General features: G+C 42.3%; 6 protein-coding genes and 6 long non-coding RNA genes across 12 annotated transcripts in view; 3 read left to right on the top strand and 9 right to left on the bottom strand.

Moving 5' to 3' along the window:
- Positions 1 to 49,135, bottom strand: part of LOC309701484 (NACHT, LRR and PYD domains-containing protein 12-like) — a 1,104,110-nt gene extending 1,054,975 nt beyond the window's left edge. Inside the window, exons 1-2 of the mRNA XM_082525720.1 lie at positions 48,907 to 49,135; positions 48,444 to 48,578 (exon numbers count right to left, since the gene is read on the bottom strand). Coding sequence (XP_082381846.1) covers positions 48,444 to 48,578; positions 48,907 to 49,016 — 245 coding nt within the window. The 5' untranslated portion in view covers positions 49,017 to 49,135. The remainder of the gene's footprint in view (positions 1 to 48,443; positions 48,579 to 48,906) is intronic.
- Positions 49,136 to 72,445: 23,310 nt separating this feature from the next.
- On the bottom strand, positions 72,446 to 97,709 carry LOC309701279 (protein NLRC3-like; the record flags this gene model as incomplete). Its single annotated transcript, XM_082525372.1, has 6 exons — positions 72,446 to 72,565; positions 72,687 to 72,761; positions 72,829 to 73,018; positions 75,774 to 75,890; positions 91,671 to 93,441; positions 97,436 to 97,709. 6 exons carry the CDS (start codon positions 97,707 to 97,709, stop codon positions 72,446 to 72,448), a joined length of 2,547 nt encoding a protein of 848 aa, XP_082381498.1.
- Positions 97,710 to 112,140: 14,431 nt separating this feature from the next.
- On the bottom strand, positions 112,141 to 114,204 carry LOC309701503 (E3 SUMO-protein ligase ZBED1-like). Its single transcript, XM_082525747.1, has 2 exons — positions 112,976 to 114,204; positions 112,141 to 112,814 (listed from the first exon to the last, which is right to left on the bottom strand). Exons 1-2 carry the CDS (start codon positions 113,524 to 113,526, stop codon positions 112,142 to 112,144), a joined length of 1,224 nt encoding a protein of 407 aa, XP_082381873.1. The 5' UTR covers positions 113,527 to 114,204; the 3' UTR covers position 112,141.
- A 578-nt stretch (positions 114,205 to 114,782) lies between these two features.
- LOC309701594 lies at positions 114,783 to 116,394 on the top strand. The gene is made up of 3 exons (XR_014275153.1): positions 114,783 to 115,298; positions 115,497 to 115,584; positions 116,278 to 116,394. It is a non-coding gene; the product is annotated as an uncharacterized lncRNA (long non-coding RNA).
- Positions 116,395 to 139,476: 23,082 nt separating this feature from the next.
- Positions 139,477 to 260,880, bottom strand: LOC309701530 (NACHT, LRR and PYD domains-containing protein 12-like). Its single transcript, XM_082525782.1, has 12 exons — positions 260,652 to 260,880; positions 260,192 to 260,242; positions 258,235 to 258,369; positions 257,796 to 257,927; positions 255,932 to 256,173; positions 254,039 to 255,827; positions 251,795 to 251,968; positions 248,788 to 248,985; positions 246,501 to 246,680; positions 222,745 to 222,921; positions 220,196 to 220,369; positions 139,477 to 139,952 (listed from the first exon to the last, which is right to left on the bottom strand). The coding sequence occupies exons 1-12, from the start codon at positions 260,759 to 260,761 to the stop codon at positions 139,940 to 139,942; spliced, it is 3,375 nt and encodes a 1,124-aa protein (XP_082381908.1). The 5' UTR covers positions 260,762 to 260,880; the 3' UTR covers positions 139,477 to 139,939.
- On the bottom strand, positions 165,290 to 167,484 carry LOC309700360 (NLR family CARD domain-containing protein 3-like; the record flags this gene model as incomplete). The annotated part of the gene is made up of 2 exons (XM_082523881.1): positions 165,290 to 167,064; positions 167,469 to 167,484. The coding sequence occupies 2 exons, from the start codon at positions 167,482 to 167,484 to the stop codon at positions 165,290 to 165,292; spliced, it is 1,791 nt and encodes a 596-aa protein (XP_082380007.1).
- LOC309701590 lies at positions 169,829 to 187,744 on the bottom strand. Its single transcript, XR_014275149.1, has 3 exons — positions 186,955 to 187,744; positions 176,771 to 176,843; positions 169,829 to 170,088 (listed from the first exon to the last, which is right to left on the bottom strand). It is a non-coding gene; the product is annotated as an uncharacterized lncRNA (long non-coding RNA).
- LOC309701575 lies at positions 183,677 to 186,215 on the top strand. Its single transcript, XR_014275134.1, has 2 exons — positions 183,677 to 184,918; positions 185,613 to 186,215. It is a non-coding gene; the product is annotated as an uncharacterized lncRNA (long non-coding RNA).
- On the bottom strand, positions 228,971 to 231,469 carry LOC309701559. Its single transcript, XR_014275102.1, has 4 exons — positions 230,958 to 231,469; positions 230,501 to 230,659; positions 230,366 to 230,422; positions 228,971 to 229,936 (listed from the first exon to the last, which is right to left on the bottom strand). It is a non-coding gene; the product is annotated as an uncharacterized lncRNA (long non-coding RNA).
- LOC309701563 lies at positions 232,311 to 235,004 on the bottom strand. Its single transcript, XR_014275110.1, has 3 exons — positions 234,784 to 235,004; positions 233,024 to 233,094; positions 232,311 to 232,923 (listed from the first exon to the last, which is right to left on the bottom strand). It is a non-coding gene; the product is annotated as an uncharacterized lncRNA (long non-coding RNA).
- On the bottom strand, positions 237,692 to 241,063 carry LOC309701519 (histone-lysine N-methyltransferase set-1-like). Its single transcript, XM_082525772.1, has 6 exons — positions 240,361 to 241,063; positions 239,547 to 239,667; positions 239,301 to 239,463; positions 238,990 to 239,182; positions 238,784 to 238,837; positions 237,692 to 238,694 (listed from the first exon to the last, which is right to left on the bottom strand). Exons 1-6 carry the CDS (start codon positions 240,397 to 240,399, stop codon positions 238,584 to 238,586), a joined length of 681 nt encoding a protein of 226 aa, XP_082381898.1. The 5' UTR covers positions 240,400 to 241,063; the 3' UTR covers positions 237,692 to 238,583.
- A 20,893-nt stretch (positions 260,881 to 281,773) lies between the features above and the next one.
- On the top strand, positions 281,774 to 283,402 carry LOC309701553. Its single transcript, XR_014275091.1, has 4 exons — positions 281,774 to 282,118; positions 282,373 to 282,480; positions 282,586 to 282,707; positions 282,850 to 283,402. It is a non-coding gene; the product is annotated as an uncharacterized lncRNA (long non-coding RNA).
- Positions 283,403 to 288,358: the final 4,956 nt, after the last annotated feature.

The following is a 288,358-nucleotide window of genomic DNA, read 5'->3' as shown; positions in this document are numbered from 1 at the left end:
GGACCCACAACAACAACTTGAAAATGTCAACAGTGCTGCAGGAAAACGATCTCATGCAGCGGAGACGGAGAGCGTTAAATCCAAGGCCCGTTTCACTACACGGGGAGATTTCCGTCAGCGTCTCTTCTTTCTGAGAAGACTGAGAAAGGCCCGGCTCCCACCACCGATTCTGACCACCTTCTATAGAGGAACTATCGAGAGCATCCTGAGCAGCTGTATCACTGTCTGGTTCGGGAACAGCACCATGCCGGACAGACAAGCTCTACAGAGGGTTGTGCAATCAGCTGAGCGCACCATCCGCTCTGAGCACCCTGACCTGCACTCAATCTACAGCAGGCGGTGCTGGACCAAGACCAGGAAGATCGTGAAGGACCTCAGCCATCCCAACAACAGACTGTTCTCTCTGTTGCTGTGTATGTGACAAATAAACATCTGGATTTGGAAAACGAGGCATTCGCAAAGCCAACAGCATTGTGCCTGATCGGACACACCCCTCTCACACACTCTTCACACTCTTGCCATATGGAAAAAGACAGCTTCAGCTGACAGAGCTGTGATGAGACGCCCATTAAGCCCAGATGAAAAGTGAGGCCGAGCAAAACAATGCTGACCTTAACCACTCTGCATTAAAACTGTGCAGGACAGTGACGGACCAACAATGATCGTCGGGCAGCAAAAAGGGCGTGCCAGAGACAGGAGGAGTAACTGAGGTCAGGAGGCACCTCAGAATGGACAAAACACCAGGAGAAAATAAGCTGAAGGCACAGGTGTCGGGGCTTGGCCAGGAGCTGACCTCTGAGAAGAGCCGAACAGCAGAGCCGCAAAAGGCCGTGGAGCAAAGCAAGGAAAACATCGATGGACTTCAATCTGAAGTGGACGGAAAAGATTCTGAGGTTTCTGCCCTCAGTAAGAGCTCAAGGCATCAGAGCAGAAACTGACCATGGCTCAGGAGGAGCTGGCTGATAATCGAACCCATCAGGCTTGGAGTCCCAGACACAGGACTTGGAATCAGGCCGGAGCTTGCTGGAGCAGGAGGTCGCCAAACCTGACGAAGAAGCTCCAACAGCAGGAGCAAGCCCTGAAGGAGCTACAGAAGAAAAAGGGTCAAGTTAAGGAGGAGTGGAACAGGGAGAAGTTGCAGGACACTGGAGAAAAGCACTGCCTCAATTGGGGCCAGAACCAGTATGGACAGAACTTTGAGCAGCAGCACCAACAGATGCAAACAGACTGAAAAGGAGGAGGGCAGGACCCCAGGGCACGCTTCAGGCCGTGGTTTACCCAGAACACCAGAACAGGAAAGTGATGAACACAAACACCCACACAAACACACACATCTACATGCACTGACTCAGAATGAAGAGAAACACACATATGAACATATGCACTTGTTGATTGAGTGAGAAATGACACACACACGTGCAAAAAAAAAAAAATCGAAATGCTGATTCAACTCACTGAGGAGTGATCCACACACACACATTTACAAGCTTGTGCAATAAAGAGTGATACACACACGCTGTTGCAATGAAGAATGCTTTACTAACAAATGCTGCACACAAACATCCAAATATGGAGTCGGTTACAACAACAAGAAGCCATTGATTGTTTATTGGTTAAATGCATTTCATGCCACACAGAGGGCATCTGTGTAGATTTAGGGGACAAGGTCTAAAGTAGTTTGGTTGTGAAAACAATGTCTGTGCGTGATGTCTGTTTATGGCTCAAGGCCTCCACTGAATTGTTTACTGTGCTTCACACAGCCTGATAAGGAGCAGTGGTACAGAGTGAAAATGATGAATTAACGGTGTGAGTTTTATTTCGGAGAGAATATGAAAAGGTTGTGTTGATTTGACTCAGTTGTTTAAGTTTCTGCCAAAGCAAAACATTTGTGTGCAACCAGTGTCCACTATTGAATTAAGTCAATCCAACATGTATTTGTCAGTGCAAAAAGGAGTTACGGTACCTGTATGCCTACACAATATAGTGTGTGAAGTTTTGGTTGATTTTTGGGTTTTGTTTGACACTAGGTTGATTCTATCAGTGAGGTTTGGATTGTTCTCTTTCTCTAACATAGAGAAAGAGGGTTTGATCTTTGGACATGTTTGTAATGGGCCCCAGTATTTGTTATTATATGAGTGTTTTATTGGTTACGTTTGTTTTTGCTTTTGTTACAGTGCACTGAGATAAGAACATCAGAGAGGTGTGATCCACCGGTGGTGATATTTTGGTATCTTGTGAGTTCCTGATTTAACAAATCAGCTCTTTAATCCAGGCCTGAGAGATTGAACTTTAAAGCGCTATAAAATATTCTTACTGAAAACAGTCGCAAAGTATTTTTCTCCATGATTATAATGGGCTTAGGAGAAATTCACTTATATGGGACATTGATCACATGAGAAGTCCTGAGCCTAAAAGGATTGCAGCGAGTCGATCCAGTCCAAAAAAGAAAAAACAAACAAACAAGGAACTGTTTCCTTTAAAATGATGACGTCATCTTGCTGGTGATGGAGGCTCGAATAGGTTGCGCGTGAGACTCCATTATCAGCAATATCTGGTATGAATGTGTGTGGATGTATGCATGTGACTGGACTGTGACGGACTGACGACTAAAAGTTTTAACTGACTTGATATTGAGACAAAAACGGTGCCGACTTTAGGATTATTGAATGTCCACAGACAATTCACCCAGCCTGTAAAAGAAGGGTGGATGTTTTGTTTTTGCAAGAACAGAAGGATGACAGAGACTAAAGAGCTGTAGCTTCACAGGAGTGTGAACTGCAGGCTGAACCCTTTGGTTGCTAATTTTGAGTTACTGATGTTTGCATTAAGAAAATTGTGTTTTAGTAGCTGTGTTTCGATTAATGTATCATATTATATTGTTGGGAATGTTAAATGCTAAAGTGAAGAAAAGGTTTGATTCCACTCATGACTGAACATGTTATTATTAACCATAGTGGGTCACTGTAAAGAGTCAATTAATTTTTATAGAGGTAAAAAAGAAAAAAAAAAACCCTCCACCGAGGTCTATGAATAACAGGGGAATGATAGACAGCCACACTCAAAATGGAGATATGTAATGATAAACACTGGTCCCCGTCTTTTGGGCGCTTTCTTGAAGTAGTCAACAATTTAAAAGTAAGATAAAATAACAGGGGCATGTGCTGAGGGGTGGTGCTGCACAAGAACAAGAGTAAAATAAAGAGAATATTGTTTTCAGTTTTGAGAAGTGCAAATTAAAATGTACCATTACACTCAGAGGATCAATATGAAGTTTGATATATGTTAATTTTGAATGAAGTACATGATTGGTGACTGTTCTGTCCTGAGCTTTTGTTTTTACAGCACCCGCTTGATCACACCAACAGTTTCTCGCCACCGAAGAGGGGTACTTGCAAAAAATAGAGAATGGGGAGGAATATCATCAAAACTGGAAAAGGTAATCCCCAAAGGGGGTGATAACGCCATAACTTTCACTTATGGTCAAATTCTCAAAATTTGACCCCGAACTTGAAAAATTCTTCAAACATTTAGAGACAGAGTGGAGGTTTAGATCAACACATGTCACAAACCACATAAGGCTGGAGCATTTGAATCAAAAAGGTGAATTGATACGCAGCAAAATGTTGATCATATTGATTATGTTTATTCCAGGGTGCAGAGAAGATTATTATTATTAAAGACAACAAATGAAATAACGAAAACTAGAAGTGGAAAAATTTGCGTTAACGGTAATAAAATCAAAACAAAAAGGAAAACTAACTAAAACTGTACTGAATGTTCACAAAACTAACTAAAATTAACTAGATTTATAGCAAAATGTGTTTAGTTGCATTGATGTGTGCGTGCCCTGCAATAGTAAAGTCAAGGCAGTACGTTAGTCGAGTCGTCTGTGTTGCTGCTCCGTCCACGCGCAGAATCATGTCAGGAAAAGTCGGGAGAAAGCGCCAGAGTCCAATTTAGGATTACTTTGAATATGACTGTTTTTTAGATATAGCAAGAGTCTTGTAGTGGAGAGAGACACAATGTCCTCCTGAGACCCAGGGAAAGAAAAAAGGGAAAAGTATTTTCATTTTTTTCTTTTTCTTTTTTCTTTTTAAGATAAATCAAGTGCTGGGACGGTAAAATAAACACATTACAAAAACAAAATTGTTTTTAACTAATTTTATTTAAATTTTACAACATGTGCACTACAGTGCACAAGGGGAGTTCATTGATCACGAATGTGAAACTAACAACATTCAAGAGCTATTTAAGAAGATTACATGTTCCACTGAAATTTTTGTAAGCAGGATATTAAAACTTATTTATATAACAATATCATAAAAATGTAGATCAGGGATCAACTTAGAAGTCACTGACACTTCACTAGCTGTAAGCCATTGGTTCAGGAATAAGTGATTGCACTGGGCTTTCTATTTCACAAAAGTCAATTCATTTATGATATCTGAGGAAGTACTGTGATTTTTATTTTTATTTGGAGACACAAAGGAACATTTGGCACTTCCCACATCTCACATATGTTTTACTGTTGCACCCATTCTACAACTGAAATGCCTTGGACTGTTAACCATTTCAGGCAAGTGGAGTGAACCATATTTTGTCATGTTCTCCGTGAAACTAAATGAGCCTAATTCTTAAAGACCCCTCAAATCATTTACTAGATGTTTATTCTTTGAAAATTAATAAAAATCTGAGTTTAACAAAACATTTTAAATGTAAATATCAAGCTTACCTTTCTTTCTTCCATAAAATGTGCTTGTGGGCACGTCAGCCATTTTGAAAAGGTGGGAAAAACAATTGGCAAGGCCACACCCCCACACATGTGATATAATTTTAAAGGTACTGTTGTCCTCGCTAAGAAACATCAGGACTTAGAGGAGTGGCAAGTAGAGTATGAGAGCTACAAGCAAAAACTAAATGTGTACTACAGTGCGCAAAAATGAATTACTGGGCCATCAGGGGGTTATGAGGGACATTTATGACACGAAAAATCCCACAAACCTTAAAGTGCACTTGAAAAGCTCACACAAGAAGGTTAACCTAGCTTACCTTGAAGAGCTCCCCCACTCAACCCGCATCCCCCGAAAACAGCTAACCCCAGATAAGGCAGCGTGATGTATCCCGAGATAACAGGACTGGGACATCTAAATAAATGTGTGAAACAATCGCCTTCAAAAAGGTTATCAATTCACTTCAACCAAAATTAGGACCACTCGGTGCGGCAAGAGTTAATAGTTATTAGTCTCAACACCCAAGGATAACCAGAAGAGCATGATTGATATGATGGAACTGAGATTTTGTTACACTTAATTTTTGCAAAACACAACTAAAACTAAACTGAAACTAAGGATTTTCAGGAAAATAAAAACTAGACTAAACTAGCAAAGAATTGGTAAAAACTGATTCCAACTGGTAAAAAAAAAATTGAAAATCTGGAGGCAAAACTAGAAAAAACATAGAAACTAATGAAAATTGCAAAATAGTTAAAACCCTGGGGCGGAGATTGGCAGATCTGACCAGGAAATGTTATAAGATGGATTGTCAGGACAGTCAGCGTTAAAGCCACTTTCAGTCCATACTAGGATGGCATTGGACATCTTCGGGGCGGAAGAGAGTTGGTGTGACCAAGGTGTGGTTTGGCTTGTTTTATGTATATTTGAGATCATATGGCTCTGGATGGACCAGTTACCAGGGCATGGAAGGAGGACAGACTCATTGACTGAGGAGAAGGAATTTCCTGGGATTGGAGATCCTCTGGGTGAGTGGTTGATTAAAAGCATGCATAAAATAGAAGTTATCTGTTGTTATTGATTGGTAATAGATTGATAATTGGCCACATTTACAGCTGTATTGACTTGTTGTGGACGTAGTCGACTTCAGGTTTAAACACTCTAATTAACAGGTTGAAAATAGTGACATTAAAGGAAGAATATGCAGCACCACCCTGTCAGACGCCAGTGACGGTGGAGCTCACTGATGAATCAGGTGAGCTGGATTCATGGCTGATTCAAAACTAAGATCCCCCTGCTGTGGTCAGGAAGGGGAGAACAGGGGGAAATAACATTTAAAAGAGGCATTTATAAACGTTTAGGTGTCAAGTGAAACGGGATAAAAGGGGGTGTTTTACTGTTATTTTAATATCAGCATTATTATTGTATGAGAATCATGCAACAAGTATTGCATCGATGATCATATATTGAAGCTTTTGACCTTATACTAACATCTGTGTTCCTGTGATGGTTATAACCTCTGATGAATCTTCTATTTACAGGTGTTAGGATAATGATATAATTTTTATTGCAGGTGTAACCATGATCATTTTCATACATATTGCAACTTGTTGCTCATTGTAGAGTTGTGCTCAAGTTAATAAGGGTTAAAAGCTACAGTCAGCGCGAATGTCTGACTGATCTATTGAGGGAAAGGGCTTCGAGCACAGAAGGCCGCACGCGCTTACAAAACACTGATATCATGTTATTCTTTGTGATCTTTTCTTCAATTATGTCTTTAAGTTTAGTTTAAATAGTGGCAGTTAATTAAACGACATTTATTAAAATATTAAATACCTGAGTCAGAACATTACACGCAGATCACCTTAACGATCTGGGAAACCTTGTAGCTGCCTAACCTTTTCTTTTAATGTTCTAGCTCCGTTGATTTGACACATGGGGATGTGTCAAAAAAAAAAAAAAGGGGGGGGGGAAGTTGAGCTTTAACATCAAACAAGGATTATTTGAACATTTTATAACTTCATTTGTGTCTTTAATACCTTAGGAATGGTAAAACTTAAGCTAATAGCGGCCCAAGAAGTTTCCGGTCTTTTGTAGAGAATCAGTAAGAAGCATAGATCATTATTTCCATGTGTAAGCATCAATCATTGAAATGAACTGAATAGCGTTTAGAAGATTTGTTAATTTCTTTGTCTTTTGTTAAAAAGAGTGGTTTCAATAATTTTCAGACACACCTTGCAAATGTGCTTATAACGAGTTGGCACTTGGTCTTTTGAAGGTCATAAGCTTCGTTCGGCGTGATGGTCCGGACTGATATATTGCAGGTATTGACTTTGAGTGCAGAGGGCTAAATGCAAACACGCTTACACACACATAGGATATGATTAGAATAAGTCCCTGGAACATTCTGAATGTTTTTAAACCAATTCTGAATCACTAGAAGGTCAGTAGATAACAACATTAGATTATTAGGGTTAGGAAGAGAGGTGTTTTGGTTTTCTGTCTCTTACAGAGAAAGGAACAGACACCAGACGAGGTCACAGATATACGAGGATCCTCCGCAGCAGAGACAGACACAGTGACTGCCAAGACACCAACTGGGTCCAAGGGTCATGGCGTTTGGGCTCCAGCTAGTCACCACAAAAGGATGGATCCCATAAACACAGCAATAACCATGAAGGGGTTGGCGGAAATCCGGGAACACCAGACCAACGAAGTTCGAGAGGCTCTTGGGCAAAAAGGGGGACACCTTCCTGTTCCTTTTTCTGGAGGATACACAGATCGTTGTTTGAAATCGGGGCAGAATAATCCCCTGATCTGTGCCACGACTGAAGGGTTGTCTAACCCCTGAGGTTGAAGAATGAAGAGCAGAGGATCACCCAACTGGACGACACTGGTAGCTGCAGCAATAACATAAAAGGCTAAAAGCTCCTTGGACAGAGGTTCTAGTCTGAGTACGTCTGGAGGGTATAAGGTAGCACCAAATAAAGCTGTGGGAGACCTGGGGAGTGTCATCTGTACCTGCTATTGTTGGAATAATAGTTTGTCTTGCATCTGAACTGCGCAAACATAGAGGTCATCCCACATATGGTTCGCCCCTCAGGGGGACAAAGGACCTCAGGAGTGAGAAGAGATGAACCCAGCCACACTGGATTATGGGGTGTTGGTGAGCTCATTATTCTAATGAGCTCATCAGGGGGAATTATTAGATTATAATATTATTTTATGCCATGTTAGACCCCTAATTAAAGATGGTGAATTATTATGTAGTTTTAGTTGGCATTATTCTCCTGAATTAGAAGAAGCTGATAACTATTGCATTAGTTAAACTGATTTGCATTACATTAAACTGCTGACTTGTTGTGAATGAATGATATTGTTTTATGATGCATTATACTGCTGAGTTATAAGAAATACTGTTCGCAGAAAGTAATTGTCTTATTTGTCTGATTAGAAGAGAACAGAATATACTGGAGTTTTCTGCCCCATCTCAGCAGGAGCAGATAGACGGGGAGCCAAGGTCGTAGCTTAGGCGCTGTGTGAGAGAAAGCATGTGAATGTTTAGGCTTTTTATGATAAGGTGGAGGCACCAGAGGCTATAAGAGTTTGAGCAATGCTCCACCATTTTGAGATCTGAGGCTGTCTGCATCAGTGTCCATCTCCCACGCGTGTGTTCATTAAAATCATCGTTTGATTCAACCCGACCGGACCAGTGTTGTTATTGTGGTTTTTCCTCTTGTCTCCATCCCCAATATTTTGAACCATAACACACGCTATTTTAGTTTAAAATGCTTATAATGTTATGATAAATGGTAGTTTTGTTGTTACTTTTACAATATTATCCATCCTTCAGTTTCAGCGAACATGACAGTTAGCAGTGTAATAATTCCTCTGTGATAAAGAAAAACTAGCCTGTTTTCTTTTTGTGTAGGAGCTCGCACAGTGTTTCAACTTTACAGCCTTTTAATATGAAAGTCCTGTCAGTACACTTCCTTTTTACATCATTTCACACTTGCCCCGTGAAGGGCAACAGTCTGACGTCTGCTTAGCCAGGAAAGCTTCAGCTTGTTTCTTTCCGCACATCTTCCTCTTCACTGTCGGTGGCTCACAGACATGTTAACAAGCATGGACGTATCAAAACTTTGCTTGATTTTGCTGTTACCACTAGCTGTGTCCCATGATGCTGAAGGTAATACAAGGAAACTATTTTCATTATGCATTATTAATATTTTTAAATTTATAACCTCCTTGCTTTTAGTTTAAACTAAACACATTATTATGGGATTAAAAAGATGGTTTAACATTCACAAAATATAGAAACTAAAGTCCTCTCTGACACAGGCTGAATCTTGTATTTACCGTATTTTGCTGTCCCTGTTTACAGAGACTGTTGTGAAGACAGTCAGGAGAGAACACGATGTCACTCGGATTTGCAACAAGGAAAGTCAGACTACTATTGTTTTGATTATCTGTAAGATCAAAAGACAGAGGGACACAGGAGGAGAGTGTCATCTGCTGTATCGACACGGAGAGAACGTTACTCAGGAATGTGACCCCAGGTTCTCAATAACAAAAGAAAATCAGACTGCCTTTCTGGAGCTGACCAGTTTAACACCAGCTGATAGTGGGAACTTCACCTGTGAGTGTACAAACACTGAAGGGACATATATTGTCCATATCAGTGTCACTGTGGAAGGTAAATGCATTTTGGTTTCTTTATTTGACACAGTTATTCAGCACTGTGTTAGCATTGTATTGACCTGCTTATGTGTTTTTTATTCTTGTAATTTGTTCATTTCTTTTCTTCTTATTTTCACTTACAGCAGTTTAAATACTCTCACTGACTCATTTATCAGGTACATCTTTGAACCGAGTTGGACCACCTTCAGCCATCAAACATGTCTTCATTTTTTGTGGCACAACAAGGCGCTAAAAACATTCCTCAAAGATTCTCAAGACATATTGAAATTACATCATCACACAGTTGCTGCAGATTCGTCAGCTGCTCTTACTTGAAGCAAACTTTCCGTTCCACCACATCCCAAAGGTGCTCTGCTGGATTGAGATCTGGTGACTGCGCAGGTCGTACATGATTTGAGCGCCGTGACATGGTGTGGTATCCTGCTGGAAGCAGCCATCAGACGATGGGTATTTTTTGGGCATAAAGACATGAATGTGGTCAGCAACAACCTTCAGGCAGGCTGTGGTGTTTAAATGATGCTCAGTGGTTACTACAGGGTCCAAAGTTTGCAAAGAAAATCCCCCACAGAGCATTACACCACCAGCAGTCTGAACTGTTAGAAATCAACTCATCGGGCAAGGCATCGTTTTTTTAGTCTTCTGTTGTCCAGACTTGCAAACTGTAGCCTCAGCTTGCTGTTGTTAGAGGACAGCAGTGATATCCAGTGTGGTCCGCTCTGCCTCAAGGTTTGATGTGTAAACAGCATTTTTACCCAGAGAATCACAGCTCACTGGATATTTTCTATTTTTCAGACCATTGTCTGTGAACAGAGATGATTGTGTGGGAAAATCCCAGCAGATCAGCAGTTTGTGAAGCACTGGGACCAGTAACATGTGCCATGTTGCTCTGTTTGAGCATTGATTTGCTGACATTTTATTATTTTATTAACCTTTATTTAACCAGGAAGATGAAGCTGACATGTGATTGACAAATGAAATGAACACTGAAATATTTGTGTTACACCCTGAACAAGTATACCTCATAAAGTGGCCAGTGAATGTATATAAGCAGTTGGACCAATTTCAGTTCATAGTAATATTCAGAAAAGATGCAAAAGAAGAAGAAGACAAAAGAAAAGAGCACAGTGACAATATTTAAAGCTCTGTGGTTATAAAACTGGGGTTTCATTACTTCACTCAGAGTTTCAGTAGACGTAAACTGTGTTTGATTTGTGTTTTGATTTCCAGGAAATGAAAGTAAATGATTTTACTGACAAATGCATCTTTTCAATGATTTAGACACAAACGAGGCCCACACTTCAGCAGACAAATCTTTTTCCGTTTATCTGCCCGGTGTTGTGATCATCTTTATAACTGGAGTTATCGTGGGATTTATCTACTGGAGGAAAAGTAATGGGTGAGACTATTTTTGCTGTAGTAATTCAAAGATGATATAGATGTAGAGAAAGTAAAAGGAAACATCACATTTCAATAAATGAGAATTCGGTGTATGTTAAACATCATGTCTAGAATGAACACTTTTTATCCTTCCAAAAATAATTATCATTATTAAGAGAGAAGATAATATAAATGTAGATGTTCTTACTTGATTTTTCTCTGTTTGAATGTGAATAGTGTTACACTAATGCTGACATCCTTTCTTATCAACGTGGCTGCTTAAGGTCAGGAACATCTGGAGTGTCTGTACCTGAAAATCCCAACGGTTTGGTGAGCAATTTATTGCTACGATCTACAGCAGCTAGTTAAAAGTTTGCCAGTAAACATAAAACATGTACATTTATGTTTTAGGATGTTACTTATATAGATAATTACAGATTAGTGTTATAATACTATTAGTGCCAACTTCAGTGTCCTTTATTTTGTGAAGAAGCTCTTACAGAAATGAGCAGAAACATTAAATAATCCAGGCAACAGATGGAGAGATTTAAAGATCAATAGAGTGTGTGGGTAGACCGGGTTGAACTTGATTAATACCTAAAATATTTCACTTTTCTAAAGGATGACGATGAGCCAGATCAGCCCTATACAAACCTTCAGCAGCCATCGAGTGATTCCTACCAGACTCTCATCTCAGTGAACCATCAACACGACAACAAGACACGCTCAGCAAGAAGCACAGGAACTGTGGGAGTGGATAATAAAGCTCTATGAAACATTTTAAAGTATATAAAACTTTAGGTGACATACTAATATAATAATATTCATATATTATAATAAACGTCCATCTTTTCACACTGGATAGTTGTTTCCCAGTAATGGAGACCATTCAGTCATAATACTCCAACTCAGGCTCTCAGATTTAATACAATACAAACACAATAAACTGTGGCAAACATGACTCTTTGTATCAGACTAGTTTTGTTTTTGAACAAACATCTCATCATAATTTGAACACAATGTCCATCCAGATAAACAGAGAGATCAGTCTGGCTTAAACAATGTTGGTGGTTTACCTTCTACTGTCCTTCCACTTTTATGCACTTCTATTTTAGACATAGTAAAAGTTTCAGTGTAGACACAAGAGGTGAAATAAGGAGGGTGCAAGTCTTCCTGCTTTCACTATAGTCTACCTCACACTGTCAGCCACAGTTACTTCCTCACCAGCATGACTGCACGGAAACTCTGCTTTCTCCTGCTTCTGCTTGTGGTTTTTAGCAGTGAAGGTAAATATATATAATTAAAAAAGAAAAGCTGTAAAGCCAGGTGTTTAAGAAGAAAGCTTTAGTTAGGTTAGTGAAATAATATATGTGATTGATTTTCCCACAACAACAAATATATAGAAGCTATAATCCCGATTTTGTTTCATTTTAACTGGAACAATTTATAGAGACTCTTGTGAAGACAATTGGAAAGAAACCCGATTCCACTCAAATATGCAGCAAAACAACTCTGAATATTACTGTGATGATACTGTGTGAGATCAGCACAGAGAGGAGCCGAGGAGAACAGCGTCGTCTGCTCTATCGTTACGACCGAGGCTTTATTCATGGCTGTGACTCCAGGTTCACACTGATCAAAGAAAATGAGACTGTGTTTCTCCACCTGCTCAACTTAACATCTGAAGACAGTGGGAACTACACCTGTGAGTGTGGATTTCGTGGTGGATTGTATGTTCTCCATCTCAGTGTGACTGTGAGAGGTAAAAACATTTTCTATTTATACCCACACCGCAGATTCAAGGTGGATGTTTGGAACTGCGTTAACACTTTCTTTTCTGTCATACATGGTTTGAGGTCGTCATTCCCGCCTGCAGCGGATTAATGAAAGGTTTCAGTCAGGAGATGAACATCTGGAATGTTTTTAAGCTCTTCTTCTGGCTAATTTGTTTAAAATTTCATTATAAAACTGCTCCAATCACAACTTTGGTGTTATTTCATCAGTGAAATGTTTGAATGATGCAATTGTAACTCTAATGTAATGAAAAGATAAACATGTTTTCCACTTTAATATAACAGGTTAATGCAAATTTCGTGACTTTTCATGTTTTCAAAATGAAGTTTTTTTGTGTGTGTGTGGCAACATTCAACAGACGATGGAGATTCTTCTGGCATGAAGTTCATGGCTACAGTTCCCATCATTTCTGCTGCTGCTTCACTCATCAGTGTGGCTGTGATAACCTGTGGTTACAGCCTGAGGAGAAATCCTCGCAGGTGAAAACTTTTACTGACGCACTTAAACTCATGAAATGACCCTTTGAAATCACTTGAGCACATTACTGCATACAGCAGCCACTGTGGTGTTCAAAGTATCTCATAGGTTCTTTTCAAACACCACACATTAGTTGTAGACATAGTGAGTCTTGTTTTTGAGGTATTTTTCACCCCATGACCTCTGATGTTTTTATCCTAACAGAGAAAACAGATCAGGTCTAACTAACTTAACAGGATCTGAAACTCGCCAGATGTTTGTGAGTTTTCCATAGTTCTGTTTTACACTTAATTGTGCCGAGGCTGCAGTGCATTATGTCTGTGTTTTAAGCTGCACTTTAATTAAATGTAAATGACAGTGTAAATTGTTGTTTAGGACAAAGAGGACCGCTACATGAGCCTTCATCGGCAAAACATCGATGTCTACCAAACTATCTCCTCCGGTCGCCTTCATCATGATGCTGAGGCCGCTGCATGTCACAGTCATGTACAATAACAATCAGAGATGGAGTTTTTATCCTGACTACGTGATCTATAAAACTATGATGCTAGACATGCTATCTATAAAAGACACTGACATTTTAACTTGCCAGCATCATGTGTACTGTTAGTTTGTTTTGCACTGAAAAAAGAGAAAAATATTAACGTCCAGTAAAACTTGTAATTATGTTGTGAATGAATTGCCTTAATTCATGGCTTTTAACACCATTTAATTTCTGTTTTTTATCTGGTTTGAACGTTGAAAATCCTGCCACTTGGCTCTGTGGCCTCTGCCACCATTATGGTTTTTGCTATACTGGTCCACTTGATTACTTCCCCTGCCGGTGGCGGACTCCCTCAGGTATCGGTGCGTTGGTGGTTCTTTGTATCTGGGGGTGGGCGTCCGGGTACACACCGGCTCACTCCTTGGCGGCCGCTTATTGGGGCTCGCTCGGGCCACTTTGGAGGTGGGGTGCCCCCGGCCTCTCGGCCTGGGGCTCGGTCACTCAGGCACAGCTGGCTGCCGGCGGAGCTCACGGGCGCGTCACTGCAACTCCCCCTGGCTTCTGCTCCGCGGCTGCTGAATGAGCTCTCATCTGGGACTCTCCTTAGCTCTTACTGGGACAGTGGCGCGGCTGCCCCTCTGTTGGTCTTCCTTGGTCTCTTGTGTTCTGGGGGCCTCTGGATGTCTGGAGTTTTGATCTCCTCCATACCTGCTTGATACCATAGAGGACAGGGCTGTGGCTCCCCACACTCTCTAGCAGATCATTACATGGAGAAACCTTTGGAATGCAAGCATGCTGATCCACACAGGTATGCACACAGGTGTACACATGGGTATTCACAGATGCGGACTACAGCTTTCTTGGCTGCTGCCTCAAAGCACACTGTGCACTGTCTATCTTGCGTGCTGCACAATATCGTTTACTATTTAGTAACTATTGATATCTATGACTAGCTAGTTTATTGTGATGGTGCTTTTTTTTTATTTTTATTATTATGTTGCTCTTTGTTGTTTGCTGTCTCCCCTGTTTTTTTTGTTTTTCTTTCTCTCCATACAGGTGACCCAGGAGTTTTTTTTTTTTTTGTTTGTTTTTTTTCTCTCTTCCCCCCCTTCTCACTGTCTCTTCTCCCCTTTGGTTTTCTTTCTTCCTCTCCCCCTCTTTCTTTCATTTTTTCCCCCTGTCCTATTAAAAAAAAAAAAAAAAAAAAAAAAAAAGGATGACAAAGGATGAACTGAAGCTCCGCCATCACGTGATGTCACATGCTGCTGTTTCTGATGTCACTTCCAGAAAAAAAAAAAAAAAAAAAAAAAAAAAGAATTTGATTCTGATTTTATTTTATTTTGAGTCATTAGAATCAGAACGGGGGTCAGGAAAGAAGAAAAAAGATAAGCTGGGGAGAAAGTTAACAGAAGAAGAGGGAAAAATAGAGAAGAAGAGAAATAGATGGAGAGGAAGAGAGAAAAAATACTGAAAATCTATTTCATCATCTGCTGAAAAACACAAGGAAAAACCAACACAGTGGGGAACCCACAGCAACAACCAATAATATGCAGTAAGTAGGCTAGTAAGTAGTAGTAAATAATAGATATTAAATGTTACTGAGCAGTAAATGGGCCCAGAGGGCCGAGGCCTGAGGGCACCCCACCCGCAGCACAGGCCCAACAGAGCCAGGGGGCCGGGCCCCACCGAGCAGCCGCCCAGAGTGAGCCACTAAACACAGAGAACCACTAATGCACTGTGGGTGGGGGCACCAGCTACTGGCAGGAAGTGTGGTGGGGGGAAATAATACGTGACTATTTTTATGTGGAGTGGAATTAAACTGCCATAGAATATGCTTGTGGTGGATTTGACTCAACACAAGCGTATTGTCAAAGTGTTCTTTGGCATGCATCGAGACAGTTTCTCAGATACTGAAGTGACTTGAGCAGAGCCAGTTAAAGCCTACTGTGCTTGAGTGGGCAGCTCAAGTTTCCACGTGGAAGGTTTAGTGAGACAAAGACAGGAAGTTAAAGCTGCTGACTAATAATCTGCAGGTTCCTGATTTGAGTCTCTGTTAAGAGGATGGTGTCTCTGAGATAATTGCTTTTGTGCATCGATAAATAAACAGGGAAATAAATGAATAGAAAAAAGCATCCGAGCGGATGTGCACCGACGGTGTGCCCACTGGTCTTAAAGTGCCTTTGCGCCCCTTACCATTTATGGAGGTCCCATTTGGGCACATTGGCATGGACCTATAGTGTACATGGATATTGCTTTGTATTAGTTCTGGTATATTATACAACACAATAACATGATGCAGTGCTGCTGTGCACCATTTCTGCAAAGAGTGTGGTGCAAGCAAGGAAGATAAGATAACTCTTGCACAGTCATACCTAGTGCAATAATACAACAAAATTGGAAACTGTCCCACCATAACACAATCATTTAGATACAATATTGGACTTTGTTTACATGTAACTGCACAAATAGAATTTAGAAATGTAATTATTGACAAGAGTGAACAACCACTTATAATGTAATCTACAGCTGTGACCAAACAGCTAGATAGAGAATCAGAAGTGTTGTGTTTTCTACAAAGTTTGCTGTTTCAGTGAGAGTCATATGTCATATCATTTCAAACAGTGGCGATCCAGAAATGTTGTACAAACGAGTAAGACTAACTATAGACTTTAGCCAAAGTTGTTAAGTTAGCTAAAGAGTTGGGATTGTGTGTAAGGCATAAATAAACCTAAAATGCAATGTTTTGGACGTTCTTTGGCACATTTCCCTACTGTAGGGGTCTCTGCAAGCATACGGGGCTCTGAGAGGGAACAAGATGACAACGAGGAATTCTACTGGAAATAGGGTTGCCAACTTCCTGAAAAATAAATAAGGGACACCTCGTGGCCAGGGCCAGGCGACCCAGTTGTCTTCACCCTTCCCAGTGTGGTGAATTTTCTAGCTCTTTTTTTTAACCATTTGACTTGAAGTTGATTTAAGTAGATATGTTCTACTTAAATCCTATTCTATTCTTTGTGATATGAACACATGTGAAACAAATGATCATTTAGCCATTTTTTTGTAGCTCAAAATGACAACATTAACACAGTAAAACAGGTCTCTTTCTTAAACAGAAGCCTGTCATGCTTAACTTTTGAGAATATAAGTAAATCTTTCTTTAAAAGAACTCTGTCCTGCTTAACTTAAAATAATAGAAAACAATAGAAAGAAAAATATTCTTCTAACAGTGCACATTTAGTGCATTTAGTACAATTGGCTTCAGTTGAGGTATTATTTCAGCTTTTCTAATGCTAATCAGCTGCTCCTGTTTGTAAACCCGCCTGTTCCCATGATTACGCATCTTAACTCATCATCATTATTCATCTATGTATTACTTTTATGTATTAGTAATCTATTTGTTGTAATCATCTATCCTTGCAGTTGTTTATTACACAAAATAAGTTATATTATCACACTTCTGGCCACATAGCGCTGATATTCACTGCACATGCCCATATTAACTTTTTCCAGCCAGGTGTTTTCCTTTTCCCATTCTTCCCTTTCTCTGAGGGGAACAAACATTGCTGCTCTAATGCTGGGCTCACACTGTGCGGTTTTAGGCCCATTTTGAGCCGATTTTTGAGTCGTGTGACCGTTTTGGTGATCGGACCGTTTTTTGGCCTTCGTCGTGCGTCGTGTAGTATACGTGGGGTAACGAGAAGCGATTAACACCTCGAGCAGCTCCCGATCATCAATCGCTCGTGAGCCGCTCACACTGCTCACGCGCAAACACGTAAACGTCGGTGAAAAAGACGGAGCAGCACGGCTGTGCAGCGTGTGATCTGGACACAAGCGATGGAGGCACAACTTGTAGAACTTTGGAAAGCTCATCCGAGCCTTTTCGATGTGGCCTCACAAAATTATCACGACCACAACAACCGTGAAAATAGTTGGATTTACACTGCTGCTCAATCACAGCTGCCTGATCAATGTTTTTCATTAGCAATTTAGCAAAGTTGATGGTGGTGGTGTGTCTGTGTGAGTGAAAGACAGAGAGCGACAGATTTTCTGCTATAACCTTCATTTTATGGAGGCACAGTGTGAGCACTCAGGTCGCATCAGAGCATCGGGCGGTATAGTGTGAGACCTGCATCGTGACCTACCAACTTCTAACCCCTGCGAGTCAATCGTGCAGTTTGAGCAGGAGCTGAATAACGTGACTGAAAAAAAAGTGTGCTGTCAGCTCATTGGTCACAAAGCAGGAGAGGGGCTGGGAATTATGTTTTCAAACAAAGTGTTAATTCCATTAAAAGTTATAGACTACTTTTGAGTCTCACTGTATTACGGGACAAAGTGCGTCCCTTATTAGCTCAATACGGGACGTGTACTTTTGTTTCTAAATACGGGACAATTCCGTATTTTAAGGGACGGTTGGCAACCCTAACTGGAAACAGTCGATCATGTCTGTTAAAGCTGAATTCAGGGCAAACTAAGCTAAATTAGTGTTTTTAGCTAACAGCTACAATAAGCATAAAAGTTACTGTTGGGCTGTTATTTGTTAACAGGGGCGATTTTAGCCCATTTTGGGCTGCAGCAGCATAAAATCCTCAGCAGGCTGGGTAAGCTTGCGTGAGCTCTCTGTGGAGGCTGTTGCAGCTGAGATGGCTCACCCGAGCGGTGCAAACTTAGTTACCTTCAAGGCTCCAGAGTCAGCTGAGGTCAGCAGCTCAGCCTCTGGGGAGGTTACAATCCCTGGAACAGCCAGGTCTCTACAACCAGAAACAGTCTTTGCATATGCAGCTTCAGAACCAGACTTGAAGTTCCAGTTAGTGTCCGATGTCCCAGAAACACTCAGGTGCTCACTGAGCAATCTCTTGAGGCCAACACTCAGAAAATCAAACCGTCTTTGAGCCTTTGTGGGAACATTTATCGTCTCTGCTGGAAAGGTGGAAACATCTGGGAGATGCAGCCTTAACACACTGGGCTTCACAAGTCCTTGGAGGCAGCTCACTAAACTCAGGGATGCAGACAAAATCAGCACTTGCAGGAACACAATGTGCCCTCTCACAATGAGCTTGGAAGCATAAACTGAGTTTTCCTCACTGACTGTTTTAGACAGGATTGTGGGAGCAACACAAAAAGCAGCTTCAGCTGGAAACACACAGTTTAGTGTCATTGCTGCTCGCTTTAAGTCACAATAAACAGGAAATTCATTGTGTCTCATGTCAGAATCACTCATATACAGGACAGGAAGAGGCGGAGCTTATTTCCTGCAGGGAGCGGTTAGCAGTCTGCGTCTTTCTCATTTCTGACTCCTAAAGAGCTGAAAAACACAGGCTGTTATTGGCTGGCTGACACTGGGATTAATGTCCTTGAAGCCAGCAGTCTTTAATGTCCAGGTTCAGAACGGGCAGGTGAAAAACAGTCCTTTATGTCCTCTGATGTTCAATAAACTGTCCTGATTACTGAGGGAGCAGAGAAAGTGTCTCCATCACTCACCACAGCTGGATGCTCTGAAATCCTGGAATCCAGCTGTGGAGAGGAGCGCCGGCGGCGTGGACGCAGTTTAGTAATCAGGGAACGGGAGACAGGAGGGAAACACAGCTGGGACCAATTACACACACGAGACAGGAAACAGTAACACAGGACTGTCAAAGTAAAACAGGAAATATAACACAGAGTCCAAAGTAAGGAGACGTGGGACACAGTGAAGACACAGAAACAGAAACCAGAACTATAATCACAAAACAAACTCAGAAACATAAAGAGTGAATCAGCTGATTCAGTGTTTGTGACAAAAACATGGATCCTGGTTAATAACTTTTATTTGTTTGTTTCTGTATTATTTTGTGTATCGTTCTTATGAGCTGTTGTTTTGTCAGTGAAATATTATTTCATTGTTTTAAGCTTTTTGTTGACTTTGAAGTGCTTAAGTTGATATTTTTGAACATTTAATTTGTTCGATTATTGTCGAGTCGATAAAACTGTCAAACGCACAGCTGCTTCCAGCACGGCCGGAGGAGAGGTGGCCGAGCAGACGCACAACACACACAGCTCACAGGTTTGCATTTCTAGATATTGCAGATGTTGCAGAAATTGAGAGTAAAGAACTCAGAGATCCAGCGCTGTCTCCTGCCCCTTATTTATACACCACAACACAACGACAGGCGTAACTCACACAAACGGGTAACATGAGGCTCAGATGCTTTGGACGTGTTCACATATACTGGACACAGAATGATGAAGATGGAGCTGCAGGAAGGAGGAAAAGAGGAAAAACACAGAAAAGATTCACAGATGTGGTGAAAAAGGACACGACAGCTTCTGTTTGTTAGTTTGGTTTTTCTTTATTTGGTAAAGAGTCAGAAATAAAGAGAAGATCACATGTTTGAATATTATATTAACGTTCTGTAATTACAACAAGTTGTAAAATCTTTCCAGAGTGAGACAGAGACTGTGCAGAGACTGTAGAAGGACAGAGCAGCAGCAGAGCAGTCCAGATACACTGATGATCCTCTGTCAGATCCAGAGGGACACACAGGGCTGATGCTGGACTCTACATTGTGTCTGACAGTGGAGCTGTTCTCAGAGCAGTTCACTCTGCAGCACTGACAGTCATCTGCACTTCATTCCTCTGTCAGTCACTGCTGGATGAAGCTCTCCTCTCCACCTCCCAGTAACATGGCCCAGTCAGAGCGTCTCTACACACAAGCTGCTGCTGCTTCAACCTCTCTGGATCATCAGGACACAGCTGCTCCTCTCTCAGCACACACACCGTCCTGTTTAATGCCATGGTTGCCACCTGCAGAGAGAAGGAGGAAGAGCAGAGGAGATAAACGAGTGTTTCCAGAGACTCTTCATCAGCTGTCAGTCAGTGATGCAGCACATCCAGTATAAAGAGCAGCAGGGACGTCAGTGCTGGGACTGTACTGCTTCACTTTTTCTAATCTTTGGATTTTTATTGAAGTTGCTGAAAATGTTTTTCCCTCCTAGTTTGAGTTTGGACTTTCATTCATTAGAAGAACCTTGGTGTGTCCACTCTGAGCTCTGTAGGAACCCCAACAACAAGCCCAACAATCCAGATGGACGGTTCCAGCTGTTAACTGGAGGAATTCCATCCAAACATCTGCTCTCACTAAATTCTTCCTCACCTACAGACTGTGTTCTTCACTGCTTTAAACTTGGAAATCAATGCAGTCATTGGTCTGCGTGCTGCTTTGTTCAGAGAGCTGATTGGCTGTTGACAGTGTTTGATCAGAGCGTGTCAGCCGTTACTATGGTGACCATAAGGGTGAGAAACAGGAAGTGTTTGTGTCCAATCCTGAAGCCTGTCACCGTTCTCCTCTCACAGCTTCACTGAGAAGCTGCAGCTTTACAGGAAACACTGGATCTTTGTTTCATACTGACTGTGTTTAGTACAATACTGCTGACAGCACCACCCACTCACTCCATCACTCTACTGACCTCAGAGTCTCCAGTCTGTAGTCTGGACTCTGCTGAAGATCAGACAGCTGCTTCACATCTGGATCCTTCACGTTGTTTCCATACAGCTCCAGCTGTCTCAGATGGGAGGGGTTGGACTTCAGTGCTGCTGCCAGATAATCACAGCTGATCTTTGACAAACCACAGTCCCACAATCTGTATAAAGAATGAAAGATGTAAGTTTATTAGACAAAGTGCTTGAAATCATTCAGTGTTTCATCATCTGTTCAGAGCTGAAGAAGGTTCAGAATGTAGAAGTTTAGAAAATGGAAACTCCAAACAGCTGAAGCCAACAGGAAGCAGCTTCAAACAGGAAACTGTGCAGAGTTTCAGATTATATGTCCTGATGCAGCCAGTTGGATTTTGGAGATTTGAATCTCTGTTCTGTGACTAAGTCCTTGAATCATTTCTTCCAGTTGGTCCAACAAGACAGACTAAGTATTGGACATGTGTTTTGGCTCCATCAGGGGAGCTTCTAAATGTGATGTGATGGCCCCTCTGGGTCTGTCAGGTCACAGCACTGAAGAGAGCTCAAACTGGGCACACAGTTGTTCCAGTCTGGACCAAAGACTCTATACTGGGACTGAGGGACTGCTTTGACTGCACCCACTGGGACTTTTTAAAGGCTCATGTTCTCACTTAGATCATCGATTTCTACTGACATTTCTTTCTGGGAAAAATGGGGATTACTTTGGAAACAGGAAGTATTTTCCCCAATAAGCAGCCCTGGATTAGTAAATCACTCCAACATGTTCTCAGGCAGAAGAAGCTGTCTTGTTATGAGGGAGAGAAGAAAAAGATTGAGGCACAGAAACCTGTTGAAAGAGAGATAAAGCAGCTAAAATCAGGTGTAAAAGTAAAGCAGAGGATGAGCTGAATAAAGGACACTCAAGGCTGGCTTGGAAAGGAATGAAGTCCATGGTGGGGATGCAGAACAAGGAGCAAAGATGAATGTGATGCTGAATCAGCAGAAGACTTGGACTCATTTGATTCCAGCTTTGATATCATTGATTTCAATGAAGAGCTTTGTGATTGTAGCAAAGGGCTGGTAGCTCTGAGAGTCCCACTGATGAGGTGTTTGTGTGGAAATCTCTTAGTGGGACCAAAGAGAGAAAAAGCCCTGGTCCTGATGCTGTGGGAGGGAAATGATTGAAGTGTGCTGTGAGGAACTGACTGGGAGATTTTCACACATTTTCCAGTCCTCCTTGGAACAACAGGAAGTTCCCAGCATATGGAAACAAAGGTTAAGTGTCCTATGGCACTCAGTGATGATGGTGCTGTGGCCCCACCACCTCCACCTCTTTGTAAAGGAACTAACTGTAATCTGAAGCTTCAAATGGAACTAAGACTTCCTCCACTAGGTGGCAGTGTCTGATGAGAAAGTGTTAGTGGAGCTGGCCTGGAGTCAGAAACAGGAAGATGCAGGATTTGGGCTGAAATGGGCAAAAGTGGTTAGCACTAGTGCCTTAGAGCAAGAAGGTTGTAGGTTGAAGCTTGTTGGTCAGCTGGGCCTTTCTGTGGAGGTTGGATGTTCTCCCACAGTCCAATGAAATGCTGCTTAGGTTCATTGGTGCTTCTACATTGGCTGTAGGTGTGGATGTGAGGGAGTGCTTCTCTGTCGCTCTCTGTTGGCCCTGTGATGGACTGCTCACCTGTGCAGGTGGACCACGCCTCTTGCCCTATGACAGCTAGGGCACAGGCTGCAGCCCTGTGAGCCTAAGCTGAATAAACAGTTAGCAAAAATGATCCATAGATGGCCTGAAATCCCCCAGTTAGCAGTTTGGTAGATAGCTATGACATGCTAATCCCATCCAGCAGCTGTATTCTACCTGTAAGCTGATCCCTGCTGAGCCAAAGCACTTTTTCATATACAAATTACAACCTTTAATAGAAACCTATTGGTCAGCATCTTATTAGCCTGCTGTTAGCTTCATTCCACAGAAAACTGAGAGAAACTAACAGAGTTGATAAAGAATAAAGAGAAATGTGCTGATTTAAAGCCTTTGAAGTGCTTCAGATGATCTCTGTCCACTTCTGTCCACTCATTCATTCATGTAAGCTTTCTAATGCAGCTTTGATCTTCACAGTCTGCTTGATGAAACTCATTCTAACCCTGAATGTCAGAGTGTTCCTCCTTCTCTTTCCCATCATTCATGCTGGCAGTGGAGGAGATTTGGATGTTGGACTGTGTTTTGGATGATGTGTGTATGTTTGTGTTGGACTGCTGTCTGTAAAGCAAACGCACATTTTGCTTTGGATTTCAGTGTCAGACAGACTTTAAGGTGCAATGAAGAATTTGAGAGTTTCACAGTGAATTTTCCAGTGGAGGATTTTTCTTCTTCTTTGAAGGTTTGAAATGTGAACATTGTTCTGCTGCAGTCAATGGACTAAACCAGAGAAGAAGAAAACAGACTTTACCATGAAGATCCTCAGTGTGGATCAGTATAATATCAGCCTGATGTCTGCAGTTTAGTGTCAGCACAACTTTCACATCATATTCATCTCAGCACAACTAAAACATGCTGACTGACCTCAGAGTTTCAAGTTTACATCCTGGACTCTCCAGGAAACCACACAGATGCTTCACTCCTGGATCCTGCAGCTTGTTCTTAGTTGAAAAAGAGGAGTAGGCATTACCCAGGTACAGCTCTCTCAGATGGGAGGGGTTGGACTTCAGTGCTGCTGCCAGATAATCACAGCTGATCTCTGACAAACCACAGCGCTCCAATCTGTATAAAGAATGAAAGATGTAAGTTTATTAGACAAAGTGCTTGAAATCATTCAGTGTTTCATCATCTGTTCAGAGATGAAGAAGGTTCAGAATGTAGAAGTTTAGAAAATGGAAACTCCAAACAGCTGAAGCCAACAGGAAGCAGCTTCAAACAAACACAACAAGAGAAAAAACTCTGAATGTTTCACATTAAAGTCGAACATTTCTCATAAAAACAGGACAAAGACTTGAAAAAGTCGTGTTTTTCCTTCCAGGAACCACATGGCTTCACTTTTAAAGGTGAAGTGTGACAGAAATGGACATATTTGAAGTCCAACACCTTTTTCCAGTCACATTATTAAAGCAGACAAACTACAAGCTCATTTTCATTCCAACAAGTCATCTTCTGACCTGGACTAACAAAACTGGTCTCTATGTGCAGCTGGCTGTGAGACCAGTGCTCAGGGAGCGTCTACAAAGTGCAACACTGAAAGAACATCACACACTCATTTGCTTCCAGCACTTTCACACAAACATCTACTGTCATTATTGTCACCAAACTCTGTGGATCCTTTATTGCAAATTCAAATGGGATCAAATGGTCAGACAAAAGAGGCTTATGAGGAAATATGATGAAATGTTGTGTATTAGCAGCAACTTATTGAATCTTTTTCCTCAGAAACCAAACAAAATGATTGACAAACATCTTTTTACAAACTCAGTGTTGGACTTGGATCAGCAGGATAAGCTGATGTTTAAAGGCATTTGAGTCTCGCTGTATGAGAGTCCAGTTCTTACTCAATATTTATGGATGATGTTCTTTCAGTGTTGCACTTTGTTTGGCACAAAATGAAATTATTTGGCCTCTCAGATGCTTTTAGAGATTCCCAAATGACTGATGATGACATCTCTGGAGTCTGATTGATAGAAAAAAAATGTCTTTGAGACCTTTTGTAACTGACAAACTCTTCATCTGCTAACAACACTGAGTTGAATCTCCATGGCTGATAGTTGGAGCAGGCATCAGGAATACACATTGAAAAAACAAGAGGAGAAATCACCAGAGTCTTATAATCACATTCTGTAACTAAAGGGAGACGTTTTTCTATACAAATATATGTTTTATGGACATTAGAAAAAAAAAGAGTATTGACGTGAAGCAGGATTATGAAATCTCCATACATCAGCCAGCCCATAATTATCAAGAAAGCTCTGAATGACGCATGCTGAGTTTGGACTAAGTGTACTTTTGTGTGAACTGTGGTCCATAGCAGATAATGAGCAGTTTAGGTCTCCCTCAAAGATGATATTGTGTGATGACTTATTGGGGAGCCGCGCAAAGACATTAGTGAAAAATCTGTGATCGTCCCAATTAGAGGTGTAGATATTTGCTAAGATCAAATGAAAACCATAAACTATATTTTCTGCACTTAAAATCCTGTAATTTTCTCATAAATCGACAGTGCGCCTTATGGATGAATTCTGGTTGTGCTTACTGACCTCGAACCGATTTTATGTGCTACACGGCGCTCAGAAACCTTTCAAAAGATGTTTTGGTACGACTTTGCTCAGTTACGAGGCCGCACCGCTTGATGGATTGTTGGAGCATTACAGCTACGAGGAGCCTCGCGGAGTGATACGTACTCTGCTTCAACGTAATATTACTGTATTGAGTGTGTATAAGGACCATAAATGGCACCTGTAAGAGACACGGTTACAAAGAGGATTTCAAACTCCAGACTGTCAGTCACGCAGTAGAACCTGGGAACAGAGCAGCTGCTTGTTATTATGCTCAGCGTCTGTTGGTTTACATTTTGACTGCACGATTGTGAGCTGTTTGTTATGCACAAAAACAACAGTTTTCTTTTATTTATGGAGCATTATTATTTAATAAATGCTGATCATTTATTTCTGAGTAATTGTTTCATGTACATCTACGCTGTATGTTAATAAATGTGCCTGTGTGAGATTGGGACACAGCTTTGACTAAGAACTCTCTTTTTGTTCGTACTTTCTGGCTTCAAAAATATCGAGATATATATCGTATATCGCCATCCAGCTAAAGAATATCGAGATATGAACTTTGGGTCATATCGCCCAGTCGTAATATTGCAATAGGTTGTCCGTTAAACTCAAGCGGGGCTTGGGCCCTGGCACGGCGTAGCCACACAATCCTGGTAGTAGTGACGCTCGGCTATGACGGCGTGCGGGTTGCCAGCTGGCTTTCTCAGGATAGGGCTCCTGTGTGAGCGGTCGACAATAACGTCTTTATCCATACCCAGCACTTCACGTAGTAGCACGGATACGGCCGTGGAGGAGCTCGAGTCCAGGCCCTCTGGGATCCCTATGATGTGGATGTTAGCTCTCCGCTTCCTGCCTTCATCACATTTATCCTTCAGGTCAGACAGCTCCTCCTTCATACTCTCTACTGTAGACTGCAGGGTGGTCACCTCATCGCTCCACATTGACAGCCCATCCTCAGCTTCTTTCACTCTAACCTTTACTCCATCAACTTTGCCGCACGTCGCCGCCATGCTGTTAGCGATCTCATTTCTCAGTCCTTGCACGTCAGCCCTTATATTGTCAAAATCTTCTTTCAATGCATTTCTGAGTTCTTCTTTTAACAGCGTACTAATGTCCTCTTTAATGGATTGAAGAAGCTCCAATTTTAGAGCAGTAGGATCCACATCACGCGCGTCTGTTGAGTCTGCTCTTCAGCGGCCGTAGAGCTGGACGCTGCCCTTTGGCCATCATCGATACTCTCGCCCGAGATCGCACCGGGGCTAAAATATTCACCTGCTCAGCTGTTTTTGATCAGTTTGAGCCTGTGTGGTTTGATCAGGTGGAGGAACGATGTGATGCTATAAAGACATCATCTTGTCCAAATGATGTTGTTCCAACACGTGTTTAAAAAGATTTTAAAGGTTGTCGGTTCCGACATCTTAGCGATTTTTAACAGCAGTCTTAGTTCAGGTGTTGTACAGCCTGTTTTAAACATGCTGTTGTACAGCCTGTACTAAAAACCTGATCTGGATCCTCTGTCCGCTCAAATTTCAGGCCTATTTCAAAGCTTCCCTTCCTGTCGAAGATTTTGTAAAAGATTATATTTGTTCAGCTGCAATCTGTTGTAAAGGTTTCAGTCTGGTTTTAAAGCTCTTCACAGCACTGAAACTGCACTTTGAAAAGTTCTTAATGATCTTTTATCAGCCACTGATCAGGAGACTCCGCTGTGCTTTTGGATCTGCCTTGACCACAGCATCTTGACCTCACCATTGGAGCATGGCGGCATCAAGGGCGCTCTATTAGACTGGTTCAGCTCTTTTATTAAATCGCATTATTACATTTGGGGCTTATATTTGACGGCAATTTGAAAAACAGCTGAGCTCAGTTGTACAGCGGTCTTTCTTCAAACTGAGGCTTTTATCTAAGGTGAGATCATTTATATCTTTTAAAAACCTTGAACGGGCGATCCACGTTTTCATGACGTCCCAGCTGGATTATTGTAACTCCTTATATGTTGGAGTTAGTGGGACCTGCCTGGCAAGACTGCAGCTGGTCCAGAAAGCTGCAGCTCGTCTTCTGACACAAGCTCAAAGACATTTATCGTCCCAACAACCACATATACGCTGGTCCCTCGCTGTAACACAGTTCACCTTTGGCGGCCTCGCTGTTTCGCTGATCTTTTTTGTGCAATTTTGCATGTTTTTGTTTTTTACAGCGCATTGTGTTCTGCGTCCTGATTGGCTGTAGACCATTGTCAGCCAATCTCGTGCCGTGTCTCCTGTACAGTACAGAATGTGTTCAAATTTACAGCAGTGTGACTCTGCAGTGCTGCACTGTATGTTTGTACGTTTTGTCCCCAACAAACAACAATGATGACGAGACGTTTTGCACCTGTGGTAGCAGCCAAAGGCAGAGGAAGATGCTGACCATCATAGTTTCAACAAGGAGGCAAAAAGGTTGTAACTGTCCACAACAAGAACATCGTAAGGATGGAGTCAGCTTTGGCTTTGTGGCTCAGTGACCGCAGGAAAAAGAACATCGTGCTGGACACCAACATTATCTGCATAAAAACTCAAAAGCTTTATGCAACTTTACCTGACAGCGAGGAGCCCAGGCCATGGACGAGTGCTCCTCACACAGAAGCTCATTTAATGCCAGCAAAGGCTGATTTGACACATTTCAGAAACACTTTGCTTTCATTCTTTAATAATGAACTTATTTTTCTATGAAGGTTTGAACTTTGTTTAAACAAGAGAGAAAAGTGTGAAAATGTTCATGCCTGTCTGAGAAAAGTGTAGAAAGTGTGCAGTGAGGGTTTAACTGCCTTAAAACTTCTATAATACTTGTAAAACATAAAGCTGCTACTTCATTCTGAGACTTATTTTTAGAACGTAACTCGATAAACGAGCGACCGCAGTAATGTATTGTGTTTATTTTGAAAACTCTCAACAGGATCTTCAGATTTATTTTGAAAGCTTTATCTGGAAAACACAAACACATAAGCAGGAAACAAAGAGCGTGATATGAAACGATAGACGTTTTCATATGGTCATCATATATACATCGTTCTATCGAACAGCCCCAGCTCCTGCTGTCAGTCTCTGTAAATCTGCTCTTAAAACACATTTGTATTCACTGGCTTTTAATACAGCATGAGAGTTATTTGATATTTGATGTGTGATATTAATATTAGGAGTTATTTTAATCGTTATTTTGGATTCTTGTACAGCACTGTGGTCAACGCTGCTGCTGTAATTAATGTGCTATAAACACATAAACAATCTGCAGTTAAACATCCAAAACTAAAGATGTGATCGCTGCCTTTAGAAAATGTGCTGATGCACAAGATATCAGCTCCATTAAGGTGGAATGTGGCCGTGTTAGAAACATGTTGGAAGAAGTTTGAAGCTGAAACTGTGAAGCTGAGAGTGAAAGAGCTCCAGCGTCTGTCACAGGAAACTTTCTTATTTCCACACTGATGAAAGCATCAAGCTTTGATTTCCTGCTGCTTTTATTGAGTCACACTGTGAAACTGAGCCACAGCTGAACCAGCATCCCTGTACAGCAGACACTTACAGCGCTTGGCTGCTTCCATTGGACCCTCTGCACAGAGCTTCAGTTTCCTCTTCTGGTCCCAAAGTGCAGAACAACAAGGTTTCAAACAGCTTCGTTCCAGCAGCATCAGCCACAGACATGCAGAGAGAATCCTTTGGTTGTGTTGTGTGTTTGCATATCTGCTGTCTGTGTTGCTTTGTGAGGATGGATCATCTCCTGCAGCTCCAGATAAACAAGCTGGACCTGAACCTGGTAGCTTCACTTAGAAGACACTTGTGACGGGAACGTGTGAGAAGTTTTGTGCAGACAAGTGTGGATTTAGAGTGTGGGACGAGCTCTCCACAGTCTTTGTGGAGATCCACATTGTGCATACTGCCTGTGAGAAGCTGCAGACATTTGTCCTCAAAATCCACTGAGCAGCTGCTCGTGGTGGTATTAGCTTCATGTGTGCGTGTTAGCATGAAGCCTCAGTCACACTCTGCTGTGGACACGGTCACGGACAGCTGGACGCCTGATGGACGAGTCGTCCTTCCTGTTAAACTTCTTTGAGCATGAGAAGAGCATGAGAAGCTCAGTGGACACTGTTCAGGGTTTTAACTCTCGCTTTCACTTCAGCTTCACCAACAACAGCACAAGCAGAGCAGCCCACTGCCTGCATGGCTGGGACAGCGCCCCCTGGTGACTGTAAACCACTACAACATGTTGACGGCCGTCTGCAGGCTGGATGTAGCACCACCGCAGAGACGTGCTGCAGCTCTGTTTAGTTACCCAGCTGACAGCAGAGGCTGTAGTTTACTGTTACCAACATGGAAAACTGAAGCTTCACCAGCTGGAGCTACAGAGCTGGAGAACAAAGGAGACTGAGAGGCCAGAATGATGTGGGAGGAAACATCAAGAGCCTGTTTGAAAGGAGACACATGTGGATGCTGTGCCAGTCTGTGGTCTGTCAGAAGTCAGCTGAGTCACACTGCAAGAAGCTGCAGAATCTCAGAGGAGGAGATTTGGAAGTGTTTGTGGGACAAACTGGACTCAAAGAAAGAAGATGTTTGTGAAGTCTTTGGTGGAGGTGAGCAGTGTGAAGCAGAACACATGCAGATGAATCAGGAGGTCAGCATCAGTGTCTCCTTGTGGTGGACGGTAAAAGAATCAGAGCCAACGCTCCCGTCCACCCTCGGCATGAAGCAGTGCTGTTTCTGAAACAGGAGGACAAGTCCAGAGAAGACAGAGGAAGCAAAGATGAGGGTGGGACAGGACAGCAGGACTTCCTTCACACCTGCAGCTCCATCACACTGCTGTAGCTCCTCTTCATCACACATGTACCTGCAGCCTGTCTTCAAGTCCAGGAGTCACCTCCACACAGTGTAGAAGCCTCCTGTGCAGACCATGGAGTCCAGCCTCTGTCAGGGAAGTCGGCACTAAAGCCTGAAAGACTTCAATCTGTCTCTGCTCCACCCGAGAAAGACCAGCACCGTACTTGTTGTGCATTCAAGGAGGGAACATCAGCACTGCATCGTGGGAACAACACCGCAGGAACAAAGACACAGCACGGCCGATGAAGGACGAGGACAAAGGAAAGGTGAGTGAGAAGACCCTGGTGGTGTGGACGGACCTGCAGGGGCTCCAAGACTGAGGAGCAGAGACGTCCATGTACCAGCTGAGGATGCTGCAGTGATCCAGGGAGCTCGGTCCAATCTGAGGCCGTGTGAACTACGTGGACCACAGTTTCTTCACAGACTTCAGCCACGTGAACATCTGGAGATCCAACAGTGTACGAGCTGTGAGCCATCAGCTGTTTCTCTCATCAGCTGCTGTAATGAGAGCTGCTGGAATCATCTCGAGCAGTAGGAAATCACTGATGTTGTTTCTAACCAAAGATATGGGACTGAGCTCCGCTGAGCTCCTTCTACTTTCATCCAGATAGAAACTGCTACAGTCTGCTGATTATTGCTTTGCCTCCATCACACGAGCTCTTTATCCTGTTCTTCACTCTCATTGGTTCTTTGTCTGCTTGTTTTTACAACAGTAGTCTTCTGATTGGTCAAAGGAGACAATCAGCTGTGACTAAATGTAGCTCCTACAGCAGTGATGGGAATAACTACTGAAGCTAATCCAGTATCAAAGCTCAGGAATCAGCAGCTCCCACCTCGTTTTCTTTCAACAACTATTTTTAGCTGCTGTGTTTTTGTGTTTCTGCAGACCTCAGACATCCTGCTGCTCTGGACAACTTTTTCATTCTTTTTTATCATTATTTTGCTTTTCTTTTATTATTATGTTATATGTATTAATATGTGAAACACTTCTTTGTGTTTTCGCTTTGCTCCTGTCAAACTGCTTTAATAAAATCTGCTGCAGTCTAAACTGTGGACGTTCCCTTTTTAACCCTTTGTGAAACAATAAAGGTTTAAATCTGAGTATTCATCTATGTTAGTGTTTAATGGGTCTAATAGGACGCTTTTAGGGGGTGGGTTTTTATAATCGATTTATCGATTAAAATCGATTCTGGCTTGGATAACGTAAAATCGATTAATTAAAATCCTGAATCTATTTTTTAATATAAATTTATTTTGCTTGAAATTCCAGAATTTCTGGTGAAATCTCACAAAATCTCAACAACAGCTAAGACAGTAAATGAGAGCAGGAACACGGATTCTGCACAAAGACTTAAACACACAGCGCGACCCGCGAATCAGAATCAGTGAGATGTCGCTTTTCTCACCCGATGACACGGACACGGTCGGGGTTGAAAGCCGACAGCTCGCTGATTCTGATGTTTCGGCGGCTCCGCGCTTTGTGTTTAACCTGTTTGAACCTGCTTAGCTATACCATACCGTCACTGCCATTATATTATGCTGCTATTCATACTGTCATTATAGTAATGCTGCTATCCTGCATATATCTTACTTACTATTGTTTGAATACTTTGCTCTTGAATGCTTTGCTTCTTATATTGATTTTTATGCTGATTTTTTCCCTTTTTTCCGTGTGAGCTTACCTGCGATAACTTCTGGACACTTGTAGATCATTAGGACTAGAGTGTTCTTAACAGAAACAGCAACATTTTATGGTTACCTTATCCTCAGCGCTCCGTGTGTCTGTGGCCTAGACACAGCTGAAGCCTGATTACAGCGTCTGGGCACCGAGCAGCCTCAATAGCCTGGAAAGGTGCTAACCGCTAGGCTAACTAGCAACAAGATGCCTTCCCTCTCCACAGATGACTACCACAGCCTCCTGCAGAAGATTGCAGTACTGGAGACAAAAATTCATCGCTTAGAAGTAAACGTGGAGGTAAATGGACTGTGTGGAAATGAAACAACCTTGCCTTTGATTCAAAACAATGGCGATGAGCAAGCTAGTACACAGCTAAGGAGCACAGATAACATGACCAAGAAAGTAGACTCTGTGCATTATTATAAATCCTCAAGTGATAATCCCCCCTTAGACTGTCTTGGTGCAAAACAAAGACATAAATCATGTCTCCTGGAAGGGGGAGGACGTATCACAGGCAGGGCACAGCGAGCTGAAATCTCTGAAACCGACTGGCCTTCACTTCCTACGAGACAGAGAAGCTCTTCTACCCCTGTATACGGGAGGAAACAGGACTGGACAACCGTGAATAGGAAGGTTAACAACAAACCTCCAAAACAACTGAATGTGAAACTGCAGAACAGATTTGCTCCACTATCAAAGGACCCTGGATCTATATCGGACAACCATCCATCTAAAAGCAGCGAAATAAGGTCTGAAAATCTGTTGAAAAGTGAAAGGCCACAGGGAAAGCTAAAGGCTAGGCCTGAAACTCTGATTGTGGGTGACTCTGCCGTAAAGGATGTACAAAGGATGTGCGGTAAGAACACTAAAGTCCTCTGCTTTCCTAACGATATGGTCAACAACCGGAAGGAGAGAATTCTTCAAATTGCAGATGAATATCCAACTGTGACAAACATTGTTCTGCATACAGGGTCAAACGATGTGTCCAAACAACAGTCGGAGGTTCTGAAACGGGACTTTACTGGATTATTAAATACTGTAAACTCTCTGAATGCAGCTGTATTCATCAGTGGACCTGTACCGCCGGTCAGAGGAGGAGACGAGAGATTCAGCAGGTTGTTTACACTGAATAAATGGCTTATATCAGCATGTGCTGACCACTCAGTGCACTTTATCGACAACTTTAATATTTTTTGGGAACGCAGGCATCTGTTTAAAGCAAATGGATTTAATTTTAACAAGTCAGGGGTGAAACTGTTCACCTCCAACTTGTTTTATTCCATACGTCATCCATCCGTGCTTGGTGCCAAGGCTGAGATAAACGAGGAGTTATCTCATAAAGAGGAACAAACAGTACTCCAAGAACAGACAAAGCCCAGCAGAAACCTTGAGGAGGAGCTCCATTTGCCCCCACCCGGGAAGAGCCTCAGAAAGGAGAGACATCCATGGCATCTGAGGAAGAGCCTCAGAAAGGAGAGACATCTAAGGCAAGAAGAGGGGTCCCTATTTGCCTCCAACTCTCTCAACAACACCAACGACCAGGACAAGGGACCACGACCTTCCCCAGTCCCCCAAACCCCTGACAGGCCATCACCCTCCTCCCCCTCCCTTTCTCCCTCCTCCCCACACCTGAAATTCACTGAGGAGATGATGGAGCGGGTCAATGCTGGGCTCAGATCTACCCCCCGTCCCAATCCCTTTTTGTCCCCCATAAACCCCCCACCAGAGCGGCCAAAGGTTCGCCATCGAGCCCCACCCTCAACAGAGCAATCGAAGTCACATTGCCCAGCCTCGCCCCCCTTAGTTCCTCTTCATGCCCTGTCTCCGCAGTCTGATGCGTGATGTGTGAAGGGTCCGGGCTGTGAGGATTATGGCAGTGGTGACTTTTCCCAGGAGAAGCTGGGACCCTGTTTACTAGAAGGTTTTAAAATTTCTGTACTTTTAGGTGACAGGAGACATGTGGCCTGGTCAAAACACAGAGAGCTGCACTCTAAAAGATCTTTAAACATAGTAAACATACCTTGTGTGCCACAGACTGCTCCCAAACACGAGGGGACAAGTAATACCTCTAAAACACTTAAGTTGGCTTTATTAAACATTAGATCTCTAGCTGGGAAAACATTTTTAATTAATGATTTAATCACTGAGCACAGCCTTGATTTTATGTTTTTAACTGAAACTTGGTTGGACCAAAGTAACAGTGGAGCTGTTCTCATCGAGACGACCCCTCCTAACTACAGTTTTATCAGTGAGGTCAGGGCGAGCAGGAGAGGAGGAGGGGTTGCTGTCTTATTTAATGAATCATTTCAATGTAAGCAGCTATCTCCTGGAAGTTTTCAGTCTTTTGAATATGTGGCTTTACAGCTGAAGGCCCCATCCAAAGTTGTGTTTCTTAATGTTTACAGGCCTCCCAAATACTGCACAGACTTTTTTAATGACCTCAGTGAACTGCTGTCTGTGATCTGTGATGATTTTGACTGTGTAATTATTGCTGGGGATTTTAACATCCATGTGGACAACCCTCAGGACAAAGGGACTAAAGACCTGAGTAACACTCTGGGCAACTTTGGGCTGATCAGCATGTAACAGAGGCCACACATAATAGAGGACACACTCTTGACCTACTGATCTCCAAAGGCCTGAGCATTTCAAAGGTTACTGTGTCTGATGTGGGCCTGTCTGATCATTACTGTGTTTTCTTTGAAAGTAAAATCTCAGCCCACACAAATATATCAACAACAGTGATCACAAAACGGTGTATAACTGAACACAGTAGTGCAATTTTTAACCAGGTCTTCCCATTAACACCTGACCTGCCCAGAGGGTCAGTCAATGAGCTCGTCAATAGCTTCAATGCTAACATGTTAAATGTAATGGACACTATTGCTCCCATTAAGGTGAAGGTTATCTCTGGAAGGAAAAAGTCTCCATGGAGAAACTCCACACTGGTGAAAAATGAAAAAAGAGAGTGTAGGAAAGCTGAGCGCAGATGGAGAAAAACAAACCTCCAGGTTCATTATGACATTTATAAAGAGAAACTTCACAATTATAATTTACAACTGAGGAATGCAAGGAGGTCCTACTTCTCTGACATCATCACTAAAAACAGCCATAATGCTCGGGTCTTATTTTCTACAGTTGACAGGCTAACAAACCCTCCTGTGTCAGTGGCAGCTGAACTTCATTCGACCATGGCCTGCAATGACTTTGCCAAATTCTTCACTGAAAAAATCCAAAAAATTAGACAAGCAATTGGTACATCAACAGCAGATCCAGGATATGTACTGTGTCCACCAAAAAACTGTTTAAACACCATGAAACAGTTTCAACCTATTAACAGCAAAGACCTGGAGGACATCTTAGGTAAACTGAACTCCTCCTCCTGCTGTTTAGATGTCCTGCCAACAAGTTTTTTCAAAAAGGTCTCAAAGACTTTAGAGTCAGACCTGTTACAGATCGTCAACTTTTCTTTATTATCAGGTGTGTTTCCAGAATCACTAAAAACTGCTGTAATCAAACCTATACTGAAAAAGGACAATCTTGACAAGACACAAATGAACAACTACAGGCCGATCTCAAATCTCCCGTTTTTAAGTAAGATCATTGAAAAAGCAGTTTCTCAACAGCTCAGTTACTTCTTAAAACAGAATAATTGCTACGATGCCTTCCAGTCAGGTTTTAGACAGAACCACAGCACTGAAACCGCTCTGACCAAAGTGTTTAATGACATATGTCTGAATACAGACAGTGGAAAAATGTCAGTCCTAGTTTTACTGGATCTCAGTGCAGCATTTGATACAGTTGACCACAACATATTACTCAAACGACTGGAGAACTGGACAGGTCTTTCAGGAACTGTACTAAACTGGTTCAAAACATACTTAGAAAACAGGAAATACTTTGTATCAATAGGTAACTTCACATCTGAGCAGACAAGTATCACATGTGGAGTTCCCCAAGGTTCCATCTTGGGACCCCCTCTGTTTAACATTTACATGCTCCCACTGGCACAGATTATAAACAACAACAAAATAAACTATCACAGCTATGCAGATGACACACAAATATATATCACAATGTCACCAGGAGACCGAGGCCCTGTACAGGCTCTTGGTAAATGCATTGAGGAAATCAATGACTGGTTGTGCCACAATTTTCTCCAGCTAAACAAAAACAAAACTGAGGTAATAGTCTTTGGCGCCAAAGAAAAACGATTACAGGTCACCAGAGAACTTCAATCTATACATCTAAAAACCACAAACCAGGCGAGAAATTTGGGTGTAGTGATGGATGCAGACCTAAACTTAGAAAAACACATTAAGACAATAACAAAGTCAGCTTACTATCACCTCAAGAATATTTCAAGGATAAAAGATCTGATGTCTCAACAGGACCTGGAAAAACTAGTCCATGCATTCATCTTTAGTAGGCTTGATTACTGTAACAGCATCTTTACAGGTCTACCTAAAAAATCAGTCAGACAACTACAGCTCATTCAGAACTCTGCTGCTCGAGTCCTCACTAAGACCAAAAAAGTGGACCACATCAGTCCAGCTCTGAGGTCCTTACACTGGCTGCCTGTCCGTCAGAGGATAGACTTTAAAGTTCTGATGCTGGCCTATAAAGCTCTGAATGGTTTAGGACCAAAATACATCAATGACCTCCTGACCCAGTATGAACCATCCAGATCCCTCAGGTCATCTGGATCCGGTCTTTTATCAGTTCCCAGAGTCAGAACCAGACACGGAGAAGCTGCATTCAGCTTTTATGCTCCTTATATCTGGAACAAACTCCCAGAAAGCCTCAGATCAGCTGAAACACTCAGTTTATTTAAATCCAGGTTGAAGACTCACCTGTTCTCAGCTGCATTTGAATAAAGCACCAAATCCACACTTTAAGCTTAAATTTCAAAACTTACATTTAACTACTGATTTTATCTACTGTTCTGATTTTATCTGTTTTGATTTTATATACTGTTGTTTGTTTGTTTGTTTGTTAACTAGTTAGTTAGTTTATTTGCTTGTTTTATTCAATTTTAAATCATGCTTTTTATTTGTTCTTGTTTCTAATGTCTCTGTAAAGCACTTTGAATCACCTTGTTGTTGAATTGTGCTATACAAATAAACTTGCCTTGCCTTGCCTTACTTGCGATTGTTTTATTGTACTTTTTATATTTTACATTTATATTTATTTTTGAATCTTGCACCAAGGGAGTGGCACTCCAGTTTCGTTGTACTCTGTACAATGACAATAAAGGCTATTCTATTCTATTCTATTACGTCCTTTTTACACTGATTCTAAAGCTGTTAGTTTTATCTCTCTCCAAACAATATTGACTGAACCAGCAGCAAAAGAAGATCCAAACTACGCTTCACATAAACATCGTCATGAACTCACTCTGACTTTTGCTGTTTTGCTTCCACCAGGATAAAATCACACTTCATGCACAGCTCTCTCTCTCTCTCTCTTTGTACTTCAAGAACAGTTTCCCATCTAAAAATCTGTTTTCTGCATTATTCGCTTGCTTGTTACGCACAAGTCTACCGTTGTTTACAGCGCTGTCGGACGCTGTTTTTTTTCCTTTTACTTACTTTCGAAAAGAAAGCCTTATTTCTGCCGTTCAATACTGAACAAATTTAAACTTTTTAAAATTATGCAAAACTGCAAAACACTGTGTTTGTAATAAAAACGGTGTAACTTTGCTCTGCTTCACTTCAGCAGCATCAGGTAATGTTTATGTGTTTTTGATCTACTGCAGAATATTTTTATAAAATCCCAGGAAAATCCGCTTCATGTTTTTCTGTGTTTTATCTTCAGCTACTTTGACACAAAGGCCTCTGCTGTGATGCTCACACCTTTGATAAAGTCTCGAAAGTGCCAGCTTCCCTTTTATAGATACAAAAATATGTAAATATACTGATCTGAATTATAATATTTCTGACTGTCTGAGGCAACATTTCCCAGATTCCAATCGAATTGAATCGAATCGATTCTAGAAATCAGTGACGATACCCAGCCCTACTTTGAATTGTGTTACACAAAAATAAGCAAAGTTTCTCGTTGTTCAGGCAGAATCGAGCGTTGAAGAATGAATTCACACGTCAATAAACATTTTCAAGCAGGACAATGAAAGCAGGAAATACCCCAAACTGCCATTTCTCATTCTACAACTTCAACAACTGCACATGAATTATACTTCATACACAGACCCACAGTCTCTGATTGCTCTGAAATCTCACTGACAGCCAATAGCAATAAAGAAAAGTCAAGACTGACAGTCTCTGTGGGGTTAGGCAGTGAACTGCTCACGCTGCGTTAAAGTGCATCACAAACTATTGGAATTGGATCCAACTTTGTGAAGCAGGTTTCTTCTCAGCTGCTGTTTTGAACATTTCCTCATGAACTGTATTAAACTCTGTAAATGAACTGAGAACTATTTCTACATTTGAAACTATGGATTCATTTTCCCGTTCACTTCTGTACGTTAGTGTATAAATGAATGTTAGACTGGGCTCCATGGAAACACTTGGACTGGTCTCAGCTGCCTTCTTTCTGTAGTCCTTTCTCTTCTCCAGCTTCTGTTTGAAATCCTCTCACAGAGCCTGAAACCTGCTTTGCTGTCACGTTTGGGCCTGTGTTCCTCTGCTTTAACACAAACCTCACCACAGCAGCTGTGTGGGTCGTCTCTGTAGCAGCCAGATCAGCTTCTGATACATGAACATCATCACAGCTCCTAACTTCACCTTTATTAGCTTTGACATTCATGTCTTTCTTTTCTCTGTCTGTTTCCACACAACCTCAAAGTCTCTGCAGCCTGAAATATAGAAAAACAACAACAGCTGCAGTCAGTGAACTCACCTCAGAGTCTCCAGTCGACAGTTTGGACTCTCCAGTCCAGCACACAGAAGCTTCACTGCTGAATCCTGCAGCTCGTTGTTACTCATCTCCAGCTCTGTCAGATGGGAGGGGATGGACTTCAGGGCCGAGGCCACAACTTCACAGTGAGTCTCTGAGAGTCCACAGTCAGCCAGTCTGTGATTACAGAAAATATAAAATGTGTTATTATAAAAGCAGAAAGTCTGCATTATAAACACAGACTGAATGTATATGAAGACAAAACAGAGTGAGGTCATAATCTGATGAACATCTGCTCTTCACATCTGTGCTTCAGCTCCTCTTACTGTGTTTGACATGACACAACGATTGAGTCTCTCTCAGACCTGCAGACTTTTAATGAGAATCTTTGTTTGGCTTTAATCTGCAGATGAAGGAGGAAGATGGCGTCACATTTAGGCTTCCATAATGTCCACAGTCTGTCAGTGAGATCTGATCCAGAGTCAGAGTGAAGACACACATTTGGACTGTTTCCTGTCTTGAATCCAGAACATTTTGAATGAGTTCAGCTCAGTGAAGAGTTCCAGCTGGAAAGACGATCTCTGTTTGCTACCTGCTGCTGTCAGGTACGACTGTTCACGTCCACACTCAGGAAAAATCTGCTGACTGTCACCAAACGGAGCAGAAATCTCATCACTGGACAATAATGATGAATGAACTCAGAGCTGCTGATATCACATCTGATTTCAGGGGAACTAAAGTAAAAAGGAACAAATAGAAACAACCATCATGACTCTGTTTGACCTTCAGATCAGAAACTATGGTTCAGAACAGCAGCAGGATTTCAGGCACTGTCACATCCTCAACATCCATATTCCAAATGCTCTTCCTGACAGGACACTCTTTGTTCCCACTCAGGGAGTTTCCATGTGTACAAATCATTTCTGAATCTCAGTAGACTGGGAGGTTTTTCCATCTCATGAATCTCTTTCCTAACATCAAACTAGATAAATCAAACAAAGGAACTGGAGTCTGTCTAATTTCTGACCCCAGTAAAGCTTGTACTGGGATACCCCGACATACTCTCTCTCCATCTGCTCCCACAGCCTCATATTCACAGCTGGCCCTTCTCTCAGCATCCACACTCAGGGTGGGGGCGGGGTCAACACCAGTCAAAACCATTGCTTTGGCCTTATGGCCATTTTATTAGTGTTCGTTTCTCAGTAACAAGCAGGACTACGCACAGGTGTTTGGACATGTGTGGACCCGACCTACACTTAAACTTCTTAAATCCTCTGTTTCTGTGTCACCAGCTACACTTTTAATATTAATGTATTCACTCCGACATTTTTGGAGAGCAGTCAGAGCTCGTACACTGCAGACAAACATGTCTCCCAGCACACAGCTGACTGTCAACTCTCTGAGATTGGATATGATTCATTTAGATTATATCTGTAAGGTGAAGTTTATCTCGGTGTTTATTTGTTCCTGAGGAAGTCAGCTCGGCTCAGATTAAACTTTAATAACTGAACAATTTCAATGAACCTTAACGCCTCCCTGGAGCATATATGGAACTGAATCAGTCACTTTTCTTTATTTCCTCATGTTCATATGTGACATACATGTTTTAACCATTAATCTGGAATTAAACTGACATTTAATGAATTTTAAGGAGGAAAGAGAAATTTCACCAGAGGATGTTGATGCTGTTCATGGAGACTGAAGACAGAATGATTTATCTGTCCTAATATTTCTGCTGCTCTTTCCTCTGGTGCAAAAATGTTTTAACTGTTGGTTTTAATTCAAAATCAATGGTTAAAATGTTAAAATACCAACAAACTTGTGGCGTTAGTGTTGATATTCTGTGAGTTACTTAAAGAGATCACACAGGTACAGGACATATTTTATGTTCAGGTTTATGCATGTTTGCGGTGAGATGTGCATGTAGTGGGCTGTTATGTTGTAAACTGTGTGGATGTGTTTGGGAACAGAAAGATTATTTTACTGCATAAAACGGCGCTGATCAGCTGTTTCTGCCGCTGACACACTCGGCCGGTGAACCACCTGACTCACACAGGCTCTCCTCCTCCACAGTCCTCGTTTATGAAGAGCTTTACAAACACAACATCACGGCTAACAGCTGGATTCTCCCGTTTCAGTGCCAAACAGCCACTTCCTGCTACAGACAGTAAAGTGGACAGTTCGGCGCTAAACATGTTTTTAAAACTTTAAGCTCTTATTTGTTAAAGCCAGCTTCACAGACAGATCTGTGTCAGTGTTTTAGAGCAGGGCTCAGTGGTGTAAACCAGCCTTTATATGCGTTTCATCTCCATTTTTACATTAAACTGAACCAAAACACTGAAATCTGGGACTCTCCACTTTTTGGTTTTAGAAGTGAAGAAGCTGAATGTTCAGATTAAACATCTTCAAGACACTTAAAGCAGTGCACTCGCTTTTCTTTCTAAGCGGCCTTTCTTAGATCACCTGATATAACCTGAGTAAATTATGTCGGGTTTGAAAACTCTGCAGCATGACCCGGGTGTTGCTGGTGGCATCATGAGCTTAGACCCCTCAGTCAGCTCGGTCTGAAGTCATCGTCAGCACTAACAGGCACAAATAGGCTCTAACGTGACAAACTGACCCGACATTTAAAGAGTGCCCACTACAGTCTCAGCTAAAACATATTAAAATGTGCAACGCCAAGGACTGTACACTGGACTCCATTTCAGTGCAAAATAATAAAACGAAGTAAATCCATCCAATCTCCTCTGCCTGTCCTTATCATCAATAAAAACAATTAAGAAAACAGAAAATCATAGAAACAGTCATCTTTGTTATTGCATCATCACACATCAGTTCCCAGTAACTAGTCAGAATGAGACGTTGTTTTCATCTTTCTCACACTCATCTCACTCCCCGGTCACAACAGGTGGTGACTTTAACAGGTGTTACAACCTGGCTCAAAGCTGCAAAAGAGGGCGGAGACTGAAAACAGAGACTGGTTTCATTTTGAAGTTCTTAATAACCTCGGCTAAAGATGAAAACAGACAGCGTGACAGGGTCTGACAACGAGTGGTGGCGTCGTCCTAGCCGACCTCGGCAGTTATTCACACGCCATGACCAAAAACTCCTGCAGTGTCACAGCAGATAGAGGAGGAGTCACAGAGGAGCGTAACAGCTGTGACAGATGCAACAGGAGGACGAGCTCCAACAGTAAACACACTGAAGACAGGAAAGCAGTCACGAGTGATGTTGGTCCTGTTTTTATCTCCACTAAAACCTCTCTAACGTCACATGTAACAGAACACAGACACATCTGATTATCAGGGACCACGACCCACATCTTTGCCTCACTATGTTTATAAGAAGAGACTGAAAATAATGATTCTCCCAACACATCACCAACACTTTTATGGCAAACAGATAATAGTGAGTGAAAAGAGGTGAACTGTTTCATATGCAGTTATCAGGGTAAATACATTTAAACCAAAGACACTGGAAGAGTAAAGGAAAGGAACTGAAGGTGACAATTCAAGAAGCTCAACAGAAGTCAAATGTAACAGGATCAAGATTCCCTGTTAAAAACAGATATGTATAGTATAATAGTAGACTACACTAATAATAGTGTATAGTATAATAGTAGACTACACTAATAATAGTGTATAGTATAATAGTAGACTATACTAATAATAGTGTATAGTATAGTAGTATACTATACTAATAATAGTGTATAGTATAGTAGTATACTATATGAAGTCTACACCGCCATGTCCTTAAAATTCAGCGAAATTAAGGACGCATTTGAGGGCCGCATTTCGAGCAGCGACCTTCGTCCCGTCGCTGTGATGTAATCGGCCTTAAAATGCGTCCTTTAAGGCTTCAGACCCTGAATTGGGATACAGCCAGAGTCGGGTCTCTGTTTTCACAGAGGATGTGGTTCTGTTGGCTTCATCAGGTGATGGCCTGCAGCTCACAGTGGAGCTGTTCTCAGCAGAGTGTGAAGCCGTGTGAATGAGGATCAGCATCTGAGGCCATGGTCCTCAGCTGGGAAAGGGTGGAGTGCCCACTCTGGGTCAGAGACGTTCCTGCCCCAGGTGGAGGAGTCTGAGTATCTCAGGGTCGTGTAAAGAAGGGGGAGGGGAGCAGGAATCAACAGACAGACTGTTGCTGCGGTAACAGTGAGGTGGACGCTGTACCGGTCTGTCGTGGTGAAGAGAGAGAGCTGAGCGTGACAGCGAAGCTCTCAATTTACCGGTCGATCTACGTCCCTGCCCTCACCTATGGTCACGAGCTGTGGGCAGTGACGGGAAGAACCAGATCATGGTTACCAGTGGGGCAAATAAATTTTCTCTGAAGGGTAGCTGGTGTCTCCCTTGGAGACGGGGTGAGGAGAATCCCCTTCACAAAAACTAATCAAGTGAACAAGACTCTCCAGGAGGTAAACATTTAAATATCCAAGTCCACCATAAAGCGAAAACTGCATGAAGGTAAACACAGATGGTGCATTACAATTCATTGCATGTGTTTTACATGAAGAATGGAGGATATACCGTCCACTTTCACTCTGTCTTTAGCAGCAAGTGGCTCTTTGTTGTTTGGCTAGCTGCACTGAAACAGCTGTTAGCCGTAATGTTGGTGTTTGTAAAGCACTTTATAACCAAGGACTGTGTTTTTAATTTAAAGATTAAACTATTAACCGACACTGATCAATGATGTAATGATCACATCTGGACTCACCGAGCCTTTCTGCAGTTCCTCACAGCTGGAATCAGTCTCAGTCGTCCCTCCTTTGAAGCTTTGTACTTCTGCAGGTCAAACTCATCCAGAACCTCCTCTGACATCTGCAGCATGAAGGCCAGAGCTGAGCAGTGGATCTCAGAGAGTTTCTTTGACCTTTGCTTTGACTTCAGGAACTCTTGGATCTCCTGATGTACTGAGAGGTCGTTCATCTCCATCAGACAGTGGAAGATGTTGATGCTTCTGTCAGGAGAGGATTTAAACTTCTTGTTATTCTTCAGGTTCTTGATGACTCTCTGGATGGTTTCTGGACTGTTCTCTGTCTGACCCAGCAGACCTCCTAAGAGTCTCTGGTTGGACTCCAGACAGAGGCCATGAAGGAAGCGGACAAACAAGTCCAGGTGGCCATTTTTACTCTGGAGGGATTTCTCCATGGCTCGTTTAAGGAAATCATCCAGAGATGACTCTTTGTATTTTTTTCCCAGGAAGTCCTTCAGCACCTCTGACTTCCTGTTGGTGAAACAGTGGAACATGTAGACTGCAGCCAGAAACTCCTGGATGCTCAGATGAACAAAGCAGTAGACTGGTTTCTGGAAGATCACACACTCTCTTTTGAAGATCTCTGTACAAACTCCTGAGTACACCGAGGCCTCTGTCACATCCAGACCACACTGCTCCAGGTCTTCTTGGTAGAACATGATATTTCCTTTCTCCAGATGTTCAAACGCCAGCCTCCCCAGCTTCAGAAGAACTTCCCTGTCAGCCTCCGTCAGCTCCTGTGGACTCGTCTCATGTCCCTCGTGGTACTTGTTCTTCTTCCTCTTTGTCTGAACCAGCAGGAAGTGTGAGTACATGTCAGTCAGGGTCTTGGGCAGCTCTCCTCTCTGCTCTGTAGTCAACATGTGCTCCAGAACTGTAGCAGTGATCCAGCAGAAGACTGGGATTCTACACATGATGTGGAGGCTCCTGGATGTCTTCATGTGGGAGATGATTCTGCTGGACAGCTCTTCATCACTGAATCTCCTCCTGAAGTACTCCTCCTTCTGGGCGTCAGTGAAGCCTCGTACTTCTGTTAGCCTGTCAACACATGTAGGAGGGATCTGATTGGCCGCTGCAGGTCGGGAAGTTATCCAGACGAGAGCCGAGGGAAGCAGATTCCCCTGGATGAGGTTTGTCAGCAGCTGGCTGACTGATGACTTCTGTGTGACATCAGACAGCAGCTTCCTGTTGGTGAAATCCAATGAAAGTCTGCTTTCATCCAGGCCGTCAAAGATGAACAAAAGCTGAGAGACAGCCAGCTTCTCTGCTGTGACCTTCTGTAATGTTGGATGGAAAACATGGAGCAGCTCCAGAAGACTGTACTGCTCCTCTCTGATCAGGTTCAGCTCCCTGAATGAAAGCAGAACCACCACACTGACATGTTGGTTCTCCAAGCCCTCTGCCCAGTCCAGAGTGAACTTCTGCACTGAGAAGGTTTTTCCAACACCAGCCACGCCGTTGGTCAGAACCACTCTGATGGGTCTCTGTTGGTCAGGTAAGGCTTTAAAGATGTCCTGGCACCTGATTGGAGTGTCATGGAGGGCGTCCATCTTGGAAGCTGTCTCCAGCTGCCTCACCTCATGTTGGCTATGAACCTCTTCACTCTGTCCCTCTGTGATGTAGAGCTCAGTGTAGATCCTGTTGAGGAGGGTTCTACTTCCTGTTTCATCACTTCCTTCAGTCACACGTTCACATCTCCTCCTCATACTGATCTTATGTTCATCTAAAACCTCCTGCAGACCAACATCTGCTGAAAGAAAGAAAAACAGAAAGAAAACTCTTCAATGTCTGAACAACAACAAGAAGTCCAGTTTTCAGAAATGAGTCCATCAGCAGACAGATGTTCAGTCTTACTTTGTACACAGCTGCTCTGACTGGCTGTCTGCAGTCCAGCTCTGCTTCTGGATCTTTCTCCACACTGGGGACAGGACCAGTCTCCTGATGAAGCAGACTGGTCCCAGTATGAGGAGATGCACTGTCTGCAGAACCAGTGTCCACAGCTGGTAGAGACTGGATCCTTCAGGACGTCCTGACACAAAGCACAGCAGGACAGCTGCTCCTCCTCACAGACACCACTCCTCTTCCTCTTCCTCCCTCTGTGAACACATTTCTTTATCACTAAAATCATTGACTGTCAGTGACAAACATCCAGATTTGATGACACTGTGTAGAAGCTCTGATGGTCACAGAGAAAAGTCAAAGTGGAGAAACTTGTGTTTGAGTTCAGAATCCAAGTTTCCTTTGCTGTTCCTGCCTGTCTTATTAAACACAGAGTGATCAGCCTACAAACTCCACAGTAAAAGCCTTCATCACAGAGCCAATCAGGCAGAAGCTTCTGCACCATCAGGACACAAACAGAGAGGAGCTTCTATCCTCAGACCATCCAAGTCCTAAATCAGAACATGCTCCCCTCATAGCATCACCATCAGGGTTTAAACAGGACCTTACATCATGTTCTTGTCTCACTGTCATATTTCAGATCATACCTGATTCATTATGACGTCACACGCTGCTACACTGATCCTGCTGCTTCATTACTGCTGATATTACTCTGCTCACTCTGTTCAGTTACTCTCTTTACATCACTTTGCTCATTTGCTTTGTTCTGCTTGCACTGCTCTGTCAGTACATGCTGTGCTAATGTGGCACAAAGCACTTTAACATTACATCTGCACAATGTTTCATTATTTCATTTAATGATTGTTTATAATGTTTTGTCCAGTCACAGGAGCAGCTCAGCACATTTCACTGTGTTGTACGTGTATGACGATGCCTGTGACAAATAAACAGCCTCGGACTCTTCAATCTTCTGCATTTCTTTGGAGATCAGCTCAGTGGCCTGTTGAGACCATCTTTCTATTTCTGATGACTCAGTTCAGATTATTATCCTGATACTTTCTTTTAAAATGTGATGAAATCATTTATCTGATGTTCTGACACAAATACACCAAAACAATCCCAAACAGCACAAACCACCACGTTACACACAGTGTAATAAAAATACAGGCAACTACAAATAAAAACACTTTTAAAATATAAACTAAAATTACAAAGTGGTCACAGAATTTCAAACACCTGTAAATGAGTCAGCAGCTCTCTTACATGGTCAGCTGAGCTCCATGATTGAAGAACGTTGTTGCTGCAGGTTCATCACTGAAGAGTGGAGGATTGTCTTTGGACCAGTCACTCCTCACAGACACACAGCTGGATACTGGAGACTGTGACCTCTGACCTCTGCAAATACAACCACATTGCATTCATTTCACATCAATTAGTACACCACAAAAGGCATGCAAGAAACACAGTATGAAGGCAAACTTCTGGCTTCAATAACATTCAACAGGTCAGGTGGAAACTTTTCTCAGATTTGATTCATGTTTTTATAGAACGATCCAGCTAAAAAAAATATACCATTAGGTCAGGGGTCAGCAACCTTCAGGACCCAAAGAGCCATTTGGAGCCAGTTTCCACGCAAAAGAAAACACTGGGAGCCACAAATACTTTTTGACGTCTAGAATGAAGATAACACTGTATATACTGTTTTTACCTTTATGCTTTGTGTGAACAACTAAGGTGTGTTGCTTATGAAATCCATGAAGTGCTACAGAGAAAATTACAGGTTATTTATGTAATGAACACATTTGAACTCTTAAAGAAATATAACCAAAGGAAAGACACCCAGCTGAACTAAAATGATGTAGCAAACAAAAACTGCTGTGAGCCGCCACCCTTATATCTCCTTTGGGCTTTTGGAGCCTTGACCTGACTTTTAAAAAACAATTGGAAAAAAAGCTCTATGCTGCTGAAAGATGAAAAATAGATATTTGCAAAATTCTGCCTAAATATGTATTTTACCTGGTTAATGTGTGTGGCGGGGCGTGGTCTGCAGCACCGCTGCAGGGGAGGCGGACGCACCTGAGCGGCACCCGCAATCACGCCTCGCCGCCTTAACGTCTGTGCTGTTGTGTTGGTGTGTGTCGGGCTGTGAGCTGCAAAGCTACAGCCGGCTGTGTGCGTACAGCAACCGTGTGTGAAAAGTGGTCAATAAAGAGAAGCTGAAAAGCGTGTTCATGCAAACATCGTCGGGTCTGCCGTGATATGTTTACAACGGGACTTCTGCTCCTGAACCTCTGCGCACAGCGTCTGCAGGTCGGGGCTGTACGAAGTCACTTTCATCTTTACAGGACTGTAAGCTGTCGTCTGTGAGGCGTGAGCGGTGTTTGTTTTTAACATAGTTCACAGTGGAGAACAGCTGCTGACATAATGTGGATCCAAGATCCATAATTGGCCTTCCTGGGGCTGAAAGTCTCGATAAATGCACGGCGTTTCGGCGGGTACACCGGCTTCCACGAGTGTGACGCTTATTTGAATGATGAAAAAATTAAAAATATAATTTTCTTTTTATATTTCAATATCACAATAATCTTCCAATTTAGAACTACAAGTTAAAAAATAACATAAATAAAATACACTTCAGCTAAATACTTCTAATTTATTTTCCCAAACCACGAGGAGCCGCACTGTAAGGACTAAAGAGCCGCAGGTTGTCGACCCCTGCATTAGTGTTAGTCAATGTTGCAACTGAACTGAAAAACAAAAGATTTTGGTCAGGTCCAAAGAAACAAAGTCACTATTAATACAACACAACCCCCCCAAAAAGAGCCATGTAGACCCCGGGCTCTATGGGTCTTGTGCTCGGAGCTTGTTCCTGTGCTGCCATGATTAGTGCCTCTGTGCTGTCTTTCAGTCCAGCTTTGTTCAGCCACTGGTAGGATTTCTGGATGTCAGCCACTTCCTCTGCCTGCTGGTGGTGCAAACTGTGTTGTTCTGAGTTTCATTGGACGTCTTTGTCCAAAGCACCAGACAAAGGGCAAAGTAGATGCATTTGCATCAGCAGGAAAATACACCCCAAACTAGCATCATCATTATACAACTTTAACAACTGCCACTAAATGATACTTCATACACAGACCAGTGTTAGGTTAAGTTATGATGTCACTGGCAGAACATTTATAGAAACAACCTTTGAACTCTGAGTCAGCAGCTCTCTTACATGGTCAGCTGAGCTCCATGATTGAAGAACATTGTTGCTGCAGGTTCATTACTGAAATATGGAGGAAGTATTTCTTTGGACCAGTCACTCCTCACAGACACACAGCTGGATGCTGGAGACTGTGACCTCTGACATCTGCAAACACAAACATCAATAACTGATCAGTTCTCTCTGACAGCCATATGATCAGCTGATCCCTCTGTGATATTGTGTCTGCCTCATAACGCTGACAGGTCAGCCAATCATCAGCCAGTTTTTCTGTCTCTGAATGAACTCAGTTTGTTCTCAGCTCTTCTCTCTGATTCTGCTGCACTGACTTCACTTAAACTTACAGAGTTCAGATCTTAGCAAGAAAACAAGTCAATAAAAAGCAAACTCAGATCAAACAGTTTGAACCAATCACAGATCAATGATTCTGTCATGGTTATGTTGAAATGACTAATAAAGTTAGTAGTGTTCTTACATTATTGCTGCAGGTCCATGACTGTAAGGTGGAGGTGTTTGTGTAACCCCGTCACTCCTCACAGACACACAGCTGGATGCTGCAGATGCTGCTCCGTCCTCTTCCTCCATCTTCTTGATGTCAGGGTGGAGTTAGTCTGAGAGGTAAACACACACACTCAGAGGTGCTGTTGTACTGGAAGCATCACACTGACGGCTTTCTAATGTTGGAGCTTTGGCCCTAAAGTCCAAACCAGTTATTTTAGAGGCTCAAAGTCTTTAAAAAACTCCAAAACCATCACATTATTTAATAAGTACATGATCAGGTGGATGAAGGAACTCCGTGTGTTTGGGATCATCATCATGGTGAGGAGCCCACATGTTACGGCTCCTTTGGAGAGAAGCTGAGGATCACTGCAGGAAGTGAGCTCATGAAACCAAACTGCTGTTTGTGAGCAGGATGACTCTGTTATTGGACCTGCTCTGTGTTCTACATATGATCAATACTTCAAATATCTGTAAACATGTCATCTTATATTTGTTGCACTTGGTCACATCTGTCTTTAAAAATAGATTTTTAATGTCACTGAGAGTTCTTTTCTACTTTTATTGATTTATTTTGGAATAAATTAAATATAAAGGTGCCAAAAACTGCCTGCAGCTTCTGCTCTGTGACAGGAAACTACTGTCAGGCTCAAAATGACTTCAGATTATTCATCACAGAGTGTTTATAGATCACAGGACACGTTACAGTTTTACTGTCGATGTTTTAGTTTAAAAGAATGACGTGATAAGATCTTACTGTGAATCTGCGCGCTCATTGGCTAATACCTAAAATATGTGTCAGGGCAGACATGAAAACAGGGTCATTATTAAATATGCAGATGACTCTGTTATTATCAGCTTACTGAAAGAGGGTGAAATTAACCACGGTCCAGTCATTGATGACTTTGTTCAGTGGTGTGAGGAGTCTTATCTCCAGCTGAACATATCTAAAACAAAAGATATGGTTGTTGATTTTAGGAAACAACAAAATGGGCACGGAGTCACTTTAATTAAAGGTCAGAAAATAGAGCAAATACAATCATATAAATATCTTGGGACCATAATAAATGAAAAACTGAACTCTGATCAAAATTGCAAATCAGTTTGTAAAAAGGGTCACCAGCACCTTCATTGCCTTAGGAAACTTGTTCATTTCCACATTGACCAAAAAATTTTAACTTTGTTTTATCGTTCTTTTATTGAGTCTGTTTTATCCTTTTGTTTGGTGGCATGGTTTGGTCAGACCTCTGTCACAGAGAAAAACTCTCTAAATCAGATAGTGAGATGGTCCAGCCGTCTGATAGGTGAGCCACAGTCTTGTTTAGCCTCCCTGTACTCTAAGCAGGTACAGAGGATGGCTTTATCAATCCTTAAAAATGGTTCCCATCCTCTAAGGGGTGAATTTCAGCTTCTTCCCTCAGGACGGAGGTTTCCATTTCCGAGATGCAGGACAAAGCGTTATAAAAATAGCTTTGTCCCCGTTGCTGTCACTGAATTAAATAAGAACTGTTTTTGATTCGAAATATTAAAGTATGTGTCACAGTGAGTTTTATATATTTACTAGGTATGTGTGTTTTTAAAGGGATGTCAAATGCTGTCATTTTTCTGTAAAGCAAATTTACCTTGCCTTTGGGTATAAATAAAGTTACCTTACCTTACCCTGAGACTGACAGGTGGTTATCCAATCAGCGTGCGGCCTCACACGGACATAAAACTCTTAAAGTTAGTTTTTGAAGGGATTTTCAGATCAGACCTGATGTTTCTGCCTACAGCCTGTTTACCGATATAATCAATATCAGACATCAGAGCAACAGAAACCTCGGTGATCAGGACTCCGGGACTGAGAACAGGAAGTGGCTCAAACGGTTTAAAGTCAGCCTGAAATGAGTTTCTGTCGCTGCCTCCTGGCTGCATGCCAAATATCCTTGGGCAAGATACTAAACCCGTGTTTGCCTACTGGTGGTGGTCAGAGGGCCCGGTGGCGCCAGTGTCCGGCAGCCTCGCCTCTGTCAGTGCGCCCCAGGGCAGCTGTGGCTACAATATAGCTGCCATCACCAGTGTGTGAATGTGTGAATGACTGAATGTAGTGTGAAGCGCTTTGGGGTCCTTAGGGACTAGAAAAGCGCTATACAAATGCAGGCCATTTACCATTTTAGTTTTTAAAAATGTCGTGATAAGGGCGGGTCTTACTGTGAACCTGCGCGCTCATTGGCTAATAACTTGAGATTGACAAGTCGTTATCCAATGAGCGCGCGGCTTCTCCCAACATAAAGTAGTTTCCTTTGAAAAACCAAAGTCTGATTATTTTTGCCTCCACTGACGGAGCCTGTTGTTCCCGCCACAGAGACACAGTAATGTCAGAGCGGTGTTAACACTCACCTGCCTCAGCACAGCTCTCACTCTCCTCCTGCTCTCTCAGCTGAACTCACTTCCTCTCTACTTACAGGAAACCAGCGCTCAGAGGAGCCGACCCTACAGTGTTTTTTACAAGTGTTTTTTAGTTTGCATGTGTTTTTTAGTTTGCATGTGTTTTTTAGTTTGCAAGTGTTTTGGATTTTGCAAGCGTTTTGGAGTTTGTACCTGTTTTGGATTTTGTACGTGCTTTGTCTCAAGGGGCCACCGTACCGACCGGCCTCACGTTTCACCCACAGACACGAACAGCGTGGAATTATTTTATGTCATAAGAAGAAACATATTCATGTTAACACTCACCTGCCTCAGCACAGCTCTCACTCTCTTCCTGCTCTCTCAGCTAAACTCACTTCCTCTCTACTTACAGGAAACCAGCGCTCAGAGGAGCCGACCGGCCTCACGTTTCACCCACAGACACGAACAGCGTGGAATTATTTTATGTCATAAGAAGAAACATATTCATGTTAACACTCACCTGCATCAGCTCCACCTTCCTCCTCCTGCTGCTCTGAACGGAGAATCAACACTTTCACTTTCACTGCTCCTCCCTAAACACAGAGGATGCTGGGACTTGTAGTTTTTACCTTGTGTGATATTTATGGCTGTGACACTAAATCACAGCATTAAAACTTCCTGCAAACATGTCACAGGCGATAAAAGTTTCACATTAAAGGTGAAGTTATTTTTCTGTCTCATGTTCAATAAACAGTGAGCTGGGAAAACTGAAGAACAGACTTCAGACGTTCCCTGCAGAGTTTCTGCTGCTCGGTCGTCTGCATGTTGCTGAGACTGAGCTGATGATGAAGCTGTGATGGGTTTATGGCACGTTTGGTTGTGGAGAAGAGTTTTACTGCCGGTGCAGGTGAAATGATCAGAGGTTACAGCCTCTGGTTAAAGTGGAGGCAGCGATCAGGACGGCTGAGCAGCAGAGGTCTCGAGGGTCCTAAAGTGTAAAAGCATCAGTGTTAGTAACACAAAGATGACAGAATGGGATCATCCACACAACACTAACATCTAAATCCACGGCAGGAACTCTTCCAGTGTCCTGAAAAATCTGTGTGCACGATGCTGAGATTAAAATCTGTCTGCTCATCTTAATGCAATATTGTGAAGTTACAATTCTTTTCTGTAAAAAGAATTTTCATTTTTGTATATAAATAAATGTTGATGTTGTGCTTTGGGATCGTGTGCTTCAATTTTACTTATAATGTGCCAAATGACTGCAACAGGCGGCTTAAGGCGATGCCATCCAGAGTAAGGATCGTGTTAGCCAGTGTTTCTAAGATTTTTACGCCCCGTTACAATAACCTCAGTTTTACAGTGGGGCAAAAAAGTATTTAGTCAGCCACCGATTGTGCAAGTTCCCCCACTTAAAATGATGACAGAGGTCAGTAATTTGCACCAGAGGTACACTTCAACTGTGAGAGACAGAATGTGGAAAAAAAATCCATGAATCCACATGGTAGGATTTGTAAAGAATTTATTCGTAAATTAGGGTGGAAAATAAGTATTTGGTCACCTCAAACAAGGAAAATCTCTGGCTCTCACAGACCTGTAACGTCTTCTGTAAGAAGCTTTTCTGTCCCCCACTCGTTACCTGTATGAATGGCACCCGTTTGAACTCATCATCTGTATAAAAGACACCTGTCCACAGCCTCAAACAGTCAGACTCCAAACTCCGCCATGGCCAAGACCAAAGAGCTTTCGAAGGACACCAGGAAAAGTATTGTAGACCTGCACCAGACTGGGAAGAGTGAATCTACAATAGGCAAGCAGCTTGGTGTGAAAAAATCAACTGTGGGAGCAATCATCAGAAAATGGAAGACATACACCACTGATAATCTCCCTCAATCTGGGGCTCCACGCAAGATCTCATCCCGTGGGGTCAAAATGATCATGAGAACGGTGAGCAAAGATCCCAGAACCACACGGGGGGACCTGGTGAATGACCTGCAGAGAGCTGGGACCAAAGTAACAAAGGTCACCATCAGTAACACACTACAACGGCAGGGAATCAAATCCCGCAGTGCCAGACGTGTTCCGCTGCTGAAGCCAGTGCATGTCCAGGCCCGTCTGAAGTTTGCCAGAGAGCACATGGATGATACAGCAGAGGATTGGGAGAATGTCATGTGGTCAGATGAAACCAAAGTAGAACTTTTTGGTATAAACTCAACTCGTCGTGTTTGGAGGACGAAGAATACTGAGTTGCATCCCAAGAACACCATACCTACTGTGAAGCATGGGGGTGGAAACATCATGCTATGGGGCTGTTTTTCTGCCAAGGGGACAGGACAACTGATCCGTGTTAAGGACAGAATGAATGGGGCCATGTATCGTGAGATTTTGAGCCAAAACCTCCTTCCATCAGTGAAAACTTTGAAGATGAAACGAGGCTGGGTCTTCCAACATGACAATGATCCAAAACACACCGCCCGGGCAACAAAGGAGTGGCTCCGTAAGAAGCATTTGAAAGTCCTGGAGTGGCCTAGCCAGTCTCCAGACCTCAACCCCATAGAAAATCTGTGGCGGGAGTTGAAAGTCTGTGTTGCTCGGCGACAACCCCAAAACATCACTGCTCTCGAGAAGATCTGCATGGAGGAATGGGCCACAATACCAGCTACTGTGTGTGCAAACCTGGTAAAGACCTATAGTAAACGTTTGACCTCTGTTATTGCCAACAAAGGTTATGTTACAAAGTATTGAGTTGTATTTTTGTTATTGACCAAATACTTATTTTCCACCCTAATTTACGAATAAATTCTTTACAAATCCTACCATGTGGATTCATGGATTTTTTTTTCACATTCTGTCTCTCACAGTTGAAGTGTACCTCTGGTGCAAATTACTGACCTCTGTCATCATTAAAGGTGGGGGAACTTGCACAATCGGTGGCTGACTAAATACTTTTTTGCCCCACTGTATCTGAACTTAGAAGCAGAAAATTAAAGCTCATTATGTGTCTAAGACATCCCGGCAGTTTAACCAATAAAAGCGGGTATCATATGCATAGCAGTGAAAATGTATGCTATGTCTTCTAAAGCACGTATAATGTAAGCAGAACTGGTCTTTGCACAGAAGCCTGTGGAGCTTCATAATTAACCTCAGTGTGTGAAGAGGACTCTCCATTTAATAATAGCTGTAATAAAATGTTCTGGCCAACGGTGTTAAACGCTGCACTTGGGTCTAGCAGGGAAGATTTCAACTTTTCAATATGAATGAAGGCTGAAAACTGATTAGATTAATGTCTGATGATCTTTTCTGTGCTTCTTCAAGTTTGTAACACCGAACATATTAAAGGATGATATAAGGTTCACAGGAAGAGTTTAATTAGACACACATTTACTATTTTTCTTTATACTCTTTCTTTCTTGACATGTTTAATATGCTTACTATCAGAGGAGAAAATGAACCTTGTGTAGTTTAAAAACTTTTTATTTAATCAAACTGTAATGTTGTTGAACTCTGACGGACGTGTCTTTTAATCTTGTCAACAAATCCTTAATCACCTAAATGTGCCATTTATCATCTTGTAAAATGTTCCCTCTGCTTCTGTTGCACATCTCCCCCGACACTCTCTGCTTCACCAGCCCTGTGCAGCTGGTCCAATCGCTGCGTCCTTAAACTGGTGTGTTTAAATCTCTTTACCTCTGTTGTGAACTTCACACAAAGTTTGTGGTAACAAAATCAAACTGAGGAGGATCTGGTTTGAAAAACACACACTCGCGAGACAAAATAAAAACAGACTGCTCAAAGCAAAAGCAGAGCCCTCACAGCTGGTAGCACAAAACACAGTGACAACGTGCGTATCAGATACCCTCAGTGCCAAAAGCATAAATATGAAAACATGGGATCACCAAGAATACCCTAAAAATGGCATTGAGGGGGTGTTACAGTGAAATAAAATGAAACATTTTCATCTGAAAATGTTTCATTTTAGTAAAAACAATTCTCTGTAGTTTGATACTGTCGTTACAGACAAAGCGGATGTTTAAAGCCTTTGGACGCACATTTGAAATGCACTCATTCTCCTTATCAGCTGGAAACATTAAAGCCGTAAAATGACACACCCGCGTGTAACAAACCATTTGTTGGGGGTTGTGGATTTGACACCTCAGCATTGTGAAAGTGGGGAAACATGCTTCTGGCTGAGCATAAGATTTCTGCTTACAACTTAGAATCTCAGCTCTAAATGAAATTCAGATGTTTTTTTAAGTAGGGCTAATGTATTATTTGACTTCTAAGGCACACACACACACACACACACACACACACACACACACACACACACACACACGAACAACACCAACACAGAGAAGAAGAAGAGGGGGTCGTTTTACTACACATCATAAAAACGCAATCATTCATCTTCCAACTGTATCTTTCTGTTCTGGATTTAGAATCATTGGTTGTTTACTGATCTGTACTTTGGGAGTCACACTGTTGTGATACTGGGGAGAAAAGGGTAAGGTTTGATAGACTAAACCATTACACACAAAACTTGAAAAACCTAAAGAGTGTGTGAGACTGCTAGCTGTGTCGTTCAGCAATAAACTCATCTATAAATGTGTTAGTAAAGAGTGACTTGTACTTCTGTCCCATTAAGCAACGGTTTAACAAATTTCACTGCAAACTATAAAAGGAATCTGGATTTAAATAGAACATAGTAGTGCAGGAAACACTAGTATAAGGTGTCTATGCAACAAATCTCCTTCAGCGTTCAAAATGACCAAAGTGAGGCCTACAGGTGTTTCTCTCAGTTGGTTGTGTTCAGGGAAAAAGCAGCTAAATACACTGAGACTGCTCCACATTGTTAGTGAGTTAACTCTGGATATCTGTAGGTTTGTCAAACTTGGAGTGAACAAAAGCAGAAAACAGTAAAAGATGCAGACAGTGAAAGTCTGGTTTATTTCATGAACACAATGAAACATTTTCGGCAAAGTAGCGTACATGATAAATAGATACACATAACACGGACAGTGAGAAGTAAAACTCGTCGTCTTACCACATGTTATATTCTGTAAACTTAAAATAAACCACAGAAATTAGTGTTTTAAAGTCATTATTAAAAACATGAGTCAACATTACGGAAGTGACACTTTAATGATGCTTCACATCACCGTGTTTATGATGATAAAACATGTTCTCTCGTTAGTAGATGTCTGCTACACATACATACACAAAGCTGTGTAAAGCAACTATTGGCGACTGTCAAGCCTTTGAGTCGCCGAGCAGCTGAATAGGCGAATAATGTTGACGCGCCCGCTGTTTAAAACGTAAGTCAAAGTTCCAGGTTAAAACTCCTTTATTTGTTATCAAATCCTTAAAATCCGTAGAAAAACAGTGATCAAAACATTCCAAGCTTGAGCGGTCAGCAAAAGTCGACTTCCCCCATCACCCACTCATTCACAAAAATTCCCTCAGGACGTGAACAGATGATATAGCAATCACTATTACCGACACCACGTGACCCAAAGCTACGCCTTATCCACAATAGCAACTATAAATAACGAATCTAAACGTATATACATAAAATACAGAAATGAATGAGGTGGAATGAATACTACAAATGTACATAAGGTGCAGCTGCAGTCTGGCAGTGGGAGCAGTGTGACAGGTCAACTGTTAAGAAGGGAGATGGCGAGGGGAAAGAAACTGTTCCTGTGTCGGGTGGTCCTGGTCTGCAGGCTTCTGTACCGTCTGCCAGAGGGCAGCAGATCAAAAAGTCTGTGTGCAGGGTGTGAGGGGTCTGTGATAATTTTCCCTGCCCGTTTCCTGGTTCTTGAGCGGCACCCCCCTGCCCTCCATCCAGGATGGAGGGCAGGGGGGTGCCGATGATCCTATCTGCTGCCCGTACAGTCCGCTGCAGTCTGCTCTTGAACTTGAAGCTTTTGTTACCATACCTCAAACACATGTACCCATACCTTAAACAAAAGCACTGCTTTGCACCCTAGTTGCAATTATGCAACACACATGGTCCTGCATACTACACTCTATTTCACACATAAGACACTTCGTTCACAAAATGAAATTTCAGGGTGCCACCCTGGAAAACATCCAAAATACAAAGCACATCGGGTAATTGCAACCACTCAATACACACCTGAAGGCACGTACTTGAAAAACTGAACACCAATTAGCCAACTACAAAAAGCCCTCAGTTTAGCCAATTCAAGAACTTTGCAAGCATGGATGGAGGGAGAGCAAGAGGAGGAGGTCGTCGAAGAGGCCACGCACAGACCCCTATTTCTGATGATATAAGAGCAACTTTGGTGGACCATGTCATCAACCATGGCCTGACTATGAGAATTCTCTAGAATGACTCGAAGACCTTCTGGGGCAGGACGCCAACGCCTGTTCACACAACAGCAGGAACTTGCCGTTGTGGACCTAGTGAGGGCAGACAATGCCATCCGTCTCCACCAGCTACGAAAGCAAATACAGGGAGTGCAGAATTATTAGGCAAGTTGTATTTTTGAGGAATAATGTTATTATTGAACAACAACCATGTTCTCAATGAACCCAAAAAACTCATTAATATCAAAGCTGAATGTTTTTGGAAGTAGTTTCTAGTTTGTTTTTAGTTTTAGCTATTTTAGGGGGATATCTGTGTGTGCAGGTGACTATTACTGTGCAGAATTATTAGGCAACTTAACAAAAAACAAATATATACCCATTTCAATTATTGATTTTTACCAGTGAAACCAATATAACATCTCCACATTCACAAATATACATTTCTGACATTCAAAAACAAATCAGCGACCAATATAGCCACCTTTCTTTGCAAGGACACTCAAAAGCCTGCCATCCATGGATTCTGTCAGTGTTTTGATCTGTTCACCATCAACATTGCGTGCAGCAGTAACCACAGCCTCCCAGACACTGTTCAGAGAGGTGTACTGTTTTCCCTCCTTGTAAATCTCACATTTGATGATGGACCACAGGTTCTCAATGGGGTTCAGATCAGGTGAACAAGGAGGCCATGTCATTAGTTTTTCTTCTTTTATACCCTTTCTTGCCAGCCACGCTGTGGAGTACTTGGACGCGTGTGATGGAGCATTGTCCTGCATGAAAATCATGTTTTTCTTGAAGGATGCAGACTTCTTCCTGTACCACTGCTTGAAGAAGGTGTCTTCCAGAAACTGGCAGTAGGACTGGGAGTTGAGCTTGACTCCATCCTCAACCCGAAAAGGCCCCACAAGCTCATCTTTGATGATACCAGCCCAAACCAGTACTCCACCTCCACCTTGCTGGCGTCTGAGTCGGATTGGAGCTCTCTGCCCTTTACCAATCCAGCCACGGGCCCATCCATCTGGCCCATCAAGACTCACTCTCATTTCATCAGTCCATAAAACCTTAGAAAAACCAGTCTTGAGATATTTCTTGGCCCAGTCTTGACGTTTCAGCTTGTGTGTCTTGTTCAGTGGTGGTCGTCTTTCAGCCTTTCTTACCTTGGCCATGTCTCTGAGTATTGCACACCTTGTGCTTTTGGGCACTCCAGTGATGTTGCAGCTCTGAAATATGGCCAAACTGGTGGCAAGTGGCATCTTGGCAGCTGCACGCTTGACTTTTCTCAGTTCATGGGCAGTTATTTTGCGCCTTGGTTTTTCCACACGCTTCTTGCGACCCTGTTGACTATTTTGAATGAAACGCTTGATTGTTCGATGATCACGCTTCAGAAGCTTTGTAATTTTGAGACTGCTGCATCCCTCTGCAAGATATCTCACTATTTTTGACTTTTCTGAGCCTGTCAAGTCCTTCTTTTGACCCATTTTGCCAAAGGAAAGGATGTTGCCTAATAATTATGCACACCTGATATAGGATGTTGATGTCATTAGACCACACCCCTTCTCATTTGCCTAATAATTCTGCACTCCCTGTATGTGTGTGCGTGTCCAGGGTTCAGCTGAGACAGTGTCCTTCGCCCTGCCAGGCTAAGTAAACAGTCTTCCAGCCAACCCAGGTGGCCTTGCATGGAATGGGAAGGAACAGACTCAACACAGTCGTTATCAGGGTGTTGTTCAGCTCCGACCTTGAGCCCACGTCTGGGGCTGAAGGGGTCTCCGCATAAGTGATGGTGCTTTTTACTTTAGTGCGAACAGCTCATATGAATTTCAAAGCAGTTCTACAGTCCAACACTGGTCTCTCAATCTCCCGTTGGAGAGCCGCGAGCTTCGCCATACTTGCGTTCTGTGATGTTGTCATTCTTGTGCTCAAGGAGCCGATTCTGAGAACTCACGGCAGTGTGCCTCCCCGAGATGTCATCCAATTTGTGCCCAGAGATGTTATTCCGAGCGAGCCTTTCCGAGATGTATCCAGTCTGCAGTCAGAGATCTTATTCTGAGTATCCACAGCAGCCGTAGTCTCTCCAAGATCTTATCCGTGCTGACTCAATGAGCCCATTTTGAGAAACTCACGCCTCTCCCATCGTTCCAATCCCAGCGGGCAGCCTTGTGGGGGTTTGAACAGCCGGTTCCGCTTTCTCAAGCCAGCTCCGATCAGCCAGAACCCTGTTACCATGGTTCCGAATAGGTAGATATCTTCAGCACGCAGACTCACCCGAGCCCAAACTTCTCGTTGAGAAATTGCATTTAGGGACCAGTTTTCAACAGGACAATGACCCCAAACACACCTCCAGGCTGTGTACTAGAAGAAGTATACTAGATGGCGTCGCGCACAGACGCAGCGGCTCTATGCTCTCCACTTGGGTGCCTTTCTTTTTTGTTTCTCCACTTTTTCTTCTTCTTTTGTTTTCCTTATTGTGAAGCCAAATTTTCCTACAACCATCTGGAATTATGCAAGATTGGATATAACAGCCAGATCCCCATTACCAGTGATTATCAGAGGGTGCACAACATCCCCCCGGAGATAGCGAGAACATCGGGTGCTCCGTGGATTGTTATCGCCTCTGCCAAGAAACGCAGGCGGCGGAAGGAACGCAAACAAAAGCGGGGATGCCTGTCGGGCCTGCTGGCCAGGCTAAAGAAGCAGCCTTTCAAACCACCGCTCCCGAGCATCTTTCTGACCAGCGCACGGTCGGTCGTCAACAAAATAGACGAACTGAACCTACTTCTCGCCGCACAGCCAATCGTCCGTGACTGCTGTGTCCTGGTCGTCACGGAGACATGGCTCACTCCGCGAGGCTCCTGCCTACGACAGCCGTAACGCTCCGACAATCCATCAAGCGGTGGTAGCTTAGCAAAGTCGTACTGAAACATCTGACAGATTTTCGAGCGCCGTGCACATAAAATCGTTTCGAGGTCAGTAAACACAACCAGAGTTCATACATAAGGCACACGGGGTTATAAGGGGCTCTGTCGACTTTCAGAAAAATCAAAGGATTGATTTTAAGTGCGCCGTATTTTCCAAACAACACGGTAATAACGACGGCCCGCTAGCATGCTCTACCAAAAATAGTGCTTTGTTGTGTATCTGACGGACGAAAGCTAAACCAGTTCCACACCACTGAAGCTGCAGCATTTTTACAAACCAGTTCTGGTTCATCCGTTTCATTTAGCGATCCACTTTCGCTCTTCTCATTCTGCGTCATCATCCAATTCCACCTGTGATCTTGTGTCACCATTGCTCTCTGAGCTTTGTGTTGCTTCTTCTGTCACCTGACAAATAGGACATACATGACAATAAGAATAAAATGTGGAGCTGCTTCAGTGTGTCTGTCACTTTGTGCAGATCTTGACTGATCAGTAATGTTTGTAGGCTGAGTGCATTTTTAAAACAAGTTGTGCAAACTGCACTACAAGGTGGAATATTTGCAAAATCATAACTATGACCTATGAATACGTCAGTGCCATTAAGATGAAATTCTTGTGTCACCAACATTTTAACGTTAGGCATATAATTCTAACAGCCTCTGTAAACTAATATCCTGGCTGCTCGAGGCTGCTGTTTTCTCTGACAGCTTCACTTAGATTAGAATTAGAAACGCTGCTCTGAGACTGAGAGAACTAACAGTGCTGCATGTTGTGCTGTTAGTTTCCAAAACACGTTATTCATGGTTACATACAGTTTTAGACTGATGTGGGCCAAAGCCTAGCATAGCCTGCAACGTTATTGTGACGGACACATTTTATGTGTCAGACCCAGGACCCTGAGCAGTTATGGACTAATATTATAATGTATGTATTTTGTATTGCTGTCCCTCGTTCTCCCTGCTTGTAGACGTGTGTGTGTGTGTGTGTGTGTGTGTGTGTGTGTGTGTGTGTGGCCCTGGCAGGTGATTGGCCACACCTGCAGCTGATCAGGCCTGTCGGAGGAGCTATTTGAGAGTGTGGTGGAGCTCTCTCCGACGCTGGATCATTGCGTGGCTTCACGTCCGTCTCTCGACCAGTTCCTAGTTTGAGTCTGCTGCATTATTGTGTGTCTGACGGCTTCCTCTCTCTTATGTCCCCAGGAGTTACGGGGAGACGAGAGGACAGCGAGCACGGGGTGCTCATCACGGAGAAGCGGAGACAGGAGCACTAGCACTGGGAAGAGGACACGTCACGGGAGTCGGGAGAGCACGGGATTTATTGTCATGTCTGTCCATCGCTGTAAATAAACGCACTGCTTGTACATAGAGCACCGCGCCTGTGTCCTCCTTCCCTACACCCCCACGGTCTGCCAGCCAGACCGTGACATTATGAGTGAACTTGGCTTTAAGTGACTTACAGGTTTCTCTGAAAAATACTTTCTTATATCCAGGTTCTTCCTCTTTGCTGCCGTCCTCCTCTCCTCCTGGCAGCGCAGGCTTGCCGCTGCTAAAACTCAACAGAGCTCCCTGAAAGGTTCAGCCAATCACATTGGCCATATTTGTCACATGAGGTAGGACTCCAGTACAGGACGTAATTTAACTCTTTCGGCACCGCTGGGTGAATGAGACGTTGACAGATTTTTTTTTTCTTCTTTCTATCAGGTTTGCTTTTCTTTACTCGAAGAGATCAAATTATTGGTGGGGACAATTCAATAATCGCTGGATATTGGTGGGGACATGTCCCCTCCGTCCATGCCAAATCGACGCCCTTGCCCGAATCGATTCAATCCATGATTCGATTCGATTCGATTTGGGGAAATTTTGCCTCAGACAGTCAGCAATATTATAATTTAGATCATACCCCCCCCCCCCCACACACACACACACACACACACACAGCCTTATGGGTACAGTAGTCTCCTGCTACACCTCCTTTTAGCTAAAGACATACTTCACAATGACTCACTCAGCTCACAAGAACAGGAATGCAGAGCATTATCAAACGTTAAAATGATACACATCTCTCACTTGTTCACTTACATTTAAACGAAACACATAATTGTAAACATCTCTAACAGCCTAAGCCAGCTTTGAATAGGGCCTGAATGGATAACTTCAGAGAATTACACATCCAATCTTACACGAGGTCTCACCGCTCGACCAGATCTGGTAACAGTCCCTGTTGGTGTGAGGTGGCTCCTATTTCTCCTTAGAAAACCTGTCTGTCTCTACCACATAAGATCTGGGAGCACTGGCAGGTCCAACTACTGCTCCAGTGGTTCCTTCAGTAGTAATCCACACCTTCTGTCCTGACTCTATGTCTGCGGTTGTAGTGTTTTGCCTGCTCACGCCTCCCCTCCTCATCCTTCTCGTGAAAAGCCTGTAGGTCGGGCCACTTTGGCACCAGCTTCGCAGCAGCTTGTGGCAGAGAGGTACGCAGGTGTCTCCCCATGAGCAACTGTGCCGGTGAGAGCCCATGTTCCAGTGGGGTGGCCCTGCACGCTAGCAGTGCTCTGCTGTAGTCACAGTCCTCTCAAGTCTTTAATGGTACGATCAGCGCGTTCTGCCTCCCCGTTGGCTTGGGGGTACCTGGGGCTGCTCGTTTCATGTGTGAACTGGTACTCTTTAGCAAAGTGCTTGAACTGTTCTGATGAAACTTGCGGCCTGTTGTCCGATACCACAGTCTCGGCAACTGCATGTCTTGCAAAGGCCTCTTTTATAGCATTAATAGTGACCTCTGCTGTTGTGTCTCTCAGTTCACCAAGTACCAACGACCAGATTTGGTGTGTGGTAGTAACAGGCAAATGAACTTTTTTTTTTTAATGATTTGAATATATATGAATGCTTGTGCATAAATACACAAACAATACACATATGCTTTCATGCTTTCAATTGTGTAATTTACGTGATCTAGGTCAGCGGTCTCCAACCTTTTTTGCACCACCGACCGGTTTATGCCCGACAATATTTTCACGGACCGGCCTTTAAGGTGTCGCGGATAAATACAACAAAATAAAACTAGTACCGGTACCGAAAAAGAAGATTTATTCATAACACACGTGAAAAGACCCAGGAAAACCGAGTTAATGATAAAAACGATAACAAAATAACGCTGAAAAGCGATAAAAACCCTGAAAACCAGACATTTCACACCTGAGCCTCAACTCTCGCGGCCCGGTACCAAACGACTCACGGACCGGTACCAGTCCGAGGCCCGGGGGTTGGGGACCGCTGTTCTAGGTAGCTCTGTTTTGGAAGTTCAGTTCAAGCTAGAAATGTGCTTTGGAGTTTGTACGTGTTTTGTCTCTAGGGGCCACCACATATATTTCTATTTACATTCAGGTGACAGCAATCCATGGATGGTTTCGACATGCAAGAGGATATTTTCCCCGGTGCCCAGCGGGAGAAGACACTGCTTGCGATGTCGATGAGGTCCTGTGGCCAGACCCCAACAGACGGCGGGATCCATGAGCCCACGTATGCACAATTGTCATGATTTTTTGTGTGTACAGTATAGTGTTTTTTCTATTACTGTATTATGTTTGTGTTTTGCTTTATCTGAATTGATGGTGCTGCAGTGGACAATATTGAGTAGGCCTATTTGCTTTTTTTGGTTGTTTGTGTCTCCTGAAAATGTGCCTTCAGAATAAACAATGACAATGAAAGACTGCAGTGTTTTATATGAAGTAGACTAGTGTGTCCCCCTGATCTGATCTGCATGTGATGCAAGTATGTGTCATTTTGTCAACAGAGTTACATCTTGACAGAGGAATGTTAGGTTTTGACAGCAGAGTTTCAGTTTGGCACAGATGTGAATGGTATATTTTGATGTGTCATGTTTACTTGTGTTTAGAGTTTTGGCACAATGAGCGACGTTTTGCAAAATGTGTTCAAGCAACGGGCAAAAACTGTAACATGTTTTTCACCAAAGATTTCAGCAATTATAAAAATTCAACTCAAGCTATTCAGCTATTAGCATTCACACTGCATTTTCTACAGGAAGTACATTTTATATACCAGTTTCAGTTCAAAGTGCATTAAAAATAATAAATAATTATTAAAAATAATACCATCAATATGTTACTGCACTACACTTACTGGACTTGTGGAAGTATTTTGAGAACCATAAGAGATTCTTACAAATGTTTGAAAGAAAAAAAATCTTTAACATAGCTGGAGACTCGTGTAGAAATATGAATGAGTTTATAAAGTTTCTGTCATGGTGTGCTGTGACAGGCAGGTAGTAGGACCCAAACACAGGACTCTTACGTGGAATGAAACTTGAATCGTCAGCTTTTATTGCTGGAAACTCAGGTGGACTCAAGAAACTACAAACTAAGAAACAAGAACTAGGAAAACAAATCAGGAACTATGAACAAGAATCAAGTAAAGAACACGGAGGAGAAAAAACACCCAGCCCACTGAAAACTAAAGAAACCCCCAAAAACATGAAGAACAATCATTAAGGAACATATTTACATATTTAGAGTTACTGCAACACCAACACTGGGTCACAGCTTCAGTGTCAGTCGGTGACTTTTGGTCTGCAACAGCAGCAGAACAGACTTCTCAGTCTTTTGAAGAAGCCCTTTTTCTTCTTCTTGATCTGACGGTCTTCGGACTTCATTCTGGCTTCAGGTTCTGGAAAAGGTTCCTCAAAGGGAACATCAGGAACCGGCCCAATTTCAGAACAAGATCCGTTGATCATATGATCTTCACCTTCAACACAGGATTTGGACTCGCCATAGGGTTCCTCACAGGGAGCGTCGGGCTCTGCAACACTTTCTGACAGAGCTCCTTCGATCGTAAGGTCTCGAGTACTCAGACTGGATGCCCTTTCAGAAAGAAGTTCCTCACAGGGAACGTCGGGCTCTGCAACACTTTCTGACAGAGCTTCTTCGGCTGGTGGAACATTTGCCACTGAAAGGCCGTCAGAGGAGCGCTCACCATTTGTGCTCTTCACATCAGGACTTGAAGGGGGCTCAAAGATTTCACATATCCGGATCCTTGCTACATCAGCAATGGTCTTCAGCAACAGGGGTGCAAAGTTTGCAACTTGGATAGACAGAATTTCTTCAGGAAATTTCTGTCTAATCTCCGTCAGGATGCTGTCGACCAGATCGTCTCGGATAGAGCGGGTGAAGACGGCCTGTGTTTCCATCGCCGTGAGGCTCTTGGAGACACGATCTAAAGTGGCCTTGGTGACACTGGTGGAGAGGATACTTAGACTCTGGGAGGCCATGTTTAGGAGGGGACGAGGAGGAAGCTCCCAGAAGCCCTGGAGAACGCGGGGAACTACCTCGACCACTACCTCCTGCGCGGTGAGCAGTTTGCTGTTAGGCTGTTCCTGCTGCTTCTTTTTCAGGATTTCAACGTAATCCTTCACCGCGCTGAGGAGTTTAGGTGCTCTGTAGAAAAACATGATAAGAGTTATCTGTTAAACATATTCAAAGCATCATTTAAATATTGAAACACTGTAGCTGGACTGTTAACCCTGTAACCACCTTTGTAGCATACATGAGTTTCTGAGACCTCGATCTCATCAACATGATCAATACTTGCTATAATTTCTAAATGTTGTGGACAAAACTCTTTTTTAGTCTAAAGTTAACATTGTCGTTAACAAAAAGTTGCCAAAAACACCCAGTGTATCAAATGTGATACAAAAAATAAATACACAATAAAAGTAAATCATACACAACATGACATAGCAAAGAACTCATGTGTGGCTTTTGTTTAAAGGGTTGATAAACATCTCAGTTCCAAAGAATCTGAATTTTCTGGCTGGTTTTTGATGGGTTGGGTCTTACAGGGTTAATAACTGTATGTTACATGTGACTCACTGAAATTTAGGAGGTACGGCCTCTGGGAACTGAAGAAGCAACCTGGCTTCAAATTCAACGTCCCTCATTTTATTGCTGACGTTCACCGCCCACACCTGAAACAGAAAACACATTTACAGTGCGCTTATGTGTAAAGGTTATGTGCACGTAATGAAAAAAAAGTCTTGTGGGTTTTCTCGTCTTACCAGCCTTAGAAGAGGTTTGGCTTCCTCTTCGTCAAAATCCTCTAACTCAAACTCCCACAGCCTTCAAAAGAAAGCAAAGCAGAGGTTTTCTCTCAGCACTTACACGTCATCACAAACAGACTTTCAGGTGTGACAGTAACTCACTGCTCTCTGAGTGTCTCCCTGCTCTTCTCCACCAAAAGATCTCTCAGATCTTCAGCAGTGAGGTTCGGTGGAATTAGATCTTCCTGCTGAAGTCTGAGAAACTCCGTCATTATCGCAACCTAAAAGTAAAGGAGACATTTAATCACCACCACTCTCAGGTCCTCAGAAATGACCTGATATTTTCTGTCAGCTTTGGTTTGCATGAATCTGGGTCTAACCTGAGCCTTGTAGCCCGGAAGATACCAGCAGATCTTTACAGCTGTTTCATAAATCGGTGTGTTGAACAACACCTGTCAAAGAAATAGCAATTTAGTCATTGTTACTTAAAATGATTCTCAGTTTGTCAACTTTTAAAACGACATCAAATTCTTCAAATTACTGAAATGCAGTAAAAGCAAAAGCGTCACATACCCTGATAGGCTTATAGATTCCTTGACTCTTTTCCATTTAAACGTGTTCAAATCAAAGTCAGGAAGAAAAACGTCAACTGCTCTCCAACGATGGCGTACGGGGGATCTGGACCTGAAAATGCTCTCAGCTCGGTGGTCTCGCACAGATGAGCTCTTTTGACAGTCTGATGTTTATTTATGAATGCAGAATTTCTTGAGCAGTCACCATGGAAACTTGATGCAGCTTCATGTTGTTAAATTAAAAGTAAACACTGTGTATTTTGCACTACACTCCACTAAACTTATCATATAAGTAAATAAAGTGTGGGTTAGGTCCCTCCTGTGGAAAGAGCCACACAAACCGATGGATCAGAAAAGACAAAGTCAGCTACAGCATGCCTTTTCATATTATGTGCCTGCTTATCTCCATTTCTTTACAGTAGATGGGAACTTTTGCAGTAAAGCAATGGCTTACAAACAGTGGACTGTGGACTAATGCAGACATCTGAAGCCTGACAGCAGCTGGTATATACACAGCTTTGGACAAACTGGCCCTTTAAACAGCCCAGAGGAAGAAGAGACCTCTGCGTTATCAGTGCAGCCTAAAGCACAATAATAATAATACTATTAATATGATTTTTAGAGCAATAATGCCCCAAATACTGAAGTCATTAATTACACATTCATCATGCTTCACAGGAGGTCAGGAGTGACCGATGAACGTGATGCTACATTAGAGTCTGTCCTATGAGTTCAGCAGGAGGAGGTGAACCCACAGCTGGGACCAGTTCTCTAGTGGGTCCAGTATCATACTTGTGTTCATCCTGGTCTGAACCTGGTCAGAAGAACTGACTTCACTTTTGAAAATTCAATACTTATAAAAGGTAACCCCAAACAGTCTACAACGGCTGTTTTCTGTCCACCGAAGCAAATTTGATTGACGAGGTTTTTGTACCTTCACTTCTCCAAAAAGCAAATAAAGAGATTAAACAAAGATTTACTGAACGACCGTCAGAATTCCCAGAGCTAACGTAGATCGCTTTATGCTCTTGAGTCAGGAGGGATAAGAAAAGTGACTGCAAACATTGTGGAACGATTCATAGCGTTTGATTGCTTGTGTGAATGTATTAAACAGGAAACCAGGAGCTGCAGAAACCCAGTAATGCTGAAGACGCATGCGTGTGCGTTTATTACAGGTTTTTCTGAATGCTTAAACCCTAACTGTGATTCTTACAGCACAATTCCTAAAACTATTGATACTTATAGCAAAACCACTCACTGAGTGTGCAAAACTAAAAGCACAAACACTGCTTTGCACTCAGTTTGCCATTTTGTAACACACACTTTGCAAACCTGTAGCTACAATCCACTGCACAGCACTCTTTTTGCAGAACTGTAAACACAACTCACTGCTTTGCACTCAATTTCCAAATGATCAACGCACTCCTAGCAAAACTATACACATTTATGGCCATTATTTACACTATTTTGTCAACTGTCTGGCACACTGCCACATGTGAAAGCTTTTTTAGATAATTAGTTCACTTTGCAATCAGCCTAAGCACTATGATACAGGTAAGCTCTGTGTGTGGAGTACAATGGAGGGAGCAGGAAGAGTGAGAGGAGGCCGAGGAAGAGGACGTGGAGGTGAAGAAGTAGGATGAAGAGGACGACAAGGACAAGGAGGAGCAAGAGGAGGACGAGGAGGGGGGAGAGGACGGGTAAGAAGAGTAAGAAATAGAATTGCTGATGACATCAGAGCTACAATAGTGGACCATGTCATCAACCGTGGAGTGACCCTGAGGGAAGCTGGCCAACGGTTTTTTTGGTTTTTCTCAAACTTAAGTAACTGAAACCTTTCATTGAACTACAGCAGAAACAGATTGGAAATGCCAAGTTATTCTAACACTAGTGGACTTGTTAAACAAAACATTTGTTTCACTTCTTTCTCAACATGCAGCACCATTAAGAACAGTGGACCAGCATAGTTGGTCTGCATGAGCACACTTACTGCAACAGTTGTACATGCTGAAACTGGTTGCTGGCAGCTGATGTGAAGAAATGTCTGGACACATCAAAAGTTTTCTTTTTCATTTTTTCCCTCCCTTGGATAACATACACATGGCAAATAAAAACATGTAACTAGGGTGACGTGAAGTGTGTATCATCAGATTTAACTCAAATATAATGAGGCTGTCCATCTGTGAAGTAATTGTTCCTTCAAAAACCACTGTGACAACAGATTTTATTTCATTCATTTGATGGTTTTCTATTCTGTATACTGGAACTTTTTAATAGCCCCCCTGTCCACACATCCTTGACATGAGACTTTCTGCAGAGTTGCACATGATGAATGCACACAAAACTTAAAGTGTTGCTGTCATATTTTTTTGGATGTGGTTTGTTGTCATAATCAAGAACGTGTCTTATTTTTTATTTGTGTTGTTGCTGATCGGCCATTGGACTGCTGAGCCTGCAGTGAACAGCCAGTCACTGACTCTTGATGCTAGAGCAAGGACAACTGAGCTCTCTCTCTCTCTCTCTCTCTCTCTCTTACTCTCTCTCTCTCTCTCTCTCTCTCTCTCTCTTTTAAATAAATAATACGTTCGAGCTGTTTATGTTTTTGACTTGTTATGGACTCTGACTGGCAATGGGAGGGCTGGCGGACTCATATTATGGAGGTGGAGGGTAGACACATTTTGTGTGCAAGAGACCACATACTACAGTGGTGATTGACACAGACTTCAATGGACATTTAGGTGAAGGGAACAGAGGTTATGAGGTGTTGGGTAGGTGTGGTGTTTAGGAGAGAAATCTAGAAAGACAGATGTGGGGCAGATTTTCCAAGTGGAAATGGCCGTGGTGCACACATACTTCAAGAACAGGGAGGAACTTGTAGAAATATATGAAAGTGGAGGAAGCTGCACACAGGGCAACTAAATATTATGCAGAAGGTGAAATCAAAAAGACAGGAGACAAGGAGGTGTCAGGGAGAATGCAGCTATGCAGCATCAAATGGTAGTTTGAAGGATGAGTTTGGACATCAAGAAGAGGAAGTGAGTGAAGGCAGAGACATGCAGGAGTATAAACAGGCTCTGGGTAGTAGGGAAGACTTACCAGATGGCTGGGATAGTACAGCTTTATTGAGATAAACTGCCAAGAAGGGGTTTGATGTCTTCTCTGCACAGAAGAAAGGGAAAAAAGAAAAGTGATTTTGAAAGTATTTGAAGGAAGAGATTTACAAAGAAAAAGAAGTGTAGTTAGCGAAATGAAGAAAATAGACCAAGAAACTGGGAGGCTAGGCATGTAGCAGAAAGAGGTGACAAAGGAAAAGGCTCAGTGCCACGTATGTGAAGCTGGACCCCAAGGAAATGAGGGAATGACACTTGCTAGGCAGAGAGTGAGTTTGAATGGATGTTCAAACCCAAAAAAAAAAGATATATTCACATAACATAGATTGAAAGAAGCTGCAGGTGGCACAGCAGCTTTAATGTCTTCCAGACAGGAAGTTTTGGAAAGAAATATCATCATTTCCCAGATTTTACTATCTTAGTGTTCTGTAACAAAATCACTGTTGTGCGCATGGTGTTAGAGATGATGATGATTACAAACAAACTTAATGTGCTAGTCGTGCTTTTCTTGAGGGATTTGTCCTTCGACCAGTTTTCATGTCATTGGAATCATTTGTATTCACTGATTCTGGCACTTATTTCATCAAACCAAACTCCAAGTAAATACTTTCGGCTTTTTGGTTTTGTCAAACGAACTAATGTAAAGAATGCCTGGCTGTGCACTACACCACGCAGTGGGAATTTGTCTTCTCCAGTTAAATTCAGGATTAACTTGCTTTATAACACAGACCTCAAAAGTAACCGTTATAACCCCAAACACAAGAAAATGTGATCTACAGCACAGTGAGAACTGGCAACGCTTATCTGGAGGGGTCAGAGTGAATGAACTGGACACCTGTAGAAGCAGGATTTGATTTCCACTGATTTCCTTTCCGATCCGATACCAAGTAAAATTCAGGGTGGTATCGACGATACTGATCTGATACCGATACTCTGAACAAAAACTTATTTTTTTTACTCTATCTTTTATTTTATCTCAAATTATAGCGTCGTAATGATCACAGGACATCAGATTACTTGTTCTTATCACTTAATGATGCAGAATTATCATACAGAAATGAAAAACCTGAAGTTGTGGCTATTTGTTGCCTGCCTGCAGCATTAAAGGACTCCGTGAGAGACGTCTGTCTCGCCCTGGCAGCACCTCTCCCTCTCCTCCTCTTCAGTTCGCCTCAACATACGCTCGTCATATTCTGTGATATGATTCACTCTGAGGTGTTTGACCAGGTCAGCGGTGTTACCACAACACCTCACATTCTTGCCACATGTATGGCAAACCACGTCTCAGCTGTTCGTGGAGGTAAAATACGTCTGCACATGACTCTGTTTACGCTCAGCCATTGTTGTGAGTGTGCACGCCAAGGGGCCGGACACAATGACGGGTATCGGAGGAATCGATATTTCAGTATCGATCCGCACATCACTAGTTGAGATACGTTTTAAACTGGTCCAAAAAACAAATGCATATTTTCCCGAACCACTGTTCCTTGACTAAGGTGGATAACGTGATGAGGTCAAGGAAGGGTGTGACGGAGATTTGATTGGAAAACTTGCAATTGTCGTCCGTTAAAGTTTCACGTTGGCTTTTTCATCTTGAAAGCCCTCTCTGCTCGTGTCCAACCCGTGTGAACAATCACAGATGTGAGAAATGTAAACAAACCGTCCGCAGAACGCTGATCAGGTTATTTTAAGCGCAAGAAAACAAAAACCTTGCGCTCACCGTCGGCGTCACGGACGAGGCCTGGGGGTCCGGGCCCGTCCACAAAGGTCATTGTAACACAAATCATACGATTGCTAATGAAAATGCTATAAAGCTACATCGCAGATAAGTCTCTGGAGTAACAATCAAGGCCATGTTAGTTATTTGATGAATAGTATCTGTGCCACTCATGGCGCATGACTGAGGAGGACATTGACCTCTGCAAGTCAGGAAAGTCTGCTGCTCATTGTATAAATATGAGATTTTTTTCAAAAACCAGCCATCATCTCGGAGGCTGACTCCAAAGTACCATCTCACTTCAAACTTGCAAAACAAGTCGAGTCGATGCGAGCGCACTGCTTGTTTCTAGTTAGTCTTTAAGGATGACAGCATTAGTCTGCTCCTTTGTATGAAATAAAGTGAGTCGAGTCCATGTGGTCTGGCACCCACCCACATTTCTCTGCTAGTGATCCATGAGGACTCCACCTTGTTGCCAGTTCTCTTGTGTAGTGAGGAAGAGTTTCCTCTGAGCCACAGCTGAGTTTGATGCGTCCACAAAGGAAGACTGACGGGAGGACAGACTCTGGGAGAAAGGCAGATATTAAAAGATATGAATACAAAGTACGCTGCAACAAACAGGACAGCAGATTATGAAGAGCGGTTAGACCTTCATGTGTCAGTCATTGAAATGTGATCAAAGTTACCTGTTTGACATCCTGATAGAAGAAAATCAGCTTCTTGGATCCGTTTGCAGCAAAGAATTCATGGATCAGACTGAACTGGAAGAATCAGACATTAATGACTCAAAGGTTCAACTCTGAGGAAGGATCACGTCTCTGAACTTACTCTGTCATCAGAGACGATGGCGTCTTCCACCGCCGCCTCCTCCAGGCTGCCGGCGTCGGCCAGCCTGCTCATCAGGTATTTATGTCGGGCATCCAGAGCTGCCCGCCGTTCCTCCTTCACGGCTCTCGCCTGTTTGGCTACTTCTCTCCTCGCCTCATTGGACAGCAGCATTCGTCCTTTTACCAGACACCTGGAGAAACATCAGCTCAGTCTACAGACGCAGAGACCAGTGAGAGCTTGGCCCAAACATCTGCAGGTTTCTGAGGACCACGTTTGACCTTGACTGGAGGCATCGATTCTGAGTGTGACTGCCTAAACTGAGCTACTGTCCCCCTTCCACTGAGACGTTCTCCTGTGATGTGTCATGGGGGGAAGTGTTCCTCACGGTTGGACTCGTGAGAAGTTCAGTCAGTTTATTCAAACTTTAAAAAGACGCATTTTCAGTCTCTGGATTTCAGCAGAAACAAATGTGAACACAGCACTTTTTGATTGAGTATAAAAGGATGAAAGAGTCAGTGATTAGTAACATTGTTGCTGACTGATGCTGTTGTAGAGCTGTCTTTGGATCCTCACCTTCCTGGAAGCCTTCCCTGGATTGCTCATATATCATTAACTTGTTTGTGTTCAGTAGAATCAGGTGTTGTGGATGCAGGTCGTAGCTGTGTGAGGCCTGTACAGTCAGCGCTGTGTGAGCGCTGTGTAACGTTAGCTTAGACTTCTTTCTGTTGTTATCATCCTTCAGGTTAATGTTGTTTTCATTATGCATCACAGGAAGTGTGGGTGGCTGTTAGCCTCACAGCTCATGGAGAGTTGCTGCTGCTCTGCCTCCTTTTTGATGTTTCTGCTCTTTGTGGCTTTGTGTTACTTTGTGTCGTGTCTGAAACAAAGTGAGTCCATGTTACTAACTGTAGTCGGCTCTCTGTCTCGTGCACAGCTGACTGTTGTCTGAATGAAAGTATTTTTGTACTTTGTGTAATCTGTTGGGTCTTTGAGCCCTTTTTAAACAGCATATGAGCCATATGTATGTGTGTATATGAAAGGTTGTTTGTAATACATCAAATTGTTGCTTATTCTAGAGCTGCTGCTGTGCCTGATTGGTCTACTCGCTCGAAACTGAAGGTTGACTTGATTCTTTTGGTTTTTTACATTTTGTCAATAAACCAACTTCTTTATGATTTGAACGGCGTCTCTGACGTGTCACAGGCCTGTCAGCTTTCTTGGTGATTGGTATAGATTTGAGCTTCATGCTCTGGCTGTTGTTGGGTTTTCCTCTTTCATATTAAAGCTTTTGTCCTACATTTGGCTCTAAAGTCTAATTCTAATCCCAGCACTGTGTCTGGGTGTGTGATGCTTGTTTTCCTGCTCTTTCTCATGAAACAGTCACAACATTCTCAGTCCAACTTTCACTCTTTGCTGCGTTTGCTGCAGCTGCAGTGAACATGGTGCCGTTTGCCTTTAAGAAAGTTGTGCACAAAGGCTTTTTCTCTAGCAGACAGCTGTGTGGCTAAAAGTCAGATCATTTTTTACCACCTCAGTCACACTGGACTGAAACAAGAGTGAAACTAGGAAGAATCAGAGTTTGTCCAGTGACTGCACTGATTTTCTTCATATTCACAAACTGATTCTAAGTAGTTGCATCAGCTAATCACCCGGACACTGAGCGTCCAACACGCTCCCTGAAGGGAAACGATTACATCCTCCAAACAATCACAATCTGTCTCTGAATGACTGGAATTATTCTCTGATTTGTCAATAACTGGAGTTTATCAATGCAGACACGTTGCCAACATGATGAAGTCAGTCTGAGTCGCATCTCTTTGGCTAACTTAACTCAAGTGGTTGCCGACTATTCTGGTTCTATTCCCATATAACAGCAGGGCTGCTGAGCACCTCTGTCACTCTGCACTTATGTTCCCAGTTCTCTTTTGTGGAGGAATTTTCCAGGAATTCCTGGGACCAGCTTTCCATGAGAGACCCGATCAGGAGCGACTGTCCTGGACACTCCCAGCATCACAGGGACTCACAAACCCGTCTACCACAGTGAGAAGACTGATGGTCACAGGCCCACATGTAGCTTTAGATCACACGTGTGCACTTCCTGTGGTCACTGCTGTAACTCTAGACTCACCGAGGGGCCAGTGGTTGGTGAGGCAGCAGCAGCTGAAGTCATGTGACTAATGGCTCTCAGCTTCTGTCCTCCTATTCGCCGGTGTCCTTCACCTGTCACACCTGGTCAAGAAAGAGTGAGAATGTTCAGAGCTTTAATGGAAAAGAATATTATTACATATAAAAGGCCTCTAACAAGTATTGTAGTGTTAATCAGGATGAAGTCCATCATGAACACTTCAGAGTGGTTCAGACAGTCGGTGTTTCATCCACAGAGCCTCCAGTCTGCATATCAAAGCATCCTGAGGAATGACAGTGAACCCGAGTTCCCCTCATTACATTCATGTGTGTGACTGTGAGGAAAAGGTGATTGTATGAACGTGTGTGAGCGAGTGAATGAGGCTTGTATCAGAGTGGAGATAATGTCAGCGGCACAAGCTGGACGCTGCAGGTGTCACATGTGAATCTGTGCATCAGTGTCTGCACCTTTGTGGAGGTGAAGCTCAGGAGGTTTGGATTTGTTCAAAGCTCTGTCTGCTCCATCTTTCTTTCCCTCAGGCCTCTCCAGATCAGGAAGGAGGTCCTGTTCTCCTTCTCCCTCCTGGATTTCTGGATCCAGGGAAGGATCAAAGTCTCTCAGCCCAGCATCAGAGCTTCTGGCTGGGGGAGGACTGGAAGTTTCAGCTGGAGGCTGAGAGCCTGGATCTGCCATCTGAGTCACAATTCAAATATTCTCAGTAATCTCAAAAAGCAACAGAAAGGTGCCATTTTCATGAGCAGTGGGTTATCCAGCAGTTTGAATCATGTCAGCAGCATTTAGTTTGTAACTGCTGACTCACCTCTGGCTGTGTCCTGCTCTCAGGGTCACAGTGGACACTGTACCTTTGACCGAAGCTGCAAAGACAGTCAGCAGGGGTCTGGATGCATTCAGCACCACGTCCTTGTTGGGCAGACACCTTCAGTGACAGGACAGACAGTCCAAAGTAAGGAGACGTGGGACACAGTGAAGACACAGAAACAGAAACCAGAACTATAATCACAAAACAAACTCAGAAACATAAAGAGTGAATCAGCTGATTCAGTGTTTGTGACAAAAACATGGATCCTGGTTAATAACTTTTATTTGTTTGTTTCTGTATTATTTTGTGTATCGTTCTTATGAGCTGTTGTTTTGTCAGTGAAATATTATTTCATTGTTTTAAGCTTTTTGTTGACTTTGAAGTGCTTAAGTTGATATTTTTGAACATTTAATTTGTTCGATTATTGTCGAGTCGATAAAACTGTCAAACGCACAGCTGCTTCCAGCACGGCCGGAGGAGAGGTGGCCGAGCAGACGCACAACACACACAGCTCACAGGTTTGCATTTCTAGATATTGCAGATGTTGCAGAAATTGAGAGTAAAGAACTCAGAGATCCAGCGCTGTCTCCTGCCCCTTATTTATACACCACAACACAACGACAGGCGTAACTCACACAAACGGGTAACATGAGGCTCAGATGCTTTGGACGTGTTCACATATACTGGACACAGAATGATGAAGATGGAGCTGCAGGAAGGAGGAAAAGAGGAAAAACACAGAAAAGATTCACAGATGTGGTGAAAAAGGACACGACAGCTTCTGTTTGTTAGTTTGGTTTTTCTTTATTTGGTAAAGATTCAGAAATAAAGAGAAGATCACATGTTTGAATATTATATTAACGTTCTGTAATTACAACAAGTTGTAAAATCTTTCCAGAGTGAGACAGAGACTGTGCAGAGACTGTAGAAGGACAGAGCAGCAGCAGAGCAGTCCAGATACACTGATGATCCTCTGTCAGATCCAGAGGGACACACAGGGCTGATGCTGGACTCTACATTGTGTCTGACAGTGGAGCTGTTCTCAGAGCAGTTCACTCTGCAGCACTGACAGTCATCTGCACTTCATTCCTCTGTCAGTCACTGCTGGATGAAGCTCTCCTCTCCACCTCCCAGTAACATGGCCCAGTCAGAGCGTCTCTACTAGAGATGGCACGATACCACTTTTTTATGTCCGATACCGATACCGATATCATAAATTTGGATATCTGCCGATACCGATATGAATCCGATATAGTGTTTTTTAATCAACAAAACTGTTTTTTAAATATCTTGCTGCATTTTGCAAGTCTGCAAGTTCATACTCAAGTTTAAAACAACAACTACACTAAAGCTATTCTGTTATACCTGTATACAAAACAAATATTTCATAGTTCAGCAACACTGATCAATCTAATAAACATAAACCTACACCATCCTCCCTATTCTGGTATTTTAAAGAGTACTTAGCGTAAATATTAAGCAACCTAACTAATAGGGTTCCAACTCCCAGCAACAACAAAAATAAATAAATAAAAAATAGGGAACCACCCCTCACACTCCACCTCATGATGCTTAATCAACGTAATCAACCTTAATTTGATGCAGTGTGAAAAAAAATGCACAGAAATCAATTATTTTTCAAGAAATATTAAATAGATTCAACATCTTTCTTCAACAAAATTGCAGACTGCACAGATGGTACCTTCCCAAAGGAAAAAGTACTATAGCTTACTAGGGTATATATTAGACTTAATAGTCACTATATACAGTAATTGATTTCTATTCATTTTACATCAGATTAAAACTTTGGGTGTCAGATAATTATTTATTAAAAGCTAGACATTTTAAATGAGAATAAGAAAGAAAAGTATGTCTTTGTGCCCCCTTTTCCCTGTTAATGCCCTATCGGCCCCCCTGGCTAAACTTTGCTAGATCCGCCCCTGCACAGTTACCAGCCGTCAGCTGTAGAAAAAGATCCTGGTGTAGAAAGTAATATTAAATAAATTGTAACAACAGCTTATCAAGCTTAAACGTGCTGCTGTTGTTCAGCCGCTGGTTTCCTCTTTCTGGCGCAAAGTGGACCAAAAACAAACAAGTGAGGCGGACTCGCAACAGAAAAGCCGATCAGCTGATCATTTAAGCAGTTTCATGATTGAAGTAGCAGCGAGAGCGAGAGGCAGTCGCTCGTTAAGCTTAACGTGGGAATGCTTTACAAACATTCAGAGATGGACTTACACACTTGCTTTACTTCTCTCGGGGATAACTTTGTCGGAGATGAAATGCCGGGTTGCTAGCGAAGCTCCAAATGCTATCCAGACCACCGACAGGTCCCGCATGCCACAGCTGCTCTATCACGTGACGCATACTGCTCCCACGTGCTAACGTTCTGAGGGGAGTTACGGGGTGTTACAAGTTTTGTGAGGTGCTTTCATGATATTTAATGGATCGGATTACATTTTTTATTTTTCTCCGATATCCGATCCAGTAATTTAGGTCAGTATCGGACCGATACCGATACGTAATATCGGATCGGTCCATCTCTAGTCTCTACACACAAGCTGCTACTGCTTCAACCTCTCTGGATCATCAGGACACAGCTGCTCCTCTCTCAGCACACACACCGTCCTGTTTACCATCATCACCTCCACCTGCAGAGAGAAGGAGGAAGAGCAGAGGAGATAAACGAGTGTTTCCAGAGACTCTTCATCAGCTGTCAGTCAGTGATGCAGCACATCCAGTATAAAGAGCAGCAGGGACGTCAGTGCTGGGACTGTACTAGGACTCATTGTTGCTTCACTTTTTCTAATCTTTGGATTTTTATTGAAGTTGCTGAAAATGTTTTTCCCTCCTAGTTTGAGTTTAGACTTTCATTCATTAGAAGAACCTTGGTGTGTCCACTCTGAGCTCTGTAGGAACCCCAACAACAAGCCCAACAATCCAGATGGACGGTTCCAGCTGTTAACTGGAGGAATTCCATCCAAACATCTGCTCTCACTAAATTCTTCCTCACCTACAGACTGTGTTCTTCACTGCTTTAAACTTGGAAATCAATGCAGTCATTGGTCTGCGTGCTGCTTTGTTCAGAGAGCTGATTGGCTGTTGACAGTGTTTGATCAGAGCGTGTCAGCCGTTACTATGGTGACCATAAGGGTGAGAAACAGGAAGTGTTTGTGTCCAATCCTGAAGCCTGTCACCGTTCTCCTCTCACAGCTTCACTGAGAAGCTGCAGCTTTACAGGAAACACTGGATCTTTGTTTCATACTGACTGTGTTTAGTACAATACTGCTGACAGCACCACCCACTCACTCCATCACTCTACTGACCCCAGAGTCTCCAGTCTGTAGTCTGGACTCTGCTGAAGATCAGACAGCTGCTTCACATCTGGATCCTTCAGGTTGTTTCCATACAGGTACAGCTGTCTCAGATGGGAGGGGTTGGACTTCAGTGCTGCTGCCAGATAATCACAGCTGATCTTTGACAAACCACAGCTCCTCAATCTGTATAAAGAATGAAAGATGTAAGTTTATTAGACAAAGTGCTTGAAATCATTCAGTGTTTCATCATCTGTTCAGAGCTGAAGAAGGTTCAGAATGTAGAAGTTTAGAAAATGGAAACTCCAAACAGCTGAAGCCAACAGGAAGCAGCTTCAAACAAACACAACAAGAGAAAAAACTCTGAATGTTTCACATTAAAGTCGTACATTTCTCATAAAAACAGGACAAAGACTTGAAAAAGTCGTGTTTTTCCTTCCAGGAACCACATGGCTTCACTTTTAAAGGTGAAGTGTGACAGAAATGGACATATTTGAAGTCCAACACCTTTTTCCAGTCACATTATTAAAGCAGACAAACTACAAGCTCATTTTCATTCCAACAAGTCATCTTCTGACCTGGACTAACAACACTGGTCTCTATGTGCAGCTGGCTGTGAGACCAGTGCTCAGGGAGCGTCTACAAAGTGCAACACTGAAAGAACATCACACACTCATTTGCTTCCAGCACTTTCACACAAACATCTACTGTCATTATTGTCACCAAACTCTGTGGATCCTTTATTGCAAATTCAAATGGGATCAAATGGTCAGACAAAAGAGGGTTATGAGGAAATATGATGAAATGTTGTGTATTAGCAGCAAGTTATTGAATCATTTTCCTCAGAAACCAAACAAAATGATTGACAAACATGTTTTTACAAACTCAGTGTTGGACTTGGATCAGCAGGATAAGCTGATGTTTAAAGGCATTTGAGTCTCGCTGTATGAGAGTCCAGTTCTTACTCAATATTTATGGATGATGTTCTTTCAGTGTTGCACTTTGTAGACGCTCCCTGAGCCTCACAGCCAGCTGCACATGGACCAGCTGACATTACCCAGCATTAGAGGCGGCTGTAAAAAATTCATGTTCCCATTTAAATGGTTTTAATTTGAATAAAACGATGTTGATTCATTCAATCCTGAATCGATGTTTAATATAAATGTATTTTGCCAGAATCTCAGGTTAAAGCTCACAAACTATTTCAACAAGCAGCAAACAGCTAAAACAGTAAATGAGAGCAGCTAAACACACAAAGATGGAAACACAGAGCGTGGATCGTTCACTCGACGGCACGTACACGGACACGCCGTCGGGGCTGAAAGTGGACAGCTCACAGATCCTGAAGCTGCAGGTTTCATCTGTCTCCAACCAAAACTGAGTGAAGCAGCAGCAAAAGAAGATCCAAACTCTGCTTCACGTTTGATCAATATGCTCATGAATTCTCTCTGACTTTGGCTGTTCCTGCCTGCACAGCTCTCTCTCTCTCAGTGTACTCCAAGAACAGCTTCAAACATCTGTTTCTGCATCATTCACTGTTTATTAGCCACCAGTCTGCTGTTGTGTTCAGTGCTGTCGGCCTCTGACAGTAAAGCCTCATTTCTGCTGTTCCATGGAAACTTTTTAAAATGATGACAGATTACAAACTCTCAGCTGTGTCTGTAATCAAACCTCTGTAACTTTGCTTCACTTCAGCAGCATCAGCTCATGTTCACAGGTTGCTTCATGGTTTGCTTCAGTTTTTGATCGACTGCAGAATATTTTGAAGGTTATCTGCTATAAAAAGCCAGAAGAGGAAAATCTGCTTCATGTGTTTCTGTTTGATCCTCAGTGACTTTGACACAAAGGCCTCTGCTGTGATGATCACACCTCTGATCAAGTCTCACAGTGTCACAACTGATAAATGATCAGAGTTAGAATATTTCTGACTGTCTGCTGTGTGCCGTGACCTTTGACCCTCTAAAGACAGTCAGCTGTGGATTATTCATTGTTGTGTCTGATACTTAGAACTGTGAGGAAGAAGCTACACAGTTAATCAGGGTCCCCTCTCTCTGAATCAGGAAAGGTGGGCAGGCCGCGTGTGGGCCGCGGGCCATATGTTGAGTATCACTGTTTGAAATGTGAACATTGTTCTGCTGCAGTCAATGGACTAAACCAGAGAAGAAGAAAACAGACTTTACCATGAAGATCCTCAGTGTGGATCAGTATAATATCAGCCTGATGTCTGCAGTTTAGTGTCAGCACAACTTTCACATCATATTCATCTCAGCACAACTAAAACATGCTGACTGACCTCAGAGTTTCAAGTTTACATCCTGGACTCTCCAGGAAACCACACAGATGCTTCACTCCTGGATCCTGCAGGTTGTTCCAGCTCAGGTCCAGCTGTCTCAGATGGGAGGGGTTGGACTTCAGTGCTGCTGCCAGATAATCACAGCTGATCTTTGACAAACCACAGTGGATCAATCTGTATAAAGAATGAAAGATGTAAGTTTATTAGACAAAGTGCTTGAAATCATTCAGTGTTTCATCATCTGTTCAGAGCTGAAGAAGGTTCAGAATGTAGAAGTTTAGAAAATGGAAACTCCAAACAGCTGAAGCCAACAGGAAGCAGCTTCAAACAAACACAACAAGAGAAAAAACTCTGAATGTTTCACATTAAAGTCGAACATTTCTCATAAAAACAGGACAAAGACTTGAAAAAGTCGTGTTTTTCCTTCCAGGAACCACATGGCTTCACTTTTAAAGGTGAAGTGTGACAGAAATGGACATATTTGAAGTCCAACACCTTTTTCCAGTCACATTATTAAAGCAGACAAACTACAAGCTCATTTTCATTCCAACAAGTCATCTTCTGACCTGGACTAACAACACTGGTCTCTATGTGCAGCTGGCTGTGAGACCAGTGCTCAGGGAGCGTCTACAAAGTGCAACACTGAAAGAACATCACACACTCATTTGCTTCCAGCACTTTCACACAAACATCTACTGTCATTATTGTCACCAAACTCTGTGGATCCTTTATTGCAAATTCAAATGGGATCAAATGGTCAGACAAAAGAGGGTTATGAGGAAATATGATGAAATGTTGTGTATTAGCAGCAACTTCTTGAATCATTTTCCTCAGAAACCAAACAAAATGATTGACAAACATGTTTTTACAAACTCAGTGTTGGACTTGGATCAGCAGGATAAGCTGATGTTTAAAGGCATTTGAGTCTCGCTGTATGAGAGTCCAGTTCTTACTCAATATTTATGGATGATGTTCTTTCAGTGTTGCACTTTGTTTGGCACAAAATGAAATTATTTGGCCTCTCAGATGCTTTTAGAGATTCCCAAATGACTGATGATGTCATCTCTGGGGTCTGATTGATAGAAAAAAAATGTCTTTGAGACCTTTTGTAACTGACAAACTCTTCATCTGCTAACAACACTGAGTTGAATCTCCATGGCTGATAGTTGGAGCAGGCATCAGGAATACACATTGAAAAAGCAAGAGGAGAAATCACCAGAGTCTTATAATCACATTCTGTAACTAAAGGGAGACGTTTTTCTATACAAATATATGTTTTATGGACATTAGAAAAAAAGAGTATTGACGTGAAGCAGGATTATGAAATCTCCATACATCAGCCAGCCCATAATTATCAAGAAAGCTCTGAATGACGCATGATGACTTTGGACTAAGTGTACTTTTGTGTGAACTGTGGTCCATAGCAGATAATGAGCAGTTTAGGTCTCCCTCAAAGATGATATTGTGTGATGACATATTGGGGAGCCGCGCAAAGACATTAGTGAAAAATCTGTGATCGTCCCAATTAGAGGCGTAGATATTTGCTAAGATCAAAGGAAAACCATAAACTATATTTTCTGCACTTAAAATCCTGTAATTTTCTCATAAATCGACAGTGCGGCTTATGGATGAATTCTGGTTGTGCTTACTGACCTCGAACCGATTTTATGTGGTACACGGCGCTCAGAAACCTTTCAAAAGATGTTTTGGTACGACTTTGCTCAGCTACGAGGCCGCACCGCTTGATGGATTGTTGGAGCATTACAGCTACGAGGAGCCTCGCGGAGTGATACGTACTCTGCTTCAACGTAATATTACTGTATTGAGTGTGTATAAGGACCATAAATGGCACCTGTAAGAGACACGGTTACAAAGAGGGTTTCAAACTCCAGGCTGTCAGTCACGCAGTAGAACCTGGGAACAGAGCAGCTGCTTGTTATTATGCTCAGCGTCTGTTTACATTTTGACTGCACGATTGTGAGCTTTTTGTTATGCACAAACACAACATTGTTTTCTTTTATTTATGGAGCATTATTATTTAATAAATGCTGATCATTTATTCCTGAGTAATTGTTTCATGTACATCTACGCTGTATGTTAATAAATGTGCCTGTGTGAGATTTGGGACACAGCTTTGACTAAGAACTCTCTTTTTGTTCGAACTTTCTGGCTTTAAAAATATCGAGATATATATCGTATATCGCCATCCAGCTAAAGAATATCGAGATATGAACTTTGGGTCATATCGCCCAGTCGTAATATTGCAATAGGTTGTCCGTTAAACTCAAGCGGGGCTTGGGCCCTGGCACGGCGTAGCCACACAATCCTGGTAGTAGTGACGCTCGGCTATGACGGCGTGCGGGTTACCAGCTGGCTTTCTCAGGATAGGGCTCCTGTGTGAGCGGTCGACAATAACGTCTTTATCCATACCCAGCACTTCACGTCGTAGCACGGATACGGCCGTGGAGGAGCTCGAGTCCAGGCCCTCTGGGATCCCTATGATGTGGATGTTAGCTCTCCGCTTCCTGCCTTCATCACATTTATCCTTCAGGTCAGACAGCTCCTCCTTCATACTCTCTACTGTAGACTGCAGGGTGGTCACCTCATCGCTCCACATTGACAGCCCATCCTCAGCTTCTTTCACTGAAACCTTTACTCCATCAACTTCGCCGCACGTCGCCGCCATGCTGTTAGCGATCTCATTTCTCAGTCCTTGCACGTCAGCCCTTATATTGTCAAAATCTTCTTTCAATGCATTTCTGACTTCTTCTTTTAACAGCGTACTAATGTCCTCTTTAATGGATTGAAGAAGCTCCAGTTTTAGAGCAGTAGGATCCACATCACGCGCGTCTGTTGAGTCTGCTCTTCAGCGGCCGTAGAGCTGGACGCTGCCCTTTGGCCATCATCGATACTCTCGCCCGAGATCGCACCGGGGCTAAAATATTCACCTGCTCAGCTGTTTTTGATCAGTTTGAGCCTGTGTGGTTTGATCAGGTGGAGGAACGATGTGATGCTATAAAGACATCATCTTGTCCAAATGAAGTTGTTCCAACACGTGTTTAAAAAGATTTTAAAGGTTGTCGGTTCCGACATCTTAGCGATTTTTAACAGCAGTCTTAGTTCAGGTGTTGTACAGCCTGTTTTAAACATGCTGTTGTACAGTCTGTACTAAAAACCTGATCTGGATCCTCTGTCCGCTCAAACTTCAGGCCTATTTCAAAGCTTCCCTTCCTGTCGAAGATTTTGTAAAAGATTATATTTGTTCAGCTGCAATCTGTTGTAAAGGTTTCAGTCTGGTTTTAAAGCTCTTCACAGCACTGAAACTGCACTTTGGAAAGTTCTTAATGATCTTTTATCAGCCACTGATCAGGAGACTCAGCTGTGCTTTTGGATCTGACCGCTGCCTTGACCACAGCATCTTGACCTCACCATTGGAGCATGGCGGCATCAAGGGCGCTCTATTAGACTGGTTCAGCTCTTTTATTAAATCGCATTATTACATTTGGGGCTTATATTTGACGGCAATTTGAAAAACAGCTGAGCTCAGTTGTACAGCGGTCTTTCTTCAAACTGAGGCTTTTATCTAAGGTGAGATCATTTATATCTTTTAAAAACCTTGAACGGGCGATCCACGTTTTCATGACGTCCCAGCTGGATTATTGTAACTCCTTATATGTTGGAGTTAGTGGGACCTGCCTGGCAAGACTGCAGCTGGTCCAGAAAGCTGCAGCTCGTCTTCTGACACAAGCTCAAAGACATTTATCGTCCCAACAACCACATATACGCTGGTCCCTCGCTGTAACACAGTTCACCTTTGGCGGCCTCGCTGTTTCGCTGATCTTTTTTGTGCAATTTTGCATGTTTTTGTTTTTTACAGCGCATTGTGTTCTGCGTCCTGATTGGCTGTAGACCATTGTCAGCCAATCTCGTGCCGTGTCTCCTGTACAGTACAGAATGTGTTCAAATTTACAGCAGTGTGACTCTGCAGTGCTGCACTGTATGTTTGTACGTTTTGTCCCCAACAAACAACAATGATGACGAGACGTTTTGCACCTGTGGTAGCAGCCAAAGGCAGAGGAAGATGCTGACCATCATAGTTTCAACAAGGAGGCAAAAAGGTTGTAACTGTCCACAACAAGAACATCGTAAGGATGGAGTCAGCTTTGGCTTTGTGGCTCAGTGACCGCAGGAAAAAGAACATCGTGCTGGACACCAACATTATCTGCATAAAAACTCAAAAGCTTTATGCAACTTTACCTGACAGCGAGGAGCCCAGGCCATGGACGAGTGCTCCTCACACAGAAGCTCATTTAATGCCAGCAAAGGCTGATTTGACACATTTCAGAAACACTTTGCTTTCATTCTTTAATAATGAACTTATTTTTCTATGAAGGTTTGAACTTTGTTTAAACAAGAGAGAAAAGTGTGAAAATGTTCATGCCTGTCTGAGAAAAGTGTAGAAAGTGTGCAGTGAGGGTTTAACTGCCTTAAAACTTCTATAATACTTGTAAAACATAAAGCTGCTACTTCATTCTGAGACTTATTTTTAGAACGTAACTCGATAAACGAGCGACCGCAGTAATGTATTGTGTTTATTTTGAAAACTCTCAACAGGATCTTCAGATTTATTTTGAAAGCTTTATCTGGAAAACACAAACACATAAGCAGGAAACAAAGAGCGTGATATGAAACGATAGACGTTTTCATATGGTCATCATATATACATCGTTCTATCGAACAGCCCCAGCTCCTGCTGTCAGTCTCTGTAAATCTGCTCTTAAAACACATTTGTATTCACTGGCTTTTAATACAGCATGAGAGTTATTTGATATTTGATGTGTGATATTAATATTAGGAGTTATTTTAATCGTTATTTTGGATTCTTGTACAGCACTGTGGTCAACGCTGCTGCTGTAATTAATGTGCTATAAACACATAAACAATCTGCAGTTAAACATCCAAAACTAAAGATGTGATCGCTGCCTTTAGAAAATGTGCTGATGCACAAGATATCAGCTCCATTAAGGTGGAATGTGGCCGTGTTAGAAACATGTTGGAAGAAGTTTGAAGCTGAAACTGTGAAGCTGAGAGTGAAAGAGCTCCAGCGTCTGTCACAGGAAACTTTCTTATTTCCACACTGATGAAAGCATCAAGCTTTGATTTCCTGCTGCTTTTATTGAGTCACACTGTGAAACTGAGCCACAGCTGAACCAGCATCCCTGTACAGCAGACACTTACAGCGCTTGGCTGCTTCCATTGGACCCTCTGCACAGAGCTTCAGTTTCCTCTTCTGGTCCCAAAGTGCAGAACAACAAGGTTTCAAACAGCTTCGTTCCAGCAGCATCAGCCACAGACATGCAGAGAGAATCCTTTGGTTGTGTTGTGTGTTTGCATATCTGCTGTCTGTGTTGCTTTGTGAGGATGGATCATCTCCTGCAGCTCCAGATAAACAAGCTGGACCTGAACCTGGTAGCTTCACTTAGAAGACACTTGTGACGGGAACGTGTGAGAAGTTTTGTGCAGACAAGTGTGGATTTAGAGTGTGGGACGAGCTCTCCACAGTCTTTGTGGAGATCCACATTGTGCATACTGCCTGTGAGAAGCTGCAGACATTTGTCCTCAAAATCCACTGAGCAGCTGCTCGTGGTGGTATTAGCTTCATGTGTGCGTGTTAGCATGAAGCCTCAGTCACACTCTGCTGTGGACACGGTCACGGACAGCTGGACGCCTGATGGACGAGTCGTCCTTCCTGTTAAACTTCTTTGAGCATGAGAAGAGCATGAGAAGCTCAGTGGACACTGTTCAGGGTTTTAACTCTCGCTTTCACTTCAGCTTCACCAACAACAGCACAAGCAGAGCAGCCCACTGCCTGCATGGCTGGGACAGCGCCCCCTGGTGACTGTAAACCACTACAACATGTTGACGGCCGTCTGCAGGCTGGATGTAGCACCACCGCAGAGACGTGCTGCAGCTCTGTTTAGTTACCCAGCTGACAGCAGAGGCTGTAGTTTACTGTTACCAACATGGAAAACTGAAGCTTCACCAGCTGGAGCTACAGAGCTGGAGAACAAAGGAGACTGAGAGGCCAGAATGATGTGGGAGGAAACATCAAGAGCCTGTTTGAAAGGAGACACATGTGGATGCTGTGCCAGTCTGTGGTCTGTCAGAAGTCAGCTGAGTCACACTGCAAGAAGCTGCAGAATCTCAGAGGAGGAGATTTGGAAGTGTTTGTGGGACAAACTGGACTCAAAGAAAGAAGATGTTTGTGAAGTCTTTGGTGGAGGTGAGCAGTGTGAAGCAGAACACATGCAGATGAATCAGGAGGGAACAAACTGAGTGGGCGGAGCTGCCTGAGCCACGCCCACACAGACACAGCTCCTCTCTGGAGCTAAACGTCTGCTTCATCTCAGTCTCTTTTCTTCATCCTCCACCTCTCTTTTCTCTTCTTCAGTGTTCTGCAGCCACGGAGCCTCACAGCCGTTAGCACGCCCATACCTGAGCAGCTAGCATTACCCACCATGCCGTGCAGCAGTGTCAGTTTGTAAATGTGCAAGAATTCCTGCTCTAAACTGTTTCACAGAGTGCTGTGTGCCGTGACCTTTGACCTGCTAAAGACAGTCAGCTGTGGATTATTCATTGTTGTGTCTGATACTTAGAACTGTGAGGAAGAAGCTACACAGTTAATCAGGGTCCCCTCTCTCTGAATCAGGAAAGGTGGGCAGGCCGCGGGCCATATGTTGAGTATCACTGTTTGAAATGTGAACATTGTTCTGCTGCAGTCAATGGACTAAACCAGAGAAGAAGAAAACAGACTTTACCATGAAGATCCTCAGTGTGGATCAGTATAATATCAGCCTGATGTCTGCAGTTTAGTGTCAGCACAACTTTCACATCATATTCATCTCAGCACAACTAAAACATGCTGACTGACCTCAGAGTTTCAAGTTTACATCCTGGACTCTCCAGGAAACCACACAGATGCTTCACTCCTGGATCCTGCAGCTTGTTGTTAGTCGAAGACCAGGAGTCATTACTCAGGTCCAGATCTCTCAGATGGGAGGGGTTGGACTTCAGTGCTGCTGCCAGATAATCACAGCTGATCTCTGACAAACCACAGTCCATCAATCTGTATAAAGAATGAAAGATGTAAGTTTATTAGACAAAGTGCTTGAAATCATTCAGTGTTTCATCATCTGTTCAGAGCTGAAGAAGGTTCAGAATGTAGAAGTTTAGAAAATGGAAACTCCAAACAGCTGAAGCCAACAGGAAGCAGCTTCAAACAAACACAACAAGAGAAAAAACTCTGAATGTTTCACATTAAAGTCGTACATTTCTCATAAAAACAGGACAAAGACTTGAAAAAGTCGTGTTTTTCCTTCCAGGAACCACATGGCTTCACTTTTAAAGGTGAAGTGTGACAGAAATGGACATATTTGAAGTCCAACACCTTTTTCCAGTCACATTATTAAAGCAGACAAACTACAAGCTCATTTTCATTCCAACAAGTCATCTTCTGACCTGGACTAACAACACTGGTCTCTATGTGCAGCTGGCTATGGGACCAGTGCTCAGGGAGCGTCTACAAAGTGCAACACTGAAAGAACATCACACACTCATTTGCTTGCAGCACTTTCACACAAACATCTACTGTCATTATTGTCACCAAACTCTGTGGATCCTTTATTGCAAATTCAAATGGGATCAAATGGTCAGACAAAAGAGGCTTATGAGGAAATATGATGAAATGTTGTGTATTAGCAGCAAGTTATTGAATCTTTTTCCTCAGAAACCAAACAAAATGATTGACAAACATGTTTTTACAAACTCAGTGTTGGACTTGGATCAGCAGGATAAGCTGATGTTTAAAGGCATTTGAGTCTCGCTGTATGAGAGTCCAGTTCTTACTCAATATTTATGGATGATGTTCTTTCAGTGTTGCACTTTGTAGACGCTCCCTGAGCCTCACAGCCAGCTGCACATGGACCAGCTGACATTACCCAGCATTAGAGGCGGCTGTAAAAAATTCATGTTCCCATTTAAATGGTTTTAATTTGAATAAAACGATGTTGATTCATTCAATCCTGAATCGATGTTTAATATAAATGTATTTTGCCAGAATCTCAGGTTAAAGCTCACAAACTATTTCAACAAGCAGCAAACAGATAAAACAGTAAATGAGAGCAGCTAAACACACAAAGATGGAAACACAGAGCGTGGATCGTTCACTCGACGGCACGTACACGGACACGCCGTCGGGGCTGAAAGTGGACAGCTCACAGATCCTGAAGCTGCAGGTTTCATCTGTCTCCAACCAAAACTGAGTGAAGCAGCAGCAAAAGAAGATCCAAACTCTGCTTCACGTTTGATCAATATGCTCATGAATTCTCTCTGACTTTGGCTGTTCCTGCCTGCACAGCTCTCTCTCTCTCAGTGTACTCCAAGAACAGCTTCAAACATCTGTTTCTGCATCATTCACTGTTTATTAGCCACCAGTCTGCTGTTGTGTTCAGTGCTGTCGGCCTCTGACAGTAAAGCCTCATTTCTGCTTCTCAACACTGAAGAAATGTAAACTTTTCAAAATGATGACAAATTGGAAAACACCTAAATCCAGGAGATGTAACCCTTCTCTCTGGGGCGGAGGCAAGCGGACCATCTCTTTGATTAGAGCTGTGTCTCTAATCAAAGCAGAGATGGAACGATGCCACGTTTTATGTCCGATATCGATATGAATCCAATATAGTCGATTTTATAATCAAACTTTTTTTAATATCTTGCTGCATTTTGTATAAGTTCATACTCAAGTTTAAAAAAATCTAAACACTAAAGCTGTTCTGTTATACCTGTCTGCAAAAACACACTGCAGCCAAAACATTAGACAATACTGATCTTTGTATTTAAACTTTTTTCAGAACTTTAAATCTAAAGTATTTAAAGTAATATTCAAAAGTCATTTAAATCAGTCTGATGCAGACTTCAAAAACTCTTTGGTTGTGACTAAAAGAAGTGCAACATCAGCACCAAATAATGTTTCTATTGAACAACTAACACAAACAGGTTGTAGAATGGAGCCTTTTATACTCACAGCTGAACAGAAACAACATCCAGAGTGGAAAACAGTGCAAATAACTGCAAACAGGCTTCATGACACTCATGTTTGATCAGATTCACTCCCTGCTCTCACACACCAACTCCAGACCTGCATTCATCTTTTCCCTCTGAACCCCCCAAACATACAAACCCTGAGCCACCACCATTGCCCTTTCACTGACTGCCCCACTCCACCATTTGACTCTTAGAACTGAAGACGCTTCTCTCATAAGAGGTGAAACATCTTCAAGGAAGTCCAGACGCTTTTCTTTCCAAGCTTCTTAGACTACGATGACCTGGATGTCTGAGAACCTTCACAGACTGATTTTACAAGAACAACTTGTGTCAAAAATCCCTGGCAGTGCCTCTCTGTCACACACACAAATCACTACAGTTACAAATTTAATAACTTAAAAAGTAAAAAGACCACTTTTGAGCCGTGTCTTTTTGGCCATAACAAATACCAAAAGAACCGGAATTTAATAACATTAAAACCAAACAATAAATGAGCAAAGTAGTGCATGATAAATATAGACAAATACAAAGTGCAATATAGAAACACTGGGTAAAAAGAAATGAACAATTAAAAAGGAGGATAACAGATGTGAGCAGTAGTTAAACAGTAGAAATAAATATATAATAAACAAACAAAAATAGATAATAAATGAAAGCCAGGTCTGAAAGGTGAGTTTGGCTTTAAAAGCATGAAAACACACTGCTGTCTTCAGGAAGGCTGCTCCAGTAACAGAAAGTCATCTACATGTGGGTTTAGTTCTGACTTTAGGGACAAGTAAAAAAATAAAATAAAATAAAAACATCTGTCCAGACAACCTGACAGTCAAAAATATAAACTCAGGAACTTAAAAGGAAAATTGTGCTGACTTTGAACGTCCGCATCAAGATAAACTTACAGATTTAAGAGTCAAAAAGTGTCAAAAAGTCTGTATCCTTACCTGAGAGTTTCAAGTTTACAGTCAGGACTCTTTAGTCCAACACACAGCAAATCCAATTCTGAATCCTGCAGCTTGTTCGAGCTCAGGTCCAGCTCTCTCAGATGATTGGATGGGGAGCTGAGAATTTCAGACAAAGCTTCAAAGCTTCTTTTTGAGAGTGCACAACGACTCAGCCTGAGGAAGAATAACAATGGAGACATATTCTTTTATTCATCTAGCATTATTAAACATATTTGTTCATAGATTCACTTACAGCACTTTCTTGGATGCTTTGACCACTGGCAGCAGCTTCAAAAATGCCTTCTCTGAACGGGAGTATTTCTCCAGGTCGAACTCATCCAGATCTGATGACAGTAAGATGAAGACCAGAGCCGACCACTGAGCAGGAGACAGTTGATCTGTGGAGAGACGTCCTGATCTCAGGGACTGTTGGATCTCCTCCACTAGAGAACGATCATCCAGTTCATTCAGACAGTGGAACAGGTTGATGCTTTTCTCTGCAGACAGTTTCCCACTGAGCTTCTTCTTGATGTAGTGAACTGTTTCCTGATTGGTCTGTGAGCTACTTCCTGTCTGTGTCAGCATGCATAGGAGATCCTGATTGGTCTGCAGTGAAAGACCCAGGAGGAAGCGGAGGAACAAGTCCAGGTGTCCATTTGGACTCTTTAAGGCTTTGTCCACAGCACTCTGGTAGAAGTCTTTTACAGTAAGTGTTTTCTGGAAGATTTTAAAGCGAGGAGATTGTTTCTTAAGCAGGTTGACTCCAGAGTTGATGAAGGTCAGATAGACATGAAGAGCAGCAAAGAACTCCTGAATGCTCAGATGGATGAAACAGTAAACGACACCGGTGAACATGTGACACTCATCAGCTTTAAAGATCTGTGTGAACACTCCTGAGTACACTGAGGCTGCTCTGATATCGATGCCACACTCTGTCAGGTCTGATTTATAGAAGATCAGGTTTCCTTTCTGCAGCTGATCAAAGGCCAGTTTTCCCAGAGACTCAATGATCTTCCTGCACGACTCTGTCTCAGCTCCTCCATCATACTTGATGTCCTTCGTTTTTAGGTGAAATAGCACAAGGCGTAGGTAGAGCTCTGTGAGAGTCTTAGGCAGATCTTGACTCTCTTTGTTCTTCATGACAAACTCCAGAACTGTAGCAGTGATCCAGCAGAAGACTGGGATGTGGCACATGATGTGGAGGCTTCGTGATGTCTTGATGTGGGAGATGATGCTGCTGGCCTGCTCCTCATTTCTGAATCTCTTCCTGAAGTACTCCTCCTTCTGTGGGTCAGTGAACCCTCTGACCTCTGTCACCATGTCAACAATGTCACAAAGGATCTTATTGGCTGCTGCAGGTCGTGTGGTTATCCAGAGGCGAGCAGAGGGAAGCAGTTTCCCCCTGATGAGGTTTATCAGCAGCACATCCACTGAGGTGGACTTTCTAGGGTCAGTCAGGATTGTAGTTTTGTGGAAGTCCAGAGGAAGTCGACACTCATCCAGACCATCAAAGATGAACACAACCTGGAAGTCTTCAAAGGTGTAGATTCCTGCTTCTTTGGTTTCAGTGAAGAAGTGATGAACAAGTTCCACCAAGCTGAACTTTTCCTCTTTCCGCAGATTCAGCTCTCTGAAAGTGAATGGAAACATGAACTGGATGTCCTGGTTGGCTTTGTCTTCAGCCCAGTCCAGAGTGAACTTCTGTGTTAGGACTGTTTTCCCAATGCCAGCCACTCCCATTGTCAGCACTGTTCTGATTGGTTTATCTCTTCCAGGTGGGAGTTTAAAGATGTCTTCTTGTCTGATGGTTGTTTCTGGTCTGTCTGGTTTCCTGGATGCTGTTTCAATCTGTCTGACCTCATGTTCATCATTAACCTCTGCAGTCCCTCCCCCTGTGATGTAGAGCTCTGTGTAGATCTGACTCAGGAGGGTCGGGTTTTCTGTTGTAGAAATCCCCTCGAGCACACACTGGAACTTCTGCTTCAGGTCTGACTTGAGTTTGAGCTGACACTCAGTGAGAATCTCTGCATGAATAAACAGCAAATGACACAAATGAGAAAACTGCATTCTGGTTACTGTGGTTATGTGTTCAGTTCACTGGACTCTTGGTGTCATGATCCGGGTGAGTCTGAGTAACTTTCCACAGCATCAGCTCTCCTCGCCTGGGTGGAGCCCTCCTCACTCCTCCCTGCTCCTCACCTGTTGCTAATTACTCCGGCAGTATTTATGAGCAGCACTCACAATGAACCTTCTCCAGATTGTGTGCTTAGCACAGTCAGTTCTCTGCCTCACATTTTGTCTTGTGCTCCTCAGCTTGTTTCGCGTAACCCTCTTTTCCTGTTCCCTAGTCGGCACCTGGATACATCTTCCAACTCTCGCCATAAGTCACGCCTCGGGATTCTGGCCTGCCACTGCTGGGAAAACTCACTCTTGCAAACTGCCATCCTCAGCTGCCTGCCTCCCTGTGCACCCACATCTCACTCTGTACCCAGATTTAATTCATCTCCTCCTCCAGCTGATCTCCACCTGCAGCCACGTAACACCTCTTAGTTTTTAAATCTTGGACTCATTCACTACACTGTGGACCACTCTGATTATTATCTCCTTTGTTCCAGTGATCCTGGATAGTTTCTATTCGCCCGATTCTGCCCCTGTTGTTCCTTTGACCTGCCTCAGCTTATGTTCTGGCCTCAGCTCTGCACTTCTCATAATACCTCGCTTGCTGTTGAATTTAGCCGTGATTCAGCTTTCTCTGTCAAGAAATCTAGTAAAATACATTTATTTTAAAAGTCACTCAGCCTCCGTTTTTTGGTTCTGTGCTTGACTCCATTCCTTTTCATGAGCCATTGAGCCCTGACACTTGGGTTATAACTGAGGGCAGGTTTTATAGAGACACATTTGATTTAATTGTGTTTATTTATACAGCACCAAATCAATACTAGCAACATTTCACATATTACATAAACAACACTATGGAGCCAGTGATGAATAAATATGTAGAATAAATGAAAGAATTTCAAGTATAAAAGTTTTTTTTTATTAATTCCTCCAAATAACAACAACAGTCACCCCAATGTGCTTTATATTGTAAGATAAAGAACCTACAATAATACAACAGAAAAAACCCCAACTATCTTTTTGGGTCCTGAAAACTGAAGGCTCTGCCTCCCATTCTACTTTTAAATACTCTGTGAACAACAAGTAGGCCTGCAGAGCGAGAGCGAAGTGCTCTAATAGGGGGATATGGTACTACAAGGTCATTAAGATAAGATGGGGCCTGATTATTTAAGACCTTGTATGTGAGGAGCAGGATTTTGAATTCAATTCTGGATTTAACAGGAAGTCGATACAGGAGAAATCTGCTCTCTCTTTCTAGTCCCTGTCAGGACTCTTGCTGCAGCATTTTGGATTAACTGAAGCCTTTTCAGCGAGTTTTTAGGACTTGCTGATAATAATGAATTACAGTCATCCAGCCTTGACGTAATAAATGCATAAACTTGTCACGGCTGGGGCAGCAGTCGTGCGGTGGAGTTAAATGAGGACCCAAGTTGCAGACAGTGGTGGAGATGCGAGTGAGGTTTTATTTACAGTGAACAAACCAAGGTGAGGGCAGAACTAAACATAAACCTAAACTGGAAAAACTACAGTGGCTTGCAAAAGTATTCGGCCCCCTTGAACTTTTCCACATTTTGTCACATTACAGCCACAAACATGAATCAATGTTAGTGGAATTCCAGGTGAAAGACCAACACAAAGTGGTGCACACGTGAGAAGTGGAACGAAAATCATACATCATTCCAAACATTTTGTACAAATAAATAACTGCAAAGTGGGGTGTGTGTAATTATTCAGCCCCCTGAGTCAATACTTTGTAGAACCAGCTTTTGCTGCAGTTACAGCTGCCAGTCTTTTAGGGTCTGTCTCTACCAGCTTTGCACATCTACAGACTGAAATTCTTGCCCATTCTTCTTTGCAAAACAGCTCCAGCTCAGGCAGATTAGATGGGCAGCGTTTGTGAACAGCAGTTTTCAGATCTTGCCACAGATTCTGGATTGGATTTAGATCTGGACTTTGACTGGGCCGTTCTAACACATGGATATGTTTTGTTTTAAACCATTCCATTGTTGCCCTGGCTTTATGTTTAGGGTCGTTGTCCTGCTGGAAGGGGAACCTCCGCCCCAGTCTCAAGTCTTTTGCAGACTCCAAGAGGTTTTCTTCCAAGATTGCCCTGTATTTGGCTCCATCCATCTTCCCATCAACTCTGACCAGCTTCCCTGTCCCTGCTGAAGAGAAGCACCCCCAGAGCATGATGCTGCCACCACCATATTTGACAGTGGGGATGGTGTGTTCAGAGTCATGTGCAGTGTTAGTTTTCCACACATAGCGTTTTGCATTTTGGTCTCATCTGACCTGAGCACCTTCTTCCACATGTTTGCTGTGTCCCCCACATGGCTTGTGGCAAACTGCAAACGGGACTTCTTATGGTTTTCTGTTAACAATGGCTTTCTTCTTGCCACTCTTCCATAAAGGCCAACTTTGTGCAGTGCACGACTAATAGTTGTCCTATGGACAGATTCCCCCACCTGAGCTGTAGATCTCTGCAGCTCGTCCAGAGTCACCATGGGCCTCTTGGCTGCATTTCGGATCAGCACTCTCCTTGTTCGGCCTTGTTCGATTACACACAGGTGCACTCTATTTAGTCATTAGCACTCATCAGGCAACGTCTATGTGCAACTGACTGCACTCAAACCAAAGGGGGCTGAATAATTACGCACACCCCACTTTGCAGTTATTTATTTGTAAAAAATGTTTGGAGTTATGTATGATTCTCATTCCACTTCTCACGTGTACACCGCTTTGTGTTGGTCTTTCACCTGGAATTCAAATAAAACTGATTCATGTTTGTGGCTGTAATGTGACAAAATGTGGAAAAGTTCAAGGGGGCCGAATACTTTTGCAAGCCACTGTAACAGACAAACCTGAAAACATAAGGACAGCGGGGAATACACAGAGATGACACAAAGAAGGCTGGATAGAGAGACGAGTAGTAACACTGATTAACACAGTAATGCAGACGACACAACGAGGAACACAGGCAGACACATACTATAAATACACACAAGGTAATGAGGGAATGACACACAGGAGGGGAGCACAGCTGATCCTAATTCACAAGACGAGACACAAACCTTCAAAGTAAAACAGGAAACAGACTGTTTTACAACACAAACTCGGGGACACGAACAGAACACAGAGGAAAGACACAGGTAGAGATCAACCTAAGAACTAATACAAAATCAGAATTAACACAAAGTACACAAGGTGATACCAAAAATGAAACAAAACGCTGAACGACCCAGGACCATGACAGAACTAGTTTTTCAGCGTCACTCTGAGACAGGATATTTCTAACTTTAGAGATGTTGCACAAATGGAAGAAAGCAGTCTTACATATTTGTTTAATATGTGCGTTGAAGGACATGTCCTGGTCAAAAATGACTCCAAGGTTCCTCACAGCGTTACTGGAGGCCAAGGTAATGCCATCCAGAGTAAGAATCTGCTTAGATACCATATTTCTAAGATTTTCAGGGCCGAGTACAATAACCTCAGTTTGATCTGAATTAAGAAGCAGAAAGTTAGCGGCCATCCAGGTCTTTCTGTCTTTAAGACATTCCTGCAGTTTAACTCATTGGTGTGTGTTATCTGGCCTCATTTATGTTGATAAAACAGCTCTAAAACCAATCTGACAATATAAATCTGTAAAATGGGCAGAAAACCTGCTGCTGGTCCCATTTTAATCAAACCAACCCAAAGAGCAGATATTCATGTGTGTACACAGGAGGTTATTTGTGCAGATGCATAAAACACAAACTGTTGGCTTTCTGCAGTCTCTCACTCCTGAAAGTGTTGGCAAGTGTTTTGGATTTATTATTTATATAGATTTTAATGGCACCTGTGTAATGTTAACTAAGGTTTTTATTGTTTATGTGTTTTTTGTTTAGTCATTCCCTGACTTACCTGTGGGTTCTGGGATGGTTTTATTTAAATTCTCCAACAGATCATTCCTGTTTATCCTCCCCAAAAGATTTTTAGCAACTTGAAAAGTGTTGATAGAGTAGGTATCAAACATCAGATCCACTATGTCCGTCCTCTCTGCATTCTCCAGTTTACTCTCTGGGATTGCTGGTAAACCTTCTACAGACCCGTTCTTCAGATGCCACTTGAATTTTTCAAAGTCATCACGTCCCAAATCCTCCAAAGTCCCCAGAAGGATTTCTTTAGGTGTCGTCATCTTTTACCCTGTAAGGATCCGATAAACAAAGACTGTAACAACAGCTGGAGAGGTAATTGTCTGATTTATCAGAATTTAACTTGATTCTAACAGCAGTTCATCACTACCACCAATAAATTTCTAAGGCTCAGAATGCAACAAAATTGCATATAAAGAAGCACATAGAGAAGTATCCAAGTAACACTTTGCTACAATATAAAACAAACTATTATAAATAAAGAAAATATATAAACTAAATATATACACTACCCGTCAAACGTTTTAGAACAGCCCAATTTTTCCAGTGTTTTTGTCACGGTTTGCGAGCCGTGTGTAAATTATCAAAGGACCCTTTATGCAGGCAGCTCAGATGCAAGTGAGTTTATTCATCACATGGTGATACAAACAGAAATGGCGAAGGTGAGCATGGAAACTAAGCAAAAACCTAAAAACTAATAGTACACGAATATGAAGAAGTACACGAAGGGAAGACGAAAACACGGAACACAAGGGGTGGGAGCAAAGCACCACAACACATCACTATATAGACAGTTACACAGAGGGAGACACAGAAGGCAACAACACAGGGCGGAACAAATGGACAGAGAAGACTAAACACAGAACAGAGCGCACAGAGAAACAAGGGGGACAGGGAATCAAAACCTAGGAAGCATAGAATAACTCACAAACTAAACTGGCATAACACAAAAATCACAAAGAACTGAAACCACTAGATCAGGAGACCCAGGACCCTGACAGATACGCAGACAAACCAGCAACTAACAGAGGCAAACACAAGGCTTAAATACACAGAGGGATAACGAGGGAATGAGACACAGAAGGAGGACACAGCTGGGAGTGATTGACAAGACGAGACAGAGGAAACGCAAACTAAACACACTGACATGAGACACGGACCTTCACAACAAAGCAGGAAATACAAAGACTGAACTTAGAGGTACAGCAAAACACAGAACCAAAACGTAAGAATAAACAAAGATACATCATGAAATAAAAGATTAACAATACAAAACAGAAAACACTGAGTCACAGACCCAGGATCGTGACAGTTTTATTGAAAATATCCTTTTTATTTCTCATTGCACTCTGAAATGAAAGCATAGTACAAATAAGCAGTTGGAGTTAAAAATAAATCATGAAACACATTTATAGACCAAAGTTTATTCTAAACGTCTGACTGAACACACCCGTGGCTTCTGTCTACAATAGAAATCAAATATTCTCCCATATCTGTAGCAGATGTTCCCGTAAACGTGGACCTTGTAATAATAATAATAATAATAACTTTATTTATAAAGCGCTTTCAAACAAAGTGCTGTACAACTAAAGAGATAAATAAAATAAAAGCGATACATAGCAATACAGGTAAAAGACACAATACAAGTTAAAAACAATAAAAATGTAAAAACTAAAAGCCATAGAATTAAGACATGTAGGATCGGGTGAACAAATGTGTCTTCAACTTGGTTTTAAAAACCTCCACAGAGCAGCCTGCCGAATATCTTGTGGGAGGTTGTTCCACAGAAACGGGGCATGAAAAGAAAAAGCTCTCCAATTGTCTTTTTTCTGGCTCTAAGAACTTTTAGAAGACCAGAGTCCTGAGATCGGAGAGCACGAGATGGAACATAAAGGTGTAAAAGGTCGGAGAGGTATGAAGGTGCCAATCCGTTTAAAGCCTTGTAGGTGAGCAGCAGGACCTTAAAATCTGCTCGAACCTGACAAGGTAGCCAGTGAAGACATCTCAGAACAGGGGTAATGTGCTCAAATTTCCCAGTTCTTGTTAAAATGTGAGCAGCTGCATTTTGCACCATCTGCAGACCTCTAAAACTTTTCTTTGGTAGGCCAGAAAGAAGAGCATTGCAATAATCAATACGGGAAGACACAAATGCATGGACAAGAACCTCTGCAGTGTCGCTTGACAAAACTTGTCTGATTCTGGCTGATGTTCCTCTAATGATAAAAGGCGGTCTTTGTTATCTCTTTTACATGAGATTCGAAAGAGAGCACCATGTCGAACCACACGCCCAAGTTTTTTACCTTGTTCCTGCAATTTATGACACTGTCATCAATTCTCAAGATCAAATTTTGGGACAAGTGCTGAAATTTGTGTGGCCCAATGACCATCACCTCTGTCTTATCAGTATTTAGGAGCAAGAAATTATCTGATAACCAGCCCTTAATTGCAGATAAACAACATTCTAGTTTAGAGACTTCAGCACAATTTCCAATGGTTAAAGGAACATAAAGCTGCAGGTCATCAGCGTAACAATGAAAGGTTACATTAAAAGAACGTAAAAGAACACCAAGAGGCAGCAGGTACATAGAAAACAGCAATGGTCCCAGTATGGAGCCCTGAGGGACCCCATGCCTCACTGCACAAGTCTCGGAGAGATCGTTTTTAAAACTAACAGTCTGAGACCTCCCAAACAGGTGAGATCTCAGCCATGATAAAACATTTCCTGTAATTCCAATAAAATGTTCAAGCCTATCCAATAAAATGCAGTGATGCACAGTGTCAAACGCAGCACTTAGATCCAGCAGTAATAAAACTGAAGTGCGATTGTTGTCTGCATTTACCAGCAGATCATTTACCACTTTGACTAAAGCTGTTTCTGTGGAGTGATTTGGTCTAAAAGCAGACTGAAATGGTTCAAACAGATTGTTAGTTGACAGATGCTCAGTGAGCTGCTTAAAAAACACCTTTTCAAAGATTTTAGATAAAAAAGACAGATGTGAGATGGGTCTATAATTTGCGACTAGTGGTGGGTTTTGATAATCGATTTATCAATTAAAATCGATTCTGGCTTGGATAACGTGATATCGATGCATTAAAATCCTGAATCGATTTTTTAATATAATTTTATTTTGCCCGAAACGCCAGAATCTCAGGTTAAACCTCACAAAACTTTAACAACCACCAAACAGCTGAAACAGTAAATGAGAGCAGGAACACGGATTCTGCACAAAGACGTAAACACAAAGCGCGGAGCCGCCGACGCATCAGAATCAGTGAGATGTCGCCTTTCTCACCCGATGGCACGGACACGGTCGGGGCTGAAAGCCGACAGCTCGCTGATTCTGATGTTTCGGCGGCTCCGAGCTTTGTGTTTACGTCCTTTTTACGCTGATTCTAAAGCTGTTAGTTTTATCTCTCTCCAAACAATATTCACTGAACCAGCAGCAAAAGAAGATCCAAACTACGCTTCACATAAACATCGTCATGAACTCACTCTGACTTTTGCTGTTTTGCTTCCACCAGGATAAAAATCACACTTCATGCACATTTCATGCATTTTAGACCTTCTTCAGAATACTGTATATACTATGGGCATCACGGTGCTGATTCAGAATCCTTACATTATTATTTATTACTAGAGCTACAATAAAAAAGCAAAGAGGAGGGGGAAGTAATAAATATGAAATAATGTATTTATGATGATTCCATTTGTTTCACTATCCACTCTGTGCAGGGCAAAGCTTATTACATGTTTAAACTGCAGAGATACAATAATTTTACTGCTGTAAAATCCAAATTTTGTCTTATTTAAAATATAAATCTAATATAATCTGCTTCGTAAAGTATGTTCTTTAAAATACAGCGTGTGTTTTTTAAAATATTATAATAATGCATAATTATGTGGACATGCATATTAGATCGTTTTTTAGTGAAATATAATCCCCCCAGAAAGGCAGGAAATGCTCTGTAACTTACTTTAAAACTAAATATGTTCACTAAAACGGTGACAGAGCTACAGACCCATGACAGCCTTACCCAGTGAGCTAGCAGCTATGACCAGCACTACATGTGCAGTTAATAAAAGGACAGGTAATGTTTGTCACGCTGTTGCACACACAGCATGCTCGTTTGTTTCAGTTCGTCAAATTGCCACAAGACAACTTACCAACGTGTACGTAATAAGCCAATACTCCTGTGTGCTACACACTACAGTGTGCGCTGTACAGCTACTTACTGGTGATTAATAGTTAAATATTATTGTTGAGGGGCACAGACAGGACTCCGCACGCACACACACATAAAAAAAAAAAAAAAAAAATGTTTTTTAAAAGTTGCCTCAACAAAAGGGCACTTTGGGCACCCATCAGGAAAGGGGCGGGTGCTCAAGCCCCTCCAGCCCCCCCTCTGCACGTGCCTGCATAAGTCACTTAGACAACCTAAAAATGTTATTGTTTGGCTTTTTTCAGTGTTTTGTTTGTTCGTGAGTAAATCGGTTTGGCTGAGATTAAAGTTATTAGATTAGATTAGATAAAATAAAACTTTATTAATCCCCCGGGTGGGTTCCTCCTTGGTTTTTACACAGCTGAATAAACATCAAACAGAAAACTGATTAAACAGAAGTATGAGACGGTCGAGAATTTACTCCAGTGTCCTGTTATATTGCAGATAGCAAGGAACAGACAGCCGAGTTTATTAAACTCCACCGAGACAGCGGTGACGCTAATCAGAAGGCTAGACTGTCCAATTTCCCCAGCTGTTTACTTCCAGCATATCCAACCTTCTGAGGACCTAGCCCACGTACGCCGCGAAGGCCGGGTCCTCGGGAGGATGCAGCCGATGAATTTGGATACTGTCACTACCCGATCGGGGGTGTGCCAAATGGCGGAGTGAGTAGACGCTCTCTACCGAGTTCTGCACAGAAAGTTCGTGAACAACGGTAAAACCTCAACTTTATGCTGCTAACACTAACAATTCACTAAATAAGAGAAGATACAGCAATCATAGGGCAAGAAGCAGCAGAATGCTTAATCAGAAAGGAGCGAAAAGGGGACTGGAAATTTCCAAGTCTAAGATAGCGCCTGAGAATGCTAACGAGGAGAGTGCTACGCCCAGCAACGTGCTAATGGATAGCTTCCATAACTACGCAGCTACTACGGTGGCACTCACGTTAGCCGAAGAAGAAGTGGATGAGTTCCCACCTCTCCCTGTTACACCTCTCAAATCGCCAGCTCCGAAGAAGGTGATGTACGAACGCAGCAACTCTGACCCAGTTGATGTAAATGAGATAATTTCTCGTCTGTCGGCACTAATAAACACCAGGTCTGATAACATTGAGAGCATGGTGAGAGAGAACTCGAACATGGTGAAAGAGAATACGCTCCAGATTGAGGGTCTCAAAAAGACGATTGATTTTGTGTGCGCGGAAATGAAAGATATGAAGGGGAAAGTTTGCGACTTGGAAAAAAAAGTAACTAAAGAGGAAGGTCGAGTGGACAACTGCCAACAGAGAATCTCTGAGTTGGAAAGATATTCCAGGAGGTGGAATCTCAGACTACATGGAGTCAGGGAGGCTGAGAAAGAAGACGTAAGGGGAAAGGTGACTGTGATATGCCAGTCTGTTCTGCCAGAACAAAATCATAGGCTGCCTGACGTCATCGACACCGTACACCGACTCGGAGCCAAGCGACAAGGTAGCACCAGACCTAGAGGCATCATCGTGCAGTTCACCTCCCGAATCTACAGAGATGCTGTATGGAAAGCAGCCAAAACATCCTCCTACCTGCAGGACAATCATTTGAGGTTCGCTGAAGATCTGTCCAGGGAGGACAGAGAACGTCGTGACAAACTGTGGCCGATGATAGACAAAGCCCGTAAGGAGGGTAAGCCGGCTTATTTCGTGGGAGGCCGAGGATTCATCAGTGGATCAGAAGTTTTCCCTCCTTCATAGAGACGCTTATTCAGTCTCCGAAATGACATTTCTGTAAGCTTGTTTACATGGTGAACTTGATATTTTCACCCTCAGGTTAAAGTTTTATTTTGTGTTGAAGAGTGTGTTTATCTATAAAAAGCTATATTTAAACCAAAGCAGATAGTTAAATACTGTATTTTTATAAGCTTAGTCACTCAGGGTTTTTACTGTTCTACTACCTAAATTGTGCAGCACCCGGTCCCCTTATCCTATAGATCTATTCTTAGCTGTAGAAGTTTAGAACTTACTTTTTCTCTTTCTTTTTTCTAATAACTTTGTCTTTTTCATTTGTTTCTCTTAATACCAGGGGTTTAAGACAAACATGTAAACGCAAAGCTTTGTTTTTATTTGCCAAACAATTTAAAACAGATTTTTGCTTTTTCCAAGAGAGTCATTCCACACCTGCTGATACAAATTTTTGGAAATCACAATGGGGTAATGAAGTCTGGTTGTCCCATGGCTCTGAGCGTTCTGCTGGAGTTGGCACGCTTAAAAATTATTTTTCTGTAGATGTGTTACACTCTGACTGTGACACCTTAGGACACTACCTCTGCTCACTAATCAGACACAATAACAGTACTTTCATTGCAGTAAATATATATGGTTACAATAATAAAACTGAAAATGATAAATTACTTGACTCCTTAGAAGAAAGAATTAATTTCTGGCTCTCCAAATACCCAAATTCAGTCCTCTTAATTGGTGGAGACTTTAACATTGCTTTAGACAATACGGTTGATAGGTGGCCTCCAGGGCAGCAGTCTTCATACAGTGCAAACTTAAAAAATTTCATGGGAAAATTTAATCTTGTGGATATTTGGAGAGAAAAATTTCCAGATGATAGACTCTTTACTTGGAGCAATAAGACAGGATCCAGGCAATCACGTATTGACTTTTGGCTTGTTTCTGACTGTATTGATAAAGATAATATTACCATTAATATACTTGCCACTCCCCTCACTGATCATAGAGCAATTTACATTAACGTCCGAATGTTTACACTGGATAATATACCTCATAAATTCTCTTATTGGAAGTTAAATAATTCTTTACTAAAAGATAAAATGGTTAACATGCAGATTAATAAATTAATTGTTTATTATTGGAACAAAGCTAACAGAGAGAAGTCCTTTTGTACCAATTGGGAACTTTTTAAATTTGAAGCATGCAAATTGAGAAGATATGGGAGTCAAATTGCTAAATTAAGGAAAGCTGAAGAACAAGAAGTAATAAGCAGAATTGCCTCTTATTACCAGAAGTCCCCAGAAGAAATCTCAGAGGAAGATAAATTAAGTTTACTAGAACTTCAAAATAAATTGGACGGTTTATAACGACTCAAGGCTGAGGGTGCTTTCATAAGATCCAGGAAGAGGTGGCTGGAGGAGGGTGAACAAAATTCTGCTTACTTTTTCAGACTTGAAAAATACAGATCAAAAACAAACTCTATTCATCAACTAAATATTAATGGCATTGTCTCTGACAATCCTGGAGAAATTTCACATTTCTGTGCCGAATTCTATACTAAACTATACGACTCAAAATATAATGAGGCTGTCTCAACAGGATTTTTCAATAATATTAAAAACCTAAAATCTATTGTTGTGGAAGATAGAAGTTATTGTGACAGCCCTCTGACTGTGGAGGAAGTTTGTAATTCCATTTCTGCACTTAAGGCCAATAAATCTCCCGGCACAGATGGTTTGACTGCAGAGTTTTATAAATCATTTTCTAATCTCCTGGCTCCATTTTTACTGCAGGTTTTTACAGAAAGTATAGAGAATAACATCCTCCCTCCTTCTCTTACTCAAGGTCTCATAACACTTATTCCAAAACCAAACAAAGACTTACTCTTTATTGATAATTGGAGACCCATCTCCCTGCTCAATAATGACTATAAGGTTATGGCTTTAATACTTGCTAACAGAATTAAAGAGGTCTTGGAAACAATTATTGATGAGACACAATCGGGCTTTATGAGAAACAGACACATTTCTAATAACCTTAGACTGGTTTTGGATTTACTTGATTACTCTGATTTGGTATCTGACAATAGCTTCATTCTCTTCCTGGATTTTTATAAGGCTTTTGATACAATTGAACATCAATTTATTTTCCACTCTTTGGAAAAATTTGGCTTTGGCAAGTTTTTCTGTAAAGCTGTCAAAACCTTATACACAAATGGCAATAGTTCTATTAAAATGATTAACGGCTCCACCCCGAGATTTGACCTGAAACGTGGTATTCGCCAAGGATGTCCTATTTCACCATATTTATTTTTACTTTGTACACAAATTGTTGCAACTAATATTTCAAACAGTGTTGTACAAGGAATCACCATAGCTGATAAGGAGCTCGTCATCAGCCAGTTAGCCGATGACACCACACTCTTCTTGAAGAATGCAAACCAAATCCCTCCAGCTCTTACTGTGATTAGTGATTTCTCTGAGGCCTCTGGTTTATGCCTAAATCTAAAAAAGTGTGAGTTACTAGCAATTAAAGACTGCCCTGCAAATACTATCTGTAATATCTCTGTTAGACAAGAAGTCACATACTTGGGACTGTTACAGTTTTTTCTGAATGCTTAAACCCTAACTGTGATTCCTGTAGCACAATTCCTAAAACTATGCAGACATATAGCAATACCACTCACTGAGTTTGCAAAACTAAAAGCACAAAAACTGCTTTGCACTCAGTTTGCAATTTCGTAACACACACTTTGCAAAACTGTAGGCAGAATTCACTGCACAACACTCAATTACCAAATTTCCAACACACTCCTAGCAAAAGTATACACATGTATGGCTATCATTAACACTAATTTGCCAACTGTCTGGCACACTTTCACATGTGAAGACTTTCTTAGATAATTAGTTCACTTTGCAATCAGCCTAAGCACTACAATACAGGTAAGCTGTGTGTGCGGAGTACAATGGAGGGAGCAGAAAGAGTGAGAAGTAGAGGAGGCCGAGGAAGAGGACGTGGAGGTGAAGAAGTAGGATGAAGAGGACGACAAGGACAAGGAGGAGCAAGAGGTAGACGAGGAGGGGGCAGAGGAAGCATGTTCACTGCAGACCAAGTAACCCATATAGTCATTATGGCGATTGCAAATAATCCTATACTTGGAAATAACCACTTGTGTTTGTTTTGATGTGTGTGAATAAACACCAGTACTTGAAGTTTGGATCCCTCTATGCTTATGGATCTATGACAGAAGTATGAGCTCAAACTGACATAGCCTACCTTGTGCACAGAGAAAGCAAAAGCCAGATGTGTTTTGTATTCATACCATCAGTGTGCAGTTGGCGCATTGTGTGCTTAGTAGATGATGGCTTGTGTGTACTGTTTGATACGGAAACACCATTTTTACGAAGGTGTGTAGAGTTAATCTAGCTGTGTTTGCTTTTGCAAGAGAACTACAATGTTTTGATGATTGGGTGACAGGTTTTCTTATTTGTGTGAAGAGTTTTGCAAAATTAGCCAATAGTTGCAAAAAAAGGGCTTAAGCAATCAGAAAAAACTGTAATATCCATCCATCCATCTTCATCCGCTTTATCCGAGGCCGGGTCGCGGGGGCAGCAGCCTAAGCAAAGAGGCCCAGACCTCCCTCTCCCCAGCCACCTCCTCCAGCTTATCCGGTGGAACACCAAGGCGTTCCCAGGCCAGCCGAGAGATATAACCTCTCCAGCGTGTCCTGGGTCTGCCCCGGGGCCTCCTCCCGGTGGGACATGCCTGAAACACCTCACCCAGGGGGCATCCTTGTCAGATGCCCGAACCACCTCAGCTGGCTCCTTTCGATGTGGAGCAGCAGCTGCTCTACTCTGAGCCCCTCCCAGATGGCCGAACTTCTCACCCTATCTCTAAGGGAGAGGCCAGCCACCCTTCGGAGGAAGCTCATTTCTGCCGCTTGTATCCGCGATCTCGTTCTTTCGGTCACTACCCACAGCTCGTGGCCATAGGTGAGGGTAGGGACGTAGATCGACCGTAGATCGACCGGTAAATTGAGAGCTTCGCTTTTACACTCAGCTCCCTCTTCACCACGACTGACCGGCGTCCAGCGTCCGCATTACTGCAGCTGCAGCCCCAATCCCAATCTGTTAATATCCAAAAACCAAAAATCAAGATTCTCTTCAAACTTCACTCCAATTATACAGAAAACCCTAAAAAAGTTCAACCAGTGGCTGCAAAGGGACTTGTCTTTGAAAGGTACAGTGTTAATTACTAAAGCAGAAGGGATATCCCGATTAACATATGCTGCTGTCTCCTTACATCTGGATAAGAAAATTAGTAAAGATGTTGACCGTATGCTCTTTAATTTTATATGGAAAAACCGTACGCATTATATTAGAAAAACTGTTGTGATGAATAAGTACGAATCAGGTGGGCTTAACGTTTTAGACTTTTCTACTTTAAATAACACTTTCAAAATTAATTGGGCCAAACATTTTCTTAAAAACCCTACCTCTATCTGGAACTTTATACCACATTATATTTTCTCTCGTTTTGGTGGCTTTAATTTTGTTTTAAATTGTAATTACAATGTTGAGAAACTCCCTGTAAAGCTTTCATCCTTCCATAAGCAGGTCCTCTTAGCGTGGACCCTCATTTATAAACACAACTTCTCACCTCACAAATACCTTATCTGGAACAACAGAGATATTTTATATAAAAATAAATCACTTTTCCTGGAAACTTGGGTCCAAAATGGGATCCTATTGGTGGCTCAGCTGGTTAATAAAGAGGGACAACTACTTACTTACAACGACTTTATTGCACTATATAATTTTCCAATCAGTGTTCAGGAATTCTCAATGGTGCTTGGTGCCATACCCTCAGGGACTTTAATATTATATAAAAACACTGACAGCTCAATATCTACCTCAGTCACTCTCCCTCAGGGGTGTCAAACTCAAATACACAGTGGGCCAAAATTCAAAACTGGAACAAGGTCGCGGGCTAACATTAATATTTACTGAAAAAAAATCTTCCTCCAGATTTAAGAATGAATCTCTTCTTATGGACTCAAACAAGTTTTTCTGAAAAACTGAATATGGAACAAGCAAAGCTTAATACTAAACAATATATATATTAGCTGTATAATACCAGTAGGCCAGCTCTAATAATAATTTGGTATGGCTTCGCGGGCCAAATGTAATTAGGCTGCGGGCCAAATTTGGCCCGCGGGCCAGAGTTTGACACCTATGCTCTCCCTGATCCAGCTGAGTCACCAATAGGAAAAATCTGCTTTTCACAGGAACTTGGTAACAGCAATAAGAGAATACGTAGTTTATTCCAAGAAGATATCGTCTCTCTCCCATATATCTTATTGGAACCGATATGTTCCAGATATCAAGTGGAAGACAGTCTGGATGGTCCCCCATAAATATTTGATTGTAAATAAGGTGAAAGAAGTCTCATTTAAAATTCTACATAAATGTTATCCAGCCAGTCACTACATGGTAAAATTTAAAAGGGACATTAATACTAATTGTACTTTCTGTGGGGATCATCCAGAAACTGTGACACATCTTTTTTGGTACTGTTCTTTTACACAGAGATTCTGGAAGGAATTTAGCAGGTTTGTTATTGTCCATATTTTAAGGGAGTTTTCTTTACGATGGGAAAATGTTTTATTCTGTTTCTTTAAGTTCCCCAAGAAGTATGATAAATGTTTTTTTATGATAAATTTGTTAATACTTTTAGCTAAATTTTTTATCCATAAATGTAAGTTTACTAACAAAACACCATATTTCTGTCATTATTTTAAGGATGTGGAAATGTACATACAATCAATATCAGACTCCACCAACAAAAAGGCTCCCAAAACAATATATGTATGTGAATTTTTGCGTGTATTCTTATAATTGTTACCTTTTTCTTTTACCCTTGGCTTTTTGTGTTAATGTTCTGTTGTTTTGTATACTTCATCTGTTCGTATGTTGTATACTCATTGTTTGTTAAATAAAGTTTTAAAAAAAAAAGACACGACCAGAGTTTCTGTCGCCATCATCCGTGGTGGCGCAAGATGGCGTGTTGAGCAGTCGTACAAATTAGGAGCTCGTTGAACTTGTCCCAGAATTTACTTTGTGTTCGTTATTGTTTCCACTCGAAAGTAGTAAAATGACTGCCCCAAGTATAGTTAAACCTGCTAAATTCAAACTCGACCTCAAAAAACAAGAAACAACATCGCCATGTGATGGAAGGGAAGACAGCAGAGAAGGAACGGATCATGACTACGTAGCAATGGACGTAGCAGTGATGAGCAAAAGGGAACGGGGCAATGATTCGGTTCCATCTACACCTTGTAAGAAGCCTGCAGAAAAGAAAGTTAAGTCAGCAGAGATAAGTGAAAGTGACGAAGTCTCCAATGCTACTATATTGAAAGCGATTCTAAACCTTGAAAAAAGAGTGGACGAGCAGCTAGCTGACCTGAGTGTGCAATGCAAGCAAGCTAGTACGATGCTAGCCAGCCTAGCCAAAGCGGTTCAGTTCAACTCGGAGGAGGTGAAAGAATGTAAACAAAAGGTTAAAGAGTTGGAGAGACGAAACGAGCAGTTGACCAAAGATAACTACGATCTCAAGGAGAGAGTGAGAGAGCAAGAAAGGTACAAAATGAGGTGGTGCCTCCGGATTAAAGGATTAGAAGAGAAAAGAGATGAAGATGTCAGATCGCTGGTTATTGGAATTCTTGGCAAGATCGCACCTGATATGATATCAAAGCTTGAAGAATCTGTGGATGTGGTGCATAGAGTTGGGAAGAAGATTGAGAACAAGGTCCGACATATCATCATTCTGTTTGCTCTGAGACACGCTAAAGAGGAGATTTGGCGTCGCACCAAAGATTCGGCTGTCTGTACGAACGGGGGTTTCCACTTCGCTGAGGTACTGCCGCGGGAGGACTGGGAAGAGAGGAGGCGGCTGTGGCCGCAAATTGAACAAGCCAGACGGGCTGGGAAACGGGCCTTTTTCCGGGGTCCTCATGGATACATCGAAGGACGGAGGATCATTGACGTTGATGTAAGACTGTATACAGTGGAATATTATTAATGGGACAAAAGAGTTCTACTTAAAGTTAAAGATTATTAGTCACTGAGTTGGTGACAAGTGTTACAATTTAAACTCATATTTATATATTTTTCTTTTCTTTTTTTAAAAAAGTTATTTTCTTAGCATATTCTTATTATGGTTCACTCAAAAATTTCTTTTGGTTCATTAAACGTTCGGGGTTTGAAGGAAATTGTTAAGAGAAAGGCACTTTTTTTATTTTGCAAGGGGCAAAAATGTCATTGTCTGTTTTTACAAGAAACTCACTCTGTGGATGCCGATGCTACCTTTTGGGCTAATCAATGGGGAGACAAGATTCTTTTCAGTCATGGATCTAACAGATCTGGAGGTGTGGCGATTTGTTTTAATAAGTTCCCAGGGGAGATTATAACATATAAAGCTGATAGTGAGGGTCATTGGTTAACTGCAGTCTTGAAGAGCGAAGGTATATTTCTAATTGTTACAAATCTTTATGGACATAATAATGAGGGTCAAAATAAAAGTCTATTGGAAAATCTAACAAATGTTATTTCAGAGTTTAAAGTTATGTACCCCACAGATTACATCCTAGTAGGAGGAGACTGGAACATGACACCAGATGAATGGATGGACAGATGGCCTCCTCGCTTAGGAAGGAGGCAACAGAATAACATTATTGAGAACTTTTCTAGTGATAATAATTTTACAGACATTTGGAGAAGTTTGAATCCTGGAGTTAAGAATTATTCTTGGTTTAAACCTAATGGAGAAAGCAGGTCAAGACTTGATTATTGGTTAGTGAGCGATGACATTTTGAGGTGTACTTCACAATCTAAAATCTCCAATGCACCCCTTTCTGATCACTGTTTCATTGATCTTGTCTTAGAACCAACAAGGATGAGACGTAGTAGCAGAGGATATTGGAAATTTAATGCCAGCCTTTTAAATAAGGACAAGTATTGTGATAAAATTAGACATATAATTACAGATATAAAAAATGATGACTCAGTAGTGGGTAATATACAGAAATGGGAATTTGTTAAATTCAAAATCAGAGAATTCACTATAAAATTCTGCAAAGAACTGAACAGGGAAAAACGGGAATATGAAAGTAATTTACTTCGTGAAATAACTCAGTGCTGTAGTAAAGAAAAACTAAACGTGCAAGAGAAGAATAAATTGATGGAGTTACAAACTAAATTGGACGATCTTTACCTAGAGAAAGCCCACGGTGCCTTTATAAGATCGAGAGCCAAGTGGATTGAGGCAGGTGAAAAGAATAGTGATTGGATTTCCGGCTCTTTTTAGAGAACCGGCTCTTTCGGCTCAGATCACTAAAAAGAGCCGGCTCTTTCGGCTCCGAACCGGCTCTTCAGGTTGTTTTATTGCTTTAAGTAATTTATTATTAACAACAATATAAAATCATGCACACAATGAACTACTAATGTAAAAAATGTCTTTTTTATTTATAAATGTTTATCATATAAATATTCTTGTATTTATTCACAGCACACAAAATGTAAAAAAAAAAAAATTATAAGTACAAAAACCAACTATTTACAATTCAACTTTTTTCCTTTTAAATTTTCAGCTTTTTTCCTTTTAAACCAATTCAAAACGAAAGAACACAAAACACTACAAACCACAACACAATAAAATATCAATTAAAATATGCAAAGCAAAAAGAAAACATGAACAACCAGATCTTTAATTGACGGAAAGGTTGGCATTCAGGAATATCAAGTGCCTTAGCTTTGAGGAGCTGATCCGGTTTCTTCTGTCATTCATTATCTGTCCTGTTTTGGAGAAGATTCTCTCTGAGGGGACTGATGTTGCTACAATGCAAAGTCTCCGTGTCATCACCTGGGTAAGACGTGGATAAGTATAAGCCTTTGTCTCCCACCAGCTCAGTGGATCTGCACTTCTCTGGCAAAGGGGCTCATCAATGTAGGATCTCACTTCCAGTATTACATCTGCTGAGGGATTCCTTCTGGTAGTGTCTCTATTTGCTCGTTCTTCAAAGAACCTCCAAACAGCAGATGCTTGTTGCTCCTTTTGTTCATCCTCTTCTGCCTCTTCTCCCTCTTGGTTCCCTGGCAGTGGAGTTGGTTGGCTGGATCTTGCTGCTGCAGTTATTCTCTGAAGAGCTTCATCCACCGCTCTGTTGTCATTAAAGACCAGCTTCTTGAATCTTGGATCAAGAATGGTGGTTTCAGAGAGAACAGCATTATATTCCATTCTGTGGAATTTTCTGTCCATGGATGCACAGAGAGCATCCACCAACTCTTTCACTTTTCCAGTAGTTACTCTGGTTTGGTGTTCAGCTGTCACTCTCTGCAGACCCTTGCACAGGATTAACATTTTGGAGGCTGTGACATGGCTGAAAAAGAGTACATAACAAGTTTCAAAATTATGCTTTTTTAAAATTCAGCAGTATATTATTATTTATGATCATGTCTAATCTACTTTTCATACCAGCAATGCAACTAACTACGACTACTACTACTAATAATAATAATGCAATAACATTTGCACACTCACCTGTCTGCACTGATCTCCACGGTGACCTGCTCAAATGGCTCCAAAACAGTGCATGCCTGCTGTAGTACCTCCCATTCCTCATGGCTCAGAGGGTCAACCGGTGCATTGATAACTGCCAGGGTAGAGATGACAGCATCCTTGGACTCCAGAATCCGTTTTAGCATATGAAAGGTTGAGTTCCACCTTGTGATACATTCTTGTTTGAGCTTTAGCTCAGGCATGCCCATCTGTTGTTGGGTAGATTTGAGCTTGTGTGTGGCTGTTGTGCTCCTGTGGAAAAATTCCACTATTGCCTTCACTTTGTCCACAGCTGGCTTCATCACCTTCAAAGCATCTCTCACAACAAGGTTAATTGTGTGCGCAAGACATGGGTGGTGGGTCCATTTCAGGATTTTAATTGCTTTTGTTATGTTAGCTGCATTGTCAGTAACACAGCAAACCACTTTCTTTTCCACATCCCACTCTTTTGCCACTTTGAGCAGCTCTTCTGCTAAGTTCTCAGAAGTGTGTCTGTCACTGAACTCAAAACAATCCAGAAGACAGGATACCATTTTATAATTTTCAATAAAGTGACACGTAACTGACAAGAAGGATGTGGTGGTTTGGGATGTCCAGCTGTCAGTTGTTAGACACACTGCTGTGGCTTTTTTAACCCTCTCTTGCAGTGATGCACGTTCTCTTTCATATATGCCTGGGATGATTTTTTGGGAGAGAGCCTTCCTGCTTGCCTATTCATATTGTTTGTGGAGCCAGCTCTATATGAAATTCTTTTCTTGCAGACTCTACACTCTGCCTTTGTACTGTCAATAAAATTGAAGTGGTTCCAGATTTTGCTTGTTTTCTTGGTTGCTTCACTCATTTTCTTTACTGTACCTTTCTAAATTGACGACGTTGTCTCTTGTTGTTGCTCTCTTTCTCTCTCTCCCTCCTGCTCTGTTCGTGTTCTACTGCTGCTGTGAGTGTAACTACCGCCCCTCCCCCCTCTGCCCAGCGCTGAGCAGAGGCGGGAGGGGCACAAACGCACAGCTGTGTTTGCTTCCCTCCCCCCTCTGCTCAGCGCAAACACAAGGCTCAGGTGTGGCATTAAGCGAAAAAGGTTAGTGAGAGGGCAAGAGAAAGAAAAAAAAAACCCCACGGCTCCCAATAAGGAGCCGGCTCCCGTCGTTCACTTCAAAGAGCCGGCTCTAAGAGCCATTTCGTTCGCGAACGACCCATCACTAGAAAAGAACTCATCATATTTTAGTAAGCTGGAAAAGTGTAGACAGCAGAGAAATCTAATCTCAAGCTTGTTGATAAATGGGACTGAATGTAAAGATTTCAGAAAGATTGAAAAGGAAGTCTTCACTTTTTATTCCAAATTGTACTCCTCAGAATATTCAGCAGCTGATTCTGATAGTTTCTTTGATAAGATTCATAATCTCATCCCATGTATTGACAAGCCTTTCAAAGATCTGTGGGATTCAGAGTTTAAAATTGAGGAACTGGATTTGGTGGTCATGAAAATGGCATTAAACAAGTCCCCAGGGACAGATGGACTTACTACTAATTTTTGGACAGGAGAATTCAGTTACCACATTTGACAGTGACAGTAATAAAATTTGGAATACTTGCTGAGAATGCAGATTTTGACCTGTTGATTAGGACGATTTTGTTAATGGGAAAATTTTTTCTTCACAAATGCAGATACTTTAAAGCTAAACCATGTATAAACAGATGGCTGAATGACTTTAGACTCTGGGCTAAATCGCTGAAACTTGTGAATAACAAGAAAGCCCATAAACTTGTTGTTTTATTTAAAGAGTTTAATCTATGTTAAAAAAAAACCTCCCTATTTTATAATCACGACTGCCCTTTTTTTGCACGTTATTTTTTGCCTTTGGTTCAAGTCCTTCAATGACTGTTCTTTCTTTTTGTGCTAACTCTTTTAGCTTTGTGCTTATTGTTGTTGTTGTTTTTTTTTTTTGGTCGTTTTGTTTGTTTGTTTGTTTTGCTATAATGCTCAACAGGGGCGGAGCGTGGGGGTGGCTTACTGGGCTTAAGCCCGGGTTGTTTTGTCAGAAGCCCGGGGTCTTTTGGAGTGTAATTTTTCATAGTTAGATGCCTGGCTGACAACTGTATAAAACAAAGAGTACACACAATATTCGAAGCACATAGTGCACACTGTGGGAATTTACGACTGTGCGTGAATCCCCCCTGATATTGGTATGATCCGAGCTCAGGCACTAAGCGACTGAGCGAGGGGGCGGGGCAGCTGCTGCCAGCAGTGAGTGCGCTGTTGGAGAAACGCAGCCAGCCATACTAAGGAGAGCTGAAGTTTGACCAGGTACCAAAGAAAATCATTCGTACTGTACAAATAATGTAAATATGACAGTGCATCACGGAAGATTGATATCAAACTGATCACTTGACCAATATTACGTTACTTGCTCTTCGAGTGAATCAACAAATGGCGAAATGAAAAGCCGAACAAATGCTATTTTTTTAGAGTCTTAGCTTACGTGTGTTTATTTCATATTTTCAGTTCTTACCCTCCCCGACTAAATCGGTTTCAGTTATGTACTGAAATATAAGAATGGACATTAGAGGGTTCTTTCAAAGAAAAAACTCAGGTAAATGTTATTTTATATATTATGTTTTGTATGTTGGTCATTTCTATGCAAAACAAGAGGGATTTCAGTACACAGCAGGATATTCACATTTGTAACCAGATATTTACACTTTAGGGAGAAAACATAAAACATTTTTACTGTACAACATCAATTTAGATTAAACTTTTGTTTTAGATAAATATTGAAATATATTTTGAATTAGTTAAATGTCAGAATAAAGAGAGACAGAGCTGTCTATTTATTATCACTTTCATCATATTAAGGAGTACATATACACTAAGTTTATTGTTAATTAATAAGAAAACTCCAGACGATTCCATTCTGAGCTGAAGAAGCTTCTGATAGGTTTGTAGAGTCCATGTGAGTAAGTTTGTGGCACAGCTGTGGATGCATATAAGGCAAAACACAGAGCCTGTTTCTGTGACATGGGAACATCAAGAGATGTCAACCAAAACACCAGGAAAAGAACTGTGGAGCTCCATAAGTGTGGCTCAATTTGAATACAATTTGGTGCCATTTGCTATTAAGAAATACAGATAGTTTCTCTCTTTACTCTTAAAGTTAACAAATATGTTTTTATATTTATCAATCTAAAAAAATAAACATTTAGTCTGATTTGATGTTACAATTAAAAAAGTGTTTTTATCTGAAGAGTAAATATCTGGTTTCAACTGTATATTTGATGATTGTCAGCACAAAGAGGGAGAGAGAGGAGAACGAGGACAGAACAGATGAACAAGAGCAGGTGAGACACACATGTTAGTCACATGGTCGTTTACCAAAAGTATCAGCATATCATAGGTCCTCATGTATCTCGTACCTAGTGTTTCTTTTTAGGTTTGTTATTTTTCAAATTCTGTATTTATTAAGTTATGCAGGCTTGTTTGTACAACAAGGCTAAATAATTATATAAACTTTTCTCAATCTAAATAGTGGACTTTGGTAGAATTAAAAAACAAGTGTAGTGCAGGTCTATGATGGTTTTTAGTGCTACTATCATCTAGTTCTGATTGTGGTTCTGTCTTGGTTAAGTCCTCAGTAGTCCTGATTTTGAACTGTTGTAGTCCTGTTTTAATTCTGGATCAGTTCTGGGTCTGGTTGAATTGGGGTTTAGTCCTCGTGTCTTGATACAGCCCTGACCTTGTTCTGCCTTGCTGCTTAATTAAAAAACTCGTTTAAGGTGTCCTGCACATGTGATATAGATTTTTCCCTATATGAGGTCATTCTTTTTTGAACAGAGCCTATTAATCTTTCAGTCATTTCTACCCCCCCCCCCAAAAAAAAATAAATAAATCCCACATGCATACTACTCTTTGGGCTAAGCCCCGGGTGTTTCAAATATCTGGCTCCGCCTCTGATGCTCAACCAAGGATGTAACATAATCGGATTAATTATGGTGCCTTGTATGTTATACTGTTGTTTGTAAATAAAGTTTAATTTAAAAAAAAAAAAAAAAGTTTCTGTCGCCATTTTAGTTTTTAAAAGACGTCGTGATAAGGGCGGGTCTTACTGTGAACCTGCGCGCTCATTGGCTAATAACTTGAGATTGACAAGTCGTTATCCAATGAGCGCGCGGCTTCTCCCAACATAAAGTAGTTTCCTTTGAAAAACCAAAGTCTGATTATTTTTGCCTCCACTGACGGAGCCTGTTGTTCCCGCCACAGAGACACAGTAATGTCAGAGCGGTGTTAACACTCACCTGCCTCAGCACAGCTCTCACTCTCCTCCTGCTCTCTCAGCTAAACTCACTTCCTCTCTACTTACAGGAAACCAGCGCTCAGAGGAGCCGACCGGCCTCACGTTTCACCCACAGACACGAACAGCGTGGAATTATTTTATGTCATAAGAAGAAACATATTCATGTTAACACTCACCCGCCTCAGCTCCACCTTCCTCCTCCTGCTGTTCTGAACGGAGGATCAACACTTTCACTTTCAAGGTTCAAGGTTCAAGGTTCTTTATTTGCCACATGCATAGTTATATAAGTATAACACACAGTGAAATGTAGCCTGACACGCTCCTCGACATGTGCAAAAATTGGGGGGGTAGAGGAAGAACATTATATATATATATATTGGGTGAATGTACAGTAGTAGCAGCAAGCAGGTGAATTCTGTACATTAATATGAATAGACATCTGACTATTTTACAGGATAGACAATATAAACATATTTAAAATTAAATGAATTTGAAATGTACATTGTTTCACTGCTCCTCCCTAAACACAGAGGATGCTGGGACTTGTAGTTTTTACCTTGTGTGATATTTATGGCTGTGACACTAAATCACAGCATGTAAACTTCCTGCAAACATGTCACAGGCGATAAAAGTTTCACATTAAAGGTGAAGTTATTTTTCTGTCTCATGTTCAATAAACAGTGAGCTGGGAAAACTGAAGAACAGACTTCAGACGTTCCCTGCAGAGTTTCTGCTGCTCGGTCGTCTGCATGTTGCTGAGACTGAGCTGATGATGAAGCTGTGACGGGTTTATGGCACGTTTGGTTCTGGAGAAGAGTTTTACTGCCGGTGCAGGTGAAATGATCAGAGGTTACAGCCTCTGGTTAAAGTGGAGGCAGCGATCAGGACGGCTGAGCAGCAGAGGTCTCGAGGGTCCTAAAGTGTAAAAGCATCAGTGTTAGTAACACAAAGATCACAGAATGGGATCATCCACACAACACTAACATCTAAATCCACGGCAGGAACTCTTCCAGTGTCCTGAAAAATCTGTGTGCACGATGCTGAGATTAAAATCTGTCTGCTCATCTTAATGCAATATTTACTAAAGTCTGGTAGAAGTTTTACTGATTTCCAGTCCACTTAGCAGACGTGTGGATAGGTGGTGGGTTGTAGAGCAGACTGAAAGCTTTAAGTTCATCCTCTGATTAAAAACTCAGACCCACAGATACAGGAAGTATAACCCTGGTGTAAGAAAGGAAACAGCAACACGGCAGCCATCTTTTTCCTCCCATCATGACCAGTGTCCCAGCAGAAGCTGGGGTTTGTTAGATCCTGTTCGATCCAGAGGAAACAGGCTAAAAGAGTCGATCAGGGGGATCATGGTTTTATTATGTGCTCGTTATGATTGAAGCTCTGGTTGTGTGTTAGAGACAGAACCTGCAGATTCCTCCACTCTGCCTCCTCCTCTGCAGGAATCAGCCTCTTGGCTGGTTTTATTCACCGACGTGAATAAAATCATCAAACTAATCCAAGTTCATTGTGAAATGCCTGAAAATGGAGGAATAAATCTGTCAGTTACCGTATAAAGTTTGAGTTTGTCAGTGTTTTACACGGAGACGGTCGTCAGATGTTGAATGTTTAGCATGAATGTTCCACATCTGGAGAAACCTTCAAGATTAAAGCCAGTGAAAAGTGAAGAGTTTCTGCAGCAGCCGCATTTCCTGCAAATCTGTTCTTTCAAAATAAAGTGAAGAGTCTAAAATTATATTCACGACAGGTTTAAAGGTGAAGGTGGTCACATGGTTTTAGTGGAATGCCTACGTGGGCGCGTCTGAGTGATTTTGATTCAGATTCGTGCAGCGTGGAGCAGTAAACACTTGTTTTTGTTCATCTGGACTCATGAATGATTCCAGTTAGCACATTTCCAGCCAATGAAACGTAACTACAGATGAAGACAAACACATTTAAGCTGCCTGACTCTCGAGTGTGGGTGCGTGTTCCCATTTTCAGGCTGTTTTAGTTTTCAGTTTAGAGGAACGCTGCAAACTCACAAAAACTTCTTTCTTGTGAGGTTTTGTTGTCAGACTGATAAAAGCAGCAGCAGCTGGTGTTTGATGAGCAGACGTGTGTTTCCTGTTCTGTAATAATCAGCTTGTTACCATCACATAATGAACTCAGCCGTGACCAATGAGGCCGTCCTTGTGCGGTTCTCTGGCGCTGATTCTGACTGTGACCTTCACCTCTGCAGGGTCATGTTTGGGGCTTTTAGCATCTTTGTGTGTCGCTCAGATTTAATTCACTCTTGTTTTGAGGTTTTGTGCCTTTTTGTTTCATTCTTTGTGCATTTATTTTCTCTTTAAGCCTTTCAGGACTCGTGCTGTTGGCTTTTTCCTGGTGTGTTATTAGTATTTTTCATTTCTAAACTTATTCTAAAAGAAGGACCGATGGAACATTGATGTGAAAATAAACATGATCATTTAATGTTTTTGTCAATCACAGTGTTGGGACTAACGCGTTATTAAGTAACGTGTTACAGTAACTACGTTATTATTGTGGTAACGAGCACGGTAACTAGTTATTATGCTAAAATCAGGAACGCGTTAGTCGTTACTGGGATTTAGATAGGCTCGTTACTCGTTACTTCGTGTGGTGGCTATCGCGGAGCTTCCACAGATTCAGTAACATTAGCAAGTGGTGGAAGCCAGCAGGTGGAGGAGGGAAAGGGGGATGCAGAAGGAAAAGAGACCCGAGGCAGCCGCCGGTCCAAGTGTGAACTGAACTTCAGGTAAGAAGTTATGACCTGCAGTCTCTCTGGGTCAGATATAAACCAAGTTTAGGTGGAGTTTATTTTTGTTATTCTGACTTTTTCCGTACTGCGTGCTAGCTAGCATGACAGAGTTTCTATACAGCTGGGTGGTGCTATGAAGTCCTTGTGGCTCAGGAAACTAACCACTCCAAGTTGGTGACTTTTGGAGATTTAATTTCCTGGATGATTGAGAATGCATCAAGACGAACACAAAAGGAAGTTCACCGCTTTTAGCAGCTCCCCCCCAGACAAACAAAGAGGCAGTTGGCAGTTAGAAATCAGCAATCATTCACACACCCCCACTCCCCTCCAGAATTCTCAGGTAACAACCTAATTTACATATGAATGACTAGCCAATTTAGCTTCCACTTGGCTGAAGCTAAAGCCTAGCTAAAAGCCTACCAGCCATTTGGCAACTCAGCCCATCACACGTCCACGTCTCTCCTTGTTTCGTCTTTTATTATGAAAGGGTTGTGTTTCCATGTTCAGTGTGTTTCATTTTGCTTCCCCTGTGGTGTCAGGTTCATTTGTGTCAGCTGTGTTTCCACTTCCCTCCTTTCTCTTCTGTGTATTTAAGTCCGCTGTCTTCCTCTGGGCAGTGTTGGTGCGTTTTCCTCCGTTCACGTTATTCCGGGTTTCAGGTTATCTCCTGATTCTGTTTAGGTCCATGTTCATGTTCATGTTTTTTCATCAGAGTTTCTCGCATGCACCTCCTCGGATTCATGTTCATGTTTTTCTTGTCATAGTTGTCATAGTCATACCGAGTTATTCCCAGGATAGGTTTTAGTTTTAGTTTCCGCCCCTGTTTGCTGGGCCTTGTTTTGTGTTCGTGTTTTTCAACCTAATAAATGGTTTGTTTTTTTGTTAAGATTCAGTTCCATCTCTCCCTTGTCTGCTTCCGGGTTCATATTGCAATCACATCAGCCACAGTGACAATAAACTTATTTTGATTTTTAACTTTCTTTATTTTTTCAACAATATTATGTATATATAAACATTTTGCATCTTACAATATAAAGCCTGGATCCTGCACATATTGCACTTTGAACTTGAACTGTGTTGTCTGTTTATTGGAGATTGTACTACTTGAATTCATTATCCTGGTGATATAACACATTAATTCTCCATTTGGAATCAATATAGTATATAATACAGTATCTGTCTATCCATCTATATAGCTATTGAATTGAACTGGAGTGAATGGAAGAGAATTAAATAATGGATTTCATGTTCATGTTTATCTATGTTGTAACAGTGACGACTTGAGACATCTGTTTGGCACTATATGAAGAGAATTAAATAAAATTTAAATAAAAATGATATTAACTGTATTTATACATTTTATATTTTTGGATGAGACACTGTCAGTGTGCTGTTATATAACTCAGGTATTTTTAAGGCCTGACTGGTGGCATTGGTGCCCATTGCTTTACTGTGCTGTTGGATGTGTATGTGGGCTATCCCTTGTACCTGACATTTGATTGGGCATCACTGTGTTGCTATGGTATGATCCTGGTAGTTGTTGTTAATAAAACAATAACAAATTCAAATTCAAACATTGCTGCATTCTTCTGTCACTGAGGATTCCAAACCTGCACTCAGTCTCCTCATTACTTTGGTATTGAACAGACAAACTTTGGAGCTCCTGCAAACTTTATTCACAAACTGCAAATATTTTACACAAATCTGCGACTGACAACAAGCACAGAGACTTCAAACAATCACTGAAGTAAGCACTGAAAGATTTACTTTTAAACAATAATGATTAAGACCTTTTTCGTAAGGTTGTTTTCCCTTGATTGCCAGCTGTTACTGTTTTTATCTTCATATCTTTCATATTTGTCCACCTAAACAATGCTTTAATGATAAAGTTTGAGAAGTTTGATATGAATTTATCCAACTGACTTGAAAATGAAACTGACAACTGTCCTGTAATCTTACACAGAGAAACCAAATCCTGCGTCTTTGCCTTGACAGACGCCTAAAATGGCTCGAGCTGTGGTAAGTTACCCTTCACTGTGTCTGTTTCTAAACATTAAATCGTGTGAATTTTTAAAGAAAAATCCAACAACAACAATAATAATATGTAACAGAGCAAAACGTCAGATGACTTAAATGTTCCTCTGCAACACAAAGTCAAAGTCTGCCTCCTCCACAGGCAAAGGAGAAGCTCCCACGCTCATCCAGTGCAGACCGTTGTGCTCTGGACAATGAAGTTCCCGCTTTCATGTTCCGACCTATCAGCGCACCTGCATGTGAGCTCCTAAGTCCACCACCTGCTGATGCCAGCTTTCAGTCGAAGGACACAGACAAGATCATGCATCCAGATTTGAAAAACGATCATTCATCCCTGGATGATGACGTGACGTTTTTCATGTGTCCTACTGATGTTCCTCTGCCTCCGAGACCTCCACCCACTGCAGAGTTAGGTCTCTGCAGAAAGCGCAGATATTCTACTGCTTTTTCTGTTAATGATGAAGAGGAACATTTGATGCCCAAACGCATGAGGCTGATGAGTTGGGATGTCTCTAAGTCTCCAGCTGCTGAGAAGGAGTATGTTTGCTTTACGTGTCCTGAAGACAAGAGGTCTGAGTTACCTCTCAGCTCCCTCCAAGGCCATCCACCATCACAGGTCAATAATAATGACACTGACCAGTGTACCATTCTGCTGCCTCCTGAAATCCCAGTGCCTCCACCCACTGCAGAGGTAGGTCTCTGCAGAAAGCGCAGATATTCTACTGCTTTTTCTGTGGAGGATGAAGAGGAACATTTGATGCCCAAACGCATGAGGCTGATGAGTTCTGATGTTCCAGTTTCTTCAGTTCCTCCACCTGCTGATGCCAGCTTTCATGCAAAGTACACTGACAAGATCATTAATCCAGATTTGAAAAATGATCATGCATCCCTGGATAATGAAGTGACATTTTTCATGTGTCCTAGCGATGTTCCTCTGCCTCCGAGACCTCCACCCACTGCAGAGGTAGGTCTCTGCAGAAAGCGCAGATATTCTACTGCTTTTTCTGTTAATGATGAAGAGGAACATTTGATGCCCAAACGCATGAGGCTGATGAGTTGGGATGTCTCTAAGTCTCCAGCTGCTGAGAAGGAGTATGTTTGCTTTACGTGTCCTGAAGACAAGAGGTCTGAGTTACCTCTCAGCTCCCTCCAAGGCCATCCACCATCACAGGTCAATAATAATGACACTGACCAGTGTACCATTCTGCTGCCTCCTGAAATCCCAGTGCCTCCAAGTCCTGCCCCTGTTGGAGTTCTAGAAACTGTTGATTTTCCTTTTGTTGATAATTAGATACATGTTTGTGATAATAAATACATTTTTGAGCAAATACATGTTGAGATGATTCGGTTGCTTATGATGGTTATAATTATCCAAACAGTATTATTCCTAATAAGATCTTTACTTTTTATACTTATTTTCTCCATGACCTATTTTGATGTCTATTTTGAAGATCCACTCATATCATGACAGTATGCTTATTCTCAGTAGAGTGTATAGCCACATCTGAAGAAAGAATCAATTAAAGTCACTCATTAACAACTTACCACATACGCCGGAGCTGAATTCAAGATGTAAGCAGACGTTTCACAGATATCTTGGTTGTCTTTCCATTTCCTACACTAACAGTATCCTGAGAATTGGCTTATAGAGCTGATATAAAGGTGAAATTTGATGACTTAATCGAAGCATCATCAGCTTAAATGCAAATGAATCCACTGTACTTGAGGTAACCTAACACTGACCATGAACGCCACAATCACTGTGCGCCAGTCCAACACAGTGCTTTACTGTGAACTCACCACAGTACTGCAAACTAAAGTGTTTATCTTCCAGTCCAATCCAATCCATCTTTATTGAGAAAGCACTTTAAAAAACCCAGGACAAAACCAAAGTGCTGTACAGTAAATGAGTTAAGAACAATAGAATAAAACATAACAGTAAAAAAATAAAACACATAATACATAAAAAATGTAAACAGCCCTATATTTCAAAACAAGATAAAACAGCAAAAATAAACTAAAAAACTCAAACTAAAAACCAACATCTTACAAGGTGTCAAAGGTCAGGGTGAAGAGATGAGTTTTCAGGAGTGATTTAAGAACAGGCAGAGAAGAAGCCTGTCTAATCTCTAAAGGCAGATCGTGTCACAGTTTCAGAGATGCTGCAGCAAAAGCACGATGTCCTCTAAGTTTACGCTCAGTCCTGGGAACATTCAGGAACAGCTGATCAGCTGACCTGAGACAGCGGGTGGGTTTATAAGACTGTGGCAGCTCAGAGAGTTAAGATGCAGCTAGGTCATGGAGAGCTTTAAGAGACATTAATACCAATAAGCTGCTAACATGATGTTGTATTTTATTTACATGTCTGTTTTAGCACTTTAACATTTGCATCTGTCTAACTGGCTAACCATGCAAGACTATTGTAAGCATTGCTCTGTAATAGTGCGACATTTTGGACCCCAGGAGGTCCTTCTGTATCTGCACGATGTTTGACCTGCAGTCTTTATAGCCGCCTATGTATATTCTTTTAAACCTTTTTATTGTTTTTAAATGATAGTTACGGACCAAATGTTAAACTATATAGTTGAATATATAGTTAAAGTGTTTCTCTAGATACAGAGAAAGGTTTTACATCAAAAGGTCATCTGTCTGCATATAAAACAGAAGCTTTCATGCAGATGCACTTCCTGTTTAGAGACTTTGAGGTTTAGGTAGTGACGGGGGTGATTTACTGAGCGTGTAAGTTTTCCTCCTGTCAACACACTCTACAATGCCGCCCACATGCCACTCCTGTCCAGTCTTGAAAGCAAAACATGTATGTATAGTATAAAATGGTGAAATGCTGATTTCCATGTTTCAATTGAATCACTTGATTGTAATCAATTGATTGCAGAGACTTTTGTCAAGACCCTATAGAATCAGAAGTCCCGTGAACATGCACTAATAAAAGCTGCAGTTGTAATAAGGGATAAAGTGGTGTGCACAATGTGTGTTTGGATAAGATGTCAGTAATGCATTCACATTAAAATCACAGGGTTTCTTTCTTTTTCTTATTTTTCTTACATATCATGTAAAAAAAACACTCCTGCAACATTTTTTCTCTGCCACAGATTTAGGAGAGGAAGAGTCCAGCATTTCAACACTTATGCAAATGTTAGTTTATTTGATAGGTGCATCAGTAGTAATTATTTAAATTAGAGTTTTCAGCAGTGTTGTTGTATTTACAGCAAAGTGCCTGCAAAGTGTAAAAACTAATTAACTGATGATACTAGACCCTTAAAAGAGATAAACACCACTAGTCAAGTCATAATGGCTACTTACAAATACATAAGCACTCAACACAACCCACACAGTGATCTAATGCACAAAAACAAAGGAGACTTAAACTGGCTGAATCAATTACTGTAAAGAAAACATGGAGGAAGGCTTCCTGTGGTGTCTGTCTGCAGTATAGGTCATAAACCTGCCTCCTGCATTACAGCAGACAGGTCAGGGGTCAAATGAAAAGCAAAATGTTTACCTCAGATTAGGGATGCACCGATACCACTTTTTTGGAAACGAGTACGAGTACGAGTACTTGCATTTCAGTACTCGCCGATACCGAGTACTTAATAAAAACATGATTTAAATTTACAGGTAACAGCTTTAGTCCTATAATTTAACAACAAAAAAACAAGGGACTGGTTTGGAATTAAGAACATTTATTTAAAATGAAAAGCATGTTGTATGCAACATATTACAGAATAAATAATTATAAAAAAAATTTAAACAGTGACAGTGCAACTCAAGTATTTTTCAGTTTATTTTAAACTCTGCCGCTTTGGACAACACAAGGGGCATTAATAAACATCTTTGCCATTTAGTGCACAATATGTGAATAAACTAACAACATCCACCGACATAGAACTGTGGCAGTCAGTGCAACTGAGGTAGGTATTAACATCAAGTCTAAGATGACTCACTAAATGGAGAGAAACAGTGAGTGGCAGGGTTTTTTAAGAAAAGTAGCTTTTCTGCATCATCAGCAGTCAGACTGTTTCTGTTTTCATCTATAATGTGTGACACTGAGCTAAAAAGCCTTTCACTGTCCACACTGCTACATGGGGCTGAGAGCTATTTACAGGCTATTTTAGCCAAAGTGGGGAACCTGATTTTGTTGACACCCCAGTACTTCAGAGGACTGTCTTCACGAGGGCTTGGGGCCTCTCCGAGGTATGTGTCGAGCTCAATGGCAGCACCTGCTGCCAGCGGCAGCCTGGGCCTTGAGGAACAGTTTAGCAGGAGGTTCTGCAGCTTCTGCCCGACTCCCCTCTGCCTCACCTCTAGAAGCTCCTGCTTCAGGTGCAGCTTGGCCTCTGGAGGAAGGTGGAGGAAGGATAATCTCCAGTCATCATATGACACTTTATGCGTTAGCCGCTCGAAGTTTCAATCAGCTGCCAGAATGGCTAAAGCTGCTTTCCTATCTAAAATTATCACCACAAATGGAAACAACCCTCGAATTTTATTCAAAATTTTCAACTCTGTGGTAAACCCCTGCCCTTTTATGCCTCTGCCATGCTCCCCGGGCCTTTGTGAAAAATTTTCAAGGTATTTTTTGGATAAAGTCGCATCTCTTAAATCTACCCTCCCTTTGGTGACCGACCGTATGCCCACCCCCAATTGTTCCACTACTTTTTGTCAATTTGAACCCGTTTCTCTCTCTACTCTGAAGCATCTAATTGAGAAACTCAATAATACTAATCTTGTACATGATGTTCTTCCATCCCGTATAGTCAAGGATTGTTTTAGTACAATTGGACCTTGTCTTTTGTCCATATTGAACTCCTCCTTGCTGTCCGGCTATGTACCATCAGCTCTTAAACATGCCATAATCCAACCTGTTCTAAAAAAAAGTAATCTTGATCAAAATGATTATGCCAATTATAGGCCGATTTCCAAACTTCCCTTTGTGGCTAAAATTCTTGAGAAGGTAGTTCTGCTTCAACTTCAGACCTACCTGGATGAGAATAACATTAATGATAAATATCAATCGGCCTTTAAACAACACCATAGCACTGAATCAGCACTGCTTCGAGTTTTTAACGACCTTTTACTAATGGCTGACAATGGACGCCCCTCTGTCCTAGTGCTATTGGATCTTTCATCGGCATTTGATATGGTTGACCATAACATACTATTGGCGAGACTAGAGCACACTGTAGGCATCAAGGGCACCGCCTTGGATTGGTTTAAATCTTACCTCTCCGATCGGCTCTCTTCGGTTCACTTGGCTACCTCCTCCTCCTCCGCTGTACCTGTTTGCTGTGGTGTTCCCCAGGGATCTGTGCTAGGCCCTACCCTGTTCTCACTGTATATGCTTCCTTTAAGTGTCATTTTGGAGAAATACCACATTGCCTTTCACTATTATGCTGATGACATCCAGATCTATTTTGAGCTGAATGATGATCTAGCTATGTCCGTGAGTAACTTTCGAGAGTGCATGTGCGAGGTCAAGCAATGGCTTCTGGCAAATTTTCTTATCCTTAACGATAAGAAAACTGAAATTATGATCTTTGGCAGTGACGCTCTTCGTGCCAAACTTCATGATGCTTTTGGTTTTCTCACCAGTTCTTTCCCTGACACTGTTAGGAATCTGGGTGTGCTACTTGACAGCTCATTTAAACTTGACAAACAAGTATCTGCTGTCGTTAGATCTAGTTTCTACCAACTTCGCCTTATTTCCAGGGCCAAACATTACATCCCGCACAATGACTTGGAAAAGCTTATCCATGCCTTTGTTACGTCACGACTAGATTACTGTAATTCACTTTATTATGGTCTCCACTCTACCCTTTTACATAGATTACAGACAGTCCAGAATGCCGCTGCACGCATTCTAACTAAAACTAGGAAGTTTGCTCACATCACTCCCGTCCTTGCTGATCTGCACTGGTTGCCTGTGAAATTTCGTATTCAATTTAAAATTCTGTTGTTTACTTTTAAAATTACTAATAACACAGGGCCAAGTTATCTTAAGGAACTCTTAAATTCATATCTTCCTACGAGGGCCTTAAGATCCTCCTCACAGTCATTGTTGGTTCAGCCCAGATCTCGCTTGAAGTCTAGAGGTGATCGAGCGTTCGCTCTAGCTGCACCTGAGCTGTGGAACAGTCTCCCGATTGGCATCCGGGCGTCTGATTCTATTCAATCTTTTAAATCACGGCTTAAAACATATCTGTTTGAACTTGCTTTTCCTACCAGTTAATTTCTCGCCTTGCTTCTAGTGTGTTGTTCTAATGTTCTAATGTGTCTGGTTGTTTTGCGCTGTCCTGTGCTGTCAATGTTTTCCATCACTGTGTTTGATGGTTCAGCTTTACAGCTTTACTCTGCTATAGCTCTGTGCTATAGTTTATTCTTATTAGTGGTTTTTACCTGTGAACATAATCTCACACTTATATGACTCTGACGTTATAGTCTTAATTATTTTATTATTTTATTGTTGCGTTGCCTATGTCCTCTATCACTGTGTATGATGGTACAGTTCTCTTTGCTACAGCTGTGTGCTATTGACTGTTCCTATTAGTGGTTTTTACCTGTGAACATAATCCCACACCTATATGATTCTGATGTTTTAGTGTAAATCATTTTATTGTTTTATTGTTTCATGTAAAGCACTTTGGCATGCCCCGGGCTTTTAATGTGCTCTATAAATAAAGATTGTTGTTGTTGTTGTTGGAGCAGTGTTGGAGAAGAAGCGATCTTTATACCTGCACAAAATTCATAAATGTATTAATATGTGGAAAAATAGGACTGATGTCATGTAATATGTGCTATTCCAGCGTGTCTGTACGTCCTGCTGCAGTCTCTTTATTGGCTGGTTGAGCTGTCCCTGAATGTCCTCGAGGCGGGAGTAGGCTAAGGCGGAATGTTTAAAATGCCCAACTATTTTCTGTCCCACTGCTTTAGCATCAGCTATGCTCCTCTGTGCTAATAAGCGTGGGTAAATAAGCGTGGGCAAACTCTTTGTACTCGTTGTCGTGTTGGGATTTTAGGTGCTTGATTAAATTACTTGTGTTAAATGCGCTACCTTTTGAGCCTCCTCTGGACAATTTCGATGAGCATAATTTGCAGTCCGCCTTTGTTTTCGTGTCTTCGTTCACTTTGAAATAGTTCCACACGGCTGACTTGTCTCGCCTGGCTTTCTCCCAGCTCTGAGATGCAGCCGGGGCCTGTGGGGCGGGCACTCGGTGCCTGTGATTAACCCCTTACATGCCGCTCAAACATAGACAGGTCTCAGACCGTGGTATCGGTCCTCGGTATCGGGGAACTTTTAACGAGTACTTTAGAAAATGTGGTATCGAGGCCGATACCAGATATCGGTATCGGTGCATCCCTACCTCAGATTAAATATTTCCCAAAGTAAATTGGACTGAACTGGCCAGTTAAATACACGAGGGGATACGAATAGAAAAAAAATTATCTAAAAACAAAGAATGAAAACCAACTATTAATTTAATACTTAAGTCTGTGAAGGTTCTCAGTCATCCAGGTCATCGTAGTCTAAGGAGCTTGGAAGGAAAAGCGTCTGGACTTCTTGAGTTGCTTGAAGACGTTTCACCTCTCATTCGAGAAGCTTCTTCAGTTCTAAGGGTCAATGGTGGGGAGTCCCAGACTTAAAACCAGTGGGAGTTTCCCCCCAAAGAGGGACAAAGGACCCCTGATGATCCTCTACCTAATCACATGAGCCAAGGTGTGAAAGCGGATGTGGGTCCTAATCAGCCAGGGTTTCGGGTGAGCTCATTGTGAAACCTGGCCCCACCTTATCATGTGATTTCCTGAGGTCAGATGGCCCAGGATGTAAATGGTCTGAGATCCCTTCCCAGACGCCTTAACGCCCAATGAAAAAAAACACATCATTTTCTCTCCAGTTACCCTCAGCAGTCCAACAGACCTCCAGCACCAGTAAAACATTAACCAGAAATTGTTTATGGGACATGTGTCGTTATTTATGTTTGTGGAAATGTGCATTAAAATTAAAATAAAGATGCTGGTGTCTGACGTTACTGACTTCCCAATTGTGTGGCTTCTGGTGTGGCCTTCACAATTCAATTTTCAATTCAATTTTATTTGCACAGCGACAAATCACAACAATATAAAGTCGCCTCAAGGCGCTTTATATTGTAAGGCAGACCCTACAATAATACATACAGAGAATAAGCCTATGACTCCCTATGAGTGAGCAGTGTGGAGACAGTGGGAAGGAAAAACTCCCTTTTAACAGGAAGAAACCTCCAGCAGAACCAGACTCAGGGAGGGGCGGGGCCATCTGCTGCGACTGGTTGGGATGAGAGAAGGAAGACAGGATAAAGACACGCTGTGGAAGAGAGACAGAGGTTAATAACAGGTATGATTCAATGCAGAGAGCTGCACTAACACATAGTGAGTGAGAAAGGTGACTGAAGAAGAAATACGCATTGCATCATGGGAATCCCTCAGCCACATACACCTGTTGCACTACACAACAAATGCAAGCATGTCAGTTTTATTCATTTTATGCTCATCTTCGTACAAATTTTAAAGGTAATGCAGGCAAAACTTTGTAAGTATCTGAGTGATTGGATGAAGCGGTTTGATGACGTAACACGCTATTTTAGTTTAAAAATGCTTATAATGTTATGATAAATGGTAGTTTTGTTGTTACTTTTACAATATTATCCATCCTTCAGTTTCAGCGAACATGACAGTTAGCAGTGTAATAATTCCTCTGTGATAAAGAAAAATTAGCTTGTTTTCTTTTCGTGTGGGAGCTGGCACAGTGTTTCAACTTTACAGCCTTTTAATATGAAAGTCCTGTCAGTACACTTCCTTTTTACATCATTTCACACTTGCCCCGTGAAGGGCAACAGTCTGACGTCTGCTTAGCCAGGAAAGCTTCAGCTTGTTTCTTTCCGCACATCTTCCTCTTCACTTTCGGTGGCTCATAGACATGTTAACAAGCATGGACGTATCAAAACTTTGCTTGATTTTGCTGTTACCACTAGCTGTGTCCCATGATGCTGAAGGTAATACAAGGAAACTATTTTCATTATGCATCATTAATATTTTTAAATTTATAACCTCCTTGCTTTTAGTTTAAACTAAACACATTATTATGGGATTAAAAAGATGGTTTAACATTCACAAAATATAGAAACTAAAGTCCTCTCTGACACAGGCTGAATCTTGTATTTACCGTATTTTGCTGCCCCTGTTTACAGAGACTGTTGTGAAGACAGTCAGGAGAGAACACGATGTCACTCGGATTTGCAACAAGGAAAGTCAGACTACTATTGTTTTGATTATCTGTAAGATCAAAAGACAGAGGGACACAGGAGGAGAGTGTCATCTGCTGTATCGACACGGAGAGAACGTTACTCAGGAATGTGACCCCAGGTTCTCAATAACAAAAGAAAATCAGACTGCCTTTCTGGAGCTGACCAGTTTAACACCAGCTGATAGTGGGAACTTCACCTGTGAGTGTACAAACACTGAAGGGACATATATTGTCCATATCAGTGTCACTGTGGAAGGTAAATGCATTTTGGTTTCTTTATCTGACACAGTTATTCAGCACTGTGTCAGCATTGTATTGACCTGCTTATGTGTTTTTTATTCATGTAATTTGTTCATTTCTTTTCTTCTTATTTTCACTTACAGCAGTTTAAATACTCTCACTGACTCATTTATCAGGTACATCTTTGAACCGAGTTGGACCACCTTCAGCCATCAAACATGTCTTCATTTTTTGTGGCACAACAAGGCGCTAAAAACATTCCTCAAAGATTCTCAAGACATATTGAAATTACATCATCACACAGTTGCTGCAGATTCGTCAGCTGCTCTTACTTGAAGCAAACTTTCTGTTCCACCACATCCCAAAGGTGCTCTGCTGGATTGAGATCTGGTGACTGCGCAGGCCGTACATGATTTGAGCGCCGTGACATGGTGTGGTATCCTGCTGGAAGGAGCCATCAGACGATGGGTATTTTTTGGGCATAAAGACATGAATGTGGTCAGCAACAACCTTCAGGCAGGCTGTGGTGTTTAAATGATGCTCAGTGGTTACTACAGGGTCCAAAGTTTGCAAAGAAAATCCTTCACAGAGCATTACACCACCAGCAGTCTTTTCACACTGGATAGTTGTTTCCCAGTAATGGAGACCATTCAGTCATAATACTCCAACTCAGGCTCTCAGATTTAATACAATACAAACACAATAAACTGTGGCAAACATGACTCTTTGTATCAGACTAGTTTTGTTTTTGAACAAACATCTCATCATAATTTGAACACAATGTCCATCCAGATAAACAGAGAGATCAGTCTGGCTTAAACAATGTTGGTGGTTTACCTTCTACTGTCCTTCCACTTTTATGCACTTCTATTTTAGACATAGTAAAAGTTTCAGTGTAGACACAAGAGGTGAAATAAGGAGGGTGCAAGTCTTCCTGCTTTCACTATAGTCTACCTCACACTGTCAGCCACAGTTACTTCCTCACCAGCATGACTGCACGGAAACTCTGCTTTCTCCTGCTTCTGCTTGTGGTTTTTAGCAGTGAAGGTAAATATATATAATTAAAAAAGAAAAGCTGTAAAGCCAGGTGTTTAAGAAGAAAGCTTTAGTTAGGTTAGTGAAATAATATATGTGATTGATTTTCCCACAACAACAAATATATAGAAACTATAATCCCGATTTTGTTTCATTTTAACTGGAACAATTTATAGAGACTCTTGTGAAGACAATTGGAAAGAAACCCGATTCCACTCAAATATGCAGCAAAACAACTCTGAATATTACTGTGATGATACTGTGTGAGATCAGCACAGAGAGGAGCCGAGGAGAACAGCGTCGTCTGCTCTATCGTTACGACCGAGGCTTTATTCATGGCTGTGACTCCAGGTTCACACTGATCAAAGAAAATGAGACTGTGTTTCTCCACCTGCTCAACTTAACATCTGAAGACAGTGGGAACTACACCTGTGAGTGTGGATTTCGTGGTGGATTGTATGTTCTCCATCTCAGTGTGACTGTGAGAGGTAAAAACATTTTCTATTTATACCCACACCGCAGATTCAAGGTGGATGTTTGGAACTGCGTTAACACTTTCTTTTCTGTCATACATGGTTTGAGGTCGTCATTCCCGCCTGCAGCGGATTAATGAAAGGTTTCAGTCAGGAGATGAACATCTGGAATGTTTTTAAGCTCTTCTTCTGTCTAATTTTTTAAAATTTCATTATAAAACTGCTCCAATCACAACTTTGGTGTTATTTCATCAGTGAAATGTTTGAATGATGCAATTGTAACTCTAATGTAATGAAAAGATAAACATGTTTTCCACTTTAATATAACAGGTTAATGCAAATTTCGTGACTTTTCATGTTTTCAAAATGAAGTTTTTTTTTGTGTGTGTGGCAACATTCAACAGACGATGGAGATTCTTCTGGCATGAAGTTCATGGCTACAGTTCCCATCATTTCTGCTGCTGCTTCACTCATCAGTGTGGCTGTGATAACCTGTGGTTACAGCCTGAGGAGAAATCCTCGCAGGTGAAAACTTTTACTGACGCACTTAAACTCATGAAATGACCCTTTGAAATCACTTGAGCACATTACTGCATACAGCAGCCACTGTGGTGTTCAAAGTATCTCATAGGTTCTTTTCAAACACCACACATTAGTTGTAGACATAGCTAGTCTTGTTTTTGAGGTATTTTTCACCCCATGACCTCTGATGTTTTTATCCTAACAGAGAAAACAGATCAGGTCTAACTAACTTAACAGGATCTGAAACTCGCCAGATGTTTGTGAGTTTTCCATAGTTCTGTTTTACACTTAATTGTGCCGAGGCTGCAGTGCATTATGTCTGTGTTTTAAGCTGCACTTTAATTAAATGTAAATGACAGTGTAAATTGTTGTTTAGGACAAAGAGGACCGCTACATGAGCCTTCATCGGCAAAACATCGATGTCTACCAAACTATCTCCTCCGGTCGCCTTCATCATGATGCTGAGGCCACTGCATGTCACAGTCATGTACAATAATAATCAGAGATGGAGTTTTTACCCTGACTACGTAATCTATAAAACTATGATGCTAGACATGCTATCTATAAAAGACACTGACATTTTAACTTGCCAGCATCATGTGTACTGTTAGTTTGTTTTGCACTGAAAAAAGAGAAAAATATTAACGTCCAGTAAAACTTGTAATGATGTTGTGAATGAATTGCCTGAATTCATGGCTTTTAACACCATTTAATTTCTGTTTTTTATCTGGTTTGAACGTTGAAAATCCTGCCACTTGGCTCTGTGGCCTCTGCGACCATTATGGTTTTTGCTATACTGGTCCACTTGATAGTCATATTTGATGATGATTTTACTTTATTTTGAGTCATTAGAATCAGAACGGGGGTCAGGAAAGAAGAAAAAAGATAAGCTGGGGAGAAAGTTAACAGAAGAAGAGGGAAAAATAGAGAAGAAGAGAAATAGATGGAGAGGAAGAGAGAAAAAATACTGAAAATCTATTTCATCATCTGCTGAAAAACACAAGGAAAAACCAACACAGTGGGGAACCCACAGCAACAACCAATAATATGCAGTAAGTAGGCTAGTAAGTAGTAGTAAATAATAGATATTAAATGTTACTGAGCAGTAAATGGGCCCAGAGGGCCGAGACCTGAGGGCACCCCACCCGCAGCACAGGCCCAACAGAGCCAGGGGGCCGGGCCCCACCGAGCAGCCGCCCAGAGTGAGCCACTAAACACAGAGAACCACTAATGCACTGTGGGTGGGGGCACCAGCTACTGGCAGGAAGTGTGGTGGGGGGAAATAATACGTGACTATTTTTATGTGGAGTGGAATTAAACTGCCATAGAATATGCTTGTGGTGGATTTGACTCAACACAAGCGTATTGTCAAAGTGTTCTTTGGCATGCATCGAGACAGTTTCTCAGATACTGAAGTGACTTGAGCAGAGCCAGTTAAAGCCTACTGTGCTTGAGTGGGCAGCTCAAGTTTCCACGTGGAAGGTTTAGTGAGACAAAGACAGGAAGTTAAAGCTGCTGACTAATAATCTGCAGGTTCCTGATTTGAGTCTCTGTTAAGAGGATGGTGTCTCTGAGATAATTGCTTTTGTGCATCGATAAATAAACAGGGAAATAAATGAATAGAAAAAAGCATCCGAGCGGATGTGCACCGATGGTGTGCCCACTGGTCTTAAAGTGCCTTTGCGCCCCTTACCATTTATGGAGGTCCCATTTGGGCACATTGGTATGGACCTATAGTGTACATGGATGTTGCTTTGTATTAGTTCTGGTATATTATACAACACAATAACATGATGCAGTGCTGCTGTGCAACATTTCTGCAAAGAGTGTGGTGCAAGCAAGGAAGATAAGATAACTCTTGCACAGTCATACCTAGTGCAATAATACAACAAAACTGGAAACTGTCCCACCATAACACAATCATTTAGATACAATATTGGACTTTGTTTACATGTAACTGCACAAATAGAATTTAGAAATGTAATTATTGACAAGAGTGAACAACCACTTATAATGTAATCTACAGCTGTGACCAAACAGCTAGATAGAGAATCAGAAGTGTTGTTTTCTACAAAGTTTGCTGTTTCAGTGAGAGTCATATGTCATATCATTTCAAACAGTGGCGATCCAGAAATGTTGTACAAACGAGTAAGACTAACTATAGACTTTAGCCAAAGTTGTTAAGTTAGCTAAAGTGTTGGGATTGTGTGTAAGGCATAAATAAACCTAAAATGCAATGTTTTGGACGTTCTTTGGCACATTTCCCTACTGTAGGGGTCTCTGCAAGCATACGGGGCTCTGAGAGGGAACAAGATGACAACGAGGAATTCTACTGGAAATAGGGTTGCCAACTTCCTGAAAAATAAATAAGGGACACCTCGTGGCCAGGGCCAGGCGACCCAGTTGTCTTCACCCTTCCCAGTGTGGTGAATTTTCTAGCTCTTTTTTTTAACCATTTGACTTGAAGTTGATTTAAGTAGATATGTTCTACTTAAATCCTATTCTATTCTTTGTGATATGAACACATGTGAAACAAATGATCATTTAGCCATTTATCTTTAGCTCAAAATGACAACATTAACACAGTAAAACAGGTCTCTTTCTTAAACAGAAGCCTGTCATGCTTAACTTTTGAGAATATAAGTAAATCTTTCTTTAAAAGAACTCTGTCCTGCTTAACTTAAAATAATAGAAAACAATAGAAAGAAAAATATTCTTCTAACAGTGCACATTTAGTGCATTTAGTACAATTGGCTTCAGTTGAGGTATTATTTCAGCTTTTCTAATGCTAATCAGCTGCTCCTGTTTGTAAACCCGCCTGTTCCCATGATTACGCATCTTAACTCATCATCATTATTCATCTATGTATTACTTTTATGTATTAGTCATCTATTTGTTGTAATCATCTATCCTTGCAGTTGTTTCTTACACAAAATAAGTTATATTATCACACTTCTGGCCACATAGCGCTGATATTGACTGCACATGCCCATATTAACTTTTTCCAGCCAGGTGTTTTCCTTTTCCCATTCTTCCCTTTCTCTGAGGGGAACAAACATTGCTGCTCTAATGCTGGGCTCACACTGTGCGGTTTTAGGCCCATTTTGAGCCGATTTTTGAGTCGTGCGACCGTTTTGGTGATCGGACCGTTTTTTGGCCTTCGTCGTGCATCGTGTAGTATACGTGGGGTAACGAGAAGCGATTAACACCTCGAGCAGCTCCCGATCATCAATCGCTCGTGAGCCGCTCACACTGCTCACGCGCAAACACGTAAACGTCGGTGAAAAAGACGGAGCAGCACGGCTGTGCAGCGTGTGATCTGGACACAAGCGATGGAGGCACAACTTGTAGAACTTTGGAAAGCTCATCCGAGCCTTTTCGATGTGGCCTCACAAAATGATCACGACCACAACAACCGTGAAAATAGTTGGATTTACATGCTGCTCAATCACAGCTGCCTGATCAATGTTTTTCATTAGCAATTTAGCAAAGTTGATGGTGGTGGTTTGTCTGTGTGAGTGAAAGACAGAGAGCGACAGATTTTCTGCTATAACCTTCATTTTATGGAGGCACAGTGTGAGCACTCAGGTCGCATCAGAGCATCGGGCCGTATAGTGTGAGACCTGCATCGTGACCTACCAACTTCTAACCCCTGCGAGTCAATCGTGCAGTTTGAGCAGGAGCTGAATAACGTGACTGAAAAAAAAATCGCACAGTGTCTGCCCAGCATAAAGCTGGGCAAACAGTGTGCGATAAGTGTGCTGTCAGCTCATTGGTCACAAAGCAGGAGAGGGGCTGGGAATTATGTTTTCAAACAAAGTGTTAATTCCATTAAAAGTTATAGACTACTTTTGAGTCTCACTGTATTACGGGACAAAGTGCGTCCCTTATTAGCTCAATACGGGACGTGTACTTTTGTTTCTAAATACGGGACAATTCCGTATTTTAAGGGACGGTTGGCAACCCTAACTGGAAACAGTCGATCATGTCTGTTAAAGCTGAATTCAGGGCAAACTAAGCTAAATTAGTGTTTTTAGCTAACAGCTACAATAAGCATAAAAGTTACTGTTGGGCTGTTATTTGTTAACAGGGGCGATTTTAGCCCATTTTGGGCTGCAGCAGCATAAAATCCTCAGCAGGCTGGGTAAGCTTGCGTGAGCTCTCTGTGGAGGCTGTTGCAGCTGAGATGGCTCACCCGAGCGGTGCAAACTTAGTTACCTTCAAGGCTCCAGAGTCAGCTGAGGTCAGCAGCTCAGCCTCTGGGGAGGTTACAATCCCTGGAACAGCCAGGTCTCTACAACCAGAAACAGTCTTTGCATGTGCAGCTTCAGAACCAGACTTGAAGTTCCAGTTAGTGTCCGATGTCCCAGAAACACTCAGGTGCTCACTGAGCAATCTCTTGAGGCCAACACTCAGAAAATCAAACAGTCTTTGAGCCTTTGTGGGAACATTTATCGTCTCTGCTGGAAAGGTGGAAACATCTGGGAGATGCAGCCTTAACACACTGGGCTTCACAAGTCCTTGGAGGAAGCTCACTAAACTCAGGGATGCAGACAAAATCAGCACTTGCAGGAACACAATGTGCCCTCTCACAATGAGCTTGGAAGCATAAACTGAGTTTTCCTCACTGACTGTTTCAGACAGGATTGTGGGAGCAACACAAAAAGCAGCTTCAGCTGGAAACACACAGTTTAGTGTCTTTGCTGCTCGCTTTAAGTCACAATAAACAGGAAACTCATTGTGTCTCATGTCAGAATCACTCATATACAGGACAGGAAGAGGCGGAGCTTATTTCCTGCAGGGAGCGGTTAGCAGTCTGTGTCTTTCTCATTTCTGACTCCTAAAGAGCTGAAAAACACAGGCTGTTATTGGCTGGCTGACACTGGGATTAATGTCCTTGAAGCCAGCAGTCTTTAATGTCCAGGTTCAGAACGGGCAGGTGAAAAACAGTCCTTTATGTCCTCTGATGTTCAATAAACTGTCCTGATTACTGAGGGAGCAGAGAAAGTGTCTCCATCACTCACCACAGCTGGATGCTCTGAAATCCTGGAATCCAGCTGTGGAGAGGAGCGCCGGCGGCGTGGACGCAGTTTAGTAATCAGGGAACGGGAGGCAGGAGGGAAACACAGCTGGGACCAATTACACACACGAGACAGGAAACAGTAACACAGGACTGTCAAAGTAAAACAGGAAATATAACACAGAGTCCAAAGTAAGGAGACGTGGGACACAGTGAAGACACAGAAACAGAAACCAGAACTATAATCACAAAACAAACTCAGAAACATAAAGAGTGAATCAGCTGATTCAGTGTTTGTGACAAAAACATGGATCCTGGTTAATAACTTTTATTTGTTTGTTTCTGTATTATTTTGTGTATCGTTCTTATGAGCTGTTGTTTTGTCAGTGAAGCTTTTTGTTGACTTTGAAGTGCTTAAGTTGATATTTTTGAACATTTAATTTGTTCGATTATTGTCGAGTCGATAAAACTGTCAAACGCACAGCTGCTTCCAGCACGGCCGGAGGAGAGGTGGCCGAGCAGACGCACAACACACACAGCTCACAGGTTTGCATTTCTAGATATTGCAGATGTTGCAGAAATTGACAGTAAAGAACTCAGAGATCCAGCGCTGTCTCCTGCCCCTTATTTATACACCACAACACAACGACAGGCGTAACTCACACAAACGGGTAACATGAGGCTCAGATGCTTTGGACGTGTTCACATATACTGGACACAGAATGATGAAGATGGAGCTGCAGGAAGGAGGAAAAGAGGAAAAACACAGAAAAGATTCACAGATGTGGTGAAAAAGGACACGACAGCTTCTGTTTGTTAGTTTGGTTTTTCTTTATTTGGTAAAGATTCAGAAATAAAGAGAAGATCACATGTTTGAATATTATATTAACGTTCTGTAATTACAACAAGTTGTAAAATCTTTCCAGAGTGAGACAGAGACTGTGCAGAGACTGTAGAAGGACAGAGCAGCAGCAGAGCAGTCCAGATACACTGATGATCCTCTGTCAGATCCAGAGGGACACACAGGGCTGATGCTGGACTCTACATTGTGTCTGACAGTGGAGCTGTTCTCAGAGCAGTTCACTCTGCAGCACTGACAGTCATCTGCACTTCATTCCTCTGTCAGTCACTGCTGGATGAAGCTCTCCTCTCCACCTCCCAGTAACATGGCCCAGTCAGAGCGTCTCTACACACAAGCTGCTGCTGCTTCAACCTCTCTGGATCATCAGGACACAGCTGCTCCTCTCTCAGCACACACACCGTCCTGTTTACCATCATAACCTCCACCTGCAGAGAGAAGGAGGAAGAGCAGAGGAGATAAACGAGTGTTTCCAGAGACTCTTCATCAGCTGTCAGTCAGTGATGCAGCACATCCAGTATAAAGAGCAGCAGGGACGTCAGTGCTGGGACTGTACTAGGACTCATTGTTGCTTCACTTTTTCTAATCTTTGGATTTTTATTGAAGTTGCTGAAAATGTTTTTCCCTCCTAGTTTGAGTTTGGACTTTCATTCATTAGAAGAACCTTGGTGTGTCCACTCTGAGCTCTGTAGGAACCCCAACAACAAGCCCAACAATCCAGATGGACGGTTCCAGCTGTTAACTGGAGGAATTCCATCCAAACATCTGCTCTCACTAAATTCTTCCTCACCTACAGACTGTGTTCTTCACTGCTTTAAACTTGGAAATCAATGCAGTCATTGGTCTGCGTGCTGCTTTGTTCAGAGAGCTGATTGGCTGTTGACAGTGTTTGATCAGAGCGTGTCAGCCGTTACTATGGTGACCATAAAGGTGAGAAACAGGAAGTGTTTGTGTCCAATCCTGAAGCCTGTCACCGTTCTCCTCTCACAGCTTCACTGAGAAGCTGCAGCTTTACAGGAAACACTGGATCTTTGTTTCATACTGACTGTGTTTAGTACAATACTGCTGACAGCACCACCCACTCACTCCATCACTCTACTGACCTCAGAGTCTCCAGTCTGTAGTCTGGACTCTTCTTAAGATCAGACAGCTGCTTCACATCTGGATCCTTCAGGTTGTTAAAGTCCAGGTTGAGCAATCTCAGATGGGAGGGGTTGGACTTCAGTGCTGCTGCCAGATAATCACAGCTGATCTTTGACAAACCACAGAAACTCAATCTGTATAAAGAATGAAAGATGTAAGTTTATTAGACAAAGAGCTTGAAATCATTCAGTGTTTCATCATCTGTTCAGAGCTGAAGAAGGTTCAGAATGTAGAAGTTTAGAAAATGGAAACTCCAAACAGCTGAAGCCAACAGGAAGCAGCTTCAAACAGGAAACTGTGCAGAGTTTCAGACTATATGTCCTGATGCAGCCAGTTGGATTTTGGAGATTTGAATCTCTGTTCTGTGACTAAGTCCTTGAATCATTTCTTCCAGTTGGTCCAACAAGACAGACTAAGTATTGGACATGTGTTGTGGCTCCATCAGGGGAGCTTCTAAATGTGATGTGATGGCCCCTCTGGGTCTGTCAGGTCACAGCACTGAAGAGAGCTCAAACTGGGCACACAGCTGTTCCAGTCTGGACCAAAGACTCTATACTGGGACTGAGGGACTGCTTTGACTGCACCCACTGGGACTTTTTAAAGGGTCATGTTCTCACGTAGATCATCGATTTCTACTGACATTTCTTTCTGGGAAAAATGGGGATTACTTTGGAAACAGGAAGTATTTTCCCCAATAAGCAGCCCTGGATTAGTAAATCACTCCAACATGTTCTCAGGCAGAAGAAGCTGTCTTGTTATGAGGGAGAGAAGAAAAAGATTGAGGCACAGAAACCTGTTGAAAGAGAGATAAAGCAGCTAAAATCAGGTGTAAAAGTAAAGCAGAGGATGAGCTGAATAAAGGACACTCAAGGCTGGCTTGGAAAGGAATAAAGTCCATGGTGGGGATGCAGAACAAGGAGCAAAGATGAATGTGATGCTGAATCAGCAGAAGACTTGGACTCATTTGATTCCAGCTTTGATATCATTGATTTCAATGAAGAGCTTTGTGATTGTAGCAAAGGGCTGGTAGCTCTGAGAGTCCCACTGATGAGGTGTTTGTGTGGAAATCTCTTAGTGGGACCAAAGAGAGAAAAAGCCCTGGTCCTGATGCTGTGGGAGGGAAATGATTGAAGTGTGCTGTGAGGAACTGACTGGGAGATTTTCACACATTTTCCAGTCCTCCTTGGAACAACAGGAAGTTCCCAGCATATGGAAACAAAGGTTAAGTGTCCTATGGCACTCAGTGATGATGGTGCTGTGGCCCCACCACCTCCACCTCTTTGTAAAGGAACTAACTGTAATCTGAAGCTTCAAATGGAACTAAGACTTCCTCCACTAGGTGGCAGTGTCTGATGAGAAAGTGTTAGTGGAGCTGGCCTGGAGTCAGAAACAGGAAGATGCAGGATTTGGGCTGAAATGGGCAAAAGTGGTTAGCACTAGTGCCTTAGAGCAAGAAGGTTGTAGGTTGAAGCTTGTTGGTCAGCTGGGCCTTTCTGTGGAGGTTGGATGTTCTCCCACAGTCCAATGAAATGCTGCTTAGGTTCATTGGTGCTTCTACATTGGCTGTAGGTGTGGATGTGAGGGAGTGCTTCTCTGTCTCTCTCTGTTGGCCCTGTGATGGACTGCTCACCTGTGCAGGTGGACCACGCCTCTTGCCCTATGACAGCTAGGGCACAGGCTGCAGCCCTGTGAGCCTAAGCTGAATAAACAGTTAGCAAAAATGATCCATAGATGGCCTGAAATCCCCCAGTTAGCAGTTTGGTAGATAGCTATGACATGCTAATCCCATCCAGCAGCTGTATTCTACCTGTAAGCTGATCCCTGCTGAGCCAAAGCACTTTTTCATATACAAATTACAACCTTTAATAGAAACCTATTGGTCAGCATCTTATTAGCCTGCTGTTAGCTTCATTCCACAGAAAACTGAGAGAAACTAACAGAGTTGATAAAGAATAAAGAGAAATGTGCTGATTTAAAGCCTTTGAAGTGCTTCAGATGATCTCTGTCCACTTCTGTCCACTCATTCATTCATGTAAGCTTTCTAATGCAGCTTTGATCTTCACAGTCTGCTTGATGAAACTCATTCTAAGCCTGAATGTCAGAGTGTTCCTCCTTCTCTTTCCCATCATTCATGCTGGCAGTGGAGGAGATTTGGATGTTGGACTGTGTTTTGGATGATGTGTGTATGTTTGTGTTGGACTGCTGTCTGTAAAGCAAACGCACATTTTGCTTTGGATTTCAGTGTCACACAGACTTTAAGGTGGAACGAAGAGTTTGAGAGTTTCACAGTGAATTTTCCAGTGGAGGATTTTTCTTCTTCTTTGAAGGTTTGAAATGTGAACATTGTTCTGCTGCAGTCAATGGACTAAACCAGAGAAGAAGAAAACAGACTTTACCATGAAGATCCTCAGTGTGGATCAGTATAATATCAGCCTGATGTCTGCAGTTTAGTGTCAGCACAACTTTCACATCATATTCATCTCAGCACAACTAAAACATGCTGACTGACCTCAGAGTTTCAAGTTTACATCCTGGACTCTCCAGGAAACCACACAGATGCTTCACTCCTGGATCCTGCAGCTTGTTGTTGATGCTCAGGTCCAGCTCTCTCAGATGGGAGGGGTTGGACTTCAGTGCTGCTGCCAGATAATCACAGCTGATCTCTGACAAACCACAGCTCTTCAATCTGTATAAAGAATGAAAGATGTAAGTTTATTAGACAAAGTGCTTGAAATCATTCAGTGTTTCATCATCTGTTCAGAGCTGAAGAAGGTTCAGAATGTAGAAGTTTAGAAAATGGAAACTCCAAACAGCTGAAGCCAACAGGAAGCAGCTTCAAACAAACACAACAAGAGAAAAAACTCTGAATGTTTCACATTAAAGTCGTACATTTCTCATAAAAACAGGACAAAGACTTGAAAAAGTCGTGTTTTTCCTTCCAGGAACCACATGGCTTCACTTTTAAAGGTGAAGTGTGACAGAAATGGACATATTTGAAGTCCAACACCTTTTTCCAGTCACATTATTAAAGCAGACAAACTACAAGCTCATTTTCATTCCAACAAGTCATCTTCTGACCTGGACTAACAACACTGGTCTCTATGTGCAGCTGGCTGTGAGACCAGTGCTCAGGGACTGTCTACAAAGTGCAACACTGAAAGAACATCACACACTCATTTGCTTCCAGCACTTTCACACAAACATCTACTGTCATTATTGTCACCAAACTCTGTGGATCCTTTATTGCAAATTCAAATGGGATCAAATGGTCAGACAAAAGAGGGTTATGAGGAAATATGATGAAATGTTGTGTATTAGCAGCAACTTATTGAATCATTTTCCTCAGAAACCAAACAAAATGATTGACAAACATGTTTTTACAAACTCAGTGTTGGACTTGGATCAGCAGGATAAGCTGATGTTTAAAGGCATTTGAGTCTCGCTGTATGAGAGTCCAGTTCTTACTCAATATTTATGGATGATGTTCTTTCAGTGTTGCACTTTGTAGACGCTCCCTGAGCCTCACAGCCAGCTGCACATGGACCAGCTGACATTACCCAGCATTAGAGGCGGCTGTAACAAATTCATGTTCCCATTTAAATGGTTTTAATTTGAATAAAACGATGTTGATTCATTCAATCCTGAATCGATGTTTAATATAAATGTATTTTGCCAGAATCTCAGGTTAAAGCTCACAAACTATTTCAACAAGCAGCAAACAGCTAAAACAGTAAATGAGAGCAGCTAAACACACAAAGATGGAAACACAGAGCGTGGATCGTTCACTCGACGGCACGTACACGGACACGCCGTCGGGGCTGAAAGTGGACAGCTCACAGATCCTGAAGCTGCAGGTTTCATCTGTCTCCAACCAAAACTGAGTGAAGCAGCAGCAAAAGAAGATCCAAACTCTGCTTCACGTTTGATAAATATGCTCATGAATTCTCTCTGACTTTGGCTGTTCCTGCCTGCACAGCTCTCTCTCTCTCAGTGTACTCCAAGAACAGCTTCAAACATCTGTTTCTGCATCATTCACTGTTTATTAGCCACCAGTCTGCTGTTGTGTTCAGTGCTGTCGGCCTCTGACAGTAAAGCCTCATTTCTGCTGTTCCATGGAAACTTTTTAAAATGATGACAGATTACAAACTCTCAGCTGTGTCTGTAATCAAACCTCTGTAACTTTGCTTCACTTCAGCAGCATCAGCTCATGTTCACATGTTGCTTCATGGTTTGCTTCAGTTTTTGATCGACTGCAGAATATTTTGAAGGTTATCTGCTATAAAAAGCCAGAAGAGGAAAATCTGCTTCATGTGTTTCTGTTTGATCCTCAGTGACTTTGACACAAAGGCCTCTGCTGTGATGATCACACCTCTGATCAAGTCTCACAGTGTCACAACTGATAAATGATCAGAGTTAGAATATTTCTGACTGTCTGCTGTGTGCCGTGACCTTTGACCTGCTAAAGACAGTCAGCTGTGGATTATTCATTGTTGTGTCTGATACTTAGAACTGTGAGGAAGAAGCTACACAGTTAATCAGGGTCCCCTCTCTCTGAATCAGGAAAGGTGGGCAGGCCGCGTGTGGGCCGCGGGCCATACGTTGAGTATCACTGTTTGAAATGTGAACATTGTTCTGCTGCAGTCAATGGACTAAACCAGAGAAGAAGAAAACAGACTTTACCATGAAGATCCTCAGTGTGGATCAGTATAATATCAGCCTGATGTCTGCAGTTTAGTGTCAGCACAACTTTCACATCATATTCATCTCAGCACAACTAAAACATGCTGACTGACCTCAGAGTTTCAAGTTTACATCCTGGACTCTCCAGGAAACCACACAGATGCTTCACTCCTGGATCCTGCAGGTTGTTCCAGCTCAGCTCCAGCTCTCTCAGATGGGAGGGGTTGGACTTCAGTGCTGCTGCCAGATAATCACAGCTGATCTCTGACAAACCACAGCTCTTCAATCTGTATAAAGAATGAAAGATGTAAGTTTATTAGACAAAGTGCTTGAAATCATTCAGTGTTTCATCATCTGTTCAGAGCTGAAGAAGGTTCAGAATGTAGAAGTTTAGAAAATGGAAACTCCAAACAGCTGAAGCCAACAGGAAGCAGCTTCAAACAAACACAACAAGAGAAAAAACTCTGAATGTTTCACATTAAAGTCGTACATTTCTCATAAAAACAGGACAAAGACTTGAAAAAGTCGTGTTTTTCCTTCCAGGAACCACATGGCTTCACTTTTAAAGGTAAAGTGTGACAGAAATGGACATATTTGAAGTCCAACACCTTTTTCCAGTCACATTATTAAAGCAGACAAACTACAAGCTCATTTTCATTCCAACAAGTCATCTTCTGACCTGGACTAACAACACTGGTCTCTATGTGCAGCTGGCTGTGAGACCAGTGCTCAGGGAGCGTCTACAAAGTGCAACACTGAAAGAACATCACACACTCATTTGCTTCCAGCACTTTCACACAAACATCTACTGTCATTATTGTCACCAAACTCTGTGGATCCTTTATTGCAAATTCAAATGGGATCAAATGGTCAGACAAAAGAGGGTTATGAGGAAATATGATGAAATGTTGTGTATTAGCAGCAAGTTATTGAATCTTTTTCCTCAGAAACCAAACAAAATGATTGACAAACATGTTTTTACAAACTCAGTGTTGGACTTGGATCAGCAGGATAAGCTGATGTTTAAAGGCATTTGAGTCTCGCTGTATGAGAGTCCAGTTCTTACTCAATATTTATGGATGATGTTCTTTCAGTGTTGCACTTTGTTTGGCACAAAATGAAATTATTTGGCCTCTCAGATGCTTTTAGAGATTCCCAAATGACTGATGATGACATCTCTGGGGTCTGATTGATAGAAAAAAAATGTCTTTGAGACCTTTTGTAACTGACAAACTCTTCATCTGCTAACAACACTGAGTTGAATCTCCATGGCTGATAGTTGGAGCAGGCATCAGGAATACACATTGAAAAAACAAGAGGAGAAATCACCAGAGTCTTATAATCACATTCTGTAACTAAAGGGAGACGTTTTTCTATACAAATATATGTTTTATGGACATTAGAAAAAAAGAGTATTGATGTGAAGCAGGATTATGAAATCTCCATACATCAGCCAGCCCATAATTATCAAGAAAGCTCTGAATGACGCATGCTGAGTTTGGACTAAGTGTACTTTTGTGTGAACTGTGGTCCATAGCAGATAATGAGCAGTTTAGGTCTCCCTCAAAGATGATATTGTGTGATGACATATTGGGGAGCCGCGCAAAGACATTAGTGAAAAATCTGTGATCGTCCCAATTAGAGGCGTAGATATTTGCTAAGATCAAAGGAAAACCATAAACTATATTTTCTGCACTTAAAATCCTGTAATTTTCTCATAAATCGACAGTGCGGCTTATGGATGAATTCTGGTTGTGCTTACTGACCTCGAACCGATTTTATGTGCTACACGGCGCTCAGAAACCTTTCAAAAGATGTTTTGGTACGACTTTGCTCAGCTACGAGGCCGCACCGCTTGATGGATTGTTGGAGCATTACAGCTACGAGGAGCCTCGCGGAGTGATACGTACTCTGCTTCAACGTAATATTACTGTATTGAGTGTGTATAAGGACCATAAATGGCACCTGTAAGAGACGGTAAAAGAATCAGAGCCAACGCTCCCGTCCACCCTCGGCATGAAGCAGTGCTGTTTCTGAAACAGGAGGACAAGTCCAGAGAAGACAGAGGAAGCAAAGATGAGGGTGGGACAGGACAGCAGGACTTCCTTCACACCTGCAGCTCCATCACACTGCTGTAGGTCCTCTTCATCACAGGTGTACCTGCAGCCTGTCTTCAAGTCCAGGAGTCACCTCCACACAGTGTAGAAGCCTCCTGTGCAGACCATGGAGTCCAGCCTCTGTCAGGGAAGTCGGCACTAAAGCCTGAAAGACTTCAATCTGTCTCTGCTCCACCCGAGAAAGACCAGCACCGTACTTGTTGTGCATTCAAGGGGGGAACATCAGCACTGCATTGTGGGAACAACACCGCAGGAACAAAGACACAGCACGGCCGATGAAGGACGAGGACAAAGGAAAGGTGAGTGAGAAGACCTGGTGGTGTGGACGGACCTGCAGGGGCTCCAAGACTGAGGAGCAGAGACGTCCATGTACCAGCTGAGGATGCTGCAGTGATCCAGGGAGCTCGGTCCAATCTGAGGCCGTGTGAACTACGTGGACCACAGTTTCTTCACAGACTTCAGCCACGTGAACATCTGGAGATCCAACAGTGTACGAGCTGTGAGCCATCAGCTGTTTCTCTCATCAGCTGCTGTAATGAGAGCTGCTGGAATCATCTCGAGCAGCAGGAAATCACTGATGTTGTTTCTAACCAAAGATATGGGACTGAGCTCCGCTGAGCTCCTTCTACTTTCATCCAGATAGAAACTGCTACAGTCTGCTGATTATTGCTTTGCCTCCATCACACGAGCTCTTTATCCTGTTCTTCACTCTCATTGGTTCTTTGTCTGCTTGTTTTTACAACAGTAGTCTTCTGATTGGTCAAAGGAGACAATCAGCTGTGACTAAATGTAGCTCCTACAGCAGTGATGGGAATAACTACTGAAGCTAATCCAGTATCAAAGCTCAGGAATCAGCAGCTCCCACCTCGTTTTCTTTCAACAACTATTTTTAGCTGCTGTGTTTTTGTGTTTCTGCAGACCTCAGACATCCTGCTGCTCTGGACAACTTTTTCATTCTTTTGTATCATTATTTTGCTTTTCTTTTATTATTATGTTATATGTATTAATATGTGAAACACTTATTCTTTGTGTTTTTGCTTTGCTCCTGTCAAACTGCTTTAATAAAATCTGCTGCAGTCTAAACTGTGGACGTTCCCTTTTTAACCCTTTGTGAAACAATAAAGGTTTAAATCTGAGTATTCATCTATGTTAGTGTTTAATGGGTCTAATAGGTTGCTTTGGCCTTTCCCAGTAATATCTTCCCTTGCAGTCTGTGGTCCAGGCTTCTAAAACCATCCCAGGTTAACAAGAACTACAATCTAGAGGAGAGCTGCCATAACAGGTGTGACTGATGAGATCTGACCTGCAAGGTTACTCAGGTTTGTTTGTATCAGGACAAGCAGGGAAGCCGCCTGGACGTCAAAGTAGTTAGAGCTGGGCGAGTGTCCTCACCCACATCGGCTTCACAACTCTGCATCACCTACTGAGTAAGACTCAGAGCATCAGAGATTAGAAGGTCTACAAAGAGCTGAACCAGACTGCCTGTATAAAGGTTTTAGTTCCACAGATCGACAGTGTCAGCACAACTAAAACGTGGAGACTGACCTCAGAGTTTCAATTTGATGTTGTGGATTCTCCAGAAGAACACACAGCTGCTTCACTCCTGAATCCTGCAGCTTGTGGTCTCTCAGGTCCACCTCTCTGGGATACGAAGGGTTGAGCTTCAGCACTGCTTCCAGATAATCACAGCTGATCTCTGACAAATCACAGCGCTCCAATCTGTATAGAGAATGAAAGATGTAAGTTTATTAGACAAAGTGCTTGAAATCATTCAGTGTTTCATCATCTGTTCAGAGCTGAAGAAGGTTCAGAATGTAGAAGTTTAGAAAATGGAAACTCCAAACAGCTGAAGCCAACAGGAAGCAGCTTCAAACAAACACAACAAGAGAAAAAACTCTGAATGTTTCACATTAAAGTCGTACATTTCTAACAAGAGTGTTTTAAAGACAGAGTCACTGATGATCATCTTCTGCCCAGTAAAACTTTGGTTTTCCACATGTGAGTGTTAATGATGCACAAAGGCTGTGAGTGCAAAGAGGGAGCGAGGAGGATGACAGAGAGATGGTACAGGAGCATCAAGAACCCGGCGAGGAAATGAGCAGAAGGACTTTGGAGCCTGTTGGATTGAAGCTTTCACAGAGACGTGTTTGACTGGACACCACCAGGACAGACTTTTAATCCCAGGATTTGGATGAGCTTTCTGTCTTTATGGTCACAAATGATGCTGTAACTCTGTGACTGTCCTGGAACTGTCAGCAGTGTGGTTACGTCCTTTTGACCTGAGTTTCCACAGCTCTTATAACAGCAGTGTACATTCAGACTGAGACACGCTTCAGTCTGTATGGACCTGTTTCTGTAGCTGCCACCATCATTCTACGGTCGTGTCCAAATTCATGGGCTGCATCCTCCCGAGGACCCGGCCTTTGCGGTCTACGTGGGCTGGGTCCTCAGAAGGTCGGGTAGGCTGGAAATAAACGGCTGGGGAAATTGGACGGTCTAGCCTTCTGATTAGCGTCACCGCTGTCTCGGTGGAGTTTAATAAACTCAGCCGTCTGCTCCTTGCTATCTAAAATATAACAGGACACTGGCGTAAATTCTCGACCGTCTCATACTTCTGTTTAATCAGTTTTCTGTTTGACGTTTAGTCAGCTCTGTAAAGACCAAGGAGGAACCCACCTGGGGGATTAATAAAGTTTTATTTTATCTAATCTAATCTAATAACTTTAATCTCAGCCAAACCGATTTACTCACGAACAAACAAAACACTGAAAAAAGCCCAACAATAACATTTTGAGGTTGTCTAAGTGACTTATATATCACGTTTAACCTGAGTAGCGAAAGTCCGCGGTGATCTGAAAATGATGTGCCGGGAGTTGTGCCGTTCTCGGCGGCTTCAGTGACCCTCGAGCTCCCGGCGAGCTATCGAGCTGGTGGGTAGCAGACGTCTCCGAAAACGTCGAAGCACTTTTGCAAATATGCGGTATCTTGATAAACCGAGCAGATATTTGATGTTTACACAGCTACTTTCTCGCCTGAAAATATGTTAAAAGTTTATTTTGTGACCGAAAAAGATTAGTATGAGTAATTTTAAAACTTAGTAGCGGCCGCCATTGTTGGAAACTGGAGTTTGGCTGGGCCGCGCTATGAATTCTGGGATATGGTAGGCCACGAAGGACACACCCGGCCCATCCTTCAAATTCGGGGAAAAGGAGGACGCATTTGTTGGCTGCATTCGGAGGAGTCTACGAATTTGGACAGCCTTCGACGTGTCGCTGTGACGTAATCGGTCTACAAATGCGGCCTCAGGAGGATGCAGCCCATGAATTTGGACACGACCTACATGTTTGTACATCAGCTTATCAAATACTGTCTGCTGTCTTCATTTATTACTCTTCACCTGCTTCACTGTCACTGTGTGGGCGGAGCAGCCTGAGCCCCGCCCACACAGACACAGCTCCTCTCTGGAGCAAAACTTCTGCTTCATCTCCGCCTCTTTTCTTCATCCTCCACCTCTCTTTTCTCTTCTTCGGTGTTCTGCAGCCACAGAGCCTCACAGCCATTAGCACGCCCATACCTGAGCAGCTAGCATTACCCAGCATGCCGTGCAGCAGTGTCAGTTTGTAAATGTGCAAGAATTCCTGCTCCAAACTGTTTCACAGAGTGCTGTGTGCCGTGACCTTTGACCTGCTAAAGACAGTCAGCTGTGGATTATTCATTGTTGTGTCTGATACTTAGAACTGTGAGGAAGAAGCTACACAGTTAATCAGGGTCCCCTCTCTCTGAATCAGGAAAGGTGGGCAGGCCGCGTGTGGGCCGCGGGCCATACGTTGAGTATCACTGTTTGAAATGTGAACATTGTTCTGCTGCAGTCAATGGACTAAACCAGAGAAGAAGAAAACAGACTTTACCATGAAGATCCTCAGTGTGGATCAGTATAATATCAGCCTGATGTCTGCAGTTTAGTGTCAGCACAACTTTCACATCATATTCATCTCAGCACAACTAAAACATGCTGACTGACCTCAGAGTTTCAAATCGACATCGTGGATTCTCCAGGAAACCACACAGATGCTTCACTCCTGAATCCTGCAGGTTGCTGTAGGTTCCACTCAGGACCACCTCTGTGGGATACGAGGGGTTGGACTTCAGTGCTGCTGCCAGATAATCAAGGCCAATATCTGACAAACCACAGCCCATCAATCTGTATAAAGAATGAAAGATGTAAGTTTATTAGACAAAGTGCTTGAAATCATTCAGTGTTTCATCATCTGTTCAGAGCTGAAGAAGGTTCAGAATGTAGAAGTTTAGAAAATGGAAACTCCAAACAGCTGAAGCCAACAGGAAGCAGCTTCAAACAAACACAACAAGAGAAAAAACTCTGAATGTTTCACATTAAAGTCGTACATTTCTCATAAAAACAGGACAAAGACTTGAAAAAGTCGTGTTTTTCCTTCCAGGAACCACATGGCTTCACTTTTAAAGGTGAAGTGTGACAGAAATGGACATATTTGAAGTCCAACACCTTTTTCCAGTCACATTATTAAAGCAGACAAACTACAAGCTCATTTTCATTCCAACAAGTCATCTTCTGACCTGGACTAACAACACTGGTCTCTATGTGCAGCTGGCTGTGAGACCAGTGCTCAGGGAGCGTCTACAAAGTGCAACACTGAAAGAACATCACACACTCATTTGCTTCCAGCACTTTCACACAAACATCTACTGTCATTATTGTCACCAAACTCTGTGGATCCTTTATTGCAAATTCAAATGGGATCAAATGGTCAGACAAAAGAGGGTTATGAGGAAATATGATGAAATGTTGTGTATTAGCAGCAAGTTATTGAATCTTTTTCCTCAGAAACCAAACAAAATGATTGACAAACATGTTTTTACAAACTCAGTGTTGGACTTGGATCAGCAGGATAAGCTGATGTTTAAAGGCATTTGAGTCTCGCTGTATGAGAGTCCAGTTCTTACTCAATATTTATGGATGATGTTCTTTCAGTGTTGCACTTTGTAGACGCTCCCTGAGCCTCACAGCCAGCTGCACATGGACCAGCTGACATTACCCAGCATTAGAGGCGGCTGTAAAAAATTCATGTTCCCATTTAAATGGTTTTAATTTGAATAAAACGATGTTGATTCATTCAATCCTGAATCGATGTTTAATATAAATGTATTTTGCCAGAATCTCAGGTTAAAGCTCACAAACTATTTCAACAAGCAGCAAACAGATAAAACAGTAAATGAGAGCAGCTAAACACACAAAGATGGAAACACAGAGCGTGGATCGTTCACTCGACGGCACGTACACGGACACGCCGTCGGGGCTGAAAGTGGACAGCTCACAGATCCTGAAGCTGCAGGTTTCATCTGTCTCCAACCAAAACTGAGTGAAGCAGCAGCAAAAGAAGATCCAAACTCTGCTTCACGTTTGATCAATATGCTCATGAATTCTCTCTGACTTTGGCTGTTCCTGCCTGCACAACTCTCTCTCTCTCAGTGTACTCCAAGAACAGCTTCAAACATCTGTTTCTGCATCATTCACTGTTTATTAGCCACCAGTCTGCTGTTGTGTTCAGTGCTGTCGGCCTCTGACAGTAAAGCCTCATTTCTGCTGTTCCATGGAAACTTTTTAAAATGATGACAGATTACAAACTCTCAGCTGTGTCTGTAATCAAACCTCTGTAACTTTGCTTCACTTCAGCAGCATCAGCTCATGTTCACATGTTGCTTCATGGTTTGCTTCAGTTTTTGATCGACTGCAGAATATTTTGAAGGTTATCTGCTATAAAAAGCCAGAAGAGGAAAATCTGCTTCATGTGTTTCTGTTTGATCCTCAGTGACTTTGACGCAAAGGCCTCTGCTGTGATGACCACACCTCTGATCAAGTCTCACAGTGTCACAACTGATAAATGATCAGAGTTAGAATATCTCTGACTGTCTGCTGTGTGCCGTGACCTTTGACCTGCTAAAGACAGTCAGCTGTGGATTATTCATTGTTGTGTCTGATACTTAGAACTGTGAGGAAGAAGCTACACAGTTAATCAGGGTCCCCTCTCTCTGAATCAGGAAAGGTGGGCAGGCCGCGTGTGGGCCGCGGGCCATACGTTGAGTATCACTGTTTGAAATGTGAACATTGTTCTGCTGCAGTCAATGGACTAAACCAGAGAAGAAGAAAACAGACTTTACCATGAAGATCCTCAGTGTGGATCAGTATAATATCAGCCTGATGTCTGCAGTTTAGTGTCAGCACAACTTTCACATCATATTCATCTCAGCACAACTAAAACATGCTGACTGACCTCAGAGTTTCAAGTTTACATCCTGGACTCTCCAGGAAACCACACAGATGCTTCACTCCTGGATCCTGCAGGTTGTTGTTGTCGCTCAACAACAAGGAGTCATTACTCAGGTCCAGCTCTCTCAGATGGGAGGGGTTGGACTTCAGTGCTGCTGCCAGATAATCACAGCTGATCTCTGACAAACCACAGTCCATCAATCTGTATAAAGAATGAAAGATGTAAGTTTATTAGACAAAGTGCTTGAAATCATTCAGTGTTTCATCATCTGTTCAGAGCTGAAGAAGGTTCAGAATGTAGAAGTTTAGAAAATGGAAACTCCAAACAGCTGAAGCCAACAGGAAGCAGCTTCAAACAAACACAACAAGAGAAAAAACTCTGAATGTTTCACATTAAAGTCGTACATTTCTCATAAAAACAGGACAAAGACTTGAAAAAGTCGTGTTTTTCCTTCCAGGAACCACATGGCTTCACTTTTAAAGGTGAAGTGTGACAGAAATGGACATATTTGAAGTCCAACACCTTTTTCCAGTCACATTATTAAAGCAGACAAACTACAAGCTCATTTTCATTCCAACAAGTCATCTTCTGACCTGGACTAACAACACTGGTCTCTATGTGCAGCTGGCTGTGAGACCAGTGCTCAGGGAGCGTCTACAAAGTGCAACACTGAAAGAACATCACACACTCATTTGCTTCCAGCACTTTCACACAAACATCTACTGTCATTATTGTCACCAAACTCTGTGGATCCTTTATTGCAAATTCAAATGGGATCAAATGGTCAGACAAAAGAGGGTTATGAGGAAATATGATGAAATGTTGTGTATTAGCAGCAAGTTATTGAATCTTTTTCCTCAGAAACCAAACAAAATGATTGACAAACATGTTTTTACAAACTCAGTGTTGGACTTGGATCAGCAGGATAAGCTGATGTTTAAAGGCATTTGAGTCTCGCTGTATGAGAGTCCAGTTCTTACTCAATATTTATGGATGATGTTCTTTCAGTGTTGCACTTTGTTTGGCACAAAATGAAATTATTTGGCCTCTCAGATGCTTTTAGAGATTCCCAAATGACTGATGATGACATCTCTGGGGTCTGATTGATAGAAAAAAAATCTCTTTGAGACCTTTTGTAACTGACAAACTCTTCATCTGCTAACAACACTGAGTTGAATCTCCATGGCTGATAGTTGGAGCAGGCATCAGGAATACACATTGAAAAAACAAGAGGAGAAATCACCAGAGTCTTATAATCACATTCTGTAACTAAAGGGAGACGTTTTTCTATACAAATATATGTTTTATGGACATTAGAAAAAAAAGAGTATTGATGTGAAGCAGGATTATGAAATCTCCATACATCAGCCAGCCCATAATTATCAAGAAAGCTCTGAATGACGCATGCTGAGTTTGGACTAAGTGTACTTTTGTGTGAACTGTGGTCCATAGCAGATAATGAGCAGTTTAGGTCTCCCTCAAAGATGATATTGTGTGATGACATATTGGGGAGCCGCGCAAAGACATTAGTGAAAAATCTGTGATCGTCCCAATTAGAGGCGTAGATATTTGCTAAGATCAAATGAAAACCATAAACTATATTTTCTGCACTTAAAATCCTGTAATTTTCTCATAAATCGACAGTGCGGCTTATGGATGAATTCTGGTTGTGCTTACTGACCTCGAACCGATTTTATGTGCTACACGGCGCTCAGAAACCTTTCAAAAGATGTTTTGGTACGACTTTGCTCAGCTACGAGGCCGCACCGCTTGATGGATTGTTGGAGCATTACAGCTACGAGGAGCCTCGCGGAGTGATACGTACTCTGCTTCAACGTAATATTACTGTATTGAGTGTGTATAAGGACCATAAATGGCACCTGTAAGAGACACGGTTACAAAGAGGGTTTCAAACTCCAGGCTGTCAGTCACGCAGTAGAACCTGGGAACAGAGCAGCTGCTTGTTATTATGCTCAGCGTCTGTTTACATTTTGACTGCACGATTGTGAGCTTTTTGTTATGCACAAAAACAACATTGTTTTCTTTTATTTATGGAGCATTATTATTTAATAAATGCTGATCATTTATTCCTGAGTAATTGTTTCATGTACATCTACGCTGTATGTTAATAAATGTGCCTCTGTGAGATTTGGGACACAGCTTTGACTAAGAACTCTCTTTTTGTTCGTACTTTCTGGCTTCAAAAATATCGAGATATATATCGTATATCGCCATCCAGCTAAAGAATATCGAGATATGAACTTTGGGTCATATCGCCCAGTCGTAATATTGCAATAGGTTGTCCGTTAAACTCAAGCGGGGCTTGGGCCCTGGCACGGCGTAGCCACACAATCCTGGTAGTAGTGACGCTCGGCTATGACGGCGTGCGGGTCACCAGCTGGCTTTCTCAGGATAGGGCTCCTGTGTGAGCGGTCGACAATAACGTCTTTATCCATACCCAGCACTTCACGTAGTAGCACGGATACGGCCGTGGAGGAGCTCGAGTCCAGGCCCTCTGGGATCCCTATGATGTGGATGTTAGCTCTCCGCTTCCTGCCTTCATCACATTTATCCTTCAGGTCAGACAGCTCCTCCTTCATACTCTCTACTGTAGACTGCAGGGTGGTCACCTCATCGCTCCACATTGACAGCCCATCCTCAGCTTCTTTCACTGTAACCTTTACTCCATCAACTTCGCCGCACGTCGCCGCCATGCTGTTAGCGATCTCATTTCTCAGTCCTTGCACGTCAGCCCTTATATTGTCAAAATCTTCTTTCAATGCATTTCTGACTTCTTCTTTTAACAGCGTACTAATGTCCTCTTTAATGGATTGAAGAAGCTCCAATTTTAGAGCAGTAGGATCCACATCACGCGCGTCTGTTGAGTCTGCTCTTCAGCGGCCGTAGAGCTGGACGCTGCCCTTTGGCCATCATCGATACTCTCACCCGAGATCGCACCGGGGCTAAAATATTCACCTGCTCAGCTGTTTTTGATCAGTTTGAGCCTGTGTGGTTTGATCAGGTGGAGGAACGATGTGATGCTATAAAGACATCATCTTGTCCAAATGATGTTGTTCCAACACGTGTTTAAAAAGATTTTAAAGGTTGTTGGTTCCGACATCTTAGCGATTTTTAACAGCAGTCTTAGTTCAGGTGTTGTACAGCCTGTTTTAAACATGCTGTTGTACAGCCTGTACTAAAAACCTGATCTGGATCCTCTGTCCGCTCAAACTTCAGGCCTATTTCAAAGCTTCCCTTCCTGTCGAAGATTTTGTAAAAGATTATATTTGTTCAGCTGCAATCTGTTGTAAAGGTTTCAGTCTGGTTTTAAAGCTCTTCACAGCACTGAAACTGCACTTTGGAAAGTTCTTAATGATCTTTTATCAGCCACTGATCAGGAGACTCCGCTGTGCTTTTGGATCTGACCGGTGCCTTGACCACAGCATTTTGATCTCACCATTGGAGCATGCCGGCATCAAGGGCGCTCTATTAGACTGGTTCAGCTCTTTTATTAAATCGCATCCAGACTCAACGACCTCCACCACACCTCTCACCCCCCTTTCCTCCTCCCTGAAACTCAGAATACACACTCAGGATGTGAGCCAACAGAAGCCCAGGAAAGCCCCCGGACCAGATGGCGTCTCACCCTCCTGCCTCAAAACCTGTGCTGAACAGCTGGCTCCCATCTTTACTCGCATCTTCAACAGATCCCTGGAGCTGTGTGAAGTTCCCTCCTGCTTCAAACGCTCCACCATCATCCCTGTTCCCAAGAAACCCACCATCACAGGACTGAATGACTACAGACCTGTCGCCTTGACGTCTGTGGTCATGAAATCCTTCGAACGACTGGTGTTAGCCCATCTGAAAGACATTACAGGCCACCAGCTGGACCCTCTGCAGTTTGCCTACCGGGCAAACAGGTCGGTGGATGATGCAGTGAACATGGGGCTGCATTACATCCTGTAACACCTTGACCGCCCGGGAACTTATGCCAGGGTCCTGTTTGTGGACTTTAGTTCGGCTTTTAACACCATTGTGCCTGAACTTCTCTCCTCCAAACTCTCCCGGCTCAGCGTGTCACCAGCTACCTGTCAGTGGATCACCAGCTTCCTGACAGACAGAAAGCAACAAGTGAGGCTGGGGGAGATCACCTCTGAAACCCGGTCCCTCAGTATTGGTGCCCCTCAAGGATGTGTCCTCTCACCACTACGGTTCTCCCTCTACACTAACGACTGCACCTCCAAGAACTCGGCTGTCAAACTCCTAAAGTTTGCAGATGACACCACTGTCATTGGCCTCATTCAAGATGGTGATGAGTCTGCATACCGGCAGGAAGTTGAGCGGCTGGTACTCTGGTGCAGTCAGCACAATCTGGAGCTGAACACTCTTAAGACTGTAGAGATGACAGTGGACTTCAGGAGACATCCCTCAACTCTGCTCCCTCTCACCATATCAGACAGCCCTGTGTCAACTGTGAAGACCTTCAAGTTCCTGGGTACAACCATCTCCCAGGACCTGAAGTGGGAGACCAACATCAACGCCATCCTCAAAAAGACCCAGCAGACGATGTACTTCCTGAGACAACTGGGGAAGTACAGTCTTCCACAGGAGCTGCTGATCCAGTTCTACACTGCGGTCATTGAGTCTGTCCTGTGCTCCTCCATCACAGTCTGGTATGGAGCAGCCACTAAACAGGACAGGAGCAGACTGCAGCGGACTGTACGGGCAGCAGAAAGGATCATCGGCACCCCCCTGCCCTCCATCCAGGAACTGTACCTCTCAAGAACCAGGAAACGGGCAGGGAAACTCATCACAGACCCCTCACACCCTGCACACAGACTTTTTGATCTGCTGCCCTCTGGCAGACGGTACAGAAGCCTGCAGACCAGGACCACCCGACACAGGAACAGTTTCTTTCCCCTCGCCATCTCCCTTCTTAACCGTTGACCTGTCACACTGCTCCCACTGCCAGACTGCAGCTGCACCTTATGTACATTTTGTAGTATTCATTCCACCTCATTCATTTCTGTATTTTATGTATATAACTTTAGATTCGTTATTTACAGTTGGTTTACACAGCTTTGTGTATGTATGTGTAATGTGTATATATAGACATGTGTGTGTGTGTGTGTGTGTGTGTGTGTGTGTGTGTGTGTGTGTGTGTGTGTGTGTGTGTGTGTGTGTGTGTGTGTGTGTGTGTGTGTGATTTACATTGCTGTGCTTGAGAGCCACCATCTACCGGAACCAAATTCCCTGTATGTGTCTGCACATATACTTGGCCAATAAACACGATTCTGATTCTGATTATTACATTTGGGGCTGACATTTGACGGCAATGTGACCTTTGAAAAACAGCTGAGCTCAGTTGTACAGCGGTCTTTCTTCAAACTGAGCTTTTATCTAAGGTGAGATCATTTATATCTTTTAAAAACCTTGAACGGGCGATCCACGTTTTCATGACGTCCCAGCTGGATTATTGTAACTCCTTATATGTTGGAGTTAGTGGGACCTGCCTGGCAAGACTGCAGCTGGTCCAGAAAGCTGCAGCTCGTCTTCTGACACAAGCTCAAAGACATTTATCGTCCCAACAACCACATATACGCTGGTCCCTCGCTGTAACACAGTTCACCTTTGGCGGCCTCGCTGTTTCGCTGATCTTTTTTGTGCAATTTTGCATGTTTTTGTTTTTTACAGCGCATTGTGTTCTGCGTCCTGATTGGCTGTAGACCATTGTCAGCCAATCTCGTGCCGTGTCTCCTGTACAGTACAGAATGTGTTCAAATTTACAGCAGTGTGACTCTGCAGTGCTGCACTGTATGTTTGTACGTTTTGTCCCCAACAAACAACAATGATGACGAGACGTTTTGCACCTGTGGTAGCAGCCAAAGGCAGAGGAAGATGCTGACCATCATAGTTTCAACAAGGAGGCAAAAAGGTTGTAACTGTCCACAACAAGAACATCGTAAGGATGGAGTCAGCTTTGGCTTTGTGGCTCAGTGACCGCAGGAAAAAGAACATCGTGCTGGACACCAACATTATCTGCAGAAAAACTCAAAAGCTTTATGAAACTTTACCTGACAGCGAGGAGCCCAGGCCATGGACGAGTGCTCCTCACACAGAAGCTCATTTAATGCCAGCAAAGGCTGATTTGACACATTTCAGAAACACTTTGCTTTCACTCTTTAATAATGAACTTATTTTTCTATGAAGGTTTGAACTTTGTTTAAACAAGAGAGAAAAGTGTGAAAATGTTCATGCCTGTCTGAGAAAAGTGTAGAAAGTGTGCAGTGAGGGTTTAACTGCCTTAAAACTTCTATAATACTTGTAAAACATAAAGCTGCTACTTCATTCTGAGACTTATTTTTAGAACGTAACTCGATAAACGAGCGACCGCAGTACTGTATTGTGTTTATTTTGAAAACTCTCAACAGGATCTTCAGATTTATTTTGAAAGCTTTATCTGGAAAACACAAACACATAAGCAGGAAACAAAGAGCGTGATATGAAACGATAGACGTTTTCATATGGTCATCATATATACATCGTTCTATCGAACAGCCCCAGCTCCTGCTGTCAGTCTCTGTAAATCTGCTCTGATAACACATTTGTATTCACTGGCTTTTAATACAGCATGAGAGTTATTTGATATTTGATGTGTGATATTAATATTAGGAGTTATTTTAATTGTTATTTTGGATTCTTGTACAGCACTGTGGTCAACGCTGCTGCTGTAATTAATGTGCTATAAACACATAAACAATCTGCAGTTAAACATCCAAAACTAAAGATGTGATCGCTGCCTTTAGAAAATGTGCTGATGCACAAGATATCAGCTCCATTAAGGTGGAATGTGGCCGTGTTAGAAACATGTTGGAAGAAGTTTGAAGCTGAAACTGTGAAGCTGAGAGTGAAAGAGCTCCAGCGTCTGTCACAGGAAACTTTCTTATTTCCACACTGATGAAAGCATCAAGCTTTGATTTCCTGCTGCTTTTATTGAGTCACACTGTGAAACTGAGCCACAGCTGAACCAGCATCCCTGTACAGCAGACACTTACAGCGCTTGGCTGCTTCCATTGGACCCTCTGCACAGAGCTTCAGTTTCCTCTTCTGGTCCCAAAGTGCAGAACAACAAGGTTTCAAACAGCTTCGTTCCAGCAGCATCAGCCACAGACATGCATAGAGAATCCTTTGGTTGTGTTGTGTGTTTGCATATCTGCTGTGTTGCTTTGTGAGGATGGATCATCTCCTGCAGCTCCAGATAAACAAGCTGGACCTGAACCTGGTAGCTTCACTTAGAAGACACTTGTGACGGGAACATGTGAGAAGTTTTGTGCAGACAAGTGTGGATTTAGAGTGTGGGACGAGCTCTCCACAGTCTTTGTGGAGATCCACATTCTGCATACTGCCTGTGAGAAGCTGCAGACATTTGTCCTCCAAATCCACTGAGCAGCTGCTCGTGGTGGTATTAGCTTCATGTGTGCGTGTTAGCATGAAGCCTCGGTCACACTCTGCTGTGGACACGGTCACGGACAGCTGGACGCCTGATGGACGAGTCGTCCTTCCTGTTAAACTTCTTTGAGCATGAGAAGAGCATGAGAAGCTCAGTGGACACTGTTCAGGGTTTTAACTCTCGCTTTCACTTCAGCTTCACCAACAACAGCACAAGCAGAGCAGCCCACTGCCTGCATGGCTGGGACAGCGCCCCCTGGTGACTGTAAACCACTACAACATGTAGACGGCCGTCTGCAGGCTGGATGTAGCACCACCGCAGAGACGTGCTGCAGCTCTGTTTAGTTACCCAGCTGACAGCAGAGGCTGTAGTTTACTGTTACCAACATGGAAAATTGAAGCTTCACCAGCTGGAGCTACAGAGCTGGAGAACAAAGGAGACTGAGAGGCCAGAATGATGTGGGAGGAAACATCAAGAGCCTGTTTGAAAGGAGACACATGTGGATGCTGTGCCAGTCTGTGGTCTGTCAGAAGTCAGCTGAGTCACACTGCAAGAAGCTGCAGAATCTCAGAGGATGAGATTTGGAAGTGTTTGTGGGACAAACTGGACTCAAAGAAAGAAGATGTTTGTGAAGTCTTTGATGGAGGTGAGCAGTGTGAAGCAGAACACATGCAGATGAATCAGGAGGGAACAAACTGAGTGGGCGGAGCTGTCTGAGCCCCGCCCACACAGACACAGCTCCTCTCTGGAACTAAACGTCTGCTTCATCTCTGCCTCTTTTCTTCATCCTCCACCTCTCTTTTCTCTTCTTCAGTGTTCTGCAGCCACGGAGCCTCACAGCTGTTAGCACGCCCATACCTGAGCAGCTAGCATTACCCAGCATGCCGTGCAGCAGTGTTAGTTTGTAAATGTGCAAGAATTCCTGCTCCAAACTGTTTCACAGATTGCTGTGTGCCGTGACCTTTGACCTGCTAAAGACAGTCAGCTGTGGATTATTCATTGTTGTGTCTGATACTTAGAACTGTGAGGAAGAAGCTACACAGTTAATCAGGGTCCCCTCTCTCTGAATCAGGAAAGGTGGGCAGGCCGCGTGTGGGCCGCGGGCCATACGTTGAGTATCACTGTTTGAAATGTGAACATTGTTCTGCTGCAGTCAATGGACTAAACCAGAGAAGAAGAAAACAGACTTTACCATGAAGATCCTCAGTGTGGATCAGTATAATATCAGCCTGATGTCTGCAGTTTAGTGTCAGCACAACTTTCACATCATATTCATCTCAGCACAACTAAAACATGCTGACTGACCTCAGAGTTTCAAGTTTACATCCTGGACTCTCCAGGAAACCACACAGATGCTTCACTCCTGGATCCTGCAGCTTGTTGTTGTTGGTCGAAAACCAGGAGGAGTCATTACTCAGGTCCAGCTGTCTCAGATGGGAGGGGTTGGACTTCAGTGCTGCTGCCAGATAATCACAGCTGATCTCTGACAAACCACAGCTCTTCAATCTGTATAAAGAATGAAAGATGTAAGTTTATTAGACAAAGTGCTTGAAATCATTCAGTGTTTCATCATCTGTTCAGAGCTGAAGAAGGTTCAGAATGTAGAAGTTTAGAAAATGGAAACTCCAAACAGCTGAAGCCAACAGGAAGCAGCTTCAAACAAACACAACAAGAGAAAAAACTCTGAATGTTTCACATTAAAGTCGTACATTTCTCATAAAAACAGGACAAAGACTTGAAAAAGTCGTGTTTTTCCTTCCAGGAACCACATGGCTTCACTTTTAAAGGTGAAGTGTGACAGAAATGGACATATTGAAATCAATGATATCAAAGCTGGAATCAAATGAGTCCAAGTCTTCTGCTGATTCAGCAGAAGACTTGGACTCATTAGGACTCATTACCTAATCAAACCTCTGTAACTTTACTTCACTTCAGCAGCATCAGCTCATGTTCACATGTTGATTCATGGTTTTCATGGTTGATTCACCTCATTTTTAAAAAATGACCTCTGACAGGAAAGTCTCATTTCTGCTGTTCAACAGTGAAGAAATGTAAATTTTCAAAATGACAAATTGGAAAACACAGAGCTGTGTCTCTAATCAAAGCAGAGATGGAACGATGCCACTTTTCATGTCCGATATCGATAGGAATCCAATATAGTTGATTTTATAATCAAACGTTTTTTTTAATCTCTTGCTGCATTTTGTATAAATTCATACTCAAGTTTAAACAATCTAAACACTAAAGCTGTTCTGTTATACCTGTCTGCAAAAACACACTGCAGCCAAAACATTAGACAATACTGATCTTTGTATTTAAACTTTTATCAGAATTTTAAATCTAAAGTATTTAAAGTAATATTCAAAAGTCATTTAAATCCGTTTGATGCAGACTTCAAAAACTCTTTGGTTGTGAATAAAAGAAGTGCAACATCAGCACAAAATAATGTTTCTATTGAACAACTAACACAGAGAATGGAGCCTTTTATACTCACAGCTGAACAGAAACAACATCCAGAGTGGAAAACAGTGCAAATAACTGCAAACAGGCTTCATGACACTCATGTTTGATCAGATTCACTCCCTGCTCTCACACACCAACTCCAGACCTGCATTCATCTTTTCCCTCTGAACCCCCCAAACATACAAACCCTGAGCCACCACCATTGCCCTTTCACTGACTGCCCCACTCCACCATTTGACCCTTAGAACTGAAGACGCTTCTCTCATAAGAGGTGAAACATCTTCAAGGAAACTTGAAGAAGTCCAGACGCTTTTCTTTCCAAGCTCCTTAGACTACGATGACCTGGATGTCTGAGAACCTTCACAGACTGATTTTACAAGAACAACTTGTGTCAAAAATCCCTGGCAGTGCCTCTCTGTCACACACACAAATCACTACAGTTACAAATTTAATAACTTAAAAACCTCAGAAAAACAGAACTGAGCAAACCAAACAAACAAACAAACAAACAAACAAACAAACCAGAGACCAGGTAAGAACATTGTTGAGGTTTAAATTTATAATCTTAAATACTTATATGCTGATTATATTGCTTTATAAGAAAGGCCCAACTCTGAGTACACTCTGTGCCGACAGGACTGACAGGAAATTACATGCTTTTGCAGGCAAAAAGTGAAACTAAGCAGAGTGTTTGATCGAAACTTAAAGTGTGTGTGACGTCTATATAAATGACTAGGCTTCCTGTTTTGTGCTTCAGACCTGGGGTTGTGTGTTCAGGTCTCCATATCTGGATATGTAAAATAAAGATAATTTTTTAAAGTAAAAAGACCACTTTTGAGCCGTGTCTTTTTGGCCGTAAAGAATACCAAAGGACCGGAATTTAATAACATTAAAAGCAAACAATAAATGAGCAAAGTAGTGCATGATAAATATAGATGACAAATACAAAGTGCAATATAGAAACACTGGGTAAAAAGAAATGAACAATTAAAAAGGAGGATAACAGATGTGAGCAGTAGTTAAACAGTAGAAATAAATATATAATAAACAAACAAAAATAGATAATAAATGAAAGCCAGGTCTGAAAGGTGAGTTTGGCTTTAAAAGCATGAAAACACACTGCTGTCTTCAGGAAGGCTGCTCCAGTAACAGAAAGTCATCTACATGTGGGTTTAGTTCTGACTTTAGGGACAAGTAAAAAAATAAAATAAAATAAAAACATCTGTCCAGACAACCTGACAGTCAAAAAATATAAACTCAGGAACTTAAAAGGAAAATTGTGCTGACTTTGAACGTCCGCATCAAGATAAACTTACAGATTTAAGAGTCAAAAAGTGTCAAAAAGTCTGTATCCTTACCCGAGAGTTTCAAGTTTACAGTCAGGACTCTTTAGTCCAACACACAGCAAATCCAATTCTGAATCCTGCAGGTAGTTCGAGCTCAGGTCCAGCTCTCTCAGATGATTGGATGGGGAGCTGAGAATTTCAGACAAAGCTTCAAAGCTTCTTTTTGAGAGTTTACAATCTCTCAGCCTGAGGAAGAATAACAATGGAGACATATTCTTTTATTCATCTAGCATTATTAAACATATTTGTTCATAGATTCACTTACAGCACTTTCTTGGATGCTTTGACCACTGGCAGCAGCTTCAAAAATGCCTTCTCTGAACGGGAGTATTTCTTCAGGTCGAACTCATCTAGATCTGATGACAGTAAGATGAAGACCAGAGCCGACCACTGAGCAGGAGACAGTTGATCTGTGGAGAGACGTCCTGATCTCAGGGACTGTTGGATCTCCTCCACTAGAGAACGATCATCCAGTTCATTCAGACAGTGGAACAGGTTGATGCTTTTCTCTGCAGACAGTTTCCCACTGAGCTTCTTCTTGATGTAGTGAACTGTTTCCTGATTGGTCTGTGAGCTACTTCCTGTCTGTGTCAGCATGCATAGGAGATCCTGATTGGTCTGCAGTGAAAGACCCAGGAGGAAGCGGAGGAACAAGTCCAGGTGTCCATTTGGACTCTCTAAGGCTTTGTCCACAGCACTCTGGTAGAAGTCTTTTACAGTAAGTGTTTTCTGGAAGATTTTAAAGCGAGGAGATTGTTTCTTAAGCAGGTTGACTCCAGAGTTGATGAAGGTCAGATAGGCATGAAGAGCAGCAAAGAACTCCTGAATGCTCAGATGGACGAAACAGTAAACAACGTTGTTGAACATGTGACACTCATCAGCTTTAAAGATCTGTGTGAACACTCCTGAGTACACTGAGGCTGCTCTGATATCGATGCCACACTCTGTCAGGTCTGATTCATAGAAGATCAGTTTTCCTTTCTGCAGCTGATCAAAGGCCAGTTTTCCCAGAGACTCAATGATCTTCCTGCACGACTCTGTCTCAGCTCCTCCATCATACTTGATGTCCTTCGTTTGTAGGTGAAATAGCACAAGGCGTAGGTAGAGCTCTGTGAGAGTCTTAGGCAGATCTTTGCTCTCTTTGTTCTTCATGACAAACTCCAGAACTGTAGCAGTGATCCAGCAGAAGACTGGGATGTGGCACATGATGTGGAGGCTTCGTGATGTCTTGATGTGGGAGATGATGCTGCTGGCCTGCTCCTCATTTCTGAATCTCTTCCTGAAGTACTCCTCCTTCTGTGGGTCAGTGAACCCTCTGACTTCTGTCACCATGTCAACAATGTCACGAAGGATCTTACTGGCTGCTGCGGGTCGTGTGGTTATCCAGAGGCGAGCAGAGGGAAGCAGTTCCCCCCTAATGAGGTTTATCAGCAGCACATCCACTGAGGTGGACTTTCTAGGGTCAGTCAGGATTGTAGTTTTGTGGAAGTCCAGAGGAGGTCGACACTCATCCAGACCATCAAAGATGAACACAACCTGGAAGTCTTCAAAGCTGCAGATTCCTGCTTCTTTGGTTTCAGTAAAGAAGTGATGAACAAGTTCCACCAAGCTGAACTTTTCCTCTTTCAGCAGATTCAGCTTTCTGAAAGTGAATGGAAACATGAACTGGATGTCCTGGTTGGCTTTGTCTTCAGCCCAGTCCAGGGTGAACTTCTGTGTTAGGACTGTTTTCCCAATGCCAGCCACTCCCATTGTCAGCACTGTTCTGATTGGTTTATCTCTTCCAGGTGGGAGTTTAAAGATGTCTTCTTGTCTGATGGTTGTTTCTGGTCTGTCTGATTTCCTGGATGCTGTTTCAATCTGTCTGACCTCATGTTCATCATTGACCTCTGCAGTCCCTCCCCCTGTGATGTAGAGCTCTGTGTAGATCTGACTCAGGAGGGTCGGGTTTTCTGTTGTAGAAATCCCCTCGAGCACACACTGGAACTTCTTTTTCAATTTTGACTTGAGTTTGAGCTGACACTCAGTGAGAATCTCTGCATGAATAAACAGCAAATGACACAAATGAGAAAACTGCATTCTGGTTACTGTGGTTATGTGTTCAGTTCACTGGACTCTTGGTGTCATGATCCGAGTGAGTCTGAGTAACTTTCCACAGCATCAGCTCTCCTCGCCTGGGTGGAGCCCTCCTCACTCCTCCCTGCTCCTCACCTGTTGCCAATTACTCCGGCAGTATCTATGAGCAGCACTCACAATGAACCTTCTCCAGATTGTCTGCTTACCACAGTCAGTTCTCTGCCTCACATTTTGTCTTGTGCTCCTCAGCTTGTTTCGCGTAACCCTCTTTTCCTGTTCCCTAGTCGGCACCTGGATACATCTTCCAACTCTCGCCATAAGTCACGCCTCAGGATTCTGGCCTGCCACTGCTGGGAAAACTCACTCTTGCAAACTGCCATCCTCACCTGCCTGCCTCCCTGTGCACCCACATCTCACTCTGTACCCAGATTTAATTCATCTCCTCCTCCAGCTGATCTCCACCTGCAGCCACGTAACACCTCTTAGTTTTTAAATCTTGGACTCATTCACTACACTGTGGACCACTCTGATTATTATCTCCTTTGTTCCAGTGATCCTGGATAGTTTCTATTCGCCCGATTCTGCCCCTGTTGTTCCTTTGACCTGCCTCAGCTTATGTTCTGGCCTCAGCTCTGCACTTCTCATAATACCTCGCTTGCTGTTGAATTTAGCCGTGATTCAGCTTTCTCCGTCAAGAAATCTAGTAAAATACATTTCTGTTAAAAGTCACTCAGCCTCCGTTTTTTGGTTCTGTGCTTGACTCCATTCCTTTTCATGAGCCATTGAGCCCTGACACTTGGGTTATAACTGAGGGCAGGTTTTATAGAGACACATTCGATTTAATTATGTTTATTTATACAGCACCAAATCAATACTAGCAACATTTCACATATTACATAAACAACAATATGGAGCCAGTAATGAATAAATATGTAGAATAAATGAAAGAATTTCAAGTTGTTGTTTTTTTAAATTCCTCCAAATAACAACAACAGTCACCCCAATGTGCTTTATATTGTAAGATAAAGAACCTACAATAATACAACAGAAAAAAACCCCCAACTATCTTTTTGGGTCCTGAAAACTGAAGGCTCTGCCTCCCATTCTACTTTTAAATACTCTGTGAACAACAAGTAGGCCTGCAGAGCGAGAGCGAAGTGCTCTAATAGGGTGATATGGTACTACAAGGTCATTAAGATAAGATGGGGCCTGATTATTTAAGACCTTGTATGTGAGGAGCAGGATTTTGAATTCAATTCTGGACTTAACAGGAAGCCAGTGAAGGGAAGCCAAAACAGGAGAAATATGCTCTCTCCCAGAAAGCTGCAGAAGCTGAAATGGTGGATTTTAGTCATATAAGGAGAACTGTGGCTTTCCTCAAACTTTTGACCAATCACCTTAGTGTCCTGTTTATCAACCATAATAAAAAGCATTTACTGTCTGGGCATTTTTTTGTTTGGGTCTCCAAACAGCAGAAAGAAATGGCAGCCATTTTTTTTAACTTTACCTTCAACTAGTAAATAGATTTAAGAAAAAGCACTTTGTGTCATGGTCCCTGTGCCCCGCTGGTCGATCCTCTATTGTGCAATATGTTTGTGGTTTGTTTGCTCTCTCTCACTCTCTCTCGCCGCGGCGACGCTCATTGCGGGCTCCCGCTGCTGGCCTGCACACCTGCTCATCACCGCACCGGCCGCTGATCCCAGCTGATAACTGCACTACTTAGATGGCGAGTCTGCACTAGTCTTCGCTGGATCGTTGAGCTATCAGTATCGTTTTTTTGGAACCCGATTCTGAGAGGAGTGATTGAGGAGGAACATTTGTACAGAAAGTGTGGAGCACCCTTCTCCCAACCCTGTTTCCCACGGACCCTGGCGACACGGACCCGTTTCCCCTGCACGTTGTATGTAGCCACTTGGTGAATGTGTTCACTGTAAATAAACGCACTGTTCTTCGCTTAAAGGAATACCCTGGCCTGCGCCTGAGTCTCTTTCGGAAACCCTATCACTTTGATCATATTTGTGACGTGTCCCAAACTGTTGTTGTCGCCTCATTTATGTTGATAAAACAGCTCTAAAACCAATCTGACAATATAAATCTGTAAAATGGGCAGAAAACCTGCTGCTGGTCCCATTTTAATCAAACCAACCCAAAGAGCAGATATTCATGTGTACACAGGAGGTTATTTGTGCAGATACATAAAACACATATAAACTGTAGGCTTTCTGCAGTCTCTCACTCCTGAAAGTGTTGGCAAGTGTTTTGGATTTATTATTTGGGTGGCTGTAGCTCAGGTGGCAGAGGTGGCAGAGCAGGTCAGCCACTAATCAGAAGGTCGGTGGTTCGATCCCAGGCTGCATCCTGGCTGCATGCCAAATATCCTTGGGCAAGATACTAACCCTGTGTTTGCCTACTGGTGGTGGTCAGAGGGCCCGGTGGCGCCTGTGTCCGGCAGCCTCGCCTCTGTCAGTGCGCCCCAGGGCAGCTGTGGCTACAATGTAGCTTCCATCACCAGTGTGTGAATGTGTGTGTGAATGGGTGGATGACTGAATGTAGTGTAAAGCGCTTTGGGGTCCTATGGACTAGAAAAGCGCTATACAAATGCAGGCCATTTACCATTTATATGGATTTTAATGGCACCTGTGTAATGTTAACTAATGTTTTTATTGTTTATGTGTTTTTTGTTTAGTCATTTCCTGACTTACCTGTGGGTTCTGGGATGGTTTTATTTAAATTCTCCAACAGATCATTCCTGTTTAACCTCCCCAAAAGATTTTTAGTGACTTCAAAAGTGTTGATAGAGTAGGTATCAAACATCAGATCCACTATGTCCGTCCTCTCTGCATTCTCCAGTTTACTCACTGGGATTGCTGGTAAACCTTCTACAGACCCGTTCTTCAGATGCCACTTAAATTCTTCAAAGTCATCACGTCCCAAATCCTTCAAAGTCCCCAGAAGGATTTCTTTAGGTGTCGTCATCTTTTACCCTGTAAGGACCCGATAAACAAAGACTGTAACAACAGCTGGAGAGGTAATTGTCTGATTTATCAGAATTTAACTTGATTCTAACAGCAGTTCATCACAATAAATTTCTAAGGCTCAGAATGCAACAAAATTGCACATGAAGAAGCACATAGAGAAGTATCCAAGTAACACTTTGCTACAATATAAAACAAACTATTATAAATAAAGAAAATATATAAACTAAATATATACACTACCCGTCAAACATTTTAGAACAGCCCAATTTTTCCAGTGTTTTTGTCACGGTTTGCGAGCCGTGTGTAAATTATTAAAGGACCCTTTATGCAGGCAGCTCAGATGCAAGTGAGTTTATTCATCACATGGTGATACAAACAGAAATGGCGAAGGTGAGCATGGAAACTAAGCAAAAACCTAAAGACTAATAGTACACGAATATGAAGAAGTACACGAAGGGAAGACGAAAACACGGAACACAAGGGGTGGAAGCAAAGCACCACAACACATCACTATATAGACAGTTACACAGAGGGAGACACAGAAGGCAACAACACAGGGCTGAACAAATGGACAGAGAAGACTAAACACAGAACAGAGTGCACAGAGAAACAAGGGGGACAGGGAATCAAAACCTAGGAAGCATAGAATAACTCACAAACGAAACTGACATAACACAAACATCACAAAGAACTGAAACCACTAGATCAGGAGACCCAGGACCCTGACAGATACACAGACAAACCAGCAACTAACAGAGGCAAACACAAGGTTTAAATACACAGAGGGATAACGAGGGAATGAGACACAGAAGGAGGACACAGCTGGGAGTGATTGACAAGACGAGACAGAGGAAATGCAAACTAAACACACTGACATGAGACACGGACCTTCACAACAAAGCAGGAAATACATAGACTGAACTTAGCGGTACAACAAAACACAGAACCAAAACGTAAGAATAAACAAAGATACATCATGAAATCAAAGATTAACAATACAAAACAGAAAACACTGAGTCACAGACCCAGGATCGTGACAGTTTTATTGAAAATATCCTTTTTATTTCTCATTGCACTCTGAAATGAAAGCATAGTACAAATAAGCAGTTGGAGTTAAAAATAAATCATGAAACACATTTATAGACCAAAGTTTATTCTAAACGTCTGACTGAACACACCCGTGGCTTCTGTCTACAATAGAAATCAAATATTCTCCCATATCTGTGGCAGATGTTCCCGTAAACGTGGACCTTGTAATAATAATAATAATAATAATAACTTTATTTAGAAAGCGCTTTCAAACAAAGTGCTGTACAACTAAAGAGATAAATTAAATAAAAGCGATACATAGCAATACAGGTAAAAGACACAATACAAGTTAAAAACAATAAAAATGTAAAAACTAAAAGCCATAGAATTAAGACATGTAGGATCGGGTGAACAAATGTGTCTTCAACTTGGTTTTAAAAACCTCCACAGAGCAGCCTGCCGAATATCTTGTGGGAGGTTGTTCCACAGAAACGGGGCATGAAAAGAAAAAGCTCTCCAATTGACTTTTTTCTGGCTCTAAGAACTTTTAGAAGACCAGAGTCCTGAGATCGGAGCGCACGAGATGGAACATAAAGGTGTAAAAGGTCGGAGAGGTATGAAGGTGCCAATCCGTTTAAAGCCTTGTAGGTGAGCAGCAGGACCTTAAAATCTGCTCGAACCTGACAAGGTAGCCAGTGAAGACATCTCAGAACAGGGGTAATGTGCTCAAATTTCCCAGTTCTTGTTAAAATGCGAGCAGCTGCATTTTGCACCAACGCCAGAATCTCAGGTTAAACCTCACAAAACTTTAACAACCACCAAACAGCTGAAACAGTAAATGAGAGCAGGAACACGGATTCTGCACAAAGACGTAAACACAAAGCTCGGAGCCGCCGACACATCAGAATCAGTGAGATGTCGCCTTTCTCACCCGATGGCACGGACACGGTCGGGGCTGAAAGCCGACAGCTCGCTGATTCTGATGTTTCGGCGGCTCCGAGCTTTGTGTTTACGTCCTTTTTACGCTGATTCTAAAGCTGTTAGTTTTATCTCTCTCCAAACAATATTGACTGAACCAGCAGCAAAAGAAGATCCAAACTACGCTTCACATAAACATCGTCATGAACTCACTCTGACTTTTGCTGTTTTGCTTCCACCAGGATAAAATCACACGTCATGCACAGCTCGCTCTCTCTCTCTCTCTCTCTCTCACACACAGTTTCCTGTCTAAAAATCTGTTTTCTGCATTATTCGCTTGCTTGTTACGCACAAGTCTACCGTTGTTTACAGCGCTGTCGGCCGCTGTTTTTTTCCTTTTACTTACTTCCGAAAAGAAAACCTAATTTCTGCCGTTCAACAGGCTTCTGAACAAATTTAAACTTTTAAAAATTATGCAAATTGCAAAACGCTGTGTCTGTCATAAAACCGCTGTAACTTCAGAGGTAATGTTCATATGTCGATTAATGGTTTTCTTTCGTTTTTGATCTACTGTAGAATATTTTTATAAAACCACCTTCATGTTTTTCTGTTTTATCTTCAGCTACTTTGACACAAAGGCCTCTGCTGTGATGCTCACACCTTTGATAAAGTCTTGCGAGTGTCAGCTTCCTTTTTATAGATACAAAAATATGTAAATGTACTGATCTGAATTATAATATTTCTGACTGTCTGAGGCAAAATTTCCCAGATTCAAATCGAATTGAATCGAATCGTGGATCGAATTGATTCAGGACCTTGTGAATCGGAATCAAATCGATTCTAGAATTCAGTGACGATACCCTGCCCTATTTGCGACCATGTCAACATCCAGTCCAGGCTTTTTCAAGATTGGTACTACCACAGCTGATTTAAAACATTCAGGAAAGACTCAATGAAGTATTTAAAAGAAACAGGTTGTAGGGTCCTAATGCTGACCACAGTTCCTTTATAGCCCAGGCTGGTAGAGGATCCAAAGAACAGGTTGTACATCGAGCTGCTTTTACAACCTTACTTAATCCAGAAAGGGAAATAGAGATGGACCAATGCGATATTACGTATCGGTCCATCTCTATTTCTATTAATTTACGTCAGTATCAATACTGATTTTGTATGTATTTTGAAGGATTTGAACCAAAGGCAAAAAATACCATGAGCAAAAAATACCATGAGCAAAAAATACCATGAGCAAAAAATGGCAGTCATGATTATAAAATAGGGAGGTTTCTTTTTTTTTAACATAGATTAAACTCGTTAAATAAAACAACAAGTTTATGAGCTTTCTTGTTATTCACAAGTTTCAGCGATTTAGCCCAGAGTCTAAAGTCATTCAGCCTTCTGTTTATACATGGTTTAGCTTTAAAGTATCTGCATTTGTGAAGAAAAAATTTTCCCATTAACAAAATCGTCCTAATCAACAGGTCAAAATCTGCATTCTCAGCAAGTATTCCAAATTTTATTACTGTCACCGTCAAATGTGGTAACTGAATTCTCCTGGACTGTAGCCAGCTCCACATGTCAGTCCAGAAGGAGTGCACTGATTCACAGTTGAAAAACAAGTGATCCAGACTTTCAATATCATTTTCACAAAATGTGCAGGCGTTCACATCTAAGTTAAATTTCCGTCTTAAGAATTCATTGGTTGGATAAACCTCATTAATGATTTTAAAGTGAACCTCTTTTACTTTAGGGGAAAGAGGAAGTGAAATATACTTTTTTCTTATCGCCTTAACCTCCATGGTCTCAAATTCTTTAAGGATATCATTTCTTTTAACCGGATTAGGGCAAATGTCGTTGATCAAAATATTCCTGATCACTTTGTTTGTAAACCTGCTGTCACCAAATTCAGCTCCAGCTATGCAGAGCTGCCTCAGTCCAGGAGAAATTTTAGAGTGCACAATATCTTCTTTTATCCTTGATCTCAAAGGGACTGGGATGGCTTTCACTAGGGATTTATATCTGTTAGCAGTACATCTTACATCAAATTTCTCACAAAACGTCTCATGTTTTAATAAGACCCCATTATCATCCGTAAAATGAGCTACAGCCCAAATCCCTTTAGATCTCCATTCATCCATGTACACAGATTTCCTACACAAACGGATATACCTGTTGTTCCATATAGGGGTATTGTGAGGAGTAAAGTTGTTTGTAGATTAATTTCCAGTAGAGAAGGACCTGCTGATGGAAAGCTGAGAGTTTAACAGGTAACGAACTGCAATCAAAGTCACAACGTAACAAAAAGTCTATTCCACCCATTTTGCCAAAAATCACACTGGGAATAATGTTCCAAAAGGAATTTTTGTTCCTAATGAAAGATCTTAACCATTTCAGTTTTAGTACACCATTCATAACATCAAAGTCAATGGCATTAGCCCCACCCTCTTCATAATTCTTAATCATATCATTTTTCTTTATATATTGACATTTGTTCCTCCATATGAACCTAAAATTAAGATTATTTATAGATTTAATTAGTTTTGGAGATATGGGCAGAGAAAAGGCTGGATAGATTAGTCTGGACAGACTGTCCATTTTGGTTAGCAAGATTCTCCCAAACAGAGTTATGTCCCTTTGCAGCCACCTGTTTAAAATTGACTTACACTTTTCTATATTGGTACAGATATTCTTATTTTCTGTTGCTGTCTTATCCTTGCAAATTACAATGCCCAGATACTTAACCTCTTTTTTTGATCTGTATATTATTTATTGCTTGCAGGGTACACTCATGCAGAGCTAGAATTTCTTATTCATTAATATTCAGCTGTAGGCCAGAAGCTTTGGAGAAGTGGTTGATCACCTGCAAGGCTAAAGGAATCTGGTCCTCATTTTTTAGAAACAGGGTGGTATCATCTGCGAGCTGACTGATTATTATCTGTTCACCCATCACAGTTAACCCCTCAATGTGACTGTTTTTAATCAAAATAGACAACAGCTCAGCAACCATGATGAACAGAAGTGGTGAGCTGCTACATCCCTGCCTTATCCCTCTATTAACCTCAAACCTTGAACATGTACCATGTTCTAGCAAAACAGAGCTGTTAATGTCATTATATAGCATCTCTATAACATTGATAAATTCCTCTCCAAAACCAAAAGACTGCAGAGTTTTGAATATGAACGTATGTTCAACTGAGTCAAATGCTTTGTAAAAATCCAAGAACAGGATGTATCCTCTCTCTTGTGTCACGATGAGTTGTGTAGCTGTCAGTGGCTGGACCCACGTGCAGGACTCGGAGACAAAACATTAACTTAAACGACAGCTTTATTTGCTGGTGAGTCACCCTTGGCGATACATAAACAACAACTTAAACTAACTAGACTGGAGATGATGAAGGTAGACGACAATGAATACACACACAACAAACGTGGAGGACGCAACAACTGGCAGGGAAAAACACAGGGCTTAAATACATACTGAGGTGATTAGGGAATGTGAAACAGGAGGAGAACACAGCTGGGACTCATCAGACATGACAAGACAAGGGGCGGCAAAACTCAACACATTGACATAGTACACAGACTTTCAAAGTAAAACAGGAAACTGAACAGACGTGGATTAAACTAGGGGATACAGTGACAGAACAAGAGACACACTGACAGAGATGACTGTATACTAACAGAAGTAACACAGAACCACGACCTAAGAAGGAGAACACAAGAAATGCCAAGGACCTAGGGAGTTAGGAATACTAGTGACAAAAATCAAACCCAAGAGAATCAAAACACATCATGAAATCAAAGATAACTAATACAAACAGAAAAACACTGAGTCCACAGACTCAGGACCGTGACATCTTGGATTATTTCACTGTACTCAAGGAGGTCCAAAACCAGCCCAATATTGTTATGAATTAGTCTTCCTTTCAAAAAACCTGACTGCGTTTCACTGATAATGTTTGAGATGCCTTTCTTTAGCCTCTCAGCTACAGCTCCAGACAGGATCTTATAGTCAGTGTTTAAGGTGATGGGTCTTAAATTGTCTAAAATTCTTTTATCCTTACCCGATTTAGGGATCAGGGTTATCAGCGCTTGTTTCATGCTCGGCATCAGTTCTTTTTTTCTCTATCGATTCCTTTAATGCATCAAACAATAAAGTTCTTAGGTCCTTCCAGAAGAATTGATAAAAATTAGTAGTGAGTCCATCTGTCCCTGGGGACTTGTTTAATGCCATTTTCATGACCACCAAATCCAGTTCCTCAATTTGGCGGCCGCTACTAAGTTTTAAAATTACTCATACTAATCTTTCTGGGTCACAAAATAAACTTTTAACATATTTTCAGGCGAGAAAGTAGCTGTGTAAACATCAAATATCTGCTCGGTTTATCAAGATACCGCATATTTGCAAAAGTGCTTCGACGTTTTCGGAGACGTCTGCTACCCACCAGCACTATAGCCAGCCGGGAGCTCGAGGGTCACTGAAGCCACCGAGAACGGCACAACTCCCGGCACATCGTTTTCAGATCACCGCGGACTTTCGCTACTCAGGTTAAACATGATATATAAGTCCAGGGCCGTGCAGAGACGTTTAAAGGGGCGGGTGCTCAAAGTTAAAAAGGGGCACATTGAACCAGGCTGAATAACAACAACACACATTCATCAACAATCTAATATGGGATTGCATCATACTATATCACTGTTGTGAGGTGGCGACAAGGCAAAGCAAACGTAGTCGATGTTTTACCTGATGGGTACAATGTTGCTGTTGAGGGGTTGCTGTGGATAGTGCTGAAGGGCAGGGCTGTGTTGATCTGAGACTGTAGACATTAAAAAGTCCATAGGAGAGATGGTAGCTGATTAAACAAGTGTCATGAGATAATAACAAAATGCAAAGATTGGTGACAGCGCTTGGAACCATAAGGCAACAAAAACTGTGAGAAATAAATTAGGCTCTGCCTGTGAATCACTCTTTGCTTCTCTTCTTCCTTCCATCCCATCATTTCATACATCACTCTCCACTTGCTGTCCATCTGAGAACAAGGCACAACTTGCTATTGCAATAAACTATAATCTAATTATCCACACCTAACAACTCTTGCACTTAATCTATAATAAAATGATGACAGAAAAATGTTATAGCCCTGCCTTTAGTAGCCTCACACAGCTCCTACTGTTTCCTCCTCATGTCCTTACCAGCCATGTCTGGACAATGTTATATCATGAGTAATAATTTAAAAAAATCCATATACATAAAACAAGCACATGCACGCACACACAGTGACATTTTAGACCTTCTTCAGAATACTGTATATACTATGGGCATCATGGTGCTGATCCAGAATCCTTACATTATTATTTATTACTAGAGCTACAATAATAAAGCAAAGAGGAGGGGGAAGTAATAAATATGAAATAATGTATTTATGATGATTCCATTTGTTTCACTATCCACTCTGTGCAGGGCAAAGCTTATTACATTTTTAAACTGTAGAGATACAATAACTTTACTGCTGTAAAATCCAAATTTTGTCTTATTTAAAATATAAATCTAATATAATCTGCTTCTTAAAGTATGTTCTTTAAAATACAGCGTGTGTTTTTTAAAATATTATAATAATGCATAATTATGTGGACATGCATATTAGATCGTTTTTTAGTGAAATATAATCCCCCTCAGAAAGGCAGGAAATGCTCTGTAACTTACTTTAAAACTAAATATGTTCACTAAAACGGTGACAGAGCTACAGACCTATGACAGCCTTACACAGGTAGCCAGCAGCTGTGACCAGCACTACTTGTGCAGTTAATAAAAGGACAGGTAATGTTTGTCACGCTGTTGCACACACAGCACGCTCGTTTGTTTCAGTTCGTCAAATTGCCACAAGACAACTTACCAACGTGTACGTAATAAGCTAATACTCCTGTGTGCTACACACTACAGTGCACGCTGTACACCTACTTACTGGGTTTGTCGCATCAGTCTGTGTCTCTGAGTTAACTTGTGTTTCTCCTACAGCTCCGGACCGCTAAAAATGCGCGTGCTCTTTGTGAGCTCGTTCCCGGCTCGTAACCAGCGCGTTCTGCCATCAAGGGCGATCATTGGTTAAATGTGATCATGTGACTGATGCAAGCCAGATCCTTTTATTTAGCAAAACTGTGATTAATAGTTAAATATTATTGTTGAGGGGCACAGACAGGACTCCGCACGCACACACACATAAAAATAAATAAAAAAAAAAAAAGTTTTTTAAAAGTTGCCTCAACAAAAGGGCACTTTGGGCACCCATCAGGAAAGGGGCAGGTGCTCAAGCCCCTCCAGCCCCCCCTCTGCACGTGCCTGCATAAGTCACTTAGACAACCTCAAAATGTTATTGTTTGGCTTTTTTCAGTGTTTTGTTTGTTCGTGAGTAAATCGGTTTGGCTGAGATTAAAGTTATTAGATTAGATTAGATAAAATAAAACTTTATTAATCCCCCAGGTGGGTTCCTCCTTGGTTTTTACACAGCTGAATAAACATCAAACAGAAAACTGATTAAACAGAAGTATGAGACGGTCGAGAATTTACTCCAGTGTCCTGTTATATTGCAGATAGCAAGGAACAGACAGCCGAGTTTATTAAACTCCACCGAGACAGCGGTGACGCTAATCAGAAGGCTAGACCGTCCAATTTCCCCAGCTGTTTACTTCCAGCATATCCAACCTTCTGAGGACCCAGCCCACGTACGCCGCGAAGGCCGGGTCCTCGGGAGGATGCAGCCGATGAATTTGGACACTGTCACTACCCGATCGGGGGGTGTGCCAAATGGCGGAGTGAGTAGACGCTCTCTACCGAGTTCTGCACAGAAAGTTCGTGAACAACGGTAAAACCTCAACTTTATGCTGCTAACACTAACAATTCACTAAATAAGAGAAGATGCAGCAATCATAGGGCAAGAAGCAGCAGAATGCTTAATCAGAAAGGAGCGAAAAGGGGACTGGAAAGTTCCAAGTCTAAGATAGCGCCTGAGAATGCTAACGAGGAGAGTGCTACGCCCAGCAACGTGCTAATGGATAGCTTCCATAACTACGCAGCTACTACGGTGGCACTCACGTTAGCCGAAGAAGAAGTGGATGAGTTCCCACCTCTCCCTGTTACACCTCTCAAATCGCCAGCTCCGAAGAAGGTGATGTACGAACGCAGCAACTCTGACCCAGTTGATGTAAATGAGATAATTTCTCGTCTGTCGGCACTAATAAACACCAGGTCTGATAACATTGAGAGCATGGTGAGAGAGAACTCGAACATGGTGAAAGAGAATACGCTCCAGATTGAGGGTCTCAAAAAGACGATTGATTTTGTGTGCGCGGAAATGAAAGATATGAAGGGGAAAGTTTGCGACTTGGAAAAAAAAGTAACTAAAGAGGAAGGTCGAGTGGACAACTGCCAACAGAGAATCTCTGAGTTGGAAAGATATTCCAGGAGGTGGAATCTCAGACTACATGGAGTCAGGGAGGCTGAGAAAGAAGACGCAAGGGGAAAGGTGACTGTGATATGCCAGTCTGTTCTGCCAGAACAAAATCATAGGCTGCCTGACGTCATCGACACCGTACACCGACTCGGAGCCAAGCGACAAGGTAGCACCAGACCTAGAGGCATCATCGTGCAGTTCACCTCCCGAATCTACAGAGATGCTGTATGGAAAGCAGCCAAAACATCCTCCTACCTGCAGGACAATCATTTGAGGTTCGCTGAAGATCTGTCCAGGGAGGACAGAGAACGTCGTGACAAACTGTGGCCGATGATAGACAAAGCCCCTAAGGAGGGTAAGCCGGCTTATTTCGTGGGAGGCCGAGGATTCATCAGTGGATCAGAAGTTTTCCCTCCTTCATAGAGACGCTTATTCAGTCTCCGAAATGACATTTCTGTAAGCTTGTTTACATGGTGAACTTGATATTTTCACCCTCAGGTTAAAGCTTTATTTTGTGTTGAAGAGTGTGTTTATCTATAAAATGCTATATTTAAACCAAAGCAGATAGTTAAATACTGTATTTTTATAAGCTTAGTCACTCAGGGTTTTTACTGTTCTACTACCTAAATTGTGCAGCACCCGGTCCCCTTATCCTATAGATCTATTCTTAGTTGTAGAAGTTTAGAACTTACTTTTTCTCTTTCTTTTTTCTAATAACTTTGTCTTTTTCATTTGTTTCTCTTAATACCAGGGGTTTAAGACAAACATGTAAACGCAAAGCTTTGTTTTTATTTGCCAAACAATTTAAAACAGATTTTTGCTTTTTCCAAGAGAGTCATTCCACACCTGCTGATACAAATTTTTGGAAATCACAATGGGGTAATGAAGTCTGGTTGTCCCATGGCTCTGAGCGTTCTGCTGGAGTTGTCACGCTTAAAAATTATTTTTCTGGAGATGTGTTACACTCTGACTGTGACACCTTAGGACACTACCTCTGCTCACTAATCAGACACAATAACAGTACTTTCATTGCAGTAAATATATATGGTTACAATAATAAAACTGAAAATGATAAATTACTTGACTCCTTAGAAGAAAGAATTAATTTCTGGCTCTCCAAATACCCAAATTCAGTCCTCTTAATTGGTGGAGACTTTAACATTGCTTTAGACAATACGGTTGATAGGTGGCCTCCAGGGCAGCAGTCTTCATACAGTGCAAACTTAAAAAATTTCATGGGAAAATTTAATCTTGTGGATATTTGGAGAGAAAAATTTCCAGATGATAGACTCTTTACTTGGAGCAATAAGACAGGATCCAGGCAATCACGTATTGACTTTTGGCTTGTTTCTGACTGTATTGATAAAGATAATATTGCTGTTAATATACTTGCCACTCCCCTCACTGATCATAGAGCAATTTACATTAACGTCCGAATGTTTACACTGGATAATATACCTCATAAATTCTCTTATTGGAAGTTAAATAATTCTTTACTAAAAGATAAAATGGTTAACATGCAGATTAATAAATTAATTGTTTATTATTGGAACAAAGCTAACAGAGAGAAGTCCTTTTGTACCAATTGGGAACTTTTTAAATTTGAAGCATGCAAATTCTTGAGAAGATATGGGAGTCAAATTGCTAAATTAAGGAAAGCTGAAGAACAAGAAGTAATAAGCAGAATTGCCTCTTATTACCAGAAGTCTCCAGAAGAAATCTCAGAGGAAGATAAATTACGTTTACTAGAACTTCAAAATAAACTGGACGGTTTATATCGACGCAAGGCTGAGGGTGCTTTCATAAGATCCAGGAAGAGGTGGCTGGAGGAGGGCGAACAAAATTCTGCTTACTTTTTCAGACTTGAAAAATACAGATCAAAAACAAACTCTATTCATCAACTAAATATTAATGGCATTGTCTCTGACAATCCTGGAGAAATTTCACATTTCTGTGCCGAATTCTATACTAAACTATACAACTCAAAATATAATGAGGCTGTCTCAACAGGATTTTTCAATAATATTAAAAACCTAAAATCTATTGTTGTGGAAGATAGAAGTTATTGTGACAGCCCTCTGACTGTGGAGGAAGTTTGTAATTCCATTTCTGCACTTAAGGCCAATAAATCTCCCGGCACAGATGGTTTGACTGCAGAGTTTTATAAATCATTTTCTAATCTCCTGGCTCCATTTTTACTGCAGGTTTTTACAGAAAGTATAGAGAATAACATCCTCCCTCCTTCTCTAACTCAAGGTCTCATAACACTTATTCCAAAACCAAACAAAGACTTACTCTTTATTGATAATTGGAGACCCATCTCCCTGCTCAATAATGACTATAAGGTTATGGCTTTAATACTTGCTAACAGAATTAAAGAGGTCTTGGAAACAATTATTGATGAGACACAATCGGGCTTTATGAGAAACAGACACATTTCTAATAACATTAGACTGGTTTTGGATTTACTTGATTACTCTGATTTGGTATCTGACAATAGCTTCATTCTCTTCCTGGATTTTTATAAGGCTTTTGATACAATTGAACATCAATTTATTTTCCACTCTTTGGAAAAATTTGGCTTTGGCAAGTTTTTCTGTAAAGCTGTCAAAACCTTATACACAAATGGCAATAGTTCTATTGAAATGATTAACGGCTCCACCCCGAGATTTGACCTGAAACGTGGTATTCGCCAAGGATGTCCTATTTCACCATATTTATTTTTACTTTGTACACAAATTGTTGCAACTAATATTTCAAACAGTGTTGTACAAGGAATCACCATAGCTGATAAGGAGCTCGTCATCAGCCAGTTAGCCGATGACACCACACTCTTCTTGAAGAATGCAAACCAAATCCCTCCAGCTCTTACTGTGATTAGTGATTTCTCTGAGGCCTCTGGTTTATGCCTAAATCTAAAAAAGTGTGAGTTACTAGCATTTAAAGACTGCCCTGCAAATACTATCTGTAATATCTCTGTTAAACAAGAAGTCACATACTTGGGACTGTTAATATCCAAAGACCAAAAATCAAGATTCTCTTCAAACTTCACTCCAATTATACAGAAAACCCTAAAAAAGTTCAACCAGTGGCTGCAAAGGGACTTGTCTTTGAAAGGTAGAGTGTTAATTACTAAAGCAGAAGGGATATCCCGATTAACATATGCTGCTGTCTCCTTACATCTGGATAAGAAAATTAGTAAAGATATTGACTGTATGCTCTTTAATTTTATATGGAAAAACCGTACGCATTATATTAGAAAAACTGTTGTGATGAATAAGTACGAATCAGGTGGGCTTAACGTTTTAGACTTTTCTACTTTAAATAACACTTTCAAAATTAATTGGGCCAAACATTTTCTTAAAAACCCTACCTCTATCTGGAACTTTATACCACATTATATTTTCTCTCGTTTTGGTGGCTTTAATTTTGTTTTAAATTGTAATTACAATGTTGAGAAACTCCCTGTAAAGCTTTCATCCTTCCATAAGCAGGTCCTCTTAGCGTGGACCCTCATTTATAAACACAACTTCTCACCTCACAAATACCTCATCTGGAACAACGGAGATATTTTATAGAAAAATAAATCACTTTTCCTGGAAACTTGGGTCCAAAATGGGATCCTATTGGTGGCTCAGCTGGTTAATAAAGAGGGACAACTACTTACTTACAACGACTTTATTGCACTATATAATTTTCCAATCAGTGTTCAGGAATTCTCAATGGTGCTTGGTGCCATACCCTCAGGGACTTTAATATTATATAAAAACACTGACAGCTCAATATCTACCTCAGTCACTCTCCCTCAGGGGTGTCAAACTCAAATACACAGTGGGCCAAAATTCAAAACTGGAACAAGGTCGCGGGCTAACATTAATATTTACTGAAAAAAAAATCTTCCTCCAGATTTAAGAATGAATCTCTTCTTATGGACTCAAACAAGTTTTTCTGAAAAACTGAATATGGAACAAGCAAAGCTTAATACTAAACAATATATATATTAGCTGTATAATACCAGTAGGCCAGCTCTAATAATAATTTGGTATGGCTTCGCAGGCCAGAGTTTGACACCTATGCTCTCCCTGATCCAGCTGAGTCACCAATAGGAAAAATCTGCTTTTCACAGGAACTTGGTAACAGCAATAAGAGAATACGTAGTTTATTCCAAGAAGATATCGTCTCTCTCCCATATATCTTATTGGAACCGATATGTTCCAGATATCAAGTGGAAGACAGTCTGGATGGTCCCCCATAAATATTTGATTGTAAATAAGGTGAAAGAAGTCTCATTTAAAATTCTACATAAATGTTATCCAGCCAGTCACTACATGGTAAAATTTAAAAGGGACATTAATACTAATTGTACTTTCTGTGGGGATCATCCAGAAACTGTGACACATCTTTTTTGGTACTGTTCTTTTACACAGAGATTCTGGAAGGAATTTAGCAGGTTTGTTATTGTCCATATTTTAAGGGAGTTTTCTTTACGATGGGAAAAATTTTTCTTCACAAATGCAGATACTTTAAAGCTAAACCATGTATAAACAGATGGCTGAATGACTTTAGACTCTGGGCTAAATCGCTGAAACTTGTGAATAACAAGAAAGCCCATAAACTTGTTGTTTTATTTAAAGAGTTTAACCTATGTTAAAAAAAAAACCTCCCTATTTTATAATCACGACTGCCCTTTTTTTGCACGTTATTTTTTGCCTTTGGTTCAAATCCTTCAATGACTGTTCTTTCTTTTTGTGCTAACTCTTTTAGCTTTGTGCTTATTGTTGTTGTTGTTGTTTTTTTTTGTTCGTTTTGTTTGTTTGTTTGTTTTGCTATAATGCTCAACAGGGGCGGAGCGTGGGGGTGGCTTACTGGGCTTAAGCCCGGGTTGTTTTGTCAGAAGCCCGGGGTCTTTTGGAGTGTAATTTTTCATAGTTAGATGCCTGGCTGACAACTGTATAAAGCAAAAAGTACACACAATATTCGAAGCACATAGTGCACACTGTGGGAATTTACGACTGTGCGTGAATCCCCCCTGATATTGGTATGATCCGAGCTCAGGCACTAAGCGACTGAGCGAGGGGGCGGGGCAGCTGCTGCCTGTGAGTGCGCTGTTGGAGAAACGGAGCCAGCCATACTAAGGAGAGCTTAAGTTTGACCAGGTACCAAAGAAAATCATTCGTACTGTACAAATAATGTAAATATGACGGTGCATCACGAAAGATTGATATCAAACTGATCACTTGACCAATATTACGTTACTTGCTCTTCGAGTGAATCAACAAATGGCGAAATGAAAAGCCGAACAAATGCTATTTTTTTAGAGAGTCTTAGCTTACGTGTGTTTATTTCATATTTTCAGTTCTTACCCTCCCCGACTAAATCGGTTTCAGTTATGTACTGAAATATAAGAATGGACATTAGAGGCTTCTTTCAAAGAAAAAACTCAGGTAGATGTTATTTTATATATTATGTTTTGTATGTTGGTCATTTCTATGCAAAACAAGAGGGATTTCAGTACACAGCAGGATATTCACATTTGTAACCAGATATTTACACTTTAGGGAGAAAACATAAAACATTTTTACTGTACAACATCAATTTAGAGTAAACTTTTGTTTTAGATAAATATTGAAATATCTTTTGAATTAGTTAAATGTCAGAATAAAGAGAGACAGAGCTGTCTATTTATTATCACTTTCATCATATTAAGGAGTACATATACACTAAGTTTATTGTTAATTAATAAGAAAACTCCAGACGATTCCATTCTGAGCTGAAGAAGCTTCTGATAGGTTAGTAGAGTCCATGTGAGTAAGTTGGTGACACACCTGTGGATGCATATAAGGCAAAACACAGAGCCTGTTTCTGTGACATGGGAACATCAAGAGATATCAACCAAAACACCAGGAAAAGAACTGTGGAGCTCCATAAGTGTGGCTCAGTTTGAATACAATTTGGTGCCATTTGCAATTAAGAAATACAGACAGTTTCTCTCTTTACTCTTAAAGTTAACAAATATGTTTTTTATATTTATCAATCTAAAAAAATAAACATTTTGTCTGATTTGATGTTACAATTAAAAAAGTGTTTTTATCTGAAGAGTAAATATCTGGTTTCAACTGTATATTTGATGATTGTCAGCACAAAGAGGGAGAGAGAGGAGAACGAGGACAGAACAGATGAACAAGAGCAGGTGAGACACACATGTTAGTCAAATGGTTGTTTACCAAAAGTATCAGCGTATCATAGGTCCTCATGTATCTCGTACCTAGTGTTTCTTTTTAGGTTTGTTATTTTTCAAATTCTGTATTTATTAAGTTATGCAGGCTTGTTTGTACAACAAGGCTAAATAATTATATAAACTTTTCTCAATCTAAATAGTGGACTTTGGTAGAATTAAAAAACAAGTGTAGTGCAGGTCTATGATGATTTTTAGTGCTATCATCTAGTTCTGATTGTGGTTCTGTCTTGGTTAAGTCCCAAGTAGTCCTGATTTTGAACTGTTGTAGTCCTGTTTTAATTCTGGATCAGTTCTGGGTCTGGTTGAATTGGGGTTTAGTCCTCGTGTCTTGATACAGCCCTGACCTTGTTCTGCCTTGCTGCTTAATTAAAAAACTCGTTTAAGGTGTCCTGCACATGTGATATAGATTTTTCCCTATATGAAGTCATTCTTTTTTGAACAGAGCCTATTAATCTTTCAGTCATTTCTACCCCCCCCCCCCCAAAAAAAAAAAAAATCCCACATGCATACTACTCTTTGGGCTAAGCCCCGGGTGTTTCAAATATCTGGCTCCGCCTCTGATGCTCAACCGAGGATGTAACATAATCGGATTAATTATGATGCCTTGTATGTTATACTGTTGTTTGTAAATAAAGTTTAATTAAAAAAAAAAAAAGTTTCTGTCGCCATTTTAGTTTTTAAAAGACGTCGTGATAAGGGCGGGTCTTACTGTGAACCTGCGCGCTCATTGGCTAATAACTTGAGATTGACAAGCCGTTATCCAATGAGCGCGCGGCTTCTCCCAACATAAAGTAGTTTCCTTTGAAAAACCAAAGTCTGATTATTTTTGCCTCCACTGACTGTTGTTCCTGCCACAGAGACACAGTAATGTCAGAGCGGTGTTAACACTCACCTGCCTCAGCACAGCTCTCACTCTCCTCCTGCTCTCTCAGCTAAACTCACTTCCTCTCTACTTACAGGAAACCAGCGCTCAGAGGAGCCGACCGGCCTCACGTTTCACCCACAGACACGAACAGCGTGGAATTATTTTATGTCATAAGAAGAAACATATTCATGTTAACACTCACCTGCCTCAGCACAGCTCTCACTCTCTTCCTGCTCTCTCAGCTAAACTCACTTCCTCTCTACTTACAGGAAACCAGCGCTCAGAGGAGCCGACCAGCCTCACGTTTCACCCACAGACACGAACAGCGTGGAATTATTTTATGTCATAAGAAGAAACATATTCATGTTAACACTCACCTGCCTCAGCTCCACCTTCCTCCTCCTGCTGCTCTGAACTAGTGATGGGTCGTTCGCGAACGAAATGGCTCTTAGAGCCGGATCTTAGACGTGAACAACGCAGCCGCCTCCTTATCACGAGCCGTCACATATTTTTTTTTCTTTCTCTCAGCCTCTCTCTCTCTCTCTTGCACTTTTTTTCTGCTTCACAGGAACAGAGGCAGAGAGAGAGAAAGAGCCAGGGCCAACAACGTCACATTAGAAAGGTATAGTAATCATCCACAACTATTTTCAGTTGGAGATGATAAAGGATTCAGAAAGTTTATTCATGCAGGTCCATATGACAGAGAATATGCATCTTCTTTTTGTTTTCATATTTTAATTTATATTTAATTGTGTTGTGGTTTGCAGTGTTTTGTGTTGTTTCACTTTAAATTTGTAAAAGGAAAAAGCTGAAAATTTAAACAGTTAAAAGTTGAAATGTGAATAGTTGATTTTTGTATTATATGATTTATTTATTACATTTTATGCGGAGTGAATAAATAAAAGTATATTTACGGTGGCCCCTAGAGACAAAGCACATACAAACTTCAAATCACGTACAAACTCTGAAGCACGTACAAACTCCAAAACACGTACAAACTCCGAAACACGTACAAACTCCGAAGCACATAAAAACTCAGAAGCACATAAAAACTCAGAAGCACATACAAAAGACAACAGAAGTGCTCCAGGATGCTGGGCGCAGTGTTGAGCTTTTGTTACCTAGTGGCTACACAAGCCAGCAAGTACCGACGACCGGATTTGGTGTGTGGTAGTAACAGGTAAATGAAAATTTTTTTTAAATTATTTGAATATATATATGAGTGCCTGTGTATAAATACACAAACAATACACACATGCTTTCAATTGTGTAATTTAAGTGATCTAGTAGCTCTGCTTTGGAAGTTCAGTTCATGCTAGAAATGTGTTTTGGAGTTTGTACGTGTTTTGTCTCAAGGGGCCACCGCATATATCTACCATAACCACTTTTTTTTTACGTCAGTAATTCCTTTTTGTGCATAATTTTATATTATTGTTAATAATAAATTAATTAAAGCAACAAAACAACCTGAAGAGCCGGTTTGGAGCCGAAAGAGCCGGTTCTCTAAAAAGAGCCGGAAATCCCATCACTACTCTGAATGGAGGATCAACACTTTCACTTTCACTGCTCCTCCCTAAACACAGAGGATGCTGGGACTTGTAGTTTTTACCTTGTGTGATATTTATGGCTGTGACACTAAATCACAGCATGAAAACTTCCTGCAAACATGTCACAGGCGATAAAAGTTTCACATTAAAGGTGAAGTTATTTTTCTGTCTCATGTTCAATAAACAGTGAGCTGGGAAAACTGAAGAACAGACTTCAGACGTTCCCTGCAGAGTTTCTGCTGCTCAGTCGTCTGCATGTTGCTGAGACTGAGCTGATGATGAAGCTGTGACGGGTTTATGGCACGTTTGGTTCTGGAGAAGAGTTTTACTGTCGGTGCAGGTGAAATGATCAGAGGTTACAGCCTCTGGTTAAAGTGGAGGCAGCGATCAGGACGGCTGAGCAGCAGAGGTCTCGAGGGTCCTAAAGTGTAAAAGCATCAGTGTCAGTAACACAAAGATCACAGAATGGGATCATCCACACAACACTAACATCTAAATCCACGGCAGGAACTCTTCCAGTGTCCTGAAAAATCTGTGTGCACGATGCTGAGATTAAAATCTGTCTGCTCATTTTAATGCAATATTTACTAAAGTCTGGTAGAAGTTTTACTGATTTCCAGTCCACTTAGCAGACGTGTGGATAGGTGGTGGGTTGTAGAGCAGACTGAAAGCTTTAAGTTCATCCTCTGATTAAAAACTCAGACCCACAGATACAGGAAGTATAACGCTGGTGTAAGACAGGAAACGGCAACACGGCAGCCATCTTTTTCCTCCCATGATGACCAGTGTCCCAGCAGAAGCTGGGGTTTGTTAGATCCTGTTCGATCCAGAGGAAACAGGCTAAAAGAGTCGATCAGGGGGGATCATGGTTTTATTATGTGCTCGTTATGATTGAAGCTCTGGTTGTGTGTTAGAGACAGAACCTGCAGATTCCTCCACTCTGCCTCCTCCTCTGCAGGGATCAGCCTCTTGGCTGGTTTTATTCACCAACGTGAATAAAATCATCAAACTAATCCAAGTTCATTGTGAAATGCCTGCAAATGGAGGAATAAATCTGTCAGTTACCGTATAAAGTTTGAGTTTGTCAGTGTTTTACATGGAGACGGTCGTCAGATGTTGAATGTTTAGCATGAAAGTTCCACATCTGGAGAAACCTTCAAGATTAAAGCCAGTGAAAAGTGAAGAGTTTCTGCAGCAGCCGCACTTCCTGCAAATCTGTTCTTTCAAAATAAAGTGAAAAGTCTAAATTTATATTCACGACAGGTTTAAAGGTGAAGGTGGTCACATGGTTTTAGTGGAATGCCTACGTGGGCGCGTCTGAGTGATTTTGATTCAGATTCGTGCAGCGTGGAGCAGTAAACACTTGTTTTTGTTCATCTGTGTCACGGTCCTGGGTCGGGTCGACCCAGTATTTTGAGTTTCTTATGTTTTGGTTTATTTTGCATTATGGAATAGTTATTCTCTGGTGATACTGTTTTGATTACAATTATATTCTGATTCTTTAGTTATCTGATGATGATGTTGATGATGATTATTTCTGGTTTAGGTTTTGTTATCTTGCCCTTATGTTTGGTTTAGGTTGCCTGTGCTTAGTCTTCTCTGCCCGTATGTCCCTCTGTTTGTCCATGACGTCATTATGCCTGTTTACGAGTCTGTCTCTGTCTGGCGTGTGCTTCCTGTTTTATTTTGTAGGTCTGTGCCCTTTGTCAGTGCGTTCAGCTTTGTGCTCTCCCTGTCTCGTCAGTGTAATCTACGTCAGCCGTGTCTCCCAGCTGTTTCCTCTTTGCTCCGTTCACCTCTTGTATTTAGTGTCTGTGTCTTCCCCTACTCGGTGTCGCATCGTTAACGTCTGTTTACCCTCACTTCCTCCGTGTGCTCCGTTTGCCAGCCAGCCTTCCTGCCTACTCATTCTGTTCTTCCAGTTTAGTTAGTGTTTTTCTGTTCTGCTTCTTACCAGCAATAAAGCTGTGTGTTTTGAATTACTTCCGCCTCAGTGAGTCCTGCATTTTGGGTCCTCTCTCCCTGCCTGCCCACACTCAGACATGACAGAACGATGCGACCACAACCAGGACCCAGCGGACTCGTCCCGGGAGTATGACCTCTCCCGCATCCAAGGTTTGATGAAGCGGATTTCCCACACCAAAGACACTAAGACTATAGTGGTTGGGATTAACGCCATCAAAGCCGTCCTGGAGGGAAATCCTCACCTGCGCCAGCTGAGAGGATTTATGGGCTATATGGACCAGCTGCATGAAGCCCAGGAGGTGCTACAAGCTCGGGAACTCGCGGCTTTTGCCCGCTCCCAGTTTGCTAACCCGAAGCCACCGCAGCAGCAGCCGCGGAGCACGGAGCTTCGCGCTACGCAGCAGCGACGGTCACGGGGGAGAGGCGTCTCCACTCCTCTGCCGCGGGATTCCTCCGCGTGCTGTTCCGAGCCAAATTCACCGGCCTCCTTCTTGGCAGCGATGTGGTCAGAGGATGAGGAGCAAGTTGTCATCCCTCCGCCATCACAAGTTTCCTCCGCCACTTCCGTTCCCTCGTCTGGGAGGAAACGCCGCTCACGCCGCCGGCACCCCTTACCTCAACTGGATTCGGGAACTTCTGAGCAGCCGGCTGGGGTGAGTGACAAGAACACTTTTTCTGTCTCGTCTGCGGGGGGCTGTTCCCTCTCAGGGGATTTAAAGGACTTTGTTCATTCTCCTTTGGAGCTTAGAACCATACACGGCAAACCGAAGGTTAACCCAGAGACTAAAAATTCCAGAGAAGCGCTTGTTGCTGCTAAACTAGCGTCTCCTGACCCTATTGGGCTAGTGCAGCCTGCTCTTCCCCCCACTGGCAGCTCAGCCGAGCCGTCTTTGTCTCCTATTTCTACTAAGAGCCCAGACGAGCTCAGCCTGCCTGCTAAAGACTGTTTTTTACCTGCCCACTCAGAGCAGGGGAACCCAAGGAAAACTGTTTTCTCTGAGCCCATCCAGCGGGTTAAACTGTGCTCTGGAGGCTCAGGAGAACATAGGCCACCACCCTCTTTACGTTTGCTACAAACACCTCTTCAGCCAGAAGCTCAGTTAGCTGCCCGGCAGTCCCCGGTTCAGTCTCCTCCTGTTCTCCAGTCAGTTCAGTCGAGTTCAGTGCACTCTCTTGTATTGCCAGCACCTCAGCCACTAGCACTGCCTGCACCTCAGCCACCATCTCCACCCACTCGTTTTCAGGAGGAGGATAGCCCCACACAGACTTTTGTTGCTCCACAAGACCTGGCTACCTTTGTGACTTTTGCTCTCTCCAGGGCCTCCCCAGAGGTTAGATGTCAGCATTCAGTTAACTCTGGCCCCCTGGATGTAAAGAAGCCAGCGCTACCTGTTTTTTCCCTGCCAGAGGCCCGTGTGCCTGCTGGTCCTGTTGCGTCCCTGCCAGAGGCCCGTGTGCCTGCTGGTCCTGTTGCGTCCCTGCCAGAGGCCCGTGTGCCTGCTGGTCCTGTTGCGTCCCTGCCAGAGGCCCATGTGCCTGCTGGTCCTGTTGCGTCCCTGCCAGAGGCCCGTGTGCCTGCTGGTCCTGTTGCGTCCCTGCCAGAGGTCTCCGCGCCTGCTGGTCCTGTTGCGTCCCTGCCAGAGGTCTCCGCGCCTGCTGGTCCTGTTGCATTCCTGCCAGAGGTCTCCGCGCCTGCTGGTCCTGTTGCGTTCCTGCCAGAGGTCTCCGCACCTGCTGGTTCTGTTGCGTTCCTGCCAGAAGTCTCCGCACCTGCTGGTTCTGTTCTGTGTGTGCCAGGGGCTCCAGTGCCCACTGGTTCTGAGACTGTTTTTGCTGGGGGGCCCGAGGAGCCCGTCCAGCCATCTGCCTCGTCAGCTGGGGGGCCCGAGGAGCCCATCCAGCCACCAGCTGCTCCACCAGCAGCCTCATCCACGCTTGCAGCAGCAGTTTCATCCATGCCGCCACCTGCTGCAGCCCCTCCGTCTGCATCCTCCACGCCGTTGCCTGGTCCGGATTCAGCATCCTCAGCGTCGCCTGGTCCAGCGCATGCTTCGGCTTCATCCGCTTCACCTGGTCCAGCCTCCGTGTCTTCATCCTCGCCTGGTCTAGCCTCCGTGTCTTCATCCTCGCCTGGTCCAGCCTCCGTGTCTTCATCCTCGCCTGGTCCAGCCTCCGCATCACCTGCAGTGGCCTCCTCTTCAGCTTCCTCATCAGCTGCTTTGCCTGGTCCAGCTTCAGCATCCTCATCAGCTGCTTTGCCTGGTCCAGCTTCAGCATCCTCATCAGCTGCTTTGCCTGGTCCGGCCTCCGCTTCTGCTTCAGCATCGCCCGGTCCGGCATCCTCATCTGCATCGCCCGGTCCGGCATCCTCATCTGCATCGCCCGGTCCGGCGTCCTCATCTGCATCCCCCTCGCCCGGTCCGGCGTCTGCTTCAGCATCCTCCTCGCCCGGTCCGGCGTCTGCTTCGGCTTCATCCGCTTCTCCTGGTCCAGCCACGGCTTCATCCTCCTCGCCTGGTCCGGCGTCTGCTTCGGCTTCATCCGCTTCGCCTGGTCCGGCTCCCGCGTCTTCATCCTCGCCTGGTCCGGCTCCAGCCTCCTCACCAGCTGCTGCCTCGCCTGGTCCGGCTCCAGCCTCCTCACCAGCTGCTGCCTCGCCTGGCCCGGCTTCAGCCTCCTCACCTGCTTCAGCGTCACCTGGTCCAACTTCAACTTCAGCATCAGCTTCGTCTGGTCCGGCCTCCGCTTCCGCCTCGTCTGGTCCGGCCTCCGCTTCGCCTGGGGCTGCAGGGGCCACGAAGCCCTCAGGTCCCCTACTACCGCCTCCACATCGTCGGTCATCTGCCAGGCCGCTTGTTGGGCATCTCCGCCACCGTGGGCGCCCTCCTGAACACCCTCCTGGACGCCGCCACTACCTTCCGCGTGGCCGGCCCCCGGATCTGCTCTGTCGCCGCCACTGCCTTCCGCGTAGCCGGCCCCCGGAACTGTTTGCCCGTCGCCGCAGTTGCCGTCCACACGGTCGGCCCCCAGACCTGAACTGTTTTGGCCTCCTGCGCTGTTGGCCTCCGGGTCGGCCCCCTGAACTTGACCTTCTGGGTCTTTCTGGGCTCTGTCCCTCCTTCCTGGTCCCCCGCCGCCCGCCCTGGTTGGGTTGCTTTCTGTTTTTGGCCGTTTTTTGTGCTTCTGTTGGGCGGTCTGGGGCCCGCCCTTGAGGGGGGGGGTACTGTCACGGTCCTGGGTCGGGTCGACCCAATATTTTGAGTTTCTTATGTTTTGGTTTATTTTGCATTATGGAATAGTTATTCTCTGGTGATACTGTTTTGATTACAATTATATTCTGATTCTTTAGTTATCTGATGATGATGTTGATGATGATTATTTCTGGTTTAGGTTTTGTTATCTTGCCCTTATGTTTGGTTTAGGTTGCCTGTGCTTAGTCTTCTCTGCCCGTATGTCCCTCTGTTTGTCCATGACGTCATTATGCCTGTTTACGAGTCTGTCTCTGTCTGGCGTGTGCTTCCTGTTTTATTTTGTAGGTCTGTGCCCTTTGTCAGTGCGTTCAGCTTTGTGCTCTCCCTGTCTCGTCAGTGTAATCTACGTCAGCCGTGTCTCCCAGCTGTTTCCTCTTTGCTCCGTTCACCTCTTGTATTTAGTGTCTGTGTCTTCCCCTACTCGGTGTCGCATCGTTAACGTCTGTTTACCCTCACTTCCTCCGTGTGCTCCGTTTGCCAGCCAGCCTTCCTGCCTACTCATTCCGTTCTTCCAGTTTAGTTAGTGTTTTTCTGTTCTGCTTCTTACCAGCAATAAAGCTGTGTGTTTTGAATTACTTCCGCCTCAGTGAGTCCTGCATTTTGGGTCCTCTCTCCCTGCCTGCCCACACTCAGACATGACAATCTGGACTCATGAATGATTCCAGTTAGCACATTTCCAGCCAATGAAACGTAACTACAGATGAAGACAAACACATTTAAGCTGCCTGACTCTCGAGTGTGGGTGCATGTTCCCATTTTCAGTCTGTTTTAGTTTTCAGTTTAGAGGAACGCTGCAAACTCACAAAAACTTCTTTCTTGTGAGGTTTTGTTGTCAGACTGATAAAAGCAGCAGCAGCTGGTGTTTGATGAGCAGACGTGTGTTTCCTGTTCTGTAATAATCAGCTTGTTACCATCACATAATGAACTCAGCCGTGACCAATGAGGCCGTCCTTGTGCGGTTCTCTGGCGCTGATTCTGACTGTGACCTTCACCTCTGCAGGGTCATGTTTGGGGCTTTTAGCATCTTTGTGTGTCGGTCAGATTTAATTCACTCTTGTTTTGAGGTTTTGTGCCTTTTTGTTTCATTCTTTGTGCGTTTATTTTCTCTTTAAGCCTTTCAGGACTCGTGCTGTTGGCTTTTTCCTGGTGTGTTATTAGTATTTTTCATTTCTAAACTTATTGTAAAAGAAGGACCGATGGAACATTTATGTGAAAATAAACATGATCATTTAATGTTTTTGTCAATCACAGTGTTGGGACTAACGCGTTATTAAGTAACGTGTTACAGTAACTACGTTATTATTGTGGTAACGAGCACGGTAACTAGTTATTATGCTAAAATCAGGAACGCGTTAGTCGTTACTGGGATTTAGATAGGCTCGTTACTCGTTACTTCGTGTGGTGGCTATCGCGGAGCTTCCACAGATTCAGTAACATTAGCAAGTGGTGGAAGCCAGCAGGTGGAGGAGGGAAAGGGGGATGCAGAAGGAAAAGAGACCCGAGGCGGCCGCTGGTCCAAGTGTGAACTGAACTTCAGGTAAGAAGTTATGACCTGCAGTCTCTCTGGGTCAGATATAAACCAAGTTTAGGTGGAGTTTATTTTTGTTATTCTGACTTTTTCCGTACTGCATACTAGCTAGCATGACAGAGTTTCTATACAGCTGGGTGGGTGCTATGAAGTTAATGATGTTGAACTTTATTTTGTTCATAAGTTATCAGAATTGCCAACCGTCTCATCTGGTATTCAGAGAAAATATTACGCATTTCTTATTGAGGTGAAAAGGAACAGTTAGTCCCGTAATTCAGCTACAATGAAAAAGGCACAAAGCTGGATTTATTCTGTGTCTTTGCTGCACAGCTGCCTCTTCTTCTCTCATTCTCTCCCCCTCCCTCTCCCGTTTCTACTTCAATCATGAAAACTGATCAATGATCAGCTGATCGTCTCTCTTGTTTGTTTATCTCCCACTTTGCATCAGAAAGAGGAAACCAGCGGAGTTCACGTTAAACAACAGCAGCACGTTTAAGCTTGATCAGCTGTTGTTAGAATTTATTTCATATTAATTTCTAGTATCAGCTGATGTTTGCTGGAGCCACAGCTGCAAAAAAGCTGCTGGTCATGATGTCGGTTTGGTTATGTGGTGAGAGGGAAACATGAAGATGAAACCAGGAGATGTCCTTACTGAATCATCAGAGCTGTGATGGAGAAACAGGTTTACCTTTTAGGTGACATGAATGAGTTGAAGGGAAGTTATGAACTGTTTCTGAGAGACAAATAACACCAGCATCCTTTTTTAGGTAGCTGACAGCTGGTAACTGTGCAGGGGCGGGTCTAGCAAAGTTTTGCCAGGGGGGCAGGTAGGGCATTAACAGGGAGAGGGGGGCACAAAGAAATACTTTTCTTTCTTATTCTCGTTTAAAATGTCTCGCTTTTAAAAAATAATTATCTGAATCTTACAACAAACGATTGATAGATTGATGCATATACACCATCAAGACAGTGAGCATCACTGTCACAACAGCGTTTGTTTTCATTCAAAGGCTTTAGGATTTTTGCTATAATGGTGAGCCGGTCTCTAGTCACAATGCCCGGGCTGATTTTTTTGTCCCAGTCCAGCCCTGTATGCAGCTCATCTGCAGTCTGGTGTTACCTACATCTTCCTATTCAGAAGGCAGAATTTCCGAGTTCTGAGTACAGTCGAAAGCACCATGACTGCAGTTTTTGTGTTGGATGTAAAAGGCGCACATGATGCTGTGACGTAGGCTAGAATCATGGTGGCGGTCAACGGCGGTCCAGGCGTGGGATTTCTCTCGTGGAAATATGCACATTATCTTTTCCTTTCTATTGGTAGGTGGCACAGTGCACTTGTGGCAGGTAAGCAAGCTAGAAGACTGGCAAAGTTATGGAAGCAACACATTAACAAGAGAATTCTGAGTAAAACCAAAGTTACTTTCCCTAGTAACTAGTTACTTTGAAAGTAACGAGTAACTTGAAGTAACTGAGTTACTTTTGATAGAAGTAACTAGCAATGTAACTAAGTTACTAATTTAAAGTAACTTACCCAACACTGGTCAATCATTAAAAATAAATCCTGGTCTTTCATTTTGCTGCTGCATTGTTCACAGAAACACATATTTTCCTGTTTCTTTCTGTTTGTGTGTTTCTGCTTTTGCCTGTTTAGCGCTGCTGAGCAGGAAAACCCAGACGAACAAAAACCTCTTTTAAGTAAATGTTTGAGTCACTTTGGGTCTGAACTGTAAAAATCTGTAAAATGAAACAGATTTGAAGGCATCACAGGAACAGCCTCACATTCAAAACATGAAAGAGAGGACTTTTATTTTGAAACACTCAGGAAATGACAGAGGGAAAGTTTTTTAATTAAAACAAATTATTAGTTTATACAACCACCAAAACTATGATGATCCTCCTTCTCCCTAAGATGGCAAACTGAAACACAAGTTTCCTTGTGGCTCAGGAAACTAACCACTCCAAGTTGGTGACTTTTGGAGATTTATTTTCCTGGATGATTGAGAATGCATCAAGACGAACACAAAAGGAAGTTCACAGCTTTTAGCAGCTCCCCCCCAGACAAACAAAGAGGCAGTTGGCAGTTAGAAATCAGCAATCATTCACACACCCCCACTCCCCTCCAGAATTCTCAGGTAACAACCTAATTTACATATGAATGACTAGCCAATTTAGCTTCCACTTGGCTTGTACAATAATACATACAGAGAAAAAGCACAACAATCATATGACTCCCTATGAGTGAGCAGTCTGGAGACAGTGGGAAGGGAAAACTCCCTTTTAACAGGAAGAAACCTCCAGCAGAACCAGGCTCAGGGAGGGGCGGGGCCATCTGCTGCGACTGGTTGGGATGAGAGAAGGAAGACAGGATAAAGACACGCTGTGGAAGAGAGACAGAGGTTAATAACAGGTATGATTCAATGCAGAGAGCTGCATTAACACACAGTGAGCGAGAAAGGTGACTGAAGGAGAAATACGCATTGCATCATGGGAATCCCTCAGCCACATACACCTGTTGCACTACACAACAAATGCAAGCATGTCAGTTTTATTCATTTTATGCTCATCTTCGTACAAATTTTAAAGGTAATGCAGTCAAAACTTTGTAAGTATCTGAGTGATTGGATGAAGCGGTTTGATGACGTAACACGCTATTTTAGTTTAAAATGCTTATAATGTTATGATAAATGGTAGTTTTGTTGTTACTTTTACAATATTATCCATCCTTCAGTTTCAGCGAACATGACAGTTAGCAGTGTAATAATTCCTCTGTGATAAAGAAAAATTAGCTTGTTTTCTTTTTGTGTGGGAGCTGGCACAGTGTTTCAACTTTACAGCCTTTTAATATGAAAGTCCTGTCAGTACACTTCCTTTTTACATCATTTCACACTTGCCCCGTGAAGGGCAACAGTCTGACGTCTGCTTAGCCAGGAGAGCTTCAGCTTGTTTCTTTCCGCACATCTTCCTCTTCACTGTCGGTGGCTCACAGACATGTTAACAAGCATGGACGTATCAAAACTTTGCTTGATTTTGCTGTTACCACTAGCTGTGTCCCATGATGCTGAAGGTAATACAAGGAAACTATTTTCATTATGCATTATTAATATTTTTAAATTTATAACCTCCTTGCTTTTAGTTTAAACTAAACACATTATTATGGGATTAAAAAGATGGTTTAACATTCACAAAATATAGAAACTAAAGTCCTCTCTGACACAGGCTGAATCTTGTATTTACCGTATTTTGCTGTCCCTGTTTACAGAGACTGTTGTGAAGACAGTCAGGAGAGAACACGATGTCACTCGGATTTGCAACAAGGAAAGTCAGACTACTATTGTTTTGATTATCTGTAAGATCAAAAGACAGAGGGACACAGGAGGAGAGTGTCATCTGCTGTATCGACACGGAGAGAACGTTACTCAGGAATGTGACCCCAGGTTCTCAATAACAAAAGAAAATCAGACTGCCTTTCTGGAGCTGACCAGTTTAACACCAGCTGATAGTGGGAACTTCACCTGTGAGTGTACAAACACTGAAGGGACATATATTGTCCATATCAGTGTCACTGTGGAAGGTAAATGCATTTTGGTTTCTTTATCTGACACAGTTATTCAGCACTGTGTTAGCATTGTATTGACCTGCTTATGTGTTTTTTATTCTTGTAATTTGTTCATTTCTTTTCTTCTTATTTTCACTTACAGCAGTTTAAATACTCTCACTGACTCATTTATCAGGTACATCTTTGAACCGAGTTGGACCACCTTCAGCCATCAAACATGTCTTCATTTTTTGTGGCACAACAAGGCGCTAAAAACATTCCTCAAAGATTCTCAAGACATATTGAAATTACATCATCACACAGTTGCTGCAGATTCGTCAGCTGCTCTTACTTGAAGCAAACTTTCCGTTCCACCACATCCCAAAGGTGCTCTGCTGGATTGAGATCTGGTGACTGCGCAGGCCGTACATGATTTGAGCGCCGTGACATGGTGTGGTATCCTGCTGGAAGCAGCCATCAGACGATGGGTATTTTTTGGGCATAAAGACATGAATGTGGTCAGCAACAACCTTCAGGCAGGCTGTGGTGTTTAAATGATGCTCAGTGGTTACTACAGGGTCCAAAGTTTGCAAAGAAAATCCCCCACAGAGCATTACACCACCAGCAGTCTGAACTGTTAGAAATCAACTCATCGGGCAAGGCATCGTTTTTTTAGTCTTCTGTTGTCCAGACTTGCAAACTGTAGCCTCAGCTTGCTGTTGTTAGAGGACAGCAGTGATATCCAGTGTGGTCCGCTCTGCCTCAAGGTTTGATGTGTAAACAGCATTTTTACCCAGAGAATCACAGCTCACTGGATATTTTCTATTTTTCAGACCATTGTCTGTGAACAGAGATGATTGTGTGTGAAAATCCCAGCAGATCAGCAGTTTGTGAAGCACTGGGACCAGTAACATGTGCCATGTTGCTCTGTTTGAGCATTGATCTGCTGACATTTTATTATTTTATTAACTTTTATTTAACCAGGAAGATGAAGCTGACATGTGATTGACAAATGAAATGAACACTGAAATATTTGTGTTACACCCTGAACAAGTATACCTCATAAAGTGGCCAGTGAATGTATATAAGCAGTTGGACCAATTTCAGTTCATAGTAATATTCAGAAAAGATGCAAAAGAAGAAGAAGAAGACAAAAGAAAAGAGCACAGTGACAATATTTAAAGCTCTGTGGTTATAAAACTGGGGTTTCATTACTTCACTCAGAGTTTCAGTAGACGTAAACTGTGTTTGATTTGTGTTTTGATTTCCAGGAAATGAAAGTAAATGATTTTACTGACAAATGCATCTTTTCAATGATTTAGACACAAACGAGGCGCACACTTCAGCAGACAAATCTTTTTCCGTTTATCTGCCCGGTGTTGTGATCATCTTTATAACTGGAGTTATCGTGGGATTTATCTACTGGAGGAAAAGTAATGGGTGAGACTATTTTTGCTGTAGTAACTCAAAGATGACATAGATGTAGAGAAAGTAAAAGGAAACATCGCATTTCAATAAATGAGAATTCGCTGTATGTTAAACATCATGTCTAGAATGAACACTTTTTATCCTTCCAAAAATAATTATCATTATTAAGAGAGAAGATAATATAAATGTAGATGTTCTTACTTGATTTTTCTCTGTTTGAATGTGAATAGTGTTACACTAATGCTGACATCCTTTCTTATCAACGTGGCTGCTTAAGGTCAGGAACATCTGGAGTGTCTGTACCTGAAAATCCCAACGGTTTGGTGAGCAATTTATTGCTACGATCTACAGCAGCTAGTTAAAAGTTTGCAGAAATGTAGTTTTTTACCATCAGGGCCTTATGAGCCTATACTGGTGTTTTTAAAAGTTATGTTTGACTTTATGACTTTCTGTGTCGTTTCTGGGATGCTTAGAACTCAAATTGCACTGCTGGAAATAGTTTATTTTGATGATTAATTTTGCATTATAATATTTATTTTTGTTTTTCCTGCATTATATAAAAATTGGTGTATTTCAGAAATAAAACTATGAAGACACTCAAAATAAATTTCCTGTGGTGGGAAACTATTTTGTGCAACTATTTTGTATTTACAGTTTTGAGAGATAAGCCTCTTAAATTTCTCTAACTAGAAATATATGTTCAAAAACAAAAACGATTTTCAATTTTTTGGTAGTTTATTGCATTTTTTTTGCAATTTATGTAATTACTGTGCACTTAATGCAGACATATTATTAGAATTTGGGCTATAATGGTTGTATTGATGTATATCAACTTGAAATGCTCCCAAAAATGGCTCCACAGCATGTAAAAATATAATATGAGCTCTGGCAGACTTGGTAAAACATGTACATTTATGTTTTAGGATGTTACTTATATAGATAATTACAGATTAGTGTTATAATACTATTAGTGCCAACTTCAGTGTCCTTTATTTTGTGAAGAAGCTCTTACAGAAATGAGCAGAAACATTAAATAATCCAGGCAACAGATGGAGAGATTTAAAGATCAATAGAGTGTGTGGGTAGACCGGGTTGAACTTGATTAATACCTAAAATATTTCACTTTTCTAAAGGATGACGATGAGCCAGATCAGCCCTATACAAACCTTCAGCAGCCATCGAGTGATTCCTACCAGACTATCATCTCAGTGAACCATCAACACGACAACAAGACACGCTCAGCAAGAAGCACAGGAACTGTGGGAGTGGATAATAAAGCTCTATGAAACATTTTAAAGTATATAACACTTTAGGTGACATACTAATATAATAATATTCATATATTATAATAAACGTCCATCTTTTCACACTGGATATTTGTTTCCCAGTAATGGAGACCATTCAGTCATAATACTCCAACTCAGGCTCTCAGATTTAATACAATACAAACACAATAAACTGTGGCAAACATGACTCTTTGTATCAGACTAGTTTTGTTTTTGAACAAACATCTCATCATAATTTGAACACAATGTCCATCCAGATAAACAGAGAGATCAGTCTGGCTTAAACAATGTTGGTGGTTTACCTTCTACTGTCCTTCCACTTTTATGCACTTCTATTTTAGACATAGTAAAAGTTTCAGTGTAGACACAAGAGGTGAAATAAGGAGGGTGCAAGTCGTCCTGCTTTCACTATAGTCTACCTCACACTGTCAGCCACAGTTACTTCCTCACCAGCATGACTGCACGGAAACTCTGCTTTCTCCTGCTTCTGCTTGTGGTTTTTAGCAGTGAAGGTAAATATATATAATTAAAAAAGAAAAGCTGTAAAGCCAGGTGTTTAAGAAGAAAGCTTTAGTTAGGTTAGTGAAATAATATATGTGATTGATTTTCCCACAACAACAAATATATAGAAACTATAATCCCGATTTTGTTTCATTTTAACTGGAACAATTTATAGAGACTCTTGTGAAGACAATTGGAAAGAAACCCGATTCCACTCAAATATGCAGCAAAACAACTCTGAATATTACTGTGATGATACTGTGTGAGATCAGCACAGAGAGGAGCCGAGGAGAACAGCGTCGTCTGCTCTATCGTTACGACCGAGGCTTTATTCATGGCTGTGACTCCAGGTTCACACTGATCAAAGAAAATGAGACTGTGTTTCTCCACCTGCTCAACTTAACATCTGAAGACAGTGGGAACTACACCTGTGAGTGTGGATTTCGTGGTGGATTGTATGTTCTCCATCTCAGTGTGACTGTGAGAGGTAAAAACATTTTCTATTTATACCCACACCGCAGATTCAAGGTGGATGTTTGGAACTGCGTTAACACTTTCTTTTCTGTCATACATGGTTTGAGGTCGTCATTCCCGCCTGCAGCGGATTAATGAAAGGTTTCAGTCAGGAGATGAACATCTGGAATGTTTTTAAGCTCTTCTTCTGGCTAATTTGTTTAAAATTTCATTATAAAACTGCTCCAATCACAACTTTGGTGTTATTTCATCAGTGAAATGTTTGAATGATGCAATTGTAACTCTAATGTAATGAAAAGATAAACATGTTTTCCACTTTAATATAACAGGCTAATGCAAATTTCGTGACTTTTCATGTTTTCAAAATGAAGTTTTTTTGTGTGTGTGGCAACATTCAACAGACGATGGAGATTCTTCTGGCATGAAGTTCATGGCTACAGTTCCCATCATTTCTGCTGCTGCTTCACTCATCAGTGTGGCTGTGATTGTTATGATATTTTGATACCATAGTAGCATTTACAGGATATTGTTTTATTGTGATATTATACAGAAAAGGACTCAATAAGGCCCATCTACTAGTTGTTTTTCTCTTTCTCTGTGACCCAAGAATTAAGGTGTAAGACTCACAAGCTGGTCCCCCAAGGTCGAAAACACCACAGAGATGAGACCACTTCCTTACTCCCATCCTCCCTTTTTCTTTATCTCCTGGAAAAGGCTCGTTAAAGGCTAGGTGGTTTGTTTCAGAATTCACTAATGAAAGAACTCTGTATTTTATGTCTAGGAGTGTATTTTGCTGGGATGATCATAAATTATAGCTGAACTGATAAACTACACAAGGGATACTTTGCTCAGAAGGCAGGAAGACGTTTCCTTATTTAGTCTGTACCGGTTTGAACTGGGAAAGCTGACACACGAACCTTTTTTTTCTCTATATAAACTGCTGTGTATCAAATAAACCTTTGAGTTGATTTGGGAAGACAACCTGAAGCAGTCTGTGTTTCCTTGTTCTCCCAAGCTGCTCCCGGCGCTGTAACTAACCCAGCTGAACGGCATACCTGAGTGTTACTTTAAATAATTAGGAATCTTAGAAGGAAAGGACAAAACTCTGCTTATCGCTCACGCCACGGAGGAAACCCGGGATGGCAATTTCCTTCAATTTTGGTGTCAGAAGTGGGATGGACTGACAGAAGGTAAATATGCGTCTTTCATATTTATATAAAGACCTATTATACCTCTCTCAGTGATCGATCCATAAAGAAACGGGATATGCTGACGAAGTTTCACTTAGTGATCCAGAGAGATACACTGACGACTTCCTCAGTCCCCGAATAAAGTAAATTAACCCTTGTGTGGTGTTGGTGGACACAGGAAGTTGCCTGTTGTCTTGAAACGTACGAAAAAGTGACATAGGAAGTTGCCTGTTGTCTTAAATACTTCTCGTTAAGTGAGAAGTTGCTCACCAAAGAGTGACACAGGAAGTTGCCTGTTATCTTGAAACGTACGTTAAAAAGTGAGAAGTTGCTCACTCACAGAAAGCTAGTAAATAATTAAATTTAATTTTGTTAAAAAAAAAAAAAAAAAAACGAAAGAAAACTGAAAACGGGTCTCACAGACCCGATTACCATACAAGGGTTAAAAGCAGTAAATTAAAAGCAGAAAGACACAGGAAGTTGCCTGTTGTTTTACGAGAAGTTGCTCGTTAAGCGAGAAGTTGCTCGCTAAGTGAGAGTTGCTCACACAAACAAAAAATTGCTAGCAATAAATTTAAAGTAACCTCAGCTGTGCCGCAGCGAAAATACTAACCTAAATCCTCCTAGCGTGTAAACCCCTCTGGAAATCACTGAACATGGGTCAGAATAATTCAAAGACCACAGACAGGTCCGATAAAAAATCTAAAATACCTGTAAAACCAAAAATTAATAAAATACAAAATAAAGTCTCAAATAACGGCTCAGTACAACTCCCATTTCCGGTTACGTGTAACCTACGTCCGCGAATCGGTGAAGACGTCCATGATCACGTATCCAGAACATGCGGGAGTGCTTATGTGACTGACTTTGTTTACAACTTAAGAAGTTCAATGCATTCTAATTTATTTCCGGAGCCTTATCCCGAACGATTATCGCCAGAAAACAGGTCAGTAGAAATGTTGAATATCATTTGTGATAAGAAAAGTAGTCTGCTTAAAAAGTCCTGTAGAAAATATATGATAGAATGCCGCGACGTGATACATCAAATGTTACCACTACGGAAAAAGGGACCGGAACCAGGTGTAGATGCTTTAACATCAAATAAAACTAGTGCAGGCTCTAGCAAAGAAAATAAATCTACTGCGGGAAAAGCTAGTCTTGCATGCTCAGCCATTCAGCCTACAGCCCCGCCGCCTTACGAAGATGAGACCGAATTAATAGTTGCTGCCGCAGCTGCACGCAAACAATGTCAGCATTCTGATCCAACCAGCTCAAAAGAAAGCGACGAAAAAAAAAAAAAAAAAAACCTGAATCATATGCAACGGATCTCAGCCACCTAATTGAACAAGATCAGGAAAAACAATATATACGCCGCGAGGAAGAATTAGCAGAACATAGAGAGAGATAGGTGAATTAGATCCAAAGCATGATAAAGCATCCACAACTGCAGAGTTTTTGTGGGTAAATAATGACAAAGTCGCCGATTTCTTTAAGAATCTAAAGAAATTCCTGCTAACAATGTCCAGAGACAAAATTGACTTAAATGCAGTAACTATGTGTAAACAGAAGCCTGATGAATCTATCCTAGTATTCATAAAACGCTTTATGCACTGTTGGACAAGCTAGAGGTGCAAATTTAGCTCAGTTTTCCAGCAGCCGCAGACACCCAAAGCAAAAATGAATTTGTGTATTTAATTTAACACAAAGGGTGAAATGTTTGCTGACACTGATAACAGCTTATGTTTTCTCTGCCCTATGTACCGACATGATGGAGAAGGAACATCCTCTGTGTCAGCTGGACCCTCAGCAGAGAATGAACTCAACATCCTTTTTGTCCGGTACTCTATGTCACACACTGTGCCAAAAAAACGTGTACAGACGCCACTACCAGGTAATCCCATGACTGGGAGCCACACTTTTGTTTCTCTCACACTGTTCAACAACATGATAACTGCTCACACAAGTGAAGGTCAAACAGTGATTTTGTCACATAACTCAGACATAGTTTATGACATAACTACACCATGTCGTCACATAGATCTAACCTACCCTATCCACTGTACTATTTCTGCAGTTACATTGCCAGCTGAATACCAGAATATGACATTATGGTCAAAAAGTGAGAATGATATATGATTTATTGACTTTATCACGTACACCTATTAAAACACAACAAGCCAGTATATGTCAAGCAACATCCCATTTCTGCCGAAAAAGCCGCAGCCCTAGATGTCATGATAGGAGATTTATTGACTACAGGAGCAATAAAGCCCACACTCCTGTCAATCCTGTGCCAAAGCCTAACAAACCTGGCGTATGGCGTTTCATACAAGACTTAAGGCAAATTAATGCAGTCAACATTCCTCTGCCACCTCTCGTTTCAGATGTTCACAGCATATTGACATGCATTGCATACACACTTTACCGTGGTGGATTTATGCTCCGCTCCTTTTTCTCAGTGAGACACACAGCCGTTATTTGCATTCACACATAGAAATAAGCAGTACACTTGGACTCGTTTGCCCCAAGGCATGATAGACAGCTCTGCTGCTTTCTCAATGGTGCTTCACTCCTCCAGGGCTGCACCCTGATCCACATGTGGATGACCTCCTCCTCTGTGCTGAAAGTGAAAAACTGTGTCAAACTGCTACACACATGCTTCTCAAGCACCTCCAAAAGACTGGCCACAAAGCATATGCAAAGAAAATGCAGTACTGTCAGACTTGTGTTGAATATTTGAGATTCAAACTGTCTCACGAAAACGTTCCATGACTGCAGACAGGGTCAAAGCTGTGACCTCTGTCCCTCGTCCCACTACACAGAAGGAAATGTTGTCCTTCCTGGGCATGGTGAACTATTGCAGACAGTGGATACCAGACTGTTCTTTTCATGACCACATTCTGCGTGACTGTTGTAAAAAAAGACAAGCCTCCTCGAATACTGTGGTCCACAGAAATGACTGCCTCTTTCAATGCATTACAGGGAGTGCTGACCTCCGCCACTCAAAGGTGCTGCCTGAATTGTTCAGGAATGCCGGCCTGCCTGAGGGCAGTAGCAGCTTGCTCTATCATGATAAGGGACTGCGAGAAGCTCACACTCTCACATGACACTATTCTACACACCAATCACCAGGTCACGACCATTATAGCAAACATAACTACACAACACATGCAAATCTCACCATAAAAGCGAGCAGCACACCTGATTCGCCAGCACATTTATTGATCCTATGCTGTGTTCTTCTGACCGACAGGATGGCTCAGACAGGCTTGACGTTCATGACTGCATGACACGTATACAGGAATCCACAGCACCACGTCCAGATTTAGAGCAAACACCTATCCCAGACTCAGCCACGGTTTATGTGGACGGGTCCTGTTCAAGGCCGAGTGACAACTCATTTCTTTGTGGCTATTCAGTGGTAACAGTGCCTGACATCATACTAGAGGCTCACTCATTACCATTTCACTCAGCACAAAAAGCAGAGCTCATGGCTTTAATACGCGCCTGTGAGCTCCATTTGGATAAGCATGTGACAATTTACACAGACAGCCGCTATGCATTTGGCGTTGTGCATGACTTTGGTACATTGTGGAGACAGAGAGGATTTAGATCTGCTGATGGAAAATAAATTGCTAAATTGTGATTTTGTTAAAAGACTTTTTCAGGCTATACAGCTGCCATCGGCCGTTGCAGTTGTAAAAACGAAAGGACACAGTACAGCTGACACAGACGAAGCAACAGGTAATGCCTTAGCAGACGTGACAGCCAAGGCTGCAGCTGCATCACAGCTCCCACCTCCACAGGAAGTATTATCTGTGCCCCTACAGCTGCCACTTGTTACACTCCCAGACTATTTAGAAACAAATGTTGATTTAAAATTTATACAAGAGCAAGCCTCTGCATGTGATTACACCTATTGGGAGAATAATGACTGTACCTTAGATGACAGACATGGCTTATACAAAATCTTAAGGGTTTGATTGCCCTCCCATATTCCCTGATGCCAGTCCTTGCCCGACATTTTCACTGTGTGAGTCATGTCGGACAAAGAGGGGTAATAGGGGCAATAAAATTAAGATTTGTAATTGAGAAAACATCACATGCAGTAAAAAGCATATTAGCAACCTGTCTAACATGTGCACGAACTAATGTAGGAAAATCAAAAGCAAAACATCAGCATTTACTACAACCAGATTTCCCATTTCATACATTACAAATTGATTTTACACATATGCCAGCGCAAGGAAGCATCAAGTACTTACTGGTAATAGTGGATCAATTTAGTAAATGAATAGAAGCTTATCCAACCTCAAAAGAAACTGCAGAAGTAGTCTGTCAAAAGTTGTGCAATGAAATAATACCCAGATTCGGAATACCTCACCAGATTAACAGTGATAGAGGATCTTCATTCACATTAGAAGTAATTCAAAAGTGTGCTAAAACTTTAATGACCTGGGTCAAATTACTTACTCAAGTCCTGTGTGAGATTAGAATGACTCAATCTGCAGTAACCAAATTATTTCCATTTGAAATAAGACTATTTCCAACACCATGGTCAGCTTCCAGAGGGGCACCGCTAGTAGAAGGTGATGTATATTGCATTGTCCACTGATGTTCACAACCTGGTAGAAACACTGAATAATAACTATCAGAAAGTTTGTCTCTCTCAGCTTTTCCCCTCCACAGTTCCACCAGTGGAGACAAGGAGACGCATGTTGGAGAAGCCACTAAAACCAAGGACTCTCTGGGAGGCCGCGCGTGTTCCAGCCCCAGACTGTACTGGCAGTGACGAAGAACCAGCATCCTCACAGACGGACAACCTCAGTGGATTCATGCCAGCAGGGTTAAGACCAGCCCAATCGGACCATCTCAGGCGTCGGATCAAGCAGACGACATCTCCGGCGAGCCAGCGCCCGGAACTAGAGCAAATAAACACACACGGGTAGATGACATCTCAGGCGAGCCAGCGCCCGGATCCAGTGCACACACACAATCACTGATTAACACACAACGTCTGAAAGAACAACAACAAGGTACTCAAACATCCAGCAGGAACAGAAAGCCAAAAGTACCACATGATGTCTAACCTGATAAAGCCAGACTCATTTCATCCTGATAATGGAGAAAATGAAATGCCCATTGTCATCATACGACGCTTATTCTGTGTCTCTCGAACCTGGGACCAGGCCAGGAGACGACTGAAGAACTGTCTTTCTTATATATTTAGGTTATTTATCATATCTATCGCATTAACCTTAGGATTTCTCTTTGCTATTTTGTATTGTAGACTGCAACCATGTTCACATTTCTGCAGGTCATATTTTGCTGACTATACCTCATGCTCCATTTTGCAAGACACCTACTTAATGGACTCATTACGTTCCCTAAAATCAGTAAATAGCAACATAGACGCCACTAATAAACCATCTTATGCGCCCTCTAGAACAGGAGCTAACGCCTGGTATGAAAATGCCAGAACAGCCGCTCGTGATTTAGGAAACAGTAACTGTTATGTCTGTTCAAAGGCTAATCCAGAACAGATAATAGTAGGATACCCCATATCCGGTTTCCCCCTCACTGAGGGACTAGAGAAAATCGGCGGAGATAATGCTCTCTTTAAAGACACTTTACAGTTGACTCTGAGCCCTCTCGACTGCCTACTTAGACACACACACACACCAACTAACCCTGAGACTCCATTAGGCGAATTATTGAAGTTATCTAATGACACCGCAGGGACCTGCGCCCCAATGAAACGCCCTAAGAATAGGTTAAAGCCCTCACTGCCCTTAGGACAGATCCCTCTCCATTTTAATACTAGTATGATATGTCTGCGCAGACTAAAGTTAACTGGCCCAGACACACACATAGATTATACAAAGGATAACTACACATTCTTCTCTGACTCCCCAGGTGCACGCTGTAATGAGACATGGCTAGCTGTCTCTATGGCTGAAGTTGTATCATATCTGGAGGAACACACACACAGTTCAAGTTCGAGCGGAGAATCGATCATTGTTCCCCCAGAGGGTGTCTTAAATGATACTGACTGGGGGGAGTTAGTTAAATCACACATGGTCACGCGCCTGACCAGACCAATCCCACATGCTTATTGGTTGTGCAATAATACCCTTAGATTAGCTTTACCTGTTAATTGGACCGGTACCTGTGGTTTAGTAACCGTTGATGTATGCTGTACTTTCATTCCCAATAATACCGCTCCTAACGGTTCATTCACACAAGCTATGAATAAACTTGAAGCATTGCAGATAGAACTAATTGCCAATACAGGTCACGGTCAGTGGCTACATAAGTGGCTACAGGACACGTTTGGGAGATGGAAGGAACTAATTGTAGCCTTTGTAACCGTTGCAGCATGTTTTTGATGATTATTGTCTGTTGTGTGGTACCCTGTGTACGTTCAATGATAACCCGTATAGCTACTAGTACAGCTACTTCAATGTATTTGCAATTGGCACAAATTGACCCAGATTCTGTGTCAGATGTCATCGATGATGATCCTGATATATGTATTGAGCATTAGATTGTAAATTACTCGATTGTCTAAGAAAAGAATGACGTTTTCTTCTTTTTCTTTTCTTCTTTTTAAAATTTTGATATTAAGCTTCCTCAAAGGACTAGTTACATTTATGATTTGTTTCACATTTATGATTTATCTTTATATTATGTTATTACATTCTGTCTTTATACTATGTTATCATTTCATGATAAAAGGGGAGAACTGTTATGATATTTTGATACCATAGTAGCATTTACAGGATATTGTTTTATTGTGATATTATACAGAAAAGGACTCAATAAGGCCCATCTACTAGTTGTTTTTCTCTTTCTCTGTGACCCAAGAATTAAGGTGTAAGACTCACAAGCTGGTACCCCAAGGTCGAAAACACCACAGAGATGAGACCACTTCCTTACTCCCATCCTCCCTTTTTCTTTATCTCCTGGAAAAGGCTCGTTAAAGGCTAGGTGGTTTGTTTCAGAATTCACTAATGAAAGAACTCTGTATTTTATGTCTAGGAGTGTATTTTGCTGGGATGATCATAAATTATAGCTGAACTGATAAACTACACAAGGGATACTTTGCTCAGAAGGCAGGAAGACGTTTCCTTATTTAGTCTGTACCGGTTTGAACTGGGAAAGCTGACACACGAACCTTTTTTTTCTCTATATAAACTGCTGTGTATCAAATAAACCTTTGAGTTGATTTGGGAAGACAACCTGAAGCAGTCTGTGTTTCCTTGTTCTCCCAAGCTGCTCCCGGCGCTGTAACTAACCCAGCTGAACGGCATACCTGAGTGTTACTTTAAATAATTAGGAATCTTAGAAGGAAAGGACAAAACTCTGCTTATCGCTCACGCCACGGAGGAAACCCGGGATGGCAATTTCCTTCAGTGATAACCTGTGGTTACAGCCTGAGGAGAAATCCTCGCAGGTGAAAACTTTTACTGACGCACTTAAACTCATGAAATGACCCTTTGAAATCACTTGAGCACATTACTGCATACAGCAGCCACTGTGGTGTTCAAAGTATCTCATAGGTTCTTTTAAAACACCACACATTAGTTGTAGACATAGCTAGTCTTGTTTTTGAGGTATTTTTCACCCCATGACCTCTGATGTTTTTATCCTAACAGAGAAAACAGATCAGGTCTAACTAACTTAACAGGATCTGAAACTCGCCAGATGTTTGTGAGTTTTCCATAGTTCTGTTTTACACTTAATTGTGCCGAGGCTGCAGTGCATTATGTCTGTTTTTAAGCTGCACTTTAATTAAATGTAAATGACAGTGTAAATTGTTGTTTAGGACAAAGAGGACCGCTACATGAGCCTTCATCGGCAAAACATCGATGTCTACCAAACTATCTCCTCCGGTCGCCTTCATCATGATGCTGAGGCCACTGCATGTCACAGTCATGTACAATAATAATCAGAGATGGAGTTTTTACCCTGACTACGTGATCTATAAAACTATGATGCTAGACATGCTATCTATAAAAGACACTGACATTTTAACTTGCCAGCATCATGTGTACTGTTAGTTTGTTTTGCACTGAAAAAAGAGAAAAATATTAACGTCCAGTAAAACTTGTAATGATGTTGTGAATGAATTGCCTTAATTCATGGCTTTTAACACCATTTAATTTCTGTTTTTTATCTGGTTTGAACGTTGAAAATCCTGCCACTTGGCTCTGTGGCCTCTGCCACCATTATGGTTTTTGCTATACTGGTCCACTTGATAGTCATATTTGATGATGATTTTACTTTATTTTGAGTCATTAGAATCAGAACGGGGGTCAGGAAAGAAGAAAAAAGATAAGCTGGGGAGAAAGTTAACAGAAGAAGAGGGAAAAATAGAGAAGAAGAGAAATAGATGGAGAGGAAGAGAGAAAAAATACTGAAAATCTATTTCATCATCTGCTGAAAAACACAAGGAAAAACCAACACAGTGGGGAACCCACAGCAACAACCAATAATATGCAGTAAGTAGGCTAGTAAGTAGTAGTAAATAATAGATATTAAATGTTACTGAGCAGTAAATGGGCCCAGAGGGCCGAGACCTGAGGGCACCCCACCCGCAGCACAGGCCCAACAGAGCCAGGGGGCCGGGCCCCACCGAGCAGCCGCCCAGAGTGAGCCACTAAACACAGAGAACCACTAATGCACTGTGGGTGGGGGCACCAGCTACTGGCAGGAAGTGTGGTGGGGGGAAATAATACGTGACTATTTTTATGTGGAGTGGAATTAAACTGCCATAGAATATGCTTGTGGTGGATTTGACTCAACACAAGCGTATTGTCAAAGTGTTCTTTGGCATGCATCGAGACAGTTTCTCAGATACTGAAGTGACTTGAGCAGAGCCAGTTAAAGCCTACTGTGCTTGAGTGGGCAGCTCAAGTTTCCACGTGGAAGGTTTAGTGAGACAAAGACAGGAAGTTAAAGCTGCTGACTAATAATCTGCAGGTTCCTGATTTGAGTCTCTGTTAAGAGGATGGTGTCTCTGAGATAATTGCTTTTGTGCATCGATAAATAAACAGGGAAATAAATGAATAGAAAAAAGCATCCGAGCGGATGTGCACCGACGGTGTGCCCACTGGTCTTAAAGTGCCTTTGCGCCCCTTACCATTTATGGAGGTCCCATTTGGGCACATTGGCATGGACCTATAGTGTACATGGATATTGCTTTGTATTAGTTCTGGTATATTATACAACACAATAACATGATGCAGTGCTGCTGTGCACCATTTCTGCAAAGAGTGTGGTGCAAGCAAGGAAGATAAGATAACTCTTGCACAGTCATACCTAGTGCAATAATACAACAAAATTGGAAACTGTCCCACCATAACACAATCATTTAGATACAATATTGGACTTTGTTTACATGTAACTGCACAAATAGAATTTAGAAATGTAATTATTGACAAGAGTGAACAACCACTTATAATGTAATCTACAGCTGTGACCAAACAGCTAGATAGAGAATCAGAAGTGTTGTGTTTTCTACAAAGTTTGCTGTTTCAGTGAGAGTCATATGTCGTTTGGAGTCTTCTCTCACCCCCGTTCTCTGCGGCCTGCTGGAGCGGGGGGGGGGCTAGGAGGAGGAGTTGGCCGTCCGACTGCGGTCTGGGGTGTGGGGCCTCCCTGCTGCTGCGGAGTCGGGGCGGTCTGCCTCTCCCCACTGCAAGGAAAAGGGTAACACAATCTGGATCTGGGTGCAGTTCCCCCCTCCAGGGGCAAGGGTACCTAGACCCGGTTCGTAGAGTACGCTTGGGGAGTGTGATCGTGTGTACAGCGTCTCTTTATGTCTGTCTCCACGTTGGTTGAGTGTGGAGTAAGTGCATATGAGAGCATGAGGGTGGGAATGGATGTTTGTATCTGTGTGTGCCTGTATGTCTGTGTCTATATGTCAGGTTGGGTATCAGACGCCACCTCTCTGGGGACATCTCAGGCCCTCCAAGGTTTGGAGGCCTATCTCCACCCACCACCACTTCCCCTGCCAGTGGCGGACTCCCTCAGGTGTCGGTGCGTTGGTGGTTCTTTGTGTCTGGGGGTGGGTGTCCGGGTACACACCGGCTCACTCCTTGGCGGCCGCTTATCGGGGCCTGGAGCCTGGGGCTCGCTCGGGCCACTTCGGAGGTGGGGTGCCCCCGGCCTCTCGGCCTGGGGCTCGGTCACTCAGGCGCAGCTGGCTGCCGGCGGAGCTCACGGGCGCGTCACTGCAACTCCCCCTGGCTTCTGCTCTGCGGCTGCTGAGTGAGCCCTCATCTGGGACTCTCCTCAGCTCTTACTGGGACAGTGGCGCGGCTGCCCCTCTGTGGGTCTTCCTTGGTCTCTTGTGTTCTGGGGGCCTCTGGATGTCTGGAGTTTTGATCTCCTCCATACCTGCTTCATACCATGGAGGACGGGGCTGTGGCCCCCCCACACTCCCTAGCAGATCATTACATGGAGAAACCTTTGGAATGCAAGCATGCTGATCCACACAGGTGTGCACACAGGTGTACACAAGGGTATTCACAGACGCGGACTACAGCTTTCTTGGCTGCTGCCTCAAAGCACATTGTGCGCTGTCTATCTTGCGTGCTGCACAATATTGTTTATTATTTAGTAACTATTGATATCTACTGCTAGCTAGTTTATTGTGAGGGTGCTGTTTTTTTTATTATGTTGCTCTTTGTTGTTTGCTTTCTCTTCTGTTTTTTTTTCTCCATACAGGTGACCCAGGTGTTTTGTTTGTTTTTTCTTCCCCCCCTTCTCACCATCTCTTCTCCCCTTTGGTTTTCTTTCTCTCCCTCTCTTTCTTTCATTCTTTCTCCCTGTCCTATCCCACAGTCATGTCTGTCCCGTTTTTAGCAACTGAAAATAAAATAAATTCATAATTATAATAAAGGTCAATCAAATGGACCAATATGGCAAGGCCATGATGATCCACTTGGTAAAATAAATCCGCTTGGCATCTTTCTTGGCCTTAAGACAACAATTCTGATGGCTATAGATCCAAACGGGACAAAAAGAAAAAAAAAAAAAAAAAAGTACGTGAAGCCTCTTTGCAACTGATTGCTTGCATTTTTGGGAGGGGGGCCCTCCCAGCATTACCTGTATGTTCCTGACATTTGATTCCACTCAGCAGTTTATTACCTTACAGGGACTGCAGCTCAAGGCCAGTTAAAGTTACACAGACAGGTTCAAGGTATAAAAAAGGCAGGCAAACAAGAAAAATCTTCACATATTTAATTCTCATATTTAAATTGGTTTGGCCCTTCCAGTGGCTGCCGTTGGTGATATTTTATGCAGCTTTTTAAAACCTTAGCATTTGGCCTACCAGTAAGCATTCATATTCAGGTTTACTCAAACAAGGCAGAGAGAACAGTAGCGTGTGAACTCAGCAGCTATCATCAATCCCCCTGTATCAGCTGAGCTATCCAGTCTTTTCAGATCCACTGAGATATTCCAAAATATTGATACATGAAAATGAGAGATGCAGAAATGTAACAAGGCTTCACCCATCACAACTCAAAAATGCATTATTTGTACTACACCCAGCGTGAGTCTACATCCTGTGGACCCGTGACAAGCTCTACAAAATCATTTTGGTTTAAGCATTTGATTTAAGGTTTGCTGATCGTTTGGTGACACTATACCGACGCAAATGAGTTAAATCTACAGACCTGAGGCAGATTTTTAATGTAAAATGTTTATGGTAAATGAGATGGCTTTTGCTTCTGTTTTTGCACTGAAAAGCAAATTGTGACAAAATATTAATGGCTTGCCTGAAGGTTCTTCCAGTGTCTTTTTTTTATTTTCACAATTTTTACAGAGGCACAGGAGCAAGTGAAAAAGAAATGAAGAACAGCTCCCCAGAGTGCTACTAGCTCTGCAGTGTGATATTCCCACATTAAAGACAGTATTGGTTTTGCCCATTTTCATGATCAGATGATAAATTCTGAAAATTAAAAGTTTCCTGTAATAATGATCCAGTTTGATTTGCACATTATATTTCAGCTGATCCGCATAAGAATGGATTTGAGAAATTGGATGTCTCGACACGGAATCCTGTTTCCTCGGGGGAGTAAGTGATCCACAAAATCCCAGTGCATCGAGAGATAAACAGACAGAGAGGAAAAAAAGGAAACTGAGAGTGTGGTGTAGGGGGAAAGGAAGGAGTGTGACATAGGAGTGCATTTAAGCTCCAGTGCCTCCCATCCTGTGCGTGTGACCGTGGTGGATCTGAAAACCTCAGCTTCGCCCCACAGCAACAGAAAGGAGAGGAATGTTCTTGGGGAGACTAAATTTAGACTCAATGCCCTGTACCATCAATCCCGATTAAGCTAACTGCGTAACTGCACTCGTTGTGGGAAGAATATGGCTCAATGTTGGATCCGGGTTACATAAGTAAAAAAAAAAAAAGAGAGTCATATGTCATATCATTTCAAACAGTGGCGATCCAGAAATGTTGTACAAACGAGTAAGACTAACTATAGACTTTAGCCAAAGTTGTTAAGTTAGCTAAAGAGTTGGGATTGTGTGTAAGGCATAAATAAACCTAAAATGCAATGTTTTGGACGTTCTTTGGCACATTTCCCTACTGTAGGGGTCTCTGCAAGCATACGGGGCTCTGAGAGGGAACAAGATGACAACGAGGAATTCTACTGGAAACAGTCGATCATGTCTGTCAAAGCTGAATTCAGGGCAAACTAGGCTAAATTAGTGTTTTTAGCTAACAGCTACAGTAAGCATAAAAGTGACTGTTGGGCTATTATTTGTTAACAGGGGCGATTTTAGCCCATTTTTGGGGTGCATTGGTTCATTTTTGGGGTGCTTTGGTTCATTTTTGGGGTGCTTCAGCACTTACTTACTTTTTTTTGACAATATTTCCTGTTTGTGTGACACACTACTACTAAAAATATAAAAGGCAGAACTTGGTTGAGAGGTAACATTTTAACAACAAAAGTATCCATAATATTTTTTAATATTTTGTAATAATTTATTTGTAATAATTTATTCTGTTTCAGGAGTGTTTTTATGCATCTGTATTATATTATACAAACACATTAAAAGTGAATCTCTGTCCAAAATATGCACTCAGTTTACTTCTTACTCACTATGAGCATCATTCATTATTCTCCTCCAGTAATTAAGGTTAGGATATGTATTTTTTTTATTCCAATCCATTCTTCTTTGGCAGCATTTAAATAACCTTGATCAGAATTGATGGTTTTGTTACAGACTTTTCAAAAAAGTGTTTTGCTTTTCTTTCACAAATGTGGGATTAAATTGTTAAAAAGTACAAAACAGTGATGTCATGTTTTGTGACGAGGACCCAGGCACAGAGAGACTTGATGGATTTAAGAATCTTTTGATTTAATAAAGAAATTTGCAGACTTGCACAGAGATGGTAAAATTATGATGACTGATAAAGGAGACGAAGACAACAGACGATGAGGACAGGGAGGATGCAGGGACAGACAGAGACGGGGAAGAAGTCTCATTGTGACGAGTAAAGTGTATCTTGGCTGGCTGGGCAGCTCTCTGGGTGCTCAGCCCCCCGAAGCTCTGATCCTAGAATCCTCCCTGAATTGTGTTAATACAGTATGTCAACATGAAAGCATAACTGTACAGGGTGGGCCAGTTATATGGATACACCGTAATAACATAGGAATGGTTGGTGATGTTAAAGTCCTGTTTGTGGCACATTAGTATATGTGAGGGGGCAAACTCCTCAAGTTCGGTGGTGACCATGGTGGCCATTTAGAAGTCGGCCATCTGATACCAAATGATACCAAACAAGGTAAAGTAAATAATTTTTAAAGGTAAATGTAGAGGAAACATCAAACGTTGTCACGGCTGGGGCAGCAGTCGTGTGGTGGAGTGAATGAGGACCAAGATGCAGACGGCGGTGGAGATGCGAGTGGAGATTTATTTACAGTGAAAATAACAAAGGTGAGGGAAGAAGTGAACATCAACCTAAACTGGGACAAACTAACAGACAAAGCAGAAAACATGAGGGCAGCAGGGAAACACAGAGATGACACGAAGAAGGAAGAGAGACGTGGAGAAACACCGATGGACACGGAGACTTTTCACCTGTTCCTTTTGTTTGAAGTGACCGAACTTGGCCACAGTAGGACGTGGTCTCCCGGTCGCAGCCCGCATGGGGCCGATGCGATGCACTCTATCAAAGGCGATGTTCTTCACCGTGTCCTCCAGCAGCTTCAGGTGGGTTTTGATGAAGGTTTTGCACTCTGAGCCTTCTTCATCACAAGATCCTGGAAGCACTGATCAATGTAATCTTGGAGAGCCTCTAAACTCTCCCCGTTGTTCTCCAGGGTGTTGGAGATGATTTAGACAAATATTGTTAGTTAGAAGACTATTGATAAGTGTATTTGGTAATACTGAAGCTTAAAGGAATTTGTTCAATTCTAAACTACCGTTCGCTTTAATTTTACGCCAAAATCTCCGCGTCTGACGTCAGTTACAACATGAGTCGCTTACCTCTGACACTCTGAAGTCACATTGAGTTTTCCTCACTGACTGTTTCAGACAGGATTGTGGGAGCAACACAAAAAGCAGCTTCAGCTGGAAACACACAGTTTAGTGTCTTTGCTGCTCGCTTTAAGTCACAATAAACAGGAAACTCATTGTGTCTCATGTCAGAATCACTCATATACAGGAAAGGAAGAGGCGGAGCTTATTTCCTGCAGGGAGCGGTTAGCAGTCTGTGTCTTTCTCATTTCTGACTCCTAAAGAGCTGAAAAACACAGGCTGTTATTGGCTGGCTGACACTGGGATTAATGTCCTTGAAGCCAGCAGTCTTTAATGTCCAGGTTCAGAACGGGCAGGTGAAAAACAGTCCTTTATGTCCTCTGATGTTCAATAAACTGTCCTGATTACTGAGGGAGCAGAGAAAGTGTCTCCATCACTCACCACAGCTGGATGCTCTGAAATCCTGGAATCCAGCTGTGGAGAGGAGCGCCGGCGGCGTGGACGCAGTTTAGTAATCAGGGAACGGGAGGCAGGAGGGAAACACAGCTGGGACCAATTACACACACGAGACAGGAAACAGTAACACAGGACTGTCAAAGTAAAACAGGAAATATAACACAGAGTCCAAAGTAAGGAGACATGGGACACAGTGAAGACACAGAAACAGAAACCAGAACTATAATCACAAAACAAACTCAGAAACATAAAGAGTGAATCAGCTGATTCAGTGTTTGTGACAAAAACATGGATCCTGGTTAATAACTTTTATTTGTTTGTTTCTGTATTATTTTGTGTATCGTTCTTATGAGCTGTTGTTTTGTCAGTGAAATATTATTTCATTGTTTTAAGCTTTTTGTTGACTTTGAAGTGCTTAAGTTGATATTTTTGAACATTTAATTTGTTCGATTATTGTCGAGTCGATAAAACTGTCAAACGCACAGCTGCTTCCAGCACGGCCGGAGGAGAGGTGGCCGAGCAGACGCACAACACACACAGCTCACAGGTTTGCATTTCTAGATATTGCAGATGTTGCAGAATTTGAGAGTAAAGAACTCAGAGATCCAGCGCTGTCTCCTGCCCCTTATTTATACACCACAACACAACGACAGGCGTAACTCACACAAACGGGTAACATGAGGGTCAGATGCTTTGGACGTGTTCACATATACTGGACACAGAATGATGAAGATGGAGCTGCAGGAAGGAGGAAAAGAGGAAAAACACAGAAAAGATTCACAGATGTGGTGAAAAAGGACACGACAGCTTCTGTTTGTTAGTTTGGTTTTTCTTTATTTGGTAAAGATTCAGAAATAAAGAGAAGATCACATGTTTGAATATTATATTAACGTTCTGTAATTACAACAAGTTGTAAAATCTTTCCAGAGTGAGACAGAGACTGTGCAGAGACTGTAGAAGGACAGAGCAGAAGCAGAGCAGTCCAGATACACTGATGATCCTCTGTCAGATCCAGAGGGACACACAGGGCTGATGCTGGACTCTACATTGTGTCTGACAGTGGAGCTGTTCTCAGAGCAGTTCACTCTGCAGCACTGACAGTCATCTGCACTTCATTCCTCTGTCAGTCACTGCTGGATGAAGCTCTCCTCTCCACCTCCCAGTAACATGGCCCAGTCTCTACACACAAGCTGCTGCTGCTTCAACCTCTCTGGATCATCAGGACACAGCTGCTCCTCTCTCAGCACACACACCGTCCTGTTTACCATCATCACCTCCACCTGCAGAGAGAAGGAGGAAGAGCAGAGGAGATAAACGAGTGTTTCCAGAGACTCTTCATCAGCTGTCAGTCAGTGATGCAGCACATCCAGTATAAAGAGCAGCAGGGACGTCAGTGCTGGGACTGTACTAGGACTCATTGTTGCTTCACTTTTTCTAATCTTTGGATTTTTATTGAAGTTGCTGAAAATGTTTTTCCCTCCTAGTTTGAGTTTGGACTTTCATTCATTAGAAGAACCTTGGTGTGTCCACTCTGAGCTCTGTAGGAACCCCAACAACAAGCCCAACAATCCAGATGGACGGTTCCAGCTGTTAACTGGAGGAATTCCATCCAAACATCTGCTCTCACTAAATTCTTCCTCACCTACAGACTGTGTTCTTCACTGCTTTAAACTTGGAAATCAATGCAGTCATTGGTCTGCGTGCTGCTTTGTTCAGAGAGCTGATTGGCTGTTGACAGTGTTTGATCAGAGCGTGTCAGCCGTTACTATGGTGACCATAAAGGTGAGAAACAGGAAGTGTTTGTGTCCAATCCTGAAGCCTGTCACCGTTCTCCTCTCACAGCTTCACTGAGAAGCTGCAGCTTTACAGGAAACACTGGATCTTTGTTTCATACTGACTGTGTTTAGTACAATACTGCTGACAGCACCACCCACTCACTCCATCACTCTACTGACCTCAGAGTCTCCAGTCTGTAGTCTGGACTCTGCTGAAGATCAGACAGCTGCTTCACATCTGGATCCTTCAGGTTGTTGTAGTACAGGTCCAGCTCTCTCAGATGGGAGGGGTTGGACTTCAGTGCTGCTGCCAGATAATCACAGCTGATCTTTGACAAACCACAGTTCATCAATCTGTATAAAGAATGAAAGATGTAAGTTTATTAGACAAAGTGCTTGAAATCATTCAGTGTTTCATCATCTGTTCAGAGCTGAAGAAGGTTCAGAATGTAGAAGTTTAGAAAATGGAAACTCCAAACAGCTGAAGCCAACAGGAAGCAGCTTCAAACAGGAAACTGTGCAGAGTTTCAGACTATATGTCCTGATGCAGCCAGTTGGATTTTGGAGATTTGAATCTCTGTTCTGTGACTAAGTCCTTGAATCATTTCTTCCAGTTGGTCCAACAAGACAGACTAAGTATTGGACATGTGTTGTGGCTCCATCAGGGGAGCTTCTAAATGTGATGTGATGGCCCCTCTGGCTCTGTCAGGTCACAGCACTGAAGAGAGCTCAAACTGGGCACACAGTTCTTCCAGTCTGGACCAAAGACTCTATACTGGGACTGAGGGACTGCTTTGACTGCACCCACTGGGACTTTTTAAAGGCTCATGTTCTCACTTAGATCATCGATTTCTACTGACATTTCTTTCTGGGAAAAATGGGGATTACTTTGGAAACAGGAAGTATTTTCCCCAATAAGCAGCCCTGGATTAGTAAATCACTCCAACGTGTTCTCAGGCAGAAGAAGCTGTCTTGTTATGAGGGAGAGAAGAAAAAGATTGAGGCACAGAAACCTGTTGAAAGAGAGATAAAGCAGCTAAAATCAGGTGTAAAAGTAAAGCAGAGGATGAGCTGAATAAAGGACACTCAAGGCTGGCTTGGAAAGGAATGAAGTCCATGGTGGGGATGCAGAACAAGGAGCAAAGATGAATGTGATGCTGAATCAGCAGAAGACTTGGACTCATTTGATTCCAGCTTTGATATCATTGATTTCAATGAAGAGCTTTGTGATTGTAGCAAAGGGCTGGTAGCTCTGAGAGTCCCACTGATGAGGTGTTTGTGTGGAAATCTCTTAGTGGGACCAAAGAGAGAAAAAGCCCTGGTCCTGATGCTGTGGGAGGGAAATGATTGAAGTGTGCTGTGAGGAACTGACTGGGAGATTTTCACACATTTTCCAGTCCTCCTTGGAACAACAGGAAGTTCCCAGCATATGGAAACAAAGGTTAAGTGTCCTATGGCACTCAGTGATGATGGTGCTGTGGCCCCACCACCTCCACCTCTTTGTAAAGGAACTAACTGTAATCTGAAGCTTCAAATGGAACTAAGACTTCCTCCACTAGGTGGCAGTGTCTGATGAGAAAGTGTTAGTGGAGCTGGCCTGGAGTCAGAAACAGGAAGATGCAGGATTTGGGCTGAAATGGGCAAAAGTGGTTAGCACTAGTGCCTTAGAGCAAGAAGGTTGTAGGTTGAAGCTTGTTGGTCAGCTGGGCCTTTCTGTGGAGGTTGGATGTTCTCCCACAGTCCAATGAAATGCTGCTTAGGTTCATTGGTGCTTCTACATTGGCTGTAGGTGTGGATGTGAGGGAGTGCTTCTCTGTCGCTCTCTGTTGGCCCTGTGATGGACTGCTCACCTGTGCAGGTGGACCACGCCTCTTGCCCTATGACAGCTAGGGCACAGGCTGCAGCCCTGTGAGCCTAAGCTGAATAAACAGTTAGCAAAAATGATCCATAGATGGCCTGAAATCCCCCAGTTAGCAGTTTGGTAGATAGCTATGACATGCTAATCCCATCCAGCAGCTGTATTCTACCTGTAAGCTGATCCCTGCTGAGCCAAAGCACTTTTTCATATACAAATTACAACCTTTAATAGAAACCTATTGGTCAGCATCTTATTAGCCTGCTGTTAGCTTCATTCCACAGAAAACTGAGAGAAACTAACAGAGTTGATAAAGAATAAAGAGAAATGTGCTGATTTAAAGCCTTTGAAGTGCTTCAGATGATCTCTGTCCACTTCTGTCCACTCATTCATTCATGTAAGCTTTCTAATGCAGCTTTGATCTTCACAGTCTGCTTGATGAAACTCATTCTAACCCTGAATGTCAGAGTGTTCCTCCTTCTCTTTCCCATCATTCATGCTGGCAGTGGAGGAGATTTGGATGTTGGACTGTGTTTTGGATGATGTGTGTATGTTTGTGTTGGACTGCTGTCTGTAAAGCAAACGCACATTTTGCTTTGGATTTCAGTGTCACACAGACTTTAAGGTGCAATGAAGAGTTTGAGAGTTTCACAGTGAATTTTCCAGTGGAGGATTTTTCTTCTTCTTTGAAGGTTTGAAATGTGAACATTGGTCTGCTGCAGTCAATGGACTAAACCAGAGAAGAAGAAAACAGACTTTACCATGAAGATCCTCAGTGTGGATCAGTATAATATCAGCCTGATGTCTGCAGTTTAGTGTCAGCACAACTTTCACATCATATTCATCTCAGCACAAATAAAACATGCTGACTGACCTCAGAGTTTCAAGTTTACATCCTGGACTCTCCAGGAAACCACACAGATGCTTCACTCCTGGATCCTGCAGCTTGTTGTTGATGCTCAGGACCAGCTCTCTCAGATGGGAGGGGTTGGACTTCAGTGCTGCTGCCAGATAATCACAGCTGATCTCTGACAAACCACAGCTCTCCAATCTGTATAAAGAATGAAAGATGTAAGTTTATTAGACAAAGTGCTTGAAATCATTCAGTGTTTCATCATCTGTTCAGAGCTGAAGAAGGTTCAGAATGTAGAAGTTTAGAAAATGGAAACTCCAAACAGCTGAAGCCAACAGGAAGCAGCTTCAAACAAACACAACAAGAGAAAAAACTCTGAATGTTTCACATTAAAGTCGCACATTTCTCATAAAAACAGGACAAAGACTTGAAAAAGTCGTGTTTTTCCTTCCAGGAACCACATGGCTTCACTTTTAAAGGTGAAGTGTGACAGAAATAGACATATTTGAAGTCCAACACCTTTTTCCAGTCACATTATTAAAGCAGACAAACTACAAGCTCATTTTCATTCCAACAAGTCATCTTCTGACCTGGACTAACAACACTGGTCTCTATGTGCAGCTGGCTGTGAGACCAGTGCTCAGGGAGCGTCTACAAAGTGCAACACTGAAAGAACATCACACACTCATTTGCTTCCAGCACTTTCACACAAACATCTACTGTCATTATTGTCACCAAACTCTGTGGATCCTTTATTGCAAATTCAAATGGGATCAAATGGTCAGACAAAAGAGGGTTATGAGGAAATATGATGAAATGTTGTGTATTAGCAGCAACTTATTGAATCATTTTCCTCAGAAACCAAACAAAATGATTGACAAACATGTTTTTACAAACTCAGTGTTGGACTTGGATCAGCAGGATAAGCTGATGTTTAAAGGCATTTGAGTCTCGCTGTATGAGAGTCCAGTTCTTACTCAATATTTATGGATGATGTTCTTTCAGTGTTGCACTTTGTTTGGCACAAAATGAAATTATTTGGCCTCTCAGATGCTTTTAGAGATTCCCAAATGACTGATGATGACATCTCTGGGGTCTGATTGATAGAAAAAAAATCTCTTTGAGACCTTTTGTAACTGACAAACTCTTCATCTGCTAACAACACTGAGTTGAATCTCCATGGCTGATAGTTGGAGCAGGCATCAGGAATACACATTGAAAAAGCAAGAGGAGAAATCACCAGAGTCTTATAATCACATTCTGTAACTAAAGGGAGACGTTTTTCTATACAAATATATGTTTTATGGACATTAGAAAAAAAGAGTATTGATGTGAAGCAGGATTATGAAATCTCCATACATCAGCCAGCCCATAATTATCAAGAAAGCTCTGAATGACGCATGCTGACTTTGGACTAAGTGTACTTTTGTGTGAACTGTGGTCCATAGCAGATAATGAGCAGTTTAGGTCTCCCTCAAAGATGATATTGTGTGATGACATATTGGGGAGCCGCGCAAAGACATTAGTGAAAAATCTGTGGTCGTCCCAATTAGAGGCGTAGATATTTGCTAAGATCAAAGGAAAACCATAAACTATATTTTCTGCACTTAAAATCCTGTAATTTTCTCATAAATCGACAGTGCGGCTTATGGATGAATTCTGGTTGTGCTTACTGACCTCGAACCGATTTTATGTGCTACACGGCGCTCAGAAACCTTTCAAAAGATGTTTTGGTACGACTTTGCTCAGCTACGAGGCCGCACCGCTTGATGGATTGTTGGAGCATTACAGCTACGAGGAGCCTCGCGGAGTGATACGTACTCTGCTTCAACGTAATATTACTGTATTGAGTGTGTATAAGGACCATAAATGGCACCTGTAAGAGACACGGTTACAAAGAGGGTTTCAAACTCCAGGCTGTCAGTCACGCAGTAGAACCTGGGAACAGAGCAGCTGCTTGTTATTATGCTCAGCGTCTGTTTACATTTTGACTGCACGATTGTGAGCTTTTTGTTATGCACAAACACAACATTGTTTTCTTTTATTTATGGAGCATTATTATTTAATAAATGCTGATCATTTATTCCTGAGTAATTGTTTCATGTACATCTACGCTGTATGTTAATAAATGTGCCTGTGTGAGATTTGGGACACAGCTTTGACTAAGAACTCTCTTTTTGTTCGAACTTTCTGGCTTTAAAAATATCGAGATATATATCGTATATCGCCATCCAGCTAAAGAATATCGAGATATGAACTTTGGGTCATATCGCCCAGTCGTAATATTGCAATAGGTTGTCCGTTAAACTCAAGCGGGGCTTGGGCCCTGGCACGGCGTAGCCACACAATCCTGGTAGTAGTGACGCTCGGCTATGACGGCGTGCGGGTTACCAGCTGGCTTTCTCAGGATAGGGCTCCTGTGTGAGCGGTCGACAATAACGTCTTTATCCATACCCAGCACTTCACGTAGTAGCACGGATACGGCCGTGGAGGAGCTCGAGTCCAGGCCCTCTGGGATCCCTATGATGTGGATGTTAGCTCTCCGCTTCCTGCCTTCATCACATTTATCCTTCAGGTCAGACAGCTCCTCCTTCATACTCTCTACTGTAGACTGCAGGGTGGTCACCTCATCGCTCCACATTGACAACCCATCCTCAGCTTCTTTCACTGTAACCTTTACTCCATCAACTTCGCCGCACGTCGCCGCCATGCTGTTAGCGATCTCATTTCTCAGTCCTTGCACGTCAGCCCTTATATTGTCAAAATCTTCTTTCAATGCATTTCTGACTTCTTCTTTTAACAGCGTACTAATGTCCTCTTTAATGGATTGAAGAAGCTCCAATTTTAGAGCAGTAGGATCCACATCACGCGCGTCTGTTGAGTCTGCTCTTCAGCGGCCGTAGAGCTGGACGCTGCCCTTTGGCCATCATCGATACTCTCGCCCGAGATCGCACCGGGGCTAAAATATTCACCTGCTCAGCTGTTTTTGATCAGTTTGAGCCTGTGTGGTTTGATCAGGTGGAGGAACGATGTGATGCTATAAAGACATCATCTTGTCCAAATGATGTTGTTCCAACACGTGTTTAAAAAGATTTTAAAGGTTGTTGGTTCCGACATCTTAGCGATTTTTAACAGCAGTCTTAGTTCAGGTGTTGTACAGCCTGTTTTAAACATGCTGTTGTACAGCCTGTACTAAAAACCTGATCTGGATCCTCTGTCCGCTCAAATTTCAGGCCTATTTCAAAGCTTCCCTTCCTGTCGAAGATTTTGTAAAAGATTATATTTGTTCAGCTGCAATCTGTTGTAAAGGTTTCAGTCTGGTTTTAAAGCTCTTCACAGCACTGAAACTGCACTTTGAAAAGTTCTTAATGATCTTTTATCAGCCACTGATCAGGAGACTCCGCTGTGCTTTTGGATCTGACCGCTGCCTTGACCACAGCATCTTGACCTCACCATTGGAGCATGGCGGCATCAAGGGCGCTCTATTAGACTGGTTCAGCTCTTTTATTAAATCGCATTATTACATTTGGGGCTTATATTTGACGGCAATTTGAAAAACAGCTGAGCTCAGTTGTACAGCGGTCTTTCTTCAAACTGAGGCTTTTATCTAAGGTGAGATCATTTCTATCTTTTAAAAACCTTGAACGGGCGATCCACGTTTTCATGACGTCCCAGCTGGATTATTGTAACTCCTTATATGTTGGAGTTAGTGGGACCTGCCTGGCAAGACTGCAGCTGGTCCAGAAAGCTGCAGCTCGTCTTCTGACACAAGCTCAAAGACATTTATCGTCCCAACAACCACATATACGCTGGTCCCTCGCTGTAACACAGTTCACCTTTGGCGGCCTCGCTGTTTCGCTGATCTTTTTTGTGCAATTTTGCATGCTTTTGTTTTGTACAGCGCGTTGTGTTCTGCGTCCTGATTGGCTGTAGACCATTGTCAGCCAATCTCGTGCCGTGTCTCCTGTACAGTACAGAATGTGTTCAAATTTACAGCAGTGTGACTCTGCAGTGCTGCACTGTATGTTTGTACGTTTTGTCCCAACAAACAACAATGATGACGAGACGTTTTGCACCTGTGGTAGCAGCCAAAGGCAGAGGAAGATGCTGACCATCATAGTTTCAACAAGGAGGCAAAAAGGTTGTAACTGTCCACAACAAGAACATCGTAAGGATGGAGTCAGCTTTGGCTTTGTGGCTCAGTGACCGCAGGAAAAAGAACATCGTGCTGGACACCAACATTATCTGCAGAAAAACTCAAAAGCTTTATGAAACTTTACCTGACAGCGAGGAGCCCAGGCCATGGACGAGTGCTCCTCACACAGAAGCTCATTTAATGCCAGCAAAGGCTGATTTGACACGTTTCAGAAACACTTTGCTTTCACTCTTTAATAATGAACTTATTTTTCTATGAAGGTTTGAACTTTGTTTAAACAAGAGAGAAAAGTGTGAAAATGTTCATGCCTGTCTGAGAAAAGTGTAGAAAGTGTGCAGTGAGGGTTTAACTGCCTTAAAACTTCTATAATACTTGTAAAACATAAAGCTGCTACTTCATTCTGAGACTTATTTTTAGAACGTAACTCGATAAACGAGCGACCGCAGTACTGTATTGTGTTTATTTTGAAAACTCTAAACAGGATCTTCAGATTTATTTTGAAAGCTTTATCTGGAAAACACAAACACATAAGCAGGAAACAAAGAGCGTGATATGAAACGATAGACGTTTTCATATGGTCATCATATATACATCGTTCTATCGAACAGCCCCAGCTCCTGCTGTCAGTCTCTGTAAATCTGCTCTTAAAACACATTTGTATTCACTGGCTTTTAATACAGCATGAGAGTTATTTGATATTTGATGTGTGATATTAATATTAGGAGTTATTTTAATAGTTATTTTGGATTCTTGTACAGCACTGTGGTCAACGCTGCTGCTGTAATTAATGTGCTATAAACACATAAACAATCTGCAGTTAAACATCCAAAACTAAAGATGTGATCGCTGCCTTTAGAAAATGTGCTGATGCACAAGATATCAGCTCCATTAAGGTGGAATGTGGCCGTGTTAGAAACATGTTGGAAGAAGTTTGAAGCTGAAACTGTGAAGCTGAGAGTGAAAGAGCTCCAGCGTCTGTCACAGGAAACTTTCTTATTTCCACACTGATGAAAGCATCAAGCTTTGATTTCCTGCTGCTTTTATTGAGTCACACTGTGAAACTGAGCCACAGCTGAACCAGCATCCCTGTACAGCAGACACTTACAGCGCTTGGCTGCTTCCATTGGACCCTCTGCACAGAGCTTCAGTTTCCTCTTCTGGTCCCAAAGTGCAGAACAACAAGGTTTCAAACAGCTTCGTTCCAGCAGCATCAGCCACAGACATGCAGAGAGAATCCTTTGGTTGTGTTGTGTGTTTGCATATCTGCTGTGTTGCTTTGTGAGGATGGATCATCTCCTGCAGCTCCAGATAAACAAGCTGGACCTGAACCTGGTAGCTTCACTTAGAAGACACTTGTGACGGGAACGTGTAAGAAGTTTTGTGCAGACAAGTTTGGATTTAGAGTGTGGGACGAGCTCTCCACAGTCTTTGTGGAGATCCACATTCTGCATACTGCCTGTGAGAAGCTGCAGACATTTGTCCTCCAAATCCACTGAGCAGCTGCTCGTGGTGGTATTAGCTTCATGTGTACGTGTTAGCATGAAGCCTCGGTCACACTCTGCTGTGGACACGGTCACGGACAGCTGGACGCCTGATGGACGAGTCGTCCTTCCTGTTAAACTTCTTTGAGCATGAGAAGAGCATGAGAAGCTCAGTGGACACTGTTCAGTGTTTTAACTCTCGCTTTCTGATGGGTTTAGATTTTATTATTGTCATTTGTATTAGGAAATATTTAACCATATATTCTTAGAGGTGTATAATCAATTGTGTAGTGATAGGATGTGTGATCTTTAGCAGGCTGCAGGGGCTTGGTGTGTATTCCACACTAGAATGCACACCCACATCCTGGGAGCACGAGAGAGGTCGTACCTTCTCTTATTGTTTTATGGCAGGATTAACGTAGCTACGTCTGTTCTAGTCTAAGTGCTTTTTGTTTAGATGAACTGCTGGACTTCCTCACCATGTTATCTAGGGTGAACCATCTAGGGTGAAGGGGGGTCTACCCTCTTCCTGACCAAGGATGTTATATGACCCTTTGATCAGCAGTACCACACACACACACACACACACACACACACACATACGGGTCTATGTGGTATGGCGGGACTATACTACGTCAATCCGCCCGGTGGTGGTTTAAGTGGACTACCCTTTTGAAAGGACTTAGAGCCAAGGGAGCGAGGTTAAAGTGTTCGAAAAAATCTGAAAAAAATTTGGGTCACTTCAGACCTCATACACTCCCTATAGAAGTCTAGATACACTGATACACACCAACCAGACTCTATTGTGTTTTCTGGAGACATTGTCCACTTGACAACAATGTGTTTTATGAGGTCCAAAAAAAACAATATTGGGTCTTTAAAGGGACAATGATGTAATATGTAAATAGCTCATCATTACCATGAATACACATCTGACAGGACACAGGATTACTGGAACATCATTTTATTAGTGTTCTTGGATCTGAACATTAATTTTAACCATAAATAAAAAAAGAAATCTATGGACAAAAATGCCCACGCTTCCCACAGAAATATAAAAATATAGAAAACAGAAAAATTAAAAACATTTAAAATGAATTTTAATAGTTTAAAGGTAAATATTAAGGGGAGAAAATATGCATTTATAATTTTTTATTTTAAATATAACCCGTCAAAAAAAACCCTAAATAAATTAAATGTAAAAATTATGAAATACAAACTACTTCTGTATTTAACAAGAACTTTTTTTTCTTTAAACAGAACATCAGTGTTAACAACAATTGGCAATCTGACCAAGATGTAAAACCACAGCTCTCTAAACAGTTATTTTAGTTCATTTTTTTCTGCCTTTTTGCAGTTAATCCTCTGTTTCTTACAAAATCTCTTATGTTTTGAACTGTTCTTCCTGCCAACACCGGATCTTCTACCAATTTGCAATGACTGCATTCATTTTTGGTGGCTAGTTTCCCTTCGTTTATGTGGTCTTTAAAATGCCTCATCACTGCAGCAACCTCAGCCTTGGACCACATGTTTTTGGGAGCTCTTCGGGAATTGTGGGATTGAGCAGCATTTTTCTCTGGAAGATATATAAAGTAGTAGTAGTTAAAACAAACAAAAAACCAAACAAAAAAAACAAAAAACATTTGGTGGTTAAAAGAATGGATGCTACCCTGTACTAACTTCTGAAATGTGTTGCTACCATCAATATCAAAACGAGCTAAAATTCTCTTTGAAAATTTATCAAATTTCTAAAATGAGACATTTAGTGTTCCGCTGTGAATAAAAGACTGAATAAAAAGTTGAATAAAAGTCTCTTGATGCATGCTCAATCATCCAGGTAAGTAAATCCCAAAACGTTGATTCTGTTAATCTGGACGTAGCGTTTTCAGTGGGAGAAACATTTTGTCACTCATCCAAGTGACTTTTTGCCACCACTCTGCAGTTTGCCATATGTTGCAAAGTGATGAAACAATAATAAGCTTAGAGAACCAACTGCACCCCTTACCTTCAGAGGGAGCAGCAGTCTCACTTGCTGCAGGCATTGTGAGTGGTCCTTCATCTGCTGATTACACAATTTGATTAAGTTTTAATATTTGTAACAAACATTTTATCCACAGAAACCAAGCTAGTGGTAACTTACCACAATCTACAGTGTCTTGGAGCTGCGCTGTGTTTGTGGAATCAGCTACTGCATGTACAGGCTCACTGGTGCCACACGCCAACATTGTGAGTGCTGTGTCATCATCATCTGATTCACTCTCACTGTCCTTTGTTTCAGCATCACTTAATGCAATTTCATCTGAGAAATTGTGGGAAAACCCCCCCAAAAAACCAAACACAAACCCCCCAAAAACCTCACATTAACAACGAGATATGACAAAATACAGAACAAATACTGGAAATTATAGTACATAGTTTTACTATTTAAGGCCACCACTCTGCAGTTTGCCAAATGTTGCAAAGTGATGAAACAATAGACTTCAAGAACCTTAAATCATGGACATTTAACAGAATGGTCTGTGCTTTTAGGTTTTAATTCGGTTGATAAAGCATAATATTCAACTACTGCCCTAATATTTGCTCCTTTCAATACAAACCTTCTATTTTGATCTCATCCAGTGATTTCCCCTGGATCTGGGAAAGTTGTCCTTTTTCCAGTGTTAAAAGCAGTTTGGAAATCTTGGCCAGCTGTGTTGTGGGAACTGGTAATCTGTAGAATTCGCGGTGAACGCGGATATCATGACCCAGGAAATCTGCAACCTGATCAAGTTCGTTGTTTTTCAAATTAAGGACTTGTGAGAGTGTGGCAACATGTTTTCTGAGCTGTGTCGATCTTAGATACTCAGGCTGCTTTGCTCCACACTGGTGTGCATGAACACGCAAGGAGTCCATTCCTCTGTAATGACTCATTGATCGGGGTCTTGCAAAGAGGTAGATATTAGTGGCACAAATACCACAGTCAGGCCTCCTACTAACCAGTAGTGACAGAGCATCCAGCATGCTTGGTGTTAGCAGAACTGGAACATTTCTGTCCCTTTTTCCCATTATTTCTATTCTACAGAAATAGTTACAGAGTCTCTGTTCCATTTCTGAGAGCCCCATGGCAACATCTGTGTTGAGTGCTGTTTTGTCTCTTTCAAGAAAACTTTTGAGGCGCATCTTTGAAACCTCTCCAGAACGTCTTCGGTTGAACACAATGATTTGTGAGAGTGTAACTTGTGCAAGTTGGGCATAATTCTGAGCTGTGGCTTCGTTCTCCAAGCTGCAAAAGGCACTTTCTGCAGATTTTTGAAGGTAGTGATGGAGAATCCGAACATCTTCTGTAAAGGGCAATGTTGATGGCTTGTTAAACTTTGCCTCACTCAATGTGTTCAAGGCACGGTGAGACACCATCTCAGACCATTTGGAGACATACAACTTCTTGAACGCATCAGTGGACTTGATTAGGGCTTCATCCTCTGTCATGAGGGCACGACAATGGATAATGTCAGACATTTTATGCAGTGTATGTCCCAGTTTCAGCGCAAGGCTTGGAGTTTTGTATGACAGTGTCTCTTCATCAAAACCTGAGACTTTCTTTACTGCTTGCACAACTCTCTGGAAATTAGCAGGCTTAATAGCTTCTTCCATGTTATGCACTGAGAATTCTGTGCGCAGACACAACAACAAACGTCCCGCTTCACGAAGCTTCTGTCGTATATAATCATACTTTGTAGGGTCTTGTCCATGTTTATTGTAGAGGGACTGGGCAAACTGAATAACAGTAAAGTCATTTCGCACAGCTGAGGCAATCTCATCTTGTTTCATAACAGCAAGAACCTTCCAGACTCCACTTGACACCTGCGGATAACACTGAGACTCCAGAGTTAAAGCCAGGCCGAGTACTTTGGTTCTTCCAGGTTCTTTATCCGTGTCATCTTTTGGTTTGTTAGGACATCTGTGGACATGTCTCCAAAGATCCTTGCGAACATACATCCCTTGACAATAAAAGCAATGAGCAAACTTTCCCTCTACTGCTTTAATCTTGGGTCTTCTCTTCACTTTCAGTGGTCCCACTCCACCATGCAAAACTGCAGCATTATGCTTAAAATTTCCCTTATTTCTCAATTTCTCTAACAGACTTTTACGCTCGTTTGAGTCTCTAGGCAGGGAAAATGCATGCACAACATCAGGAGCCGTTTTGTGCGTTTTCAGGTGGCGGGAAATTTTAGCTTGTGGTTTGCCACAAAAATAGCAGTAATTTCTTTTACTTAAAGTCATTTTTTCTGATTCAGTTTCGCAAAGCTCACTTTTATCTTGTGGCTTGTCCTTTGTCAAGTTGTGGATTAAATTCGTTGAATCTGATTGTTCATGCGCTTTGGAGATGTCATCTTGGCATAGCAGACCTTTTGATGTGCTTGGCAATAATGAGATGTCTTCATCTGAATCTTCATCATATGACTCTGAATCTGGCACATATTCTTCTTCTGATATGCTGTGGTTGCCATCATCATCGCTTGATATTTGATCCAGAACTGAATGTGGCAATCCATCCTCCCCTGAATATTCAGAAATTTCTTCTTTCTGGAATGTAAGAACAAAAGTTTTTTTAATTGATCAATACTTTAGACAGGTAAAAAATAAACTGAAAAAAAGTCAAGCCAAATATGAATGGGATACACACCTGTGTTGACTGGTGGCAATTCTGATTTGCCAATTTTGCAAGGCAAGATTTGTGCCAGACCCCTAAACAAACTGAAACACATTTTGATAGACTTAATTTAGCTTTGCAGTTCTATTTAAGTGAAGTAGTTTTTTGTCAAAGCATTGCAGTAATGTCAAATGCTGAAAAAACAAAAAAAAACAAAACTGTTCACATTAAGGATATTTTAATGACTACACATACACTGCTAATCCCCCTCCCCCCCCCAAAAAAGGACATCCCAGATGTGAATGAAGGAATTATTCTTATTAAATACTTTGTTCTTTAGGTAGTTGAGTGGCATGAAAGTGTGTAGTTGAATGTGTGTGGCCTCCAGATGCCTGTACGACTTCCCTACAATGCCTGGGCATGCTCGGGATGAGGTGGCGGATGGTCTCCTGAAGGATCTCCTCCAAGACCTGGACTAAAGCATCTGCCAACCCCTGGACAGTTTGTGGTGGATGGAGTGAGACATGATGTCCCAGATGTGCTCAATTGGATTCAGGTCTGGGGAACAGGCGGGCCAGTCCATAGCATCAATGCCTTTGTCATGGAGGAACTGCTGACATACTCCAGCCACATGAGGCCCAGTGTCGTCTCGCATTAGGTGGACCCCAGGGCCAAATGCACCAGCATGTGGTCTCACAAAGGGTCCGAGGACCTCATCTTGTTACCCAATGACAGTCAGGCTCTCTGGCAGGCACAGAAATGCCACCCCTCACCATTACTGACCCACTGCCAATATGATCATGCTGGAGGATGTTGCAGGCAGCAGAACATTCCCCACGGCATCTCCAGACTGTCACGTGCTCAGTTTGAACCTCCTTTCAGCTGTGAGGAGCATAGGGTGCCCGTGCTGAAGTTGCCAAACTTTGTGTTTTCTGGCAAATGCCAAACATCCTGCATGGTGTTGGACTGCAAGCTCAATCCCCACCTGTGGATGCTGGACCCTCAAGTCACCCTCATGAAGTCAGTTTCTGACCATTTGAGCAGACAGATGCACATTTGTGGCCTGTTTGAGGTCATTTTGCAGGGCTCCTCTTGTTCCTCCTTGCACAAAGGTGGAGGTAGCGGTCCTGCTGCTGGGTTGTTGCCCTCCTATGGCCTACTCCACATCCAGGTAGCACCTCCATGCTCTGGACACTACACTAACAGACACAGCAAACCTTCTTGCCACAGCTCACATTGATGTGCTACGCTAGATGAGCTGCACTACCTGAGCCCCTTGTGTGGGTTGTAGACTGTCTCATGCTACCACTAAAATGAAATCACCGCCAGCATTCAAAAGTGACCATAACATCAGCCAGAAAGCATAGGTGCTGAGAAGTGGTCTGTGGTCACCACCTGCAGAACCAGTCCTTTATTATGGTGAATTGACTATAATTTCCACTTGTTGTCTACTCTATTTGCAAAACAGCATGTGAAACTGGTTGTCAGTGTTACTTCCTAAGTGAACAGTTTGATTTCACAGAAGTGTGACTGACTTGGAGTAACATCGCATTGTTTAAGTGTTCCCTTTATTATTTTGAGCAGTTTATGTTATGGAATGGGGAATTGAGGACAATCCCAAGTATACCATTTTTACAAGGTCCTGCACCAATGAGGTAATACTGCATTTCTTTAATTAGACGTGACCACCCATTAATTAAAAAGGGAGCAGTGTTCATTTCAGCACGTCTTAACTTGTTGAACTCTATTAATGCTTTTTACTATACACTGTACCTATTCACTAAATGTCTCACCTTTGCACTTAAAGCCAAGCCACTTGAGGGAGGAAACCGGTCCCACACACTGAATGCACTTGTCCAAAGATGATATTGTTGTGCACACCAGACGATGATTGTGACACTGTTAGCAAAATATTGCAACATTTATTTGTTTTGGACAGTTGGAAAGGTGTGTTTTCAATTCAGTTGCAGATATCAACTAATAAACTTCGTCCATGTAAATCACATCACACCCAGGTGACTGCCAAACACACACACACACAGCATCCATAAAGAATGATGATAGATTAAATTATTAGTTCATTAAGTGGTACACTGGATTATATTTACCCTTTCAGGCTCTGGATGTTTCAGGTCCAGATCATTGTTTGGAAAGCTGTTTGGTTGCGGCTTTAGGCAGCTCACAGTCTTCTGAATCTGGCTGGTCTCAGTCTTCGTGTGTAACAGATAGAGAATGAAGACAAAAGAACAGTAATCTGACAGTTACTAAAAATGCATCACTCAAGAGGATGAATAGACCATTTCACTATCGGCAAATAGCGTAAGGTACACATCGTGCATGAGAAACATTCATTAAAATCTGTCCTAGGTCAATGTTACCTCTTCAAAATCTTGCACTGAAGAAGAATGCATGGCTTCTGAGCCTTGCTGAGGCATTTCTTCATCAAGATCCTGCAACAAAGAAAAGATGGCACAAAGATTAGACCAAGTGCTCTTCTTGCAACTGTACTGGGCAGTCCTGTGCTTCTGTCTTTAATTTGCATGTGTGTGTGTGTGTGTGTGTGTGTGTGGGGGGGGGGGGGGGGGGGGGGGGGCTTTCCACTCAAGAAATGTTTTCTTCTGAAAAAAATACTGGCTACAATAATTAACAACTGATTCCTTTGCAATCATCCATCCTCTTCCACTTATCCTTATCAGGATTGTGGGGTAGCAGTTTTGGGGCCTATACCAGCTACCATAGGGCAGTACAACCTGGACAGATCGCCAGTCTAACATGGAAGGACAAGCATTTGCATTCACACCAAAGGGCAGTTTTGAATCACCAGTTAACCTAACCCCATAAGCTACATCTTTGGACTGTGGGAAGAAGCCAGAGTACACAGCCAGAGAGAGCCCATGCATTACAGCAGTAAAAAGTGCCTAAAACAAGTTAAGAAGTTGTATAGTACTATCTATCTTAATGTTCAAGCCTGAGTTTCAAAAAATTTCAACATAGAAACAAAGCACATGCAGTCAGCTCTGCATGCTGTAGGTCAAACTGTCAAGACATACGAGAAGACCCCTCCTAAAACCAGAGTGATGTCACCATGAAGCAAACTTTGACGGAGTCCCCCAATAACAGTGTGGTCCTCCTAAGTCACATTTGGGTGGTTAACACACACACACACACACACTCAGATGTTATCCAGACTTGCACTTTGAAACAATGAAAAGGACCTACAAGCCACGGTCCATGTAAATCACATCACACCCAGGTGACTGCCAAACACACACACACACAGCATCCATAAAGAATGATGATAGATTAAATTATTAGTTCATTAAGTGGTACACTGGATTATATTTACCCTTTCAGGCTCTGGATGTTTCAGGTCCAGATCATTGTTTGGAAAGCTGTTTGGTTGTGGCTTTAGGCAGCTCACAGTCTTCTGAATCTGGCTGGTCTCAGTCTTCGTGTGTAACAGATAGAGAATGAAGACAAAAGAACAGTAATCTGACAGTTACTAAAAATGCATCACTCAAGAGGATGAATAGACCATTTCACTATCGGCAAATAGCGTAAGGTACACATCGTGCATGAGAAACATTCATTAAAATCTGTCCTAGGTCAATGTTACCTCTTCAAAATCTTGCACTGAAGAAGAATGCATGGCTTCTGAGCCTTGCTGAGGCATTTCTTCATCAAGATCCTGCAACAAAGAAAAGATGGCACAAAGATTAGACCAAGTGCTCTTCTTGCAACTGTACTGGGCAGTCCTGTGCTTCTGTCTTTAATTTGCATGTGTGTGTGTGTGTGTGGGGGGGGGGGGGGGGGGGCTTTCCACTCAAGAAATGTTTTCTTCTGAAAAAAATACTGGCTACAATAATTAACAACTGATTCCTTTGCAATCATCCATCCTCTTCCACTTATCCTTATCAGGATTGTGGGGTAGCAGTTTTGGGGCCTATACCAGCTACCATAGGGCAGTACAACCTGGACAGATCGCCAGTCTAACATGGAAGGACAAGCATTTGCATTCACACCAAAGGGCAGTTTTGAATCACCAGTTAACCTAACCCCATAAGCTACATCTTTGGACTGTGGGAAGAAGCCAGAGTACACAGCCAGAGAGAGCCCATGCATTACAGCAGTAAAAAGTGCCTAAAACAAGTTAAGAAGTTGTATAGTACTATCTATCTTAATGTTCAAGCCTGAGTTTCAAAAAATTTCAACATAGAAACAAAGCACATGCAGTCAGCTCTGCATGCTGTAGGTCAAACTGTCAAGACATACGAGAAGACCCCTCCTAAAACCAGAGTGATGTCACCATGAAGCAAACTTTGACGGAGTCCCCCAATAACAGTGTGGTCCTCCTAAGTCACATTTGGGTGGTTAACACACACACACACACACACACACACACTCAGATGTTATCCAGACTTGCACTTTGAAACAATGAAAAGGACCTACAAGCCACGGTCCATGTAAATCACATCACACCCAGGTGACTGCCAAACACACACACACACAGCATCCATAAAGAATGATGATAGATTAAATTATTAGTTCATTAAGTGGTACATTGGATTATATTTACCCTTTCAGGCTCTGGATGTTTCAGGTCCAGATCATTGTTTGGAAAGCTGTTTGGTTGCGGCTTTAGGCAGCTCACAGTCTTCTGAATCTGGCTGGTCTCAGTCTTCGTGTGTAACAGATAGAGAATGAATATACAGTGCATTTTTGAAGAGGCTTTTGAAACATTAAATAAACTGTATGAGAAAGATAAGTTTCAAGCTATTGTCTTTAAAATATTCACTGTCATGTATAGAGAATTTAAGGCCCTATGATTAAGAGACAAATAGTCAGTGTGATTTCTTTATTTTTTAAGCCATTGCTAAAGGAGTAAAACAATCACCTGTAGCAGCAACGAACTGTCACTAGGGCCCATTTATCTTCAAGGGACAAAATTTAAAATGAATCTAACTAAAGAGGCTACACAGCAAAATCTCCAGTGTTAAATTAACACTAGAGAGTGTCTATATGGGTCCACACAACACTGTTGAGTGTTGAATTAACACTTTTGACAGTGTTATATGTTTAAAAGTAACCTAGTCAGTTTTGAAGATTAACAAAGACTAACACTGAGCAGTGCTGATTTTCTAACACTGGAATATTTCTAACATTTTGAGTTATTTTCCAGTGTTAGAAAATCAGCACTGCTCAGTGTTAGCCATTGTTAATCTTCAAAACTGACTAGGTTACTTTTAAACATATAACACTGTCAAAAGTGTTAATTTAACACTCAACAGTGTTGTATTTAACACTCAGAGGTGTGGACCCTTATAGACACTCTCCAGTGTTAATTTAACACTGGAGATTTTGCTGTGTAGAATCACATTAAACATCAATCACTGTTAAAATTTAGAAACCGAAAGCCATTTTTTATTTCTGCATACCTGCTGATATTTTTTTAGTGCTTTTAGAGGGCTTTGATGTGGCAGCCATCACAATTGCCTGTTTTCCATTAGTACCTACCCCTGTTTTTCCAGTAGGTTATAGTACCATGTAGTTTTTCAGTAACTACTGCACCAAGGTTCCAAGTGATCCAAAGTGATCAGAAAATTTGACATAGACTGAATGCCACCAGGTGGCTGGTCAATGGTGTCACTCGATAAGTTATGAGTGCGCCTCCTTCGTGAAAATCCAAGCCATCATTTTTGAAACTCTGAAATGTTTGAAATAGCGACCAAAATTAACAGCGTGATCCCTGAATTGAACACTAAAGTATAGACTGAGCAGCAGGCATTTTGTCACCTTGACGTCCATGCTTGCTGTGGCATTTATATCACTGGATGCTCGGCTGCATTGCTATAGTTACCCCAGGCACAGTAGGTGATACTCAATTTCAGTGAAAAACTAGATGCCCTAAGTCACGTTAAGCCAATTTGAGTAGGTACAAATGTAAAAATGGCTTAGGGTATGCAATTTATCAGTTCCAAAAAGTACAATTGTAGAAATACCTTGCATCTCCAGAGCCAATCCGAGTCACCATAATTATAGTCTATTTCTTCGCCTGGACTTATGTCTCTGCTTGCAAATAAGCATAGATGGGGCTTTCCATTGATATTTAATATTTTCATCTTAGCACTTGGACTGATGTGGTTGTCGTTGACAAGTCTGCCTAATGACCCATCTTCTTGAGATGCATCCACACTGTGGGGTTAGGCAAAAAAGTATTAGCTTAACTAGTTAGTTAGGAAGCTTTTTTTTTCATAAATCAAAAGCAATGTGTCATTTAATCTTAATCAAACTACACTGATATAATACGCACCACCAGAGTTTTCCATCAAACTTGAATTCAAACATGAACACCTTCAGGCTGTCATGATAAACTCTGTGTCTCCGCTCACATTCTTCTTTTGTTATGAGTTTACCTCTGTATTCCAAAAGAAAGTCTCCTTTTTGGAATGGAACAGTCGTGAAAATGCCCCGACCTGAATTGCAGAGGCATACCAAGTGAGTGACAAAAGACAAAGTGACAAACTCCAAATCTAATCCAAACTAAAGACCAACTTACCTTTGAAGGCATTTATGTAGTGGATATCAAGTCCCAGTTTGTCCCTTCCAGCAGAAACATGACAGACTGCATCCTCCCGTGGAGGAATGCGTCTCCTTCGCATGTTCTCCTGTACGATTGGCTGTATTACCAAAGCATATAAAGTATTACGATTATCGTCATCATTGTCATCATCATCAGTAGTAGCAGAACTAGCAGTAGTGTAGTTTACAGCATAAACACAGCTGACTTATTCATAGTGCTAATTTATGCCTTCTTTTAAAATGTTAAAGGCCTAGTACTCAAAATGGCGACATGTGACATTTCTGTAATGGCGACTGCAGAGAGTGATACAAGTACTGAGAAAGCTTAGGCATCAAAACTGTAAGAAGTTTTTTCTTCAGGCATATAAATAAATACACGACTAAATACACTTATACCCTTGCTTTTATTTTAGGGCTGTCAGCAGAATGACAGACATTGGACAAACTGCCCGAAATTAGCTAACAGCGACATCAGGGATTTTGACTCAGACTGCGCTGGTTTAATTGTTAATCGCGTTAGTCGCGATGTCGGCATTAACACGTTTAAGCCACAATAATGCTTTAACACCGAGTAAATCCTAACACGGGTTAGCCCGCTTTATCGCGTTGACGCGGTTAGTCGTCAGCCCTATTTTATTTACTCAATGACAAACGCTGGGGCCGTTTTACTTCTTCAAAGACTCACTAACAGTCCATAAAGCATAAATTAAACCAGTTTAATATAGGCCTGTGCACCTATAATTTCATATAGTATTAAAGTCATGGTGCATTTTACATTAAAAAAGGCTTACCTTTGTGTTTTTAATCCGTCTTCGTATTGCCGTCGACATACACTTGTTAAAGGGCACGCGCGCGAAAGTTGTGGCGCCGTTTCCTGTAGGTACCGCCTATATATATAGCCTACCAATCACAATGACTTCCGGCCGTGTGTATTGAAAATGTGTATTAAATTGCAGTACCTACACACATCCACTCTAACTCGAAACGTCGCTGTGCAATACACTGGAATACACAAAAATCAGGTGAGGGGTATAGGTGGACTTTTAAGAAAATCAGAAAATCTTTTAATTATAGTTTAATAAATGAATTTACACTACAGTTTAAGCAAATACAGGTCAAAAGATAAATAATGACCTCATAAGAAGTAGAAAAAATTATTATTTAGACACTTAAAAATGCATTTACAAGTCATGTTTTAGGGGGACACATGAATACACAGCAAAAAGTCGAAATGTCCCCGGAGCCCAGGTACAGCGCAGGTCAAATGTCAATCCATACCACATAGACGCACTCACACACACACACACACACACACACACACACACACACACACACACACACACACACACACACACACACACAGTATTCTTTGTTCACATGTATACCTATGTGAGATGCTATATGTTAATGACCCTATGCATATTCATGTAACCACAATAAAAGGAGTGCTATGGGGAGCCTGGCTGAGAGTCTGATGGTGGTCAAGTGGTGGAACGACGCTTGGCTCCAGCCAGGTCTCCCTCATGCATGAGTAAACCAGAGAACTTTGGTGCCTTGTGTCTTGCTTTTTGCTGCGTAGCAGATTGTCCTTAACGTTCCAGTGGATAGGTTCAAACTACAAACCTATCACTTTCACTTCAGCTTCACCAACAACAGCACAAGCAGAGCAGCCCACTGCCTGCATGGCTGGGACAGCGCCCCCTGGTGACTGTAAACCACTACAACATGTAGACGGCCGTCTGCAGGCTGGATGTAGCACCACCGCAGAGACGTGCTGCAGCTCTGTTTAGTTACCCAGCTGACAGCAGAGGCTGTAGTTTACTGTTACCAACATGGAAAACTGAAGCTTCACCAGCTGGAGCTACAGAGCTGGAGAACAAAGGAGACTGAGAGGCCAGAATGATGTGGGAGGAAACATCAAGAGCCTGTTTGAAAGGAGACACATGTGGATGCTGTGCCAGTCTGTGGTCTGTCAGAAGTCAGCTGAGTCACACTGCAAGAAGCTGCAGAATCTCAGAGGAGGAGATTTGGAAGTGTTTGTGGGACAAACTGGACTCAAAGAAAGAAGATGTTTGTGAAGTCTTTGGTGGAGGTGAGCAGTGTGAAGCAGAACACATGCAGATGAATCAGGAGGTCAGCATCAGTGTCTCCTTGTGGTGGACGGTAAAAGAATCAGAGCCAACGCTCCCGTCCACCCTCGGCATGAAGCAGTGCTGTTTCTGAAACAGGAGGACAAGTCCAGAGAAGACAGAGGAAGCAAAGATGAGGGTGGGACAGGACAGCAGGACTTCCTTCACACCTGCAGCTCCATCACACTGCTGTAGCTCCTCTTCATCACACATGTACCTGCAGCCTGTCTTCAAGTCCAGGAGTCACCTCCACACAGTGTAGAAGCCTCCTGTGCAGACCATGGAGTCCAGCCTCTGTCAGGGAAGTCGGCACTAAAGCCTGAAAGACTTCAATCTGTCTCTGCTCCACCCGAGAAAGACCAGCACCGTACTTGTTGTGCATTCAAGGAGGGAACATCAGCGCTGCATCGTGGGAACAACACCGCAGGAACAAAGACACAGCACGGCCGATGAAGGACGAGGACAAAGGAAAGGTGAGTGAGAAGACCTGGTGGTGTGGACGGACCTGCAGGGGCTCCAAGACTGAGGAGCAGAGACGTCCATGTACCAGCTGAGGATGCTGCAGTGATCCAGGGAGCTCGGTCCAATCTGAGGCCGTGTGAACTACGTGGACCACAGTTTCTTCACAGACTTCAGCCACGTGAACATCTGGAGATCCAACAGTGTACGAGCTGTGAGCCATCAGCTGTTTCTCTCATCAGCTGCTGTAATGAGAGCTGCTGGAATCATCTCGAGCAGCAGGAAATCACTGATGTTGTTTCTAAACAAAGATATGGGACTGAGCTCCGCTGAGCTCCTTCTACTTTCATCCAGATAGAAACTGCTACAGTCTGCTGATTATTGCTTTGCCTCCATCACACGAGCTCTTTATCCTGTTCTTCACTCTCATTGGTTCTTTGTCTGCTTGTTTTTACAACAGTAGTCTTCTGATTGGTCAAAGGAGACAATCAGCTGTGACTAAATGTAGCTCCTACAGCAGTGATGGGAATAACTACTGAAGCTAATCCAGTATCAAAGCTCAGGAATCAGCAGCTCCCACCTCGTTTTCTTTCAACAACTATTTTTAGCTGCTGTGTTTTTGTGTTTCTGCAGACCTCAGACATCCTGCTGCTCTGGACAACTTTTTCATTCTTTTTTATCATTATTTTGCTTTTCTTTTATTATTATGTTATATGTATTAATATGTGAAACACTTATTCTTTGTGTTTTTGCTTTGCTCCTGTCAAACTGCTTTAATAAAATCTGCTGCAGTCTAAACTGTGGACGTTCCCTTTTTAACCCTTTGTGAAACAATAAAGGTTTAAATCTGAGTATTCATCTATGTTAGTGTTTAATGGGTCTAATAGGTTGCTTTGGCCTTTCCCAGTAATATCTTCCCTTGCAGTCTGTGGTCCAGGCTTCTAAAACCATCCCAGGTTAACAAGAACTACAATCTAGAGGAGAGCTGCCATAACAGGTGTGACTGATGAGATCTGACCTGCAAGGTTACTCAGGTTTGTTTGTATCAGGACAAGCAGGGAAGCCGCCTGGACGTCAAAGTAGTTAGAGCTGGGCGAGTGTCCTCACCCACATCGGCTTCACAACTCTGCATCATCTACTGAGTAAGACTCAGAGCATCAGAGATTAGAAGGTCTACAAAGAGCTGAACCAGACTTCCTGTATAAAGGTTTTAGTTCCACAGATCGACAGTGTCAGCACAACTAAAACGTGGAGACTGACCTCAGAGTTTCAATTTGATGTTGTGGATTCTCCAGAAGAACACACAGCTGCTTCACTCCTGAATCCTGAAGCTTGTGGTAGCTCAGCTCCACCTCTCTGGGATACGAAGGGTTGAGCTTCAGCACTGCTTCCAGATAATCACAGCTGATCTCTGACAAATCACAGCGCTCCAATCTGTATAGAGAATGAAAGATGTAAGTTTATTAGACAAAGTGCTTGAAATCATTCAGTGTTTCATCATCTGTTCAGAGCTGAAGAAGCTTCAGAATGTAGAAGTTTAGAAAATGGAAACTCCAAACAGCTGAAGCCAACAGGAAGCAGCTTCAAACAAACACAACAAGAGAAAAAACTCTGAATGTTTCACATTAAAGTCGAACATTTCTAACAAGAGTGTTTTAAAGACAGAGTCACTGATGATCATCTTCTGCCCAGTAAAACTTTGGTTTTCCACATGTGAGTGTTAATGATGCACAAAGACTGTGAGTGCAAAGAGGGAGCGAGGAGGATGACAGAGAGATGGTACAGGAGCATCAAGAACCCGGCGAGGAAATGAGCAGAAGGACTTTGGAGCCTGTTGGATTGAAGCTTTCACAGAGACGTGTTTGACTGGACACCACCAGGACAGACTTTTAATCCCAGGATTTGGATGAGCTTTCTGTCTTTATGGTCACAAATGATGCTGTAACTCTGTGAATGTCCTGGAACTGTCAGCAGTATGGTTACGTCCTTTTGACCTGAGTTTCCACAGCTCTTATAACAGCAGTGTACATTCAGACTGAGACACGCTTCAGTCTGTATGGACCTGTTTCTGTAGCTGCCACCATCATTCTACGGTCGTGTCCAAATTCATGGGCTGCATCCTCCCGAGGACCCGGCCTTTGCGGTCTACGTGGGCTGGGTCCTCAGAAGGTCGGGTAGGCTGGAAATAAACGGCTGAGGAAATTGGACGGTCTAGCCTTCTGATTAGCGTCACCGCTGTCTCGGTGGAGTTTAATAAACTCAGCCGTCTGCTCCTTGCTATCTAAAATATAACAGGACACTGGCGTAAATTCTCGACCGTCTCATACTTCTGTTTAATCAGTTTTCTGTTTGACGTTTAGTCAGCTCTGTAAAGACCAAGGAGGAACCCACCTGGGGGATTAATAAAGTTTTATTTTATCTAATCTAATCTAATAACTTTAATCTCAGCCAAACCGATTTACTCACGAACAAACAAAACACTGAAAAAAGCCAAACAATAACATTTTGAGGTTGTCTAAGTGACTTATATATCACGTTTAACCTGAGTAGCGAAAGTCCGCGGTGATCTGAAAATGATGTGCCGGGAGTTGTGCCGTTCTCGGCGGCTTCAGTGACCCTCGAGCTCCCGGCGAGCTATCGAGCTGGTGGGTAGCAGACGTCTCCGAAAACGTCGAAGCACTTTTGCAAATATGCGGTATCTTGATAAACCGAGCAGATATTTGATGTTTACACAGCTACTTTCTCGCCTGAAAATATGTTAAAAGTTTATTTTGTGACCGAAAAAGATTAGTATGAGTAATTTTAAAACTTAGTAGCGGCCGCCATTGTTGGAAACTGGAGTTTGGCTGGGCCGCGCTATGAATTCTGGGATATGGTAGGCCACGAAGGACACACCCGACCCATCCTTCAAATTCGGGGAAAAGGAGGACGCATTTGTTGGCTGCATTCGGAGGAGTCTACGAATTTGGACAGCCTTCGACGTGTCGCTGTGACGTAATCGGTCTACAAATGCGGCCTCAGGAGGATGCAGCCCATGAATTTGGACACGACCTACATGTTTGTACATCAGCTTATCAAATACTGTCTGCTGTCTTCATTTATTACTCTTCACCTGCTTCACTGTCACTGTGTGGGCGGAGCTGTCTGAGCCCTGCCCACACAGACACAGCTCCTCTCTGGAGCAAAACTTCTGCTTCATCTCCGCCTCTTTTCTTCATCCTCCACCTCTCTTTTCTCTTCTTCGGTGTTCTGCAGCCACAGAGCCTCACAGCCATTAGCACGCCCATACCTGAGCAGCTAGCATTACCCAGCATGCCGTGCAGCAGTGTCAGTTTGTAAATGTGCAAGAATTCCTGCTCCAAACTGTTTCACAGAGTGCTGTGTGCCGTGACCTTTGACCTGCTAAAGACAGTCAGCTGTGGATTATTCATTGTTGTGTCTGATACAAGGAGACTGAGAGGCCAGAATGATGTGGGAGGAAACATCAAGAGCCTGTTTGAAAGGAGACACATGTGGATGCTGTGCCAGTCTGTGGTCTGTCAGAAGTCAGCTGAGTCACACTGCAAGAAGCTGCAGAATCTCAGAGGAGGAGATTTGGAAGTGTTTGTGGGACAAACTGGACTCAAAGAAAGAAGATGTTTGTGAAGTCTTTGGTGGAGGTGAGCAGTGTGAAGCAGAACACATGCAGATGAATCAGGAGGTCAGCATCAGTGTCTCCTTGTGGTGGACGGTAAAAGAATCAGAGCCAACGCTCCCGTCCACCCTCGGCATGAAGCAGTGCTGTTTCTGAAACAGGAGGACAAGTCCAGAGAAGACAGAGGAAGCAAAGATGAGGGTGGGACAGGACAGCAGGACTTCCTTCACACCTGCAGCTCCATCACACTGCTGTAGCTCCTCTTCATCACACATGTACCTGCAGCCTGTCTTCGAGTCCAGGAGTCACCTCCACACAGTGTAGAAGCCTCCTGTGCAGACCATGGAGTCCAGCCTCTGTCAGGGAAGTCGGCACTAAAGCCTGAAAGACTTCAATCTGTCTCTGCTCCACCCTGATACTTAGAACTGTGAGGAAGAAGCTACACAGCTAATCAGGGTCCCCTCTCTCTGAATCAGGAAAGGTGGGCAGGCCGCGTGTGGGCCGCGGGCCATACGTTGAGTATCACTGTTTGAAATGTGAACATTGTTCTGCTGCAGTCAATGGACTAAACCAGAGAAGAAGAAAACAGACTTTACCATGAAGATCCTCAGTGTGGATCAGTATAATATCAGCCTGATGTCTGCAGTTTAGTGTCAGCACAACTTTCACATCATATTCATCTCAGCACAACTAAAACATGCTAACTGACCTCAGAGTTTCAAATCGACATCGTGGACTCTCCAGGAAACCACACAGATGCTTCACTCCTGAACCCTTCAGGTTGCTGTAGGTTCCACTCAGGTCCACCTCTGTGGGATATGAGGGGTTGGACTTCAGTGCTGCTGCCAGATATTCAAGGCCAATATCTGACAAACCACAGCTCTGCAATCTGTATAAAGAATGAAAGATGTAAGTTTATTAGACAAAGTGCTTGAAATCATTCAGTGTTTCATCATCTGTTCAGAGCTGAAGAAGGTTCAGAATGTAGAAGTTTAGAAAATGGAAACTCCAAACAGCTGAAGCCAACAGGAAGCAGCTTCAAACAAACACAACAAGAGAAAAAACTCTGAATGTTTCACATTAAAGTCGTACATTTCTCATAAAAACAGGACAAAGACTTGAAAAAGTCGTGTTTTTCCTTCCAGGAACCACATGGCTTCACTTTTAAAGGTGAAGTGTGACAGAAATGGACATATTTGAAGTCCAACACCTTTTTCCAGTCACATTATTAAAGCAGACAAACTACAAGCTCATTTTCATTCCAACAAGTCATCTTCTGACCTGGACTAACAACACTGGTCTCTATGTGCAGCTGGCTGTGAGACCAGTGCTCAGGGAGCGTCTACAAAGTGCAACACTGAAAGAACATCACACACTCATTTGCTTCCAGCACTTTCACACAAACATCTACTGTCATTATTGTCACCAAACTCTGTGGATCCTTTATTGCAAATTCAAATGGGATCAAATGGTCAGACAAAAGAGGGTTATGAGGAAATATGATGAAATGTTGTGTATTAGCAGCAACTTATTGAATCTTTTTCCTCAGAAACCAAACAAAATGATTGACAAACATGTTTTTACAAACTCAGTGTTGGACTTGGATCAGCAGGATAAGCTGATGTTTAAAGGCATTTGAGTCTCGCTGTATGAGAGTCCAGTTCTTACTCAATATTTATGGATGATGTTCTTTCAGTGTTGCACTTTGTAGACGCTCCCTGAGCCTCACAGCCAGCTGCACATGGACCAGCTGACATTACCCAGCATTAGAGGCGGCTGTAAAAAATTCATGTTCCCATTTAAATGGTTTTAATTTGAATAAAACGATGTTGATTCATTCAATCCTGAATCGATGTTTAATATAAATGTATTTTGCCAGAATCTCAGGTTAAAGCTCACAAACTATTTCAACAAGCAGCAAACAGCTAAAACAGTAAATGAGAGCAGCTAAACACACAAAGATGGAAACACAGAGCGTGGATCGTTCACTCGACGGCACGTACACGGACACGCCGTCGGGGCTGAAAGTGGACAGCTCACAGATCCTGAAGCTGCAGGTTTCATCTGTCTCCAACCAAAACTGAGTGAAGCAGCAGCAAAAGAAGATCCAAACTCTGCTTCACGTTTGATCAATATGCTCATGAATTCTCTCTGACTTTGGCTGTTCCTGCCTGCACAGCTCTCTCTCTCTCAGTGTACTCCAAGAACAGCTTCAAACATCTGTTTCTGCATCATTCACTGTTTATTAGCCACCAGTCTGCTGTTGTGTTCAGTGCTGTCGGCCTCTGACAGTAAAGCCTCATTTCTGCTGTTCCATGGAAACTTTTTAAAATGATGACAGATTACAAACTCTCAGCTGTGTCTGTAATCAAACCTCTGTAACTTTGCTTCACTTCAGCAGCATCAGCTCATGTTCACATGTTGCTTCATGGTTTGCTTCAGTTTTTGATCGACTGCAGAATATTTTGAAGGTTATCTGCTATAAAAAGCCAGAAGAGGAAAATCTGCTTCATGTGTTTCTGTTTGATCCTCAGTGACTTTGACACAAAGGCCTCTGCTGTGATGATCACACCTCTGATCAAGTCTCACAGTGTCACAACTGATAAATGATCAGAGTTAGAATATTTCTGACTGTCTGCTGTGTGCCGTGACCTTTGACCTGCTAAAGACAGTCAGCTGTGGATTATTCATTGTTGTGTCTGATACTTAGAACTGTGAGGAAGAAGCTACACAGTTAATCAGGGTCCCCTCTCTCTGAATCAGGAAAGGTGGGCAGGCCGCGTGTGGGCCGCGGGCCATACGTTGAGTATCACTGTTTGAAATGTGAATATTGTTCTGCTGCAGTCAATGGACTAAACCAGAGAAGAAGAAAACAGACTTTACCATGAAGATCCTCAGTGTGGATCAGTATAATATCAGCCTGATGTCTGCAGTTTAGTGTCAGCACAACTTTCACATCATATTCATCTCAGCACAACTAAAACATGCTGACTGACCTCAGAGTTTCAAGTTTACATCCTGGACTCTCCAGGAAACCACACAGATGCTTCACTCCTGGATCCTGCAGGTTGTTCTTAGTTGAAGAAGAGAAGGAGTCATTACTCAGGTCCAGCTGTCTCAGATGGGAGGGGTTGGACTTCAGTGCTGCTGCCAGATAATCACAGCTGATCTCTGACAAACCACAGCTCTGCAATCTGTATAAAGAATGAAAGATGTAAGTTTATTAGACAAAGTGCTTGAAATCATTCAGTGTTTCATCATCTGTTCAGAGCTGAAGAAGGTTCAGAATGTAGAAGTTTAGAAAATGGAAACTCCAAACAGCTGAAGCCAACAGGAAGCAGCTTCAAACAAACACAACAAGAGAAAAAACTCTGAATGTTTCACATTAAAGTCGTACATTTCTCATAAAAACAGGACAAAGACTTGAAAAAGTCGTGTTTTTCCTTCCAGGAACCACATGGCTTCACTTTTAAAGGTGAAGTGTGACAGAAATGGACATATTTGAAGTCCAACACCTTTTTCCAGTCACATTATTAAAGCAGACAAACTACAAGCTCATTTTCATTGCAACAAGTCATCTTCTGACCTGGACTAACAACACTGGTCTCTATGTGCAGCTGGCTGTGAGACCAGTGCTCAGGGAGCGTCTACAAAGTGCAACACTGAAAGAACATCACACACTCATTTGCTTCCAGCACTTTCACACAAACATCTACTGTCATCATTCATGTTCCTGCTCCTCTGGATTCACACGGAGCCTCTGCTCATGCCGTTGCCATGGTGAATCATAGTATGTGGCTCCATAACTCAGACTGAGCATGCTCAGAGCTGATTGGCCCGACTCTGATCAGCTGATCTAGAAGAGGAAACTCTGCTATATGTACATTATTACATCTACACCTGAATCACAACACTCACACAAATATATCAACTGTGTTTAATATTTTGGCACGTAGATCATTTATGTGCTTCAGCTCTTCTTACATTTTACCACCAACATGTTTCAAAAGGAGCAGCTTTTACTTTGAAGGCCAACTGTCTGTGTTTCTTGTTTTCATTGTTGGATAATGGAACAAGTCGATGCTTCAGTGCTTTGAATTAGGAGTGGGTTTTAATAATCGATTCATCGATTAAAATCGATTCTGGCTTGGATAACGTGATATTGATTAATTAAAATCCTGAATCAATTTTTTAATATTAATTTATTTTGCCCGAAATGTCAGAATCTCAGGTTAAACCTCATAAAACTTTAACAACCACCAAACAGCTGAAACAGTAAATGAGAGCAGGAACACGGATTCTGCACAGAGACGTAAACACAAAGCTCGGACCCGCCGACACATCAGAATCAGTGAGATGTCGCCTTTCTCACTGACGGCACAGACACGGTCGGGGCTGAAAGCCGACAGCTCGCTGATTCTGATGTTTCGGCGGGTCCACGCTTTGTGTTTACGTCCTTTTTGCGCTCGATTCTGAAGCTGTTAGTTTTATCTCTCTACAAACAATATTGACTGAACCAGCAGCAAAAGAAGATCCAAACTACGCTTCACATAAACATCGTCATGAACTCACTCTGACTTTTGCTGTTTTGCTTCCACCACAATAAAATCACACTTCATGCACAGCTCTCTCTCTCTCTCTCTCTCTGTACTTCAAGAACAGTTTCCCGTCTAAAAATCTGTTTTCTGCATTATTCGCTTGCTTGTTACGCACAAGTCTACCGTTGTTTACAGCGCTGTCGGCCGCTGTTTTTTTCCTTTTACTTGCTTTCGAAAAGAAAACCTAATTTCTGCCGTTCAATACTGAACAAATTTAAACTTTTTAAAATTATGCAAATTGCAAAACGCTCAGTTGTGTCTTTAACAAAAACACTGTAACTTTGCTCTGCTTCACTTCAGCAGCATCAGGTAATGTTCATGTGTTGATTCATGGTTTTCTTTCGTTTTTGATCTACTGCAGAATATTTCTATAAAATCCCAGAACAGGAAAATCACCTTCATGTTTTTCTGTGTTTTATCTTCAGCTACGTTGACACAAAGGCCTCTGCTGTGATGCTCACACATTTGATAAAGTCTCGAAAGTGCCAGCTTCCCTTTTATAGACACAAAAATATGTAAATGTACTGAATTATAATATTTCTGTCTGAGGCAAAATTTCCCAGATTCCAATCGAATTGAATCGAACTGAACATTTCCTCATGAACTGTATTAAACTCTGTAAATGAACTGAGAACTATTTCTACATTTGAAACTATGGATTCATTTTCCCGTTCACTTCTGTACGTTAGTGTATAAATGAATGTTAGACTGGGCTCCATGGAAACACTTGGACTGGTCTCAGCTGCCTTCTTTCTGTAGTCCTTTCTCTTCTCCAGCTTCTGTTTGAAATCCTCTCACAGAGCCTGAAACCTGCTTTGCTGTCATGTGTGGGCCTGTGTTCCTCTGCTTTAACACAAACCTCACCACAGCAGCTGTGTGGGTCGTCTCTGTAGCAGCCCGATCAGCTTCTGATACATGAACATCATCACAGCTCCTAACTTCACCTTTATTAGCTTTGACATTCATGTCTTTCTTTTCTCTGTCTGTTTCCACACAAGCTCAAAGTCTCTGCAGCCTGTTTTTATCTGCTATCATCAGATCTCCAACAGCCTCATTCACATCCCTCACACACTCTACAGCCTCACCAGTACTGACTTCATCTTCACTGACTGATGGAGCACAACATGAACCTGTGGAGGCTGAAAAGCTGTCCTGTCAAACATCTCCCCATCACCACTCCACTTCTGTCAGCCTTTAAATGAACCCTGCTCAAGTTTGTCACTTCTATTTGGAGCCAAGAGGAAAACTGTTGTTCAGTCGTTTGGAAAGACACAATATTTCTGAAAGCACTCAAAGACACATTTCTCTTCAGACACATCCTGAACATTTAGGAACTAAAGAACGTTTCAAATATCAAAGATCTGAAATATAGAAAAACAACAACAGCTGCAGTCAGTGAACTCACCTCAGAGTCTCCAGTCGACAGTTTGGACTCTCCAGTCCAGCACACAGAAGCTTCACGCCTGAATCCTGCAGCTTGTTCTCACTCATGTCCAGTTCTGTCAGATGGGAGGGGATGGACTTCAGAGCCGAGGCCACAACTTCACAATGAGTCTCTGAGAGTCCACAGTCAGCCAGTCTGTGATCATAGAAAATACAAAATGTGTTATTATAAAAGCAGAAAGTCTGCATTATAAACACAGACTGAATGTATATGAAGACAAAACAGAGTGAGGTCATAATCTGATGAACATCTGCTCTTCACATCTGTGCTTCAGCTCTTCTTACTGTGTTTGACATGACACAACGATTGAGTCTCTCTCAGACCTGCAGACTTTTAATGAGAATCTTTGTTTGGCTTTAATCTGCAGATGAAGGAGGAAGATGGTGTCACATTTAGGCTTCCATAATGTCCACAGTCTGTCAGTGAGATCTGATCCAGAGTCAGAGTGAAGACACACATGTGGACTGTTTCCTGTCTTGAATCCAGAACATTTTGAATGAGCTCAGCTCAGTGAAGAGTTCCAGCTGGAAAGACGATCTCTGTTTGCTACCTGCTGCTGTCAGGTACGACTGTTCACGTCCACACTCAGGAAAAATCTGCTGACTGTCACCAAACGGAGCAGAAATGTCATCACTGGACAATAATGATGAATGAACTCAGAGCTGCTGATATCACATCTGATTTCAGGGGAACTAAACACAGAAATGATTGGCTCGTTTTAGCTTTCTGAGCCATTAGTCTGCAGGTTTATCACTAGTTGGCAGAAACAGACTTGTATTAATGTTCAGCGCTTCAGTGTTTATGACTCCAGATCCAGGTGACAGCAAGTCAAAATGATGTTACCTGTCTGTGTCCAGCAGCAGCCTTTGAATATTGTTATAAACTCACATGGATCAGTTTGTCTTTGATTGGTTTGTAAAGTTCAAATTCACTTATATTCATCAACTCTAAATGAAAAATGTTTTTCTTCTTCTTTGTTTATTATTAGAGTAACAAATTCTTATAGTTTCCTGTTGTTGAGAATTTCAGTGTAAAACCACTCGGACCTGTGCATCACTGCACACTGTGAAAGTATTACTGCAGTTTAATCTATAATCCTAATCAGTGTGTTTACTGGACTGTAGTCAGACCTCCGTTATACCAAAGGAAACACTGAACGTCTTCAAAGTCACAATAAATTTATAATAAATGCTAATAAATACTGGAGTGTTAGAAAAGATGCTTCCAGCGTGTTTGTCTTTGATAGGGTTTATTCTGTTCGTCTATTGTCTGACCACTTGGGGGCGCTTTTGTCTCTTTTGCTCTGAGCCTTGGGTTTATTCAAACTGATTTTAATAAACTATTTTCTGCAAGTTGAAGCTTCATCTCCATCTCCAGTGGTTGTTGCATATTTTATGACTATATTAGTAACAGTCAGAGAGTTTAGAGTAAATTAGATCTTCACGTTTGATTTTTGACACAACATAAATGGTGAGCCAGTGTCAGAGGAAGTGACAGCATCCACCGAGGACCGGGGGGAGTGGGAGGACTGGGGGACCAGGCCAACAAAAAGGTGATCACTGATACAGGTCAGCAAACATTTGCTCATTTGGTGTCTTAGAGCAGACTCCGCCCAGCTTTGTCGTCCATGGTTTCTCTTTCAAAGGAATCTAGTTACATATTATTTTACTTAATGATCTACTGACACCACTGACTATGCAGGACAACCCCACGTCTGGAGCCAGTGCACATGTGCAGTTCAATTCCTGGGCAGGTTCTGAAGATGGCCGAGCTGTCGAGGACAAAGTTACTAATGTGAAGCTAATGTGGTTAATCAAGATCTTCATAACTATGTGGAGCAGAGTGTGCTTTCACCGTGGAGAAATCACACTGAAGAACTCGGCACACATTTTGGGGGCCTTTCTGTTTGTTGCTACAATCTGCAAATTTCATTAAAAGTTTAATAAACTATCATCTGGTCTTTAATTTTAGTTAGCACATACCTTAAAAACTCTAAGCTGTAAGCTAATGATAGTTATATAACAGCAGATGCATGCTGGTGCAATAAGCTGTATGTTTTATTTTTGATCTGATTAGTCAAATAATCACAAAAATAATTGTTTGTGGCAGCCCTAGTGTGACCTCAAATAAGAAATGATTGCAGTTTATGACTGAGTAACTAAACTATCACCAACTGATAATATTAATGATCACATCTGGACTCACCGAGCCTTTCTGCAGTTCCTCACAGCTGGAATCAGTCTCAGTCGTCCCTCCTTTGTTGTGTTGTACTTCTTCAGGTCCAACTCATCCAGAACCTCCTCTGACATCTGCAGCATGAAGGCCAGAGCTGAGCAGTGGATCTCAGAGAGTTTCTTTGATTTGTTCTCTGACTTCAGGAACTCTTGGATCTCCTGATGTACTGAGAGGTCGTTCATCTCCATCAGACAGTGGAAGATGTTGATGCTTCTGTCAGGAGAGATTTTAAGCTTCTTGTTATTCTTCAGGTTCTTGATGACTCTCTGGATGGTTTCTGGACTGTTCTCTGTCTGACCCAGCAGACCTCCTAAGAGTCTCTGGTTGGACTCCAGACAGAGGCCATGAAGGAAGCGAACAAACAGGTCCAGACGACCATTTTTACTCCTGAAGGATTTTGTTAGTGTTTCCATCAAAAAATCATCCAGAGATGACTCTTTGTATTTTTTTCCCAGGAAGTCCTTCAGCACCTCTGACTTCCTGTTGGTGAAACAGTGGAACATGTAGACTGCAGCCAGAAACTCCTGGATGCTCAGATGAACAAAGCAGTAGACTGGTTTCTGGAAGATCACACACTCTCTTTTGAAGATCTCTGTACAAACTCCTGAGTACACCGAGGCCTCTGTCACATCCAGACCACACTGCTCCAGGTCTTCTTGGTAGAACATGATGTTTCCTTTCTCCAGATGTTCAAACGCCAGCCTCCCCAGCTTCAGAAGAACTTCCCTGTCAGCCTCCGTCAGCTCCTGTGGACTCGTCTCATGTCCCTCGTGGTACTTGTTCTTCTTCCTCTTTGTCTGAACCAGCAGGAAGTGTGAGTACATGTCAGTCAGGGTCTTGGGCAGCTCTCCTCTCTGCTCTGTAGTCAACATGTGCTCCAGAACTGTAGCAGTGATCCAGCAGAAGACTGGGATTCTACACATGATGTGGAGGCTCCTGGATGTCTTCATGTGGGAGATGATTCTGCTGGACAGCTCTTCATCACTGAATCTCCTCCTGAAGTACTCCTCCTTCTGGGCGTCAGTGAAGCCTCGTACTTCTGTTAGCCTGTCAACACATGTAGGAGGGATCTGATTGGCTGCTGCAGGTCGGGAAGTTATCCAGACGAGAGCCGAGGGAAGCAGATTCCCCTGGATGAGGTTTGTCAGCAGCTGGCTGACTGATGACTTCTGTGTGACATCAGACAGCAGCTTCCTGTTGGTGAAATCCAATGAAAGTCTGCTTTCATCCAGGCCGTCAAAGATGAACAAAAGCTGAGAGACAGCCAGCTTCTCTGCTGTGACCTTCTGTAATGTTGGATGGAAAACATGGAGCAGCTCCAGAAGACTGTACTGCTCATCTCTGATCAGGTTCAGCTCCCTGAATGAAAGCAGAACCACCACACTGACATGTTGGTTCTCCAAGCCCTCTGCCCAGTCCAGAGTGAACTTCTGCACTGAGAAGGTTTTTCCAACACCAGCCACGCCGTTGGTCAGAACCACTCTGATGGGTCTCTGTTGGTCAGGTAAGGCTTTAAAGATGTCCTGGCACCTGATTGGAGTGTCATGGAGGGCGTCCATCTTGGAAGCTGTCTCCAGCTGCCTCACCTCATGTTGGCTATGAACCTCTTCACTCTGTCCCTCTGTGATGTAGAGCTCAGTGTAGATCCTGTTGAGGAGGGTTCTACTTCCTGTTTCATCACTTCCTTCAGTCACACGTTCACATCTCCTCCTCAGACTGATCTTATGTTCATCTAAAACCTCCTGCAGACCAACATCTGCTGAAAGAAAGAAAAACAGAAAGAAAACTCTTCAATGTCTGAACAACAACAAGAAGTCCAGTTTTCAGAAATGAGTCCATCAGCAGACAGATGTTCAGTCTTACTTTGTACACAGCTGCTCTGACTGGCTGTCTGCAGTCCAGCTCTGCTTCTGGATCTTTCTCCACACTGGGGACAGGACCAGTCTCCTGATGAAGCAGACTGGTCCCAGTATGAGGAGATGCACTGTCTGCAGAACCAGTGTCCACAGCTGGTAGAGACTGGATCCTTCAGGACGTCCTGACACAAAGCACAGCAGGACAGCTGCTCCTCCTCACAGACACCACTCCTCTTCCTCTTCCTCCCTCTGTGAACACATTTCTTTATCACTAAAATCATTGACTGTCAGTGACAAACATCCAGATTTGATGACACTGTGCAGAAGCTCTGATGGTCACAGAGAAAAGTCAAAGTGGAGAAACTTGTGTTTGAGTTCAGAATCCAAGTTTCCTTTGCTGTTCCTGCCTGTCTTATTAAACACAGAGTGATCAGCCTACAAACTCCACAGTAAAAGCCTTCATCACAGAGCTGATTATGTCCTTCACTGGATGTACTGGAAGTTTGGGATCCATCACTTTCAACTGACCTTTGACCTCCTCTAAAAACTGTGGTGGAGCAGCGGTGTCACATTCAGAGCTTTCAGCTTTATTTTGAAAGAGTTCAGTCATCAGGAAGTGAACTTCTGGGTTCTGATTTCCTTTCTATTATTTTACAGAAGTGAAGAAGAAGAACTAAAAGCTTTGAAATGATCTGAGTGATATTTTTGAACATTGCCACCAAATTGAGTTCAGCCTCCAGCAGTAACTTTGTTTCATGATGCCTCCCTGATGATGTGATGTTTGATTACAAACCTGTTTATGTGTTAGACATTAATCACATGAACACAGGCAGAAAAAAGAAGCCAATGAAACAAATGACAGAAACGTGTTCATTCACTGCCATGATCCATATTTTATATGTACAGATGTTTGTAAAGAACACGTGTGCAGCGCTTTGTTCTGAGTATCTGCTGTCAGCACACAGTGCAGCAATAACTACAACCACACGTTTCTGTAGATCCTGAACATCAGCCTGGAGGAATCTGACCTCAGGTCTGCACACAGAGGAGCTTCACCTCTGGGATGATGCTGGCTTCAGCTCCTTCTACAATCAGGCAGAAGCTTCTGCACCATCAGGACACAAACAGAGAGGAGTTTCTATCCTCAGACCATCCAAGTCCTAAATCAGAACATGCTCCCCTCATAGCATCACCATCAGGGTTTAAACAGGACCTTACATCATGTTCTTGTCTCACTGTCATATTTCAGATCATACCTGATCCATTATGACGTCACACGCTGCTACACTGATCCTGCTGCTTCATTACTGCTGATATTACTCTGCTCACTCTGTTCAGTTACTCTGTTTACATCACTTTGCTCATTTGCTTTGTTCTGCTTGCACTGCTCTGTCAGTACATGCTGTGCTAATGTGGCACAAAGCACTTTAACATTACATCTGCACAATGTTTCATTATTTCATTTAATGATTGTTTCTAATGTTTTGTCCAGTCACAGGAGCAGCTCAGCACATTTCACTGTGTTGTACGTGTATGACGATGCCTGTGACAAATAAACAGCCTCGGACTCTTCAATCTTCTGCATTTCTTTGGAGATCAGCTCAGTGGCCTGTTGAGACCATCTTTCTATTTCTGATGACTCAGTTCAGATTATTATCCTGATACTTTCTTTTAAAATGTGATGAAATCATTTATCTGATGTTCTGACACAAATACACCAAAACGATCCCAAACAGCACAAACCACCACGTTACACACAGTGTAATAAAAATACAGGCAACTACAAATAAAAACACTTTAAAATATAAACTAAAATTACAAAGTGGTCACAGAATTTCAAACACCCGTAAATGAGTCAGCAGCTCTCTTACATGGTCAGCTGAGCTCCATGATTGAAGAACATTGTTGCTGCAGGTTCATGACTGAAGTCTGGAGGTTTGTCTTTGGACCAATCACTCCTCACAGACACACAGCTGGATGCTGGAGACTGTGACCTCTGACCTCTGCAAACACAAACACATCACATGAATTACTGATTAATCTCTGTTTAAAATCTTTTAAGCAGCTGCAAACACACAAACTGGATGATGTGATGGTTTCTGTCAGTAATAGTTGTCTCAGATTAGAGTACAGACGGCTGCAGAGACGTTCACAGCAACAGAGAAGAAATCATTACCTTGGATTGCATCACTACTACGATTGATACTAGCATTATCGTACCCGGACCACCATTAGGAATCATTTATGATGTCACTGGTAGAACACATTTATAGAAACAACCTTTGAACTCTGACTTAGCAGCTCTCTTACATGGTCAGCTGAGCTCCATGATTGAAGTTCACTGTTGCTGCAGGTTCATGACTGAAATATGGAGGATATATTTCTTTGGACCAGTCACTCCTCACAGACACACAGCTGGATGCTGGAGACTGTGACCTCTGACCTCTGCAAACACAACCACATTGCATTCATTTCACATCAATTAGTACACCACAAAAGGCATGCAAGAAACACAGTATGAAGGCAAACTTCTGGCTTCAATAACATTCAACAGGTCAGGTGGAAACTTTTCTCAGATTTGATTCATGTTTTTATAGAACGATCCAGCTAAAAGAAATATACCATTAGGTCAGGGGTCAGCAACCTTCAGGACCCAAAGAGCCATTTGGAGCCAGTTTCCCACGCAAAAGAAAACACTGGGAGCCACAAATACTTTTTGACATCTAGAATGAAGATAACACTGTATATACTGTTTTTTACCTTTATGCTTTGTATGAACAACTAAGGTGTGTTGCTTATGAAATCCATGAAGTGCTACAGAGAAAATTACATGTTATTTATGTAATGAACACATTTGAACTCTTAAAGAAATATAACCAAAGGAAAGACACCCAGCTGAACTAAAATGATGTAGCAAACAAAAACTGCTGTGAGCCGCCACCCTTATATCTCCTTTGGGCTTTTGGAGCCTTGACCTGACTTTTAAAAATAATTGGAAAAAAAGCTCTATGCTGCTGAAAGATGAAAAATAGATATTTGCAAAATTCTGCCTAAATATGTATTTTACCTGGTTAATGTGTGTGGCGGGGCGTGGTCTGCAGCGCCGCTGCAGGGCAGGCGGACGCACCTGAGCGGCACCCGCAATCACGCCTCGCCGCCTTAACGTCTGTGCTGTTGTGTTGGTGTGTGTCGGGCTGTGAGCTGCAAAGCTACAGCCGGCTGTGTGCGTACAGCAACCGTGTGTGAAAAGTGGTCAATAAAGAGATGCTGAAAAGCGAGTTCATGCAAACATCGTCGGGTCTGCCGTGATATGTTTACAACGGGACTTCTGCTCCTGAACCTCTGCGCACAGCGTCTGCAGGTCGGGGCTGTACGAAGTCACTTTCATCTTTACAGGACTGTAAGCTGTCGTCTGTGAGGCGTGAGCGGTGTTTGTTTTTAACATAGTTCACGGTGGAGAACAGCTGCTGACATAATGTGGATCCGAAGATCCATAATTGGCCTTCCTGGGGCTGAAAGTCTCGATAAATGCACGGCGTTTCGGCGGGTACACCGGCTTCCACGAGTGTGACGCTTATTTGAACGATGAAAAAATAATAAAATATAATTTTCTTTTTATATTTCAATATCACAATAATCTTCCAATTTAGAACTACAAGTTAAAAAAGAACATAAATAAAATACACTTCAGCTAAATACTTCTAATTTATTTTCCCAAACCACGAGGAGCCGCACTGTAAGGACTAAAGAGCCGCAGGTTGCCGACCCCTGCATTAGTGTTAGTCAATGTTGCAACTGAACTGAAAAACAAAAGATTTTGGTCAGGTCCAAAGAAACAAAGTCACTATTAATACAACACAACCCCCCCAAAAAGAGCCATGTAGACCCCGGGCTCTATGGGTCTTGTGCTCGGAGCTTGTTCCTGTGCTGCCATGATTAGTGCCTCTGTGCTGTCTTTCAGTCCAGCTTTGTTCAGCCACTGGTAGGATTTCTGGATGTCAGCCACTTCCTCTGCCTGCTGGTGGTGCAAACTGTGTTGTTCTGAGTTTCATTGGACGTCTTTGTCCAAAGCACCAGACAAAGGGCAAAGTAGATGCATTTGCATCAGCAGGAAAATACACCCCAAACTAGCATCATCATTATACAACTTTAACAACTGCCACTAAATGATACTTCATACACAGACCAGTGTTAGGTTAAGTTATGATGTCACTGGCAGAACATTTATAGAAACAACCTTTGAACTCTGAGTCAGCAGCTCTCTTACATGGTCAGCTGAGCTCCATGATTGAAGAACATTGTTGCTGCAGGTTCATTACTGAATTGTGGAGGTCTGTTTCTGGACCAGTCACTCCTCACAGACACACAGCTGGATACTGGAGACTGTGACCTCTGACCTCTGCAAACACAAACATCAATAACTGATCAGTTCTCTCTGACACCCATATGATCAGCTGATCCCTCTGTGATATTGTGTCTGCCTCATAACGCTGACAGGTCAGCCAATCATCAGCCAGTTTTTCTGTCTCTGAATGAACTCAGTTTGTTCTCAGCTCTTCTCTCTGATTCTGCTGCACTGACTTCACTTAAACTTTCAGAGTTCAGATCTTAGCAAGAAAACAAGTCAATAAAAATCAAACTCAGATCAAACAGTTTGAACCAATCACAGATCAATGATTCTGTCATGGTTATGTTGAAATGACTAATAAAGTTAGTAGTGTTCTTACATTATTGCTGCAGGTCCATGACTGTAAGGTGGAGGTGTTTGTGTAACCCCGTCACTCCTCACAGACACACAGCTGGATGCTGCAGATGCTGCTCCGTCCTCTTCCTCCATCTTCTTGATGTCAGGGTGGAGTTAGTCTGAGAGGTAAACACACACACTCAGAGGTGCTGTTGTACTGGAAGCATCACACTGACGGCTTTCTAATGTTGGAGCTTTGGCCCTAAAGTCCAAACCAGTTATTTTAGAGGCTCAAAGTCTTTAAAAAAACACCAAAACCATCACATTATTTAATAAGTACATGATCAGGTGGATGAAGGAACTCAGTGTGTTTGGGATCATCATCATGGTGAGGAGCCCACATGTTACGGCTCCTTTGGAGAGAAGCTGAGGATCACTGCAGGAAGTGAGCTCATGAAACCAAACTGCTGTTTGTGAGCAGCATGACTCTGTTATTGGACCTGGGGCCCGTTCTTCGTACCGCGCTAAGTGAGTTAGCTGGATTAGATTGTTGACGATTTCGCGTGATCTTGGATCGCTCGGTTCCCCGAAGCTCATCCGGGACTTGCTGTCATAGCAACAGAGCCGTAAGCGTAAACCTGCTCGGGAGCAGGTTTACTTTATGTAAACAGGATTAGATCGCGGCCACGCAGGTATGTCCGCTTCATTTATACGAAAGCAACAGCGATATTCCACCACTGTTTCACCATAAATAAATAACATCAATGTAACTAAAGATAATGCAGCACCTGATCCATTCATTGATTTCACACAGGTCATTTCCTAAAAAAGGGAAATGTACTATTAACATTCTATTACATGTATGTGATTATTACAGATGTAATTCATATTTCAGAGTAGTAATTGTAAATTACTTCGTGTAATCAAGATGAGAGACCATGGCTATAAAAGCGAAGGTGGATTTGGGAAGTCTGTCGCAGTCATATCCTGTCCGTATACCCGAGCCACCCATTGCGGAAGGTGCAAGATTGATAAGGAGAGTCCTCAGAATTCAGCGTATATTGCGGGACAGACAGGATCCTTTAGCTCAGCGCGACAGTGTGCTCATAGAGAGATATCGATTTTCCCGTGAGGATATTATTTACTTAACCAACTTGTTGACGAGGGGGTGCAGGACCACCACCTGTCTTTTTTGCTCTGCCCTTTTCTTGGTTGCTGTTATGAACGAACAAACAGATTATTCCAGGGTCTCTTTCCAAGAGACGAAAAGCAATATAAGTGATAAATATTACCATTCTGTAGAATATTCTTATATTTCACTTTTACCTGTTCCCATGTTCTAGTGGGTCCTGTTGTGGCTCTAATGTGTAAGGGGATATAATATAACAATATAATATAATGTAATATAATATTGGATAATATAGTGTAATATAATAAATCTATAAATAAATAATAAAGTGACTGAATAGTGGCATTGTAAAGCACTTTGGGTGCCTTGAAAAGCGCTATATCAATCCACTCCATTATTATTGTTATTATTAAATTACTTACGAGTTTGATTAGTCAGCAACTTCCTGCCAGCCCTCTCTCCTTGCTTTTGCAGCCTTTGCAGTGTTCTCTTGCGTTTTAATTAAACTCTGAAACTCCTGAAATCCCTCAATCATGAGTTCTTGCTCTGCTGCCGGAAAATACCGAGCGCGCCCCTTCGACATTTTCGCCGACCAATCAGCGGGTTGCCGATCAATGTTTCTACTATCGATGCGTAGCCCCTTTTACGACACCCAGTGATGTCACATTACTGCGTCCAGCTGTACTAATCGTCAACAGCAGGTGTGTTCGGGGAACCGGATTAGCGAGCTCACGGTTAGCGCGATGGTTTGGTCTTGGATGTGTCATTTGATCTTGGATGTAGTAAGCGACGTACGAAGAACGGGCCCCTGCTCTGTGTTCTACATATGATCAATACTTCAAATATCTGTAAACATCTCATCTTATATTTGTTGCACTTGGTCACATCTGTGTTTAAAAGTAGATTTTTAATGTCACTGAGAGTTCTTTTCTACCTTTATTGATTTATTTTGGAATAAATTAAATATAAAGGTGCCAAAAACTGCCTGCAGCTTCTGCTCTGTGACAGGAAACTACTGTCAGGCTCAAAATGACTTCAGATTATTCATCACAGAGTGTTTATAGATCACAGGACACGTTACAGTTTTACTGTTAATGTTTTAGTTTAAAAGAATGACGTGATAAGATCTTACTGTGAATCTGCGCGCTCATTGGCTAATACCCTGAGACTGACAGGTGGTTATCCAATCAGCGTGCGGCCTCACGGACATAAAACTCTTAAAGTTTGTTTCTGAAGGGATTTTCAGATAAGACCAGGGGCCCGTTCTTCGTACCTCGCTAAGTAGGTTAGCCGGATTAGATTGTTGACGATTTCGCGTGATCCTGGATCAGTCGGTTCCCCGAAGCTCATCCGGGACTTGCTGTCATAGCAACAGAGCCGTAAGCGTAAACCTGCTCGGGAGCAGGTTTACTTTATGTAAACAGGATTAGATCGCGGCCACGCAGGTATGTCCGCTTCATTTATACGAAAGCAACAGCGATATTCCACCACTGTTTCACCATAAATAAATAACATCAATGTAACTAAAGATAATGCAGCACTTGATCCTTTTATTGATGTCACACAGATACATACAGGTCATTTCCTAAAAAAGGGAAATGAACTATTAACATTCTATTACATGTATGTGATTATTACAGATGTAATTCATATTTCAGAGTAGTAATTGTAAATTACTTCGTGTAATCAAGATGAGAGACCACGGCTATAAAAGCGAAGGTGGATTTGGGAAGCCTGTCGCAGCCATGTCCTGTCCGTATACGCGAGCCACCCATTGCGGAAGGTGCAAGATTGATAAGGAGAGTCCTCAGAATCCAGCGTATATTGCGGGACAGACAGGATCCTTTAGCTCAGCGCGACAGTGTGCTCATAGAGAGATATCGATATTCCCGTGAGGGTATTATTTACTTAACCAACTTGTTGACGAGGGGGTGCAGGACCACCACCTGTCTTTTTTTCCTCTGCCCTTTTCTTGGTTGCTGTTATGAACAAACTAACAGAGTATTACAGGCCAGTATTACCTTGCCAAGAGACGAAAAGCAATCTAAGAGATAAATATTACCATTCTGTAGAATACTCCTGTATTCCACTTTTACTTGTTCCCATGTTCTTGTGGGTCCTGTTGTGGCTCTAATGTGAAAGGGGATATAATATAACATATTATAATATAATATAATGCCATATGATATTGGACAATATAGTGTCATATGATAAATCTACCCTACCGCCTACTGGTGTTGGCCAGAGGGGCCGATGGCGCGATATGGCAGCCTGGCTACAACCGTAGCTGCCTCCACCAGTGTGTGAATGTGGGAGTGAATGAATAGTGGTATCGTAAAGCGCTTTGGGTGCCTTGGAAAGCGCTATATAAATCCAATCCATTATTATTATTATTATTAAATTACCTACGAGTTTGATTTGTCAGCAACTTTCTGCCAGCCCTCTCTCCTTGCTTTTGCAGCCTTTGCAGTGTTCTCTTGCGTTTTAATTAAACTCTGAAACTCCTGAAATCCCTCACTCATGAGTTCTTGCTCTGCTGCCGGAAAATACCGAGCACGCCCCTTCGACATTTTCGCCGACCAATCAGCGGGTTGCCGATCAATGTTTCTACTATCGATGCGTAGCCCCTTTTACGACACCCAGTGATGTCACATTCCTGCGTCCAGCTGTAGTAATCGTCAACAGCAGGTGTGTTCGGGGAACCGGATTAGCGAGCTCACGGTTAGCGCGATGGTTTGGTCTTGGATGTGTCATTTGATCTTGGATGTAGTAAGCGACGTACGAAGAACGGGCCCCTGCTCTGTGTTCTACATATGATCAATACTTCAAATATCTGTAAACATCTCATCTTATATTTGTTGCACTTGGTCACATCTGTGTTTAAAAGTAGATTTTTAATGTCACTGAGAGTTCTTTTCTACCTTTATTGATTTATTTTGGAATAAATTAAATATAAAGGTGCCAAAAACTGCCTGCAGCTTCTGCTCTGTGACAGGAAACTACTGTCAGGCTCAAAATGACTTCAGATTATTCATCACAGAGTGTTTATGGATCACAGGACACGTTACAGTTTTACTGTTAATGTTTTAGTTTAAAAGAATGACGTGATAAGATCTTACTGTGAATCTGCGCGCTCATTGGCTAATACCCTGAGACTGACAGGTGGTTATCCAATCAGCGTGCGGCCTCACACGGACATAAAACTCTTAAAGTTTGTTTCTGAAGGGATTTTCAGATCAGACCTGATGTTTCTGCCTGCAGCCTGTTTACCAATATAATCAATATCAGACATCAGAGCAACAGAAACCTCGGTGATCAGGACGCCGGGACTGAGAACAGGAAGTGGCTCAAACGTCGCACTTTCATAAAGTGAACTACACTCACAGAGTTTCTGTCGCCATTTTAGTTTTAAAAACACGTCGTGATAAGGGCGGGTCTTACTGTGAACCGGCACGCTCATTGGCTAATAACTTGAGATTGACAAGTCGTTATCCAATGAGCGCGCGGCTTCTCCCAACATAAAGTAGTTTCCTTTGAAAAACCAAAGTCTGATTATTTTTGCCTCCACTGACGGAGCCTGTTGTTCCCGCCACAGAGACACAGTAATGTCAGAGCGGTGTTAACACTCACCTGCCTCAGCACAGCTCTCACTCTCCTCCTGCTCTCTCAGCTAAACTCACTTCCTCTCTACTTACAGGAAACCAGCGCTCAGAGGAGCCGACCGGCCTCACGTTTCACCCACAGACACGAACAGCGTGGAATTATTTTATGTCATAAGAAGAAACATATTCATGTTAACACTCACCTGCCTCAGCTCCACCTTCCTCCTCCTGCTGCTCTGAACGGAGGATCAACACTTTCACTTTCAAGGTTCAAGGTTCAAGGTTCTTTATTTGCCACATGCATAGTTATATAAGTATAACACACAGTGAAATGTAGCCTGACACGCTCCTCAACATGTGCAAAAATTGGGGGGGGTAGAGGAAGAACATTATATATATATATATTGGGTGAATGTACAGTAGTAGCAGCAAGCAGGTGAATTCTGTACATTAATATGAATAGACATCTGACTATTTTACAGGATAGACAATATAAACATATTTAAAATTAAAGGAATTTGAAATGTACATTGTTTCACTGCTCCTCCCTAAACACAGAGGATGCTGGGACTTGTAGTTTTTACCTTGTGTGATATTTATGGCTGTGACACTAAATCACAGCATGAAAACTTCCTGCAAATATGTCACAGGCGATAAAAGTTTCACATTAAAGGTGAAGTTATTTTTCTGTCTCATGTTCAATAAACAGTGAGCTGGGAAAACTGAAGAACAGACTTCAGACGTTCCCTGCAGAGTTTCTGCTGCTCGGTCATCTGCATGTTGCTGAGACTGAGCTGATGATGAAGCTGTGATGGGTTTATGGCACGTTTGGTTCTGGAGAAGAGTTTTACTGTCGGTGCAGGTGAAATGATCAGAGGTTACAGCCTCTGGTTAAAGTGGAGGCAGCGATCAGGACGGCTGAGCAGCAGAGGTCTCGAGGGTCCTAAAGTGTAAAAGCATCAGTGTTAGTAACACAAAGATCACAGAATGGGATCATCCACACAACACTAACATCTAAATCCACGGCAGGAACTCTTCCAGTGTCCTGAAAAATCTGTGTGCACGATGCTGAGATTAAAATCTGTCTGCTCATCTTAATGCAATATTTACTAAAGTCTGGTAGAAGTTTTACTGATTTCCAGTCCACTTAGCAGACGTGTGGATAGGTGCTGGGTTGTAGAGCAGACTGAAAGCTTTAAGTTCATCCTCTGATTAAAAACTCAGACCCACAGATACAGGAAGTATAACCCTGGTGTAAGACAGGAAACAGCAACACGGCAGCCATCTTTTTCCTCCCATGCTGACCAGTGTCCCAGCAGAAGCTGGGGTTTGTTAGATCCTGTTCGATCCAGAGGAAACAGGCTAAAAGAGTCGATCAGGGGGGATCATGGTTTTATTATGTGCTCGTTATGATTGAAGCTCTGGTTGTGTGTTAGAGACAGAACCTGCAGATTCCTCCACTCTGCCTCCTCCTCTGCAGGAATCAGCCTCTTGGCTGGTTTTATTCACCAACGTGAATAAAACCATCAAACTAATCCAAGTTCATTGTGAAATGCCTGAAAATGGAGGAATAAATCTGTCAGTTACCGTATAAAGTTTGAGTTTGTCAGTGTTTTACACGGAGACGGTCGTCAGATGTTGAATGTTTAGCATGAATGTTCCACATCTGGAGAAACCTTCAAGATTAAAGCCAGTGAAAAGTGAAGAGTTTCTGCAGCAGCCGCACTTCCTGCAAATCTGTTCTTTCAAAATAAAGTGAAGAGTCTAAAATTATATTCACGACAGGTTTAAAGGTGAAGGTGGTCACATGGTTTTAGTGGAATGCCTACGTGGGCGCGTCTGAGTGATTTTGATTCAGATTCGTGCAGCGTGGAGCAGTAAACACTTGTTTTTGTTCATCTGGACTCGTGAATGATTCCAGTTAGCACATTTCCAGCCAATGAAACGTAACTACAGATGAAGACAAACACATTTAAGCTGCCTGACTCTCGAGTGTGCACAGCAAAATCTCCAGTGTTAAATTAACACTGGAGAGTGTCTATATGGGTCCACACCTCTGAGTGTTAAATACAACACTGTTGAGTGTTAAATTAACACTTTTGACAGTGTTATATGTTTAAAAGTAACCTAGTCAGTTTTGAAGATTAACAAGATAAGAGATAAGATAAGATAAGATAAGATAAGATAGAACTTTATTAATCCCTCGGGTGGGTTCCTCTGGGAAATTCGATTTCCAAAAAAAGCACAGCAACGACCGAAGTTACAGTTACAGAATTGTTATATATATATATAAATATATATACACACACACACACACACACACACACACACACACACACACACACACACACATATATAAATACAGAAACAAATATAAATAAAATATACAAAGGGGATAAATAGAATAAATAGGAATAAAAAATAAAAATACAAGTGAATTGCACATTTCAAGTCTTGAGTCTATTGCACTGTTGACTATTTACAAAAAGTATTGCACAAGGTATTGTACAGTGAGGTGAAGAGGCACTACAGCTTAGTTGTTCCCCCCTCCTTTGTCCTCCTGTTTCCCCTCCCTCTCCCCTCCAGAGAGGAGTTAAACAGTCTGATGGCGTGTGGGACAAAGGAGTTTTTAAGTCTGTTAGTTCTTGTCTTGGGGAGAAGCAACCTGTCACTGAACAGACTCTTCTGGTTGTTAATGGCCGTGTGCAGAGGATGCCTGGCATTGTCCATAATGTCCATCAGTTTCTTTAATGTCCTTTTCTCTGCCACTGTCACCAGTGTCCAGCTTCATGCCGACCACAGAGCTAGCCCTCCTGATCAATTTCTCCAGCCTGGAGAAATGGCTAACACTGAGCAGTGCTGATTTTCTAACACTGGAAAATAACTCAAAATGTTATGTAACCTGGACGTGTGTCCCTCTATCTATAAAGAGATGATCTATACTGCTCGCCCAAGTGCAATGTCTACAATATCCGAATCTAGGTTTGGGAAGGAGATTGGCGGTAGCAACTCTGTAAGAGCAATGAGACTTCCAACCCACATAACACGCACGACCACAGGTTTATGAAACAAAGTTTGCTTTATATATTTCCTTTTGGATCAGTTCCCTTTGCTCATCCTCAATGTAGGGATACCTTCAAATGCAGTAACCATCTCAAATGCATCACAAAAATAATTGAAACAATCAAAATAGATGCAAGACAAGAAACACAATATTTCAACACCCCAAAGAAAAGGAAAAAAGAAAAGAAAATAGCACGTGAGTGTCCAGTTCCTTATGGTGTCAGTTTATTCAGTTACCCACTGTCCTGGGTTAAGAACTGAAAACGACCTGAATCTCAGGCGGAGAAAAAGTAGCAAAGAAAATGATAAGGTATCTCTCAGGTGGGCTTCCTTTTGTTTTTTTCCCTACCGCCCTCCTGGTACGGCAGGCATCAACGTGTCGGCGTCCTGACACAGAGAAGGCCTCCACAGCAGCAACAGTGTCTTAGACCCACGATACCAGCTCCTCACTTGGCACCCATGGAACTGTACCTCAAAAAAAAAAAACAGTCTGCACACAAATATGCAGAATGTTAGATGTCCACATTCCTTAAATGTCCTTGTTCCTAATGTCCTTGGTTCTTTTGAAATATTAAAATAAATTTGCATCTTGTGACACATTAAAAGTAAATACACCGTATTACTGTGCATCACCCGCAGTTACAGTAACAGCACAGCTATTGCACGTGAACTGCGCATAACCACTTAGCTGGCCGCGGCTGAACTAGCAGGCCCAAGAAAGTAAAAACATTAGACACTCATAATAAACAAAACTGTCACAACATTGCAATACTATGAAAACACATCTTAAACATCATTAAACACATTTACTACTATTCTGACTGGTTAGTTATTTTTTCCAGTGCATTGAACTGCAATAGCGGTGCTAAGTGAGCTAGGCTAACTCACCAGAATAGTTCAAAAAAGTTCGAAGAAATACTCCGGCTCCTTTCAGGTAGGTACCCGTCTGTGGTTCACCGCTAACGACAGCTCTCTCACAAATGTTAATTAAACCTCTTTCCTCTCTTTCAACGGGAAAAAACCGTGCTCCGCGGCAGCATGGAGTTTTTCCTTGCCGTCCTTTTTCCTCTACACCACACCTTCACGCGCACGGAGCCGCAGACGGTGCCTTCAGGGCAAGCCCGGAAATTAAACTATCAGACAAGGACTACGATGCATTCAAAGAACCCTGTACTTCTGATTGCTGTAAATCTTACCAGGGTTACATTCTCCCCCTCTAGACTGCATGAGTCCCAGCATGCATACCTGCCCCTACCGGTACAGACACATGTGAAATAGCAGCCCCTAAAGCCTGAAAGAATGAACTAATGGCCAAGGTTAAAGGCTCCCCCAGCTCATCGTAGGTGAGTTTCCGAGGCGGACGTCTCTCCCTAGTAGAACGCCGGACACTTGCGTTCTCGGACTCTTGACTCTCAGATACTACATTGTCAGTGTCTGCAACTACAGGGTCTGTGGTGATGAGATCTGTGTTCTCTTCATCAGGTGAGATTTGTGTCACATCAGGTTCAGGAATATCAATGACAATATGGTCCGGAGTCCTACAGTGTGAAGTAGGATGTGTAACTGAACCACTATTCTCAGAGCTAACATAAGGAGTTCCTGGTTGAAGTTCGTGAGTAGGTCTTTCAGGTAAGTGTGCGGAACTTTGGGGCACAAAAGAAGGGGTGTCTGGGTTTAATACCCTGGAATCTGGCTGAGGCTCATTGAAGCCTCCTTCCCTCTGCAGGAAAGGACCCTTCGTGATGATTTCTGGCATCCATGTATTAGGATACAGTTCATCTTCATCACTGTACGACTCGTCCTCCTGACAATCAGTGTCCCCTTGCACGCCTTTTGTTGTTTTGCCCCTCAGTCTCATTTTCCTCGATGCGTCAGTGGAAGAACTTTGCTCTCTGATCTCAGTTACAGGTAGGAACCCGCACGGCAAAAGAAGGTCTCTATGCAACGTACGGTGTGGCCCCTCCCCTGTCTCAGGTTTGACTACATAAACAGGACTGTCGCTAATCCGTCTGACAACAACATGGATTTTCTGTTCCCACCGATCTGCCAGTTTGTGTTTCCCCCTGATATTCACGTTTCTCACTAAGACCCTATCCCCTTCTAAGAGTTCAGCTGCCCTGACCTCCCTGTCAAACCTAGCCTTGTTCTTCTCTCCCATCTTCTTGGCATTTTTAGCAGCTAATGAGTAGCTCTCCTGTAGGCGTTGACGAAGGCCCTTGACATACTCTGAGTGGGTCTTGTGACTTGCCATATCAGGTTGGATTCCCAGGACAAGATCAATCGGCAGTCTGGGCTGCCTACCAAACATTAGTTCGTAAGGCGAATAGCCTGTTGTACTGTTTCTCGTGAAATTGTATGCGTGGACCAGAGGTTTGACAAAATCTCTCCAATGATATTTGTCTCTTTCTTCCAGGGTCCCTAGCATACCAAGGAGGGTCCGGTTAAATCGTTCCACTGGGTTTCCCCGGGGATGGTACGGGGTGGTACGAACTTTGTCTGCTCCAATCAGTGTGCAGAGTTCTCTGATCGTCTTAGACTCAAAGTCCCTGCCCTGGTCGCTGAGCAGACGACTGGGGAACCCGTAGTGAACAATAAAGTTCTCCCATAAAGCCTTCGCAACAGTTCTGGCTTTCTGATCCCTAGTCGGCACCGCCACAGCAAATTTTGTAAAGTGGTCGGTGATGACTAAAATGTTTCTCGTGTCTCTATCATCCGGCTCAAGGGATAGATAATCCATACAAAGAAGTTCAAGTGGATAAGTAGCAGAAATGTTTTCCAAAGGCGCGGCCCTCTGAGGCACAGCCTTCCGCCTGAAACAGCGTTCGCACTTTTTGCACTTCTCCTCGATGTCTCTGGCCATTCTCGGCCAGTAGAACCTGGCACGAGCAAGCTGAAGTGCACGCTCAGAACCGAGATGGCCAACATCATCATGCACTCCTTGCAGTGCCCTCTCTCTGAACTGTTCGGGTAAGACCAACTGATACACCAGTTCGCCTCGCTCAGACCACTTCCTGTACAGGACACCATCCCTGAGTTCAAGTTTTTTCCACTCCCTAAAAAGAAGTTTGACATCGGGATGTTCAAGGTTTGTCTCTCTGAAACTGGGTTTTACAGCTCTCCTCACAAAGGTGATGACACGTGAGAGAGACGGATCATTATTTTGAGCATTACACCAGTCAGAGTTAGCCATGGATGGTAAAGTGTCCTCATCGAAAACATCAGGCACTACAGAAGGGTCGACAACAAGAGACTCCGCAATGACAGGCTGCTCTGAATGAGGGTGACGTTCATCTTTAACCATCACAAGATGACGTTGACATAATGCAGAGAACACCTCATGATCCATGTCATCTCCTGCTTCCATGAACCGTTTTTTCATGTCCTCTATTCTCTCTCTTTCTTTAGTGAAAGCTTCATCCTCAAGAGGCGGACCTTGAGGCCGCCGGGATAACCCATCTGCATCGCGGTTGGCCTGCCCTGCTCTGTACTTGATGGTAAACTGGTAAGTAGAAAGAGCGGCTAACCAGCGATGACCAGCAGCATCTAACTTCGCAGATGTCAAGACGTATGTGAGGGGGTTGTTGTCGGTAAGCACAGTGAAACTTGACCCATAAAGGAAATCACTGAACTTTTCACAAACGGCCCACTTTAAGGCCAAGAATTCGAGTTTGTGCGTAGGGTAGTTTCTCTCGCTCTTGGAAAGACCTCGACTGGCATACGCGACAACTCTGAGCTTCCCCTCCTGCTCTTGATAGAGCGCTGCCCCCAATCCATCGCGACAAGCGTCAGTATGTACAACATATGGTAGTTGTGGATTCGCAAAAGCAAGGATGGGCGCAGACGTCAGTTTCTTGATCAGGGTTCTGAATGCACTCTCACACTCCGAAGTCCACTCCTCACCGAGCGGTGCATTAGGGCTCACAAGAGTCGTGAAGCGTTCCCTCTTGTACACTTTGCCCCTTTTCTTTGGTGGATAGTAGCCTGCTGTCAGGCTATTAAGAGGTTTGGCTATCTGGGAATATCCTTCGACAAACCGCCGATAATACCCAGCGAAGCCTAAGAAACATTTAAGCTCTTTCCTATTTGAAGGACGAGGCCAGTCTCTCAAGGCGGATATCTTGTCAGGGTCAGTATGAACTCCTCGTGCATCCACGACATGACCAAGATACTTTACTGACGTCTTAAAGAAGTGACATTTCTCCGGAGAAAGCTTTAGACCGAAATCTTTAAGACGGTTCAGCACCTTCATGAGTCGTGCTTCATGTTCTTCCAATGTGTCTGAAAAGACAATCAAGTCGTCCAGAAACACCAATACCTCATTGAGATGCAAGTCACCGACACACCTTTCCATAAGGCGCTGAAAAGTGCTTGGTGCGTTCGTGACACCCTGAGGCATGCGATTGAATTCAAAGAAGCCGAGGGGACACGTGAAAGCGGTTTTAGGCTTGTCTTCTTCGGCCATCTCAACCTGGTAATAACCAGATTTAAGGTCCATGACGGAGAACCATTTAGCACCGCTAAGGGCAGCAAAGGTCTCCTCAATGTTCGGAAGAGCGTATGCATCTCTGATGGTTCGAGCATTTAGCTTCCTGTAGTCAATGCATAACCTGATAGAACCATTCTTCTTCCGGACCAAGACCACTGGGGATGCAAAAGGGCTCTGTGACTCTTTAATGATTCCTGCATCAAGCAGTTCTTTAAGATGCTCCTTGACTGCCTCCCTGTCACTGGGATGAATAGGCCTTGGCCTCTCCTTAAAAGGAGTCTCGTCATGTAGCCTGATGTGATGTTTCACTGCAGTGGTGTGACCATATGACAGGTCATCCACAGCAAAGACTTCTGGAATAGATCTAAGCTTGGTGGTGATACGATCTTTCCATTGTTCAGATATTGGTGAATCATCAAGATTGAACTCGAGGTTGTCACTGTCAGGCTTATTGTGATGAGAGTCACCTTTCACTGGTCCAAGTGATGTGACCTGCTGAGCTGCACATATTTGAGCAATGATGCATTTTGGCTGCAGCGTAACATCATGGTCACTAAGATTGCGCAGGACGACCGGGACCTTGCAGCTAGACTTAAATGGAATGTCCATCAGAGCAGCTTCAAGGAACACGCCACCTGGCAACCTGTGATGTTCATTGGGTTCAAGCACAAATGTGGTCTGACTGTTCCTTTTCAACCTGACATCACCTGTGATGCAGCACTTTTGTTTTGCAGGGATGGTGATGGGGTTTCCACCATGTAACCTGACAGGATGAGCATGGTTGTTGAGGTCATGGATCTGGGCAATATGCTGGAAGATCACTGCAAAATCTCTAGAGAAGAGTTTGCAAACAACCTCTGGACCATCCTGTTCAAGTACTTGTTCATAAAGTCGTAATAACACATTGGTACCAATCAACAGGGGGGTCCTGCTGTTGAACTGACACTCTGGCACCACAAGTGCTAACACGACTAGCTCCTCTTTCCTGCCAGGAACAGACAGCGGGAAAGTGACACGCGCTTCTATGTAACCAAGATAGGGGACCTGCTGTCCACCTGCTCCTTCGATTTCAAGAAGGGCATGAATTGGATGTATAGGTAAGTGAGACAGATGGTTCCTATGGAAACACTCGGACACTGTTGTAACTTGTGAGCCGGTGTCCATTATGGACTCACACTGCACACCCTCAAGAAAGACAGAAGCCGCACAACGAGGACCTACAAGCCCTGCAGGTATAGATCGCTCTGTGCAACGGTAGGTTTCAGTCATTGTGTGGGTTATGACTTTCTTCTGTGTTCCAGCACCATCAACTGATCTGTTGGGACAGGGGTTATCATCAACTGCAGCTCCTGGACGTCCCACTACAGGAGCTGCTACTAGTTTAAAGTGAATGGGGAAGCAGCCTGCTGAGCTAAAAACTTATCCTGCCTCTCCCGGAGTTCTGCATTTTTCTTGCGAACCAGTGCGGGGTTGGGTTCATTCGAGCAATGAGCAGCAATGTGGTTGTCTTCCCCACACTTAAAACAAAACCACGGCCTCGGCATTCCAGGCACCTTAAGGCCCCTCTTCATGTTACTACTACTGATTGCAAAGCAGTCGGTCTTTTCAGTACTCTCTCTCTGATTTTGTGCTAGTTTTTCAACTTGCTTTGTCAGTTCAGCTATCTTGTTCTCAATATCAGAGGTTTCATCTCGCTTTGCTTTTACCACTAGGGGAGGATTACTATCATGAGTGAGGCTCGGTGGCTTTTTGTTTAGCTTTTCCAACTGTTTAGTTAGCTCGTTTACTTTCTTTTCAAGCTTTGATGTCTCATTCGGCTTTGAGTTAGTCAGTGGGACAGGCTCACAGTCATAAGAGGGCATATCAAAAACATGGTGGGCATACATGTTAGCTTTCGAAGCACCTAAATGCTTTTTCATCCTATCTAGCTTTGTGGAACGGCGGTCTTCCTCAGTCCTCAGCATGAGGAGGAATTCAGGAAATGTTGGTGGATTTCCCTTTTTGCACTCTAACTGTAAGCCGATGATGATGCTCTGATCCCAACAGCCCCTACAAAACTGTCTGAGCAAATGATCATTGGAATTTCCAGCTGAGGCTCCCCCTCTAGAAATTGCTCTTGTGAGGAGGCTATGGAGCCTGTTCAAGTATGCTGATGGCTTCTCTCCACTATCTTGGTTAGAGCCGAGAAATGCCGCAAACAACTCCTCTCCATCCTCCACAACACCAAAAGCAGAGTCAAGTTGAGTGATGTAGATACTTGGTGGTGAAGAGATGCCAAGAGGCTTCACAACATCAGCTGCTGGACTCAGCAAGCTCTCAAGAATCCTTCTCACCTTGTGAGCATCATTCAAGGAAGGATCGTTAAGGAGAAGATCAACTTGGGTGTGCCATGTTTCGTAGTCCACCTCACCATTTGGCCTTGGCATCCGCCCAGAGAAGGTGCGCAACCTTAGTTGTGGGGATGGTGAAGTGGTGGACTCACTTCGGATGACATGCTCCACAATCACTCTCTGGATCTGGGGGGGGTTAAAAACATCCTCACTGATGTGGACTGGGCTCGTTGGTAAACTAGCAGATGCACTATAAACATGTGAGGGCTCTGCAGGCTCATTTTGATCATTATTAGGTGTGTTAGCATTTTGAGCTGCATAGGGCTGTGTAGCATTACTGTGTACGTCATGTGATGTGCCCTGGTTCCCATGCAGTTCCTCCTGAAGCACATTCAAGAAACCTTTCCTGCCACTGCCTGCGACAGACTTTAGTTCGTCCAGGTATCTGCAAGCTATCTCCCTCCCCACCACTTCCTGACAAACATCTCTAATGGTCCTCGCAAACCACATCACAGCTGGGTCCTTTGGACTTGGTACGGTACCCAAAGTAATGGGGTCGATTCTAGAGATAGACCTGTCAGATGCATACTGGACCAGGGCTCTACCCTCTGGTTGTCCTGATTCGTCAGGGATCCTCACTAATTTAGAAATATCTCCATTAACTTTGAACACAGCAGTTATTTCCTCATCTGTGTATTCTGGTCCTATACCTGTTACATACAGGGAGTTTTGACCATTAACCTCAAAACGGTTGCAAATATCCATACCTGACTCGGTGGAACAAATGTCAAAAATCTCAAACGTGCGTAGTGTGGGGTGGAAGATCAGAAAGCTACTATTAACCAATCTCCTGGCTGGCTCGCCACTTTTTATGTAACCTGGACGTGTGTCCCTCTATCTATAAAGAGATGATCTATACTGCTCGCCCAAGTGCAATGTCTACAATATCCGAATCTAGGTTTGGGAAGGAGATTGGCGGTAGCAACTCTGTAAGAGCAATGAGACTTCCAACCCACATAACACGCACGACCACAGGTTTATGAAACAAAGTTTGCTTTATATATTTCCTTTTGGATCAGTTCCCTTTGCTCATCCTCAATGTAGGGATACCTTCAAATGCAGTAACCATCTCAAATGCATCACAAAAATAATTGAAACAATCAAAATAGATGCAAGACAAGAAACACAATATTTCAACACCCCAAAGAAAAGGAAAAAAGAAAAGAAAATAGCACGTGAGTGTCCAGTTCCTTATGGTGTCAGTTTATTCAGTTACCCACTGTCCTGGGTTAAGAACTGAAAACGACCTGAATCTCAGGCGGAGAAAAAGTAGCAAAGAAAATGATAAGGTATCTCTCAGGTGGGCTTCCTTTTGTTTTTTTCCCTACCGCCCTCCTGGTACGGCAGGCATCAACGTGTCGGCGTCCTGACACAGAGAAGGCCTCCACAGCAGCAACAGTGTCTTAGACCCACGATACCAGCTCCTCACTTGGCACCCATGGAACTGTACCTCAAAAAAAAAAAACAGTCTGCACACAAATATGCAGAATGTTAGATGTCCACATTCCTTAAATGTCCTTGTTCCTAATGTCCTTGGTTCTTTTGAAATATTAAAATAAATTTGCATCTTGTGACACATTAAAAGTAAATACACCGTATTACTGTGCATCACCCGCAGTTACAGTAACAGCACAGCTATTGCACGTGAACTGCGCATAACCACTTAGCTGGCCGCGGCTGAACTAGCAGGCCCAAGAAAGTAAAAACATTAGACACTCATAATAAACAAAACTGTCACAACATTGCAATACTATGAAAACACATCTTAAACATCATTAAACACATTTACTACTATTCTGACTGGTTAGTTATTTTTTCCAGTGCATTGAACTGCAATAGCGGTGCTAAGTGAGCTAGGCTAACTCACCAGAATAGTTCAAAAAAGTTCGAAGAAATACTCCGGCTCCTTTCAGGTAGGTACCCGTCTGTGGTTCACCGCTAACGACAGCTCTCTCACAAATGTTAATTAAACCTCTTTCCTCTCTTTCAACGGGAAAAAACCGTGCTCCGCGGCAGCATGGAGTTTTTCCTTGCCGTCCTTTTTCCTCTACACCACACCTTCACGCGCACGGAGCCGCAGACGGTGCCTTCAGGGCAAGCCCGGAAATTAAACTATCAGACAAGGACTACGATGCATTCAAAGAACCCTGTACTTCTGATTGCTGTAAATCTTACCAGGGTTACAGTTAGAAATATTCTACACCCCCCCCCCCCCCCCCTCCCACTGTGAACATGAATTGAATATTCAGAAGACATTTGTTTAAATAGTTCTACAAATCGGAGCTGTTGGTGTGTCCTTGGATTGTGTGGTAATAATATTAGAGCCTGCAATCTTTCTTACTGAATCTCTACTATGAGTCATGTTACCTGAGATTAATTCTATGTTTACCTGTCAGCCTGGACGAATGTGCTGTGTGAAGGAAATTAAATTAAATCAGATCTGAACTGCATACAGTTAAGGAACCTGTTCATATTTGATTGAAATATGAACCAGTGATTTTTTTTGATTGCTGATTCCAAGAGAGTCTTTGTGGAAATCCTGTTTGGCTTTTTGTTATTTTAATTGTCTTTTTCTGTTTTCCAGAACAGTTCTCCACAGTCGCTGTCCACATGGGTCAGTGGGACCAAGAAGCACTCTGCTAATGTGTGGACTCTGACCAGCAACATCCAGCAAGACCCAGACAGCGTTTTCTATCTCCCAGCTGGAGTTTTTGTTTGTCTGTGACTAGGGATGGGTATCGAAAACCGGTTCTTGTGGAGAACCGGTTCCCACTGTTTCAATTCCTTGGAACTGTTTGCCATTTTTGCAAACGATTCCCTTATCAATTCCAGTCGCCCCGAATGACGTCACCACATTGCGGAGCATCATTTACCTGGCAGGAAACACGGCGCCTAAGCGGCTCAAACGCTCAAAAGTTTGATTATACTTTACGAGAACGGATGACAACAGGGGAACTTGCAATACTTGCAAAGTGGATATTTCATTTAAGGGAGGAAACACTACGAATATGCAAAAGCATTTGCTCACAAAAGACGCGATGACCTTAAATGAATCTCGTGAATCTCAACCCAGCAGCAGCAGTAACGTTTGCACGTCCTCTCCCGTTAATGCGGCAGGTAAATAATCAACTAACAGTGCATATTATGTTAGCGCGATCTGCCTTATTACAAAACCTGCTATTACTGTGCATTTAGGTGACCATGATGAGAGAGACAGACAGAGTCTGGCTGGCTCAGGTGCTGGCAGTTGTTGCTGCAGTCTACCGGTGTCCTTTCAGGCCAGGATAGACGAAGCAGTGACTAAGTTTGTGGTAAAAGGTTTGCACCCATTTGCCACAGCAGATGCCCCTGATTTTCGGTAAGTGAATGTGTTTAATTGTAGGCAGGGTGTAATGGAGGAGGTCACTTTAAGAGGGATGGACTTGACCTCCTGACTATGAATGATGTAGATGATAAGGTGCTGACTCTATGAATCCACAATCTCAACAGGGTTGTCCGATAAGAACAGATGGCGTATCCACAAAATCCACTGCCACTCAGGTATCTGCCGTTCACTCATTTATTAACAAGAATCCGAAGCACACATCCATAATGTGAGTGAGGGGATTTAACAGGCTGTAAAATGCTATATGCCGTGTGGTGAGTGATGGTGTGGTTTCTGTTGGAAAGAACATAAAAGTCTTCCATAATTATGTGAACAGAGTGAATTAAATGTGTAATACAACAATACAAACAATACTGGATAGTGGAACATTCAACCAAAATAAGGGCGTGTCAACAAATGCTAATTTTACTATTTACATAAATCCTAACTAGGCACTTTACATCAGAGCTAACATGAGAAATTAGTGACGGTCCCTTAATGACCGCACGGCAGAGGCTGCTTCGCAGTAAACGGCAGTAACAATCGGTAAACAAAGTATGCGCCAAGTAGTGATGGCCCGCTTGAAGCTGACGCTCCGGAGCGTGTGTCGAAAAAAACAACACACTGGTTCAGAAGCACTGTGTCGAGGCTTGCTTCGTTTGGCAAAAGTCACGTGACCAGTGACGTCCGAAGCTTCATTACGCACGTAACTGCTTCGGTACCTGATTCAAACGGATATAAGGAAGTGAATCATCCACGGGATTCGTGGAGTGTGTTGATGGTGACAGATAGCGACGAGGTGATCATTCCACTGACAGATATGGAGCCAGCGAGGAAGAGAGGACGTTCTGGCGTGTGGGAATATTTTGAGTTGATTTTGCTCAATTCATTTTATCTGCCGAAGTGAAAAACTTGAAATGTCCAAAATCATGTTTTCATAATGTAAATATCATTACAGCATATGACTTTAGGAACACTTCCATGTGAATTAAAGCTGATGAAGACTACAACAATGTATTTGACACTATACGTACATTACATTGCTACAGTTTAGAAAATCATTTTGTTTATTGTTTTTAGGTGATAGTCTGCAGGACCCAGGAATACCTGCATATCTACCAGCTTGCAGTGTGGTTCCTGCACTCCACAGCCTCTTCTGTTCCATGCAAGTGGATTTTCTCCAGGGCAGGAGAAACTATTTCTAAGAAAAGAAACAGACTCAGCCAGCGCACAGTAACACTAATCCTCTTTTTAAATGTAAATAACAAAAGGGCTACCTGACATAGATCATGTTTTTACTTTGCAAGTTCTTGATTAGGGATGGGTTTTGATTATCGCCTTTCTGATTACAATCCATGCTAAATTGAATAAAGTGATATTGATTCATTACAATCCTGCGTCGATTTGTAAATTAACGTTATTATGCCTGAAACGCCAGCATCTCAGGTTAAACCTCACAACATGTCGTCAAACACCATACAGCTAAAACAGTAACTGGGAGCAGGTTTACGGATTCTGCATACAAACGTGAACACAGAGCGCGGACCCGACGCGTCAGAATCAGATTTTGATGTGTCGTCGGGTCCGCGCTGTGTTTGCCTCTTTTTTTTCGCTGGCTTCTGCAGCTGCAGGTTTCATAACTCTGTTTACATCTCTAATTAAGTCTCACATGTGTCAGCTTTCTTTTAATAGATACGAAATTATGGATATATACTGCTACATGACCAGAATTGTAATATTTCTGACTGAGGCAAAACTTTCCAGATTCCAATCAAATTGAATCGGATCCTGTATCGAATCAAAAATGATTCTACAAATCAGTGACGATACAGCCGTACTCAGCTCCCTAAGCATTTTCCCTTTCCAGTTCACAATCAATCCCACCCCTAGGTCAAAAATATGTATAGGAATTGGCCTAATCTAATATTTTGTATGAACCTGTCCAGCTGTCCAGTGATTAAACGACAAGTAGATGGAGGCAGGACTTCACAGCAGGGGCATACTCCATAATGTGCTGTGCGTTATCATATGTATATTATATATATTGCTCACTTATTGTATTTACCAACATCAAGGAGTTATGAGCAAAGAAAGGCCACACCATAGTGCATGTTTAAATAGGGAACGTTTATTGATCAAAATGTATTACGCAAATACGCATTAAATTTTTTTCAGCCCCCCAATCGAGAAAACAAAACCAATTACATGTTCAAAGCAACGGAACGGTGGCCCAATATCGGAGAGAACTCCACTCTTGAGTGAGCAGTGATAATTGAGCAGTCCGTTTTATTTTGCAGATTCAAGCTGCTCTTCAAAATTTTCACCACCAGATGTCACCGGAGAGGACTGTGTTGAAAAGCTTCGAGTAATGAACAGTTTTTCAATACAAGCTTCAGTGCTTCGGAAAGCTTCATTTGGCCATCACTACTGACAAGACACTAAGAAACAAAATACTAAACGGTACTGAGACCAAATACTATAACTATGACTGAGGTGGAAATAAACAGGCTAAGACTATGACTAACGTGGAAATAACAGACAAAAACTAGACCTATGACTGAGGTGAGGTAAACAGACGACCCGACAATGACATGCAGAAAACAGAGGGCTTAAATACATACATGAGGTGATCAGGGGAAGTGGAGACACATGGGGGAAACAGCTGACTGACATAAACCTAAATGACAGGACCAGGAGGAGGAAAGCTAAATACAATGAACAAAGAACACATGACACTGTCAGAATAAAACGGGAAATATTAAAACTAGACATGACAACACAACTTAACAGACCTAATACGTGAAGAATAATACAAGAACCCAAAACATAGAAAACCAAGGGAACAATAATAAATAACAGCTTAAACTAAAGCTAGATAGGAAATGACACAAAACTAATCACATATCAAAATGAGACAAATACAAAAATGAACTCAGAGCGCTGGGTCAGAGACCCAGCCTGTGACATTCTTAAAATCTGTAGCAACTTCAAGTCTGTCAGCGTGCTGAGCATGCTCAGAATGTGACAATATATTTTTGTTCAATATTTAATTTCTTTCAGTTGCAATTGTTAAATGAAAAAAAAATAAAAAATATATTCTTATAATTTAGCAAACTAATTTATCAAAAAAATATACATATATCTGTATTAGTTTTAATAAATTAATTTGACACCTGTATTGAAAATACCATATTGTATTCATACAGAATCAGTTTGGTATCATTGTTTGTCTGATTGTTGAAACTAAGAGCTGCTTTGATCTGTTAAGATCTAAAGTATCCAAAGTTGAGCTCTGATGTTTCTTCACCCCTGTGTGTGTGATATGTGATTCCTACATGCTGGCAGAGCAGAGCGGCAGTTTGTGCTCACAGATGGTGACGGTGTGGAGAGACGGTGGTGTTTCCTCAGAAGAACCAGCAGAGTCACTTGCTGACTGATGTTCGTCTGCACTGCACAGAGGAAATCAACTGACCGAGGTTTGTCCAGTGACGTGTTATGAAATGTATATTTTGGTTTTATGCTTACAGTTATGATTTTCTTGACAGAGGCTCTGCAGAGGTCAGACAAAGCAGAGAAAGAATGTGCTTTACATTTTACTGTGATTTATTGAGATATTTGTTGCCTGATGTTCAGCAGGAATGGAGAAATAGAATCAAAGGGAGATGTTTTTGCTGTTTTTGTAATGATGTAAGTAAATCTTCAATATTATTTATTTGCTTGGTTATATTAGGAGTGTTTCTGAGTGAGGGGGGAGGAGTCATCATCCAGGTAAAGTGACGTGGATCAGTGGATACACTTGTCTCCCCTTTAAAGGAGACGATCCAAGTCATCCTTAAATGTTAGTGCTTTCAAATACACAAACATTTTTAAAGGACAAAAATGAACATCCAACTTTGACTGTAATACAAAATAAATCTTTGCATGTGTGTTTTCAAACTCTCAGATGGGCAGCATATCAGTCTTGGACTGTGTAACCTGCCGGAGCAGCACTGAATGACCACCACACATGAGCATGTTCCTGCAACATTCAGCATCTGATCCTTCATCTGTGTGCTTCTGCTTTTGGTAAGTAGAGTTACCCAACTCCAGTAACTCTACACACATGCCATCCATTTCTAACGGCCTGGTTACTTCCTGTCAGTTACTTTAGAAACCATGTGGTCACCTGACCTAACACTGTTTCTTCTTCTTCCCCTTAATGTTCAAGTGTCACATGTCAAACAGCTGGAGAGGAAACTACACCAGTGTACTGGGATGTTTCAGCAACACGTGCCAGATGCTGTTCCTTCATGGTGACATCACCAGAGACAGTCCCGCCCACCTCAGGACCTCGCCATTGATCATGATGATTATAATGATGACAGCGAGCGGAACTAAGACTGTAAAAATCCACGACCAGAATGTTTCTTTCTAATTATGAATGAATACTGAGAGCCTCTTTCTGTGTTTTGTCTGTTTTGGTTGTTTTTTTTACCTCATTTGTTTCTAACAAAGTTCACAAACTCACACAGTTTACATTCTGTATGTCTCCATCTTTACCAGCCACACTCTAACTGCATTTAAGAAAATAATCCTTAGAAATCGTCGTTTTTCTCTTTTGTAATTGATGATAATTCAGTGAATATACTGCGCTGCTTCCTTCTATTGCGTCACACATTGCTTTAAGTTTTTCAGTGTCCAGTTATTTTTTACTGCTGTTTGAATTCTCTGTATGTTTGACCCTGTAGACTGTTTGATGGACTGCTCGTCTTCCTGTTTGTTACCGCCGCCTGTTTTTTAATAAAGATTTGGATTTCTGACTTCAACACAGCCTCTGCGTGTCCTCCCTTTGTGTCCTCTTCCTCTGTGAATGTGCTGCATGTGTCACAGATTCCTTTTATTAACAGCTTTCCCACAGTGAGTTGCATCAGCATTCATTCACAGCACATTTCAGAAGGATTCAGATTAATACAGTGATCTTACAGTCAGAATGATCCTGACAGAGTGCCACTGTAAATTATCTTTCATCAGGTCAATTTTAAAGTTCAGTATTTCAAAGCAGGAGTTATGAAGAATCATGCTGGCATTAGGACTAATAATATGTACTTACAAAGTCAAAGTTTTTTAATTATGCTAGAATATTGGAAGACAATCAACTTTTAGTGTTTTCCGCATATTAATTATTCTGAAATAGAGACGGTGACCCTAACTGTACAGAAGCACTAAACAACTGACAATCTAACAGACATCATTGGCCTGAGCCGTCATGCACAGTGAGTCTGATCCTTTGCTGTGAGAGTCTGACAAGCATGTTTCTGGTCAGTTTGGAAGAAATAATATCACAATGTTGATCTTTCTTTCCAATATTCCTTCTCTTTTACAACATAAACTGTGATCAAAGGTACTTATGTTCACAGCATGTAATAATACTGACAGTCCAGGGCATTGTGGTCTGTTGAGCTAGGGTTAGGGTTAGCAATTCAGACATATGTAATCAATATTAAACGTCTCTGACGTGGGCCACTGTGTTGGGAAATCCATACCAGGCTGGAAGGAGTCAAGGTAGGTGAGCATCCACGAGAAGACAGCAGATGCATCCTACTAATACTGACAGGACCAGGAGACTCCAGAAACCCAGCATCTTCTCTTCAGTGCCATCCTCTCCTGTCACCCTCTCTGCCGGCAGCTCTTTGAGTATGGGGTAGATAAGGGTGCAGAGAAACCCTTATTACTAATTTGTATTATAATTCAATTTTCATGAAATATTCATATTCAGTATCGGTCCTTTTATATTATAACCACGTATCCACCCAGGCTCATGGTGGGGCAGGGCTCTGTCCTGGGATGCTTGAGTACAAGGTAATGTACACCCTGACCAGGTATCCAGTCTGTCAGAATTGTTTTCAATATTTGGTTCAAAAACATGAGTGACAACAAAAATCCAACTAGGATTCTTGCATATGATGAATGAAGTCTGTCTTTGACTGTATTGTCCAGCTGATCCATCAAACCCCCAGCAGGTGAACCTTATTCATGACATAACACGGCAACAATGTAAAAAATGAAACAGCAACAGTCTAAATGTAAAGTGCATTCTAAACTCCTCTTCAATAAATCATATGCAAAGAGTCATTCAGGACTGTAAAACGTGAACTACAGAACCCAGAGTCTTCATCATTAAATCTCTGGTTGCTTCATTTTTCTATCCTATATCAGATACTTTAAGGTTAGGTTAGGTGAAGTTGCATTCTCATGGTGAGGCAAAGTGCTTTATGTGTGTGTGCGTGTCATGAACGGCTATAAAAGGCCTATAATTAAAGAACAAAGTGGGGTTTGAGTTCGAGTTGCGGCAGACTGTCACTACTTGTAAATGGAACGCAGCCTTCCTGTGGCGGACAGCTAATAACAGGAATCGGACGCGGTCCACCCAAGTCCACAGCAACCACCATAGCAACCGCCTAGCATGACCTTAAAAACACATTCTGTCTTCATAACTATCAAACACGTGAAATGATTTGCAAAGTGTGAAAGTGTTACAGCTGCAGAGAGCTATGGCGGTATCTTTGGAAGCTGTTTACATAGCTAATAATATACAATGTAACCATGGAGACAGTCAGTCACGTGAGCTAGCGGTGCATGTTTACTACAGTGAATAAGGTGATTGCGTGCACAGCGTCCACATGCTGCAGAGGGTAAAGACATTACTTCAATATTGTTTTATATTGATGTATATTTGCCTTCTGTTGACCATCACCTCAGGTTCACCATCACAGTTTCAGCAGACAGATGCACACTGTCTAAATATGAACACATTCAAAAACTCATGTCTCAGAAATAAGCACAGCTGTTCATGTTTGTCATTAGAGTTTTATTTGTAAGAAAATTATGAACTTCATATTGTGCATCAAATAAAAGAACATTTCACAACTCTAAGTCAACAGAAACAGGAAACAGAAATGTCTCTAATGTAGACATGTACAGTGTAGTGTAAGCATTAAAAGATCATAAAGGAAACACTAACATTCATGTGAAACTAATTGTAATAAAAAAATGAACAGGTGGTTTATAGATGTAAAAGAAAGAATCTGAAAACAACACTTCTTTGGTCTAAGTGATCAAAGTAGAAAACAGAACTGATGTTCAAGAACAAACCGTAGCTGCACTAATATTACACATCTCCATTGTTGTGGTGAACAGACATGTTGCTTTTAAAACCACATGCAGTGTGTGACCGTGACTGTTCACTGAGACCATGAACGCCACTTCGCTGAAGCCTTCGCCTTCTTCTTCTTCTTCTAAATTGGAAGAAGAAGGAGCACGAGCTGCTTTGATCTACTGAAAGGAAAAAGCAGAACATCTGAGCTGAAACCATTAAGACAGGAACAATCATTCAATGCAGTGTCTCAGGTGGCTTAGCCTGTTACAACTGTTGATACAAGCTACACACACACACAGCCTTATGGGTACAGTAGTCTCCCGCTACACCTCCTTTTAGCTAAAGACATACTTCACAATGACTCACTCAGCTCACAAGAACAGGAATGCAGAGCATTATCAAACGTTAAAATGATACACATCTCTCACTTGTTCACTTACATTTAAACGAAACACATAATTGTAAACATCTCTAACAGCCTAAGCCAGCTTTGAATAGGGCCTGAATGGATAACTTCAGAGAATTACACATCCAATCTTACACGAGGTCTCACCGCTCGACCAGATCTGGTAACAGTCCCTGTTGGTGTGAGGTGGCTCCTATTTCTCCTTAGAAAACCTGTCTGTCTCTACCACATAAGATCTGGGAGCACTGGCAGGTCCAACTACTGCTCCAGTGGTTCCTTCAGTAGTAATCCACACCTTCTGTCCTGACTCTATGTCTGCGGTTGTAGTGTTTTGCCTGCTCACGCCTCCCCTCCTCATCCTTCTCGCGAAAAGCCTGTAGGTCGGGCCACTTTGGCACCAGCTTCGCAGCAGCTTGTGGCAGAGAGGTACGCAGGTGTCTCCCCATGAGCAACTGTGCCAGTGAGAGCCCATGTTCCAGTGGGGTGGCCCTGCACGCTAGCAGTGCTCTGCTGTAGTCACAGTCCTCTCAAGTCTTTAATGGTACGATCAGCGCGTTCTGCCTCCCCGTTGGCTTGGGGGTACCTGGGGCTGCTCGTTTCATGTGTGAACTGGTACTCTTTAGCAAAGTGCTTGAACTGTTCTGATGAAACTTGCGGCCTGTTGTCCGATACCACAGTCTCGGCAACTGCATGTCTTGCAAAGGCCTCTTTTATAGCATTAATAGTGACCTCTGCTGTTGTGTCTCTCAGTTCACCAAGTACCAACGACCAGATTTGGTGTGTGGTAGTAACAGGCAAATGAACTTTTTTTTTTAATGATTTGAATATATATGAATGCTTGTGCATAAATACACAAACAATACACATATGCTTTCATGCTTTCAATTGTGTAATTTACGTGATCTAGGTCAGCGGTCTCCAACCTTTTTTGCACCACTGACCGGTTTATGCCCGACAATATTTTCACGGACCGGCCTTTAAGGTGTCGCGGATAAATACAACAAAATAAAACTAGTACCGGTACCGAAAAAGAAGATTTATTCATAACACACGTGAAAAGACCCAGGAAAACCGAGTTAATGATAAAAACGATAACAAAATAACGCTGAAAAGCGATAAAAACCCTGAAAACCAGACATTTCACACCTGAGCCTCAACTCTCGCGGCCCGGTACCAAACGACTCACGGACCGGTACCAGTCCGAGGCCCGGGGGTTGGGGACCGCTGTTCTAGGTAGCTCTGTTTTGGAAGTTCAGTTCAAGCTAGAAATGTGCTTTGGAGTTTGTACGTGTTTTGTCTCTAGGGGCCACCACATATATTTCTATTTACATTCAGGTGACAGCAATCCATGGATGGTTTCGACATGCAAGAGGATATTTTCCCCGGTGCCCAGCGGGAGAAGACACTGCTTGCGATGTCGATGAGGTCCTGTGGCCAGACCCCAACAGACGGCGGGATCCATGAGCCCACGTATGCACAATTGTCATGATTTTTTGTGTGTACAGTATAGTGTTTTTTCTATTACTGTATTATGTTTGTGTTTTGCTTTATCTGAATTCATGGTGCTGCAGTGGACAATATTGAGTAGGCCTATTTGCTTTTTTTGGTTGTTTGTGTCTCCTGAAAATGTGCCTTCAGAATAAACAATGACAATGAAAGACTGCAGTGTTTTATATGAAGTAGACTAGTGTGTCCCCCTGATCTGATCTGCATGTGATGCAAGTATGTGTCATTTTGTCAACAGAGTTACATCTTGACAGAGGAATGTTAGGTTTTGACAGCAGAGTTTCAGTTTGGCACAGATGTGAATGGTATATTTTGATGTGTCATGTTTACTTGTGTTTAGAGTTTTGGCACAATGAGCGACGTTTTGCAAAATGTGTTCAAGCAACGGGCAAAAACTGTAACATGTTTTTCACCAAAGATTTCAGCAATTATAAAAATTCAACTCAAGCTATTCAGCTATTAGCATTCACACTGCATTTTCTACAGGAAGTACATTTTATATACCAGTTTCAGTTCAAAGTGCATTAAAAATAATAAATAATTATTAAAAATAATACCATCAATATGTTACTGCACTACACTTACTGGACTTGTGGAAGTATTTTGAGAACCATAAGAGATTCTTACAAATGTTTGAAAGAAAAAAAATCTTTAACATAGCTGGAGACT

Source organism: Aulonocara stuartgranti (genome assembly GCF_965226115.1).
Source record: "Aulonocara stuartgranti genome assembly, chromosome: 23".
NCBI classification, from domain to species: Eukaryota; Metazoa; Chordata; class Actinopteri; order Cichliformes; family Cichlidae; genus Aulonocara; species Aulonocara stuartgranti.
This window is presented reverse-complemented; position numbering and strand designations above follow the sequence as displayed.

Coding starts and splice junctions, on each gene's coding strand:
- LOC309701503 (XM_082525747.1), bottom strand. CDS start 113,526: ATGGTATCCTGTCTTCTGGATTGTTTTGAGTTCAGTGACAGACACACT. Junction 112,815..112,975: donor GTGGAGATCAGTGCAGACAG/GTGAGTGTGCAA, acceptor ACTCTTTTTCAG/CCATGTCACAGCCTCCAAAA.
- LOC309701519 (XM_082525772.1), bottom strand. CDS start 240,399: ATGTCGACGGCAATACGAAGACGGATTAAAAACACAAAG. Junction 239,464..239,546: donor CTACATAAATGCCTTCAAAG/GTAAGTTGGTCT, acceptor TCTGCAATTCAG/GTCGGGGCATTTTCACGACT. Junction 238,838..238,989: donor ATTGGCTCTGGAGATGCAAG/GTATTTCTACAA, acceptor GGGTAACTATAG/CAATGCAGCCGAGCATCCAG.
- LOC309701530 (XM_082525782.1), bottom strand. CDS start 260,761: ATGGAGGAAGAGGACGGAGCAGCATCTGCAGCATCCAGCTGTGTGTCT. Junction 256,174..257,795: donor CATGGAGCTCAGCTGACCAT/GTAAGAGAGCTG, acceptor ATGTGTTCACAG/AGGGAGGAAGAGGAAGAGGA. Junction 251,969..254,038: donor AGGAACTGCAGAAAGGCTCG/GTGAGTCCAGAT, acceptor CTATGATCACAG/ACTGGCTGACTGTGGACTCT.